This window comes from Enoplosus armatus, chromosome 15 (genome assembly GCF_043641665.1).
Source record: "Enoplosus armatus isolate fEnoArm2 chromosome 15, fEnoArm2.hap1, whole genome shotgun sequence".
Taxonomy (NCBI): Eukaryota; Metazoa; Chordata; class Actinopteri; order Centrarchiformes; family Enoplosidae; genus Enoplosus; species Enoplosus armatus.
Window position 1 is genome coordinate 5,536,265 of NC_092194.1, and position 288,358 is coordinate 5,824,622.

Genomic DNA, 288,358 nt, shown 5'->3' on the forward strand with positions numbered 1-288,358 from the left:
CCAGCGCGCTGCCGCTGCCTCGTTAAACCTGGAGCCGCCGTCAGGAAGGATGAGCTGCCTGGTTACCGGAGAGAAAACCAGATTCCTTTAAAAAAAAAAAAAAAAAAATTAAAAAAGACAACAACAAAAAAAAGACTGGATTTTTTTTTTCATGAAGGTGGTTTTCTGAGGGAGCCGGAGTGGACGGAGACCAACTCAGTGAGAGGACTGCGAGTGTGTGAGTGTCAGTCAGAGTGTGTGCCTCGGACTCCCCGCTCAGTGATGTAAAAACGTGAAGGTGGATTTTGGCATGTGGAGGAGCAGGTAAAAGGTAAGACTCGTGACACTTCACTGAGCGCTGAACAGCTCAAACGCTCCAGCTTTGGAACTCCTGTGGTTTCAATCTGTTGCCGAGATGAATGAAAATCTTTCCTTTCACGACTCACGACTGTTAACTGACTGTTAACTCGCGGGGGGGGGGGGGGTAAAAAAAGATATTGACACTTGGTTTCATCAGCATGACTATAGGCGTAGTCCCGCTTTGGGCACGAGGTGTGAGGATTTGGGGAGGATGAAAGTAAATTCAATAAAGAAATAAATAAGTGGGCTGATGAGGTACCCGTGACGTCTGTGGCGATGAATGGAGATAAAAGCTCTGCCTCAGTTTTGGGAGTGATGTAGGTGTTGAGGGAAAGAAAATGTGGTGCATTCACTGTGTGAGTTTGGGTGGATGACGACACACACACCCTCCCTCAAACACTGTGGGATGAAAAGGAGAATCAATTAAGTGATGGTACAAAATCATTTTAAAATGTGTGTAATTTGGCCTGGGTGAAAGGCTTCTGGGGGCTCCTGTGGATGTGAGTAGCGCCCCCCTCCCCCCAATGAAGCTAGATGCAGCAAAGAGATTGCCTCTGTACACTGGATGACATGATGACACCAACACACTTCACAAGGTGGATAAAACCCTCCCCGAGCTGCACAGCGGGGGATGACACATGCACTGTATGAAGTTGGCGGCTGGTGCTCTGCTGTGAGTCAAAGTGGCCCTGCAGCAGAGGAACACAGTCCTTTTTTTGTATCCCCCCCCCCCCCCCCCCAGAGTGGACCAGGATCTCTAAAAGCCTTCGGGGGTGAGGTATAGTGTAGATATATCCTTTTCATGCGGATGAGTGTGTGCAAAAAAAGAAAACCTTACTTTACACACTTCTATCCTGAGCTTAAGTATGAGAAATAGGACTGAATTATAAATGAGCTCTGCTCCAGTTGAGGGACTCAGCCACTGTCTCTTGTCTGACTTCCGTGGGCATTAATTGAGTATGGCATGGCGATTGTGGGCAAATCTAATCTGCTTGCTCTTTATCTTTTTAGAATGGGGAGCAAAGTTCAGGTGGAAATAGCCAGAAATGCATTTGTCATCCATATCTAAAAAAAAAAAAATGAAAAGGTGTGTTCAGGAACAACAGTTTGGTGAGCTGTGTCAAATGCATTTATCATGCTGACCAAATTCTTACACTTTGCGCCCATAAATCCAGAGTGTAAAAGTAGGTTTTTCTAAGTTTTTCTTGTGACGAATGAATTCAGGCAGAGGGACTCAACTGCCGCCCCTGCTGTCTCCAAGCAAGAGGGATGCTAATGGAGGAGAGAGAGGATACAGGCGTTACCGCTGCAAGATAGAGAGAGGGAGTGAGCGTGTGTCTGCGAGAGAGAGAGTGTGTGTGAGGCGTTTCCATGGCAACCTGTCAGGGGTGTGTTTGGTCCCTGGAGACGGTGAGGAGCGGAGGGGAGGAGAGAGATGAGAGGCGAGGAGAAAACTATCCCTCGTTAAGGGTGAGAGGGGGATGGGAAAGAGGAGATAATGGAGGGAAGAGGGGAAGGTGGGATTGTCTCTCTCTCCCTCCCCCCCTATTGTTTGTTTGTCTCCTTTTCCATGCTGTGCTCTCCTCCTGGCAGGCTTCCTATCCTTCTCCTCACGCCACCTCCTCTGTTCATTTGGAAGTAACTCGCAGGGTTTGTCATGGCTGCGTTCGTGTCAGAAGGGAGGGTTTTTTCCACGAGCGCATGGAAGTGTTCAGGTGTTTGAACTCGTTTGAGGACGTTTTCTGTTGACTTTTGATCTTTTTTATTTTAGCACTTCCTTGACGTGTCTTTAGTTAGTCATAGTAACCATGACCAACATCTTGACCTCCACAGCCTCACTGGTCAAGTTCAAACCTCCCCATGTAGCTGCTCACCAACCAGTTGCATCTTGGCTCTTTTGTTTCCCTCAGACTGCGAGGCTATTAGCTTCCACTCAACAGCCACCATACAGCTCACTGCTGGCCACATCCAGAAGACACACCCACAGCAAACTGTTAACAGCCCCAAAATCCTATAACATCCGAAAATCCAAGGCAAAGGTCAAATGCCACATGTTGCAGCAACAGATGTGACCTAAAGATATTTTCTATTATTATTATTAGGGTGTTTTATGTCTTTTTTATTAGTGGGTTGACAATAAAGATATAAGAGAAAATAAGGGGAGATTGGTGGGGAACAACATGCATCAAAGGTCCCCAACCAGACTCGATGGGATGTGGTGGTGGCACCTCAATATAGGCCACCAGGGTGCCCCCAACCAAAAGACATGAATAAGGGACTCCCCGCACCAGACTGCTGGTGAAAAATGGCAGAAATTAGGGATAATCACAAACGCTGTCCTTTTCAAGTCAAGAAAGATGACTTAGTGAATTAAAGTAGTTCATCATTTGTGTTTTTTTTAAAAGTCGCATCGTGAATTTCATGTACGAGAAGAATTTTTAACACCTGAAAGTTGTTACAAATGGCATCAACTTGGGAGCTTGTGTCTACTGTCTTTCTCACATGGTGTGAATGCAGGATAATATGGTAACATAGTGGAGGTTTGGAAGGCTGGAAAATGCATATTTCCTAGTGCTGCTGCGAGATAATTTTAGTAATAGTGAAGGATCAGCTGTCAGTCAGTAAGAATGACATGAATCAGCTAAATTAGAGAGTAAACATATTCAGGCAAATAAGAGCTGTGTGTATTGTTTATTTATTTTTTATTTTTTGAGTCTTTGACGCAACTATTCTCAGTGCATGCATTAAAGTCATTGTTCTGCAATCAACTATTATGATGATAATAAAACAACAGCTGGCTGCTGAACATCACCATTATTAATGCAAGGCAAATTCACACACACAACTTTAATTGCTTTAATAATCATCTTCTTTGTTTCATTCTACTGCATAACTAATGACAAGGATTGAAATGCTGTTCAGCAGCCACCCCTCATATCACAGATGTTGGAGCTTCACACCAGCACCACGACGTCTTACAATACAAGTTTCAAGTCTCTCCGAGTTTATTTTAACATCGTGCCAAAATAACCTGAAAACTAGTGGTTGCTCACATTCAACTGTCTGTGACACAACCCTGTGTGTTGGAAAATGTTCTGTGGGAATGTAAAGAATATCTGATTCGTAGGACTGAAACATACAAAAACACCAGTTCAGTCTCGAAAGAAAAGCAAGAGAAAAGCAATTATCATCATATGATTTGCTCCCAGTCTTCAACAGACATTTGTAGACAATGCATTTGTTGTGCTTTGCAGTGTATTGTATTCAGATTCACTAACAGTCTTTGAGAGTGTATCATTAATTCAGGTAATTTCCTGCAGGTTTCGTGTAGATTGTGGTAACTCGGCCTTCAGGTCACCAGGTCTTAAAGCAGCAAAGGAACCACCACGTCCATTGTGTTTAAGAGTCAGCGCAGAAAGCCTTTCTCTCTGTTAATGTAAATGGGCAGTCGTGAAGAAACCAACAGTGACATAAGGCTCAACGTTAAGCTTACTTTCCTCAAAGCTGTCTTCCAAAAATATACTGCCAAGTCATCTAGAGCAGAACAACGCCAAGTGCATGGCAGCAGACGAGTGTTACACAAAAAGCTTCTCTCTCTGTTTTCAGCAAGAACATGTGATCACACCCGAAGAGTCATATTCATACAGCTTTCGAGTACTAAGATTCGGCCCCAGTGGTGAAATTCTTCTAAGGATTTTCCCTAAAAAGATTAAATCATAGTAAAAAATAAAAGCTGATGCATAGATCTCAGAAAACTTGCAAGGCTGGGGGAGGACTTTTTTGTAGCTCATGGGTTTCTGAAGCAAAGGAAGACGTGGCTGCAACAAGTGGCGACAAGAGAAATGTTCTCCAAATGCAGAATTACACAGACGCGATGAAGAGCTTCAGATTGCAGGGATGAAACCGCTCATCAACTGGAACTGCTCTTCAGGTGACGCGAAGAGCTCCCTGAGAGCATTCTCAAAATAGTCCCAAAAACAGGCTGTGCGTCTCAGGTTTCTGACACCGGGTGTTCTGCCAAAACGGCTAAAAAGCTAAGCGACCACTCTCCAATGTTTGAAAATAAATGGAGTTTTAACTTAATTCAACTTAACTGTGATGTAAAGGAGGAGGAAGATAAAGAGATGTCTATATAAAAGCACCGAGAACATACATACAGTGCACACAGCCGCAAAAATAGAAACAACATACATGCATCATCGTGGGATAGAAATGACACCATACAGTCAGTATTATCTTAATCTCCGTGCTCTTATTCTGAATACAGGTTTAACCAAACTAGCAGGACGGTGGAGGCTGTCTCCAGATGTAGCCCCGCAACACATTAGCGATGCAGCGAGCTATGGGGTGCTCGGGTTGTTATTGGAGACGAATTTTTTAGTTTGACAGGGAAGACAAGGCTAGTCTGTGGGGCCCTTTGCTGGAGAGTGATTAGCATTGCAGATGCAGGTTTCTGTAGGCGTCAGTTTCAACAAACTCAAGGTTCCCCTGTCTCCGATGCATGATTAAAATGTAACAGTGGTGCGTGGGAAATTCACAAGAGCAGAATTATGCTGCAACACTCAAAGAGCCTATTTTTTGCTCAGGTATGTTGCACCTCCTCCTGCACACGCTCTCTTGCTCTTTCCCTCGCACATAAATACACACAAGGGCTCGACCCACATGGGGCTTCTCTTTTTCAACGGCGGAGCCGAAAATCGTCTCAAAGCTGCCAACAGCGATTATTTTCTGCAGATATCCGATATCAAAAATTAATGTGTGAATGTGAAGGAGGACATTGCTGGAAATGAGAGTCATGTGAATTTCTTGGGAAAAAAAAACAAGACAAAAAGACAAGTAGCAGCGTGGAAACAAAGCATTTGTGTAACCTTTAAAATAATCACAATCCTGATCTAAATGCATAATCATAATAATAGACAAACCCATTGCAATAATTATACTCATAATAATAAAGCTCATAATAATGATCATAACTGTAATGCCATATTCATGGTTGTGTAATCTATCTGAAATGTTGCATTAAAATCAATCCAGGTTATGGTCCCTCCCACAGCCATCGTAGTACTGATCAGCTTTAAAATAAACATGTGATCAATCAAACTGCGTCATATCCATTACTGTAGACAACTGTTAGACGCTGACTCTTAATAAAAGCCTGTAGTATTAGGGGCCATTTATCAGAAAATCAATACACTGTATTGGTGTCAACCTATGCTGTAAATACAGATTACACTAACGCAGACACACATGCAGGAAGCACAGCTGAGCAGGAATCCAGATCAGGGTCACTTCTTTTTATACATGACCTATAGTATGTGCAGTATTTTCTTTATTTCTGTCAATGATTGATTTATTCAGAGATGTAATATATTGTTAGCACGTCTCTCACACATTTCTCCCTTATTCATGAAATGCATTCACATTAAAACGTCACATGTGGTGTCTTGAAGAGCAAGGTGTCCATACTGCTCTGTACAGTCTTGACCCACTGCAGTTACACTCTGCATTAATACCTAATAAGGTTATTTGTTGTTGCCTTGATGGACACCAGTGTGGAGCCTGTGCATCTATATTTTGTCTTGTGGCACAGCGCGTACTAGAGGAAGCAGCTCCTGGTCGCTCTGACTAAAAACACCTTTGAGGTGCTAAAAGTCAAAATGTTTATACACGCCTGTCACTCTTGCCGCTATATATAAAGATGCTCAGCTCTCAGCAATGTCAAGAGCGCATAATAGCACACATCCTTCCCATTGAGAAATGAGAAAACGAAGCAACAGGCAGGTCTCTGGAGGACGCACTCCTGCAAGAGACGCCAGTGAAATGGGAGGAGAAAAAAAAGAAAAAGGCTTTCAGCACAATGGCGTCCTCGGGTTAATGTGGGCTTCCCTTCCTCTGGCATTATCACATTTACCCAGAGGACGGATGACATTAGTTGTTCCTCAGAAGCCTATTTATAGATTATTTAAGAGCAGAGTCAGTGCTGGGTGCCCTTTTTTTAAGCAGTACATTCATTAACACCGTAGAGTAGTATAAGGAAGATATTATCTCCCCTCTGAATTAAATTTTCTGTCAGCCAGCGTTAGCTAACGAGGAGTTTTAGCATGCAATGTGTTTCTCCTGGGTGGCTAAATAACCTTTTCACAACCTAAAAATAAGCCTTGTTTTTACTAGACCACTTGACATTATCTGATATTTCAACTTTATATGAGTTCATTTAGCATTAGCCACAAAGCTACATCAGCACTGGCTTTGTGGTGGCCTGGTGGTTGTGTAACGTGAGCTAATTCACGAAAGTGCAAAACAATATCAGTGTATGGTAGTAATGCAGTCATTTCTTTTTCTTCTAAATACAATTTAACGCCAGTAACTTCAAAAGTCAGCTCAACCAAATTACATGAAAAAAAAACCCCATATCTTTAGCACCCTCTCTCTTTTGAGATATCCCTCTCTGAGATAGCATTGAAAAATGACATTTGAAAAATGCCAGGAATGTTTTTATTCATATTGTTTCACTGGGTTTTGCAGCAGGCAGACTGTTGTGTAAACAGACAGAAGAATTAAATGTGACATAAGCCAAGAGCCAGATTTGATATCAGAATGTCAGAGTACCTGCCGGCCCTCCCGCCGTATTTATTTCAGCACTGAGGCCCGTAACCCTGCATCTCCAGGAGTTGCAGAATCTCCAGCATCTGGCCCATATTCTATCATTAGCTCCCCCAACCTCTCCCGCCGCCTGCCTCCATCTCTGCTACTGCAAATTTACTTTAGTCACATATACAGTAAAAAACGATACAAACAAATAAGAGGGAAACAGATTACACATTGTGCAGGTGATAGAAATGAAAGCCCAGAGGGGCTTATGAAACTAAAACAAAAGGAGACAGAAATGAGCAAGGAAAGGTTATAAAGACCTCACTGAATTGGATAACAGAGCGGAAATGATGCCAAAAGTCAACAGGGAGGCATTTTGGAATGTCATTTAAAGTGCACACAGTAAAATAAAGCAAACCTGATACAGAAAGTGAAAGCGAGAGCGGTGGCAGGTGAGTGGGAGTGTGATCTAAATGAGATATTCTGACTTAGAAGCACGAAGTAAAAACAAATTAGATCTTCTAAACTCTGAATCTCGCCATCTTTCAGTGTGCGCTAACTGCAAGGCTGATATTGATTGTTTTTGCTTTCATGTTTCTCTCCATCATGCATTTGATCTGTCGGATTCTGATGTGTTTGCAGCAGCAATAATAAATTAAACACCGCTCGCTATGTACTTAAGCATGCCATTGCCCCGTGAAGTAAAGAGAAGGCAACATCTGCAATACAGTTATTATCATGCAGCGTAACACAACAGTTTCATCACTCGCATCACATGTTAGTCTTCCTGGCCCGACCAGAGCGTAATAAATGGCACCGGGTGATAGACAAACACAAATCATACCTATTTCCTGACATCATATGCGCGGTAATAAAAACAGCCGCTGATTGCCTGTCATGTGTGATAAAGGGAACGAGGCTGCCTGCTGTTGCACACTGCAGAACAAATATTGTGCCAATCTAAGATGGTCAATATGGCTTTATTCACCCCTGTGACAGGAGTGCTCAGTAATAGCACAAATAAAAACAGCGAGTGCGGACACAAACAGGTTGTTTGTTCAGGTAGGGAGCAGAGGGAACACCTGCCATACTGTAGTAACCACCCTGTCGATACGATTGGCCCAGCGAGCTGCGGCCGCGGTGCACTCCCCCTCCTCATCATTATAAAGCACTTCAAAGAACACAAAGGCCATTAAACCGACAGTGTAGTGCCGGGGCCTGCGTGTTTCCAGTTGTGGAGCCTGTGGCCTCTCAGCTGTCCTGTTGCGGATCCGGCTGATCCTCTGTCTGAGAGCACACTCCTTGCCGTGGGGCCATGTGGCTGGTTGACGGCCAAAGCCACAGCTTCGGTGGCTTTTTAGCATGACAGCGTCAGCACCACATGCCCTGCAATAGCTGCGTCCTTCTGCTGCTGCCACACTGACCATCTGAACCTGAAGGTAGTGTGCAGAGCCGCCTCTCAATCAGGGTCATTGTGATCTGGACTTTTTCCTTTCAGTGTTAGTTTAGTGTTTGATTTGGGCATATTAGTTTTTAGTTTACATTCTATTCTGTGTATTTACACTATGTATTGGTCGCATAATGCATGTTACATATATGCATAGATAGAACGAACAGGTGTTGTGAAACATACAAAATTCCTCTTAAAGTTATTTGTGTTAATGGTTAGAATAATGTTCTGCTCAGAGACACTAAATGATCGTTAGTGCTGACTGACTGACTGTGTCGTCACTGTTGAAATGTGCATGCGCCACATGTGCAAAAAGACTCCAGGCAAGAACCAGCAACAAATTGTCCTTAGCATCTGGCAGTGTTTTGAATCCCTGTGGAAATGAGTATGTGACCTAAGAGTTAATTTAACTTGGGAAGTTTTATATAATTATGTAGGCAGGTCGTCAGTGACTTTCTCCACTGAGACAAAGTCACACGAGAGGAGTGTTTTGTACAGTGTCTCCCAATGTGTCTCACAGTTACTGTGACCTGTAATAGTGTTTCACAGCTCCACGCAGACAGGGATGTGACTCTGGAACTTTGGTTGCAGAAAAGTTAACACTGATGTGGGTTGTTTGCCTGAATACATCACAGATGCTGGAGACAGCCACGGATGACTTTTCATCAATAATTTTCACTTTATCCGACTGTGCAGAAAACGTATTTACAGTGTAAGACGGGCAGAGAGGAGGATGACAAAGGAGCAGCAGGAGTAATTGCATTCAAATTCCATGCACCTCCGTTGTATTGCAGTGACATCTCAAAACCTCAGCAAATAAAACTGAAACTATTGCCAAGCCGTGGTTAGAGACTGCAAGTGTTCTTACCTGTTTCACCTCTGACCCCACCCAGCAGTGATGTCATGGTGTACTGACACGCCCCGGAGCACACTACTACATCACTGCAGCAAGGAGAGAAGTTAAAGCACTGGAAGTCAGCAAAAACAACATTTTCAGGGGCCGTTGAAATGAAACTAAAATTTATGTAAAAAGCTAGTTGGCAATAATGTTCCCTGGACTGTATAGAGAATGAATGTTATCATGAATTATTTGAACTGCAGAATACCCTTTGCAAACATAAAGTAATGACTGTAAAGTTGTATGATTCTGTCACTTAACTATGAACGCTAGAACTGAATCTAAATATTTCTTACCCCACCCAAAGTGAAACTCATGTCAAACTGAAATAATCAGTTTCAAGGGGAATTTGACATATGTAAACATTCACTGATAGAATTTTAGAGTAACTAGAAGAAGAATCTGAGCTTTGCAAATTCAACTCCATATTGAAAAAGATGGCGGAGTTTATACATAAACATCTTGCTGAGTGTAGCATTAAAGGGAACGTCTTAAACCTGGGCCCTATTTTTTTTTTTTTACAAAATGTGGTGTCTAAATGAATAATAGTTACCAAAAGTTTTGGAACTGGTCCAGTAGATCGCCTCCGCCGGCTGCCGTGAAAGGGCTGCAACATAATCCTTTCGGCCAACTGCGCCCATGAAAAGCGCGTCCACTAAAAGTGCTTGTTTTTGCCAGTGACAGGCTCAGATTGTTATTCTAAGTGTCTGACACTTAGAGGTTTAAAAATACCGTCAGGTCCCTTTAATGCAAGCTTTGCAAATTTTAAGTAAATTGATGTTTATGCTTGTTTGCCAAAAGTAAGTGCATTTGCTGTAAGACTCTTGCAATGCATCTGTCAAACCCACTGGAAGAAATGAAAGCGTCTGACTACAGAAACGTGCACTAAGAGCACAAAGTGTTTGGTGGGAGACGTTTTTTTTATTGTATTTCGGAGCCATCTGAGCGTCACACTTTGGAGTGGGTAAGCTGCTGTTGGGGCAGTGACAATTTGACGAGAGAACATCCTGTATGTGTTGCATTTCCCTAATCTTGCAAAATGTGCAAGCGGCCCTTCTCACTGTGTTTGTCAGCTGCTTTGGGGATTAATTAGCATAGCTGTCTTGGAAATGGATCCACTGCAGAAGAAGACTGTCCTCTATTTCGCACTCTGTTAGTGGGCCGGCATCTCACTCCCACAGAAATAGACAGCTCGTACTTCAGGAAACTCTGAGAGGTAGAGACGGTAAACAGCGTGTGTTACTCTTAGCAAGGTGTTACTTGTGTCATATGCGCAAATGTCACTTGGTAATATTGCATCTGTAAAAATCGTTCCGTGACCTCTCTTTACACTTTACACTTATTCTTAAAATAGTTGTTTGGCTGCGATGATTTAAAGCAACAACAAATCAAATTCAGGTGTTGAGACAGAATAGTATGAGAGGATCAGTGCCGCCATCTTTTTCTTTTCTCTTCGTTTTAGTGAGCGAACGGGAACACAGGTGTCATGTCACTGAAGGCCAAGTGTAAAGGTGTAAATGTCGTGCTAATTTTAGAGGAAACGCAACCCCCATTCTTTCACACATTTGAATCACTTCAATACTCCCAGCTTTGGCTGTAGGAATGGTGTGAAACCGTGAGTGCAACAGTTAATTTACAGGTTTCATGTGTGTTTGCTGATATTCATCTCTGGCACAGACACAGGTACTGTTGAACTTTTAGAAATATTGCTTAGTGTTATAGCTTTTTAACCCTTATTCCTCTGACGTATCTCTTGTGTGTTACATGTATGGTAGGTTGTAGGTGATTTAGTGATTTATATTTCAAACAGCTAAGAGGTTCTTGTATTGTTATCTCAATAATACAAGTTCCAAGAAATGACGCGTTTATGAATCACTGGGGGAAGAAAAGGACTTCCAGGGTTTATGTGCTTTTCCCTAGTGGTCGAAAATGTAAGCTCTTATTTCTAAAATGTATGTATGTAATGAAGCAAATTTCATTACTTAAAAATGCCCTGCTGGTCTGCTCTTACAGGTCATACATCGTTATGTGACATATTTACATGTGCACAAATTACGTGCTATGTGCACATGTGACGGCTCTTGTCTTTCGAATTTCGTGCATGTGTCATTTTATGTGAATCTCCAGTGCATGGGCATGCTATTTGAATCCACGGCAATGGCGGACTCCGCCACTGACAATGCAAACTACTTTATGGAGAGGTAACTAAAGGGTGTGAATGCATTTGACGGCCATAGCAGAATAAATGGCAGCCGATATCATGCAGATATCATGAAGAGAGAATTGCTTCTAATTCCACCCTTGGACATTTGCAGTGTCGCGCAGTGTGTCATTACGCTGTTGTTAAGTGCATAAAGGGATTTCTAGTGTTGTAATTTACCTTTTTTGTTGTAGCCACTTTAAACTGCCTTGTATACTTCATACGTCATTGCCTTTTGACGTCTAGGACATGATCATTCAGCTGGGTTTTTACATGTCAGTGTGGAACAAAACCTTTAAACACAAAGAGAGCAAAATAGAAAAAAAGAGAGAAAAGTAAGCATCCCGTTCTGTACTTAAAATATGTACACCAAAGTGCCACACACCAAATAGGACATGGCTTGTTGAGCTACAAAAGCTTGAAAGAAATTAATTAGGCAATTTGTCGCTGATCGCTCTCTGAAAAGTAAGAAGAGCAACTTAGTGGTTGTAATATTTCCGGGCGTTTATCAGTTTTAATGGGTCGTTAAAGGAGAGGGAACTCGCAGGGTGCACTCAGGTTGCCAAGGCATGTGCTAAGTGCACTCAGCATCTCCACATGGACAGGACCTCGATCACCGGAGCTTTGCCGTATGTGGGTAATAATTTGCACTCATCTCTCGAAAATCATTATCTCTTCGTGTGTTATTTACACACTTTCCATCCCCCCAAAAAGATGCTGGTTTTCAGGTAAAGTATTTTTGCCCCCAACCAGCATGAAAATGGGGACAATCACTGTTTTTTCTGTGCAGCTTTCTAATATAAGTGCATCTTACTGTAGTCTCATGAGGATGCTGCACAAGAACCTCATCTTTAGATTTAGAATGGATTTTTTTATGCCCAAAGTCCTGCTATAATTTGTGTGCAAGTAAAAATGAGTCATGCAATTGCAATTTCTGTGAGAACTGTATATTTTTATGTAGTTAACAAATGTCTAGTCAAACTAATTCCATCTGATAAGTATTAACAACTGAATAATAAACTATACTATTAGATTTAGTGCATTCAATTAAGGCATGGCCAATTTTCCAAAATATGAATGTGAAGGAGGAAAAACAATCCAAGGTTTTGTAAGGAAAACCCAGAATTCCTCTGCACAGTACACATCTTTGCCTCGCCTAAGGTCGCCTGTACAGTGATCTGAATTAGGAGAAAACAGGATTACAAATGTATTAAGATTTGAAATAATACTTGAAAAAGGAGGGATCCTTTGCTTAGAAATGTCTCTGGTAGCCGGAGCAGCTGCCACTATTTACTCTGCTCCTCTGTGTTTCATTGATAGAAAATAGATGAGGTGCTAATGGATGCATGCCACCAGTAGTTCTCCATCCTGTGTAAGACACGGGCTTTCCTACAGAGGCCCCTTTGTCCACAGCTTTTCCGTATTGATTTTCTGGCATATGCTTGTTTTTTTCTTGAATGGTACAATTTGTAAGATTCATACTATTGGGACGGCTTAGCTACTGCATATAGACTGAGTCTGCAGGAGAATAATGATGCATGGCCTCGCTTTGCCAGGGACGAGTCAAGCTAAATGATTTTCTGTGCTACTTCCTCAACTGGATGGTCTTTAAACCAGTTTCCTCAGGAGATTTGCTTTTTTTTTTTTTTTTTTTTTAGGATACCAGGTGTCTAGATGACTACATGAGGGGAAACACTGTTTAAACATATAATAGAAGCTCTATCCAAACCACACGTCCTTCCAGCAGAGACGGTAGGAAGAAATAGAAATGTTCCTCCTCACTTCGTCACAAGGCTTTCAAGTGGATATCAGACTGTGCATAATGTTTTGGAATATTTATGCATGCATGTGGATGTGCGCTAGCCTGGGACTTCAGTGCATTTAGCGAACATTTAACTGGTCCAAAAGGGTTCACATTTGCCAGTCTCCGGCTATGTTTGTGGGCAGCCAATTATGCGGCAGGTGTAAAAGGCAAGTAATATCCTGTGAAAGCATCCAGAAAGCTCACACACACACACACACACACACACACACACACACACACACACACACACACACACACACTAATTTGATGCTGTGACATTAAGCCCATGGATCCGCATTGTGGCGTAAACAAATCACAGGAGAAGAGCTTCTGCCTCAGTCACAGTGAGCCCCGGGCTTCTGTCACAATTGCAGTTAGAAATCCTCAAACAGAATACCGCAGTCAGAGCTTTTATTGCAGCGAGAGATACATTAAGGGAATGAAGTAATTATTGATCTTTACTGCTGACCAGTACAAACTGCAACAACGCTGGTAGGAACGATCCAACTGAGGAACCTGATCTCAAACAATTCGATTAATCGGCTGAGTGACAGAAAACTAATTTATCAAACAAAAATGCGAAACATTCACTGGTTCCAACTTCTAATATGCAAAGATTTGCTGCTTTTCTGTGTATAAACCGAACACCTTAAGGTATCTTAAACTTAAGCAAACAGGCGTTTTTGAGTGATTCTGGGAAAATAAACATTTTTAGTTATTGTATACGAAAATAAGATAGAGTTGCGAAGTGGTGGGGGGGTGGGGATTTCCTCAGAGATACAATGATTTACTTGAATGTGAACTTTTATACTGTACAGCCACTTATGCAGCTGACAGAGGTGACCCTTGATTTGTCGCTGATTTACTCATCCAACAGTATGTAGACCCACCTGACTGCTGATGCTGCCGGTTAACTCCCTCTAAATGGCCGTCGCGCTAAACGTCGTCCATGCTGAGCGCGGTCGACTCTGTTGGAAGGGGTTGAGGAAACTGACTCGTTCCCTTTCACTCCAATGTCACCTTGGCTGTCACGCCGACTTCAATGCGTTTTGGAGCTGGGGAGTGACAGCTAATCCGTCAGAATGATTTGGTGACAGGCGAAAGTGCTAATCCTCCCCATGTTATTCAGTGCCAGTGCGGACTGCCTAATCCCCTCGCTGAGGGTCTGATGTAAAAAGAGATGACGCTAACTAAACGGCTCTCTAGAAAAACGATAGGAGGGTCTGGGAGAAAGTTTCACGCCTCCAGAACACACTGACATTAGCGCAGCCCATGTTTACTGCTGCTCTGTGTGTTTTATAGTATATAAAAACGTATTCGGGTGAAAAGAAATCATGACTGGGCTTCTGTCGGATTTAAAAACCTTTAGGAGAAGTTTTTAAACCTGTTTTTTATTTGTTCAGACGGAGAAACCGACTCAGTTTTCAAGTTTAAGAACGCATTACTTCAAATATCATTCATATGTGATCACCTCGATGATGATTAAAAAACTGAACTCAAACAGATGTTTAGTTGGTTGTTATTTTAAAATGATGTTTCTGAGAGAAGCCTTAAGCTTATTTCTCTAAATACAAACTGATTTGAAGTCAGCGAGAACATGTTGCAGCTTTGGCACAAAACGTCCACACAAGTTCAAACATCTGTCTGGGAAAAACTAGCTGCTCCAAAGATCCAGCATTCAGGCTTTCATCCGATTCGTGTTATTAATAATTGCTAACAGGCAAAATTACTTCCTAGAAATGTGGAGCTGAATAACAGAGAAAATATCCGGCCCCGCGCTGACATAGTTTGTAAGTGGAGGAGACTTTCCAGGGAATGAGAGGAGGTTCACTTCTAAGAGAGAGAAATTGGGAACGAGAGCATGTTATAATCACGACTCCTTTGGCAGCTAATAGGAAATGACTATTTTTAATTATAGAGCTGTCAGAGGCATCTTGGTTTGGTTTCCGATAACATAACTACAATGTTTACTATCAGTTGAAACCTATTTTTTAAAAGAGGAAATGATGGAAATTACGGCTATAGTGACCCAGAGGTGATGTGCAGAAAGAAGAAAGTAAAATGTCCCCACGCACGATTGTTCAAGCTGCAAATGGATTGGAAACTTCTTTTCAAAAAGCGAGTGTTAATCATCTGATTATTAGCACTCTGATGCGACTGCTGTATTGTTAACTGTTGGGCCTCTCGCTCACAGAGATGAATCATCTTCTCTGACTGAATGAGAGGCCTGAAGCTGGGAGAGAATGAGCCCCAGAGACTTGACAAAAAGGGTCTAAAAATATCTGTGATTGTCGAGCGCACATGTAGAGGTGGACACGAGTAAAAGAGTGGTTTGATGTTTTCGGGGAATTAAACCTATTCACTTTTTAGCAAAGAGTTAGATGAGAAGATCAACGCTCTTGTGTTTGTGATTTTACAGCAATTTCTCAAAACATACATGAGATATTTACGTTTATATGCTATGTTTGTGCTGCATTTATGTTATACATGTATACAGTAACACACATGCATATAAATATTGATTAGTTGTATTTATGTGTATAGATTGTATTCTATGCTATAATCCTCAGGAATATGCACTGTAAAATCAGTATTTCTACTTACTCTTTACTCTCCTCTACTTCTTGTATCTCTTCTGCATACAGCTTTGTTAATGTGATTTATAGCCCTTTATCAGATGTGTTGTGTCAGTTGTGCTTATGTTCTTGCTCTATACTACACAAAAGTGTCAAATCCTTTATTCTTTCTTTTACTCTGCTACTCGCTGACTTCTGGAGGGTATCACAGGGAAGATTATATATAGAAAACTATATATAAGTACCCACATTTACACTCTCATTTTCTTTTTTATTAAGAAACAAGATTTTATCTGTAATTGGTTTAATTAAATAATTAAAGTGCGTTTGACATTGAAAACATTAGGTAAAGAAATACCTTTCACATTTTCAACATGAAGTACATAATGTTTGGTAATTATATGCTTCCTCAATCAAACAAAATATTTCATCTCCAAATATTGCTAAAAGTAAAACTCTCACCTCAACTTTCTCAGTATTAGCTTGGTAAGTCATATGAGTCCCAAACCCAACAAGGGGCCCATCCTGAACACGGAGTGTCCTGCAGTACATTGATGATCCACTAGAGGGCGGTTAACATGTGTCAGCAAGATATAATGTGATAGTGAAGGAAGTTTCCCATGCTCTCAGTCTTTATGCTAAGCTAATGGATGACATTGTACAAATACCTGAGTGTAGCGATCAAGATATGTTGCTCCTTGTATTCATGCATTACTGCTATGATGGAAAATGCTATTGCATAATATTTAGGACAAGGCCTGTTGTCTCTTCCAATAACTGAATCCAGCTGTTTTCACCGACGCTTATCAAAGCGGCGTAGTTAGTTATTTATGTTTCCTGACTTAAAGTAAATAAAAATGCCTTATTTATGAGGTTCTTCGCTGTTTTCAAATGAGACTACTTTCCATTGATCTCATTTCCTCTGAAATCCAGAGGAGCGTCTGTTGAATCTTAAAATCAAGGACGGACTTTAATCAATACTTGGGATCGATGTGGGCACCATATAATTGCAACAGGCCCCTGCTAGGACAGTACAAATGCCTCCCCTGAGTTTTGTGGCCAACATAAAAATGTTGGCAACAAGAGACCGTCTAACATCAGCGGGCTCCTTTTCCCCTTTTATTTTTAGAGGTAAGGAACAGATGTAAGTTAACACTTGACCTTTTTAAAGTGACTCTTTGTCGTTGAGGTTTGGCGTCATCTGAAATTGAAAGAGACCTCAGGACTTCTTCTCCTGCTGCAAAAAAGAAAATCATATGTTACATTGTGTGTAGATTTTCTCCGGTTAAGTAAAACCTTGTGTGGGGGCTATTTTGGCGGGGGGGGGGGGTTTTAATAGGGTTGTTAGGATTTCACACAAGCTTAACAGAAAATAATCCTAACCCCTAACCCCAGCTGCAGTAAGCCTTTGGATTGCGCTCCTACAAACTGCTGAGACTTGGAACTAAACGATAATGCGGTTTTGAAACACATTACTTGGAACTTGTTTGCGGAAGATAACATTATTAGAAGGGGTGCAGGAAAAAAAACTGCTGTAATACGCTAAGACAAATCTCATTTCTGTGAATGGGGAAGGGGCCTATGAGTCAGTGGTGGTATGCATCTACCATGAAAAATGGATGAGTTCTACCTCCCAAGACTAAAATTAGACAGAAACCTAATATGGTGAGTGTCCTTCAAGTAACACTCTGATTTATAAGCAACACCAAGAGACAGAGGGTGAGAAAAAATCTGCTACTCCACAAAACACTCGCCGAGATAGGTAGGGGAACATAATGCCAGTCGACACACCGTGGAAAATCTGATTATTCCTTTTTGCGAGAAACCTAAGCAGCCATTGAAATGAAGCAATGGCGTCTTTTCAGGCAATCATCCCACACAATATGATTACTGTGTGACTGTCCTTCAATGACAACGGTGCTGAGGTAGAATACAAAGTGGCATAAAGGATAAATGTGCAAGGTAGTATGAATATTGATCCACAATTTGCAGTGCCATTAGCTACAGATGATGTTAATGTTTGGGGATTTTTTTTTTTTTTTTTTTAATTGGGATCATTTGGCAAGCAGCTAATAGATTAGCCACTTAACTAGTTCATTAATTAATGAGGAAGGACCATAATGGACATTTTTGGGTCCTTTCTGGAGGAAGGCTACAGAGCACCTGTAGCAAAGTTATTAATGACTTTAAAAGCGCCGGCTCAATGGCTCATTAATGTTTCAATTACAGCTCTTTTATTCATGTATTGCTTTCAATGTGTAACTCAGAAACTAGCTCGAACCTCCTCTAAAGTTGTTGTTGTTTGCCGAAAGCAGAAAGTAGTCGCTTCTTGTCATCCAGACAGCTGCCTACTGCGTCTGAAAACAACGCAGACGTAGAGCTGAGAGGAACTGCAGGGTTGGGTTGATCGTTCTCTGAGGGTTCGTCACTATGAGTGACACCTTTCACATTGTGCACAGTCATTTCATGCCAAAACGTGTTAGAGCATGTTGAAGTTGGGACTCTTATCAGCTCACATGTTCTATGTAAAGCATTGTAGCTGAAACGCATGAAAAGGCTGATTATTGTTGTAAGAGTGTATATTTTTTACAGCGATTTTAATACGGCAAACACAACATGCGTTTCATTTCTCTCCATTCGTATTGAACCTTGTGCTGCTTCAACCTTTACGTTAATCTCGTGGCATTTCATTCCGACTTGTGCCCTTGACATCGTTACAGACGCATTACTGGATCCAATCGAGTGAGATTGCCGTCACGACCTTTACGTAAAAGTGGCTTTGCCGCTCATTCAGACATGACAAATTGCCATCATATCTTTGTAACGAGAAGTTTATGTAAAAGTTTTAGTGTGACAAACAAAATGGCACATGCTGCCGTGACATAATCCAGCTGGTGGAGGAGCGTCATCTTAACATTATTCATGTCCACAGCATGAGGGCTCTGTTACAGAGTGTCTGTGCTCTTTGTTGTTTCACTTCTGGAGGCATTATGCCGTCCCTCCCTCTGTCTATCAGTATGAGCAAACACTGACTAAGTATTAACTGGACTTTTCTAAATCCAGAGACTGCAGGGTAAAGCAACATCCCTCGTGAGCCTGCAGCACAGCAGACGTACGACACGCCACATGGTGGAAGACAGGGATACGCTGTTGATGGCTCAACAAGGCAACGCTTCAGAGGAAACATGGCCAGTGGTGCAGAAAGGAGCTGTTTAATTGGCAGAGTTTGAATGCACAAGCACTAATTAGCCGAGAAGAACACGGTTCAACTTCCGAATCCAAACAGCATCCTGAAAACTCTGCTGACATCTTGCACTCGGCAGGGTGGTCAGTGGGTGTGCAGAGTGCCACAATTCCCAGAATAGAAAGTGCATTTGGCTTGTTAGTATTTGTGGTGAATACACAGCGAATTAACATTAAGCTGAGCTCGGGCTGCACTGCAAGTACAAAGTGTTAGGGATGCTTCCTGGTGCTTTTACACAGTCCACATCTCAATTGTCCGGAAGCTTAAAAGTCCTGTAGCTCCTCTGCTTCCCTTTCTCTACATCTTCTCTCTCGTTGTATGTGCATAAAAAGGGGGCAATCACCCGGGACAACGTGATGACTATAATGCGCCTCCCTCATGTTTCGCTAATTCAGCTCATCACAACAAGGTCCCTCTTTGAATCAGCATCAAATTCCATGTAAAACACTGCTGGCGTGTCGCAAACGCAATTTGCTCACGCACACTTGTTTGTGCATCAACATGTGGACGCGAAATAAGGATGTCCTCTCAGGTCAATTATCATTCAGAGTATGTTATGTTATGTGCTCACACTGCGGCAATAATCGCCTACATGTGAACGCTCTCATGTGAAATAATTCCATTATTTGTGCCACTATTATATCGGGAAATGAGCAAAGCAGAACAGCCGGGCCTGTGTTTAATATTTCATGGGAAAACAATAGGATGAATAAATACTGTGCATTTTCTTAGACTTCGTGATCCAAAGGGACAAATGAAAACTTTAAAGAAATACGTGCTTATTTTCTTTTTTTTTTAAGTGTAAAATGTGTCTCTGCAGAGGTTTGTAGTAGGGGTGAACTGAACAAGATTTATGTTGAGGGAAAATAATTGCAGCCATGTAAATGAATTCAAAGCCTGTTTGCAAGGCTGTGGGAAGAGGAGAGAGGATTTATGGTCCAGAATAGTACATATGGTAACCACAAAAAACGAGCCCTGCTTATAAAGTTGTATACATTTGACTACATATATTGGGCTAACTGTGCTACTAGCATTGGCTTAAAGTTGCAGTACTGCGGATAGAAAGAGACCACACAAAGCATTGATTTAATGGACACACATTCTGCCAATAAAATTCATTATTGATTCATAAAATAATTTTGTGGCAATCAATACTGTCATTTAGAGTCGTTTTAAAAATGCATCGGTACAGTCCAATTATGTCCCTCTCAGTCTGAAATGCGTTTGCTCTGCTCCTGTCAAAGGCCGCACATTCGGGAAGTGGTGTGATAATGAACAGGGATTTAATGGTGCTCGTCTTGACAGATAGGCCCGCGGATTAAAATCAACATGTGTACCGAGCGTTGCTTGAGCATTACGGAGATCTCCTGGAAGAGCCGTAATCAGTTTCTCGAGCTTTACCCGGTTAAAATCACATTAGAAATCACGGTCAACTCAAGCAAACAGGGGTTTTATCTAATCTCGTGAGCGTCGCATTCACTGTCTTCATGTTTTTCTGCTTTATCTGTATACTCCGCTCTCTTTATTTTTCCCTCTCCTCTCGTTCGCTCTCACAGTGACTCATGCATCACCCTACAGCTCCTTTTCGGCTGTCAGATTTTCTACAGTTTCACTGACTCTAATCCAATTCAGAACCAAATCCCAAAATGCTCAACCCTGTAGGCTGCCCTTCTCAATGACCCCCCTCACCATTACCATTTACCCAGAATTCTGCGGGATCTTGTATGTTTTCAATCCTGCCCATGACACGGTTGGCTCCAAGAGTTTCTAAAATTACGACTCGAAAGGCTCGAAGGGAGTCAAGAAATGGCCACGACAGCGCTGTATGTGTGCCACCTAGGTCAGCCTGGGTCAGGCTATCAGAGACATGGCTGCACATAAATAGGCCACTGAGAGTATAGTGTCATATGCTAATGATGTGCCATAGATAACTTCAGCGTCTGCATTCATATTTTTTCACAACATGGAGTTGTGTTTCTGTCCAATGTTCACTCTTCTTCCAGCTAAAGGAAATATCTGGCTCTTTAGCTGCTAAGTACTCTGCTATGTTCACCAGCTAACGTTAGCGCTAATGTTAGCGCTAGCGTATAGCGTGGTTATCAGAAGTTGTTCGCTGAAAACATCTGCCTGCTGTGACTGGAAACAATGTTGATGAGACTCAACCAAATCAGGAAAGATTCAGGGCGTAAAAACCATAGAATCAAGCCAAAATATCCCGGACACGGCTGCTGCCATCTTGCGCTGGTGATGTTATTTTGGAGGGCAAAACCAAACGCATCAGAAAAATAAGAGCGATGAGAACTATCTAAAATGACAATCTTTGGGAAAATTTTATTCAACGTGTACTTTGATTTTGTAGTTTGGCTCATGTCCATTCCGCTAACATGGAGGGGGCGGGGTTTTTTACCTGTACTGCAGCCAGCCACCAGGGGGCGATCAAGTTTTTTGTTTGGCTTCACTTTCAGGGAGCTGTCATGTCATCCATCTTAATATACAGTCTATGGTCAAAACCAAATGAGCTGAAAGACCCTAAAATGCTCCTTAGCACTGATACTTTCTAACACAACGAGCTACGCCTTTCACATTACACATAGTCCTTTTCTTCATTGTTAATATAAAAAAATATTGGTGCAGCTTTAAAGGGTCATACATGTCACACTTTTAAATATCAAATCAATGAGATCACACAGTACAAATTCGATGTCCTTCGAATGCTACTTGTCATTGTTCCATATAGTGTTTCTTAAATTTGGGACCACATTTCCCAGAAACCCGACTTCTTCCTGTTCTTACTCCTTCACACGCTGGAAGTGATTTTTCTTCGCCCAATCTGCCTGTCACTCCTGCCACCATCTGCCAGTGGCTGAAAGTCTGAGAAGCTTTAGCTCTATTTTGATGGAAAATCAGGGGCCTCATCAAAACAAGCAACTAAATCTCCAGCTAATTCTGAACAGGTGCCTCGCAATGCAAAAGAAAATAAGAGCTCGAGAAGCCACTGTTTTTTTAGTGGCCTCACTTATTTCTTTTAATCCTACCAATGTTTGAAGATGCAATTTCGTGATGCTAAAATGTTAGCTACAGTTTAGGGATTTGTTATCTGTTACTGCTCTTTCTTGGATATTTGTTTCTCCACAATTTGTATTCTTTGAAACCACATTCTGCCATACAGACAGATACCTGAAGGATCACGTACTATTATTATTATTATTATTATTATATTACCCACTGTCAACCTTTATCAGCTACCCATTCGGTCATGCTGTAGTGGGAGAAACATGTCTTACAGGCAAATAACTGAAAATCTAAAAAACAAAAATCAGTTGGAGGACAGGGGGCTCCGTATGCCAGATATGGATCAGGACATCAAACAGACTGCTGGTCTTCGACAGAATCAAAGCTACATCATTTTTCAAGGTTATGCGCTTGTGCAAGTGTTGAAATAAGTATTTTAATCCAAGGACATGATTTACAGTCTTTTGGGTCTTTATTTTATTATTGTCTGCGCCGTGAAACCTGGACATGGACAGATCTTGATTTATAATATTTACAGGAAATGTGTCAGATTTTTTTAGGAGCTTTAAAATGCAGAAAATTATCTTACAAATCGAATACATTTACAGATAAGAAATTATACTTTTGCGGTGGCCTATCACAGAAGCTGAGCTTGTTTTTTCTGTTAAGGTTTAACTCCAGAGAAAGCATGACAACAGCCATTTTATCCTGCGCTTTCTGATATGAGCTTAAATAACTTACAAGGCTGTGGTGTTTTTTCGCGTGTGCACCGACTCTCTGAGCAGAGCCGCAGCAAGGCTGCGTGCTGCCCCGACACACAACTCTCTGACAGATCACCAGACCAGTTCCCCACTGCAGCAACAGACTACTGGGCTGTAATTATTAAACAGAGAGGCAGAGAGGAACGGAGGCTGACGGGTAAAGGCAGACAGATAAATACACAAAGACAGAAGCAGGCTTGTGGACGGATAATAAGGTAGAGAGACAGAGATAGTTACCAGAGCACCAGATGGATGGGCAACAAGACAGGTCGACAAATAGCAAGGCGGCCAGAATGACAGATTGGAAACACCTTAAACTGGGCTCCGCTATACCAATGAAACTGAATTTCCAGGAACGCATTCAATTTGTGTGTTCTCTCAATGCGAGGGCTAAAGGAATATGAAAAAATGTCACCCTCCTTACTCTATTTCTTCCCTTTTTTTCCATCTATTTGATTGGCAGACTACATAGAGCGGATGGGAGTAAGGGTTTGTAGTTGCTGTGGCAACGGCCTGCTCTTTGTTAAAGGCTACATTCCTGGCATCTGATGTTTCTGCGATGCGATCGATAAAAACCCCAGCCTGCAGGGACTGATGAACGGACTGGGGCTTTTTGCCAGGCCAGGCAGGACCGGGGGAGAGAAAGGAAGAGTTAGGTGGAAGATGTGTGAACGGGAGGACGGAGAGATAAAGCGGCGATAGAGAGAAGAGGGAAAGAGGAGAGATATGGAGATGCGAGCAGTGCAGCTGCTGAGCCGGGCGGAGGGGTGAGTGCTGTGGGAAAGAGAAAAGAGGGAGTGTGTGTGTGTGTGCGCACTCTCTGGCTCCGTCTGCCTCATCTCGGCTATTTTCTGAATGTCACTCACTTCACTATCAAAGTAAGGTATGTGTCTGTCTGTGTGCTCATCATCTGCTTACTGTGGCAGGATTTGTGCCTTGCAGTGATTGACAAGAGCTCCTGCAAGCAGTCAAAAGCCTTTTAAAGGCGCCTTTCATATTTCCAGCATTTTTCTTTGCCTTTGTGATGAGTGCATTCAAATTTCCACTGCTCACAGATGTGCCTTACGTTTTGCACACCTAATTGGCAAAGATAGCCATGAGCAGAATGCAGATACTACTGGTAATGAGGCAATTATGGTCAGCCTCTCTGTCTACTTAGCCATCTGTCAATTCAGCAACCTGTGGCTGCTGGAAGGTGTTTTTTTTTCTGTCAAGGTCCGCGTCTTTCCAAGCTGTGAAGGGCTCTCAGAGAACATGTTTTACAGTTGAACATTGCATCCTTCATTACCCTGTCTTTTCCTGTAACCCCCCCCCAAACAGGAAAAAAAAAACAACACTCACAAATCAAATGAAACTAATCGCAAAAACAATCAGAAATATTTCTCATAATATACCTATAAGGATGAACTAATATGTGTCAAAGTGATTTAATTTTATTCATTGTAAAGTGCAGTTAAGTGCTCCCATACCAACATGCTTTTTATCATTATGAGCTGTGACTGAGTTTGCACTAACGTCACTCTGCCGTTCTGTATAGAGCGGGATTTAACCCGCAAGTGGTGTGCAAACATTAAATGGTTAAATGGTATTGTCATAAGTTAAAACTTTACTGAGTGCGTTGGAAAAGCCGGGTCATTTCAGCAAAATACAAAATGTATAGAATATAAAGAAGCAGTAACCAGAAACCTACAGAGCAATAAAGCAATGCAGCAAAGAGAACGTGTTGTGGGGATTATGTAAATGTGTGCATCTGTTATTTTTCACAGCTCTTGTGTTCCTTGCTTGCTTTTTCATTGATTATTAAACGTGAATATGTGATATATGCATTCTCTATGTGAAAATGTCATATGTTTAAACATTTTAGCGATAAATATATAGAAACTGTGTATTCAATGTAAAATGAAACAATGAGATGGCAGCGAGATGACTCTATATGTTTATGACTTATTAAGCAGTCATATATATTCCTTTCCATTCATCCCTCTGAGGTTACATGTGCCTGGCGAACGCTGCTGTAAACTCTGTGGATAGGCTTATGGAAGCAAACACAAGCTGCCATTTCATTTTCTATTAAGTTTGTATTTTAGTTTGAACACTTGCCACATAGTCCATTCACCACCCCACCCACTCAGACACACACACACACACACATATGTACACACCATTAAAGCTGAAAATATGCAGTCACACACATGCAGCAGCAACAAATCCACATGGGCATTTAGCCTGACTGCACTCTAACGAGGGTCATTTCTCGCCATCGGGCGGAGACATCTTCCATCCTCATGAAACATCCCCAGTTAGCCTGCAACCTTTTGTACTAACACAGTGATGAACGTTCACATTTTTCTGCAGCTGATATTTCTCTTGCTGTGTCTCGCCCTGGTGTGAGTTTAATTCCATTATTTCCAGCTTGCCAGGAAAAAGGGACAGTTCATTAAGGGAGAAAGGACTTGGCAGTTTAAAAAGACATAAAGAGTAAAAGATTGAAAATGTAAAAAGGCAGTGGGGCAAATAGGTGAAGACAGTTCGAGTTGAGTTTAACACATTTCTTGTTCATGCATTGTGTCTTGCAGGGCTTCTTCGTGATGGTGCTCTGTATGGACAAGAAGCTGTGCCATGACAGAGGGCAACGTGGGTAAAAGAGACATGCGACACCCAGCCCTGCACCACTGCCACCTCTTCCTGGGCGGGGCCTTGCTGCTTCTCCTGGCCAGCCCGGCTCTGAGCTGCCCCGCCCGATGCGAGTGCTCTGCCCAAAGCAAGTCGGTCAGTTGCCACCGCAAGCGCCTGCCCACCATCCCTGAAGGCATCCCCATTGAGACGCGCGTCCTGGACCTCAGCAAGAACAAGCTGCGCATCATCACGCCAGACAACTTCTCTTCATTCCAGCAGCTGGAGGACCTGGATCTCAGCGACAACCTCATCAGTGTGGTCGAGCCCGGCTCATTTCGTTCTCAGCTTGCTCTCCGCTCGCTCAACTTTCGCAGTAACTTGCTTCAGCTGGTTCCTGCTGGCGTTCTGTCAGGCCTGACCAACCTCACCCGCCTTGACCTCAGCCACAACCGACTTGTGGTTCTCCTGGATCATGCCTTCCAAGATCTGCGCAGATTGACGTCCCTAGAGGTGGGTGACAACGAACTGGTTTTCATCTCTCAGCGGGCCTTTACAGGATTACTCGGGCTCCAAAGTCTGACCTTGGAACGTTCCAATCTGACCGTGGTCCCTACTGATGCTCTGGGACACCTGCACAGCCTGGTCGAACTGCGCATGCGCTACTTGAGCATTGGCTTACTAAAGCCTTTCTCCTTTAAGAGGTTGACCCGTCTCCGCCGACTAGAGATTGATTACTGGCCCTGGCTGGACACACTGCCCCCCCTCTCACTGCACGGCCTCAACCTCACAACACTGTTCATAACCAACACTAACCTGTCTGTCTTCCCCGGCGCAGCACTGCGCAACCTGCCCTACCTCACACATCTCAACTTGTCCTACTGCCGCATCCAGCACATTCATCAGGGAGAGCTGGGCCAACTCCCTCACCTGCTGGAGCTCCACCTCCAAGGGGCTCATCTGCTTTCTATTGAGCCCCTCGCATTTGTGGGCCTCAAATCTTTGCAACTACTGGATGTGTCACAGAACCGCCTGGACTCTCTGGAGAGGGGAGTGTTTTCTTCACCAGACAGCCTCCAGAGGCTCTGTCTAGGTGGAAACCCATTAGTGTGCGACTGCAGATTGCTTTGGCTGCTCAATAGCCACAAGCCGCCCTCTCTGCAGATTCTGGATGTCCAGCCTGAGTGCAGCGCCCCTGAGCACCTCCTGGGGAAAACTCTCCGTGACCTCAAGGAGCCTCTGGCCTCGAGGTACATGACCTGCACCAAACCAAGGATTGGACCCAACACGACCCAGCTGCTGATGGCTGATGAGGGTCAGCCCGCCCGCCTGAGCTGCATGGCAGAGGGAGCACCTCGGCCCTCAGTGGTCTGGATTACACCACACAGACGCTACATTACAGCCAAGAGCAGTGGTAGGGTGGAAGTCCAACCAGATGGTACCCTGGAGATCAAGACAGCGGAACTGCACGACAGCGGGGTGTACTTGTGTATTGCCAGTAACCCTGCTGGCAATGCTAGCCTGTCGGCCTCTTTAGCTGTGAAGAGCCTGGGCATCGGGGACAGATCTCACTATAGCAACAGGAGCTCAAACTATCTGACAGACTCTAACAGCACATGGGGGAATGGGACTGTACTGTACAACATGACAGTCCCTATAGACATTAAGACTATCATTATATCTACAGCTATGGGCTGCCTGTCCTTCCTAGGTGTGGTCATCTTCTGCTTCCTGCTTCTGTTCGCCTGGAGCCGAGGGAAAGGACGCCATAAGAGCAACTTTGATATTGAGTATGTCCCTCGCAAATCCAACGGGGCAGCAGCAGAGGTGACGGAAACAAGTGGCCCACGACGGGTCAACATGAAAATGATTTGAGAAGGATGCAGACTAACGTCGTCAAAAAGACCAAATGTCCACATATCAGCTGAAAAAAATGTTTTTTTCTATTACACAGTGGATTTGTGACAAACGAAAGTGATGTACTAATATAGTGGGTGTCGATATGACGGTGATCTAGTGATAAAGTGGGCATGTGAATATAAAAGTGATATATGAAACTGTGGACGTGTTTATATGAAATAATGTTCTCATACAGTACATTGAATATAATACTATAACCAACATATCAATATGGGAGTGATATAGTGCTGCACTAGGCATGTGTTTCAGTGGTGACGTGATAAGTAATGATGTTGTCGACTCACCGTGACATCAAGGTGAAGGAGGGAGCTGCTGGGAGTGACAGGGGACATCTTCGCGTGGCAGTAGAGCTATCATAGCTGCAACATGTCAGGACTAAATTGTCTAATACCCATATTAGCTGCAGTATGAAAGGTGTGTGTTGTGTTCATGTGTGGGTGCGGGTGCGTGCGTGTCTGTGTGAGTGCATCAGTGTGCGCATGTTGCATTTGTGCGTTTCTTTGTGCATGTGCACGCATTGCCTTTCTTGTTGGACGGAACAATTAAAATGAACGATCGGGTCCAAAGCATTTTTCCAGGCCTTTGTTCTCGTTCGGCCATTGTAACAACAGTATTGTCACTGTTGAGTGAAAAACTGAGGATTATGTATGTTTGTATGCAAAATCACAATTATTATATTCAAGAGAAATGCTGCATACATTTTGAAATAGGTCATTGTCCCTCTTGGAATGACTCAACATTAGATTTTTCTAAACTCAAGGAAACGTTAAACACACACACACACACAGTAGTTTCGATGGGAAGCTTTGTCTTTACCATAGAGCTCAGTTTCCAGCAACACTAGACACTTTTCTTGAGAAATAGCAGTGGTCAGTGGTGTTATTACCCTGGAAAAGCTTTTAGCTATAGAAATGGCATGTTAAACCCATTTTATAACATAGTAAATCATGGGCAGATTTTCCTGCCAGACAAATCCCTTGATATGATGAAAGAGTCGGTGGCCAGACACAATGGCAAAGATTTACTGGCCGGAGCCCTCTTTGGGACGAGACAAAGTTGAGCTTCACAGATTTATGGGTTGAATTTCCCCCCTCTCTCATTTTTCTTTGATCGCACCACTTCAAGCTAGCATGTCCGGATTCTTCCCTTGGGCACTGGGTATTTAATAGACGGCAATTTGAAAGTTGTAGTGGAATCTTGTATTGTTTAGTTTTTTTTGTTGAAAATGTTTTAAATGTTTAGAAGAAGAAAAAAAATTAAGGGCAATTCTTTGTAATGCAGGGATGTGGGTGTTAACTTGTGTGATCCTGTTGTGATAAAATGTTCAAGGTTGTAAAAGTGTTTTCATATGACAAATTTATGGGTATATTTTCAAAAGGAAATAAATCTTAATCATACCCCTAAAACAGTAGTTTAAATATTGTTTACTGACTTTACAAGTTGTCATATTTCCTTTTAAATCCTTTCCTATAAATCGCTTTGTCTAAATTATAATATCACTTGTAATATTTAAATATTTTCCTATAACTCATGATATTTCTCTGTCACTAAGTATAGTATTAATCTCCAGTCATGACTTTATCCAACCCTTTCTTTGCTATTTATATCATGTCATATATAGTAGTAAACATTGTGTTGTAACTGTTCAATATTTATGGCATTTTTCTCATATGGTCAGTATAATATTACAGTGGCAATGTGATTTGTATATAACTGTATCCTTATTGCATTTTTGACAGCTCAGTCTGTGTCTCCTGTCCAGAAGCTGTCTACCAGTTAGCCGTTACTCACTTCAGGAACAGTGTACAGTATCCAACATGGTGGATAACTACAACAGGAAAAACATAGCGCTTTGGCATTATTGGCTGATGCCTTCAAAGTAGCCACTGACGATGTCCACACTGCGGACCTTCAAGGCCAAATTACTGCTCTTAAGCTATCTGATTATTAGCCACGCTAGCAGCATGGCTCTACATTCATAGTCCCCAGATGTAAATCTTCATGACTTGAGGGAACCCCTGACTACTAATGACATTGTCATCCGCCTAAGCTCTACGTTGTGCTAAGTGCTAATGAGCAAATGTTAGCATGATAAACACGCTAAACTAAGATGGTGGACATAGTAAACATTATACCTGCTAAACATCAGCATGTTAACATTGTCATTGTCAGCCTGTTAGCATTTAGCTCAAAGTACCACTGTGCCTAAGTACAGCCTCGCAAAGCTGCTAGCATGGCTGCTTGGTTAGGCTAGAAGGCTAACACTTCTCTGGCAGAAAGGCTTTAGAAAGTCAGATGATGTAGTATAAAAAGCTACACAGTCCATGTAGGGAGCAGGTTAGGGTGGATGAGTGCGTCAGACATAGGACTTTCTATCAAGAGATTACTGTTTGTTTGTGTCCCATGTGGAGCTTTAAGTTAACTTTTTATTTTAACCCAAGCCACGATCTTTTTCTGAACCTAAACCTAAGTAGTTTTTTAGACAGCCTTTCTAACACAAGGCTAACGTTGTGAAATGGTCACAGTTTGGTTCGGTTTAGGCATCAAAACTACTCAGTTTGGTATTCTGGCTGAAAATCTTTCTGTCCAAAAGCCCTGAGGGCAAACTTCTCCCATGTGCCCGGGAACTCTGGTAATAACTTACTTACCTCTCACACTGTAACAGTGTCACGGCAGTGCTGTCAAATAAATTCTGCATTGTGTTCTCATATCCAAGCTGCAAAAGGTTGCACACCCTGGGATCTGATTGTGCACTACACTTCAATGTGGTCCAGAGGGGAACTGGAAAAACCACGATTCCATGCAGCTTTTTGCTGTTTACACTGATCAGAAAACATCAAAACTGGGACACAGGAGGAAAAAAACATCAGAATTGGGACACTTTGAGCTGCAGCATGTATATAGCCTAAATAGCCTGTAAGCAAGCGAAAACATACAACATTCCATGACACCTAATTAAAGGTGAAGACCTGCGTGACCTACTTGTGGTCATATTAGTATATTCTCATCCAGGCCAAATGCTTAACGGGAAAAAAGAGTTCTGAACAGCTGCCTCACCTGACAATCAGATAAAAGGAAATGTTAATTTGGCATCCTGCTCCACACAGACAGACAGCACTTGATGCTATCATGCTAATGGTAATGTGTGTGAAAGCTCACTGGAAATATTCAGGCTGCCGCTGTGGCGTTATGAAGACAAGATCAAAGTCCTTCCAATAGGCTTTTATTATTTTCGTTGCAGTTTCCCTTTTACTGAGAGAATGCTGTAAACAATGGAGTGGAAGTGTAATGAACCAACTGTCTCGTTTCCTCACATCGTATCTCTCATAGATGGAGGATTTCCCGAATCAGTTCTTTAATGATCCGAGCTCATGCAAGTGGTTAACAGCGTAATGTAAAGGATTCCCCTGCTCAGTGATCTGGCAAAGAGACACCATGTTATTAGCTTAGCTTTATGCCTGTGATTAAAACCTAAATCTACTGCAGTAAATATATATACGATGCCAACATTTAAAGCGAATTAAAACACTTAAAGAGTGTTTGGTGGCACTCAAGTAGAGGCGTTCACGCTCTGGGCCATGCGCCCCTAAATTAATAATTTCACACATCATAAAGGATCTTCATAAAGAATCCGGCACAACCTCGCAGCCTCATCAAAGAGCATAAATCAAAGTGAACCTGACTCTCTGAGCCTGCATGCTGCGTCAGTGCGAGTTTAGCTTGGCGGGTAAAGAGGAGCTTCATCACACAAGAGATCCAGGTTTCCAGGGATGGACGAGCCGCCTTAACGTGGGATCTTTGACCTGTTGGCCGGTGATTGAAATGAAGAGCATTCGTTTTGCAATGGGGGTTACAAGTTCATCCTGTCTCATGAGATCTTCTGTCTTCCGCAGCCAACTTTACTTCAGTACTTTGTACCTCCCGAAAAACTGAGCTGACAGGAGCTGGCTGATTGTGCTGTGTATTAACCGCGAGTCAACCTAAGAGATGAAAGATATGCTGCTGTGTCAGATATGCCAGAACCACCACGAGTAGAGGGCGTATTAACAATACAAACTAGGAGGTATCTGTATTTGGGTTGTAAGTTGGGAGTTTTTTAAATGCTCTAAAAATACTTTATTTTCAATCAGCTTCTATCATAGTTTTGGTTATTTCACATGAGAGATTTCTGTATTTGTGTTGTTTTTCTGTGCTCTTCTCAGAGGTTTGAAGGGGGCGCGGCACAGATGGAAAAAGGTGTCATGTACTTCTGTGCACCAATCAGGATTCACGGTCATCAAGTCATGTCACAGTGGAGATAGAGCAGATTCGTTTTTGTAGTGTGAAATAAAACCTATAGATGTTTTTATTTCCAAACTTTAACTTTGATTGTTGTTGTGAGTTAATTGACCACCAGGCTTGTTACAACTTATCACTAATTATATCCTTATTATATCCTTGTAACCAAACTTGATAAGATACTGCTCTTTTTTCCGAACTGCCCCTGTTGCTACTACTCACCAATCATTATCACTGCTACATTTCACTGTCTGGTTGCTCCAGACGTCTGTACTGTTTTGATGCATGCTTCAAAGTAACCCAATCAATAAAAAATATTGGAGTTTGGTGCAGTGGCTCTTCCTAGTGCCCTGGGGCCCGCAGGTAATGTACAGACGATAATGAAAGGTCAGTCGCTAACCCAGCTGGCCTGCAGAGACGGCAGATTCATGCCACACAGGACCCCAGAAGGCCCTCAGTGAGGAGCTGTAGAAGTGTAATGTTTTAGCCTGCTGGTTTTGATGGCGCTGATGTTGTCATGTTCTAACAGAAGCTGCTGCTAGTTGAACTAATTCTCCTCAGACCGTTCAACAACAATGGATTACAGCCTTCTTACAGTACATCATTTATAGTGCATAGCAGATACAGTCATCTCATCACTCTGGATAAAAAAACTTCAAGAGATTAAATACTCCATTTATTGACCATTTCACATACCCCTATGAAATAAAAAGCAAGAAAAGCATTTTGAAACTTACTTCGCTGACAGTTTTAAGTGCCATATTTAAAACCAGACCAGGAGTAATCATACACTTAATGGTGTGAAACTTACAAGTAAAACAGATGGAGCACCAGATTTATAATTGTGTTTACAGTTCCTCAGTTTGCAGCTTGGCATCTTTCACAGTGTCCGCAGATATATCTCTGCAACAGTGAATAGCAGAGACACGATTTTATGAGGAAGATGAAAACATTCACAAGGCTTTTGAAAGAAGAAACACGCACATCATTCCTCTTACATATGAAAGGTTAGATTGTCAAGCAATAGAACACACGCTGGCTCTATTTAATACACTCAAGGATTTTGCTACTACAGCTACTTGGTCTGGTATGACCAGTAACTTGGTGGCCAATGTTGTAATGCTCATTTTATAACTGCTGTGTAACTGCATTACTCAGTTTGCTGACTTTACTCTTCCATGTCTTTTCAGACCGAACGTGCATTTTTGTGACACAAATTTAACTTCTGGACTTTTGGTCAGTCCATGTTTATTCGTCCCCAACAGCCCCACATGCACAGACTATACAGACATTATCTGTAGCTAGCTGGCAACGTACGCTTCTGGGCGCGACTGTGCTGCGCTTCCTGGGGCGAATTCGCAGTCACATCACAACCATATGGCAGTATCAATGCTGGAGAGGTGGAGGTCCATTGCCTGCTGTTTCTCACTAATTCTCCAGTGGGGTGTCATAATACCATTGCAGAAGAGGGCGCAACGAGATGACATGATTAAAGGGCCCCAGTTAAGCCTCGGACCGTGGAAAAACCATGGAGAAAATGTGTTGGAAATATAGTATTAATGTTTGTTTCATGTTTTTATTTGAGGAACGGGTGGTCTCCTCATCAGTCCACACAGATTTGATGTTTTCATCATCTTAAAAGGAGCTAAAGATTGAGTGACAAATAAGTCACATGCTTGATGTTCGTCATGATTTATTCACTAAGTTTGTTTGCGCTTGTCGCATCTTGTTTTTATCGATATTCCACCCCAGCCAAAACTTTTTTCCACTTTTTTCCAACATGTAATTAAAAACTCACATAAAACAGGTGACACACACAGAAACACACTTTGTGACACTGGTGCAGCTTTCCTGTGGTCATATAATGATCCGTCATGCTGGAGAGCAGTACATTTTATTCTCATTTGTCAGTGACGGTGAACCCACACTCACCATCAGCCGTCAACCATCAACCATAACCCTGCTCTGGTCAAAGTTCAGCACCACTCAACTCATCTCTGTTCAGCTGGCCCATTAAAACACAGCTTGTGGCGAGTGTCAACGAGAGGTGCAGAGTGAAAGATGAGAGCAATAACTGAAAAGAGGCTCATCACATTTTATCAGCAGTTGACCCCCCGGGTGTGGATTGAACTGATGCGTCGTCCAAACCTCAGGGGATGGAAAAGGTTCAGTGTGACGTCATTTTACAGACTTCTCCCCTGAGTTGTATTAGCCCGGACTGGGAGCTTATGAGGACGCCCTCCCTGTAAAGTGTTACATGTATATGAAAAATTACAGCTGGGCGCCTGGAGGCATGCAGTGTGATTTGTGCTGAGGCCAGGGAGAATTACAGTCATATTAGAGATGTCCTCTGGGCTTCACTTGCAACCCGTGTGAACACTAGCCCTGTAGGCAGCTAAGTGTTTGAGCTGCCTTATACTGCAGTATTGCTCTTAAAAAAAGAGCTATAACTTTATTTTGAAGGATAATGGACGGGGAGAAACATGCAATTTACATATTGTGTATCTTATCAGTGCATGTTAATTCTTTTTTTTTTTTTTACTGTTGCACTGCAGTTGGCCAGCAAGTGAGATGAATGACTGTAAATGATTCATTTGTGAGTTATGACTCCCTGCCCCGTTTCCTCCCGCAGATACTACATCACAGAGGAAGAAAAGCAAAGCTAGGTGCTGATTAATTCAAACATTAATTCTCCATACAACAAGCCTCCCAGTCAGCTTTAAATAGGCCCATTGTTCAACTGAAATTCGCTCTCACAAGACACAGTCGTCTTTTCGTGGCAGTGTTCTTGTCAGTGAGTCACCAATTAATTTAGGGCCTTCTGGAGGGCTGGCCAATGGCAGTTAGTTTTACACCAATCACATGTATTACGAGTCTGTTTAAACACGAAGATGTGACCTACATGCAGCCTGCTCGGACTTTACATGGGCCACCTGCAACAAATGTGTTTTCATTAATCAATATGAGAGCAATTCAAACTTTCAATTAAAAGTGCTACAAATACCTTGTTCTTATTGTACATACTCCGTTTAGCACTGGTCGCATGTCAGCCAGCAGTCAGAGCAATGAGGCAGAAGTCAGCGCCTTTACTGGATGAAGAGGTCACAGCCATGCTTAGAGGGTCAGGAGAGCTAATTAGACAGAATGAATGACAGGCACCTGAGGGGATAAATGCAATTACCAACAGAATGAAAAGCATAAGTAGAAGAGATGAACCCATGAGATAAAGTTGAGATTTTTTTTACTTGAAATACCTGAAATACCTGAAGTTAAAATCAGATATAGGTGGCGTAGAGCTTTGAGATAGCAGGAAGCTCGCTGCACAAACAGCTTTTGGCTCATTAGCACACACTCTGATAATCGTAAAAGCATCACAGTTAGCTGCATGGATGAATACACCCTCCCTTCTGTCAGGAAATTTATGGACAATATGACCACGATGACTATGTAAAAATTTGCCTGCATGCCAAATGAAATGATGAGCTAAAAAGCTGCAGTGCATCGAGATAACAAGGATCACCTGCTCCTAAATATATACATCCCTGTCTCAGCAGGTGCTGCTGAGATGAGTTGGACTGAGCCTGCAGACGGCAGAATGTCACTTCAAGCACGTCTGGAGAGAGGAGCAGCCTGAATAATCATTATAGCCTGTTCAGCTCTTTCCCCAAAAAGGGGAGCAATAAGCAGAAGAAGTACCGGTGCTGCATGTTTCATGTTGTCTGTTTGATTGTTTGATCCAGGATAAAAGACGCACAGGAAACCCAGACGGCTGCCTCCGCTTGGCTTCCTTCCAAAGACTGTCACTGTTTGGAAATGACTGGGAGTCCCTTAATGTCTTAGCAGTATAGGAAGGATGTCTAGAGGAATTTCAATCTGTAGAAGCAAGACTGGGGTTGACACTGAACAGTGTCTGAGGGCACAATGTAATAAGAGCAACAGAGCACAAATGAGGCCCTGAAGAAAAACTTCAACACATGAATCAGTTTTGTTAGCCAAGAACATTTGTACATAAAAGTGAGTGAGCCTGATGAGTTTGTCATGTAAATATCACTGATTATAGAATAATAAAAACTGACAAAACTTGAATGAAAACCAAATCTATCCAAGACAAGAACACAGATACTGAAAGATTACTGATTCTCCTACAATAGCAACTAATGGCAACGTTAAGATTAGGCAACTAAAACACATCATGCCTCCTGCATGAAAATTAGATGTGCTACATGTCTATCCACCATCCCAACTGTCACACCTTTACTTTCTGCTTCTCTGTGCATTGGCACTGCACATTAACATTACATTAGCACATTAGATGCAAATTCTGAGGTGTTGAATCGTCCAATATGGATGCAATCCCTGATACGGACTGATGAAAACCTACGTGAAATAAGACCATGCAGTGTCGTTGTGTACAGCAATGGAAAGCTGTATAAGTAACATGTAAAAAAAAAATATTAAAATTAAAAAATAAAACTACAAAAAAGTTCTCCAGAATGTTGAGTGAATTCTGTGGCTGACTGCTCAGGTCTGACTTCTGAGTAAAGCAGCCCCACCAAGTGCCACTGGCACTTAGACATAGGGAATTGGAAAACAAGTTCAAAGGGATTGTGGAAGCTTTGGTCTTGACCCAAGAAAACCTGCAAGGGACAAAGCAACTCCCTTAGAAAACAGCAGGCTGCTAGTGGAGGTGGTATATTGCAAGAGGGATGCGGCAAGGTGTGTTAAAAGAGATTCTCGAGCAGGGACAGACTGGGAAAACCTAGAGAGAGGCCCTCTGTTGTAGAACTCTGTGTGCCACAGGAAGACGTATTAAATGATGCTTAGGTACAGTACGCTGCAATACTGTAACAGCTGTTGCTTAAAGGCGTCCCATTACATTTTGATATGAAAATGCATTCATTTCCAGTTTACTATTGTGATGGTGTTGAGTTTGCGATTCATACCCAGAGAGGGCGGCTTCATCTGAAATTGGCTGAAAAGAGCATGTGCATGGCCTTTTCATCATGCATCATCCCATCCAGTGAGATAGAATAAACACATTAGCCACAGATCGTCAACTTAGCGTACAGATGCATATTTGCATGTGAGGGTAATCGGTAAACACCAGTATAAACAAATGAAGCTCACACCTGAAGGCATGACAAATAAAGCATGATGTGCACATATGAGGCATGAAATCCCAACACAAACACAGACACAGGAATGTAAGCAAGCCCATAAAAATCACTTTCTCTGAGTGTACGTGAATGCATTTGAAGTGGAAACTGATCAAACCTGAAGTGATGCATCAGCAATCAAAGAAGGTCTGATGTACGCTGTTGTTCAAGGTGAAATGTGCCACTAAGGTTTAACTATTCAGATTGTCAAAGGCTTTTCATTTTTGCTATTGAAACCTGTCTGGGATGGTCTTGGGCTTTTAATACATTCTGGTAGTCTCCATTTAGACGAACAGCTACTGATTGCTTTCTGCGAAGGACGTTCCTGGTGCTGGTGCCCCTAAATCTTTACTAAAACCTCAGGTCATTTGTATTGATCCAGTCCAAAGTTTGGGGAGTTCCGGCAGATTTTAGGGAAACACAGTAAAAGGATCCTAACACCAAGTTTTTAATGTAAATGTAATTTAGCATTCAATAGTCTGGTGGTATTAGATACACTCATTATATTCCTGACAATGCTTAGAATTTAGCTGCATGGGGAAAGTAAATGTATGTAATTTACAGAGACTCCTAATACTGTATGTTATATTCTAATCTTCATTTTGTATTGTAATCTCTGGACCAGTATGCAACCATTAGCTACTAATATTGCTACTCAGACAGCAAGTAACATACAGTGTAAGTGTTTTGAACACTTTTCCTGACACTGCTTTAATTCATTACATGTCCATTGACACAAACAGATTTTACTTTCACAATTGAAATGACATCTCAATTTCAATTACGTCTTACACTAATGCTGAAACGTCTTGTAGCACTTCCATTTTAAATGTCTCGTATTTATATTTCCACTGACACTTCAACTAAACTAAGAGTTTATAGTTTGTAGTGATCAAGTTTTGGGTTGTCTGGTAGATTTTAGGCAAACACAGTAATAACACCAAGTTTTTTTTTAATGTTAATATAATGGAACATGTAATAGTTTGATATTAGTAGATCCATTTATTCCTGATAATGCTTACAATTTAACAACCCATGGAAACAGCAGATTCATACCATTTACGCAGGCTCCTAATTCTGTGTGTTATATTCCAATTTCCGTGTATTACTATAATCTTTTGACCAATATGCACCCATTGAGACAAACTAGTATTGTTCTTGATCATCCTAACGTCTCATGATCGGTCTTTGAGACAGTATGTGAGACATTCTGTTAAATAGCTTGCAGTGTTAGTCTGTTTAGTCGTCTATTCCAAAGTACTTTTTTTTTAAACTCATTATAATGATTGGCTCGTGGCAGCGAGCCACAATGCAGCTGGGCAAGAGAAAATGAGGTTCTTTGAAGTTCCCTCTTTTGAATGGCAACGCAGATCATTGTTGTTGTTGTGCCTTGTTTCAAACCAGGAGCCTTCTTTAAAAGCATACAAAGGAATCAGGCTTATTATGGCCCAGTAGCCTATCCATACTTTGCCCTTTTTAAAAAATGGAGTTGGAATTGGAATTGGCAGGATCAGCCTTTACTGAGCGTGATCATGAGCATGACAGATCTTCGTGATCATACTTCTATGATTCATCTCTAGCGTTTTTGTTCTTCTTCCCACTCTATTTGCAATGTGTATTCATGTCAGTGTTTTATGTTGTCTAATCTTTTATGTCAATGTGCCCGACACAGCATGCACTCAGAATGTCTCGCTTTACCCACCAACATGTGTGATGTAGATCTAACCCAGGGTATGTGAAGGAAAATAGGAGGTTATTATAAAAAGAGAGTGGAGTGGGGTGGCAGAATGAGGGAAGCTAGGATTCATGGAGGCCCCGGGGGCTGCTCTGAGGGCAATTTTGCCCCATTTCTCGTGGCCATGTAGGTTAGTGGGGAAAGGACTGATGTTAAACCGATCCTAATGGATGTTGGCGGCGGGCATCAGGCTGCCGGCCTGGGCGGAAACAGGAGCCCGTCTGTCTGTCTAATGTCAGATGAAAAGAGATGCTGTGCTGTCACTACTCTCAATCACGTCTCCCTGAGCAAAAACACTGACGCTAATGAAGTGAACCACAGATACAGAGACGCAGACTCCATAACCTCAGAGCTTTTAGCACAGATCACAGCTCAGTCATCCAATTTAGCTCTTTGTACTTAAAATTCCAAATGAAATTGTGTTAAATCCAAATGAAATTAGCAATTCATGAGGCATTGACTGTGCCAAACACATTACAGATCCATTTGAAATGACTTACCGACATGCTATTAAGTGACTTGACTGCCTTCATCAAGACTGGAAAATTAACATTTTTACCTTAAAGCTCAGTTGACAATAATGAGATGTCATTTACTTGAATTTAAAATGATTAATGAAAATGAACTTGAAATGCTATTTAGTCTTCGTATCCAAGTCGAAAGAAAAAAGCAGGCTGCCAGTTAAAGGGGGTGTCACATGATTACCACTATTTTCAGATTTTTCTGAAAAATTTCAGTTGCACAGTTCAACAATACTGAGAGTGTACAGCCACACTAACAGCTCTGTAAGGCTGCACGCGGTGCTTTGAGCTATAGCGAACATCAGCATTCTAGCATGCACACAAAGACAATGCTAAAATGCTGCTGGTCAGCAGGTATAACATTTACCTTGTTAACCGTCTTAGCTTAGCATAATAACATGCTAACATTTGTTAATTAGCCCAAAACACAAAGTACAGTTGACGGTGCTTGAGAAAAAAAGTTAAGGGCTCACCAAAGTTATTACAATTCATACTGAGGGGGACATGAATGTGTGTACCAAAATTTCATGGCAAATGGTTTTCGAGACATTTCACTTTTCACCACAATTGGGAACCTTATGGTGGTGTTAGAGGAAAGGTCAGGGGATCACCAAAACCAATAGGCTTCATCCTCTGGGGACCATGAATGGCTGTACACAATTTTAATGGCAATCCAGCTTGTAGTTGTTGAGATATTTCAGTCTGGACTGACCAACTGACAGACCATCAACAAACACGCCACTGGCATGACATCATAGGGATCAGCTGGACAGCCATTTGCTAATATGTTAATGGTGAGTAATGCAGTAGTTTCTTTAAATACATTAATAACCCACACACTCTCCATTAATGTAATAGGTCAACCGCAGGAATATACAGTCAATGCTGTCTCAAATGTATTGTAGGCTTAAACAAGCCTCTTATTGCATCATTAGCACGCAGGTCAGAGCATTTGCAGCTGGTGGATTCACAACTAGGCTACACAGCTAATTATGTGTGAAACAGTGAAAGAGAAGGTTTCATGACAAAAAAAAGGCATAATTTGGAGCATAAATGAAATATTTTCATATTTCTTATGGGAGCACCGACAGATCTGCCTCCCACTCATTAGGGCACAGAATCAGATGTGAAATGTCAGAAATGACAGCTGAAGACAACAGTAACACTGCATAAAAAGCCTGCTTGCCAAGTTGAATGATGAGCTAGGATGCTAGATATTTTAAACAATGCCTTTTTACTGTCAGAGAGAACGGAGTCTACATCGACAAAGGTGCATTACCAACAAAATCCGAGAGACAAGTCGAGGAAGTTAGCAATGTCACAGACGAACAGTGAATTCGGGAGTTAAGACGGGATGTGGAAAGGTGTTGAGAGTTCATACAGGGGTCAATAATACCACACAAGCTAGAGTTATGGAGTTGTGTGGCAGCAGAGTAACACAGATATTTGCCTCGTATTAGATATGAGAAGTACTTTAAACAACAACTATATAAAACTGTAAAATTGTATTTTTTGACATGTAAACAGAAAAATTGAATAGTGGATATAAAAATATATATATTTATATAAAAATATATAATTTAATCCAAGTAATACTATCAGCATCAGTTTTCAAAAACACAGATTTTTTAAGGGAATTGTTCAATATTTTGGGGAACACACTAGATGAGAAGCTCATGGCCCTTCATGTAACTACAATGTGGAGACGTATAGCATAGTCTAGCATAAAGACAGAAAACAGGGGACCTGTTGGGATCTTTGGCTTACTGGTTCCTCCTGTTTCCAGTCCCAAGCTTCCAGCTTTATATTGAATGAACAAATATGAGAGCGGTATCCATCATTTCATTAAACTCTGGGCAGCAATGATAAGCATATTTCCCAAAATGGTGAACTATTCCTTTAAACCCCACCTAACAATGTTTACAGAGAAAGTTTTACATTAAGAAATATATCCCTACATTTCCTAGAAAGATATTGTGTAGGCAGAGAGATCTAAAGATCCAAATGTGTGAACATGAGACTGGAGTTAGCACCTACTGAAGCAGGTGGGTAGTAACAGACCTCCAAAAGTGATACTTAGAGACACGGATATTGTGGGCGACATACATGATTGTCCAAGCCTCGATCCTGGTGCAAGAAAACCTGCAAGGAACAAAGTAACACCATTACAGTGTGCTAACGTTGCCAGTAAGTTGGTTATTGGTCAGGTCTGTTGTGACTGTGGGTGGTTAGAGAGGCTGATTGCATTGTGGTGGTCTGCAGCCACAAAGTGCCTGAAAAGCTAGATCTCATATGTAATGTATTTTTGCCAGCCTGTCACCATGTTACATTGTTATACTAACATACAATAGGTGGCAAGTGGTAATATTAACCCAAAATAAACAGAAAAAATGAAGATTTGTCCTTTTTTCAATTTCTCATGAATTGAGATCCTGAGCTTTAAGGTGCTTTTGAAGATGAAAAAAAAGAATTATAACAGGAAGGGGAAAAGAGCTTGAGGCACTTTTATGTAAAGCAAGGTGATGAGGTACATTACACTCCTTTTAATTGGGCATGATTATGGTTAAAAATGAAGACCTGGAGGGGTCTTCATCAGGGCAGAGATAATATAAGACATATTAACGATTTATAGACAATTCCACCAATTGTAAATTACAGCTAGAAAAGAGCTAAATAACATGTAGCATCAATATTAAAAAGGGTTCTACAAATACGCCATATGTTTTACCCTTTTGTCTCTGAAAAATACAGAGAAGTGGGAAGCCTTTGTTGGAATCAGCCTCTCACCTGTGCTGCAGCAGTAAAGCTGCAATGCTGCTCACTGAGTGCAATCACATCAGTAGGGTGGCAAGGAAGTACACACAATTTGGAGTGGCCGATGATGGGCAGTGACCTTGAAAACTTCAGCAGGAGCCAACTTTTTTTCAGCCGACTTGCTGGCTGACCGTCCACACATTGTCCAAGTTCGTTGTTGCTGGGCTCTGTTGGGGGGGGAATGGGCTTTCATTGCCTTGTTCTTCATCTGGTTCCTCAAGGGCAGGAAATGGAGCAGGCGCTTTGATAGGACACAAAATGTTGGGCAAAGAGTTCCACAAAAATAAAAAGTCATAATGTAAGCATTGGGAAAGGACAGAGGAAAGGAAACACAGGAGAAACACACATGATAGGAAGAATGTGTCGAAGAATATTCAGTATTATTTAGACCAAGTTCTCATATCCTAAATATTCAGAGAGAGCAACACTCCTGTCAACTCCTGTCTGGATGCAATGAGTTCAGCTGAAGGACACTACAGTCGCTACATAACCAAGTGTTTATACTCCACCAATATCAATTAAATGGTAACAAAAGTTATTTAAAGGAATGGTTTGACATTTTGGGAAATACACTTATTCTCTTTCTTGCCTAGACTTGGATGAAGATTGAAACCACTCTCATGTCTGTCTGTTAAATGTAAAAGGAGGGGGGCAGCTATCCTGGCTCTGTCCAAAGGTAAGGTTTGTTTAATTAGTGCAAAACTTGAACTACAAAGACAACAATTTATGGTTTTACAAGTGGGTATGTGCAGGACTATTTCTTGGCCAGGTCCAGTGACTTCCTAGAATCTTGTCGCCATCGTTGCCGGGCAAGAAAGCAAAAAAGCACTAAAATGACAGGACACCACCAAATATGTCTTAGATGGTGGCACTACTGAGTATACCATTTTCATCTCCCTGTGTAATTGTGTTTCGTAATTAGGGTTGACTGTTTGCAGGAGCAATTCAGTCTCTGAATTGCTGATGAGCCATTTAGAGCCTACAGCGTCAGCCATCCCATTAGTGTCTTACTGAGACCATTAGAAATTATATTGTGAATTGGCTGTAAGCTCAAGTGTGTATAGAGTGTGTAGGTGATTATACAGCGCTGACAATAGGTGTGAATAGTATTTGTAATTCCAACAAAATTTCTGTGATGGGAAGTGGGCACTGGATAACTGCTTTGTTTTGTACACACTGTCACCCATTGCTCTCTTCTACAGATTTGTCATTGTCCTGCAATGGATGAGCCCTCAGAAGATGAAATTAAAAGGCAAATACAAAGTGTTTTGCCTGTAGATACATCCATTTGTATGACCAGGCTCCATGTAATTTAATTTAAATAACTAATTTTCTGCAGGTGGCCGCCTGGAATAAAAATGACATCATTGGCTCACTGTCCACGGCCATGCCTCGTTCGCTAGAGGACGCTGTGCATCACTATCTTGGTTGACGTAGGCCTGACGTACTAGGAAGTGTCTTGAAGACAACAAAACTGCAGCTGGCTAATCACCATTGAAGTGTTACGTGCTATGGCAATAACAGAAAAAATGCAACGAGGAATTTTCAGCAACATTTGAAACTCTTCCTCTAGAAACGCTGTGTTGTGACGATATAGCACCAAAAAGACCGAACAAGTAAGTCATGGCGCTGTCATTCCTATGCTAAGTCAATGTTTGTTTGGCTAACGCTAGTTAGCCTTACGTTACTACAAAATATTGACTAACGTTATTTAGTTCCTTAACGTTACTACTTACCGATACTGCCATTAAGCTATACGCTTGAACAACTCCCCTAGATTGTTGCTTAATTTTACAATCTGAGCCTGTTTACGCTCTGTTCTTATTTGTGTAACGTGAAATGTGTTACACTAATTTCGGTTATAAAAGCTGTTAATATAGAGCCGAGTTGTTTGCTGTGAATATACACAGCTACTTGGCAACACATCAGCTACACACCTTAAATTAACGGGAGTTGCTGGTAAATTCGGCATGTATATTATCAACCAAGTAGCAGTTGAATTGTCTTATTTAGCATTATACATAACGCTGTGTCTGATACGCCTCATCAGTTCATCAGCTCATCATAGTGAGCTATAGTGACGCGAAAATTAAAATAAAAAGAGACTTTTTACTGAAATAAAGTTTAAGTATATTATGTATGAATGCCGATTTCCCCAGGATACTATTAGTACTGCCATATGGTTTTGGGAAAGCTTTTTCCAGATGTATATTTTGCCATAAAGCAATTAAGCATGAAATTACCACTGGTTTCAAAGGAGTTTGGTGAAACCTTGTTTCTCAAAAACGACATTGTGGGGAAAGAGAAGTTGGATTTCGGTGCGTCAGCTGACTTCCCAAGTGAATCACTTTCAATTCCACTTAAAAGTAAAGCCCTAGATTTATTTAGTCTTGTACTATGTGAGCTGAAAACTGGTATTTATGATCATTACGCAATTATAAGTGGAAAATCAGATGGGAGACCTTTTGAATTGAAATAGATTCTACTTTTTGTTTGTTTTGGGGTTTTTTTTACCAAGAATTGACATGAAAATATTTTCACAATGTTGCCCTTTGCTAGAAGTATGAACTCAACTGTTGTTTTTTGTGTTCATGATGTAGGTTTATTATCATTCATACACTTGGGAAGACAGTGACGGTTCCAAGCCTCACAAATGTCTTCTGGCTGTCCACCCCAGTCGCCTGCTGTGGCAAAGTCAGAGGTAGCAGTGGAGGGAGAGTGCCCGCTGCTGGCTGCCACCTTTGCTTACTGGGACAACATCCTGGGTCCACGGGTGCGCCACATCTGGACACCAAAGGGAGCCCAATTGATGTTCCTCAGTGATGGAGAGGTCACATTTTTAGCCAACCATACACTCAATGGGGAGATTCTGCGTAGTGCTGAGTGTGGCGCTGTGGACGTGAAGTTCTTTGTCCTGGCAGAAAAGGGCGTTATCATCGTGTCTCTCATCTTCGATGGCGAGCTGAAGGGGGACAAGAACACATGTGCCTTGTCCATTATCCTGCCTCAGACAGAGCTGGCCTTCTACCTGCCCCTGCACACCATCTGTGTGGAGAGGCTAAAGCATGTTATCCGCAAGGGACGCATTTGGATGCAGAAGGTACCCTGCTCTTCCTGCTGATCCCTTGATTTCTTCTTCTTGGACATACGCTTAGTATCCACACAAGAGTAGGGAAGTTGTTACCCTTCATACCTTTAAACTGATCCAGCCTTAGTTGCTGATTTTAAAGGGGGTATTAAGTAATATATCACCTCTGTTTTACCCATTTGGGATTGCAACAACATTGGCAGAATAATAAAGTTGCAGTCTCTCGAGTCAGATGAGTAATTTAGCTAATTAGTTCTGAGGGCTCCTGCAGAGAAAGCCAGTGAGCAGGTAATAATACGGGTAGACAAAATAACGTGACACTCAACACTTGATGAAAAACGGCCTCAAAATAGATCTCCATTGCAGACATTGCTGTGAAAGCGGGTCTATTAGATTGAATGTCGACCAGTAGCATGCCTGTTCTGCATACGTTCATCACATCCCTGTTTGTCAGTTTTACCTTTTGAACGCAGTTTCTCTTCCAGACTGTTCCCCCTGACATGGTAAATATTTTAGTAGGTTTTTTATTTTGTATGGTACACCCACAGTTTGGCCTTTTTGGTTGTCCTTCCTGTTAGTCTTCTTGATTTGCTTTGAAAACATGTATGTATGTATGTATCAGAGGCCTGGTTGCAAGCTGACAAATACTGCTCACTGGCCTCAGGGCTTGGTATCGATCCTCAGTACTTTTTTGGCATTGACCAAAATGTATCTGTGTGTATCTTTACCACTAAGAAATTATTTTGCCTAGAGTTTAGATTGTATTTTATTTAGGCAAAAATCTTGTACAGCTGCTTTTTTTAACATTGAAGACATTTGACTTCTATGAAAATTTTTTTTTGCATATACACAAAACATAAACAAGCATTTTTGACATGGAGCCCTTTAATTTTTTTCAAACAAATTGTGACCAATATATGTACTGGTTGGGACATTTTACAGTTGAAAAATAAACTTCTCAGTGCTCTCCGGAAGACAAACTATGTAAAACTAAATATATCAACCCAGCCGATTCATCAGTCTAGCTCTAATGGGTTTTATTGAGTCCATACCCTGTATATCACTTTGCAAAATTCAGTAGTAACAGTAACCCTTTTTTCAGTTGTTTTTTCCAGCTTTCACAGCTTGTCTCAGCTGGGCCAACAGCTCCCTTTATTGTAAATAGAGGAAAATGCATTAAAATGCAGAACATGCCATTTGAAAGCCCCAAAATGAATGTCGTCTGTCCCCTCAGTCAACTGGCTTAAGTCGTTGTGCGATGCTTGAGTTAACTGTTTCCACTTTCCCTCAACTTCAGGGCTACAACATCATCTCAGTGCTGAGCTTGGAGATTGTCCCCATCATGGAGCTGTTGGCCTCTATGAAGACATACAGCGTGCCGGAAGATATAGATGTGAGCAACACACACATACACGCACATTATCTCGTCCTCTCGTAAACACTGTCGAATTTTCAGAGTTAATAGCTCTGTCATCTAAACACCACGGTGTCAGTGATTGAAGGAAAAGAAATAGATCTCTTTATTGAATACAATTGCATATGACTCCAACTCTCCAAGAGGTTTAAATGATCCAGGTCCTCCGCCTAGATTACCACCCAGTGTGATTTGACACATTTGTTCCCTTTTTAATATTCAAATGCATAAAAAAGCAGCACAAAGAAGCTCTCTAGAATCTTTCTTGCTGTGTCCTCCACTGTTACACGATGGTGTTTTTGCATCTTATATTCACCGCGGTGCCTGTAGATGTGCCCGTCAGCACTTTTGTGTTTGTTTGAGACCAATTTTAAAAATGACTCATTTGTTTCACTCCCGCTGAGTAGATAAAAGACACCGTGCTAAATGATGATGACATCGGGGACAGCTGCCACGAGGATTTCCTCCACAAGTAAGCACCCCGGTACAGGCAAATGGAGACAGATGATGAACAATGCCCATTTAACACCCATCAACCTTCCAATGATGAGTAATGGCTCTCCACTTAGCCGAAGTTTCCTCCAGAGAAGGGACGAAAGCTAAATCGCTGTTAGTGTTGAGAGTCCGAAAAGTCCATTCCGGCTATGAAGCTCCCAGTTGCTGAGAGTTGAGATTAGTTCAGTGTCCTGTGGAGATGACAAAGCATGTGTGCACTGGAAGTATATAATTTACTTGAATCTAAAGGATATTTATAGCTTTTTAATAAGAAGAGAATAGCAGAGTAGTTGTGTATTTGAGGTAATGCAAGATTAAAAGGCATCATTGTTATTTTTTGTGACCAATAAAATGATGAATTCAGATGTGAAATGGACTATTTAATTCCTAAGAATACATTCAAAAGGTCAAAATATGAACCAAACTACATAAAAATTTACAGTTAAGGCCCAGAGCCAGTTACTATCTTAATTCTTCTTATGTAAAACCTCATACATTTTCTCGGACCCAGTTCCTCTGTCTCAATCTAATAATCACAGCAATGCTAATGACGCTAATTGGCTCTAATTTGCATGTCTTTTGTCTCCGGGGTTCAGGGCCATCAGCTCTCATCTGCAGACTTGCGGCTGTTCGATAGTGGTTGGAAGCAACCCGGAGAAAGTAAATAAGGTAAATGTACCGGATTAGTGGCTGCACACAGACACATTTGTAATGCATCTACATAATTTAAAACGTTTTGAAGTGTTTGTGCTGTTGTTTTGAGTTTCTTTTTCAGTCTCTGTTACTGCTTGTGTCAGTATTTTGAATGTCTGTCTTGGCTGGGCAGCACAGTTACTGCTGCAACTGCTTCCAAAAAGATGGAGGTCACATGAGAAAGCATTTAAGCTACTCGGAATTAAAAGAAGACACGCTAACCAAGAAGGAAAGCCTATATTGCACAAGATATGTTTGTTCAAGAAATCTGCAGCAGAAAACAGCTACTAACATTTTACCCAGTGAATATCAAAGAGGTGCACAGCCTTCATTTGGAGTTTTATTGGCTTTAGGCCTGAACCAAGCACCAATTAAATCAAGACTTTTATTTGCATCTAACAACTGGCCTCAAGCCTAATGCCAGATTAGGGTCTACAATCAAAATGTATCTTCTTTAGCACATTTTGTGCTGAAATGTAGCTTCTTAAATAGATTCTTTGCTGGCAGTGTGCAGGAATCCAGCACACTTTTAATTTCTATCCATGTTTTCAAAAGGGAAACCTAATACAGCAGGGTAGCATAGATTCACAACCCTTATAATGGCAAATTGTTGCAGTTATTTCACGCTTTAGCAAAATATGGCCAAACCTGTTTTCCTTGCAATTGAACACACTGTGTGAAAGGGCTGAAATCGAGTTATTATTATTAATTTTTTTTTTTTTTACAGATTGTGCGGACTCTCTGCCTCTTCCTCACCCCGGCTGAGAGGAAGTGCTCTCGCCTCTGCAGGACTGACTCTTCCTTCAAATATGACACAGGCCTGTTCGTTCAGGGTCTGCTCAAGGTAGCCACCTCTTCCCTCTCATTACACAGTACAGTGTGATTTGAATTAGATCCTGGTTATTGTTCTGTTTTTCCTGCTTGTTTGATGTTGCCCGGTCTGTTGTTCCGACCTGAAATTGTTGCAATTAGACATTTTTATTACTACGCTGCATACGATTCAGAAGTTTTAAAACACGCAGCTTATTTGTGTTGTCTTCATAGGGTTTTTATTTTTAATCATCCAACTGTGGTGTGCAAATTAAGAAATTGACATCGTTCCAAATGTTTCTTCTTCTTCTACTCACAGTTTTCTACATTACAATTACTTAGTGTCAAGTGTAGAACTGAGAATTTTGAGAACGTCAGCAAAGTTTTAGAGAAGTGGCCATATTGTTTACTGCTGTTTTGCGAGGCTTAACGATACAGATGGCTCTTTATGTCAACGAGAACAGAATGAGAACTGCATAAGAAGCAGTAGAAAACTTAGTTCAACCATAAAGAGTCGGTATGGTACACACCGGCTGCTCCTGCAGGATCATCTCATAGATCTCCACAGAAAATGCACAAAACAAAAGAAACTGAATTAGAAGCTACTTGCTTGTAAAAAGTGAAATTATTTACGTTCATTCTTTGTTTATGTATGGTGTTTTGTTTATATATGCAGGTCAGTAGTTCTAATAAATAATTTAACTTTTTCCAAGCAAGGAGCTTCCTACTGTTTCTTCTTATAGAATACAGCTCTGTGCTCTCACAATATTAAACATCTTCTTACACATCAAATAAAAACCAGTCAGACCAGGTCGTGAGACTACCTGAGGGTTGACAGGTTGTCATATGGACTTTCCCCTTTCTTTTTTTTTCTTCATTCCCAGGACTCCACGGGCAGCTTCGTCCTGCCCTTCCGCCAGGTGCTCTACTCGCCTTACCCGACCACGCACATCGACGTCGACATCAACACAGTCAAGCAGATGCCGCCGTGCCACGAGCACACGTACAACCAGCGGCGCTACATGCGGTCGGAGCTAAGTGCACTCTGGAAGACAGACAGCGAGGAGGACATCCCCCCCGACACAGTCTTTCACACCGATGAAACCTTCACACCCGACCTGTAAGCCACACACACACACACACACACACACACTATATGTTGTATTTGTGGGTTACATGGAAGTTCTACATGTTTAATACACTTTTATTTGCTTTGTTTTAGAGAATTCCTCTCACATTAACCACAATGCCTATTTCCTTAGGAATATATTTCAAGACGTCATGCACAAAGACTCTTTGGTGAAGTCGTTTATAGACGAGGTAAGAATATAGCAACACTACGCCCTATTATTCTTTATTGTTTCAATGAAAAGAGGAAAAAAAGCAAGTCAGAAGAAACAAGAAAAGGAGAAAGTAAACCCTGCAACATATAGACAAAAATAGTAACGGAACATAATAAAAACCACAACAACAACATTCTTATTATTTTCATAATAAAGATATCAATAAATAAATGTACTCTCTAACATTGTCCTCTCAGGCCTGCTGTGCTCTGTGAGAGGAATGTAAATGATTCTTCTACACCAAGTTGAAGCACATTAGAGCTCAGCATTGTTTAAGCCATTAACACGCACCCCCTTCTTATCACACAAGCCTGGAAATGAATAAATAAAACAGTTACTGTTCACGATCCTCTGAAAGGTAACTCTGTGGAGTTTACTCTTAAAAAGTCAGAATTGGTCAAAGTGAGTCTGAACTAAACTTACAGAGAGCAAGAATATGATGAAAATGTACGTAGTTATATTCTGTTCGGTTTGTGTGCATTCCTATTACAAAATGTTGTTGCAGTGATATTAAGCTCGTAAATGGTTTACTCAGAAAGACTCATAAGGCTGTCTGCTTTCAAATGATGTCACTGCAGTGGAAGTGAATCTGGTACTTTTTGGCGTTTTTGGCTACCTGTTGCTGTTTATGGCCATGCCTTTTATCTGGCTGTAGCAAATACTTGAATGATGTGCTCCCACCTCGCTGGTATGATCTCTAGAGTCCATGGATACAAAACAGCACAATTTATTCCCAAGGGTCACAACCCATCACCCATTTCCACAAAAGTGCTCCCAGAGTCGTGGCGAGTATTTTTACATGACAACCGCAATATGTTTGTTTCTCAAGGTTAGCACGAAGGAAAGGGGGGAGTGTATTAGTCCAACCTTTTCCAGCAGAGCCGTAGCCTGGACTACTAATTGACATCCTGTGTCGTACCCAGGTGTTCATGCTGAAGCCAGGCCTGTCCCTGCGGAGCACCTATCTGGCCCAGTTCCTGCTGCTGCTCCACAGGAAGGCCCTCACACTGCTCAAGTACATCGAGGACGAGACGTAAGAGCTGCCACTAAAAGACTTTAATTCAAATAACAAAAAGGACTATTGTGTGGAAATAGACACAATCACACATCAGCTGATAAGTCATTTGCTTTCTACCATTTTTCTTGTGCTGTCACTTTGCACTGCAGCTGCTGACTTTGTGCCCCACTGCCCCCCCACAATACACAGCCAGAAATACCCAAAGCCTTGTAGTCTGTGTCAAACACCACTAGATGGACAGCGGGGCGGCGGGAGGGGAACACACAGGTGCGGGGAGATCCCACACCCTCAGGGATCTAAACCACCACAATGTTTTGGACGCAGAGGGAGGGGGGCACTTAAATCAAGATGAAGAGCAGTATGTTGAGAAACACACAGAGGGGAATATGCAGGCTACTTTTTGCAGAAGAAGTAGTGCAAAGAACACAGGCACCATGACGCTGAGCAGTAGAAAAACCTTATATGATCAAGTGAGTCGTCCTTCACCCTGATCTGAACAAGCTGACAAGCAGTGACTGAGAAACTTCAGCTGCTGGGTGTTTAGGTGCAGTCTGAAGATACTTGCAAAAGGTAATTAAAAAGACATTCTACAAGATCACATTTTTCCATTGTTGAGGTGTCCTGTCCTGACTGTAGTGGAATCATTTACAATCACTTTGATACTCCAAGGACTTAAGACTTTATTCTTCCCAGAACAGAAAATATGCAACGCTTTTTCATTTCTGTATTTCTGTATCCACAGTTGTGTGTGTGTGTTTGTGTGTGTGTTTGTGTGTGTGTGTGTGTGTGTGTGTGAGAGCACGTTTCCAGCCAACAGTGTGTCTGTCCCCCCTGTGAGCCTGGAAAGATGATGAGATGACATATTTTTGTAGTAACCTAACGGCAACAGCCATTATTCTACTTTCATGATCTGCCTCTCCCTCTTGTTTCACCACAATAGCAGCCATGTCCTCACACGTCAACGTTACGACATGCTTTTATCTGATTGTTAAATCAGGGTGATGTCAGCACTTTCCTGTCTGGTGGAAGAAGTGGAATATATTAATATTCCCCTCTTTCGTTTTCGCCCTTCAAAAGGCACACGCCTCATAATGTATATGCATGTGGCGAGGAGCACAAAAAGTCTGTCTTTCAGTTCAGAAAAGGATTTTCCTATTTGATAGTTGCGCAGAAAAAAAGTCACGAGGACGCTGAAGACGTGCACCATTGCAGACCTTTAGTAGTTAGGGGCCTTTGTGCATAAAATATTACACCAAACATGAATAGACAACAAGTTATACATTCAGTGGGGGAAAGACTGTGAAGTGTAGCATCCTTGGTACCACTGAAGTCATGCAAAGCAGTATTATTCATGTAATGGTGCTAGAATTATTGGCTAAAAATGAATCCACAACAATTGTGATAATCAAGCAAAAAGGCTTAATATTTGATCATTTTGGCTTTGTATTTGATTGTAAATGTAGTCTGGCAATTTGAAGATGTTAACTTGGGCTCTTTTTCTTACATTTTATATCTTAAATGAATAATCAAAAACATAATCAACAGATTAGTCAATGATAACAAATTATTCGTTAGTTGCGGCCCTAGTTTGTATATACCGAAAGATACCTTAAATGACATGAACAAAATATAGCGTGGTTGATGGTGAGTGATGGTGGTGATTGGTGTTGGGAGTCTGGTGCGGGGTGAGAGATGACCCCCCCCCCCTTCATCATCATCATCGAAACACTAAATGATGTTTTTATGATCAACATTTGATCACTGACAAGAAATGCTAATTTCTCTGGAACCTCCTCGGGCACAGAAATGAGACTGTACGCCAGGGTTGCAAGGTGACCTGGCAGCTTTCGATGGCCTCGCACCAGACTCTGCATTACTGCCTCTCTCATTTAGGCAGTTACCAGAATATCCACTAAACGATGAAACAAGTTAGAAAACAGTACAGTCGCTTTACACTCCACTAAATCCATGGAATTGCCCTCCTCTGTGGGGACCTTCTTCAGTTCCTTGTAAAGGAAATAATTGTCTCTCTTGTCACGCTCTAGTCCCATCAGGGTTACAGTGACCACCTTCTGGTGCCGCTCCAGAAGCCCCTTCTTAAGCCCCAACAATTCATCTGAGACACTGCAGCCCACCGTGTCTTCAGCTTTGCCCAATTTTTTTTCATGCCACCCTCCCTGTGGCGACCTCGTCGTCGCTCCATCTGGGCGTGACTCAGCTCCTTCTGTGCTCCCCGACAGTGGACTGACCTTCCCACTCCTTTTTAGGACAGCAGTCGCTCCATGATTTGGCTTTTCACTTGTTTACAAAAGACATTTGAGGACTTATGCAAACGCTTCTCTATTGTGCGCAAGTATTTGTTGATGACTCTCAGAAACATTGAATTCACATAAAATGTAAATATAAATCCTCATCAGTAGCCTGGCTATGAGAAACATTACGTAGCCAGTGATCTATTTTGAAATTGTTAGACTTTTTGAGATCATTTACACTCAAAGTGAACTCCACAGTACAAACTAGATGACACAGCATCACATGAGACGCTGGGCTTGCTGAAAGTTCGTGCATTGTTGCATCAGTAAATGCAAATAAGTCTGCATGCACAAAGAATGCTAATATACCAAATATTATACTCACACAAGAAAAGCAGTGTTGGTTTTGTGTCATCTTATCAAAAATGTAATTATTCTAAAGCTGACTAATTAATAGTTTTCTATTAACAATGAACTCTGCGGTTCCCTTTAGCGTCTTTCAGCTTGTTGTTTTGAGTCTACAGCCCACAACTGAACTGTTTTTCATTCACTCTCACAGCTCTCATTAGCATCGTTTCCAGCTGCAACAGGCTGTTTTTAGTGGGGGAAAAAACTCAGATAAAACCAGTGTACACTTCCTGCTCTGCACCAAACAGCAGACAAGCACAGTTAGCGACTCGCTGGTGAACAGAGTGGAGCGTTTAGCAGCTAAAGAGCCAGATATTTCCCTCAGGAGTTGGCGGGGACCAAAAACAGAGCTAAAAAGGAGAGTGAATATATGACTTACATTTATCAGGCGGCCAGAAACACAACTCCAAATGAATGTTAATGTTGCTCCGTATCTGCTGGATGTGCAAAAAAAACCCACCTACATTTAAAACCTCCTGGTCTCCAGAGGAAGTGGTTGTGGAGCTCTAATCTTATGAAAGATTTACTCTTAAACGGCAGTTAACTCCCAAGAGTGGATGCACAGTTTAAAGTTCACAAAGAGGAGATTTCTTTAAAGTATGCTATGCTTATACATATTTAAGAAATTCAGGAGGAAAAGAAAATAGAGAAACGGCACGAGATAGGTGTTTTACTTTATAACCAACACATCAGATATGTGTTGAGGGAGGGCACAGAGTGAAGAAAATGGCAGATATGCACAAGGGATCACAATTCCACTGGGCACCATGACAGCTGCATGTTCAACTGTAGATCATAAAAAGGAACACAATGCTGTAATATATTCATTCATATGAAATATAATACAGACCTTCAGTTGATTTTTTTGGGGTGACTAGATATTGCGTTACAACATTACTTTGATTGCATTTTTCCTCCCATGTCTAATTGCTTAGAATGGTTCCAGAGATGTTATTTTGACTTCCATTTGTTCCCATAAATAGTAAATGCCTGAATATATCACAACTACACAAGCCAAACCATTATTTGTGCGCTCGTGCGAAAGCATAAAAGCTTTGTTTATGGTGTTGCTAACAGCCTGAGGTCTAAGGGCATGCTATTTTACAGGTGCCTTGACAAGATTGTTTATGCTCAGTTGCCATCCTGTAGCAGCATACATAATTCATGGTGGCGTGGTATTCCTGTGCACAGCTGCAACCCAACTAGATGCTAATGCAAACTTGCAAACCCTCTTGACTTACACTACAATGTCTCTCCGCCTCCCTTCACAGGCAAAAAGGGAAGAAGCCGTTTCGATCCTTGCGCAATTTAAAGACGGACCTGGATCTGGCGGTGGAAGGAGACCTGTACATTGTGATGGCCTTGGCAGAGAAGCTGAGGGCAGGACTGCACTCGTTTGTGTTTGGGAAGCCATTCTTCACCAGCATGCAGGAACGAGACGTGCTCATGAGCTTTTGACCCTACACCTGCACTTTATGTATCGGACGGTTAATGGAAAACATTTGGTTATATTGTTTTATTGTTACGTGAATGCATGCACGTGTACTTGAGACGAGACGACCGTTAGCCTGAATATTTGTTTCTGCTTTGCTGAAATGATCGATACGAGGCATGATTTCAAAAACTTAATGTTACTGCTGTTATGAGCCATTAGAATTAAGGTTTTGATATATTGCCTTGATCAACTGTAAGCATAATGTGAGTTAAATGTTTTTAGAAGATTTAAATTATTCTCTGCGGGATGAATTATTCCATGCCAATTGTTCCATGCCTTCTGTTAATAAAAGGGTCTGTATTCATTTATGGTGTTAAAATTGGCTGAGGTGCCCACCAGGACAATTGCAATTTAATTAGAAATTATATTTATTAAAACATGAGTTATTAGTTTCTTCACTGCCTGTGTTACACGACACCCTCAGTTGGCCTTTGAACCTTTTGAACTTGTGGATTGCCTTTTTGTTTTCCAATTTCAGTTACTGAACCCGTGTGCTGAATGTGAATGGTCATTACGACATTACAAATTACATTACAACAGTTGTGAATAATGAAGCACAGGAATTTCATTAAAGACAAAGACAAAGCACTGTACATGAAATCTTATCACAATCCCTCCTGACAAAGCAGATCTGTGTGTGTTGCAGACAGTGAGTTTCTTTTTATGATTTTTACTCCCAAAGCAACAACCCAGCTATTTACTGTTAGGATTATCCATCTCTACTGCAAACATACATTTGCTTTGTTCTTAAAGTCAATCAAACTAGTTTGTGTGCTTTTGAGTTTTGCTTCCAAAAATGCTCATTGTTTTGACATTGTTATATATTGAGTTGATAATGTGCCATTCTCCATTTTCCCTGTATTTACATATCATTTTGAATGCAGAACATTTGTTCCCGCTTGAGAAAGACAGACCATGTTTAGCAGAAATGCAACAAATGCCATAAATGTCTTCAAAATGTTGTAATAATCCATCTGCTGCATTATGAGCAATTTCAGTGAATAAGTGAAAACTTTGACCAGCTGGTGGCACTAAGAGGAAAAGTCAGTGGTTCGCCAACGTTTCTAGAATTAATCTTTTGGGCACCATGAATGTCTGTACAGAATTGCTTGGCAGTCCATCCAGGAGTTGTAGAAATATTTCAGTGTGGACCAAAGTGGTGGACTGACCAACAGACTGATATCCCTTGAGCCACCCCGCTACCGTGGCACATGAAGTAATCCGTTTAAGAATAAAGTATGATTTGAGACGAGAGGAACAAATGATGTAAAAGTTGGCCAGCTCAAGCTCCTCAAACAGCAAGTTCCAAAGCTGAAGGGGGCCATGATAACAAATCATCCATTCACCGTCAGACATCAGGCTAAGCTCTGACTCCATGAGGTTAAAAAGCTCTTAGATGTGTTCAGGGACCACGAGTCGTGCCTTGAAAGTTAAATCAGTGAAATACCAGAAATTGTTCTAGGCACAACGGGCACGATGGAGCAGGGTAAAACACGAGCAAATGAATACTGTTTTTTAGTTCAGCATTAGGAACGCTGGCCCCCTGTAACTGGAACTTATGTGCGCCCTCTCTAGCTTGGCCCTCAGAACCACCACCTACTTATACAGCACTGCTGACGGAAAGAGAAATCTTACTCAAACATCACTCTCTGATTTCTACTGGCAAGCTCAAATTTGGCTGACCAACTACCACTTGACAAGGTTAATGGAACCGAGTGTGCCAAATGTGCTTTATATTTTTTTTTCCTGTCCTGCAGAAAGTTTTTTATACATTCAGTACTTAATGTCTTGATGTAAAGTAGTTGTGTAAATCAAGTTACGACAATCTGGCAAAGTGTTGTGTGTGCGTCACGGTGGAAATAGCAAGTGGAGGTATGCAGTATGCAGTGAAAGGGGCATCGTGCCTACATTAACCCTGACAACACAGCATGCATCAGGTCAATCTATGAGATCCACACCACCAGGCCCATTTGGGAGCTATATCTCTGACTAACCTTTCAAGGTGTGGTTGGATAACATTAAATAGCCTTATAATGAGATTGGTCTGTGGGGGTCAGACAGTATTAAAATTGAAAAGAATATAGTGAAACAGTGGATTTATCAGTGAGGCAGAAATAATAAGTAACTTTAACTGAGGCAGTTCATGAACAGTGAAGTCCTTCACAATCTAACTGCGGTTTCTCTGTGATGTATCCATAAATGATGGCATCTGTGAGGAAACTGCTTTCTCTAAACCACTGGATGAAAAAAAGGCTGCTTGAGGATTGTAGTCTCTATAATTGCCTGGAGCAAGAAAATGATAATTAGGTGTCCTCTAGAGGGCCTTGAACTGTTGCATATTCAAAACAGGAGGGGAATGAACCAAAAGTGAAGGCGCTGTTAATTACTAATAGACTATCTGTAGTGACTGTACCAAGGACCTCCTTCAGGAATTTAGTTGAAAAAACATTCACAAGACAGGAAAAAGAATTCATGTGAGAAATGGTTTCTTTTAAAGCCGCAGCCAAAATAGGTTGGTCTTGAGGGGAAGCCTTGATTGGCAGGGAAAAGCTTTGAGCCGAATGTTTGGCACCTTTTCAGCAAAATGACTCCTACGTGTTCTTTGGGGAGGCTTTGTTGTTGTGACTGGAGGAGGGCACGGCAACAGCCTCTTACATTAAACAGTACCCTAGAGTTCTGGCAGTTCTTAGAGATAACAAAGAAGTTGATATTGTAACCTTAACTGTTTCTGGTGCTTTAACATTAGATTGCTTTTGAATAGAGCAGGAAATCAAATGGTCTCTTGCCTTCTTTCCTCTTCCTCTTGAGTTTCCAGCTACTTTAAGAGTCCAACCACTTTACCAACTAATTTGTGTTAAGTTGAGCATTTTAGGAGTATAGACGCAACTATTCACAGAATCTATTATCCATTTGAGCCATTCCCACAAACAAATGAATAAACAAAGAAGAGTTTCAAAAATAACTCCCATGTTGGCAAACATATTTAAGTATTTAGACTGACTCTAGGGATGGCAATGTTTGTTGGTTAGTTGGTCCACCACTTTGGTCCAGACTGAAATATTTCTAACTATTGGATGGATTGCCATGCAATTTTGACATTAATGGTCCCCAGAGGATGAATCCTACTGACTTTGATGACTCCCTGATTTATCCTCTAATGAAAGTTTTCACATTCACTTCAACACCTACATCAGCATCAACATTCATGGTTCCTAGAGGATGAATCCTTCTGACTCTAGTGATCCCTTGACTGTTCTTGTAGCACCGCCGTGAGGTTGACATATTTGGTTTTGAGTGAAATGTCTCAACAACTATTGCATGAATTGCCATGAAATTTGGTACAGACATTCACATCCCCCTCAGAATGAATTCTAATAAACTTGATCCCCTGGCTTTTCATCTAGTGCTATGATCAGTTCAAATTTTTCATTGGCAGCAAAATACATGTGTCAGCAAACTACATGTATCTTTACAAATACAGCAAATAGTCTCATTCTTGTATCAATGGAATACTTTTCTGTTACAATTCCCTTGGATAAGCTATATTTGGGGATGCAATGTCAGTGGACAGTCCATTTTTAATTTCTAACCTACCAACTACAACTACCATGCTAATGACTCCGCAGACTTTATTACCCTACTGGCCAGATGCTGTTTTTTTTTTTTTACTGCAATAAATTGAGATACAAATCAGCAACCCCTCTGTATCATATTCACTGAATAAGGGAAATATTTCAGCTTGGTACCTTAAAATAATATGGTCCACATTGAATATTGAATCCCCTTCAGCTTATGCAGAAAAGGATTTGATCTACAATATTAATGAGAAGTAATCTCTTTGCTATATGCTTTTAGTTTAACACTAGGAAAGATCACAGGCTGATAAACCACCTTTCTTTATTTTTAATTGTGTCTTTAAATGTGCTTTCTTTTATTTTCAACTGCATATAATTTGTTTTAATGAATTTTTATACGGCTTTGGTCATTATGCTCTGGGAAACTTTAATAAACAGATAATTAAAAAAATAAACATGTAGGCAAATGGCAGAGAATATTTTACATTACGTCTGAATCCTGTTGATCCTGCTGTGGGTTCAACAAAACTGTACCAATACAGCATAAAAACACTCCCACTACTATAAAAACATTCATGTTGATAGGTAGAAAAATACTGTGTGTCAACTGTGTGTGGCCTCGCTCACGCGTTCCTCTAATTGGTCAGTCTCTGACTTGCCATTTTTCCTATTGGTCAATTTTGTGACTGCTCTCGACAGAACAGGAAGAGATGTTAACTGGCAGTCTGCCAGGTAAATATTCAACAGAGGATGCTAGCTGTGCCCATGTCCGACACGACGAAAGGACAGCAACTCCTGAATAACCGGAGCAAAGATGAAACCACATGCTTTATCGAGGATATTAAGGTATTTTACTATCGCCAAGTGACTTGTTTTCACAGTTTGAGGAAGGAGAAGTTACAGGGTGCGGCCTGCTGTCATTAGCTTGCTTGCTAACCTCTGTGCTAACGTTATGATATTTAGCGGTTAGCTTAATAACTGCATTATCCACAAGCTAAGAGGCTAAGAGACTATCTGGCTGTACTTGACGGGTCAGCAGCCTCTTGCCTAACGTTACACACGCCAAAAAAGGGGAAACACTTTAGGCAACAGTTCGTGTTTGTTTCCAGTGCTGAGGATAATGCCCAGGAAATGACTAAAGAGCTGGGATTAGCTAGCTAGGTGTAACGTTATGGTTAGTGTCAGGTATGGCTCTGGGTTCCAGATTACATCTGAAGTCAAGTGAATTGTTAATTTAGCAATCGGTTTACACCTGGCCACGGTTAATTTCACATAGCGCTATATCAAGACAGAAAACCATGTCGATGATAGCTCTTAGTTACCAGTTCAATATGTAAACAAAGCTAAAGACAGTCAAGTACCCTCGGTAAGTTACTGTTCTCTTTTCTCTTGTCATCCTCATTATCTTGTTTAACGTTAAGCAACATATAACACCCAAACAGCACTGAAAGTTATTTGAATTAATTGTTAGGCGCAGTGAGCGTGATTAAATCTACCAAACATCTCTGGTATAGACTAGAATTGACTTCTAGTCCATCCATTCAGTTCTGCCATGTTGCTCTGAAAATGAATATACCTAGAACGACAGCACTACATGTCTTGATAGTTAGTTTGTGTACCTGTTAAATGTTTTGTGATCAGGTATTTATACAGTGGTTGCCAGACTCCCAAGTAAAATTGATTATCTTTTTACATGATCCAAGAGTGACTGTTCAGATGTATGTTTCACTGTCCCCTACTATGTCTGCAACGATAACAGAAAAAGTTATTTCCCAAAAACCATCCTCATCTAGATTTGTTGACAGGTGCAGTGTTTGGTCTGATGTGTATGGTATCTATTTTGATGGTTGATAACAAAAAATTTTTTTGGGAACAGCTGTGGTAGCTAACTAAATATGAATTGGTAGTTGTGTTAGCTGACAGAATTACCCTCCTCCTCCACTCCCACTAAATCAAAACTGAAAACACTCAGGTTACAGGTAGCTGTGATGAGTCATTGACAACATTGATATTCAGTGCTCACCCTACCTGAGTTATGAGGTAACTCAGGTAGGGTGTTCTTCAAAACTTGAACTTGCCTTACAGGAATATCCACGCTGTGATCGACAGTTAGGTAGTGTATAAGAGATGCACACACACACACAAGCATGCATACATCAGGTAACACTAGTTCTTTTAAAAAAAGTTGACCATCTAAATGAGTGTTGACATAGTAAACAAACCCAACAACCACAGCCAGAATTGGATTAGCATCGGGCAGGTAGCTCGTGTCAAGTCCCCTGTGAGATCCAGATCTTCTGTAAAATTACAGGATGTCAAATTTAACAGACATTTTGTTTCTTAAAATGTTGTATCTTTAAAAAAGACACATTTAGAAACAGTGTTCTGGTGCTGCATTTGGTTACATCTCAGTGGTTTTGCAGCCAACGTCATTTAAGGTGGATTAGATGAGGATTTGTGTTTGTGGGTGTGTAACAGTATTCAAGCTTTTAACTCCTAAGCATTGGCTGACTGAGATCACAGCATACACTTGCAGACACACGCACGCACACACACGTATACACACACGTATACACACACGTATACACACATGTATACACACATGTACACACACACACACACACACACACACACACACACACACACACACGTGCAGTACCCCTCCACCGGCCCCCTGCCACACACAAACAAAATAAAATAATCCTTCCTGTAGAAGCAAAGTCCACGTCATCAAACACAGCCTATGACATGAAAAGTAGGTGCACATATAGGCCTAGCTAATCATGATCACGTGTAGCAAGCATTTTTTTAAGTTCCCCATGCTCAGCTCTTATGAAGAGTGGGTACTGTACAAATTATTTGACGTCTTAAACAACCGCTTAAAAACTGTGCTTTATTCCTCCCTTGCAAAATTACCAATGCAAAACGGATTCTCCAAATGTCCAAAAACACAGTGAGACATTGAACAGACCGTGCATATAACTGAGCCCTGACCATGTAGACATTATATTTTCTGCTCTTTCTCTTAAGTAAAAAAATAGTAAGACTTAAGTCTGTCGTCAGGAGATTGGGGCAGCCCATTTTATTTTTTACTTAATATCAACAATTGTAGGCCATTTGTGGAATTATGATTAGCAGAGTGGAAGCAGTAGTTTTGAGTGTCGCATATAATTTTTTTAAATTTCTGATTCAAATAATTATTTATTGTATTTATTTAATTTTAATTCTTTTATTTAAACAGTATTTAATTGTAATCACATTTACTTTTGCATTTATTCTGCAGCAAATATAGCTCATGATATTTGTTAAAATAAAACTTTCATCAATTAAAGCTTGCATTTGTTAGTTTTCAATGTTCAAATTTGCAATGCTACTTGGAACAATTGACTCAATTATATTTTATATTTATATTTAAATGTTGTTTTGATTATTTTTGTATAAATAGGATGCATGTTATTTTTTCCCCGTGTCTTATTTGCATGCCTTCCAATTCCATCTGCCACCATTTTAATTTCTCTTTTTTAGTTTTAGGTAACACGGTTATGCAAGGTTTTTTTCTGTGCCATCGTGGAAGTAATCTGACGTGATTTTGTTCGGTTTTAGACATCAGACTGAGAGCCTGTAGCCATGGAGGGGCATGTTTCCAAAAACAATGAAAGCACTTTCCCCAGCTTCGTGGACCTGGATGACTTTCTTACCAAGCACAACTCGAACTTCATCTGGCTCCTCGTTGGTAAGTCGTCTGTATCTGCGTTGTGGGGAATATTCTCGTAAATACTTCTTGACGTAATTTACCTTCTTTGGTTTTCATACTCATTAAAAACATGCTATGGGATAGTTCAATATTGGGGGCATACTAGTGGCTCATTTGTCAAATGATAAGAACAAATTCGATAATGTGGTAAGCATGAAAAATTGTTTCAGTATCAGTTTATAATAAGTTATTTTGGCATATTTGCAATTATGTTAAATAAGCTGAAGTTGGTTGCATTGAGCTGCACAGTATAAAGTATGATAAAACTCTGTAGTATTCCCTAATCTGTTTAAGATGTCATTTCATGAAAGATTTTAATTAGTATTTGCTTTCAATGCTTCAATCAAGCTAACTGTGTTATTATTTAATTAGATTATTGAGAAACTTATGAGAAATTATAGTTTCCAATTATTGCTGGGTCCAGGTGCAGCTCTTGGTAGGCCGCCGGTATTGCATAGCTCACAGGATGAAGCTGCCGTTTACTTTATATCATCTTCAAGATGAAAAGAACTCTTTTGGGGAAAAAAGGCAAACAAAACCTTCAGTGCAGCAGTAAAACCCAGCTGACAGCTCAGATATTAGTTATTATAGTGTTTACTATATCAGTTCCATCTGCTTTACTATATTCCTTCAAAAAATAACACATTTTCGTGTTTCTAAATCTATTACTGGTATGACTACTGCTACTGTACTGCTGCAGTCATTCCTCTGTGCTGATGGCTCTGTGTCAGGTCAGGGAAAGTAGCATCTGGCTCGTTGTATTCAAAGGACCAATCACGGTTTGTTGGCTTTATAAACAATAAGGTAATTCACATGTATAATTAAAGAGTTTGACTTAACAGAAGCAGAATCAGCATTAGCATGAACTTACTGTCTCCTATTATTCCTTGCATTAACGGACCTGACCGTGTTGTGTTTTTGTCTTTCAGCTACCATTCTGTCCTGTGGATGGATCATCTATTTAACTTATTACAACTCCCGCAACATTGGCCTCATCCTCACCCTAATCATCAACAGACTCTACAAGGATGGCTACATTCACATCGGTGTGTGCATCGGGAGCTCTGTCACACAGTGATGAATAGGGAGGAGGAACGCTGCCAAAGCTTTCAGTTCAAGGCGTTAACTCACTCTGCTGAATATTTCATGATGAGCTGGCTTCTCTCAGTGATTATCTCCACAGAGTCTGAACAGCAAACTGCAACCAACACCCGATCGAGTTTCTCTACATAAATGACACAGAACTTAATTTATGAAGCACCTTGAGGCCATAAATCCAAGTGTAACCCTGCCATTATTTTTTAGCAAGTGATTAGTTTCTTCCAAAAATGCATCAATTTCTTTACTAAAGAGTAGATTTTGTCAGGTGCATCTGCTCTGTAATACAGCCCTAAATACTGTACACACAAAAAACAGAAGCCAGAGCATGTCACAGTGATGCCTACTTTGCAATGAGACATGTTTGTTAGACATTTTATCAGTGAATGATGACAGCAGAGAATGTTGACAGAAACCTGCAGCAAACACGCTATGAGTAAACAGGAAGTGCAAGAATGATTACAAAGGCAGCGTAAAGATTTTATGAGTAAGGCATTGCTTAGTTAATGTCTCTTTGCCAACATGTGTTGCTACAAATTGAACGGTCACCTGAGTGCCCGCTAATGTATTTTTAAAAAATTTATTGATTTAAAAAAAAAAAAAAAAAAAAAATACATTTGAAAGGTTGTTTCTCTGTCCACGGGTGACGTTTACAAAAAGCCCTGTAAGGATACAAAAGTTTGGAGATAAACCGAAGTACAAGAGCAAAACCTTCATAACATACAGCACAGTTTTGAATTTACATTACAGAGACGCAGTTTATAGAGTGTTAAGCAGCTTTCAGCATGCCTGAGGGTGTTTCTTGCCTGAGTTGAGTAAACATTCCTGCACAGTTTCACTGGAAGGTACTGCTGACCAAAACAAGCTTCCTAGTGAGACGATCTCTTTAGCCAATCAGCGGAAAAGTCAGAAAGTCAGCTGGGTTGATTTATAGTTGAAGTTGTCACTCTCTCGAAAGAAAAGAAGGACATGTTATGAGCCAAAAAAGGATTACTGATGGAAAATCATGTTCAGTTTTGTCGGTGACAAACTCTGACCTACTTGTACTAGAATGAGATCCTAATTGAGATTATTTTTTTCTCAATGATAAGAGAGAGACGAGGTGATTAAATATCCCAGCAACTGTTTATTTTTACCAGGGCATACACAACCGTCTAATTAATCTTTTTTTGGACAGTTTAATTAGCTGGTTTGTTGGTTTGAATCCAAATTGAATTCTACACTTATACTCTATACTTACACTCGTATGTGTCTGCAACACACAATGTTTCTGACCCCTCCACAGGCTCCTTCTCCTTCTCTGTGCTGTCGGGGAAAGTCATGTTCAGAGATGTCTACTTCATCAACCAAGACATGTCTATCAGGTAACCTGATCTGAGCTGTATTGTGTGCTTCTCCTCTGTTCCTCTATAATCTTATCGCTTGCTTACTGATTGTTTTTTTTCTCTGTGTTACAGGATACAGGATGGCTTCCTCATATTTCGTTGGTGGAAAATGTATAACCCAAAACAGAAACAGCATGGTGAGTAAAGTAGAGATTTCTTCACATAGTTTTAGCAGCTTTAATTATCCTGATACTGATAAATGCAGCTTTGATAAACTTTCCCTGGATTTAAAGTGGTTTTCTTATCAGTCCATCACAGAAAAAGTAGGAGCAAATGTCAGTATTTTTAATATATTTTAATATTGTAGAATGTCTTCAAGCTCTCCAATCCCATCAAGATGCAACAGCTTTCTAAATGAACCAGTTATGGAAGGAAACATCAGCATGTCATTTTGAGTTTTCTCTCTGTCTCTTGTTGTCAGACCCCAAGGCAGAGACCAGGCTTTACGTGACAGTTAATGGCTTTGAATTTCACGTCTACAACCGGACCGACCTCTACGCCCGACTGCAGGAGACCTTCGGATTGGAACCCACACTCATAACACCCAAAAAAGAAGAAGAGAGGGGACGAGAGGACACAAGCAAGACCTTGGAAAGGTACGACCAAGGCCTCATCAAACATTGTCCTAGCATTAAATGCTAGTGTTGTTTAGGGAAAATCAAACCACAACATTGATTTGAAGTTTCTTACGTAGAAGTTACTTAAAAATTATATTTGATAATAATTGATAAGAAATGCAAGCTCCTGATTGCTGAGTACTTGCCGTATCTTTCTTCTGTAGTTGTCTTAACTTAGGATGAGGAAAAATGTCACTGGGTAAATCTCCTATTGTTTGCTAAATAATCCACAAATTTGAGCAGTAAACAAAAAAAAAAAAAAAAAAACCAGGAATCAGCAGTTTCCCATCAGAGATGAGTGATGAATGGAGATTTGATGACAAGCAATCTGAAAAAGCTGCACAAATGTGCTCCCTTTTCTGTCTGATGTCACTAAATACATTGGATGTGTCGGCACAGAGGAGAGATGTTGTCATTTCCCGCTGACAGACACATTTATTGTACTGACTGAGAATGTAGCACTATTAAATTGTTGTAAGACTGAATGTCTTCTGGTGCCTGTATAGTGTGAACATCAAAGCAGAGAGTCCAGACCCCACGTCGTCTTGGCGCTCCCTCATTCCTGTCATCAAAGTTAACATCAGCACGGTAAGTACCTCACAAATTCAACAGAAATTGCATGGAATTTGGTCAGGGGAAAACGAGTGATTATGCGTTCCTGCGTGCGTGTTTGCTCTCTCGTAGGGACGTTTGGCGTTTGGGAACCACTACCTCCCCCAGACTCTGTGTGTGAACTTTGAGGATGCCTTCCTGACGTACGCCACCAAGCCTCCGTCCAGCCACCTGGACCAGTACATGCACATCGTCAAAGGCTCGCTGGAGAATGTGCGCGTCATGCTGGTTCCCAGTCCACGCTACCTTGGCATGCAGAATGATGAGTAGGTTCAAGTCTCTTGCTGGTGAAGAAACATTGCTGCGGCAACATTTGACTTGTTTTTAATTTAATTCGAGCGTTGTTGTAAAATCGCCCATTTTCAAAGGATGGTAGTTCAAGAGGTTTTGCTGTTTAAATTCAAGGGTGAAATTCCTATGAAAGCAATACCAAAGAGATTGAATAATGTAGCAGCCTCTGGTATTTATGTATTCAAAGCAATTTTTGAAACTTGTAAACACCATTTTTCAACTTGTGTTGTTGTCAGTACTAACACTAGTGAGAAGAATAACTTCAAAATATCCTTTGCCACTCATTTTTTAAGCATACCATAATGGCTGTAGAAAATGAGATCATTATACAGTTTAAAATGGATTACTCTGTGCACCGCTCTCTGTGTTTCTTCCTGTTTATCCTACAATAAGTAATGTACCATGTGAAACTTAAGCACAGGCAGAGGACTCGCTCGACATTTCTCTGCTTGCTTGTACAAATTGCAAACAGACTCCTGCTTTTAGTTTGCTGAGTATAGGAGCTGCAGACATCTTAATAGAATAGAGATGAGGATGTATATATCTGAATTGGGCAATTGACAAGTTTAATACCAAAAATGTTGGCAGAATATTTAAATAAAGCATCCCTTTTCTCCAGCTGGCAGCTTTAACTATCAGTACAATATAAGCAGGGATACTATAAACCATTATCCGCACTATCTGACATGGACAGTGAAATTCCTTCAACCCTCTGTGATTAAGACCTCTCTCTCAATAAAAACTTGGCAACTGTAGCCTCTGCAACCTCCAACAGTCCTTGACGTGTCTTAAAGCTATATTGGAGTGTCCAGTGAGATGAGGCAAAAATAGGCAAGAGGAAGGCCACTGCATTTATGAAATGAAAGAGTGTCTCCAGACTGAACATTGAATTCATGCAGGTACCTGCTAACCTGCTGTGACCCCACTTGGTGTTATTTAGAAAAGGCTACAGAGATCATAACCTCTGCCTAAACGCTGTACTTTACCTCTAAACTCTAAATTTTGCATCTAGACCTCCCAGACTGATGGGTGAAGGCTTTGTGGTCATGCAGTCCAATGATGTTGACATCTACTATTACCAGGACGAACCTGGTATGCTCTCACACACACACACACACACACAATCTAAAAATGTTAACACACAGAACTCGCAGTGCTGCGACAACACCAAAAAATGCTACTGGGAAATTGCTGTTTGTATTTGGGACATTCTGTATTTTGCTATTGGACACTTCATTGTACACTTCATTGCTAGCAGAGCAACATGAGCTTGACTGATGGACATTGACTAGATGATTAAGAAGGAGTTGTTTGTAAAGTAGTTTTCAGATTGTCTGCAAGGCTTTTCATCCACTTGTGTCTTTTTGTTCAGTATTAGTTGTCAAGTCTTGAAATGTGTTTTTGTGTGTGTGTGTGTGTGTGTGTGCAGGTCTGGTGCCGGTGGAGCAGGAGGGCGGGGAGGAGGCAGAGACGTGCAGTGAGGGCGATAAGCTTCAGGACCTGCCTCCATGTTGGGGTCTGGACATTGTCTGTGGAAAAGGAACTGACTTCAACTACGGCCCCTGGGCAGACCGTCAGAGGTGAGTCATGATTTCAACATGAGATCTCTTGTAAAGAACCTCTTCTGTGAGCTTTTGAAGGATTGATTTTAGAAGTTAAACTCAAGGCAACTTACTTGTGATGGTGAAATTAGTCAACGAAAAATTCATTAGAAAAACACAGCACTATTGTTGTATCTGTTCCATGTATTTAAACAGCATATCCATACAGATGTGAGACTCAAACTTTTAAGGATTTAGAGTTGGGCTTTGCCGATATGGGCTTGCATTTACATCAACTCCCACTTTCCTCAGGGACTGTCTGTGGAAGTTCTTCCTGCCGGCTGACTACCAGGCCATGAAAGTGACCGAGGTTGCCCAGCCAGGAAAGCCCAGGCAGATCCAGGCCTTCGAGCTCCGCATGAACATCATCGCTGACGCCACCATCGATCTGCTTTTTACCAAAAACAGGGTGACTCTCGCTCTTCACTCTTGCTTTCTTCTCTCTTTTTTTTTTTTTCCCTTCTTTCTTTCTTGGCAACCTGTGTGATCTTTCTTCCTCTTCCCTGCTGCTCCCCATGTCTTTGTCTTTGTGCCTCACCATGTTTTAGCTATTGATAGTGGCTCATGTTTTATGCTTTTTCAAATTTTCATCCGAGAGCAGTGCAGGGATTTTCACAAAGCTAAGTATGTGAAGTGCATATTAAATATCAACATGAATGCATGTTGAATAAAAACATAAAATGGCTTGAGTTAGGGACGATAGTCATTTTATTACCCCCTTTTGAACATATTTTTGTTCAGATTAGGTGACTTTCTTTTATTTTTAAGGCAGTAAGGCATCCTCTAATAATTTGACAGCATGGGTGACTTTTCTGCTTGCTCGCTCTCTCCCCTCCATGCCCCCCCCGCTCTCTCTTCATCCCTGTTACTAGGAAACCAATGCCATCCATGTGAATGTAGGTGCAGGCTCTTACCTGGAAGTCAACATCCCCATGACTGTGGGAGAGAACGGTAAGTGTGTGTTTTTCAAAGACCAAAATGTCAGCACTTGGATCGGTTACCAGAGCAGATGTCCTGCTGGCTTGAGGACAAATCTTGTTCATGTCGAAGCACACATTGACTCCAACAGTTTTCCCATCATTTGGTAATAATCTGTTGCACTGACTAATGGCTGTGGTACACTCATGGTGAGCAGCTTTATCAAACATTAGATTCATACTGTAGATAAAAATCAGAATCTTCAAGACGATCAAAGCAAATGTGGGATTTAATCAAATGTTTGCAGTTTTCATTTAGAGATTCTTATTTAATAAATCATAATTCACATGTTATTTAGGCCCATAATTAGGATCTCTTGATCACAGCAAGTCTAAGTGTGAACTATCTGGTTGTGAAAAGTGTCACTGCGAATTGTGCAGGATTCTTCATTAAAGTGGCTATAATTGATCATTTCATAATTATCATAACGTATGAAATGACAATGTGAAAACAATGTGACAATGAAAGGGGGCCCTCGTAGTGATGAGCCTTCAGAGAATTATAACCTGAATCTGTAGCTCCGCTCAGCTTTATGGAGCTTTATAGTGAGTTTCAGCTCATTGTTCAGCTGTCACAACTTAACTGTTTTGGTTCAGTGTCACCGCTCTCATCGCGTCAGCCGCAGCATGCAGCTGCTTTTAGTGAAAAAGCTCTAAAAACCCACTGCACATCACCTGCTTCCCTCAGGAGTTGATGGAGACCAAAAGTAGAGTTAAAAGAGAGTGAATATTGGACTTCAGGCACACGACTGAAATGAATGATGATGTTATTTCGTAAGTGCTGGATGTGTAAATAAGCACCTGTTTGCTCACAAGTGCAAATTAACGTAACCAAAAATATCAACCCGTTACTGTTTAGTCATTTCTTATAAGGAATTTTGTTAATAACTATTTTTCACAAGGAATTAGCAGGACTAAGGAGTGTACTAACAATAAATCAAAATTATAAAACAGTCTCTGTATTTGTGTAGCTTTGATGCAAAATGTTTTATTGTTTAAAGTAAATGTGCACATATAGGTCAGGAGTCTTCATATTCAGGACTACGTAGGTGAAGCATGAATCAGTTCTAAGATCAGAGAGGGTTGAGTCTAGTTCAAAATGAAGACCAAAGTAAATAGTCTGAGACTGAGACTAAAACAGGGACTCTATAGTGACTGTCTTTGCACATACAAACTAATACTAACAATGCAGGAGCTCTGTACTATATCTTTCTTATTTCAGTTATATAGAGCATATGGTTTTGACTAATTATTGTATCAATATTTTACATTTTCATGTTATACACATGTAGGACCCTCTTTAATGATTTGTGTGCCATGTAAATTACATTGAAAACGTCCAGTATTGGCAGAGACCGAGGAAAGCCCTTGTCAAAATTGTCATGAGACCAAAAGAAGGCCACAGGCCACCAGAGGAAATGTCTGTCTCAAAAGTTCTCCATTGTTCCTCGTTTGCTGTAAAATCACGCCCACACTGTAGAGGCAAAGTAGGTGGAATCTCTCTCTGCAAGCTGTGACTAAACTTTTCTACATGAGACTCCGTTGAGTATTAGTAGTTTTTAAGTGTAACACTCTACACATCTTTTGGGTTAAGTGAGCTTCAATACCATATTGAAGTTTTCCCTCTATTATACAGTAATAAAGACTAAAGATCAAGCACAACGATTAGAAATTAAGTTTAAAGCCATATCCAGAATAAAACAACTGACCTCAGGGGGCATTGGCATTCTCAGCACTGATCGTTTGTGAGATATGTGTAATAATTTATCACACAGAGCGGATAATATTTTGTCGGTCATCAGTCAACGCTCTCCCCAGAAATGTAGTTAACATAAGTAGCTTTTCAAGTTGTGCTGGGAAATGACATTATTTGCAAGAACTCGGCCCTAGCTTTGGGCTTTGAGAATTGATGGCCCTGCTTTTCTGCCTCTCTCTCCTGCCCTTAGGCTACTCTCCTACCATCAAAGGCCAGCTGCTTCACGTGGACACCACCAGCAGCATGCAGTACAGGACTCTTCTGGAGGCGGAGATGCTGGCTGTAAGTAGCAGGCAATTATACAAGAAGCTTGTCAGTTGACTTTTTGCACAGACATTTGAAAAATCACTTCTCCATCGACTTGTGATGCAAGGGAAAGTTGAGAAATTGCAGTGTCAAACGTGCACATACATAGTAAGTGAAATTATGTCTTGGTTCTGCCTTTTGTTTCAGTTTCATGTCATAGCCAGCTACCCTCGGGTGTGGAATATGCCTCAGTCGTGGCAGTGTGAGATTGAGGTGTACAAGGCAACCTACCACTTCATCTACGCCCAGAAAAACTTCTTCACCGGTGAGTCCAGCACACGATAATCAGCAGTTCCGATCTTAAGTATTTAGCGCTTAGCATTTTAATTGTGAAATGTGTGAAGCTAACAGGAAAACCTTTCACCTCATCACTGTTCCTTCTTGCTTTTTAGATTTGATCCAGGACTGGGCGAGTGACAGCGCCCCAGACATCTACTCCTTTGTGCCCTATTCCTGGAAGTTCAAGGTCCTTTTCCACCAGTTTGAGATGATCTGGGCGGCAAACCAGCACAACTGGATTGACTGTTCCACCAAGCAGCAGGAGAATGGTAAGAAAGATGCTCTTCTCGATGCATAGAAGCGGTATCTATTGAGTAGTCAGAATTCATAGGGTCAGGCTGAATTAAATGTCTACTCATTCTAACTCTAGATAATATTTTGTGCATATCTAAGTGCATTTATTATGACCAAATTATGTTTTAGCCAAAATTAAATGGGCACTTGTTGAAAAAAATCTATCTATCTATCTTTTAATATTTTTAAATACTTTATACAGTAAACATATTAAAGGTGCAGTAAGTAAGACAGAGGTTTAGGTTATAGAATGTGCTTTGTTCAGACAGATGCTTAATTTACTCTTAACATATTTGCACCACAAATCACTGGCTCATATAAGACACATATGAACAGATGATACCGTGACAATAAAGAAAAGAAGATAAATAGGAGTGGACAAGTTATTTTTGTAGTTTTCCTCAACAAGAAAACACCACAGAATTGTACACTTCTTACATGTACAGCAATTCGATCTAACAAGCCACTCATTTAGAGATGAATGATATTCTAATTACAATTAAAGAAGTACCTGTTCTGAAATACACAATTTTATCCCAACTAAAAGAAATAATATCTGCTGTTGAGAGTGAAGTTGCATAAGAAAAAAAAAATCATTCACTTTACAGGTATAGAATCCTTTGTAATAATACAATAGTTTTACCATTTTGCAGTGTGACAAATAGACCTACTGTTGTGTATGTGTTTAGCATTAGCACTATTGCCAAAAATCCAAATCCAGCCACGAAATCTATAACTTAATGCCTCTTTAACACTGGAAGCTGATGTCTGTTAAATCATGATATATTGTACAGAATATACTCCACTTAATCCCAGAGCAGGGCAGACTAATCAATTGCATTATTGATGTCCGATAGTGTACCTGGCGGCGTGCGGTGAGACGCTCAATATAGACTTCACATTGCCTTTCAATGAGTTTGTTCCAACCACCTGCCATACCCGCTTCAGCTTGAAGGTGAGTCATGCTTTAATAAATATCCATTTTGTAAGTGTAATTGTAAAGATTTCTTTCCTTTCTGGAGAATGTTCTTACAGATTGCACATACTGTGTATTTCTGTATCAGCTAGATGCTGATTTTTGAGATTCAGATGTATTTTCTATACGCTCATAGATGTGAATACTTTGACGCCAACTGTGAAAATGTGTGGGTGCATGCGCGTACTGTGTGCTTTGTCCTCCTCAGGCGGAGGATACAGACATGCGACTGTCCCTGCCAGAGTGCCACCCAAGCCGCTACCCCCTCCTCACCCTGGCCAAAGACTACCAGAATGTTAAGCTGCCCCCAGATATGTTCATGCCAGGGGAGAGCCGAGGTGCTCCCCCTCCCAAACCCACCAAGTCCCGCTGGAGGAACATCACCCACGCAGAGTGAGTTAAACCTGGGAATTATTTCTCTCTAGTTGTGGGCAAAAAGTGAGAGTGTTAGCAAATAAGCAGGATGATTCATCATTGTTATACTGACTCACATCAGTGCTAAGGTAGAAAGGAAATGTTGCCAAGGTAGTAGGTGGTAATTTCAAGTAAATGTAGCACTAACCTTTGCTTTTTATGCTTTTGTTGGTTCAATAGTTGTTTCTTCTTTACGTCTTGAGTGAAATAGCCAGTTTAATAGCGCTTACAGGGTTCTCTTTAGCGTCTTCAGTTGTGTGAAAAATCTTTTTTTTTTACCAACTTTTTTTAGGTATGCCATTTGAGATAAAGATAAGAGATGTAAACTCTGCCTTTTCTCAGAGCTTGCACCAATGATGTCATACCAGCCATTTTCTATTTATATTCTCTGTGTAGTCTGCATCTCTTTTGGACAATGTTGCAGAGCTGAGTCTTTTTCCACATTATAAGCATTATATTATACACTAAAGGCCAGAGAAAGTTCAAAGAGAGGCTAGACAACCTTTGCTAGTTGGGTAGCACATGCATTGTGCAGTTCGTACGTGATAACTCAACATCCAGATCATTTCTTATGTATAGCCCAGAGCCAGATTATACTGCGAGAGACCCACGATCGAATTCTGTCTGGACGGGTGCACTGCACTGCTGCAGAGAAATCAGGCGCGACCCATTTGCTGTCTCTCGCCTCTACTGTATGTCCTCGACTTGAACGGGTCATAAAGCGAACGATGAACTGGAAAATTCACTCGAAATGATGATAAACTCAGCATTATGACTGTGTTTTTACTTCCCTACATCAGAGCCGGCTGGGTGGATTGCTGGAGTGTACCCAACTTCTTGCTCATCATTGACTACACCTGGCACCCCATTTATCCCCAGAAGGCTGATGAGCAACTCAAACAGTCGTGTAAGCTCATTGCTTTAGTATCAGTTCTTTGTTGTTTGCTCTGAAACCAACCATGAGACTGTGGACCGTGTAAGGAATTTGAACTATCTTTTGCAATCTTTGCCCAGTCAGCTTACCCGTCTTAGCGACCTGTTTTACATAATGTTGCCTAACTTGCCTGTGATTTGTGTCTGAAGTGTCCGAGATGGAGGAATCTATGCTGTCAGCTCTGCGTCCCCCAGAACACCCCTCGGTGCCCCACAACGCCCAACCACGCTACACCTCCACGTCTGCTTCAGCTGCCCACAGCCGGGTGCCCACTGACCCCTCAGAGCTCCCCCCCGACAGACTCCATGTGGAGATGGAAATGTCCCCAGATTCTCAAATCATCCTCTATGGGCCTTTGCTTCGAGCACTGATCTCCATCAAGGTATGTAAGCAGGTGTTTTGCACTCAATGTAGTCAGTAGTTCAATTTAATAGTGAGGATGCATCAGGAAAGAATCGATGTAATGAATCAGTGGAAGTCTACATTTAAATAAACAAACCTCTGACCTTTCTTTCATCTGCTCCCACAGGAAAACTATTTTGGTGAGGATGACATGTACACAGACTTTGAGGAGGCAGTGTCCAGCCCAGTGTTGTCCACCTGCACCTCCTCAGGCCTCGGCTGGTCTCCTCTGGGAATGGAGGACAGTGAACAGAAGGGAGCCTCGGACATCCATCCACTGGACCTGCGCCCCTGGGACATCACCGTGTACATCAACCTCTACAAAGTCCACGGCCGACTGCCAATGGTAAAACTCATGACTGCCAACAGATACGTTTTTAATGGTTTGGTTTAAAAAAATATATATATAAAAATAAGAAGAGCGAGATCAGTGTGGACGTACAGAAAATGGCGTTCGATCGAAAGATTATCTAACTATTTCATCACTATTTGTCAAGTGTGAAATAGAAATGATGAAAATGTGCACTAATATATGCATACAATACATGGAAACTAAAGAAAGTAAATATGTAATATAAATTTGAGGTTTATAAATTCAATTAAAAATATCAAGATACACCATATGAGAAAAGAAAAAAATTAATAATACATTTGCAGAATGTACACAGTGAACACAAGTGTGTAGTTATAAGTCCAGTTTACTTTATTTACCGTCCTTTGTTTCCTGGCTCTTTATTTTAAACCTGCCAGCTATGCTTTTTGAGTTGATGTGTGTTGATGCATGAGCCTACATGTTTTCCTACTTCCTCGGTGCCCCCCAGCACTGCAGCAGCGAGGGTCCCGAAGGTCCATCTGGCTTCTTGGAGCGGCTGTGTTTCGAGATGAAAAAGGGTTACAAGGAGACAATGCTTCAGCTGCTCCTGTCTCCCATTCACATCTTCGTCAGTGACAACTACCAGGTCAGAAACACAGCCACACATGTGCCTGATTTGGTGCTTATTTTGGCTCAATATATAGTGCAGTCATTTCCTAGATTCAGATTGTATCTGTAGGAAAAGAAAGTTTGTGTCTAGAAGCACTAAAGAATTTAACAAAATGATCCTTGGGGTGAAAGTGATTCATTCATTTTTCATTTAAAAGGGTAAGCAGGACAGTAATAAAAACTTTGTGGCACATCGTGTGAAAAAGCTAAACCATTAATACACACACTCTTTAATCTGGTATCTGAAGGGGTGAGTCAGTTCTTTGGAAATACCCTGAAAAAAGCTTGCGGGTCAGCGTTGCATAATGTATAACATGGTTTTCATCAGCCACATGTTTGCATAAGCACCTGCATATTGTATAACCACACAGAATATTCTAAGCTTTAGCCGTGAGTTGGATCCTATTTGCTGCTCAGAGTGAATATCTTTCCCTAATCCCCGACAAAGAATGTGTAGCCTTCATCTCTCTCCTCCAGTGAGATAACAAGCTCTTTTTTTATTGGCACGTGCAGGGATATTATGGAAGGAGTTTCATTTTATGTTACGTTTCTGTGGGTTTACCTGCACCTTACAAGAAAGTGATGTCAAATTAAAAGTGTGTGTGTGTGTGAATCTTTTCGTGTTGCCCACAGCGTCCCACAGCGGATGGTGTGTTGAGGGACGGCCACCTGAGTCTGTCTGGCCTGCAGATGAGGGCCCACGCCATGTTCTCTGCTCAGGGCATCCCCCTGGGCAGTGACACGCTGGAGTACGCCTGGCTCATAGACATGCAGGCTGGGGGGCTCACCGGCAGGGTCACTGTTCCACAGGTGTGTGTGTATGTGTTTGATTGGCGAAAGCAAAAGAGCGCGTGGAATGGATAAATGTGTGCAGCCTTAGATTATGATTATTTCATGGGTCTTTAGGTCAGCTGAGTGGGAGTGTGTGTGTGTGTGTGTGTGTGTGTGTGTGTGTATGACTGTGGTAAAGTAAAATGTGTCAGAACAATTCATACATTTTTGCTGTTATAGCTTGTAGTGCTGTTACACTTGATTGTAATATCTTTTAAGGCTTTCCTTGTGCTTTGTCCACCCCCACAATGTTATTTTACTCTTGTTTTTTATTCTGTGCATTTGCCCTTGCAGTAAATGTATTTATTGATGTTTTGAAGTACTAATGTGTTTGTGATTATTAGGTGGCCAGCATGATAGAGTGGGGTGAGACTTTTGTTTTCCACGTGGTGTCCCGAGAGTTCCAGCTAGAACAGCCCAAGCCCTCTGTCATCTGCCAGCACGGCGCTGACCGTCGCATCTGCGATGCCAAGGTACAAACAGGCAGTAGACCGTGAAATGCTGCACAAGGTCTGAGCCTCATTTCTCACTTTTCACTTTATCTGCTGTAGCTGTCTAGCATTGGTTTGAACTAGTTAGCGGCTCTTTGTGTCTGAATCTCACGCTGGAAGCTACAAAATCAGCTCATTATGGCCGAAGGCTTTTTTTTGTGAGATTTTTTTGTTTGTCAGAAATGTCCAGTGTGAAAGGAAATGGCAACAGATAATAAAAGGAGACCACTGTGAACCTCTCTCTAATGATGTATGACTCAGAAAGCACACTTCAACACAGCTGGAGAAACTGAACAGCCTCACAAAAAAAACACAAAACTATTGATCTGCTCACAGCAGCCATACATAGCATACATATGCAACAGCATGATGTATGAAGTAACTTTGGGAGAAAACAAGTCTGTTTCACAAAGTCTTGTTTGTAGGCGAATGCTAACAAGGAAGAAATTCTGCCTGAGAGCCCTCATTAGTTTCTGACAGCTGAGCAGCTGTGGCCACAGGCTATCTAGCGCTAAAGCACAGCCAGACTAAATTGGCGATGGCTTCCTTGCAACCATTGAAAAGTTTCTGGTACTAAATGATGGTTGTCTTTCAGATGAGCTGCCTGCCAGGTCACTGTCGCACATCAGAAGAGCTGAAGTACACAATGACCCGACTGGCCATGGATGGAGTTGACCTCTTCATTGTGGAGCATGGCTGTGCTGCCAACATCAAGGTAAGTAGCGCTAACCATGTTTGTGCTGTATTTTAAGTAAAGGTATTTATTTATAAAAATGTAACTCCATGTCAGTTTATAAATATGCTGTTAGATTTCTGGTATGTGTAAAGGTCTTCACCTTCTTTTCCTTTCTTTCTTCCTCCCTAGACGGGTATCGTTCGCGTAGCCAACTGCAACCTGCACAACCAGGCAGTGGGAGAGGGCATCAGCGCTGTGGTGCAGGACGTCAACATCCGGCAGTACATTGAACAGCAGCAGCACAGCGAGACGACCAGGCTGCAGCCTGCTGGACAGGGTCAAGGTCCGGGTCAGCCGTTAGGTCTCGGTCAGCCCCCTTTGCTGCGACGCTCTGTCTGGCTGGAGGCGGGTTCAGTCAACCTGAACCTCATCACGGCCGACATCGCCCTGGCCGCTGACCACCCAGCCAAATGTGAAGTCCAGAGGCATTTTCTGGAGCTACACGATGCTCAGACCAAAAGGTAGAAAACACAGACTTGTCATGTGTTGTTTACTTTTCCAAGCACTTCTCTCACATACACCGTGTGTGTATGTGTGTGTGTGTGTGTGTGTGAGAGGGAGGGGCGTGGGTTCCTACATTTGTCCCTCATCTTCCCAGAACATCTTTTCAGCATTGTGGCATTTCTTATTTATATCATTGGCCACTATTGTTCACCTTTTTATTTCATTTGTGAAATTTCAAATTGACTCACTTTCTGTATCACACCCCAGTGTAGTTAGTCACTGATACAGTCATAAGTTGTTCAGCTTGTAATGTAAAGTAGATATATTTAACCAAAACGAGATGATTCTTTTTCTGTCGTATACGTGATAATCAGCTCTTAGATTGGCCAACTACTGTGATAATAGATTCAACATAATAACTCAAGATTTCATAAAAGGTCTGCAGGGAACCATTATCAGTACAGATGTTCTTGTCTAGCTTGTAATTGGACATGACATTTCTTATAACTGTAGCTAAATGCACTGCATGTGGGTTGTAATGTTCTCTTTGATTATCTCTCCCTTTCCCTTCCTCTCCTCAGACTCTGGTTCCTGTGGCCAGAAGAGGCTGGCATTCGGAACAAGCGCAGCAGGAACCGCTGTGGCTGCCTTGGAGGCTGCAGGTTCTTTGGAGGCACCAACATGGGCCTGGACTTCTTCAAGCTGGAAGAGCTGACGCCCTCCTCCTCGTCTGCGTTCTCTTCTTCCAGCACTGAGTCAGACATGTCTTATGGCCAGTCTTTGCTACAGCCAGGGGAGTGGATTATTACCAAGGAAACACCCAAAGTGGATGGTATGGATTTGCAAAGATGAAATATTCATTTCCTGATATTCCTCAGAGTTGCTTGAGGGTTTCTTTGTGAATCCAAAGCAAAAATAAGAATACTTATTTAAATAAAATACTAAAACAGCTGCTCTTCCCATAAGATTGTAGGTCTTTGTTTATCTAGTCTCTTTGATATTATATAGTAATATATTGAGCTTTTTTATCATTATCAGTCTGCCTAATTGATAATCTTAGAACTAAGTGTGACCGGCTCCCTATGAAATACAGAATATATACATGGGGTGCAAAATACTGAATGCAACATACCTACGCAAGAAAAAAATGTCCCAAAGTATCAACAGTTACTAAACCAAATGTGTGTTTTCTCAGGGAGAGTTGTAGGACTGAAGACGGACACACACTCGCCGTGCCTGCCTCCTGAGCTGCCTGAGAGGCGTGCTCAGCAACACCTCAGCCTCCAGGTGCCCCAGCGCTCCCACAGCTCCGCCTCCTCCTCTGAAGAAAATAGTTCCTCTAGTGCCGCGTTGCCCCTGCTGGCCGGAGAGAGGGACACTCCCTCGCCAAGCACAGAGGAACGCATGTTCCCCATCAACGGCAAAAGTCCTGCTGAGTGAGTGACATCAAGATACTATGTTTACGGTTACATTTGTGATGTATTATAAGAGCATGTAGGAACCACTAGAAGGCAGCACAAGTAGGATTTTCAGCTTTGGTGTTTCTTACTTACTTACACACACACACACACACACACACACACACACACACACACACACACACACACACACACACACACACACACACAGTCAAGCCCTCCAAATGTTCTCCTCTTTCTGTGCAGCACCCTAGGGGAGGTCCCAGAGGTCTCACCAGTCTCACCCAACAGCTCCCAGGACCGCTCCTCAGTGCGCTCACCCCTCTGCTCTCCTCTGAAGCGCCAGTCCTCCGTGCACTCAGGTCGACTGGGCAGCACCAAGAGCTTGTCAGCCGCCGTCTTCAACGACAAGCCTCCGCCGGTTCTGTCCGGAGGCGTCCAGTTCAGTAGCGAGGTTTCCCGCAGCGACGAGAATGTCCTGGATTCACCACGTCAGCGCAGGAGCTACGGCTCATTTCCCTTCACGCCTTCGGCCGACTCCAACACCTTCCATCAGTACCGCTCTGCCGACTCCAGCATGTCCGTGGCCGACAGCGAGGCCTACTTCTCTGCTGCTGAGGACTTTGAGCCGATCAGCAGTGCTGATGAGGGTCCAGGGACATACCCGGGCCGCAAGAAGAAGAGGAGGCAGCAGATGCAGCAGCCACAGCAGCCCCCTTATCACATGGAGAACTACAGGTCAGCTTGTACTTTAGCAAATGGAGCATGGAATAGTCTATCGGCAAGTGGAGCTCAGCTTGGAACTCACTGAAGTTCTCAAAGTCAAAGGGTTTGAAAATTTGAGAGGAGACTGTATGGATGGTCAGATCAAGTACAAGGTTAAGCGTGGGATTAAGGTGATGGTAGAGTCTAGACAGCTCACAGCTCACAGTAACATCAAAGAGTCTCTCGTTTCTCATCTGTAAGAGCAGATGAATTAATGACCTGTCTAGCAAGTTCTGACCTTGCCAGATTGCTTGAAGTGTTCCCCTTTTAAAAAATGTTAAAGGGGCCATCGTGAAGGATTTTTGATTCATGATTTACATTTAAAGATTGTGATCGATGCAGTGTCTCCAATTGGTCAAGTCCCATTTTGGGATGAAATTTCAATGGTATTATCATAGTGTTATTAAAAAAATTATAATTTCAAGATTTTACTAGGACATACTTTATATTCAAACTACATTTAGATAGAGCCATTTCGCCAGAAAATTTACATTTTGCCTTTTTAGTTTCATGGTAGCTGGAGTTAGAAGCAGATAATATAGAAACCTTTTGAAAGCAAACTAATGTATCAGTTATTGTAACAGCAAGGTGTTTAACACTTCGCTTGTACTTGGAAACCATCACAGACTGTAATGAAAACAGGCAGTAAACAAATAACTTTCTGATGACTCACACTTGCAGTGACTAAAATGTCTTTATGGCACACTATGCAGGAATACATTAACAGTGTGATGACATTTTTATGTTTAATACCCAATAAGTTTTGCGGTTCATTGTGTTAAGCAACTTGCCCTCGAAGCTAAACACGTTGCAGCTTTCATTTATTGCTTTGATTTGATCACGCGCAGACGGGATGTGATCTAGAAGGGTTGTATCAAATGAGATGTTTGATCCGTGGGCAGCCAATTACTGCCAGTGTGTTTTGGCAAATTGGATTTTCAGGTTCTGCAACTACCATGTCATTTTTCTATCACCCAAAATGTTCCCATATTGATCTCAACACGCTCTTTGATTGATACAGCCTCCACACAAGCACAAATAATCAATTCAGTCTCATGAAAGGTTTCGATTGGCACAAGCCTGTGGAAACATGAGGCTCGATTCAAGAGCATAAAACTATACACAGAAAACAGAAGAAGATGATGATTCTGGCAGGCACCCGTAAAAAAGGTGGTTAATGTCGACATCACTGCAGCTCTATTGCCATTAGAGGGAAACATAGCTAAATTATGAAACAGAACACAGTAACAGGAGTGTCATTCAAGTGCAACAAAAGGGCATTTGCCACCGAAACACTGTGCTTATATCACCATTTTCTGGCTTTACTATCTTAAACTACACCATGACATTATCATTTCAGGCCCATGTGTAAATATTTTGACTTCTTCCCGCAGCCGGAGCTCCATCTACCACAGTGTTGAGGGTCCCCTCACCTACGTTCTCAATGGAGAGCTGATCACTGAGCCACGTCCCCTACCCTTGCCCCCAATGCTGCCCCCACTGCCGCCCCAGCCTCTGCCCAGCCACACGTCCCAGGCCTCCTTCGTCTCAGCCCTGGCCATGGAGGAGGAGAGCTCCGTGGAGGCAGAGAAGACGGCTGAACCCGGCCCTGTAACCCGCCAGCCTCACGTCATGGCGTGCTACCAGAGCTACCTGGCCCACTACCAGGTAAAGTCTCCCACGTTAGTCCATCAGTGATCGAAAACAAACTATAAAAGATGAGCCTGAAACTGTGGTGTTGCCTTCCCTGTTTATTTTCACTTGTCCTATTAAAACACTCTTTACTTCACCTCTGCCAGGTCTCAAATTGGTCAGTCAAGCAGCCCACCAATAAGAGGACCTCCAAGTCCTCTCTGCACCGCCCCCTAGATTTGGACACACCCACCAGTGAGGAGAGCTCCGCGTCCTTTGACCAGCTCTCTGTCCCCAGCTTTAAGGTCTTTGACTTATAACTAACTGTCTTTGTCTGTGTGTAGGTTATTTGCTCCCTCAGCATGAAATACCATAGTTAAACTTTTGTGTCTTGGTATTAGCTGTTAAAATGGTTAAATGGTATGTGTCCATCCATAATACACCCAGTATACCATTTTTGGGATTTGACATTTTCTTTTCCATTACAGGTGATAAAGCAGGGCCTCTCAGCCAGCTCTCTACTGGACAGAGGACTTCAGCTGATGGGAGAGAACAACAGGTATTTAAGCCACATTGTTTTCACCCATCTTACCCAATAAATGTACAGTACAAACCTCAAGAAAGTGTGTTTTTTTTGTTGTATTTGTATATTTCTGTATGCTCAACATATATAATATAATATAATAAAACATATATAATGCATGATTGCCTCCATAGTACACCATATACCCCACTGGATAAGAGGGCCATGGAGAACACGGATGAGGACACAACAACGGACGACTGGACTCTGGAGCAGCCCTTAGCTCAGACCAGGACCACTGCCATCGTGGAGGTGAAGGGAGCCATCAATGTGGTGCTCACACCCCTTGTGGCTGAATCCCTGGACAGGTAGTAACTATCCCTCATGTATTTTTAATCTGTGCGTGTTGTTTAAGCTCTCTCTATGTCCTGATTTAAAATATTAGTTTTGTTTTTGGTCCACTTGTCACGTTGCTTCATTGACCACACCTCTCTTAGGTTTTCAAAAACCTGATTAGAAAAAAAATTACTTTGCTGCCACAAAGTCTTTCTCACACTACACATTCTTTGTTAAGGGTTATTTTTAGCCTGAAGCTAAGATTTGACCTTAAGCCAATTAAGTCTCTATGCACGCTGCATCTTGGATCTAAAATTCCGCTGACTGTGCTTCAGAGTCTGCTCTGTGAATCTGTAGTTTGCCAAAGGCTAACAGTGCTGGGTTTACAATGGTCTAACAAGCACTTAGCTCTTGGCTTGTGCAGTGTGGAGAGATGGGTAAACTGTAGCTAGAAGGTTGAAGAGTGGCCAACCTCCAAGAACTGACATAGTACATTTGGTTGTACTTGGAAAGGGCGATTTTTATATCTGAATCATCACTTCTAATAATGGCCTAACACTTTGGGTTTGTGAAATCTCTCTGTTTTACAAATGTAACTAAATAAAACAAAATATTTATGACCCTTTGACATTTTTTTTGTTTTATTACAATTGTGTGTCTGTTTGGTCTCTTTCAGGTACATCGAATCCATGGTCCACTTTGCCAGTATCCGTCACCCTGCAGGCATTCTGGATGACCTGCACGGGAAAGTCCTCAATGAAGCCTATCAGATCAGCAAGTCCACAGTCACTGAGTCCGTAAGTACCACAATTCACAGAGCAGAGCAGTGTAGCTTGTTGTGTTGATATTTATTTATCATGATTGAGGTTTTTCAATGTTGACATACAGCTTAAATCAGTGTTTGTGGTTTGACTCAACTAATATTAGAGTGATTTGCTTTTCAAAGTAAAAATTGCAGTTGTTATAATTTTAAATATATCACTCTCAGTTATTTTTTAATAGCATGAAATAAATGTTTTCCAAGTGATTTGAGATTTGACAAAAATCTAATTTAAAAAGTGGCTTTGTTGCCCAATGACTGATGCCACTCTTTTGGATCTGGATCCGCACAGAGCCAAACAGGCAAGCAGGAGCACAAGCTGTCCAAGACAGAGGGCACGACCCCTGGCTCGCTCAACATCTCCCATGGCCAGACAGACCTGTCTGTCAAACCAGATAATGTGAAAATCAAGGGCCTCCAAGCCAACGTCTCCATCCCCAAGGTGAGACCAATGACCCCGAATAATGAAAGGCCAGCACTGTGCTCCGACCAAGAGGGGTTCAAGAGCAAGCACAGAATCATTAGCATTGCTGTAGATCACTTTACATTTAAACAATGAATATACAATGCACCCAGCGTTTGTGTAGAATAATGATGCTGGTGCAATTTATTAAGCCACATGTTTTTTTGTTAAATACAAAAGCGTAGGTTTGAAAACAGGTACGTTACCTCTATGAAATGTTGCCTTTACTATCGAAACCTTTCAGCTTCTGCTCTGTTTATTCCTCTAAATGGAAGTTAAAGTCTGTTTACACAAAAGGTTCGACTGGATACATGATACATTTTTCTCATTTGTAACTATTGCAGTATAGATTTTTCTGTTGCCCTCTGTATATCTTCATGCAGAGAAATACCAAAGAAATACTAGGTTTGGGAAAAATAGCCCCATACACACAGTATGACTAATCTGTTTATTGCTGTGTTCATCCCCGCGGAGCCATAATTTGTCTTTTTAAAGAGCTTCTTCTGGGCATCGCTATTATTTATGTCCATAGCATCCGATTCATTTAAATAATTTTTTTGGACAACAATATTTTCCAGCACAGTGGGGTTTAGTTGTTTTGTTCTCTTTTCCTGCAGGTGAACCTTTGCCTCCTACAGGCTTCTGTTGAGGAGGGGTCACCGTCTTGCTCCAATAAGTGTGTCACACATGTGTCTCTAGTGGCGCTGTGCTTTGACAGGATTGCCACCCAGTTCAGAATGAACAGGTAACGTCTCGGCTACTCCTCGTGTTATTGTCTGTGTGTGTTTGTGTTTGTGTGTACAATGACGAAGCTTCTTGGAGTATATGTGCTCAGGGCAAATATGCTTACTTTAAAATGCCTGCTGGCACATTCACTTGTGGTTGTTTGGATGTCATTTTTTCAAGAGTACCATTCACCTTAGAACCAAGCCAGTTGGGTGCTAATCTCTGGGAATGTGGGAATAATTCACTTAGATTTGTATTTCATTTTTTCTGTGCAGGTGTTCAGAATACAAAATGAACAAATACAAACACATGCTTTCTTTCTGCTCAATTCAGGGGTATCGTAGAAGAGACACCCAACACCACAGAACATGGCCGACCATCAGTCATGTTGGAGAAGTATGCCTCGGCCACCAAGATGCAGCCCCAGTCTTCAGGCTCGCTGCGCTCCAACGCCGGCATCGAGAAGGGTAAAGAGATCGCTGCCAGGCTCAACGTCCACCGCATCCACAGCCAGCTGCGAGGCCTCGACTCCACAGGTTGGTCCGGGAGAATGAAAGCCCTGTTTCCTTGTGCCATTTTTTGATATAGTTCACTGACCTTTAACATGACCTACAACCACTTAATATGCTGTATGAATTGTCCCTACGCGCAGAGCAAACAGTAACAAGCAAAAGTATTTAGACCCTTTGACTCCAAAGTTATTTTGAAATGCTCCTTTTTCAGATTTCTTTGTTCTCCCCATGCACCTTTGCCATTGTCATTTTCTAACAGTTGCGTTGTTTCTTCTCCTTTTCGTAGACATTGGCACATGTGCCATCACAGCAATCCCCTTTGAGAAGTCCAAAGTGCTGTTTGGCCTGGAGGAACTGGAGGAGTTTTCACTGGTGGATGAAACCGACGCCCAGGGCACAGCAGGCGATCTCAACCGCTCCACATCTTCTCTTGAGAAATGGGGCTGGATCATGTTTGAATGTGGCATCGAGAACCTCACGGTCAAAGGTAAAACATCCCAAACTGCTCTGAGCAGCAGTCATCACTTACATTAGTATGAAACAATGATGAGTTGTATCAAGAAGGAGTTTGTGTACAGATTTGTGAATGTGCGACACTTTGTGTTGCAGGGGGCCGTCAGTCAGGAGCCATTCTTTACAATGCATTTGGTGTGATGGGACGCTCCGACACTGGAGGGAAGACGGGTATGTCTAAGTCCAATGGTTCGACCGGCTCTCAGACGGGCAGCGGGTACAGCACTGACGTCTCTGATGACAACCTGCCACATGATGCTATCAGCCCGGCCTCTGATGTCAATGAACACTCGGATTCAGACGACCAGGTGACATACTGACGAATGCTCACTATGCTATTGTGAAGGGGCTTAAAAAATGCATCACTCCCTACGATCTTTTTTTGCTCAGGTTCAGAAAACTAGGTATGAACCAACATAAACTCTGCTTTAACTCTGCCTTAATCTTAAACTCTGCAGTATTTACTTCACAAGTTTAGTTGATAACTGAATTTTTACCATGGCTTTTGAGTGTGACGGTGCGTTGCAGTCCTCTTTTATCAGATTTTCTTGAGGTCGACAAACACATGAAAGCCTTTTAGCTCTGCTGACACTGACCTCAAACTTTCACTTACGTGAGGACAAAGTTAATTCTCTTTAAGCCGATTTCCTCTTCATTTTATCTGTTTTAGCTCCTAAATGTCACAGAAAGGGCAGAAGGATTTGAACTTGTTATCAGAGAATCAAAGCTCTACTACACTGATCTGAAACAAAATGTATGTGCAACCTGTCTCAGTTTAAGATTGTGGATTATTCATCAGTTTTTTTCTTAATTTTCTGTGCTCCTATGTTTTCATTTTGCCTACAGCCAGTCTTTGATTCTGATTTGAGTAATTGTCTTGCTCACACAAATTAGCTCATTAAGACGGGTTCAGATGTGTATCAAAAAATGACATTGGTAATTTGAGATAATCAGGTTGAGCCTGATCAGAGAGAGAAGAAAGAGATTAAAGTCATCAAACTAGGAAAGATCCACTCTGATTTTGAAAATGAAAGATGATGGCAGGTCAAAGCTGTGACCAGGCTGAAAGTGAAGTGTTGTGGCTCCAGTCACAGAGGAAGGCGGGAAATCTATTCCAAAGCTGCAAAACTGGAACCCAGCAGGCAGCCTCACCTGTTAACCCTGCTCTCTTGTGTTGTGAAGGATGAAGGGGTGGAGTCAGACGACCTGAAGAAAGACCTCCCCCTCATGCCCCCGCCTCCTGACTCCAGCAGTATGAAGCTGACCATCAGGGAGATCTGGTTCAGTTTTGCTGCTCCCACTAACGTGCGTTCGCCTTCACAGGCCATCTCCAGGTACGACACCACTGACTTAAATGGACTTCTGTACAGAAATGCTGTCACATAATTACAGTAAGTCCATGATTTGTGCTTAAAGTACACAAATAGGTAAATGTATAGTTAAATTACACAAATAGGTAAATGTATAGTTGCGTATTTCCCATAAATGTGGCCATTGTGACGGCTACGGATCGTGCTAACTTTGCACTCGCCACCTACATTGTAGAGATTCAGGGAAATGAGGACTCACGCAAAACAATGTATATTGGGGGAAAGCTACATGAGCCTCCTGCAGCTTTCCAGATAAACAAGACTTTAACATGAATGATTTCAAATGCTTGTCTCTGAGTCCGACACAGAAAGTAGCCCCCTGTAATAGTTATTACGGCTAACTGCATAGGGATCTAGGGCACATTTATGGGAAATAAGCCAGGTTGAAATAAACTGTAATTCTGTAAAGCAACCACATTTCACTGCCATCTGGTGCTTTTAGCATCAGTGGTGTGAAGGCAATATAATGTGATAAGTACAATATTATCTGTTAGAGAGGGTTTTTTATGAGAATCCTCTCTTGTGTGCCCCTGGCAACAGTTGTCAACTTTGCTGCTGATGCAGACCTGTCGGCTTCACAGGGCATCAAACTGATCAAACTGTCAGCTACGTTCTGAGTTTTGAGTTTTATTATAACTCACCAAACCAAAGTGTGCCGTGTACCTGGCAACAAAAATCAGGTCTTAGCCATTGTGAAATAAGACATGTCAAAGGTGGTTGACATTGTGATGGTTCATGTTATAGCCAATAGCATCTTATCTTAAACTGGAGAAAAACAAGTATCAATGTGTTTTAGGATATATCGACGAATAGTTAGTCCTATTATAAAGTGAGTCCTCTGATTCTCTGTTGTGTTCACAGGCAGTTGAACCTGCTCAGCACAGCCACGCCTGCCATTGGAGCCTGGTTGGTTCCCATCGACCAACTCAAATCTTCTCTGCGCAAACTGGACATGGAGGGCACACTGCGTGTGTGTGCTGTTATGGGCTGCATCATGACAGAAGCTCTTGAGGTCCGCAGTACATCTGTAGACACAAAAATGTCCAGTATCCTCTGATTGTGTCAATGAATTTGCATTTTATCAAACCAGCTTTTTTTTAATCAGCTTGTAAATGTAAAGGAGTAGTTTTACTTGATTTTATTTCCACTAGTTTTAAACTTTCCTTTTTGTCTTTCCCCCACAGAAAAAGAGTATCCACATCCCCATCCGGAGCAAGTACAACCGTGTGACTAAACGAGCTCGCTACCTGCATGAGAATCCCTCCTGTATGCTTTGTAACATCCTTCACCGCTATCTGCAGCAGGCTGACTACTCTGTCATAGAGGAGGCCACCATGGTGAGTGCGAGAACTCCGAATCTCTTCTTTTCCATTGCATCACTTTTAGGAAACTGTCTGACTTGAATGTATAGTTAAATGGCTGCTAAAACTGATATGTTATAACTTCTCATTTGGACAAAAAACAACCGCCAATAATTTTAAGTGGTCTTAAGTGCTCTTGGCTCCTCTTCACTGTTTTAATGAATCCCTTACCAGTGGCACTAATCCAGTTCTTTCCCTCTTCTCCTTTCCATCCCAGAATGATGGGGTTCCAGCCCTTGTGACTCTGAAGAAGGGTCTGGTTGCTCTGGCCAGGCAGTGGATGAAATTTATTGTGGTAACTCAAGGCTTCAAAGCTATTGGTCTGATGAGGCCCAACCAGCTCACCAAACCCAAGGAGCCTCAGCAGAGCTTGGGTGAGACCATCTTGGGCCTGGATAACGGTGCTGCACTGCAGAGTGACACCAGCGCCGATGGAGCTGAATTTGAATTTGACGCAGGTGGGAACTTACAGCTTTCAGAGTGCTAATATTATTTTTGACCCACCCATCTGTTACCACAGATGGACTGTGAAACTCCTGACCTCTGCTTCTCAGTGTTTTTGCACAAAAATAAATAGACTGTTATCACCTGTTGGCAGAAAAGAGATGTAGACATAAATGACATAGTGTGAATCTTCAGATTTGACTTTCAGAGCAGTCATATGGTTTTTCTAGGAGTTTTATTTTATGTCATTATTGTGAAGCCACAGTGAGTGAACACACCATGCTGCTGGAGGGAGCATGCAGTCGCCCCCCGCCCAAAGAAGCAAACTCTGGTCCTGTCAGCGGAGTGGAGATCATGAGGAAACTGTCCAAGTCCCATACACACAACGAGTCTGCACTCAGGATAAAGGTACTTTGAGAATTAGCGTGCCTTTTTGTGTTCTAGTTATCTTTTGTAAATCCATACTGAGTTGCATGAGATTGTACAGGTTTACCTAATAAATGCAATGTTTACATGCGCATACACATTTCTGAGGCTGCACCTTCCATTCTTTAAATTATTGATTAATCTGCCGTTTTTTTTTTTTTAATTGTTTGTCTATAAAATGTCAGCGAACAATGAAAAATGCCCATCATGAGTCCCTAGGGCCCATGGTGATGTCTTCAAATGTCTTGTTTTATCTGATCAACTCTACAAAACCCAAAGATGTTCAGTTTCCTGACAAAAAAAACATATTAGACAAATATTCACATTTGAGAATCTACAGACCATGCCCAAAATGGCAAAAATAAAATCCAAAAATGGTATAGTTGAAATGATTAGTTGATTAATCGATTAGTCAATCCACAGGAAATTAATCTGAAACAATTTTGATATAATGATTCAAAGTTTTTAAGCAAAAATGGCAAAAATTCAGTGGCTCCAGCTCCTCAGATGTGAATATTTGGACGAGCACAATGAAGACCTTGTATAGCTTAAATGAGAAAATAGTCAGATTTGTTGACAATGAGATACATTAATCATTAGTTGCAGCCCTGAAAATTACTGCTAATGTGAATGTTTTGGAGTACTTTGAAGGAAAGTGACATTTCACAGCAGGTGTTGCTGTCCTGACTGTGGTGTGAAGGTGATTCCACTGTTGGAAATCTACTGTTGGAGTGTCCTCTTTCTCTGCCAAATTAAACTGTAACATGTGTTTGTACCAGCTCAGGGTCTGTTACCTCGACTTTGGACTATTTCCACAATGGATCGTGGCCGTCACAGCTACATTTCACTGTGATTGTACCTTATATGATTACATGTGACAAATAAGCGTGATTGATTGATGTATCACGTTCATCTTTGATATATAAAAAGCCACAGGCGGTGGTAATGTGTGAACATGACCTCCTCTCAGTAATCTGTACATTTGTCACACCCAGGGCTCCCATCCATACCAGTCGCTGAGCTACACCAGTGGTGACACAGCGGCTGACTCACCCGCCCACGTGAGCCGTGCAGGCATTCCAGCCAAGGACAGCCCCAGGAAGGAGAGCCTCCTGAGCAATCTGACAGGCAGCTTTCGGAGCCTGCACAACCTGCTGGAGGGCATGCCCCAGAGGAACGAACCGTCTGCTGCCACTGCAGCCAAGACCAGCTCCCTCACTCGCACAGGTACTCATGCCCGGGCCATTTGTGTCTCTCTGGTGCTAACTACAGTATACAACAACAGAGTACAGTGTTTTACTTGATTATTATTACAACATGTAAAAGTGTACTTGTCATTTTTGCTGCAAGGCTGACCTCTACCGTTCAGTAGTGTGAATATAGTAAGATACCAAAATAGATTCACAGCTTGAGCTATTTACTGTGTTTCACTCTTAACGTTAAGCAACCCCTGCTGATATCACCTAGCTTCATGAAAGAAAGTGCTGCAAAAACTTGAATGTAGGTATCAACCAGAAAGTGTAAAAAGAAAAGCATTGTCTCTACATGTTACGTTTCTTCATTGTGGTAAAAGACCATGACTGTGTGTGTGAGAGCTTGGAAATTGTACAAACCCTTTCTTTGTCATGACTTTTATAATCCTCTAAATTGAATGTACATTAACCACAGGTCCCTCTGTGATGCAAGATGAAAGTTGTCCGTGGACAGCAGTCAGTATCTGGATTTGGTCTTGTAGTCAGTTCCGTGATGTAATGTGTTCTCTATCTCTTTCTTCTGGGGCTTCAGGAAACAGCTTAGGGACTGACATGCTGACCGAGCACCCGCTGCTGTCGGAGCCCTCCTCCGTCAGCTTTTACAACTGGATGTCCAACGCTGTGGGCAACAGGACGGGGGCTGTCCAGGACTCCCCGGTTAACCGCTCCCAGCACAACAGCCTGCAGACAGGTCAGACACCGTGGACCACCGTGGTTTGCCTTTGAGTTTTTTCTACATGTCAAATCCTCTTTGTATATTTATTAAAAATCTCATTTTTATTCAGAAAATCCCCTAATATTTGGATGAGGGTTCTAGTTCATTAATATAAACTAATTTCTGTGGAACTTTGAGGGCAAATGATGCTATTTTCTTTTCTATTATTAAATGTTTTGTTATAATGCTGTTAGAAATTATGCTAATCGTTAACACATTCATGCTTCTCCTCGTACAGTAGCAGCTGAGGAATTCAGTGAAATGTCCGTATAATGTTGCTGTTTTACTAGACCCACTGGATTCTCCTGGCAACCACTACCAGTACCAACCACTGCCAACAGTTAACAGTTCAGAAGGAGGTCAGGGATTGTTGCTCAGTGTTGTGCTGGTGGTGTTGGTGAACTAATGAATTAGCTTGCAGTTGGTTAGTTAGTAATAGTCACATAGAACTCTGTGTCAGTCTGTCCCATAGGAAAACCTGGAAACAGGTATGTTGTAAGACAAGATACCTTCATTCATGCTGGAGGGAAATGTATTCATTGCACCAACAAAAAGTTAGATATCAATTCAACAATTAATACTGTATATTGTTGATTAAAGCATGCATCGTTTTTTTTTGCAATTATAGCATACAGTATATCCAAATATTCTGAAAAATGATACAAACAGTGCATTGCTGTCTGTCACTGGGTTTTTTTCACACTCACGCTGGGGGCGCAAAAGTCAGAAATTCTCAAATCCTACACATAGTGCTTTTAAAGAATAAGTCCATTTTTATTTGTGGGTAGATTGTAACATTGTCTTACCTGAGTGCCATATGAATGATTTTTACCCCTCAGAGCAATGCATGCCTATTTAGATGAGATGTCAAAGCAGTTTGAGCAAACAATCTAAACCTCAGCAAATAGCTTTTAAATTAGAATGCACTTTTTACACCTTTACACCGCTACCAGTACAGATACCTCACGTTGGGTTATTTGCCTATATTGTGTCCAACACCAGGGCTTTTTTCTATCATCAGTTTTCAAATCTGTATACCTCATAGGTTATTAGTGGTCATCTAATACAGCAGCCTGTTGACATGTCATTAAACATGTGCGTAAACGTGTGTAATGGTATAAAATATGTTTGATATGAGAAGAGTCAAGTGGTAGCGTATTAGACTCTCTAGAATCCCTTGTATCTGTGCTACAGGCCTGTAGCGGTGCCGCTGTGATGGATAGATAAAGTCATGTTGTTTCCTCACTGTTGCCTTCCTGCCAAACATTCTGTGAGAACTAGAGCATATTAGTGGAGTTTAGCGACCTGAGATTCTGTTCATCCATCACAGCGCTGCTCTTTCTCACCCTGTGTACTCCCACTCATCTTCTGAGTTACAAACAGCTGCACAGCTACGTTTCTTTCACCCTCCCTCAATAGCAGTTTAATATTTGGAATCACCCACTTGGATCAGAGCCCCTCTGATTGTGTGGGCACAATTAAATGTGTGAAAGGCTGGATTTGTGCCCAAGACGATCAGCTTTGTCGTTATCCACTCACCCAGGTGTCAGTCAATGACAGCACAGCAAATTAGCAGGAGCAGTTCCTCACAAACCAATGAAGTGAATGTGATGCGGCTGCTTAGAGTTCCACATTGTGCATAACACTCCCTGTAATGTGATTGTTGCCTTCCATTTAATTCCCTCTAACATCTTCATTATGAGGAGCTGGAGTGGTTTCACCCTACAGCACTCTGCTCACTCACTGCTGCTTATACGTACATGTCACTGTACCATCCTGCCACTGAGCTGCTCCTCTGCTCACATGATCTGGTGTCAATGTGTTGTGCAAGAAAACACAACAGTAGCTCCTAAGGCTTGCCCGGTCTCACAACACATGTGTCCCAAACCTCTCTTCCACACCCTTCAGGCGGGACGTGTAACCTGCCCACAATCCCCTCGGCGTCAGACTTCAACACAGTGCTGTCCAGCGACCAGAACACCCTGGACGGGACCCACTCCCAGCACTCCCAGCATAGCACCAGCCAGGACGACATGGCCGACATTGAAGAGGGCAACCAGTGTCCAGCTGCTGTTCAACTGGCCGATGCTCAGGTGCTGTGAATGCATCTGCATTTCTTTGTCCTTTGTTCAGTTATTGTGCTTTCTGTCTAAACTTTCACCAGGCAGGTAATTAACACGATGTCTGCAGCTCTTTAATCTTGAAAAATTGGTTTTAAATGGGGTTCTTATTTGTGCTGATAGTGTGGAAAGCTTTGAAGTCCTTCGTCTTGATTCATGTTTGTCTTCATTCCATATGGAGGTGCTGGAAGTTCTATCTGAAGGCTCATAGTTCACCTATCAGCTCTGCAAAAACCTGTCTTCATTTTGTGCCTTGATATCTTTTTTCCACCCTCAGGTTGTTTTCAAGCCTTTGCTGAGCTACACAGGCATCCAGGCCCAAGACACCACTCCTCTTAGCTACAAGATGTATTTTGGAGAGCATCTGTCTTTTTCTGGCAACCTAGAGTGTCTGAGAGCGGACATCGTCGACTCCGACACCTCCAAAGAGCGGAAGAACAAGAGGTCCAGAAGGTAAAATGAATCTTAATCATAACGTATGAATGATACAACAATACAAAATGAATTCCTTACTTGTTAATGTGTTTTAATGTGGTATTCATTCTTAACGGAAGCATAGACTAGTCTGCTAAATAGTCCCTCCCTCCATCTTTAGACAAGGCATGGTGAACCTCCCTCCGCTGGAGTTCAAGCCAGCTCTGCTGATTGAGACATTCAGCCTGAACGCAGTGGTGATGGAGAAGTCGACCAGCGCTCCGCAGGGCCCCACCGCAGCTCCACTGTCCTTCCACGACCTCAACCGCCGCCACTTCAACACGTTCCACTGCGATTTCACGACAGCCTGCCAAGCCATCAGCCAGCGCGTGGACATGGCCCTGGTGCGCCTCATCCACCAGTTCAGCACCATGATCGACGACATCAAGGCCACGCAGACCGACATCAAGCTGAGCCGCTACACTGCCGGCTCGGCCTCCCCAACACCCACCTTTAAGGTCCGGCCGTACCGCCACTTCAGGTCCTCCGACTTTAGCCGCAGCTCCCGGGGCAGCCTCAACGGTGCGGGGCGCAGCGGAACCCAAACCCTAAAGAGCAAGAGAGGGGTGGGTGGAGGGGGAGGAGCAAGTGGCGGGGGTGCAGGTGTCACTGGGGGTTTGCCTCCTAATGGGCCTCCATCCGGCATGGACACGCTGGGGAGAAGGGAGCCCCGAGGACGCAGCTCCGTTGGACGTTCAGAGCGACGCACCTCTAAGGTAACTATAATCAAGATAGACACAAAGGTCAAAATCATAGTGGTTCCAATGATTACATAGAACTTTTCAGTGAAATCACATTGCTAAGCCACAGCCTGAGTTCATAGTGAATGTGCAGATCGGCAAATGCTGCAACAGGACACAAACCTGGAACCCATTCAGAATGTTTATTTGAAAAGGAAAGATTTCCCAGTTTCAACACCCAAAGCAGGCCATTGCAAAGTCTAGGCCTTTTTTAATCTACAACTTAGTACTGCCTGAGGACTTAAGTTAAGATCTGGCTCAAATTGTGTTAAAAAGTCTCGATTATTCCTTAGTGGCACACCTGCCCAGACCTTTACATACGATCTGTAAAATCACAGCACTTTTCATTTTCCACACACAAACCCTAGAGGGAGCCAGTATGTAATAGACATTTCACAGAATGAGCATCATTCTCTAAACCACAGGCAAAACATGACAACTGGTAGAATCTTCTCTGCAAGTGTTTTTTTTTTGTCTTGACAGTTTTGCTTCAAACTTGAAGAAGCTAAGCATTTTTTGAAGTGAAGGGGTTCTTATAAAGGTAAAAGATGTGTCAGAGACTCTTGACAGACTTCCACAGATATAATCTAAACCAGGGCTCTCTCTCCAGAAATGACTTTCCTGTATACTGAAGCTATGTCACGAGTAGCTGTTGACATAATACAGATCTCATCGCCTGTTACTGTCATGACAGCGTACAGACTCATATCATAACTGTTAAAGTAAACAGTTGGGCAATGAAAGAAGAAATAAGTTGGCCAGGCTGTTTATTTCCCCTTCAGCCCCGTGATGCATATTGTGACATTTCTATTTGTTTCATAATGTGGAATATTGTGTAACGTCCTCAGGTGTCGAGGAAGGGCTCACGTGACGTGGCAGACCACATGGCCATCCAGATGGACGACTCAGACTCCATCACTGTGTCGGAGCAGAGCGAGCCATCAGCAGAATGTTGGCAGAACATGTACAAGCTGCTCAACTTCTACTCCCTCATCTCTGATCCCACTGGAATCCTGGAGAAAAGCTCCCCAGAGAACTGCCTTTCAGGTGGGACTCCAGCATCCAGCGTCATCCTTTTCCTAATATGCATTTGCAATTTCCCACCCATGCATTTCCTTTCTGCTTTACTTTGCACTCGTACCTTTTAAGATGTGCTTTTGACTTCTCTCCCCTTCCTTCTTCTCCACCTGCCCCCTTTGATCTGCATTTGAAACCTCACTGTTACATCTCACTTCCCTCCTGAACTGAACTACAGCTCTTTGTGTTTTATGACCACTTTGTTCATCAGACTCTCAAATCACTTTATTATACATTGCTCATGTTTTTGTGATTTTCATTTGTATTTATACTGCGTACCTTACACACTCTCTCTTTTCTGCAGAAGGTGGACGTCGGCCCTCAGAGCCGCTCTGTAAAGTGATCTTTGAGAACGAGCAGCAGGACCCCACCACTCCCAACAAGCCCCCGGGCGCAGGCGGGCGGCGGCGGAGCCTGGTGAGCTCCGAGCCCCAGCACGTCACGCTCATAGTGTTCGGCATTGGCATGGTGAACCGCACCCACCTAGAGGCCGATATTGGCGGGCTGACCATGGAGGCCGAGCTGAAGAAGATCCATGGAAGCTTCACCCTGAAGGAGAAGATGAAAGGTGTGGCCGAGATCCATGTGAATGGGAATGAGTTTGTTATTGTGTACCATTAGCTTTTAACTTGGTTGGCCACTTCTAGCAAACTGGTTGCCTGTGCACTGACCTCAAAAAAATCAAGTTGGTGGTAGTAAAGGCCTGACAAGCATCAAAGCCAGTCTAGGTAAATGGTAAATGAATAATGATAACATTTGCAGTCTTTGGCCTGAAACTTGAACTATTTGAAATTCTATTTAAGATGTAAAGTTTCAAAGTCTTGTGTCTTGATAAAATGACTGATTCCAGACACAAAATATATTTCATTTCATGTGTGCAAAAACAGGTCCTTAGTTGGTAAAAGCTTGTTCTGGTTGATCTAATCCTTCTATTTATGGTCGTGTGTCCTCAGATATCCTGCACCAGAAAATGACCGAGACGTGTGCGTCGGCTCACATAGGAGGGGTAAACATTGTTCTACTGGAGGGCATAACACCTGACATCCAGTACGTAAACGTTCTCTTTAACTTCTGCTAATTAGGGAAGTGATTAATAATGATTTTTTTTCAAAATAAGAATTTTAAATATGAAGGTTTTAATGTCTCATCTTGAAAGCAATTCTTAGAAAAAGGAGGGATGTGTAATTATGCTTTGAATAGCGTATAGAGTGTATTGATCCTAACCCTCGCTGGATGAGGATTGATGGTTGTTGATTGCTGTTTGTAGTTTGAAATTGGTAAAGAATTTGTTTTTAAATGTTTAATTATAACTTTTTTGCTGTTTGAATCAATGGCCTTTTATTTTCTGTGTTAACCAAGAGAACAACTGTTTGCTTTTAACTGTGGTCTCAAAGATTTATACGTCTCGGCTCATACGTGTTACAACTTGGCCAAAACTGTTATTTATTTAAGATACTTAAAGACATCAAATTAGTGTGTGAAGTCAAAGAAGAATAACAAGAACACAGCAGCAGAACTCGCATATGGATGATTTAATGTCGAGCACATTTGTCATTTTAGTTTAAACTAAGAAGGAGGTGCAGTGTTCTACGAGAGCCAATTACCGACTTGTTTCCCGCCAGGTAATTTGAACAGCAGTTTTTGTTTTCTACAGCAAGCAATTTCCTCAAAACATAACCACCCTAATCAGGTTACAAGCCTGGTAGTCGCGCATTCAGACGGGCTGATGTCTCTCAGTTTATAACTTATACAGCTGCTTCAATAAGAACCTTTTTTTTCATGTCGTTCTATTAAACAGGTGCTCCTGCTGTGAGAATAAAACTGGGACTTAATCCTGTTTTTATACTGTAAGCTTGAATTTGAACATGCCAGACAACCTGGCACTTCATAGTTGTTGTATGTAAGTAAGAATGATTGCAACGCCACTCCACATATTTTCCTACTCGCCTGTGTGATTCAGGTGGCCGCAGTGTGCACACAAAGGACATTGATGAAACGATCAACAACAGGTTCCAGCACAAATGTCTTGGGGTCACAGTTAAAGCATGGTGTCCGTCATATTAGCAGATTGTCCGCAGTTGTTTTGAGATATTTTCTTCCAGGTGCAATTTCCCTGATAACATTAAATGTAATGTAATGTAATGTTATCATTGTTGGCTTACTTTATTCTAGTTTTGAACCACTCTATTAGTCCAGAGTCATAAACTTCTATCTAAAACAAAAACAAATGACCCTCAGAGCTGACCACATCTTCACTTTATGTGGCTCCTCAATCTGGTCAATGAAAAACTGTGTTTTCACCGTGCAGTGTCTCAGAACTGTTTCACACTTTCTTCTGCTCTTCTTTCTTTTTCTTTTTTTGTTGTACATTCCTTGGCTTTCTCTCCCAACTACTTGCATAGACTGGAGGATTTCCCAACATCTCCCACCAGCACAGCTAAACAAGAGTTTCTGTATGTTATTGCTACCATTTAGGGCTCACATGCATTAAGAAATCAAATCAATCACACCTGCCCTGATTGCCCATCCTTCATTTGTCTGAGTCACCTGTCACCCATGTGTCTTTCCAGTGGACAGTTTCTCAGGATTCTCCTTGTTAACTGTCTGTGTGTATGAAGCCACTTTAAAGGGTTACCGTTCCTGTTGAATTTATGAAGGCAGAAAGTTGGCTGGTTTTATTTTTCATTCTTGACGGTTCTCTTAATATTATCAATCTGACAAAATTCTGAAATATCTTTTTCTGATGTTTCAGCATTCAATTTCATAAGAATGTAGAAAATGTTGTATTTGCTACAAGCGTTTTTCTGCATAAGAGATCTTGCGTTCGGCTGCCATAGTGTACAAATCATTACCTTATTCATTCATAGTGGAACATGTGTCACTGTCATGATTGCTCATTCTACCTGTTCCCAGAAAACTGAATGCTGTCCTGAATCTGCATGGTGTTTCACTGTTTGATGTCCTCTCAGTAATTTCACTTCAATTGAACATCCATTCAAATGTCCACTTCACCTGGGAAAAAAAAAAGAAATCCAATTTCCGTCCTGATGCTCATTCCAGTTCACTCTGTGTTTCAGAACGGTGGTCAAATGCAACATCGCCAAGTCCCAGGCCTTGTACAGCGCCCAGCGAGGACTGAAGACCAACAATGCGGCTGTCTTTAAAGTGGGGGCCATCATGATCAACATCCCCCAGCACCCGGCTACTTTGCACAGCATGATGGTCCGCAGCTCCCACCAGCTCTCCAAACAAATCTCTGACCTCATCCGCCAGCCCTCCAATGCGTAGGCTTCATTTATCTTAAATTCCTTTTTATAGTCTCATTTATAGCATTTAAATGTAATGAGAAACTGACTGTAAAATGTTTTACACTTGTAACTATATTTAAAGCCCTGAATGAATCCATCATGCAACACCTAATGTTATTAGATTGTAATCTAAACTTCTAAATCCTCATAAGAAGTCTTTCATGTACATAAGATACAGGTTACTTCAGCATATCCACACTTTTGCTAGTTAACTGCTTTCAAAGCCAGTGTGTGGTCTGTTTCCATGGTAATTTTCTGAATTATGTTAATATATTTATAGAGTTGTAGGTGTGCTGAGGATATTAAACAACCTTTCTATAATTTGATGTTCACAGGAATATGAGCCAGTATCTGCAAAGCTCTCCATACGAACACACAACTAAATCAAAGCAGTGGTAGCACTTTTTTGTGTGTACTTCCGAACAGTTCACCCCACACATTTGGGACTGATGTAATGGCAAATCTTAGTCACCAGATGCCAAATCCAGTCCAGGTATTAGCATAGCCACACAGTTACTTGATAGAGCACAACCTTGACATAGACAAGTCGAGACCTTTGTAGATAATCAGCCAATCGTGAGTAAATATTTTGGGTTTTTTTCTCCCCTTACAGTCAACCTCCTAATAGGGAGGACACCCCTACCCCGCAACCCTCTGACAAAGCGTCCAGCATCAATCAGACCCCCGTAGAAGCCAATGAGTTCCCCCAGCTTCCTGAAGGCCTGGAGAAGAAGCCCATCGTCCTCAAGTTCAGCGCCATGATGGACGGCATCACCATCGGGGCTGCGCTGCTGCCCTCACTGAAAGCGGAGTACAAAATGGGACGCATGAAGAGCCATGGCATGACAGGTGAGTGTGTGTGTGTGTGTGCGTGTGAGAGAGAGGAGATGCGGCATTGATTTCCATGTTGATGTAAACTAATTACAGAACAGAGCTTCTTTATCTGAAAGATTCCTTCTACATGTCCTGTGTGAAAAGACAGATTTCACATCAGATGTTTTCCTCACGGTTCTTAAAAATTCATTTTATTCAAAAAACTGAATGCAAAAAATAATTACCTTGTATTTCTGGTGTTAATGTCAGCCTTGAGGCATGCCCAGTCCCTGCAAAATGTAAGTAATGATAATTCTTTTTTCCCCCTCACTCGGTTTAGGGGCACAAACCAGTTTCACCTTTGAGTTGCCAAGCCACAAGCTTTGCTTCCAGTCAAAAGTGTCCCCAGTGGACATGTCCACCATGCCTCCATCAGCCAGCCTCACCCTGCCTCCGGTCACCATGTCAGGAGAGTACATCATGGAGGAGCACGAGAGCCACTCAGACCAGGGCTGGGCACCTGACGACTTACCAGCAAAGCAAGGGAACTACCTCCAGGGCAACTACCTGCGCTGTGTAGCCGAGGTAAGAGGCTCCTGGGGGGGGCTTCACATTTGTACACCAGGATGATGCTGTGAAAGCTAATTAGCAACCAAGATGGGTTAACGGAGTGGCCTATGTTGATTTTAACTTGCTATTGTGTCTTCTCTGATGTGCAGATTGGTTCATTTGAGCACAACCTGACCACAGATCTACTCAACCACCTGGTCTTCCTGCAGAAGGTTTTCATGAAGGAGGTCAACGAGGTCATCCAGAAGGTCTCAGGTACTGTACCAAAACACCAACACACACTTTTACATAAATATATTACATAAACTTACACATACGCATCTGCGAAAACTATATCCTTTCCTTTGCTGCTGTAATGGCCCAGTTTTCCTCTCAGATCAATAAAGTTAATCTAATCTTAAACATCTGGCTGTTCCCCACAGTACTCTGAAGCCTACAGCTACTACTTGAGTCATTGAAATAAAATCATTTTTTCGCACCAAACAATGCCCAAGGCACTGGCACAAATCCAGTCATGCTGATTTCCACAGCATTATCGATAGTAATTTGTTTAACTTGCTAAGCTTGATCGATGCCATTGCCCCAACAGAGGGAGAACTGGGAGTTATATGCCATTTTAGGGTAAAGAATAATGAGAATGGGGTATTGCTATTCGCATCAGAGGGGAGTCTTTAAATGTAGTTGCGCACAGACAGCATAATCCCGCTATATCGCACGTTATCTAGCATTTCACAACAGTCCGTGTGAACTTGTAAGGTTGACTTGCATACTCTCTCTGCGTGCAGGAGGCGAACAACCCATCCCGCTGTGGAACGAGCACGACACCTCGACAGATGCAGACAAGCCGAAAATCCTGCTTTATTCCCTCAGCCTCATGTTCAAGGTACCTCATGTTCAGTTTCTCTCAGCATGGAAATCCATAATAATAACAATAACATCTGTCACACTGGCCGAAGTTAAGCTTGAGTTTTCCCTGAATTGCGTTGTCTTGTTCACAGGGAATCCAGATGACAGCCACCACTCCTTCTATGCGAGCTGTACGCTTCGAGACGGGCCTCATCGAGCTGGAGCTGTCCAACAGGATCCAGTGCAAGGCTCAGCCTGGAGGCAGCAGCAGTTACCTTAAACTGTTTGGCAAATGTCAAGTAGATCTCAACCTGGCTCTTGGACAGATAGTCAAGCACCAGGTACAGATCCGCCTCATACTGGTGAAATGACTTGGCTTTAAGATTGTGAGAGTTCCCAGCTTACAGTAACTTCCACAATAAAGTCACAATCATACAGAATCCAAACTTTTTAATAAGCTTTGTTCTTCTTGTGCTTGATTATACCTGACGCCCTTTCTCCCTTCTCTTTACAGGTGTATGAAGAAGCTGGCTCAGACTTCCACCAGGTGGCGTACTTCCGGACTCGGATCGGTCTGCGGAATGCTCTGCAGGAGGAGATCAGCGGCTCCTCAGACAAGGAGGCCGTTCTCATCACGCTCAACAGGCCAATCGTTTTCGCCCAGCCGGTGGCATTTGACCGAGGTTCAGTTTACTTTTTCTCTGCATCACATCCGATATCAAACTTGTTGTGGTCAGTTATTTTTGTTGTGTGGGAAGAAAGTTGTAACCAAAAGAAGGAAGGGCTCGCTGATGGAATTGCACCTGATTTTCACACACAACAAAAATCAACCATCGATGTCTCTAAATCTGACGTGGCTTGTTTCTGGATCTAATTTTAACTTCTTTTTTTAACTTCTCTACCTGCCTGTGTGCCCTCCTGCAGCTGTGCTCTTCTGGCTGAATTACAAGGCGGCGTATGACAATTGGAACGAGCAGCGCTTGGCCCTCAACAAGGACATCCATATGGCCACCAAAGAGGTGGTGGATAAGCTGCCAGGCATCCAGCAGACCTCAGCCCAGGCCTTCAGCACCCTCTTCTTGCAACTGACTGTCAACGACCTGGGCATCTGCCTACCCATCACCAACACGTCCCAGGTAATCTGCTCTGCTAATATTGTAGAACTGTAACATTTCTACCTTTTAACTCCTGGATGTAGATGTTTGAGTTCATACATAGTAGTTTCTTATTATATGAACAATACCAGGTTAGCAATCTGTTGGCTTCAAGGTAATTCAGTTTAAAACTTCACATTTACATATGTGTTTTCATGTTTCATGCAAATACTGTAATGGGAGAGCTAAAAGTTCTTGAACATCTTTGATTGGCATTCAAATACCATGGTTCAAGTTTTAGCAGTGTTTCACCGTGCTTTACCAATGTGTTATATTTAGAAAATGAAATGCACTCTCTTTTAAAAGCGAGTTGTTTTTAGTGTTGTCTGTAGTTTATTTTAAAACGCAAGGGCTTTTATCAGGAATCTAACTCTAAAGAAGAGTAAAGCACACAGGAATAACTTTTGGGCTTCTTTTGTCCAATCGTTAATTCACACCTCCCCCTCTTTAAAAAGCAAACAACTTACTGTACCAGTGTTCATGACATTCATTTTGCTTTTTATTAACAGTCATAAAAACACTGTTTTTTTTTCTTAATTTTCATAAAAGAACAAATCCTCTATTCTCAGTTTCAATATCAGTGTTTCCCCTACCTAAGCCGTTTGCAGACTGTCCATTAATCTGCCCCAGCACACACCTTCATTCCCCTCAACAACCTCTATAATGTACACTTTTAATGCAAAGCCACCACTGATACGATACACAACTATAACACAGGTATGTGCAGGCTGGCCTGTATTGAAATAGCAACACATATTGATTTTACTGTACAATAGAGTTAGTTAAGAGAAAAATGTTTTTTCATGTTTGTTTGTTTTTTGTCCGCATAAATCCATCCAGAAGACGTACACTAGTAGAATACAATGTCATCAGACTTTGTTAGACTGCATCCAATGCAGAGTGTTTTGCCAAATAATGTATTATTATTATTATTATTATTGTTTTTAAAATGTTTATTTATATGTAAAAAAAAAATCTGAATTACCTGCTAACATTGGAAATGTTATTAATGTTTTTGGTGTTTTTTACATGAGCACCCCTACGCACCAATAGAAACCTTTAGGGGAAACACTGGATATTAATGAATGGTCCATATCAGTTGTCTTGTTATACTTACAGCATGTCCACGGAGACAAGATATACCAGCTGTTATGTCACACTTATTTCCATAGAGAGGACAAGTACCAGTTACGGAGGGCATCAACTCTGAAGCTGGGGCCAGCACATCAGTAGGCCGGCATAAAAATGCACGAAAAGTAACCTACAATTTATTACATCTCTTGTGATGGCTTGTTGTGGGACAATGACTTACTGTGATCAATGCTCTTCCATGCCACAAGTACACTGCATCACAAGTGCTCTTTTTGTTTATAAAATGGCAGGTCACATCACTTAGTAACAATCAAATTTCCTCCACAAAAGCTGGCATAACAACTAATGAAGCTTGAGCTGGTGTCTGAGGTGTTTGGGGTGTGTAGTTACTTCATACTAAAAAAGAGGTTATGCCAGTTGCTGTCCAGAGTATTGCTTATCTGTTGCTAAAATGGAAAAAAGGACATTTTTCAGGCTAATCTTTCGGAGACTGCCATGACATTATACAACATTTCATACACAATACTAGATCTAATGACACAGTGCAGTGGTGCACACAGCAGGCTCTGTCTACTCTTGTGAGACAAAACATGTGGGCCTTTGGAAATGGCCCAGATTCCTGCAGTAATTGCTCCAAAATGGCGGTCTGATTTTGATACACGTCATAATAATAGATAATTGGTTAGTTAAGAGGTACAACATACTCTTACCTGCCTTCACTTATAACTGGGATGATTATCAGACCCCTATTTGAGGACCAATTCCTGCGATGAAACTCAAGCTAACAAACTGAAAAGCCTGGTACCATTTCACTCATACAGGGTCTTGATCAGAAGTAATCTGTTTTTTATTTAAAATCACATGAAAATTGATCCTAATTTTATGTAACTGACAAAGTGGATATACAGTTCTGTAGATTGAAGTGTTACCAGCTAATTCTGCTTTTTCCGAACACATGGAAGTGGGTTCTTTTTCCATGTACTTCCCCCTCACTCAAGGCCTGGGTAACCCCTCTCCTCGCCCCTCTGCCAGGCCAACCACAGCATAGACTTTGACACCGGCTCAGCCATGGTCCTGACCATTGAGAGCACACTGATCACCGCCTGCTCCTCCGAGTCCCTGGTAAGCAAAGGCCACTTCAAGAATTTCTGCATCCGCTTTGCCGAGGGCTTCGAAACCTCCTGGGACGACTGGAAGCCTGAAATCAGAGGGGATATGGTCATGAATGCTTGTGAGTGATGCATTGTGTTTAAGTTTGAATTTTGTCACATATATGGTTCATTTTGCTTCACTTTTATCACATTTTAATAAATGTCAAAAGCAGTGAGAAATTCAGTGAGAAAGGAAAATATAGAATGATTTTTTATATTAAAGTGTTGCAAATAGCATTTTTAAACCCAAATACTTAATTAAAGATGAAGTCTCAGATACAGACAGGCCTGTCATCATGTGATTAATGACCTGACTTCAGTAGGTACAAACAGAATTCTTATGTGAATTTCTGTGCACGCAGCTCCTCTGAAATACTGTTGCCTGTGTGTCTGTGTGGTCTGTATATAGGTGTAGTCCCTGATGGTACATATGAAGTGTGTTCCAGGACTACAGGGCAACCCTCTGCAGGCAAGTTCTTTTAACTAAGCTCTGGTCCATAAAAAATAGATCACACCCTCAAGCTGCAAAATAAGCAGGAGACAACTGTCTGAAATTTTATTTTTACATTAATTTCATCCATATCCTCTGCTGTTCTTTCTTTCCTCTCCCTCCTGGCTTCCTCTTCCTCCTTCTCAAACAAAAAACAGAGAGCAGTAGTGCTGGTACCTGGACTCTGAATGTGCTTTGGAAAATGTGTGGTATCGATGTTCACATGGATCCCAACATCGGCAAGCGCCTCAATGCGCTGGGCAACACACTGACGTCGCTGACGGGCGAGGAGGACGTGGACGACATCGCTGACCTGAACTCCGTCAACATGGCGGACCTTTCAGATGAGGACGAAACCGACACCATGTCACCTACCGTCCACATGGTCAGTCAGTAATGGGTTCATGTACATCCCAGCTCTTTACTTGGGCTATTGTATAAGTGATACACTATTTCCACCACAGCTAGATTTAGCCAATTCTTTTGTCATTTAAATATCACTTTCAAATGAGCTGTGATGACACATTGTAATGTTAAAAAGAAATGTAGATCAGATGTTCTGCGTTTTGACTCCAATTAGGAAGTTCCCAGAAGAACTCTATAAACTCATTTTCTCTAGACATTTTCTTTTGGAAGTTATAAAAGAAAAAACACATAAGCAGTGAACTTCAACTTACTACTGATTGTTGTCTCGAGTTAAAGGAATAGTTTGACATTTTGGGGAATACGCTTACTTGCCTTCTTGGTGATGGTTAGATGGAAAGATCGATACCACTCTCATATATGTTAAATATAAGGCTACAGCCCGTTAGCTTAGCTTAGCACAAAGGCTGGAACAAGGGGAAACAGCTTGCCTGGCTTTGTCTGAAGATAACAAAATCCACCTACCAGCACCTTTTTATGGGGTTTTATGGGGTGTAGTTATGTGCGAAAGTCTTTGCTGGTTGCTTGGCAACCTCACAAATACGACAAGAATCCATGAGGTCACTGCGTCTGGCCAAGAAATAGTCCGGCACATAACCCCACGTAAAACCACAAATTGTAATTTTGGTTTGGTTTTTGTACAGATTAAACAAACAAGTGTTAGTATGTGAGCTCTAGCGGATCTAATATGTGGATTTTGTTACCTTTGACAGACCTTTTGGACAGTCTTTATGCTAACCAGCTTGTTACGGTAGCTTCTTATTTAACACATAGACATGAGAATGGTATCTATCTTCTCATCTAACACTCTACAAGACAGCGTATTGCCCAAAATGTTGAGCTACTCCTTTAATATCTTTTCAATACGTTTGAACAAATCCTACCTGGCTTACCTTAACTTCAGAAGGTAAAGTCTGACCCGAGTCGTCCATTCTTCCACCTCTCCACCCATCTGTCCCTGCCGTTGTTTACAGAGTCCAGAGAGCCAGTTCAGCCCTCGGCTGACCTTAAGGAAGCGTCTGGTAAACCACATCCTGGGCCTCAGCCCCAGGCCTCAGAGTGTGTCTGTCCCAGCTGACTACTTAAACTGTGCATCGCCTCGCCTCCGAGCAGGCAGTGCCAGGGCCCAAAGACCCCTCTCCTGGGCCTGTGTATGTAGCCACCCCATAGTGTTAAACTTTTCTCTGGGCTGACAAAATCACTTGCAAGGTGGCGTTACATTTCAGTCACCTGCAGTAATCAGATGAAGGTTGTGGATTCCAAAATGCTGAGCAATGCTATTTCCTGCTTTAACTAAAGAGCATGATAATGGAGAACAGTGTCGCTTAGCATTTGCTTCCCCTGCCCTCCTTATTAAGCTTCATTGATGGTGAAAATAAATTAATTTGTCTTACACAATTCCCTGTGGCAATAGAGCTCTATTTTTTCCTCTTGCACTTTGAGTGGAGTGGTGATGGTGGTGATGGTGGTGGTGGTGGTGTCTCCTGTTTTGTGTTTTTTATCATACCTGGTGTGTGGATTGAATTACATATAACCAATTCTGATTGAAAACTATTAGAATAACTCACCTTTAATCAGACAGATTTGGGATGGATGCATTCTTAATTACAGCAGCTGCCTGGGGAAATCGTTGAGAAAAAAAAAGGGGGGTTGGGTTTTTGTAGGTTTGTTTCATTTTGTCATCAGTCTTACCAGATCAGTGTGTTCGGGTGTATTATTGTTTTGACCCAACAGGAGACCATTGACCCCAGAAGGCAGATGGCGATGGGGAACCAAGTGATTGACGCTCGTGGGAGGAAGTTCACCAAGAGGGTGGTGGACATCAGAGAGCTGAACGAACAGGCCAAGGTCATCGACGACCTCAAGTAAGGAAATGTGATATTGATCGTTCTAAATGGTTTAGCTCGTGAAGAAATGTGCCACTTTTCATTGCTGCCCTGTTAAAACTCTCTGCATCCTCTTTTCCTAAACTCAGGAAATTGGGGGCCAGCGAAGGCACCATCAACCAGGAGATCCAGCGCTATCAGCAGCTGGAGTCTGTGGCCGTCAATGACATCAGGAGAGACGTCCGAAAGAAACTGCGTCGCTCCAGCATGAGGGTGAATTAAGCTTCCCCAATTAGCAATGGATTCAGCAAAGAAGATTGGATGAATTAAATGTTCCCCGTCATTGCGACACCTGAGTGTCATTTAGACTTTTAAGAAACCTTTGTGTTTGTTCCTCACCAGGCGGCCTCTCTAAAGGATAAGTGGGGTCTTGGCTACAAACCGAGCTACAACCGCTCCAAAAGCATCTCCGCGGCAGCAGGACGCCCCCCTCTGAAAAGGATGGACAGACAGAGGTAAAAAAAAACAAAAAAAACCCAGCCACTTTCCCCGGTATCATATTATTATGGAAATGAATACTGTTATGGGTGCTTCATCCAGCATTTATTGTAAACAAACAGGACCAAACAACCTCTGTCTCACACCACTGCTGTTGGCGCTACATGTTTTTGAAACGCATTTCCCATTAACCTCTGTACAAAGAGGATGCAGTGACTCACAAATTAGAAAGTAGCGTAAAGGAGAGAAAGTGCCTATCTCATTTTTTTTATAGTAATTATGCAGATATCTCAGAATGAATGCAGTAATGATATTAAAACAGTTGACACACTGTAAGACCTTTAGCAATGGGAAAACATTACCTCTGGCGCAGAATGAATGAGTAAAAATAACTGGAAATGAATCTGATGAGGAATAAAAAATCAACAGGAAGGTGCGTCTCATGCAGTTTGTTTACATCACTTCACTGTGTCCATAGCTCCAGAATAGGGGATGTGGATGATTTACCAGATATGCGTGTGGATGCGTCCTCTCCTGGACCCCGGGTCACCTTCAACATCCAGGACACGGTAATTCTAAAAACTTCTCTCATGCTGACACCACAGAGAAAGCTATAACACATTAACATATTTCAGTTTTATACACAGTTGACTGAACAGTTGCAAGTATGCTCTCCACACGTTCAAACAAAATCAATGATTAAGTCGATGATAAAGCAGGTATGTCGAGAGTTTGAAGATCATCATCTCATCCTCCATTTCTATGTGTTTGTCACTGTAATTGTTCTCCATGCTACAAGATATTTACATGATAATGTTACATCATATGATGTCATGCGGTCATGGGTTTTGTTTTAAAGGCGGGCTAAAATGGAGGGACCTCTGAGGATTTTTTTTTCTCTCCCAGTTTGGATGAGCTCCTTTTTGAATAACTCTTTTGTTCAATTGAAGATAAATAATCAGGCCTTGGACTCTGCATATGCACCTGTCAGTCCAGGAGAGATATTCAAGGTAGATGACTCAAAAGATTCAATTTAGCAAATCAAAAGACCTAACCAACCAACCAACAGTTCTGTTTCCTCTTCTCTTCTGTGATTACCTTAACAGCTTTGATATGCAGGAAAATGCAAAATCAAAACAGGATGATGAAATACTAGCCTCTTCTATACAGATATACACCAATGTTATATTGAACAGCAGTGTGTTTATTTACATGATAACTTGGTGTAATCCAGCTATTTGAGTCCCTAGTTACCCTATGATTTATGTGGCACCAAATTAAAATGTCCGTTTCACTGTCTTTATTGTAAATAGTGGCATTCCATCAACCACAGAGATATGTGAGATAGCAATTATCTTTGAATAACCGCACGCATGCTTTAAAATAAGTAATTTTATTGCATAAAAATAAGTAAATTCAAGTTGATAGTTGGAATGCTGCTCAATGAATTATGGAGTCACACATTCTCATCCTGTCTTGAAACTGCATAAAAACCTAAATCAACTTCTCTTCAACCTTAATATATTGGCTGATTTCTAACAGCTGCATGCATGGTTGGGCTCTGAACCACAGTCTGTCAGCTGTTGTTTGTCACAACACTAGTTCCTCTGAAGGTCATTTGTGTATGATAAAAAAGCTATTATTTGGTGTAATCACCATTAAAAAAAACTTTTATATTAACTAATTAGACGAAATCAAACACCTTATTGACATTTCACTCCTTCCCTCCCTGAAAGTCCGAAGACTTAAACAGCATCACCTCCCTGGTTCATGCTGTAAAGCAAGTTCATTTGTTACCAAGTATTCCACCAAATCGCACTTAGGTAGTGGCACAAATTGTCAAGAACAGTGTAGAGGATTTTAGTCTTCCAAGCAATGACGGTGTTTGTTCAAGGTAATTACAATTACGTATGAGGATTTATCTTAAATCTAAAAAATTATCTCCATATGGCATCTTTAGACGAGCATAAACAACCACTCTCATATCTGTCCATTCAATATGAAGTTAAAGTAAGCAGTCAGTTAGCTTAGCTTAGCATGAAGACTGGACTATTTATTAGCCAAGCGCACAATGTTTAATTAAAATGCCCCATTTTATTAAGTGAAGTCGATTCATGATTGATAGATAGTGAACATGTGAAGGTATTGCTGGGTTTATTTGCCCTGATTGAATGTTGAGGAATCTATCTGTAGTGGTATTTTCCTGCTTGAATGACCACATCTCCATTTTCCACTCCCCAATAACAGACCCAGACTGACTCCGGCTGAGTTTGCTTCACTCGATCCTTCTGTGGTCATTTGGCCGTAACCACCCACATGCTCCCCCTGGCCCCACTGACTCACTAATAAATGTTGTGTGTCTGATTGGATTGCTGCCTAAAAAGAACTGGAGTCTGGATTAGTTTCAGATGCAGTTAGCAAACATTTTCAACACTTTTATCGATGTTCAACAGCAGTCAGACTCTGTTGATACCTGTCCCTGGGATCTGTTGTCCCTGTTGACAATTGGGCTTTTTTCCTCCCAGCTGTCGTAAAGTATTCTGTGCTTGTCTACTTGTAGACTTTCTTGGGTATTTTTTCCATTGTCACTCTCTTGAGAGTTTTGTCTTTTTCTCCTGTCGTCCTCATCTTTCTCCTCGTCTCACACTGTCTCTCTTTCATTGCTCCTCACAGGAAGTGCATGACCACTCAGCTCCTCTGAGAGCAGTTGCAGGCTGATAGTGTTCTGTCATTGGACATGTCATGAAACTAGACATCTAAACTGTGCTGTGAGATTTGATTTCAGCATTTAATTAACACTAAATTTCATAAATAAAAGAAAATACCTCATGGTCCAGTCAACAGAACACTATCTCCTTCAAAGTTGTGATTCCTTGGCTACCTTACTGCTTAAGACGTCATGTTTTTAAGTAGGAAGAGCTTTATGAAGACATGAGAACTGTGCATGTTTGACTCTTTGTCCTTCTCTGAAGTTTCCTGAGGAAACAGAGGTGGACCTGTTGTCAGTCAACATTGATGAGCCATCCCATCCTCATCATCATCTCCATCATCTTCATTCTCCATCCGTTATCGAGGGCCAGCACCCAGTTTTCAGTGCCCCTGTCACCCCTGCTGTCTTCTCACCCGCACTTCCCTTCCAGCACGACGACATGAGGCGCGATGACCTGTCCTCTTCGTCCTCCGAAGACTCGGAAAAGGAGGACGAGTTTGAACGCGAGAGACCGCCGAGCTATCGAAGGCCTTTGTGAGTCGTCTTTTTGTTTTGTATTTTGCCTACTCAAGCGTTCTTGTGATGAATGTTAGATGAAAGGAAGCACCATTAATCTCACAAAGCTTTCCTCTTGTGATTCATTTTTTCTGCTATGAATAAAGCTTCACAATTTTCAGCATCCAACCAAACAATCCCTTTGTTCTGTCTCCTCAGCCAAGCGTCTCACAGGAAGTCTTCAGGCTTTTCTGCTGTGAGTCAGCTGTTCAGCGAGCGCTGGCCGAGCACACCTGCCAACCGCAGCTTCGGTGGCCCAACAACCGAAAGAAACATAGACTTTGAGCTGGATGTCCGCGTGGAGATCGACAGCGGGAAGTGCGTCCTTCACCCCACCACTCAGCAACCAGAGCATGAGGACATTTCCCTCAGGAGGTACGATGAAAGGCACTTTTCTTTTCTGATAACTACTGCAGACAGTACAGAACTCTATTTAAAGTTTGGGTCACATTTCCCGCTGTGAAACATTTTTTGAAATAACTGCTTGTCAAGAGTCAGACATTATGAAATCTTCTTGAATGATTTGCCAGATGAAATTTTATGCTGTAGCGGATACTTGAAATAAAACTTTCTATATTCAGACAGCTCGACAGAATAAGGCACGAGCAGACCTTCTTTGTATGACAGGAGTCTTCTCTCTGTGGGTTTTTGTAGGAGCTGTGAACGCAGCCTCAGGAGTCTAGATCAGGAGTCGCCCCCCAAGAAGAAGAAGCTGCAGCCCACCTATACCTCCACCACCCATCTCCTAGCTGGCAAGAAATGTCCCTCCTCCCTACAGACCAAATCTAACGACTTGGAGACCACAGTCTTCTACATTCCAGGAGTGGACGTGAAGGTCAGCTTCGCCCTCAGCATTCAAATTGTCCACAAGTTTCTACTTTTTTTTTTTTTTTTGGTGCTTTAAATGATGAAATTGTCCTTTTCTCTCCCCCAGTTGCACTACAACTCCAAGACACTAAAGACGGAGTCCCCCAACGCCTCCCGCGGATCCTCTCTCCCTCGCACTCTCTCCAAAGAGTCGAAGCTGTATGGTATGAAAGATAGCGGCCCTCCCATCCCTCCCAATGCTGTCCAAAGCAAGACTAACTCGCTCCTTCCTCCCCCACCCCCACCAATTCCATCAGGTACTGAGCATTCCCTCATTTTTCTATGCATGCCCTAGCACCATCCGTAATCACCGACACTAGACCGCCCCGTCTCTCCGATCTGATGATTTTAATCTACACGTGGACCCACCCAATCAAATGCATGTGACTTCATCCTTTATTTGAAGGCATGAATCCAGAGGGCACCTTTGATCAAATGAGCTCATGCATATTGATGCTTACCACATAGAGGACGACATTAACAAAACTGTTGTTAATATGGTTCCAGTTTAAAAGACTTGCAGGCTGCAGATGACTTAAACTCCCATGTGTCTTTGCAGCCAAAGGGAAGGGCAGTGGAGGAGTGAAGACGGCCAAGCTGTATGCCTGGGTGGCCCTCCAGACTCTGCCAGAGGAAATGGTCATCAGCCCCTGTCTGCTGGACTTCCTGGAAAAAGCACTGGAGACCATTCCTATCACTCCAGTGGAAAGGAATTATGCAGGTCTGTTTGTTGCGCCATCCGATCTTTACGGATCCTGTTCTTGGAGGACTTGCACAATAACACCTTCCTTTGTGTGTCTGGCATACATAGTGGACTCTTTTTGTGTTTTATGTCTTCCCATCAGCTATGGCTTCCCAGGAGGAGGACATGGGTCAGTTTGACACGGTGGAGCAGCTGGAGGAATCTACCACCTCCCTGGTTTCCTCTTCCACATCGGCCTACTCCTCTTTTCCTGTGGATGTGGTCGTCTACGTCAGAGTCCAGGTACTGACAGCCTGACTGTAATTCTTACAGTTCACTTTATCAAACACTTTCTCCACCAAAATCTTTATCATCAAGACATTTGCAACATTAGATAATAACCGTAACATCACTCATGCAGTCCTGTTGATGGACTGCATGAGTGGACTTAGCTCCGTCGCTGTTTTGATGAATGTCCATTTTTCTTCCAGTTGTGCTCCTTGTAGTCCATTAAGGAGATTTTTTAACAATTACTAGCCATCAGCCTTGTTTCAGGGGCTCTACCTTTCACCAATCCCTCGTAATAGCTCTTTTACTTCTTATTAATAGCATTTTAACCAAATATCTGTCGCTTTCCGTCACACTTTCTTCAGAGAAATGAAAGAGATAGAAAACCACACAACTCACAGGGACCTTATGTCCAAGTATTTGTTGTGTAATTTTACATACCTTTCCAAAAGCATGTTATTTTCTGATGATTACCCCCCCCCCCAAAAATATGTGAGTGATGTACATCAAATGATCCAACATATCTGATGTCTATAACTACTCCAGAGCTTTTAAATGTTTGTAACAGCTGCAGATCATTCACATTGGAAGCTATTGAAAGATAATTGAATGTAAGAAATGAATGTTATGTTTGTAATTGTCATTTTCCAGCATGTTTATTTATTATCTTCAGCCCGTTTGTTATGTATCAACCTGCAAAGTCAGACATACAGTTACGCACCCTACGTTCAGACTGAAACACTAGTCATCATCTGTTTCCACAGCCCTCTCAGATCCGCTTCAGCTGCCTGCCGATGTCCAGGGTGGAGTGTATGCTCAAACTGCCCTCTTTAGACCTGGTTTTCTCCTCTAACCGCGGAGAACTGGAGACCCCGACAGGAGCCCATCCTGCTGACGGATCACACCCGCCCTCCTCCACTCCACCAGGGCAACACATCCCCAAACCGCCCCCCAGCAAAGGTCTGCCTTGCGGAATAATGATACTAGTAATGTGTGCAGAGATACGCGAAGAACAAAACATTTTGGAGTCAGAATCTTTTAAAGTCTATCAAACGCCGTGAGCATATTGGTTAGCTGTCGCTCCATGCCATGTCTGGGCCCTGTGCGATTTAATGTTGCTCACAGCTTGTTCTCATGCATTCATTACTTTGCTCTCCAGTCTGTCTTTTTTTGCCAGGTCATGCAAGGTCTGCCACACTTTTGTAGTTTAGCTGTTATAATGCAATCCAGGTCACATGTTTTATTTAGTCCAGACATATTTACAGTAAATGTACAGTTTGCCAAAAGGGAAATGTAGTATTAATATTACAGCATTACATTAATATGCATGTGATGCATTAACTTTTTAGCAGGCAATTCATTTGGATCTCTACTCTAATTAGCTTACGCTCCTCTATTATGAAAATGTGACTTAATCAGTTGTGTCAAATACAGGCTACTGATGGGTGTCAGACTTGTGATACACTTTCCTATAGTTAATTAACGCGTCTTCCCTCCTCTGTGTGTTTCCGCCCTCCTCTGCCTCCTTCCAGCGTCACCGTTGCTGGGGAGCCCTCTGGGCAGGAGCCGCCACAGCAGCAGCCAGTCCGACCTCACCGGGCCCCCCAGCACCTCCTCAGGCCTCAGCTTCACCGCCTGCATGTCTGACTTCTCCCTCTACGTCTTCCACCCCTACGGCGCCGGAAAGCAGAAATCCGCCGTCACAGGCCTGCCTCCGGGCCCAGGGCCGTTAGGTACAGAGAGGGAAAAGGGGCAATCAGTATTCTAATGATACAGGGCTGTAGTTTCTAATGTTACTGCTGATAACGACACGTTCTTTACTGCAGATATGATTTCCAAAAAATAAACAAGTACAAACATGTGCTAGATCTATTGGAGCTGGAGATAACCATGACTTCATGCTAAGGAGTGTACAGTTTTATATACAGATTGAAATTCTATTAAAGTTTAATGGTCTTCATTATTATCGCTCTTTCTTTCCGGAAGGTACAGTAGACGAGGAGCCGTCTTCAGTAACAGGAAGAAAAGACTCTCTGAGTATCAACCTGGAGTTTGTGAAGGTCAGCTTATCCCGGATGAGGCGCAGTGGAGGCCCCACCTTCATTGAAAGCTTCATTCCTGCCAAAGGTGGCAAAATGGACACCACCCTCATCAACATCTCAGGTACATTGTCCGTTTCTCTATTAGACATGCAACAGGTTATAGTGACTGTTCCTGTTTAGCCTCTTCAACGTGCAGTTGCTTGCTGGTCTCAGACATTCTTGAAGTCGTGCAATGGAGTTTATAAAGTTTTTTTTTTTTTTTTTTTATGCTACCAATGTGCTTGCACTATAGAACGTTTTAAAGGTGTGTATCGTGTATGACCTGATGTAATATTCTCTCCTTAGCTGTGTGTGACATCGGCTCGGCTTCCTTCAAGTACGACATGAGGCGACTGAGTGAGATCCTGGCCTTCCCCAGAGCCTGGTACCGTCGAAGTATTGCCAGGCGCCTCTTCCTCGGAGACCAGACGATCAACCTGCCAGGTGACTTTTTGACCACTGGGCAGCTTTGGTTTGTGTTAGGGTCGGTTTGAGCATGCAAATATGTTTTTACCACTGAAATTATCCACTTGAGTTGCTGTTGCAAAGTCTTTAAAGAGCTTTTCTTCAGACTGTACTAGCTGCTGTGCTTTTTCCAAAATTATTACTTTCTGTCGTTTAACATGGCCTTCAAGTAAAATAAATAATATGGACAAAAGAATAAAAGGAAATGTTTCTACTATGTGCAGAATTTGTAAGGAAATTCACAATTTTACAAACATCTCAACCTTCGTTGATGTGCTAATCTCTACGGGTTTAGCTTGTGTTCATTTTTAATATCCCGTCTCGCTGACCTTCCTTCAGCCAACATTTTCTCCCACTGCTCCATGTTGACATTTCAAAGGTTGTCCTTTACTTCCTTTACTTACATCTCTCAACCTTTACCTTGCTCCAGCCTCCGGCCCTGCCACCCCAGACTCGGCCGAAAACGTCACCCAGCATCTGTCCCCGGAGTCCAGCCGGAAAGCCTACTGGAGGACCTGGGACGGCAGCACCGGGACACAGCACATGCCCCAGTCCCCTAACGTCTTTTCAGAGCACTCAACTGGAAGCAACATGTCCCCCGGCGGCCTGGGCCACCTCAAGTCCCCTGCACCTGGACGCACCAGGAGCGTGTCTGATTCCTCTGCTCCCAGGAGAGGTAATTACAAACACTCCTGCCATTTCCAGATGGAACTCAACTAAAAAATTCCTGGTAGTTACCGAAACACAGAAAATATATATAAATCAAAGTGGAAAATTACAATTTGCAAAGATGACATGTACAAGATGCCTATAATTTGTCCTCGACTGCCTCTTACCTAATCTTTGTTCATTCTCGTCTAGATTCGGTGACAAAAACATCCACTCCTTCCTTCAGTAAAAACGGTAAGGCGGCGGGTCAGCAAGGGTCGCCATGGGAGACACTGGTGGTGTTCGCCATCAACTTGAAACAGCTCACCGTCCAAATGAACATGAGTAACGTCATGGGAAACAATACGTAAGTCCCTTCACCTTTCTAATGTACCCATCGTGTCAAATTTAAACGAACAGTTCGACGTTTTGTGGTAATAACCTTGTTCGTTTTCTCAGAAAGTTAGATGAGAAGATCAATAACGGTCTTATGTCTATATGCTAAATATGAAGCCAGAAGATGGTTAGCTTAGCATAAAGACTGGAAACAGGGAAAACAGCTAGCCTGGCTCTATCCAAAGGTAGGAAAGTCCACGTGTTAGAGGAGCTGGAAGGTGCTAAGCTAAGCTAATCGCTAATCTAATAATAGAGTGGTTTTTCTATCTTCTCATCTAACTCTTGGCAAGAAAGTGAATAAACATACTTTCAAATATGTCAAACTATTCCTTTGAGGATCACGTAATTAATAGGAAAATGTCATGCTAATAGTTCATGAAAAAATATTAATTATTGCTTTGCCAACAATAGAGTAGTATAAGTATCATTTCCAGTTTAAAATTGGCCTGAAACTTAAATGTGGAAGTAAAAATTCTGGCAAATGAGTCTATGAGGGCTTCATGTCACCCGTGAAAGCTGTGAATGATAAAACAATCACTATTTTTTGTGACTTAGTGACAAAGATTTCCCACACACATTTTATAATACTGCCTAGAAAACACTGCTCTAGTGTGAGAGAGTCAATGGAGAAAGTATAAATTGAAGGAAGGATGTCATTGACTAAGCTGGACATTGTTAGCATCACTTATTTACATTCATTGGAGTGAGCTGCTACACTGGTGTACAAATATGTCTCTGGGGTGTCTCCTTTCTGCATTATGCACTTTGATGATCTCCTGTTTCGCATTCATTCAACATCTGATATTCCCGCCTGTATGCTCCTTTATCGCCCACTCCTTAAGGGCTTGATTCATCTCTCATACGCTGTCGTATCTTACTGGTCATCGGGATATGCAGTCCTTTCAACTTTCATCTCTACAGTTAAGGCAGAATTGCAGAAAATCCAGCTGAATCATTGACAAGCACAACACCCTCATAACTAAGGCAGCACTGCGTCTTCATGAAGTTAAAGAAATAACATCTTGTGCTCTGGAAATGTGTGGGCTCTCTGAGCAACACATACGTCTCCTGCCTCCTCCTCACCAAGTCAGGGTACACCAGGCCTCCCTACGTCTAAATTATGTAGGACTTCAGAATATTCTTCTGTCATAAAAACATTTTATGCATAGGTGTATTCTTTGTTTAAAGCAAGGATTGTATCGCCAAAAAAAGGTTCACAACACTGTACTAACAAATGGCCCAATTATGACGTATTAAGTCAACACATTGCAGAATGACATGTTGACTTGTCAATCATATTTAATACTTCGAGGTTGGCCGGTCTTTTCTCTTCAGCCACCTGTGTTTCTTTCTTGGGAAGTTCTTGCAGTCATTTATGTTTCATAGAGAGCGCTTGTGCATTATTCAGCAGCATTTCAGGAGCGCTCACAGTTATGTTTGCCCCTGCAGCTGGACAACCAGCGGGCTGAAAAGTCAGGGCCGGCTGTCTGTGGGCAGCAATCGGGACCGAGAGATCAGCATGTCTGTGGGCCTCGGCCGCTCCAAGCTCGACTCCAAGGGCGGGGTGGTGGGTGGCAATATAGACGTGAACACCCTGGAGATGGTCTGTAAGTAAACAAAGCATCAACTTTTCAGACATCTGCTGTTTTTTCCGCATCTCATTAGCAGCTCTTGTTGTAGCAGAGTGTGGTTACTGTGGATATGGACCCGAGCTAGAGTTCAGTGCTGAGTTCTCATACTACGAGCTGTGCAGTGAGAAAATAGACAAGTTTACCCTAACATTTTTACTCTATTCTCTTTATTTTGTATGTTGCATTTGGTGTTTAAATAAGCTAATATAGGACATATTTACATGGTGCATGCATATGAGTGTGTATTTAGACGGGTGTATGTGAATATTCATGGTAACCCACTTGTTCATGATACTGTGTGAGCTAAAGATTTTTAAGGTTTGGAAATTTAAATAAGTGAAGCAAAATTACTAAATGAATCACTTCAAAATCTCTTTTCATACTGATTTCATTATGCAACCTCCAGTCGATTATATAAAGTATTTTTCAAAGATTTAAATTTGATACCATAACATTTTACAACATAAAAAAAAAAGTTTCATCCTTATGTGACATCATCTGAATCTTTGGCACAAAATTATGTAAAACCTCAAACATCTACTGGATGTTCTGGTCCTAAGAGTTCTGCTAGTTCAATTTCTTTCTTTTTCCACCCAGTTTGATGGCCACGTCTCTGTTACAAGGCTAACCTATTCCTGTCTGTTTTATAGCCCACATCTCCGAACACCCCAACCAGCAACCCAGCCACAAGATCCAGATCACCATGGGGTCGACGGAGGCGCGTGTGGACTACATGGGCTCCAGCATCCTGATGGGGGTTTTCAGCAACGCTGACCTGCAGCTGCAGGACGAATGGAAGGTTAACCTGTGCACTGTTGACACCAGCCTATCAGAGAAAAGGTGTGAAATTATGTCAGCAGGAGCTCATCGTGCAGCACAACACCTCTGCCAGTGTAACAAAGTGATGATACAGACCCGTCTTCATCTCACCTTTTCCCTCCAGTGAGATCTTCGTCCATGGAGACCTGCAGTGGGACATTTTCCAGGTGATCATTTCACGCTCCACCACACCAGACCTCATCAAGATCGGCATGAAGCTGCAGGAGTTTTTCACTCAGCAGTTCGACACAAGCAAGCGGGCCCTCTCCACCTGGGGCCCTGGCCCTTACCTGCCACCGAAGACTCCCGTCATCAACACTGAGAAAGGAGCAGCAGAGCTTTGTAAGCATGCTCGTTTTCCCCATACTGCCACGTGAAGTATGTAATGCAGACTGTGGCGTGATAAGGTATGCACAGCAAGTGTCTGTGAGATGATTAGTAATTCAAATAAGCTTAATTTGTACACCACTCTTTCAAACAGTTGACAAGGTGGTTCAACATCTGAATGTAATCAAACATGCTCATGAGGTGATTAGAAACAAACATAAAACACAAGCAGCATACATTTAAACAGATCGGAGGCTATATGAGGATAAAAACGACATGATACACACAAACTGATCCTGTTAGCACCAGCAGCGCGCCTTGTGTTCAGGTCAGAATTGATTTGTCTGCTTCTCATTTTGTGTCTCCCGACTGTCTTTGTCACGCAGACATGGATGCAGCCCATCACCGCCACTGGCCTGGGGTGCTGAAGGTAATCGCCGGCTGCCACATCTCCCTCTTCCAGATGCCTCTTCCTGAGGACGCCGTGCAGCTGGGCGGTTCAATGAGCCTCCACGGCAATCACATGACCCTGGCCTGCTTCCACGGGCCCAACTTCCGCTCCAAGTCGTGGGCTCTGTTCCACCTGGAAGAGCCCAACATCGCCTTCTGGACAGAGGCTCAGAAGATCTGGGAGGACGGTGAGACAAAATGTTCAGTTCAGGGGCTTCCATTGTCTGAATGGTGAAGAAAAATGATTACATAATAAAAATAACAATCAGCTGTGAAAATATTTTTCAGCTGCCTGATTATTTTTGTCACTATTATCCTATTTTGATAACTGACGTTTGTTTCTGTCACATCCAGGCTCCAAAGATGATTCAACCTACATTGTTCAGACACTGGATTTCCATCTCGGTCACAACACGATGGTGACCAAACCCTGCGGTGCACTCGAAAGCCCCATGGCCACCATCACCAAAATAACCCGCCGGCGGCATGAAAACCCCCCTCATGGAGTCGCCACAGTCAAAGAATGGTTCAACTACGTTACTGCCATGAGGAATGAAGGTAACGTAGTTGAACCAACTCGGAGCATCTGCTGAATCTGATACCAGCCCCCTCTTTCTCTCCAATTTAAAATCTGTATGCCTCCACTGTGGGATCATTTTTAGGTCAGGGTCTGCCATGACTGAGAGTGGAAACACTCCATTTTATAATGACACTGGCAAAATAAAAGCTGTATGAAAGGATAGGCTCACATTATTTCAAGTCTGTCTCAAAACAACACTTCAACATTTCAAGAGATCCAGTTTCATTGCACATGTTGGCGTGTGAGTGTTGTATTAAGACAGATTTGGAAAAATGTGGATCTGGCTGATACCTGATCCGCTTAATAATGTCGATCAGTGCATCCCTAATCACCCATACGCCATGTTTCAGCACATAGACGCCACCCTTATTGCTATACATGTGGTAAAAAATATATTGGAAACACCTCTCAGTATCTTAGAGAGGTGTTGATTGAAGTGTTCTGTTGAGCTGCATTCTATTATACTAACAACACAAACCGAACGTAACAACATTCATGAGGTTTATTGCATATTTAGTCTATCAGACTGCATTCGTTGTAGCTACGTGTAGAGTGTAAATGGTTGCTTCACTGTGGTATCTTCTCAAACTTTCCTCAACTTCAGACAGCTCTGACTGAAAGAAGACAGACGCAGCGTTTCTTTTCCAAAAGAACTACTTCTCTGTCTGCCTCTGCTTGCTGCTGCCTGTTATCTTCAATGTAAAATAGGCGCAGATCGTATTTAACAAAGCAGAGAAGCGGAGAAATGTGAACACGACCTTCAACTCAAAAAGAGCTCTGACGGGTCTTATCTCTCGTTTCAGAGTTGAACCTGCTCAGGAATGTGGAAGCCAACAACCAAGAGAGCGGAGCGGCTGCTAAAAGCTCCAGTCTGCTGAGCAGTTTCCGCAGCTCCTCCAGCTACAACCATGAAACCGAGACCATCTTTGCTCTTCCCAGGATGCAACTGGACTTCAAGTCCATCCACGTACAAGATCCGGATGAACCTTCTCTAACAGGTAAGACCACAAAGTAATGTAACAGGACAATACACCATCTGTGGTTTTGGCATTTGTAACACTCACACTTCTTCTGACAAAACACAGGAAGCAACCTTTGCCCTCATGGAAATGTAGGATTTTTGAATGAAATCTTTCAAATGTAATCGCTGTGGAAGTTGAAGTACAAGAGGCTGTTTAATTTTGTTCCTTTTATTTGTTCCAGACTCCAACAGCAAACCCAAAGTGGAGTGCAGCGTGGTGACAGAATTCACCGACCACATCTGCGTCACCATGGACGCTGAGCTCATCATGTTCCTTCATGACCTGGTGTCCGCCTACCTGAAGGAGAAGGAGAAAGGTTTTTGTTAACAATCATTCACTCGTTCCTTAATCCTTTCAGTCAGTCAATCAGTGAGAAAACACACTATGTTCATGTGATTGTTTCCACACATTCATGAGTCATCGACAACAGCTGTAGCACTGAAAATAATAAAATTCCAAAGTGACAGAAGCCTGAAGTCCTGGAGAAAATTACTCATCAAACCATCCAACGATAAATAACAGGATGAACCACATTCCTCTGCCTCCGTACCTGCGAAGCTGTTTGTATGCTGTCGGACACGTTGTGGAGAGCAGCATGAAGCGCAGGAAGCCGAGTGTTATTTTCACACACAGCGGGGGAGGTCAGAGAGCCCAACGCAGGCAGCATTTTAATGGCTTTTCCTATTGTCAGAAAGGAAACAAATTAGCACTCTTTACGCCGCCAAACCTCGCATTCTTCACGACAATTAAAACAGCGCCACGACTTTGTTCTGTTGATTCTGCAGCTGAACAGGCGAGCGGTGAAGACTTTTGATTAATCCCGATTATAATTAAAGTAGGGCAGATGGGCATTTGAATGTGAATGGAGTCGAGATATATACTATCAAGGTGCCGACTGCGCTTTCAGGGATATTAATGAATGTTTATTGTGTCCTACTTCTGGATGTTGTCGTTGAAGAATGTGTTCGCCATGTTAAAAAGAAAACATCAGGGCAGTGGAGCATGCCAAGCAACAACCTTCTCTTTCTCCTCCCCCCCCCCCCCCCCCCCCTTCTGTCCTCAGCCCTTTTTGCCCCGAGGATGTTCGCGGCTCGGCCAGGCCAGAAGAGCCCCACGGCCCTGCATGACGAAAGCTCCACAGACAAGGACGACGGCATCAACTACACCACGGTGGACTGGAGGGAGTTCATGTGCAACACCTGGCACTTGGAGCCGACTCTCAGGTCAGCTCCGCTCCACTGCACCACAGACATTTGGAGTGGGTTTTTTTTGGGGGGGGGGGGGGGGGTTGTTATCAGACGCACACCCTCTCATATGACGAACTGAGTCACAATGCACGTTCATGTGTAATGCTCATTCAAAACCAGCCGAGCAGAAAAAGGAGAAGATCATTTGTGACACTGTGTAAGCGTCTGACCTTGTAGTCGCACCACATTCCTGCGATGACGCACGGGCCGAACGCGTACATCCAAATATACGAGGCTGTCACGCATCATTATATAAGACTGCTAATGTGGAGTCTCGGGTTTCCTATATTCTTCTATTTATAGTAGAAATAGCGTCAAATGCAGACAGTGGTACAGTAGGGTGTAAGCTTTTTTGAAAACAGCATAAAAAATAATTTTACAACCTGTTTTCATCACGTTTGTATTTTTTTCAGTCAGCTGTTCAGTGATTCATCCCTTTACTTAATTAAAAGAAGTAATAGCACAATGTAAAAATACTGTAAAAATAAGTAAGAGTAGTAGAGTAAGTCAATTGTAAAGAACACAATATTTCCCCTCTGAGATGTGGTGGAGAAGTATGTAGTGGAAATACTCAATAAAAGTACTTCAGAATTTAACTTGAGTAATTGTACATTCTGGTTACATTCTACCGCTGTTAGTGACATTTGGACTGAAATCATTTGTAAAGAGTAAATAAATCGTCATTAATTGGCGAATACTGTCTGAAATGCATGTAGCTTTGACTAAAGAAATCATTTCCTCTGTCTTCAGGCTTATCTCCTGGACAGGACGTAAGATTGACCCAGTGGGTGTGGACTACATCTTGCAAAAACTGGGCTTCCACCACGCCAGGACCACGATTCCCAAGTGGCTGCAGAGGGGCGTGATGGACCCGCTGGACAAGGTGCTGTCGGTGCTCATCAAGAAGCTGGGCACCGCCCTGCAGGACGAGAAGGACAAGAAAGGCAGAGACAAAGAGGAGCACTGAGGAACACTACATACCACTGTAATCAAAGCTGTGCAGACGTTCTCTACAGGTCGCAAACACTGGATTACTGTATTACAATGGCCACTACTGTACAACACTTTGTCCAACGTACCCATTTTACCTGCTACTCCTGTGAATCTCAGCATAGTTGTTTACTGTGGTGCATGCCACTAGCGACTCTTGACTGAAGCGTTTTGCACCAATGTTATTTTCTGTATATTTTGAACCAAGTAGCAAACGTTAGTGTTATTTGACTGCTTTAATGGTAAAACCCCGCCTCTTTTACCTGTTGTAAATGACCTTACTGAAATCGCTTGAAAGTTTATTTTAAGGCTTACCAATATTTCCTGAGAAATGATTTCTTAAACCATTGCCTTTTCTTTGTTTCCCATGGAACACATGGTAGATATGCTTTATGTATTTTATAGCGTAGTTTTAAGATATTTAAGAACAGTTCAGTGACAGTGTTCTTGATTTTATTTTTTTCTTTTTGATGTGAACAAATAAATGCTGAGAGGTTACGGCACATCATCCACTTCGTCGTGAGGATGACATAAACTTGTAATTATAATTTGAACCAAGATCACTATTTATGGGTATGTGAAATGCGAAGTCTATACCATGTATTAGCTTGGTGTGTCAAGCTTATTTTTGTCTTTTTTTAATCCATACAGTAGAACCAGTGTATATAATTCAATTTCTTAAATGTGTTGATTTCCTAACTTAATAAAAATATTGCCATTCAATTTTAGATGAAGCTCAGGAGTGTTGATTTGGAGTGTTCAGTTGGTTAAGTGATGCTGTAATGTCTTCTGTGGCTCTGGAGGAGCTTTCTGATGACGTCATCAGGGTCATCTTGGCCTGGGATTTAAAATGTATGACCGAAAGCAGGCGTTACAAACTGGTTGAGAATGGAGTTTGTAAGACCTGGGTATTTACCAGGAAAGATGCTGTTGGTTGCATTCTGGGAAATGTAGGATCCCGTGTCTTTAAAGCTTGACTCGTACAAGGGACTAAAAATCAGGACTCTTGCTTCAATTTTGACAGTTTTTCTTTTCATTTGTCTCTTGTGGGACCCTCAACTTTATGGAAGAGCAGTATTAATCTGTAGAGTACCCCTTTAATGAAGTTTCAGTAGGTGGCGCTCTTATTGTTGTCTAAAAGCAACTGTGGTAACTAGCATCACCTCGTGTGGCACAGGATCCCAGGAAATGACTATCAGACTAGGCGTTTTAGTACTTCAGATGCAGCTTTAATGGGAATGGGTTGTGTTTTGTTTGAAAATGTCTCATATTGTTTGAATCAAAGCTTTAATGGCATCAGCAGTAATACATTTCCTTTCTTCAGGCGGTGATTTGTTTCTGTTCTGGGTTTTTAGGTCAATTAATGAGAGCGTGCGTAAGTCTACAAGATCCTCTTAGTAATTTATAACAACTTCCACCAGTTTCCTCTAACGTTTGTCAGAATGCCTCACCCCCCCCCCCCCCCCCCCCCCCCCCTCTCCATAAAAAGCCTGCTGTGCTCACCACAGGGTTTTGTTAATACAGTACTTTGACTGTAAGACTCCCCCACCATCACTAATCCCCCCCCTCACCACAAGCCATGTTCCACTTTTGGTTCCATGCCACGGTTTTTGCATTTTTGATGGTGCGTTGGCGGGTGAAGGCGAGCACGGTGGCACTGTGGAGAGGAAGAGAACTGTGGGGTTCCTCTGTGATGTCTGCTGTGAGATTACAGAAGTGTCACCTGAGGAAACCCAGACCAGCTCAGTGTGAGAGCATACTCGAGGCTTTGCTCCTGCTTGCCTGGGCCAGACATTATTTTAGACTTTTTTTTTTTTTTATTCTGCCTGCTGCACATGCTTTTTCCTTTGAAGTGATTTCTATTTTACATATCACTCCACTGTATTTCGTTTATTCCTTTCACTTCACAGAGCCACAGTACATGCATATTAACATGAAAGCCATGTGAGTGACCAGCAGATGGAGTCAAAAGCCAGTCGGCCCACAATGTGAACTCCTTAATGACACATCAGCTCCCTTCGGTATCCTGTCCTCCTGCTGAATTATGAAATAGAAACGGGATAGAAAACATTAAAAAGTGATGAAGTGGCCAGAGATGTTGAACAGCTTAAATTGCCTGCCTCTGTCCTTCCTGGCCTGGGATCAAACTGCTCCGACAGTCTGCACCGAGCTCTCGACTTCCCAGCGCAAGGAAAACTGACATAAAGCAATGAGTGACCAGCATATGATAGACACAGCCTTCCTTAGGTGGATGCACAGAGGGGGAGAGGTGGAGTGGTGGAGTTAAGACTCGGAGGGCATGCTGGAAAAACGTTTGAATATTTTATCTGCAGAATGCAGAAATTTTCAACATAAAGGGTTTTCAGCTTTGAAGTGAACCAGATACTAGTGGAGCTTTTGACAGTTTCCTATATGCAGTTCTAGGAAAATGCACATTCTTCCTCCCGAAGAAAAGTCTTCATTAGCAGCGAGCTGACAGTGTGTAGAATCAAAACAGGCAGGGTATCATTAAGGATGTTTAAAATCGATCAAAGAGGCCTTTTAAACTTCACCCTACACAATACAATGCACCCAAATGGGACAGAAAAAATCTAACTGAAAAAGCTCCATAAAATGCTCCATCATTCACCTGGGAAAGGTGAAGCAAAAGCTGGAGTAAGAGTTGGGTACCACCTTCTAACAAAGCACCTTGAATAAATAGTTTTTAAGTAAAATAAATTCATATATAATATAATATATAGAAACCCTTTTTTAATGACTTGCTAAAGAAATAATCACATATTTTCGGTAATACGCTTACTTGCTTTCTTGTTGAGAGTTAGACGAGAAGATCGATACCACGCTCACATCTGTCTGTTAAATATGAAGCTACAGCCAGGAGACGCTTAGCTTAGCATAAAGAAACAGGAAACAGTTAGCCAGGCTCTGTCCAAAGCTCACTAATTAACACGATGCATCTAGTTTGTTTCTCTAACCCCTAACGCATTTAACTCTTGGCAAGAAAGCAAATAAGCGTATTACCCAAACTGACAAACTATGCTTTTTGCCTTTTTAACTGCAGACTTAGTGGCTTTATTGAAAAACCCATGTGCAACTGCATTATTACCAAATAGAAAGGACACCAGCCAAAGGAATTTGTCACAATCAGACAACCCAAAACCGCTCTGATTACTGGCTTGTAATTGATCTATAAAGCATTACTAAATGATTTATTAGCCATTGATAAAGCCTTTACAAACGGTATCTCAGAAAGGGGTACATTCCTCCTCTCGCCTGATTTAATTGTAAACATTGTAATTACGTTTTATCAGACCAAATTTAGAAAATCCAATGACTTTTAAGCTTTAAACTGACCCAAGATAATTCATTAATCAGGAGCGGATAGTAACGGATTTAGAAAAATAAGGGCAAAGGTAGCCTACAAAGGTATTAACTACTCATTCAAAACATTATCTCAAGTGATGTCCCGGTTTATTGTTGTCTAAACATAAAAACATTTCACTTCTGTCATCCCGTGCACAGCTCCACTCAGCCCAACTTCCACCTACGCAAGAAACATTGATTATGCTTCTTCAAAAACTATCATCTTCACAAACCTAATGATTTCAGGTTTTTACTTTCATTCCAGGAAATTACTTTTTAGGGGCGAATACTTATCACATCTTTTTCAAATGATCCCCCTGTTATGAAAGTCCTCATTAGCCTAATGATGGATGCAAAGAGCAAAGACATGATACCTTTAAGAGTGTTTGAAACCTCTTCAAAGCTGCCTTCTAAGCCTTGCCCTACAGAACAAATGTGGCCGTGTGGGACAATAAAGACTGAACTGCATTAAATTGAATACCGCTGAGCGCCGTTGTGATGTACAGCAACTAAACTGTCTTAATACAAATGAGCAGATTGAGATTTGAGCTACTTTATGATTGAGTTTGTAATTGCTTGTTCCGCTCCATCGGCTTTACCTTGATTTAATAATTCGGTCTAACAATATGGCTGAAGTGTTGAAGGGAGCAGCTGGTAGTCATGAATGTTCAGCGAGTGATTCCCTGCTTGAGCTGTGAAACGCTGCCACACAGAATAGATTAGAGCCTTCACTCTCTTGGTGGTGACCTTCCTGACCGCCATGTTGTCTAAACCTCCTCGCCATGAACATCTGCCATAGCTGCTGCAGCTCTCTTATGTATGCTAGCTTGAATATGGTGTTTCTGTACTAGCGCCAAGGTAGCGGGTTCAATCTCCTTCAGGGCCAACCAGCCAGCAGGCGGAAGGCTGCCACGTCTTGTGGAAATGCAGCTTGTCAGTCTTTTCTCAGGGAGCGCAGTGAGACTAACTTTTCCTTCCATTGTTAAAGCCGCACTTATATTTTTATATCAACAATGGATCAAATGTGTAATGTGAAAGTTGTCGCTCTGAACCCACAGAGAATTATCACACAACTTTGCAGTTCCATTTCAGGCTCTCAGCTCATTGTTTTGCTTTTACGGCCCGCTAATTTAACCTGGGTTAACTCGCTTTTGTCCACATGGGGGCAGTGCACATAGAAACAACGATGCAAACATTGGCTTATTTACACATCCCATCCATAGATGCAGCTAAATAGCATTAGCAATAGCACGTTTGGAATTGTGTTTCTGACCTGGCGAATGTAAGTCCAATATTTATTCTCCTTTCAGCTTATTTTCCTCAGGAGTTGGTGGAGACCAAAACAGAGCTAAAAGGAGAGAATATTGGACTTCATCAGGTGGCCGAAAGCACGACAACAAATGAATGAGGCAACTTTACTAACATGTTCTCTATAACTTTATAAGATGATAATATGTAACACAACAGCTTGCTGCGCTGCCCTCAAGTGGCCAAAAAATGTATTAACGCAGGTATGTATGTATATTTACTATTTGATTTTGAACATATTGATTTGAGGAATGCTCAGTGGACATTGTGAAACAGTTGAAAATAAAATCTACTTTCTACCAAGCAGCTCAGTATTGGCAGACACTATTTCCAACCAGTCAATTCTTTCAGGAAATGACACGCCTTCAGCACCAGAAGGCATGTCACACCTCTCACTGCACTCACCTGTGGCACTTGTCAGACTTATCTCTGGCAGCGAGAGATAAAGTCTGTGGGCTCACCCAAACAAACACAGCCGGCACCGACGCAGCTTCATCACCAGAGGAACGTACACACACACACACACACACACACACACACACACACACACATACACACACACACACACACACACACACACACACACACTCATACACACACACAAACACAGATTAATTTTGTTTTGTAATCTGCAAGAGACAATTTCAGCCGAGGTAACCAGGGTGCTATAAACTCTTGGTGCATGAACCTTTATTGGCAAATGTCATATGTACAAGTTGATTCTATTCTTCAATAAAAGGAAGTCAAAGATGCAACGTTAACGTCACATCTTTGCACATTAGCTGCAGTTTTAATCGCTCCGAGCCTCTTTGCCTTTGTTTTTTGATTAATGCACCCAGACTGGTGTTTTAGTTACCCATTTCTCAAGGCACAACGTGAACTTTAGATGTGTCTGCTGCCTCACAGCTTGTTCAGTGACCCACGATTATTCAGATTTATGTAAACAAGGATGTGAGGTCTTTCATCCCAGGACTATTTGCATTAAATGCCTCCTGGGGTAATCATCACTTTTAAAAGGGTGATGAAAAAACAGCAGACAAGAATGTACTTGATTGAGACTCATGTTGTAGAAGATACCTAGGTCCCCTTTTGGCTGATTCTACATCAGTTGCTATTGTGTCTTTTCAATCTAGCGATTCTGACTAATGACTCATGAGTCAGCAGAATCAATGTTAAATGTGCAGGAACACAGTGGGTCTTTGATTCAGTATCCTTTGGAGAACTCATATAATGGCAATAGGTACACCCTGCAGACTTCATATTAGGCTTTCAAGAAGAGTTTTGAGAAGATTTTAGATTTTCACTGACCTCAGAGCACACGGACTATCCCTCCTAAGATAAAGAAACTAAATGGATGAGGCCAGGAGATTGCTCAGTCTTACTCCTTTTAGACTTTAGTGCAGCATTTGAGATTTGATCATGAAATTTTAATAGACTCACTTAAGCACTAAGGTGGATATCTGGCTCCGCACCGAGCTGCCTCAGATCCCATCGTTCTAATAGACCTTTGTCTCTTGGACAATTTATCTCTCTTGGAAGCACAACGCTCCTAAAAAGTCCTGCAGAGCTCAGTTCCAGGTTTGTCCCTCTACAGTACAAGCTCCCGCTTGGAGATGTCTTTAAATAACACTGCATGTCTCTCCATTGGTGCGCAGAAAATACCAATGTATACAAGTTGTTACGACAGGGACACAGACACCATGAACCTATACGTGTACTGGCTGTCTTGATGGAAGTAAAGGCCTTGTTTAAAAACACTCCTACATCTTACTTAACTAATGTTGAAAAAAACGTATTCATTTTTGACCTTTAGTTTTAACCTTTTCACTTTACTTTAGAACTAGAGATTTAAAGGTCATCTGTAATATACGTCTTAGTAGTGCCTACTTTGTGTCAGGCAGTGATTGACACTGAAAATTGTCCTTAAGTAGGTCAAAATGTATTGACTTTTTTATGTTGTATGAACAGCCGATCTGTGTTCTTGTTACTTAAATTTTGTTATTATAGGCTTTTATTACGATTTTATTTGAGCTTTTCCTTCACCCTTGACTGATTTCCATTATACATTTATTAAACAACCTGTATTAGGCCTTTGGATCCTCGAGGTTTGAAATTATTATAACTTTATTTGCGAAGCATTTTGAAGAACTAAGTATAAAATAAATACCATGACAAAACACACCCAATTACACAAGGTAAAAGGGGCACACCAAATGTCATAGATTACATCAAAGAGAATTTCTCTGTTTTTGGAATGTATCCATCAGGGATGCTTCAGCTTCTAAGGGCTGGAGAGATTAGTAACAAAAGATCTGTGCTTGTAAAGGTTATTTTTTTGTTTAATTGAACAGTTTAGGTTGGAAAGAGGCAAGAAAAGTCCGGGCAGAGAGGGAGGATGACATTCGACAAAGGTCCCAGGGACAATTTGTATTTAGAGCATCATGTATTCATGGTTGCGTTTTTTTAGCCAACAGACTCAGCAGGAAGCCACTCAGTCCATCTGTGCTGACAAACACCTATCAATAATGAAACTAAGGGGAAATGGAGAGATGATTTCCTCGGTTAGCGTCAGTTAAATTCCTAACGGCTGCCAGATGTTGAAAAGCTGTCCGACCTAGGCAGGAATAAAGTCAGTTACAGTTGTGTAAAATAAATGCATATATTCCAGAATCTGGAATCAAGTTTAACTTGATTTGTGACTCAAATTTTCAATTGATTTATATAAGTATAGATGTAATGAGGGACAAATTGTACTTTTGCAGCTCTGCCAGCAGCATGGCTCTAGGTTCAATATTGGACAATGTCAAAATTTCAATGTGTCCACTACTTTGGTTTATTACCAAGTCCCTGCAAAACTAACGACATTCCCGTTAGCCTCAGCTGCACTTTTATGTGTTGGTACTAATTAGCAAATGTTAGTCCACTAACACACTTAACTAATATGGCGAACATCTTAAACATTATACCTGCTTAACATCATTTTGTTAGCATTGTCATTGTGGGCATGTTTCCATGCTAGTGTTAGCATTTACTTCAAAGCACTGTATAGCCTTACAGAGCTGCTAGCATGGCTGTAGACTTGTGGTCTTGTTAAATCTATGTCAGAATGTTCAATGTTTTGGATCGATGAATCACAGACATTTATGGAATTAAAACCATCTGGACGGAAGTGATTATTTACTCACACACGCTATGCCCATGGTACTTTTTTGCCATTAAAAACAAGGCTTGGTGGAGCAAGATGATCCACTTTAAGAACTACATGTCAAATTCCCAAGCGTTAGCAAAAAAGTTCTTTCCATGAGCATCAGAAACTTGTATGAAAAATGTAGCAAAGAGAGACTGCAAGAAAGACCCTAGGCTGAACTTTTGAGGAACCTTGCCCCTGTTATTGTCTGCAGAGGATTACTGTCTGATGAGTTTTCAATTTCAACAGAAAAGGTTGTACAGTACAAGAAAGATAGAAGCTGAACTAATTTACAGGAGCGTCCTTAATGCCAAGCAAAGAATTCAGCCACACAATGGCTAGGAAAGATATGGAAAGATTAAAAAAGAAGATTCACCTAAATTCACATACATTATAACACTGGATACTTGAATCAGGGCAGCCCCCTAATTCTGGGTATTGTTCAAAAACCAGATTGAAAATTGCAAGTTCTCTTTGTCTGCTTCCTCTGGAGGAAAAGTATCTAAGGGTGCCCTCTGCAAAATGTTCCCAATTCACCCTCACAAACGCCGTTTTTCAGCACCCAAGGGACATGTGCATCTTCAGTCTCAGTCACTGAGACAAAGAAGGGTCAAGATGGCAGAATTCAGCAGAAACTGACCCATCAACTATGATTCCTGAATGAGGATCCTGAGGAAACTGGTTGACAACATTTTTTTTCAAGTATTATTTTCAATATCAGAGATAGGCCAAGACACAGAGTCTGGTATGTAAAGAACAACCAGAGAAAAGTGAGCATTTTTAGATATAACATGAGAGAAAGAAAGTTACTTTGAAGCTTTGACACAGGGTTTTTCAAAGCCTCACAGAAGTTAAAGATGCAAGAGAGAGATCCAGAGCAATACGCTCGCAGCTGAGGGGCAGAGAGAGCTTTAAAAATAACTGATTTATGGTCGGACATATGGAAGTCTATTTCCTTCCACACAGCTGAAACCAGATGCTAGAACTACAATATAAAGTATTTCTGATCATTTCCCCTTCATGATAAGTGAAAGTTTCATTTCATATTGAAAAGTCTTAGGCTGAAGTGCAGGTGTGAAATACAGGCGTCTTGCCACCTTATGAAAGTTTGAGCTGCAGATTTAAGAATACTGAAGTCAGATGCAGGAGTAGATATTAGGCAACAACTATGAAAACCCAGAGTATTATAATAATTATTATAGTCATACAAGGGCAAAAGAAGATTTAATAGTTCTGGTAAGTAAAGTTCCTGTTCATTTTGTTGATCTGTACAGTAACACTCAGGATAAAGGGAATACAATATTGCAGAAACTAAGTGGATTGATTGTCAAAAATGATAATATGCAACTCTTTGCACACTTATACATAGACATCTGTACTTCCTGGAAATCATAACACTCTTAGAAAATACCTTGAACTTCATTCAGGCGAACCCTGATTTGAAAACATTTTAAAAAGGTTTCAACAATTTGGAAAATATCCGACCGCTTAACTCCTATAATACGTCATTTTGTAACCTTTTTTAACCTTTGGATAAAGCCCATCTAGCTGTTTCCCCCCGTTTTTGTGCTAAGCTAAGCTAACCCCCTGCTGGCTGTAGCTTCATATTAGCTTACAGACATGAGAGTGGTATCGATCTTCTCATCTGTCTGCAAGAAAGCGAATAAACATTTTTTCCGGCAATGTGTCCAACTATTCCTTTAATGTGTTATATTGAAGGTTTTAAGTAAGCATCCGTGGCCTTATTTCTCTTTGTTTTGATTCTCCGAGTAAAGCTGTCATTGTTTTTATCCTAAAGTCATTGATTCAAACAGAAAATGGCCAGGTCGAAGAGAGCGAACTAAACCGCTGGGTCAAAGAAGCAACCAAACTGAATGCATTCAAATGACTACTGGCACTGTGCGGTTGAGCCATTTTAAACAATCCTGTTGCAAACAAAATCCTGGGGTGCTTAGTACAGTACAGTACAGTTTGAGCTCTATGCCAGCACCATTACCAGCATATCTATGAAATACTACATACAGTGAGTTGGAAAGGCATTTTAGTATTGTTGACATTAATGGACACATTAGTATTCTTTGGCATTTCAAAGATGCATTTTAATATGAGCTGCATTATTTAAGGAGTCCATAACGTTTATATATATATATATATATATATATATATATTTTTTTTTTTTTTTTTTTTTTTTTGTGCTTTGACTTTTGAGCTTTCTTTCAAACACTAAGGCTGTTTTTAAATGTGCGGCTCTGCTCTGCCTCCAGAAATGTTTGTTTCAGTAAAACTCAAGGCTGCATACTGAATTCCACAAGGCCAGCTATATTCACAAACAGCCGACAATAAGTTGGGGGATAGATTTAGCTGAAATCCATAACAGCATTAACACACCATCTCATCAGCGCAGAAGTATTGAGTGAATGCCTGTTATTGAAATATGAAGCTAAAGCAATCACCTTTTCAAAATCCTCTGATGACACCCTGTCATACTCTGATGATAGTGCTATGCTGTATCCCAGATACACATAACGCTCTAATCCTGAACATAAAAAACTACAAAGCAAAAGTATGTGACTGATTATAGGCCTGTAATCATACAAAGTAAAACCATCTCTCAGGTACTGTGTGCACTTGGGGGTTTGAGAGCCTCTATTTATAACCTCTACAGCTCCTGACATGAGCGATGGTTATTGGGAGAGCTATCATATTTTGTGTATAAACCTGTCTACACCACTAAAATCCAACGCAGTTCTGGTTCTGAGGCTGGGGGTTGCAGGAGTCAGATAGCACCAGCTCCCTCAGGCCAGCTGTGAGGAGTCAGCAGCAGGACTGGCTGACAAAATCATCTCTGACCCATCTCCTCATACCTCCGGGAAAACGAGCAAGGCCTCCTCCCATGTGCACAGAAATTAATTTGTGCCCCATGCAGATTGAACATGCTCGGGGAGGCTGGACGGCTGTTGAAGGACTGGGTTCTAGTTCAGCTTTATATTGACGCTCTTGTTGTTTTGCATCTCGGTGGTGTTTCCTACTCATTGCAACACAGCCCATCACTGCTGCTACTCTTTGCTCTGATTAAGGATACACAAATGATACACACATGCATGATGTATGCTGATAAACGCCACGTTTCCAGGGTTTAAATACCAGAGAAAGGGTAAATGCCCCGTGGTTTGACGCAGGAATGGTTAATAGGAGGACAGGCAGCAGGTGGAGAGACATGCAGACTGATGAGCAGCAGCAGAGGAGCCACAGTGTGCTGACAGTTAGGGCTGAGCCGTGGAGAAATAAGCAAGGATTGCCGTTACTAATTTGCCCCTGCAGCAGGCAAAACTGTTCTAATTACCGGATACAGGCGGCTTTTTAAAGGCATGGTTTCTCCGTCTGCCTCTGACGCTGAATGGGACGCCGGTGAATAGCACTTGCAGTCAATTGCTGGGTAAATGACTTGAGAAACTCTCGTCGAAGTCAGCGGACAGAGAAAGCGGTTTTATGGGAAATGAATGTGACCAGGAAACAGCAACCTGAGCTGATCGAGCGACCCGCCAGCCTTTTGGTTCCAACTTCGGCAAGTAAACCTGTTCATTTAGATTTATTTGAATGCACGTGAATAACACACGAGTTTGCCCTATTCCCATGAGATGTGCTATGTGCAGGGAGCAGGTAAAAAAAAAAAAGAGCATGCATGCTGTTTTAATCTTTGAGGTAGAGGGAACTCCAGGCTACCTTTAAAAAATCGAGTGTTTAGTGTTTCTTTGCTCATAAATACTTGTAAATACACACCGGGCTTTGACATAACAATATTTTCTAAGAAGGTAACAGTGTACTGCGCATTTCGGCGTACATTTAGCAAACTACAGTGCTCGCACCTGAACAAACTTATAACTTTATAAATAACGTTTCGCATCAGTCGCAGCCTTCCTCAATGCATGTGACGCGAGCGACCAGGGTGGGAGCGACTAATGCGCGAGTGGCTACAAGTTCAGAGCAGATTTCGTTGAAATACGGCAGTGCTTGTTTATCATTTATCATTGTGTGCATGCCGAATCCAGCAGCAGAGCATGCTCATTTCTCAAAGCCCTTTCGTCCTGCTGTGCGAGACATGTAATGTCATGTGGCTGCAGGCGGGTGCGACGGTCCTTCTATGTGATGAAACGGTGCGTTTTGGTTCCTTCAATATCAGCTGTTTTCTTTCTTTTTTTTAGAGTAGCTTGACTCCTATAACTTTACATTTTGTCGACGTTTCTTAGATGTCAATTTTTGGTCAGTGTCGCCGAACAACATTTCAGTAGGAGATAAAGATATTTTTTTGACAAACATGAGCGTATTTGTGTCTGTTATCAACATATATTTCAGTTTCACTAAGTGCCAGATGAATGTATTGGGCTAGTCCTGGCTGCCTGTGCAGTTGTTGAGTGCTGCTGCATCATTATTGTCTCAGGTGTTTGTGTACTGAGCTGGTCTCTCTTATGGGCTTAATTGGGTATTGTGATTAAAAAAAAAAAAAAAAAAAGCAAAACAATTGATTTTGACCTTTTTTATAACAGCTTTTCATATTCTCTGCATCTCACATCGCACATTGCCAACAATATAACCAAGCACAATCTAATCAAAAGGGGAAAAAGCACATATTTCAAGTGACATATAGAATACACTTGATGATGATTTGTCTGCCAGTCCACATTTGTCCATGGACCCCCTTGCATTGGTTTCCGGTGCCCGTCTGTCTGGAGTTTTTTATTCAAAGTTTAGAAAACTTACTTCTGTTGCATCATGTGTATCCTCTTTGGCTAAATACACCCATCATTTGCCGCATGGTATTCAGCTGTCGGCCTGTTATTGCCTCCACTGGACACATAGCACCTTTTAATTTCGTCAGTCCCCGGAGTCCTGCTTCGCGGGCACTTCACGAAGCATTTGCTTTTAAAACCTGATACCTGAGCCTCAAGGGACGCAAGTCCACAGCTTCAATCTGCCCAGAAGTGTGCTCAGTTTTTCACACATGTCCCACTCTACATTTACCACTGACTGATGGCTAAAATTATACAGTAACCAGAGTCTTTCTGTTGCAGTAGGCTCTCACACAAACACGGTAATGTCCTTAAAGGCTTTCACTCCCATCCTGCATATTTGTGCTCACCAGGTGTGCAGTTTCAGCGTGTTAAGCCTGGACTTCATTGTGCTTCCGCAGTAGTTAAACTCAGAATTTTGCAGGTCTGTTTGCAGTTGTAAACAGTGAGGCTTTGATTATTTTAAGTTTTAGGCTTGAATTAATGTTCAAATGTGTTTTAAGTATTGATGCAACAATTGATGATACAGCTAGGCCTCACAGGCTTACATGCAAGTGGCTTTCAATCAAATTCAGTAAGCACAAAACAGGTCTTTAAAAATCTTTGCAGTTTGAAACATGCAGATACACTGAGACTAGCTCAGTAATGGCCAATTACTGATAAATTAATGAAAAGGGCTCCCAGTCCAAACACAAGCAGGCCTGTGTCTGCAGTATGCGCATTAGTCTGGCTGTGTGTCTATGTCAGGGTATGTTAGTGCTGTGACGGACAGGCAGCGTTTGCAAGGTGCTTTCCTGCCTCCCCGCGTCGGGAGAGACCCCATCGCCGTCTTAGTTCAAGCAGTGTGTTTGTAATGTGGAGACTGGAGAGTGCACTATGTGAGTTTCTGTAGACTTGATTCTCTCCTGGATTGTAAATCCATCTCAAAGTTTGCGCGTGAAGTCCCAGCGTCTGAAGCTAACCGAACCAACCAACAAAACTAACGTAAGCTTGCAGATATATGACCCGTACGATACACTTCACAAAGATAAGAAAACATACCTCAAATTATGAAACCTTATGCCAATAACATATAGACTGAATCACGTCAGCTCAGTTAGCATAAACACATATAACACATAAACCGAGCGTTTTGTAGTTTGTTATATTGTATTATTTTTATGAAACGTGACCTCTTCCCGTGATTATTAAACAGCATCAGATGTGTCAGCCACATTTCAAATGATCTCTTTTACTCGTCGTAACAAGCTGACGTTACAGGACCGACTTATCTCTCTATGTAAGAATGGGTTTGTGCCATGTAACCAGTGTTGCCAGATTGGGCAGTATTGGCCTACTTTTTTATTTAACTGGGAAGATAAAATTGTTTTTGGCGGTTTGTTATAATTTGGGCTACCTTTTGTACCATTTTGGCGGTTTCAGCCGACAAAAAGTTTGGCTCTATTCCTCCTCTCATCCGAGTAGCATGATTGAGACTGACATGTAAAAGACTTGTAAAAGCTTACATCTGTTCATATAAGTGAAACATTTTAACGTTTAATGCAACATTATTTAGACTTATTATTATTATTTTTTATTGTCTGCATTAGTAGATGTAGATGCCTTACAGGACTGTTGGTGATATTGACTTGTTGGTCAATATAACCTTTACAGGGTGAACAAGCAGCAAGGACAACCCAAAACTCAGATCACTACAAATTGGATTAAATAGAGGGTGATGCAATATGGTTATCAGACAACCCTGGCTTGTCCCTTTTCTAAAAGCACAAAAAATAAGTGACATGCATGTCATGTAAAATCTCCAACCCCCTGTGGTCACACGCCTGAAGGTTTCTCTTGGCAGGAGCTGCAGAAGCATAATTATACCACAGTGGAGTGTGAAAGTCGATGCTTTTGTATTCAGAAAGCCAATCATGTTTTAACCAAATCACTCCTGCAAGGAGCATGGACATGTATTCTCCTTTTAACTTTTCAATTTCGCCGAGCTACTCAGGTAATTGGAAAGGACACAAAACAATCAAACCTTTTTATATTGTACAACTGAAATTCAGTTTCTTAAAAAAGGTTATATTTAGTCCATTCATTGCCTGAACAATATTCAGTTTTCCTACTATCATTGGAGTCAGGCTCTTCAAAATGAATGGAGTAACTGAATGGCCCTAGAGTAAGAATGCATACATTTGGCACATATTGTTTGACTCCTCCGAGCATTTCCTCTTCATGCCGTATGAAATGTTTAGTAATGTACAAATCATTTTTTATGTATATCATTTCCTGTCAGATGGCTCCACAGTTCTACTTTAATCTCTTTATGGCACATGAACTAATGGCAGGAACTCGAGGAACCCTTGAGAGTTGTGAAATGGGCCAAAGGGCAGACTCCAGTGTTATATCATAAATTAGTCTTTTTTAAAGCTTATAATTAGTCCCTGTAGGAAGTGCAAAGATACATATATAATACAGTATTATGCACAGTCATATTCCATTATTCAACTAACTACAAAACCAGGCAGTAATTAAAGTCTTAATTAGATGGTGTTTTAATTTTTAAAATGTCAAGAGAATATGTAGTGTCATAAATCCTGATACATCAAAACAAGTTGCGCTGTCAGTCGAGAACCTTTCTTGAAATGTTTCCTTAGCAAATAAAAGGAAACTCGTCCTCTGCATTATTAATACCCACAGCGTTTCATTAGCATTTTTATTTAGATTCAAGGCAGGAAACTTATGCATTTTAATGTCCCCATTCATTTCCAAGTGAGATATATAATGTAATCTACCTTTTCCTTTTTACCAGCTGATAGTAGATTGTTGTGGACACTTAACTCGCCACTTCAGACAACTGCTCTTCAAAAAATGCACTAAAAGCAATAGTTTTGTTTTTTTTAGATTTTGTCCTTGAAAGGGGAATAAAAGACTTGGAAATGTTAACGGTCCCAGATTAGTTCCTCAAAACCTACATTCACCTCAAATTACTCCTCCCAATGCGCCAACAAAAGAACACCCAATCCCCACTCATACCCAGCTTCTAACTTTTACTGCATTGTTCAAAATTCATTAGTTTGAATGTGCGCCTGTGTCTGTATTATATGTATGAGAGAGAGGGAAAACAACACATGCATTATACTCCCAAAGGTAATTTTTAGAAGATGTACAGACCAGACTAGTTGGACTAATTTCCTTCATCTAGTTGTTGGTCTCTCACGCTTACAAACCCGCTTGCGATAATCTCGCACGTGTTGGACAGATTTGAGGGAAACTGTGGCTATCACACAGTCGGCTGTGCTGCTGTTTGAGCAGTAAAGCTCTGCGAGGCGAGCCTATTCAAACAATGAATATACAATAGAGAGGAAATACATCAAGTGGATTTGATTCCCCACGGAGCTACTCTGAGTGGAAGATTGAACAAGGATGATTGCGGAAGATATGATACCACATTTCTGTGAGTTCTGTGCTCAGTCCGCTGCTGCACTTTATTGACCTTCCAGGATATTGACATGGTTATTGCCTGGTTCTGCATACAGTGGATTCACTGATGCATAGGGAAATTATCTACCAATGCATATGTGGCAATTTACCTACATAGTAATTTAATCCAGGATTTGTGACACCGAAACATCAAACAACCATGTTTGCCACCAAGAACTGAACTCCTACATTATTACACACCTACAAATCCCTTCTTTACATTTCTAATCTTTCTGTTCAGACAAATCTGTATTCCTCAGTTGTTGGTGAACATGTCAAAAAGCATTTTCAAATTCTCTGAAAATACAAAACAAAGAATACACACAAAAAACTCTGACTTCGTGAATGATTTACTTCAAAGAAATGGTTTGACATTTTGGGAAATACCCTCATTCGCACTCTGGCCAAGAGTTGGATGAAAAGATACTGCTCTCCTGTCTGTATGCCAGAAATGAAGCTAGTAGCCGGCTAGCTTAGCTTAGACTGGAAACGGGGAAGCAGCTGGCCTGGCTCTCTCTAAAGGTAACAAAATACGCCTCCCAACTCCTTTAATCCCTACAACAACAAAAAAATGTATAAACAACAATTTGTGGTTTTACGGAGATTGACCTGGCCAAGTTTTGGTACAAATGAAACAAGAAATACGATGTTAATTAGCGAGCCTTGATGTGCTGGTAGGCTATTAGATTTGGTTAGGCTAGCTGTATCCCCTCGTTTCCAGTCTTTGTGCTAAGCTAAGCTGACCGGCTGCTGGCTGTAGCTTCGTACAGTATTTAGCATACAGACGCTAGAGTGGTGTTGATCAAAATGAAGCTCTTTGATTGAAATGTAAAAGGATAAAAGATTGAAGAGCACACAAGAAGGATCTCTGTAAACAGACAATAGAAAGTTAATGATGTGATGGAAAACAATAGAATATAAAGTAACAATTTGATCCATAAGAACATTAAAATGCCCCAATATTTTCACAACACATGCAACACAGGACTTTTCTTGTGAAACACTTTTAACTCCAGTGTAACCAGTGCAAGTCTGTGAAGAGTCACGCACTATTTACTGTACCAGAGCCAGAAGCTCCTGCCGGTTTCCCCTGCATGTCTGAGTCATAAGCTCCTGCTGTTTTCAAAAATACATTAAAAACAGCTTGTGGAGACATGCGGCAGCATTGATGAATATAATCCATCACTGTAAATTAGATGGCTGGGCACTTTTCCTTATACAAATGTATAAAAACTCAACTGTATAATAATGTATAATGTCAGTTGTGCAGCAACAATGTGAAGACCATCGTTCACGTTTGGTTTTGCCTCTTTGCTGCTACCACTCTTATGTAACAGCATGTCCTGATGGAAAGAAGTGAAAATAGCTCCACTAAATGTGGTAATTAGCAGCGTGGCAAAGCCACGTTTGGTGAAATTACCGAAGTTGTCTCATTTCAAATGATGGATTATTTTCATCAGTGCAGCTGTATCTCTGGGCTGTTTTGTAATGGCTTTTTGGAAGATCCATTAATATTTTTAACCTTTCTTAATTTAAAGCTGCCAGGCAACATTGTGTGTTGGTATTTGCAAACAAGAGGTAACTTGGCCACAGTTTGGCATGATTTCTAAAACGTGCATGTTTGCAATTTATGAGATGTGCGTGTTGGCAAAAATGCAAGCTCTCACTTTGCAAAATATATGTGCTTGCACTTTTGCTGTGGACGCCAGCCTTGTCTGCATATTAACTATTGCAAATAAATGAGAACATGCCCCTTATCCATCTATTTCTGGTAGTTATAAATATGGCAAATACTTTGTAACTTTTTGCTCCGAGTTGTAGCTCTCTGCTTGGATTTCTAAGGTGATTAATAACAAAAAGAAAACCTCAACTCTTCTAAAAGACATCCCAGGCAAATTTAGACGATAAATCGACATCCTTGGGTAACAAGTATGTAAAACATGTGCATCCATAGCTATTTCACTCCTGACACAACCCCGGGGAAGTTTTAATTGACAAAAAAAAAAAGGACAAGCTGAAGAGTGCTGGTGCTTTTGCCTTTCATCCTCTGTTGTAAATCTTTTTGATTTTTAAATGTTAAGATCTTTTAAGGATGCACATGGAAGTGCTCAGCTTGACAAAAGTAGTAATTGTGACACCTGCCAACATCCTCCAGCACTTCATACAGACAGCTCATCCATTTCATACCTACAAATACATGTTGTACTGCTGCTGAGGCTGTATGTGTCCAAATGACCAACTTTAAGCTTATTAGTTGACCACAATGAGCCCATCAGTATCTAAAACTATGAGTTATTAATGTGCACACTTGTGTCGGTGTGTGTAGTTAACTAATTTAGACTGTTCAGGGTGTTTTGGAGTCTTTGTGCATGAAGTGGGCGTTAGATTTTTCACTCCGGTCAATATTTCGTACTCATTAACAACCTCTAGGTTCAAATGAACGTGGTTTTGTTGAGAAAGAAGATTGGTAGTGATGTCTGGCCATGGCCCAGAGACGCTTCATCCGGTCAAAATGTATGAATCATGGCCGACACTGTATGAAATCCATGATGAGGAGTTTGTCAGTGTTAAACTGAACTGCTTGACTCCCTAGAGAGGGCTGTACGTGGACTAAGACGAGATCGCCTAGCTGCATTCCACTTCTTCCGCTACACAGTATGTACAGGTTGACGAGACGTTATGTGATTTGATCTGGACAGTGTGTGTGTGCGCGTGTGCGTGCGCGCGCTCTGGCTTCTGGCTATGTGTGTATCAGTCTGTATGAGTGTGTGTCACTTGACAGTTGTGGTGCTTTTTCAAGGTTATCGGTGTCTGGAAAGTTTTCTTCCACTGCAGCTGAAGCAAACTCGTCATGTCAACTATCTTCACATCAGGAAGGAGAGATCAAGGAGGCAGAAATGTCTTGGTTTATTAACATATGTAGGGTTTATGAAATCACTGTATGTTATTAGTTTTGCATAAACATGTACAACCATATACAGACTGAAGTCCAATAAATACACGGCTAATGTGCAGTATAACCTAATACACTACAAGCAACTGAGTGCCTCATTTCTTCGTGTACAGTTCACTAGTCTACTACCACTATCACCACTGTCTCTGTGAGCATTGTATTCTGTCACCTTGGATGCTGGTTCCCAGTTGTATTTAAGTTCTGATACAAACGCATTATTATTATTGTTATTAGCAAATAGCAACGTAGAAAGCGTTCAGGTAACGTTAGTAGGCTTCACATTTTTAACCGGAGGAGCTGACAGTCACTCATCCGCTTAAAATGGCTAACGTCTGTAGATCATATCAGCTGTAGCTCATCAACTTTAATTCTGTAACGACTCAAATGAAGAAAAAAAAACAGATGCAGGTGAAAGTTTAACTTGCTTGCATAACATATCAATATTTTAAGCTTGTCAACTCAATGGATCTCCAATACTGGGACAGGAACCACTTTGTGATAAATGAGGTGTGCAAAGTAACAAGGCTCCACCTGTTGTTATTTGAATGTGTCTGATCCTTTCATACTCTCATTTACAGATTGTAGCTGCAGGTTGCGAACATTAATTAGGCGAACCACGAGAAACTGTTTCTGCCTTCTCCGATAACAAAAGCTGATTCCAGATCTAAAGTGAATCTTTTAGGTTTAGTTATTTATAACTTTAGTTACCAGCAAATGAAGAAAACAAAAAAACAATTAGATTTGATAAGGGATTTGAAACGATTTGGGTTTGATAAAACGCCATTAAACCCCAAGCCCACTTCTTCAAGACGGGCCTGGAGATTAGGAAATGATGCAGGACCTGGTGGAGCTGTCCATTTGTTCCGGCTCTAAAGGGACAAACGTACCGCGGTCTGTAATGCTGCAGTCCTGACAGCCATGCTTTGTTTCCAGAGAACCTGGAATGTGAAACTTTCTGAAATAGTCGATAAGAATGGCTCTTAACAGCGATGTTTTAGCAAGAACAAAAAAATGCATCCTGGTACTCGTAGTCCACTGAGCATATACAATGATTTTTTTCCACTTCAATTGTGCCAAGTCAAGTAAGATGTCCCTCTGACTCACTTCTTTCAACTCTGAGATGTGTACTCTACCCCTTCCCATTGGAGCCACAACTGTGATACGTCGCTACAGACGCTATAAACAGTTGAGGATGATGGTTGAGACAGTTTGCAGCCGCCGTCTCGCACAATTTAGAGGTGCTAGTGTTTCTAAAAATCAGTACATTTCTCTTCAACCTGGTTTGTTGCTTCCTGTTGGTGCTTGTGCTGTTCGCTGTCCTCCTCTCCAGGTTTTCTGCTGAAAGCACACACGCTATAGATATCCCATGAAATCTGGTCAGCCGCACGCAATGTAAATTACAGCACAGAGGCCAGCAGTCTGTGTTAATTATATTCCAGTCAGGGATACCAGTCTAAGAAGTCTTAATCAACCATGGTCCCAGCAAACTCCCAGATTCCTCATTGCTCTGCATCCCCTTTTCTGCTCAAGAACGCTGTTGTTGGTTTTCATTAAAAGTTACAATATTGAAACTGAGTGAGAAAACCAAGAATGCTCTTGTTTGGGGGCAGAACAGTCTCCCGTTTTATTTTTATCACCTCCTGAATTGCTGAATTGCTCCACTTGTTTTAGGATAGCTGAGCCTTCGCTGACCACAGGCAGCTGTGATCAGAGCCTATGATGAGGGCGCGGCGCGAGTGGTATTTCATACGAGAGAAAAAAGCTCAGTAAAAGGTGTCCTGTGGTGTTTATTGGCTGGTGTTGGAGTTTTCGCTCAAACTGCAGTAAGTGCCTGTTGTGTGCGCCTCTTCATCTGCTCAGCTCACCGTGGCTATTTCTGTTTTTACCATCCTTACCTGCAATTGGTGGGAGCTTAGTCAAAATGATTGGGTTTTATTGGAGCTTCTTCTTTTAACGAGCCGTGATGGGGTCCTATATGAACACTATTTTCTGCTAAATGTGGGCTAGTTTTGGTTATTTCACATTAGAGATCTTTCAACTGTGCTCTTCCCACTCGTTTGCAGGGAGTGGGGCTCTGTTAGGGAAAAGGCGATGTCGCACATGTCGGCACGCCAATCAGAATTTGGCAACATTACACAGTTGTTTGCTAATCTTGCCTGGCCGCTGTCAATCAAATCTGATCAAACCACCCACACGGTCCCGATGAAAGAGATTAGCTTTTGAGTGTTAATCTCTTAATAAATGTGGATGTTTTTTTCCCTCCAGACTTTAACTTTGATTGTTGCTAGTTAGACATTAATACTTAATGTTAAAGAGAAATACTTAAAGTGTGTGTGTGTGTGATCTGCCTGGTCATGAGTTGGTAATGCAAATAAAATCATCAAATCAACAAAAAGACATGAACTCAGCCTCTCCTGAGGCACCCCATTGATGTGATCTCCACACGGTTATAAGTGCTCCTCCACTGTGGCAAATCTGGCTAATCACCAACTGTCAGGTCAAATTGGCTCTCCAATTCAAAGAGGACGGAGTGTGTGAAACATGTTATGTTAAGGAGACCCATCAAACGTTAGCCTCGACCTTCTCCTGTCTTTGCGAGTCCAGAAACAAAATAGTTTTGTTAAATCTAAAGTGGCTCTCTGATCACCAGGATTGTTCATATTTTTGACATTTAGTAAAGTTGAGATGTTCTTTGAAAGTCTTTTGTGCGTTGCAGTTGTTGATCATTTGTATCCCTGACTTGGAGTGAGTTGCAGAAATCCAGTGAGACCTCATGCAATGCATCTGACTGATGTTGTGATCTCTGTTTGAGTTCACTCACCTGCTGTGTGTGAAGATAACCCCCCCCGCCCCAACAAAACAAATTAACTATACATGTTCCCCCTCTGGCACAATTGGTACTTTCACTATCTATAATGTATACAGACAACTTTTATATAAGTGTAGTTTTGATTTTCCCTTCAGTATTGTACACAGATTTTCTTCTGTGCTTCTGAGGATTTGATGACCCCACAAACCAAACAGTCACAACCTTCTCTGAATCTTTATTTATAGAGGTAACTTGGCAGATGTTTTCATTTTTTTTCCTCAACACTTGGCATTAAATTGAATTGATTTGGATAACTTTAGAAAACTTGAAAGGATTTCATTACCCAAAAGTCATGAAATGTGCATTAGACAGACATACATTTCCAGCTTTTAGAGTCCGGTTGGAGTGAATGTAGGGAAGAGGTTGAGTCGTCTTTCTCTGGACAAGTCAGATTTAAGTTATGAATCTAATCACTTTAGACTCGACCACCTCTGCTGACCTAAAACACGGTCACCTCAAACAGACCCCAACAGAGAGAGGACAGCGACATTGGAAGCAGCATGATGTGTCACAATACATGTCTGTTTTTGTGCGCCACAGTTCACACTCTCCATCTACCTAAAAACAAAACCACAATCAGGTCTCGGACATGAGGAACCAAGTTGACCTAATGTGAAGCTCTTCTGACACTGTAATTTTCAACTGAGGAGATGAAATGGCTGTGTTTTTACATAAATTCTTGGTTTATTGCACCATTTACGGCTAGGCTGCCATTGAGAATATTCATCAGTCAAAGGCCACTTCATCACAGCACCACGCATGTAAATGCTTTTCAAACAGCTTGTTTTATTTTCTAAAAGGAGATATGATTCATCCACAGCTACAGCCTCAAACATTACCTCACTAAAACAACAAAAACTGGACATTTTAAGCTTCACAAATACAGGATATATTGCAGAGCTGTTATACTGGATTGCATTAGGTTGTCAGCCCCCCCACACACACAGTTTGACTGTAGGTTTTTAATGGAAAAGAGGACACAGTTTGACCACACTCAGCATGATGAATATGATATGCTGTCACAAGATTTTAACTCAATTCAGCTTTGAATATATAGCAAATACGTGTGCCTCTGCAGTGGCTGTGTGATTTGAATGTTGAAGGTGTTTTTTTTTTTTCATTGGATTAAAGTGTTTCTGACAGACTGCCTAAGGAGAATATGCAGCCAACGTGTGATTGTTTTATGTACAGGTGTCCCTCACGGTGGCTTTTATCCCCTCCATTGTATTCAATCTACACAAATAAATGAGCTAGACTGCACCATAGTTACTCGAATATGCTTTATGGTCCCACATGCCTGCACACAGCCACACATGAACAAGCTGGCAGAAGCACAGGGCCAATAATTGATGAGCCCAAGAGCTGGTACTTTTTTGGGGACATCAATTCCCACTTCCCACACATCTTCCCACACTATGAATTTCTTTCTTGGGGGCTCCATCATTAAATACTTGAAAATATGTAACTACTCCATGATCACCATAAAACAAAAATTGAACCCTCGGGTAATGAATCGTTTTAGGTCTTTTAAATAGGGAATCCCGTTAAAGCTCTTCCCGTCAGTTTGGTCATGCGTCTCATTCATGAAGCCAAGCAACGTTTTCCTCCAAATGTCATAAATCGCACCATTATATAAGCACCAAAGCAAGCATCAGCTGTTGCCTAGCAGATGCGATGCATGTTATCAGATGTAATATCACTAATGTAAGTCCCTCTACTTTAATGTTGAACTGAAATTTAAATTCTTCTGTCTGAGGATAAGTAAATCTAAGATATAATAATACAAAAGCTATAGTGCATGCTTTTCTCTTTAAAAAAACAAACAAAAAACGCCCACCCAGGCTGTGGGTGGGTGTTTTCCATGGCAGTGGTGAATATCTGAGAGCTGGCATTACTGACCAGAGCATGTCATACTGTGTTAGGACGATCACTTCCAGTCAAGTTTGAGCGAATTTGTACCCACATGTAATTTGTTCGAATTAATTCAAATGCAACCTGTATAGTAATGCCCGCTCAGTGTAGAACCCAAAATACTTAATATTCCCATTATTTATTAGCTTAGCTTACTGATAGGTCAATAGGGCGCGCAAACAGGTCAAGCTGAATTTTAAGAGTGCCCTCTGCTGGACCACAAGGCAAACTACTTCCACGAACCACGTTCGAACTAGAGCTCAAATTTCTTTTTTCAAGAAGACCTCACGGCGTTTTTTTTTATTATCAACAATTCAATATCAGCAATTTAAGACATTTGGCCAGTTTGTTTGTACTTGGATAGTGCTAACTTTAGCACTGATTCCAACTAGATGTTACTTTTCATGTTCTTTAGTTATTGGGAGCTCCTCCACAGTGCTGTGTTTGTCCAGCATTAGCAATGTGCTGTCACTCTTTCATAGGTCCAGTTGTGGTGATGGAAAATGACCAAACTGTCAAAACTCAGTAGTGCTGTGGCCTCAGCACTTCATGTGTTACATTGTGATTCAAATTCTTCTTCTTGGTATTGACAGTTTTGACCAAATAGGTAAACAAAGCAAACACTAAGGATATGCTGTATATTGGCAAAAAGGAAAATTGTAATCGTATTGAGGTTGTCAGAAGTTTATGTCAGTTTGTTAGAAAGTGTTTTTGTTTTTGACATGAAGTTCGCAAGTTTCTCATTCTCTTTGTAGCTATTGCTTCAGAATCGTCAGTCAGCAAATACAGGAACAAAAGATCTTTTCTGACTGTTTAAGAGTTGACTGCACAAAAGATCTTTTGTGCAGTCAACCTCTTAAACAGAATTATGTAAAGTTTATGGCCTTGCAAGGGTTAATGTTATGGTATGTATGAATGTCGTGAGATTTACTGTTGAAAAGAAACGATACCGGCTCCATAAGAGAGTTACCTAAGCGATTAGGCAGCGACAAAGTAGACATGAGAGATGAGACTGATTTCTTCTGTCATTACAGGCAGTCAGCGAGACTCTGATGCTGCCTTTATGGCCATAAGACTTTTAGACTTGTTTTGTGTCCCCTCAATGTAGCACTGTGCTGCCCGGCAGACATATTTCCACAAAGCCCCGACCAGAGGCCTTAATTAATACTCTCTTCTTTGTCAGGAACAGAGCAAGACTTTCATTCCAAAGTCTCTTAAAAGAGAATTGGTTGACCTTACTCACATACTGACTGTCACCTTTTTCACCCACTCTGACCCCTCAAGAGTACATCATCTACGAAAAGGTCAATCTTGTGCTATTCTGCTGAAATCTAGATATTTCCTGCAAAAGAATGGTGGTACAACAAACCACTAACACTTGTGTTTTAGTGCTTCTTCTACTGATCACTGCCTTATTGCCTTGCCCTGCTTTAAGGGTTGTCTTTTAAAAATTGTAGTCTGGCACTATTAAGCTTGTATATGGACAGTCCGTGCAGTCACACAATTATTTAAAGTACAAAGATACTCAATACTCAATCTCCAAGGCCCAACACTGTCATTGACTATGCCTGTCCACAAAGAATCTTTTATCTAGGACTTTTCATCATGGATCAGCAGTACTAAGTGTTTTCTCTCTGTTTTTCTCAGCACTGCTTTAATGTCTTGAAATGCTGTGTGTAAAGCACTGATAAAAGGGTTAAAATGGCAAGGTATTATCAACAGTGTCGTAGGACGTCTTTGATAAAACCTAAGCCAAAAGGGAAACCTACAGAGTAAAACCTGCTGCAGCATCAAATGAAAGAGGGGGCGGGCACAATAACTGAAATACAATAGAAACATATTGCAATAAATCACATCTTTGGGAAGCTTATAATGTTCATTTCTGGTGAGACTTTGTCAAAAACATGCTGATCCAGGTGTATAGTAACTTTTGAGGCCATTTCTTGTGGTGGTGTATTGAACTGCAGTATATTTGTGTTCCTTTCTCCACTCCTTGCATATTTTTAAAAATTCAGTCAAGTCAAGGCAAATGTTTTTCCATCAAACATGGGCTGTTGTCCTTCAATGTGTTTATATGTCAGATCATCCATCCATCTTACTGACTGGATTTTGATGAAGCTTGGGAACTAAAATAACTCATCACTTTAATACAACATTTTAAAACTTGTGTGTGTGAAATCTTAAACATCACAGACTGAATCAGGTTAAAACTTGAGGGAATTATGCATCTCACTGTGTTCAGCCATTTTCAAAATGATTTAGACTGGAGCAGCTACCATAAGGTTGGAACAAAATGACTTTACTTTTGACTTTTTACATGCATCTCCATTAATTTAAACCAGCAAGGGCCAGTCTACCTATAATAACCTTTTCCCAACCAGGGGGAACTTGTACCCCAGGTACTTCTGCTGTTACCAGAGGGTACGTGGAAAGATTGTGGAGTAGCTCAACCAATTTGAAACAAGGTTAAGAATCTACAGCCACACTAGCAGCTCTGTGAGTCTTTAGGCACAGCTGTGCTTTGATCTAAATGCTAATGTCAGCATGCTCATGCTAAAATGCTCACAATGACGAGGCTAACAACCTGATGTTTAGCAGGTACAATGTTTACCAACTTAGTTTAGCATGTCAGCATGCTAACACTTGCTAATTAGCACTAAAGTACAGCTGAATCATGTCATTAGTTTGGCACACATTTTGTCACAAACTACAATTTTTTTTTGGGGGGGGGGGGCAAATTTCAATCCATCCAGTTAATGCGGCAATTCACTAAAAACCAAAAATATCAATAGCTGTTTAGATATTTCAGTCTGGACCAAAGTGGTAACCCAACTAACCAACTGACGTTGCCTTTCCTAGAGCCACGCTGCCAGCAAGACTAAAAATGGAGATTTTGATTTGGTTAAAACCATTTGTGGTTCAGAGGTAAATAAACAGACAACAGGTTTATAAGTCCGGAGTGAGGCTCATCTTTTTATTTGCTGTCACAAGAACCAATAAACTATCGGCTACCAAAGGCTGACTGTGCAGGACTTGCTTACCACCAACCTAAACATGTAACACCTGAAGACCACATGCTACGACTCAGAGTGTGTGAAAAGTATTTAGGAAGCGTGCAAAGAAGTGAAAATTGATTGCTAAAAGGAATGAAGGATTTGTTCAAACATCCCGCTTCTGCCAGTCCAAGTGGTAATATTACACAAAACTTTGTGAAGCCAAGTTAACCTTAAATATCTACACCTCACTCAGATCGAACCATTGCAGGTACAGGAATATGGTCAATGGTGGACTCAAATTCAGGTACTTGAGCTCCTCTAATAGGGGTGTTTGGGTGGGTCAGACAAAAAAGGGTTAGGAATCACTGAGCTATACTATCTGAAATATGACTAACAGCATTGTAGAGCTTGATATGGGGTCTGGTTGTTTGACTAGGTGTTTGCAGATCGTGACTTAGCAGTGAAAGATCAGAGGCTGCATGAAATTCAACTTTCAATTCAAGATTAAACTGCACTGTGTTGTGTTTACAGGTATTTGCGGAATCTTCACTCAGAGATTGTCATAAAGTGCGATGTCTGTGCTGTGCTCTTTTATCTGAGTTGGCTGTTGTCATCATGTCTGTCCTCAAAGTCAACTTGTCTCGTGCAGTTTCCTGAACTTTTCTGTATCTCTTAAAGATATGAAATTCAAAGCATGCAATTCTTTTTTTCTTTCTTTCTATTACACAAAGGTTCACGCGTTCACAAACGTCAGGCAAAACCAATTAACTCAAAACTAGACCAGTAGAATGGGGTACACAAATGACACATTGAGGAAAGAGGATTAAAATGTTCATTGTGTACATAATTGCTCTGCTTGGCAAAACGTCAATGCTCTTCTCAATTCCAACAGACAAAATCTGGAATTGCTTTGCTGTACAATGAGGAGACCAACAATACCTATGATGTCTGCCTGAAATTGACCAAAGAGGTATTAACCATACAGAAGCTGGATGTGGTTTGCACAAGTGGAAGTGAATCCCAAGTAAATGTAAGTGCGCCCGAGGGCTCGAGACTTGCATTGTAATTCATGCCGCATAACTCCAGAATACTGTTTCAATGTTCACAATATCTTTTTGCCAATAAGAAACTCCCACTTTCTAAAGCACAGAACTGTTGTACTGCGAAGACAGGCGACTGGCGGGCTGGGCTTAAGCATCAAAGTAAGCAGATAAGTTTTGATTATGTGGAAATGAAAAGGCTTTGGGTTGCACAGATGACTGTTTGTGTGAGAAAGCAGTTTTGTCAGCAAATTTCACCATCGAAACTCAACAATGTTCGTTCTCATCTTTCTCCCCTGCTTTTCAGGGAGGCGCAGAGCACAACGTGCCTGTGGTTATTTCAAAGATTTTCAAAGATCAAGTAGGTAAGAATGTATTTTGTTTCACTACTGCAGTGTGGATTTGGAAATGGTTTTCAATGCTGTGTAAATGTCATTAATCAAGTTGATTATAGGAATGTTAATGAAATTAGAAAGAGTATTTTGGGAGCATTATTAATTTTTATATTTCCTGTAGAAGTAAGTATTAGGTCAGGATGTAATCATAGAACTGAAAACTGTCAGGACATGGGTTATTAATTTGGGAGACAGAGGAATAATTCAATATTTTAACATTTTGCATTCTTTTTAAGACGTTGAGATAAGAATTTAGATATCAGATTCAATGCCTTAGCTTTAAAGGGGTACTCCAGGGATTTATTATTGTCTTTCTTCAAAGTTGGGAAAAGTCAAGTCATAAGGGTTATTTTCTCAAGACTTTGGAAAGCTCCCTCCAGACCTAGAGAAGACATTATACAACTGCACAGTACTCTTCATGAAGAGTAAACTAGCCACTGCCACTTTGTGCTACTTTTGAAGGCAGAGTCTATGCCGTTGCCATTGGTGATGCCACCATGACGTGGAGTCCCCAAGGGTTCGATTCTTTCCATCAAATGAAAATATTCTTTATGTGTTGGGCATCATTTTATATACATTTCCCCAAAATTCAGCCAGGGGTATTGGGCGTCTTTGGAAACTTTTGTAATCTTCAATAGAATTTAAAATCTAGTTCTGTGGGTTTAAGCAATGTTTAACGGTGTTTGTAATGACCAGTGAGGTGTAATTAAACAAACAAGATGCATTGTGTAACTAAGTCGCCTTTTTAGAGGTGTTTCCAGTCTTTGTGCTAAGCTAGGCCAAACATGTCCTGACTCCAGCAGACATGAGATTAGTATCGATCATCTCTTCTAACTCTCAGAAAGAAAGCAAATAACGTTTTTTTCCCCCAGAATGTTGCCGTTCCTTTAAAATCTGTTTTATTGGTTTATTTATGGACCCCAACTGGTAGACTCGGTAAAAGTGAGCTGTTTTCAAGGAGGTAACATAGTTTGCTCTAAAACACAAGAAAAGGGAAAGAAAAGTTGTATTCTTTATAACATTTATTGTTAATTAGGTCCAGTATATTTTCTGAGCCCACCTCCAAATGACTGTAAGGAGAAACGGTGTGCAGAAGTAAACAGTAGCCAGATTGGAAGAGGAATGTGACCATGCTGTTAGCTAGATGGAAATTATGTTTGTCAGTTAAATTGTTAAATTGCAAGAACCGATGACCTCTGAGTATCCTGTTGGGATGCAATATCAGAGCTTCATGTGAGTGAATCACTTCTCTGTAATTTGTCTTTTTGCGCACATCCCTCTTAATACCTTTTTGCATAAGAGAGACTCATGTCTTCATATCCCCGGGGACGTTAAGAGCCCTTTTCACAGAGCTTTACAAATCTTTTCACAACAGAGCTTTCATTGTTTCCTCCCGTGCCGCTGCAAATGAGTTTATATCCTGATTAGTTTCAAATTTCATGCTTTCCTGTGTTCTTTCTCTGAGCTGTAGGATGTTGCCAGAGATTAGTCAGACGGAGACACTGATTGCTATTTCCACCATATTACCATGTATGAAATGAGCAATTATTTTCTAATGTTTTCATTAACCTCTGACACTTGACAATTGACGCCTGCAGCCGATCAGACGGGGAAGCTGTTCGTTGGGGACGCTGTGTTGCAGGTTGGTACATCAGTTTGTGACTTATTTGCTTCGAGGTTGATTCGGGTCACTGCCAAATGTGGCGACTTGTTACATTCATTTCAACCCTCTTCTGTTTTGACAATTTAATTTAGAAAACAGTCTATTTTTGTTTTAACTGCATGATTTTAATGAAAATGAGTCTTTTAATGTCTATTCCATTTTGAAGAGTTGATATAGTGGGCAACTATATTCTTTCTGAATCATAACTCACAATTTACATTTAACCAGACAAATACCTCATTGTCTGATTCTGTGGTAGATTCATTCATAAGGTCAGTAACCAATAATAGTTTCTGTTCATTGGAATAACCATCAAAACTATTAAGTAATGATATTCATTTAATCTTTAAAAAAGTTCATTTGAATCTGTCTGGCAGGTTTATTGGATGTGCTGCTTATCTAGAATATCAAGTAGATTCATTGGACAGTCGAGCAATATTAACATTCATATTGGAAGTTATTATGAATTACATTATGAATTGAATTGCTTTCGCTTCCACCTTTGGATAACCACTGTTTCATATTGATTTGCAATGACCCACTTGAGTTGTCACAGTGCAGAATATTGCATCTGTTTACATACTTGTGGCAGGAGAGGCTGCAGCAAATCAGGGCTGCGTTCAGAAACATTCTATTCTAATATGAAATAATATCAATACATTTCTGCCGTAGCCTACAGCCATGGACAGATTATGAAACAATGGTCCCCTGGACACAGACATATAAAAGTCTTCTGCACCAACATTGTTTTGTGTCTCTTTGTGGTCGCTTTGTGTCTCTTTGTGGTTGTTTTGTGTCTCTTTGTGGTCGCTTTGTGGTTGTTTTGTGTCTCTTTGTGGTCGCTTTGTGTCTAGTTGTTTTGTTTCTCTGTGGTTGCTTTGCGTCTCTTTGTGGTCGCTTTGTGTCTCTTTGTGGTCTAAACATTTTGTATCTCTTGTCTCTTTGTGGTGTAATCATTTTACATCATTTTGTTGTTTTGTGTCTCTTTGTGGTCGTTTTGTGTCTCTTTGTGGTGTAGTAATTTTGTATCTGTTCGTGCTCATTTTGTGTCTTTGTAATTGTATTGTGTCTCTTTGTGGTGTGGTAATTTTTCTTTCCAACAAATGTTTAGTCACCTCATATAGATGTTTGGTCCAGACCCCCCTTACCCTGCCCCTGCAGCAAATGAGCATAGAGTTGCTAAATTACACACTGCTTCTCCACTATGTATTCACTTATGTACTTTTCCACTCTTCCTTGATTTCTTTAGGTCAATGGCATAAATGTAGAGCCTTGTACTCATGAGGAAGTTGTGAGTATACTTGTAATTTACTGTTGTAAAAAGCCAATACCCTGCCCCATCCATCCATTGTTCCATCCTTGTTGGAGGTGCGCCTCAACAATCTGAGTTATCGTCTCACAGGAAGCTGTTTTCCTTTTGGTTTACGCCCTGACAAATTGAAAAGATTGAAAGGGAGTAGATCGGTATCAGAAGCTGCACAGGAAGTGAGGGCTCTAATATTTGGCATGTTTTTCTACATGGATATTTTTTGGTCAGTATCTCTCTGCAATTCAGCTTCTCTCTTTGTTCAATATTTTCTTTATTCTCTACCCCCCCCCCCCCCCCCCCCACCCCCATCTCCCACACAAACGCACACAAGCACACACTCTTCCCATGTCTGTCATCTCTGTCTCCTCGTGCAGCCCCAAACAGCTGTTCACTATATTCACCTCCAGAGCATCAAAACGCATAATGAGCACTTTCTCTTCAGAACAAACTCCAGAGCTTTTAATGGCAGGCTGTAGCACTCGCAGCACTGACAGACGCTCAGGCTACCACACAATGTTGGAGAGGATAGAGAGGGATCTGATAGCAGATGTGCCTTTAGGGTACGTAGAAGTGACCTTGCACGTTAGATGTGATAGTTAATTAGTCTCATTTGCTCTTTTATTTTCTCTCTTTTCCAAGATGCTTGGAAGATAAAGAGATTTATCCTTTAAACCTTACTTGAATACCTTTTGGAACTATGACTCGACATCTTTGAGGACGCATTTAATATCACTTAGACATCAGATAATCAGACATTCAGAGCATAATTACTTTATGGTGTCAGCTGTCACTGTGCTTCCGCCTGTCATGAGAGAAATGCCGGCCTTCAAGTTCTGCCTTTTGATGACTTAAGTGAAGCCACTCCTGTCGGGCTTTAACATGTGATTACACGTTCTTCACTCATCTCCTGTTATATTCTGTTTGCGCAGGCTGTGTACAGCTTGACATGAATGTGGCTTGTTTCATTTATACCAGATTAAATTTTATTTTGCTGCATCGCTCACAATCTCTCTCTTGCTATCTATCTCAATCTCAATCTCTCTCTCCCTCTCTCGCTCCTGCCAGGTTCACCTCTTGCGCACTGCAGGAGATGAGGTCACCATCACTGTTCGGTACCTGCGAGAAGTTCCATCATTTCTAAAACTGCCTCTAGGTAAGAGTGCCGTACTTTTGATGCCATGCAAGCCAAGCAAGCTCACAATAAACTTAGTAATAGATTGTCATGCTCGGTGGCCTGAGGCAAGCAGTAATGTCAGAAACACCCAGAGCTGCAATCCCCTGCCCCTGTAGTTACCTTCAGCAGCTTGAAGAGATGAAAACTCAGACGCTAAAATTGTCCATGTGGAGCCGGTAAAAGGTGAGAAATGAGGTACGCAGATGAGAGGGGTGAGAAAGTGAGAACTTGAAGCAGCTCTAAAGACAAAGTAAAATGTAAGTTTTGGAAAGTTTGGCAATTTTATGGAACACCGTTTTAAAGTAAGTGGGACAACTTTTTTTTTTATATTAAGTACAGTTGAGGAGCGATCCTGCACATCCTGCACCACCCTGGAGGTGGTTGCTGACCTGATATAAAGCTATAATAAAAAAACACTGCAACGTTTTATGACAAAAATATCAGTCTTCATGTTGTGAATAGTGATCGTAAACATACAGTACAGTGGCAGCACTTGTGTCCCAACCACCTCCTGCGAGAAATGGCAATTTTATTTATATAGCACATTTTAATTACAAGTAAACTCAGTGGGCTTTAGACAGAATGTAAAAATATAGACCTAAACATGAGGACATAGGTAACATAGATATAAGAATATAAGCAGAAACCCACACCTTGCACTGCACTTGTGCCGCAGCATAGCATGTGCGCCTTAGCTTACGCAGCTTTTCACAGGAACACCTGGTACAACTGCTCTGTGGCTTGAGATGGGACGTCACATCACTCTGCACTGCGACTGTACTCCTCACTGCAGATTTTAAATGTTCAGTGAACGACCAAAAGAGCGGGTAACATGTTGGAGAAAATACCATATGTAGCCACACAATTCCACAACGTGCTGCTTTACCACAGCCATGTATGATCACTCAATTATTTAGCCTGAATTTAAAACCCCCTGCAAACTTGTTTTCAAATCTCTTGTATATCTTTTATAAGCTTAGATTTTCACGCAACAACATATCTCTAGTTGTTATTCATCCATTATGAGTTTGACTGTCAAAAAAATCTGCTACTCTGTTAGGTACATCAGGACTGTGTGAGTGTGGTTTGATCAGGGCAACATTGTGCAGCTAGGCTTCTTTTCAGAGTAGTATTGTGCTCAATGAAGGACATGTAATTTGTTGAACACATCTGCTGAAATTCACAGGCAATGGACACAAGGACATTCTATGGGCTAAAATTGTAAACTCTGAACAAATACTTTAGAAATAAGCACTCTTTTTGGTGTGTGTGGAGCTATTCCTTTAAAAAAGTTAACATAGCCAACACAAATATGATAGGATGCCTCATGTAGCACCTGGGAACTTAAATCTGGGGCTTCATCTGTTCAGTCGTAAGTTAGATACAAACGTCCAGACTGCTAAGCCACCAACAATTGTTGTCTTTTGAATTAGCTGCATGTACAAATGATTTGTCTCTAACAGCAAACATAATCATCATTTTGGCCAATTTACCTAATTATGAAGAGCACACAGATGTAGAAAAATAATTAATATTAATAGAAGGCATGAATATTTATAGCGCAGTTGATAAACCACCACATTTTCTCAAATTCAAACAGAGCTGTGAGACATCCAGCCTCAGTATCTTGTGGGTAAGTTAACATTCATAGGAAGGCGCCAGTGCAGCGATGCTCGGGTTTTGCTGTAGGGCGTTTGGCCGGTGAATCATGTTTTGTTGCCTGAGAGCGAAAAGGTTCAAGTCGTATTGTCTCTTTGTTTTACCGTGGCACAAATGACAAGCAAGGAGAGGCCAGGAGCTGTTTGCCACACTTTACCGAGTCAGAAAGCAGGTCCTCTAACGCCACGCTAATATCATATCAAAGAACAACATTTGTCTCTTTTGGATGCTGTTCGCGATCTACACTGCACGGTTTAAAGGCAGGGCAGCAGACTGACGTCAATAATAAACCTGAAAATGTAACGCTCTGACCTTGGGCCATGGTGTTTTGAGGATTAGGTGCCACTCTTGACTTATTTTCTTTGTTTCTGAAGGAATGAAATAATAAGACGCCACACAAAGTTGAACTAAATGTTTAATAGTGATCCTTCAGAGACCTTTTTGTAAAGAACATGAATCGCTCTCCTTCCTTTCTCAGGTTCTCCTGGGCCGTCCACTGATCACAGCCGAGTATCCTCTCCACTCTTTGACAGTGGCTTACACTTAAATGGAAACGGAAACAACACAGTAAGAAAGCTCTCTTTGACATTGCATGTGTAATGCTGAGTGGATTGTGTTTGATTTGTCTCCCAATTAGTACCTCGACCTTTTTCGGTTTTCACAAGGAGTTATATGTTCAGTGTTTAAGTTGGTAAAGGTTTAAAACAATATAGAAAATGTGCAGCATTTACAGTTTAAGGATTTTTATCTGAGGGGCTCATTCACTACAATCATGACCACCTTCTAAATAATGTGTTACTAACACATCACAGTGTGTTTTGTCACTCAGAATTGAGTGTGTATACAGTATGATTACTAAATTGTCACTTTTAACATAAAATCAGCTATCGTATAACTGGAACTTCAGACGTGACCTACAATATGATGTGTTCACAAGGACATAATTAGCTTGTAATTTTATAGATTTCCGGTCTATACTGGTGGTGCATTAAGCCCATTAGGAGTCCATTAAGACTGTCAGTGCCATTCATATTGACAAATGATCCTCCTGCAGTTCCTACATGTACCAGAACCATCAGACAAGCCTAGCTTTGGGAGCATGTGTATTTGCTGCACTGCTAATTAAGCTTCTTGTCAGCAGTACACATATGTGAGCCAAGGCCGCATGGTCATCTAGATTGGAATAGAAATTCTGCATCACACATAGTGATAGACAACCACAAGATAACTGTGCCAGATTCTTATTCCCGTTCCAGTTAGTGCAAGTGTTCATGAGGAAATAATGACAACATCAAATGATCAAATGCTCATTAGATCCCTTAAAGTAGGGCGGAGTGGTGCTGGGATTTATGCGAGGTCACGAAAGTCCATGTATTAATAAAAACTACAAAGGTGTAAATTGTCCCGCCTTTATGGTTGCAGCAAATCAAAGTCTAAGAGTTGGGGAGATGTCAATAGACCCTTTTCAAAGCAGACATTTTGGCTGGTTATAGCAGGAAAAGCACATGTATAATAGATGACATTAAAAGTCGACTGCATTCCATTTAGGTGAGCTAGTTTCAGGGTCCTGGTGTTGTGCATGCTGGCTCACTGTCATGGCTTGCTGGGACACTATACAATAGTCAAAGTGTCTGCCATGAAAAAGGTCTAATCAGGCATTGTCATTAAACATAATTGTTTCTGGGGTTTTTTAGGTTTATCAGTGAAGATCACGTACCGATTGGTCAGACACACCCACCCTGCCTTTGCATAGATGTCGGCAACTAAATCAGATAAGAAGCAGCAGTTTACAATGGACCTCACTGCTTTAGCAAATTTCACTTAGCTTTGGTAGTATTTCCGCCCCTGCTGCCCTCCAATCAACTCTATTCAGTGGCTATAGAGACTCTCTGCTTTTATCATTTTAGCTAGCTCAGCAGGGCTAACCACTAGCCGGGCAGCAGCAGCACTATCAGCTGCAGCCTGAGCCTCTGCCTCTCTTTGTGGACTGTGGCTCATACAAATCCGCTTTGACTTTGACATGTTATTAAATGTGAAGTAATCCATAACGCCCTCTACGCATATATGCTAGGACGACGTTTGGCTGTGGGTCCCAGCCCTGATAGCTGACTGCTCCCCTGGCAGAGGGAGGAAAACCTTCAACTTATTTCAGCCAAACTCTCCCTGGTGTTCTTCCACCCTACAGGTTGTTGGCTACACTGCTACAAATCAGCAAAGTGATCCTTGATTTGTTCATACACTCCCTTCATATATGGTCTTTATAAATACGTGGCTGGGCAATAATGTCAGCTACACAGCTTTCACAGTTGTCCACAAAAAAACGGAAAAGAATACTCAAGTGAACTGAATCAACTGATTATTAAATGTTGAATGTGGAGAAATCTACTGCGTTTAGTCATTTTAATGTCATGTCAACACTGTCTCCTGTGTAAAACCACGCAGTTCAATCAGTGGCTGTGATTTCTTGGGGTCAAAGGGAAGAACAAACAGTCAAAGTCATTAATTCGTTTCCGCAAAGCTGTTATTTGCTTCTTGAGCTTGCTTGATCTCGGAGTGGTGGTGGCTGTGATTACAGTGTATACTGCTGGGATGATGGGTTGGAGTAGTTTCATTGTAGTTGCAGTTGATTCCACAGAGGGATATTTCAATCTTACCAAAGCGTGTGATATACCAAAGCTCAATGTTCGGGCAGAGTCGGCTCATCCCCTGTATCAACAGGACAATTTCAGCACTAGCTTTCAAAAACCTATGGTAAATGCCTTATGTTGCGGTGCCCATCCTAGAAGAATGGCTCAGGTAACACTCACAAGGACCAAATAAATATACTTTAGTGCTTTGGTTCAATTTGCAATATCAAGCAAATTGGTCTTGATATTGCTGTAGAGCTCTTCTGGCCAAACGTTATACATACTCTGAATGTAGAGCAGTGAAAAAAAATGCCAATGTTAATTTTTTCCCCCAAAGCCAATATTTCAACATTTTAATGGTATGACTTGAGAATATTGCATATTAATATGGTAATCTGTAATGAAAAGATTAACCGTAAAGACTGCATCTCTTGCTCGTCATTTCACATGAATTATTCAGAGAAAGCATGAGGGACAGCAGGTGGCCACTTTAACCTTTTATAGATAATCTAGATTTGAAGTGTTACATCCATAGCACGGGCTGGAGAAGGCAAAACATCCCTGTGCACTGGTCCTTTACATGGTCTGCATTTCTTTCAGTTCCCAGCATGTGCACTTGGTTTATCTGAGGAACAAAATAGACCCTGAACCACGCCTACCTATGCATAAACAAATAAGGTGTGATTCAGTGTGACGTAATAGGTCAGCTGGCTCTAGCAGAGATCTTTACATTTGATTCTCTAGCTGAGGACTAGGTGGCTGACAAACTCAATGAGCCAGGCGGTTTCCTTACTCCAGAAATAACATTGAAGCAGTGAAAAACACAAAATAGCAACAGCTGGCCTCCAGTTAGTTTTTGCTCATGTCAAGTGAGAATCTTTTTGCCTTGTGAATAATGACTATTATGTGAGTGGTTGTTTTTGTTCTTGGAGTAATTGCTTGTTGTGCCATTTTTTTTTTTTTCCAGTGTATGAGTCGTGAATTCACTTTAATGTTCAGAGTGTAATGATAGAAAGCCTCCAGATAGAGATTTGCAGGAAAGTAGGGCAACCCATAACTTTATTTTTGCCCCAGAAGAAAAAAAATGACATTGCATGGCATTAAGCGACTCTGCATCGTATGAAATAGTCTGTAATGGGAAGGGTCATTAAGCCTGATGTTGAGGAGTGGTGAAATGACCTCAGATGTGCTACACAATGTCTGCACACTCTGTATAGTAAAAGAGATGAGCTGGGTGTATCTAACTCCTTTCTTCTGCTGTTCTGTCCATACCATACTCCGTACTATAGCATGCTGGGAAGTCTGTAATTTGAAACACTCATCAACTTGTTCGAGCGCTCACTTGCTAGCTAACAAAGAGAAAGGGTTTAAGGAATTTCTCTAGCGGCTGTAGCTGATATATTCCTTTTGACTCAGAAATTGTGCTAGAGCTGAATGTTAGACCTCCTGTGTGCCAAATATTTTCATTTTGCATGAATGTTGCAGGCCACCTGCCAGGCCCAAGGCTGAATCTGGGGATTTTTTTTTTTTTTTTTTTTTTTGTACCAGCATAACCTAGATGATGTGCACAGCAACAACCTACTGAAAGGAACAAAACACCTTGAGACATTTTAAGTCATAAGGAGCTAGAGTATGACCAACCTTGTATCCCTGGGTCTATTTTGTTGAAATTAAATATTTTCAGATATTTGAATAGCTAATTCAGTAATAATAATGGTTATTTTGAAAATGATATACCATTAGCAGCAAATACTTTTGAGTTCCTCTGAACTGAGGAAGGACTTCTTTCTAAACTCACTATTTTTCATTAATGCTCAACAGTCACACAGGGAGAAATGGTGGCGAGAATAAGAGACAGCAATTTCTCCACTGACAGCAGACCCAATAAACCCCGAATGCAGCGCACCCACAAGGGGCATGGCGGGGTGAGGTGCATGATGCTCCCATTTTCCTGACAGAAAAGACATTGCTTTTTTGAGGTTCATATCGCTCCCTATACCTGTACATTAAACTGCTGGATGCTGCAAAGCCAGCGGAGTTCACTGGAGAGTGTCGCAACTCATTCTGGAAATGTAGGAAAAGAAGTCAAAATAGGGCAGGCACATTGAGGGACAGTGGATACAACAAAAAATAAATTGCCATACCTCATCACAAAAGGACTGCTGCAGTGTCATATGGCAGCAATGAACATCGCCATTACTCGTACGGCATAATAATAGGGCAATGTTACGATGTGTAGCGATATAATACAGTGTAATTTGTACACGTATCACCTTGTAATTACCTGTACTAGATAAACACCCAGAACTTACCTGCAAATCAAACAATGTTTGAACAACAATGTTGCACTAATTTACAGGAAACCAGACCTTTTCATGACAACTTTATTTATACAACATTAATACAACATGGTTTTTGTCCTCAACATGTGAATAAAGTAAAAAAAAAAAAAAAGAAATGAGCTAACTCATACACATTTCCAAAAATACAATGATGATAGGAACAATTTAAATGTACACAAAACTAACAAAATTATTAGATTTGCCTCGTAATATTTATCAAACTATTTATACAGACCAAATACTGCATATAAAGGGAAATATAATATCACAACATATCTTGTAGATTAAACAGTGAGCGAAATACTTGCAGTACATGCTATATTGATGTGATCACCTCATGTGATTTCACACTTGTAGACAGTATTTTTCATTTGTAGTTGCTCCTTTCTTCCTTCGGTCCTCTTTGTCTCAGCCTCTCTCTCCAGGGCGCTGAAGGTCAACTGTGATATTTGTTTAGTGTTGCTGTGCAGTCCTAAGAGGCCAAAAATAAGAAAGATGGATAAAGAAAATTAAACAGATTTTATGATGAGTGCAGAAAGCCTAAAAAATGGTATTACACTACTAAACCCAGTAAACTGGAGGGGAGAATGGAACATTGATATATATGAAAAGTTTATATATGAACTGAATAGAACCTATTTGAAACCATATGAGTTATGCTAACAAATCTGAGACCAGATTAAACCAAACCAATTATAATTCTTATAATTTATCTTAATGGCACTAAAAGGCGGCATTAAATCCATGTTATTGCGGAACAAACTCACATGACATGCAGTCTTTCATTACTGTCTCCTAAGGTCTCTTGTCTGCCTTGCCTTCCCGCCTGAAGATCACGGTAGATCATTGTAGTGATGGAAGTTCTTGGACGTCCAGATTGAATGAATTTCACTTACCATTATGAAGCTCCCACCAGTCTCAAAGGTGTCTGCACACAGCTTGAATTGTAGATACTGTTAACATGAATCTTAAAAAGGAACCCACATGTTTCCATTTAAAAAAGGGCGACTTTATAATGTTTCTCTAAAGGACTTGAAGGCAAACTACCCCGATAAATATTTTATGTTCTTTTGATAGAAAATCATTTTGTACTCCTTAGGTTAGTATAAAAGTATAAACATTGATGTATATAATTTTACTAGTCTGAGCACAACCAGCAAAGGTGACATTTGATAGCACAGCGAGCTGCAGTGAGTTTGAGTTGAATCTTTTTTAAAGTATCCGTTTTCACCAAATTGCTCAGCATAAAAGAGGCTATATTAAACTAAGTTACATGTTAAGTTGTTATTCAAGATGAAGGGTGGTATCAAATACCCTGTTTTAACATGCATAATGCATAACATTAGTCTAATGCTAGTTGGCATCATTTTGTTAGCAGCAGATATAACCATGTTACAATAGTTAATCTACCAACCAACATTAGACAACCTGTGAAGACAGCAAGATAATGGTACTGGTGCAGATGTTTGCTATAAAAAAAAAAAAAAAAATCAACCCTGCCTCTTTAGGTGATTAGAATTCACTAAGCTTGTTTGCAGTAGGCTCTCTTAACATTGAAATGACAGACAAAGATTTCCTTTTCATTGCACCCTGTGTTTGACTGATGTGAAGAACAACAGCGTGGCTTTAGTTACTGTTTTCCAGCTCCTCAGTCGAGGCAGGTGCTATGTCAGTGTAATCCACTCTGACAGCCTGGTAGTTTTCTATTTCCTGCCACTTCACCACCTCTCTGCAGAGCTCCACTTAAGATTTAACTAAAGCATTTTGTTCTGGATTGACATAAATGGAGCAACGGAAAATAATTTCTTCAGAAATGTAGTAATTACCGGTGAGGAGCTGACAGGGGTCTGCATGTGACGTGTTGTAGTGCGGCAATGATGTGCGACTGACTTTGCAAAGGTAGGCAGTTTTTCTCTGCTGTTCACTCTTGACTACATTCCACCTAGAGGCTATTTTAATACTCTGGTAATATGTTCAGCCATTTTGAAGTCAAGGGAAGGCAGGTGATTTGGTTCTTTTGTGATGAACACACACCTACCTGTACTGTGTGTGTGTGTGTGTGTATAATGATACGCCGACCACGTCAGATTGTTTGCTGTTGTTTGGAGGAGTTTTGGGATTTTGTGCTGACAGATAATCTTTAGCTGCAGGAATGATTCACTGTTTGATGTTCCTAAAGCTTCACTCATTTGATCCCTAAGCTTGTAACTCATTAGATAATGTGTAATGCATCTGTTCTTCATTAAGTACGGTGTGATTTGCATTTAAATGTGCTGCTCATCCAGCTATCAGAGCTTTTGTCAACATATTGTGCTTCAGGACCTTTTTAGAATGAATGCTTTTTGATGGATTGCCATCAGTCTCAGAGGGGGCTTCATTAAACCTTTTGCATTTTGAACCATTTTAGAGGCATCTGAAACATGTCACAATCAGGTGTTTTGTCCTATGAACCCACAATTCTGACTTTGATACCAGTAGTAATAAAAATGGAATTAATCATTGCTGAAGTATAAATATGCTCTACTGCACTTTTACAAGTTCTACTCCAACCACATGTGCTCTAGACTCCATTCAAGGCAACCTCATAAAAGAACTGTTCAGTGTGCTAGGAAGCTCATCAATATGTCTCTCAGCTATTGTACCCACTACTTTTAAAACGGCCGTGGTTTACTCCTTTACGTAAAAGACCTAATCTCTATCCTCAAACTCTAAGCAATACAGACCGGTTTCACATTTTGCCTTCGTGTCCAAACTGTTAAAAAAGGTGGTTGCTAGCCAACTCAAAGCCCATCTATTTAGTAACAATCTTCTTGATGAGTTTCAGTCTGGTTTAAGACCCAAATACTGCAACATAACTGCACTGACCAGGGTCCATCCAACTTACCATGCTTTAGGCGGCGTTGCTCATCGAGCTCCCCTTCTTTGGAATGAACTCCCTGTGCAAATTTGGGAGGCAGGCTCTGTTGATATTTTCAAATCTAGGCTTAAAACCTACTTTTTTTCCTATGCTATGGTATTATTATTGTTATTGTTGTTTGTTACTTATTTTCCATATAAACCTCCTATATTTAAATTCTATTTTTATATTTAGTCCAGTTTAGGTTACTGCAATCCAGTCCAACACATGACAGGTTATTAGATGCTGCGGTTGTGTTTTCAGCTTTTTGCTGCAGTCCACTGTCCAGAATCAGACTGCAGCTTCAAAGCCTGGAGACATTGTTATAGAATTTCAGAAAACATTTGGTGAGGGAATTAAACTTCTGAGATTAGTAGTATTGAAAATACCACCATTTACCATAATTATGCAGACGACACACACATTTATATATAACGATATCACCAGGTGACTGGTCCCATACAAGCATGGATTAAGTGCAACAAATCAGTGATTGGATGTTCCATAATGTTCTCCAGTTAAACAAACAAAACTATTATCTTTTGGATCCAAAGTGATTTAAAAGTCAGTGCTCTGCTTCAGTTGCTAGAGTAAAGCAGCAACAAACCAGGCCAGAAATCTTGGTGTAGTCATGGACTCAGACCTGGATTTTAACATCCACATCAGCACTGCGATGGAAATTTGGGTTAGTTAACGTAAGTCACGTTATATGTCACTTCAGGTCACAGTCATTGTCACAGTCAGTGCATATCTCATGTAGGAAAAGAAGACAGTGTGGTGGCAGCCTATTGCCCACAACCTTGATCTCCTAGCCGATGAAGACAGCCTTGTCTTATCACTTCGACCAGCTATCCTTGGAGACTGAGAGCTCTACTATTGCTCTGAAAGAAACCCACTGTGTTCTATTACTTTTTAGCCTAAAGAAGGAAAATTCCTTCACAAGGACAATTACAAAGCCAATCTATCATCTTAAGAATATATCAAGACTTATGTGTCAGCAGGATTTAGAAAAACATAGGGAGGATCGGCTGTAACACTGTCTTCACAGATCTCTTTTTAAAGCCGACCAGAAAGCTGCAGTCTTGCTAGAGTCCTCACTAAGACCAGGAGAGTGGATCACATCACCAGTTCTCAGATCTTAACAGTACCTTCCTGTGTGTCAAAGAATTGACTTTAAAATACTACCGTTAGTTTAAAAAGCACTGAATGGTGTAGGGCCAAAAGACGTATCTGATCTGCTGCTATGTTATGAACCATCCAGAGCTATCAGGTGGTCTGGGACAGGTCTGCTTACTGTCTGCAGAGTCAAAACTAAACACAGAGAAGCAGCATTCAGTTTCTATGCACCACATATGTGGAACAAACTCCCAGAAAACTTGAGGTCTGCTCCAACGTTCTTTGACATCAGGGTTTACGATGTTGTTTCTTTTGTTTGCCACTGCAATTTATGAAGTTAAATCTGGCTATTTGACCACTAATTCATATCTTGCACTGTAGCTGTACTGTAATTTCTATTCTACACTTTAATCTCTTTTGTTCTATTTCAGCCTATTTTATTCTTTTATTTTACTTTGTTTCAATCCTTTTGAATAATATTCATGTCTTTTTCTATTGCCTTGTTTACTTTATATCTTGTCAAAATGCCTTTATGTCATGAAAAGCACTTTGAATTGCCTTGTTATTGAAAGGTGCCATACAAATAAACTTGCCTCAACTTTTATTCTTTGCAAAAGATGTCCTCGCTATTATACGGTGCCCATCATTTTATTTCTGTTATATAAAGCCTTCAAGCCATTGTCAAAAAGAAAACCTTTTGAATGTGAGGCAGTGTTTACAAGCACAGAGTGGCCTATTAGACTATTTTTCCACTCCTTCCTATTCTGAGCAGTAGACTGATAATGTGTGGAAAGAAGTGTTGACCATTATTGTGACAGCAAATTGCTGTAAAGTGCATTCTAAAGTAATTTGAAGACCTGCTTGCAGCCATGTATATTGCTACCATCAGGAAGTACCCGTAATCCCCAAAAAAACCCTTTCAAAAACAAAGCTGTTTCCATGCCACATTAACACCTTTTATTATGGCTATGAGGCAGACATTTTTAAGCTGCAATTTTAGCTTTTTCTAATACTCATTACTGCCTATGAAAAGCCTAAATGCACCTGTGTAGTTGCCACAGTCAGAAGCTCATACGGCAGGCTAACCGTTTTCAACAATCCATTAAAAAGAGCTCACAGGGACAAACTGCTGCAGAGATGAACGTAATCCATCAAACAGCAAGTGTATTTTTCCTCTAACATGACTTCATAAGACCACAACACTTGTTGTTGAGATTGTATCAAAACTATTTTCATTCAGTCATTAATGAATGTCGAGAGGCATTTTCTGTTGGTCTGTTTTCATCCACTTTGGGTCCATTTTCTCTGGACCCACTTGTGTGTGTGAAGTGTGGAAAACGTTTTATAGCAGCAAAACCAAAGTGTGTAGAGTGCGTGTGTCTTATATTGCAAGGTGGTAGGGCATAAAGTGTTTGGTATTTTTGCTTAATAGATGACTTAAACAATTACTGTTTATCAGAATTGTGTGCAATATATGCCAACCAACCAATTGAGTAATCAGGTAATTGAAAAAGGAATGAATGAAAAAGGAGATTTACTGAAGTGAGACAAAAAGTGAGGGAATATCGAACATTTTCAGATATCTACAACAGAAATTTGTTCAGTTTAAAGCAGAGCTGACTCATATCTGACGTTAATAAACCAAAACACTTGAGTAGAAAATATTGTCTAGCTGTCACTGCTCTGCCCTCTGCTCCATTAACAAATGATGGACTTGGTTTCGCAAAACACCAGAGTGACCCCTGCTGAGATGAAGGAATGGGACTGGCCTTAGCGCAGAATAAAAGGACACTTTAAGATACTTCATTATAGTACATTTGATAATTAGGCACGTGGAGAATTTTTTTTCTAACAAGTGCTGCTGTTTGTAATGTATTTTGGGAAGCAATTCTCTGACCTCAGGTGAGACGAGCCTGCAGTGAAGAGACAGGGAGCTTCTGAGCATACACAGTAGCAGGTCAGGACTTTAATCAGGCAGTAATTGTTAAAGGTACAGGTGTTATCCTTTTAAGGAATTCTCAATGTCAAGGTCCTTCTTTTTGACGTTTACATACTTGAATTGTTTCTCATATAAATGGTGCAACTGCATCGAGGCCACATCCTCAATGATCAAAAGTACTTGGCGAGTGGAGCAGGAAGCTCATTGCATTGTTCATGTATTCCACGCAGGCTCCATCACCCCCATTGCCCTCCGCTAACGAGCCAAAGTATGAGAAGCGCTGGCTGGATGCCGTCTCCCTGCCCTTGTTGATGGCCAGAGTCTCCAGATACAAAGCTGGCACAGATAAATTAAGGTAAGGGTAATCCAGCATGATATAATTCACCTCCAAGGTGCACAGTTCACTGAGCACAGTTGTTGGCTTAGCAAGCACTTTTCATTTAGGCGGGAGGATGTTAATGCCAATATCTATGCACAGGCATAAACGGCTTAAAAGGTCACCGCAGCTGCGAGGCTCTGGCTCAAAAGGTGCGACTGTGAGAACACTGGTCGAACTTGTAAATGCATTTGATTATTATGCCTGTCCTTTTTGTATTGATTTTCATGTGTACAGTGGTTTCACAGTTGTATTCCTTTAGAGGCTTTTTCAATCAGTGTTTTTTATTTCCAAGCTGTGGGAGAAAGAAAACGAACCTAAGAGGTGTATTGCTTTGCAGAAAGTGCTACTAACATCTGACAGTTATAACGTGCAGATTCCATACAGCATGCTCATATGTATTTTTTTTCTAACCCTAACCCATTATGTGTTTTTCCCACTCTGTATCAACCATTTTTCAGGATTATGATAGTTAAATGCATTGTATTGTTGTTAAATGTTTGTTTTCTGTCATTTTCACACAGTCATCTCTCAGTCTTTTTTGAGGTGTAGTAATACAGTACACTAATGACATTAATTACGTAATTGTTGTTATCAAAGTCTGACAAGTAGAGATTGTTAACACCATAACATAATTAGCAAGTTTTTATACTAACTATTTTATACTTGGGTAACTTTCCTGGTCTAAATCCAATGTTATTGTGAAAGATGTTTTTAAAATGTACTAAAATTCAAACCATGTTGGTACCATGTGTTTAAGTGCTTGTGCATATAGTCTGACTATCAATGAATGACTGTTTTATGTGAACAGGGAGCTTAATGAAATATGTAATTTCATCTTTTCTAATTAGAGGTCAAAGGTTGTGGTCAGTTACAGCACAGCAGCTCGAGTTCATCAACACTTCACCAGGCACCACAAACCTGTTTTTCAGATCTGTCAGCTCAAGGCTGCTGAAATTCAAACCTGCGGTAACACATTATTATTAGTATTATTATCATTATTCATAATAATAATGATAATAATAATAATAATGACAATAATAATCATTTATTATAACATTAGTCAGCATCAGCATTCTTCATTCATCCATTACCATCACCATATAGGTACATTTAAAAGTATTACAACAAACATATAATTATATATTCGCTTCTTCGCTTGTTTTTTTTAGTCCTAAATAACAAGACTGGTTTTCTCCTTTGAGCCAACTATTCAGCCATTCCAGTTATATGAGAACAGTTTAAACAAGTGAGCAAAAGCCCAGTTCTACAGTGTAAAAAATGCAAATAAATGTATAAAATTAAAGACTGGTCACAAAAATCATCACAGATATGAGGATCCATAAGGTGACATAAGTGTAGTTATATGTATACTACTCTATCACTAGATCATTCCACAGTAAAACAGATGCTATTCACCTGTAGCGCAGTGCACATCACTCAGACACATCAGTATGGAATTCCTCTTTACTTCTAGGCTTTATTTGGATAAAGCAACAGCTAATTAATTAACTACTAATTATGTCAGATGTGTAGTCCAATCAACAGTTCAATGACGGCAGAGTGACATATCGAAGAAATGCAGTGATGAGATTTGGAGCTTGGTCACATTTAACCTTGTAATCCAGTGCTGAATCAGGAATAGCAGAGTTTAGTCGATAAGGAGCCCTGGAGGCAGAGAGTATGTCAATATCAGAGGTTACAAAACATGGCTGACACGGGTATATCAGAATGTACAAATGCAGATCACATCAGTGTGGATAATGACAGCTGAGAGTCTTTGACACGATGATCTTAAAGGAACATGGTCGGACGTACTGTTTGTTTGGTTAGATAATTTATGATAATCAGTTCAATTTTTTTAATTTTCTAACTCCCTGTCTGCTAGTCATACCGTTTAATTTTCTGATGGCAGAACAGGCGGATATCACCATCACTCATTGATAGCACAATAAACATTGGCTCCTTATTCTTTATTGTCAGTTGTGGTCACTATTTTAACCCCCAGTTCCAGGCTAAAGAATGAGGAGCTACTGTTAGTGTTGATGGATAGGTTGACTCTTGTTCTCAACTAATGCTTATGCGGACTCTGCAGACCATGTTGTTGTTGTGCAGGGAAGGTTATTCAACATTCCAGTGATCCTTGCTGGTACATATGTGGGGATGACAAAAAGTTTCTCTAGTTTGTCTCCTGATTACCCAATTTAAATCCGCTCCATGGGGGGAGTTGGGGAATTGTTCTTGTGTTCATGTTTAAAAAAAGCAGTCTGAAAACAAGGTCACATGGATGGCTGACAGAGAAAAAGCAGAGAGCAGGCCTTGTTTCCTTCCTTTGCGCAGATTTTCCTGGCAAGACAGGTGTCAGACCAGTGCCTCAGCCTTTTGTTTAAGCTCTCAAAACGGATATATTTGAATGGGAAGGAAACCTGCAAATGAATGGGGCTTTGCCTACCTCACTTTGGCCCTATTTACACATGGCATTAACATGCGTCTTGGGTGATCCGATCGCCCAGACCACATTCGGCGGCGGTATGGGTCACCTATGGCCACATGGTTTTAACAGTGTGTGCAAGAAGGTGTCCACATTGAAGGACCACCTACTCAAGTGACGTCGTCTGTGTAAGCAGAGGTATGACTCATTCGCGCAAGAAGAAGCCACAACAATAAAATTATTTTATTTATTTATTCATACTGTTCATTTCCGGCATACTATGCACATGTATGTGCATTGCTACCTCACGCCGGTTAAAAACAACGCATTTGGTCTTTGCAAACGGAAGTGATGTACGTGTTTATCTGCTTATAGAGCGGGGAAATGAGATCTGACCACAAGTGGTCACTCGAGACTCGAGACAGGTGTGAACTAATGTACTTAGAGCTGTCCACTGGCATGTTAATGCCAGGTGTAAACAGGGCTTACTGGTTGGTTTCTAATCTAAAAGTGTGCAGTCATTTGCATACAGTTTTATAAGCCATCGGTTATATAAAAATGACTCAATTAAAAGAATATGATATTTGATGATCCAGTTTTTATTTCCTTGTGGTTTCAAAGTTGAACTTACATCTATGCTTTCCCTGGTAGGAAATCAAAAGCAAACACGTTTCTCTCATTAATTATGCTGAAAACGAAATGCCCCAAAGCCTGCCTATTTCCCTGTGTCACTTATCTTTAGACATGGCACATTTTTCCCTCTCATTGCCATCCGCACTGTAAGAAACAGCTGGACCCCTCTCATAAACACCTTTTCTCCATATATACTTCATGTATCATCCTGCATGTTGACTGGGTGATATGCCTCTGGTCTGTCTCGATGGATTTATTACTGCCTAGTCAGCAGGCAAGGCACAATAATTTGTGCCGTTGGGAACGGTTCAGATGTATGAAAGAATCACACTCTCCCTAGATGCTTTCTCTCAGTGAGGATTTCAGTCATGCTCACTGAAGGTGGAAGGGCTTTAGCATCTCCTTCTGACAGGGTTGTGTTGTCCTGACATTGATTCGCCAGCTGTTTGTTGCTTTGACTAATCTCTGCCTTTGGACCCCCTTCATTTATTGCACTTTCATCCCTTCTTGCATTTGCCCCATTACCGCATGCTCATATGCTCTCAAAGGTTTAGCACTAATTGAAAGGGATCTAACTGATATACTGTGGATTCTGTGTCTAATCTCATTTCATCAGTTGCTCACTTTATCTCTGCAGTACTCACTGAAGTAGAGATGTTTTGGCGCTGCAGGTTCTCAAGACAAAGCATTCAAAAAAATGATTCTGAACTGATCTATTAGTGATGCTTTATAGTCTTACAAATCGTAGCATAAAGCTAATTTGGGTCGGGCGCATCGACACAGAAAGAATTTGCGCCCTTGTTAAGCCAAAAAAACGACATTTAAGTCCAGTGAAAATCACCCCTGGAGAGCCACTGGGTCAGTACACAGGCAGCGGAACATAAGATTTTAACAAGCCTATTGCAGATACAGTATGAAAGTCATGCTCACCAGAGGATTTGTTAGGAATGCTGACTTTGTAACATCTAACCTTGAGGAACTGCTGGGTGTGTGAGGGAGGGAGTGTTTGGTTTAGGAGCTGTCTTCGAAGATTTCCCTCTTCATACTGTGCATTTGATGCCTTCTATTGTTTCTGTGTTTATCAGCCTTCGCCTCACGTACCTCCGCAGCATCTCTCCACTTCTCATGTGCACTACCTAATGTTCAACGTTTCTTTTAGCCTTTAGAAATGTTCCCTAATGTTGCAAGTTCCCCATTCCCCACCACAAGCGGGATTGCTTAACCATCCCACAAAACTGCCTCTATGTTTAGTGACAACTATCTCTGAGGCTAAAAGTGTCAGCAGTATGAAAATGCACTGAAATTAAATGTCAAAAAGTATCACATTTTGATGAGTGCGATCTCTCTTAGATGACCTCATCAACACCCCATTTGAAAAAATTAATTGTTAGTAAAGCACTGCACTTAACCTCAAGGCACTCCAAGGAGATGACAGAATCCAAAAAAAGTACCCAAATGATGCCAAATGCAAAATAGCTTTTGTGCTGTAAAATAGTAAAATCCTCATCTCATCTTTGTAAATGGTTTGTGAAGGGTAGCTTTCTCAACCTGAAGGGGAAGGCATATTATTTTGACATCTCTTATCCCATTTGAGGATGTCATGCAGGGGGCTTTCTTCAGTTCTGTTAAGTTGTTTTTTTAAATAGATTTGTCAGGATTTAGTGAGTTCAACTTATATATACCGTATGAATCAAAATATTCAAAAAGGATTTTTCATCACTGCTTTGGTTTTATGGCAATTCCTGAAATGCAGAGCAATAAGTTTTGCTGTTAAAGGAATAGTTTGACAATTTGGGATTCGCTTCCTGAATGAAAGTTCGATGAGAGGATTGATACCACTCTCATGTCTGCCAATTAAGTAAGAAGCTACAGCCAGCAGCCGGTTAGCCTAGGTTAGCAGCAGAAACAGTTAGCCTGCCTTCCAGCACCAGGACCATTTCTTGGCCCGGAGCAGTTGCCAGGCAACCAGCAGGGAGACTCCAGGCAGTTACAGCTCCCAGCCAAAAAATATGCTGGCACATAACTCTGTAAAACTGCTTATTGACCTTTTTTATGCTTTGGTTTTTGTACGAATTAAAGAAACTATATGTAAAATGTTAATTAATGAGCTTTAGGTGTGCTGGTAAGTGGATTTTGTTATATTTGGAATGATCCAGGCTAGTTGTTTCCCCGTTTCCAGTATTTATACTAAGCTAAGCTAACCGGCTACTGTCTGTATGCTATAAGTGTTATCCACCTTCTCATCGAACTCTCTCTCCAGAAAGTGTATTCCCAAAAAGCTGAACTATTCCTTTTAAGCTTGTGAAAATTTGCTTCAACTTCATGTGAACTTCAACTTCACTTTCACACCGTTAAACACAGAAAGCTTCTGTCCATGTTTCCTTTTAATTTGAGCCAATAGAAGAGCTCTTCTTTGTATCTTGTAGGGTCATTTGGTTTCATTCTAGTTCTCACCTTACCACAGTAAAGATGTGATTAGAGAAATATTGCCACACATTGCCGACATTCTCCATATACGTTAGGACTTGTGAAGTGCCTCTCCAGAGCATCTGTTGTGAAGATATTTTTATAATTAGGTGTCACAAGCCCATCAAGCTCATAAAAGAAGCTCTGCTGTATGTAATGCGGCACAAGTCATACCGCTTAAAGTCATTTGACAGAAGTAGCGAACAGCTCCAGCTTCACTATGTGCAATATTCCTTTCAATCTTCTGCACAGCTCCTGTCTAATTTTGACCTCTATGCTCCTCCAGGTCCAACTGTTTTGAAGTCTTCGCCTTGGATGGAGCCAGCACCAATATTCTTCAATTTTGCACTGCAGCAGAAAGCACAGACTGGCTCCAAGCAATATCTACAAATATCAATGACTTGACACAGGAGAATGTGAGTCCATCTCTAAACATTAGACGCTTGGTTGGCTCTTCCCGTGAGTCTTTACTGAAAATGAAGGGTGGAAAGAAAAACTGTGATCACTTTAAATATGTGTGAATGTGAATGAACTCGTACGACGACTTAACAAGAGCATCATTTAAGTATAACTACTGGCATAACATTGTGTAATGCAGTTGTTTTTTGTCAGATTTTCCATTTATTAAATTGTATTTAGAGATTCTGGTATTTTAGAGCATATGATTAGATGTATGTGGTTATTTACAGAAATCTAAATGGGCAGATTCTTACTTTATAGCATCACAAAGTGTCACAAAAATTTCACCCAGTGAAATTTATCCCATTATCCACTTGTGGTCCTTGCACCATCTTAATAAAGAAGTATTGAAAGATGTAATAAATATGTTTTGCCCACAGTTGTCACATGTATTTTCCCCTTTTGATTTTTCCCAGCCACATAGTCTGCAGTGTAGCATGGTTTTAATAGACCCTTCCTGACAAGCACTCATTGAGTCACAGTGGCACCTCTCCCCCTCTGCTGACAGAAAAGAGGCTCTCTCATACCTAATTAATGACTGCTAAGTAGTCATTCTGCATGTGCACTTCTCTCTCTCATTTCCTCCTATTTCACTTTGATTATCGCACTGATGATGTGATGCATTTTTGGTAAGGATGCAGACGTACTGTATGCCAGCGCTTGTCGATTGCGCAGCTGCCTTTTTTAAAAAAGTGTGATTAATTCATGCCGGCATCACCTAATTACGGACGTGGAGTGTGATTGCTAAATGGCCAATCAGGATGTAATTGTGCGCCCGCTTTGGGAGAGAGCGGAACTTTTGTTTTAATGACCTACAACCTTTAAATAGACTCTGACACCCTTGGGGTCCGTCATGTGTTTTTAATGTGGATGACTGTCATCTGGCATGGTAGAGGATCACTTGATGCTGTTTGATGTTCTTTCACAGGGACTAAAACAGAAAGGATTGGGCAGCTTGTTAATGCCTCATTAATATACGGATTCCAGGTGACAATTTACCTTCATTTTGTAGCTGAGGTGAGGAGCCATCACGCGGAGTGTAATATGCCGACACACCGGGGGTCCATTCAATGTGAACATGTTTTGCACTAGTTTGCAACATTTTTTCTGACTGAACAATACAGTATGTCCCTCCAAAGAAAGGTGCACAACGTCTTGAAACAGTCCTTGAGATACGTTTGCCTGCTTCTCTTTGGTGGGCCTTTATCTATATATACTTTTTGTGATGAAAGATACATGTTGGAATAGATAACATTTGTTTTTGAGGCTCTAACTTTATATTTTCTTGGAGTCTTCAGTGGTCCTGTATTTAATGCACTTCGTAATAGCCTCAATAGTAATTTTATATGTCACTGATTGTTTCTCTCATAGATAAAGATCGTCAACAAATACTGCTCTTCAGATGATCAGGTATGCTGACACAGGCCTAACTCAACATACCAGTCCAACATATCTTTTTGAAATCAGATACATAACTGCCACAAGTACAGTCACAACAGTCACATTATATCACTGCTGACTGCTATAGGTGTGCCTTTATTTGATAGTGCTAGTAGAGATACAGACAGGAAACGCTGAGGGAGGCCAGGATCAAATACTCCATGACACTGCAGATCTATGATTTATAGACTGTGGGTCAGCTATTGATGTTCTTTTAGGGGCCACTTTCTCCTCCTCCTCTCTGACCTGCCTTGATCGAGAAGTTGACTCGATATTTGGACCATGACAGTTTTCTGGGGTTGGTTACTTCTTTCCTTAAAAGTATTACAGAGTTAAACATTGACAGTGTCGAAGGTGGGGTTCCATTTGTAGGTGTACAGAATTGCATCATCTCCATACAACTGCAGCTGTCCTGGCAGCTCTGAATTAACTTGTAAACTTTTGGAACACTTATTATCACTTGGAAGGGCTTAGTTGTGTCATCTGTTTGAGTTAAACCTCAAAATTCACGTAGGTGAGATGAGATGGTCAGGAAGGAGTCAAGACCTGCATGTAGAAATTGATGTACATTGTTTACCGCAAGTTCTAGAAGAAGTACATTACATACAATACAGATACACTGCTTAGAGGAAAGCAGAGAAACATCCCGAGTCAACCTGAGGTAGATTAAAGGTAAATTGTTGTATTGCAGCTGAGACTGCAGCACCAACGTACAGTGGGGTATCTTTTAAATGTCTCACATCACTAGTTTTTTAACTCGATCCCTTTGACTGTGCAAATCTTGCCATTCTGGTCTGTTGATTGACCAAGTACAGATTTCTACTGTGCATATTTTTTAATCAAATAGTCAAATTGTGTAAATGTCATCCTCTACATGTCTGCAGATTGTTCACATGGGCTGGGCGTGTGAAAGCCCTGAGGGCAGCGCTGCTTGTAGAACTTCAGCCTTCAAGTTCCTGGCTCTGAGAGGACCGTATTTTCATATCTTCAGAAGTCCCCCGGTAATTAGTCTTTTATCATTTCCAGATTGAATAAACTTTTCATATCTCATTCAGATCTCTATAAAACCTCTTAAAATATATAATAAGACTTCATTTTAAGCTAATTTGAAATGGTATTGTCCAAAATCTGAAGCATATCACATTGGCTCACATTGGCTCACACAACTTACACTCAAACAGGTGCAAATGAACATTAAGTACTGTGGATTGGGCTCGGCATAAAGATGTGTTCAGGACCTTTTTGAATTTGTTTTTCTATATAACAAGTGTTATGATTTCATACTGCTGCTCACTGATCTGTCATCGTCCCCCACTGTGCTGCATGGTTTATGAAACAGGTTGGCAGCATCTGTAAAATATTGTATGCTTGAGTTATAATTGAATAAGAGAAGAATTAATTAATATTTGCTGTGATCATGGCTGGCTGAGTGAAACAAGGGTTATTATTTTTCATTTTTACATTAAGATGTTATTTAGATTTTTCAACATGTATCACCATGGATGCATTGTATTACCAGTTAAGTAAGATTTGGTTTTTGCCATGTCTGAGGATTAAGTATTAACGACCCCTAGTACATTGGCGATTGTGCACCATTTCGACCTTGAGTTTACAGGCTTTTATTCCAGCCAAGCTGATTTCTAATCTGGTGTGTTAATCAGTAGTTAGACAGCCTGTACCCGCCCAATGTCACCAGTGCTGCTCCACCATACAGCTCAAGACAATATTACTAAAACCTGCTAAAAACCGTCTTAATGTAACACGATACTCACTGGTAGTTTCAGCCAGTCACTCTTTGTTTTAAATATCAGCAAGGATAGAATGCATATATACAACCAGTGTTCTCTCCACTGACACCTACTATATTGAAATCACCTCTGAGACACAGTATGTTACCTGAACGAAATCTATTCTGCAATAAAATTGAATGAACAGATAAAATGTGGAATGAAACTAAAATTTCATTGCATATTTTATAAGATAATGCAGGTCCAGGATCTGCTTTAAATATTTCTGCCTGTCTGCCAGGGCTAGTGAACAAAGGATGTCGCCGTTTGTGCTGTGTTTGTTTGCGATATGACATAAGCTCGGTTCTCCCATTAGTATAAAAACCACTGTAGTCCAGAATGTGCCTCTTTCATCTTCTGACTTCATTTGGCAACTGTTTCGGCAGGTTAATCGCGTTTACTCTCTGGACGCTGTGATTTGCAGTGCACATTATGAGTTGTTTTGTCTCTGTTGGCCTGTCCCGTCTCCTGTTGGAGAGCTTTCGTCACCCTTTAACACTGTTTGACAAGCTATTGTGGCTCACCTTCTCTGTTTTGAAGGTTCCCAAGCAAGCTTTTGTGTGCCTGTTTTTCTCTTCTGCATTTTAGAGACTTCAACAGGTTTTCAATCCTGTTCAAAGCTGCACATTAAGGACTAGTGTTGGGCAAGTTACTCAGGAAGTGTAATAAGTAACTTTTTACTTATTACTCTTTTAAAAAGGAATAATATTACTTATTACTTGGTATCAAAAGTAATTAGTTACATTACTTGTTATATTGCTATATTACTTTCACCGACCCACCACCACATTCCGAAAAAGTGACAACTTGTTTAGCCAGCTCCTTTTTAGAACTGAATCCACTTTATTAGAATAATAATTAACCTTACAGGAGGAGTCAATAATCATCCAAACTGCATAACTGCAAACATTACAGCCTCTCAAACCTGATGGGATACAGTATATGAAAATTATTTATGCATATATATAAAAAAAAAGCTACAGTCTCTCCCGACTTTTTATCCCCCTTTTGACGTTGAGTAACAACACATTAAGGCTGATATTGTGTCCAACTTTTGTTATCTCTGCCCTGACAAGGTCCTAATGTTCAGAAGCGAAACGATGATTGTATCTCATTAGCAGAAGCTTCTCAAACCTCTTATCAGACAGCCTGTTCCTTCTTGGGGTGAGCACCAAACCTCCTAAACTAAAAAGCCCCTCCAGAGGTGTGCTAGATGGGGTTGGAGTGTTGTACTTCATGTAAATGTTTTTGACATTTGGAAACTGGTTCAGAGTCTCAACCTCATACCCCCCTGACCTCAAATAGTCCATCACTTCTTTTTCTGCTGAGTAGCTGTCCTCGGGCTCTGTCTCAAATGCAAAAAAGGTATCGAGGTAGCCAGCAAACGTCTTTCTCTGTGGCAGCTTGACATTGCTCTTTGTGGGTATTTTCTCAATAATGCGTCAAAATGAGGGTGAGTCAACTGTGGAAATAGGCAACATCTCCTCTACGATATACCCAGCGACAAGCTTCTTCAGATCTGGTGCATTTAACGTCTGTCCACCACCGTGTACTGCTCTGTATTCCAATTTCTGATAAATTAGATATGGTATTTTCCGCGGTTGAAAGCATTTTGCTGCTCACACAAAGTTTACAACGGACAACAATGTTCTTTGCATCTTTGACTGAGACATACTCAAAATAATGACAATATTTCCAGCTGTTGAAAATATGCTTCCTTTGTTGAGCTTTTTGGCTATTAGCCGACATGACCTACTGCGTTTACACGTCATCATAAGATTGCCTACCTAGGACAAATAACAAATTGCGTTCTGGCATCGCAGCAGCGTTACTTGGATTAATAACTGTAATATAATTACGGTTTTGGAAATTGTAATCCCTTACACTACTCGTTACTGGGGAAAGTAATATTACAGTAACGCATTACTGCCCATCATTGTTAAGGACAGACTTCAGCCTGTGTGTTTGGGGCCTTGTGTAACTGACAAGTGTTTCCTATCACTCTTTGTGAACTCTATAAACTAACATTTTGAGGACCTTGTCTCTCAAGAGGGACAATGGATCCCCTGATAACAGGAAAGCAGACAAGGATGACAAAGATGATTGGTCTGTAAGAATTCTCAAACTTCATAACCTTTATAACATGGGGTTAGAGCCACCCCCTGTGCCGTGTGTCTGAGAGACTAATCTGAAAAGCTTGGTATCTGCTATAATAGTTTGAAATTTGGTGAAATATTCCTTTACGCTCAATGCCACTCTAGTGTCTGTACAGTAAATATGAAGCTACTGCTTGCAAACGGATAGCTTATCTTAGCATAACCGCGCAAAGTAACTTCCTGCAGTCTCCTCTGACAAGTTGATGTTTTTACATTTTGTTTTTGTACAGATGGAACAAACAAGATACAACCTGTTTCCAGTCTGTATGCTATGCTAAGCTAAGATAACTGGCTGCTGGCTGTAGAGAGTGGTGTTGATCTTCTCATTTCACTCTTGGAAAGAAAGCAAACGAGTATTTCCCAATATGTCAAACTATTCCCTCAAGATGGGTCTTTCCTCGTGAAGTCTGTGACATGGAGCTAAGAGGGTCGGCCGGCTGTTTGTCAGCCAGCAGTCCATTTTCCTCTGGAGAATTCTGCCAGCCATGCCCTTTGACATGCCACTGACACCAGCCTCTCTGGAGGAAAGGAAGTGCCCCATCTCGCCAGGATAATGTGGATGCTTGATGCAACTCTTGTGTAACTCACCTGGATTATGTGCCTGTTGTGGACCAACACACTGCCTCTTCAGGTCTGCTTCCTCCAGTCTGCTTCAGCACTGGCTCACGGATAACTTCCTCTGTGTCGTGTATTACACGGCTGTCCCATACGGCACATATTGGCAATCCCCTCTCTCCACTGATGCTGCGTGTAAGATTAGAGATGGTCACTCCAGCTGTTTGTTTCCATGGCAGGGACAAGAGTCTGGCCTTGTTTAAACAGAGACTCTCAAACTGAGCTTGCTGATACCATCAAACAGACCTGTGTGGGGGCGGGCTGCCTTTCCCTCTGCTGGGGGCATCGCCAACTATCACTGTTGGAGATCTTTCAACATCATTGTGGGTGATGCCTGCAAAAGTTCCCAAATTCTTGTTGGATTTAAAAGGTCATTTGTTCAAAGCACTTGCTGATGTGCACGCTCAGTTGTAAGTAACATCAACATCTCTGCGAAAACACTTATTAACACAAGGGAATGGCCTTAATGGATCAAACATGGTACAAAAGTTGTCTAAATGCTGCAGGAGATGTCACTGATGTCTCCTTTAAGCTGAAGACCCCACACGCAAAGAAATGCAAAAAGTCTCTCTGAAGTTGAGGCAAACTGAAAGATACTTTTTGTGCCTTTTTTTGCTTTAACAAAAAAAAGAACATAACCATAGCCTGGGAGCAGGTGAGAGCTGCAGTAAACTCTATCTGAATGCAGAGCACTTGCAAAAATGAAAAGTATTGTTTCACTTGATGCAGAAGAATCAAACGGGACCAACAAATCATGTTGACGAGGTGTTAGTGAGAGAAGTTATCAGCCATAATTTTAACGGATTGCATTAAACATAATGGACATATTGTGGAGTCATTTAAATGATGGTTCCGTGAACTAACAGCGTTGTGCAGCTGGTGGGCTGTGAAATGCCAGACCTGTCCTCCGGCCTTTGTTAAAATATGGCAGTAGCCAATATTCCCGAGGTAGAGAGGACTTGAATGTGTACCAGGATAGCATTAGTGCATGGGCTCTGATGAAACACGCCCTGGAAAACAAAGTCTACTGAGTAGCCTCTTGCTGGTTTCAGTGAGTGTGCGTGCTTTGAAAAAATGTGCTCACAGCGAGCTGCAAACTAGCGAACTGCAAACTTTTAGCACAGGCATTCGTTTTAACCAAGGGCTATCTGAAGCACCACTCGAATAATTCCTTTACACTGTAGCAATGACATGGTTATCTGATCCAGGTTTGTGACCCCGCTCAAGGGTAACTTACAGTACTGTGATACTACACAGTAGGTTATATGCACCCTGTAAAACCTGCATAACCTCATTTTACGTGTGACGTTTCCGAGAGATAACAAAAACTTATTGCAGGGGAAATAGTTTTGCTCACCCCAAATATGTGGAGAGAATGGCAGGATGCTGGTTTAGATCAAGAAACTGTGTTATATGATGATAAATTCTAACTTAAGGCCAATGTGAAACACGCACTGTCAACCAGTTACTTCTCCCAATGCTGGTACACTGTCTTTATAATATAATCTGTTTTATTATTGTTTTTATCTTATGTTAATGTTGGGTATTTTATTCCATTTTATGTATTATTTCATGTATCTTCTGCTTTTCCTTGTAATTATTTTCATAATTTAAATGTCTTTTTAATGGGTTTGAAGTTTGGACTGTTGGCCGGGCAAAACAAGCATTGTGAACGCGTCACTATTTTCTGAATCTTTACTAACAATCAGCCAATTCGAATACTTGAAAAAATAATCAGGAGATTAATCCATGAGGAAAATAAGTTGTTGCAGTTATATCAAATTGTTAAAAATCAGCTTCACCTCAACCATCTAAAACAGTGAAATACTGCTCAGACATTAATGCGTCAGTAATGATAATCTGATGATATAATAGTATAACAGTCACAGGGGCCATTTTCCTGCATTGATACTTTTGCTTTTGATACTTGAAGTACATTTTCCTGATTTATACTTAGATATTTTTTACTTAAGTAACAATTTCAAACAGGACTTTTACTTATTTTTACTATAATGGAGTATTTTTACTGTGGTGTTAGCACTTATACTATACTTCCTCCACCACTGTCTGTAGTAAAACATATATGATGTAGGATCTTTAAATGAGCATCTCTCTCCTTGAGCTGTATGCCCTGGTTGTTGTGTTACTACAATAGCACTTTGTGTCTATACATCCCTGTACTTGTTACACCGCTGGGATACCCAAGTCTTTGTGGATAAAGCAGGTGTTACTTCCTTGGTGTACATTTTCTACCTGTGCAGCTGGATAAATCCATTTTGATTACCGACACTGGCAGTCATCCAGGCATTCACACACCTAAGCTACCTGACTAGCTTTCATTTACATTTAGCGTTTGGATAAGGAGGTGCTGCTAACAAATGCAGAAAAAGAAGCTTGTTTTGATATGCTGCCATCTCACACTGCTTGATGTTTATTTCTCAGATCAGTGCCACTGACTGGGGACACGCTGAAACAACGTATAACCTCTATGAGGTTCTTTTCAAGGTCCACAAGGTATGTAAAGAGCAGGGTGAGCTGCAAATGTGGTCACTGCAGTTTTGATTTCAATATAGATGGCTGTGTTTTATCTCTCTTTTTTTAGCACACAGAATAGTGTTTCAGCGAGCCTACTAAACAGGCCTCTTTTGTCCTGAGGTGATATTCCTGATCCACAAACCAGGAAATGTGTACAGTGAACGTTTTTTGTTTAACCTGAGAATTAAGGAGTGTGCTCTCGCTGAATTAATCATTAAAAAAAAGTGAAGAGACAGCAAAACCCATTCCCCCACATGTAATAATTAAAATGTTGTGTTACAGCTGTGGATGGCAGAGGACTGCTGGCTCCAGGCGAGGCTCTACTTGGGGCTCGAGCATTCGCCTGAGCAGCAGGACAATGAGTCTCTGTGCTTCAGTATTCTGGTCGGCCATGGCCAGAGCCACACCTTCAGGGTAGAGCTGGCCACGGACCTGGCTATCTGGGAGAAGTCCTTCCAAAGAGCTGTCTTCTTGGAAGTGCAGCGAATACGAGTGAGTATTTCTGTATATAACACTGTTGCTAAACTAAGAAGCCTACCTTTAGATTGTGTCGGTTTTTAAACTATTCTGAATACCACTTGGATTAAAGGAGTTCTTAAAGTGGAACAGAGAGCAGAGCCTCTGACAACCTTTTCCCAACCTCAAAGGGTGACATGAAGCATTTGATGTTCGCTGAAACTAAGACCACGGCACTACTCTGTGCGCTTTTCAGTAAGTTTGGGTTTTAGAGCCAGAAGGCAGATAAATAGCATCAAGTTATGCCAGCGAATACGCACTCTGCAGAATACACAAACTGAAAAGGCTCAAAATAAAACATTATAAGGTCTTTATTTCAGACTTGTATCGAATTGCATAGACATTAGACCTTACAGACATCAACACTAACAAATTAGATTGACATGATATCCATCCCAAGCTCTACATACAATGTAACATTACATACAACGCAAGAAGACAAGAAAATAAGTAGTACTATAATAATCAGAATTATAATAATGAAGACTTAAGCTAACATTTTAGATTTTTTTCCTCAAGATGATTTTCAATGATATTTTAAAACTATTCATTTAAAATAATTTCCACCCACACATTAGCGGAAGAGTTTGTTTGTTTGCTCTACTTTTGGTCAACATGACCTGCCCTCCTGACGTATATCTAGTAAAATCTTGTACAAAATGTATGGCGTCTTTGTTATTATGATACTTCTGATAAAAACAAGTGGTTATTACTGTGATCTGCTTTTAACATCAACTTTCATGCATGGCAACATTTGATTTTAAGAAGAACCACGTGAGTTGGTTTTGCTTTAGACACATTCAAAACTTATGGCTGGACACCTGAAGTCAGACACACATGGGTGCATATATCAAAATCTCTGCAGGATGGTGGTCGTCAATGCGTCAGGATTCACCACTGTCCTGTTTGTCTGTCCAATACATTCGCTCCACTAAGTTGACACATCCTGGCAACTGTACCAGTACCAGACTGTGTCAGGCCACAGATACTTTATGGGTTAGGGTTTTTTAAGCAGCTGCTGGTGTTTTATCGTTCTGATTGTGGTCAGCTGTGCTTCATCAGAGGGCAGATGTTCAGAGATTTTGTCTGTGAGTGTGTGATGCTGGCACTGAGAGAAAGACAGTCTGCATCTCTGTTTTAATATCAAAAAGATCTGTCAGTTTGATCAGACTTTTGTCTCCTGCAGTGTGTTTGTCTGATTACAGATATTGACCCTGTGTACTCAGAAGAAAATCTTTTTCAATTTCTTGTGAAATCTGTTCCTGGCTCACCTCTGTACTGTAACGCTGTCTGCTTCAGCTGTCTGTATGGTGCGTGTTATGGCCGTCAAGTGACGCACAGTTCCGTGATGCCGCCGAGGTGTGTTAATTAACCTATTATGTCACAAACAAATTGACCAAATCTATCAGAAAACATACAGCTTATTACTTGAGTAAACGTACTATTTGGTTATATGTCTGTTGCTTGCAAATTATTGTAAAAAAAAAGTCTCTACAGTATGTTGCAGGATGGTTAACATAAAAACTCAGTTAATATGATGGAAAACATTAAACAAAAAGGAGGCGGTGTCCCAAAGATAACTTGTGATCAGTTTGCATCCGGTTTCACATGTCTGAGGATTTATATAAATATTGATATGAATAAGCAGATATTACAGAAAAGAATATGTAGCTAACCAACTATTATAGTTTGTGTTATAATAACCACAGCAAGTGTAAAATATAAATATATATATTTATTTTTTTCTACTAGTACTGGCCCTTCCTACCAATTTAATGCTTCATCAGTGAGAAGTGATTGCACGTGACGAGAAATCTTTTCTGTTGACACATTATAGGTTCCGTGCTGTTTTAAATTTTTCTTATTAAGAAATTAATTGAATTTAAAATCGAAAGCTAGGCAGCGCTCTGTTTCCCATAAATGTTATTGTTACTTCAAATGTATCTAGCTTGAGTAACCTAAAGAATTAGTTCTCACATCAATGAGCCATTAAATTGCCTCTTAAGCAAATATGTTTCCAGTGTGAAGGCGATCAACTCTTGTGAAGAGTGCGTCATTGTTAAGCAGCTGTCTCGTGTCCATCAAGAGGCTCAAACATGAGCACTCAAGAGACAAATGATGAGTCCAGGCCTTATTTTTCTAGGTTTTTGTTCGATTGTGTTTAAGTTTTCCTCACTGACTTCACTTTCCATTTACTGTCCAGTACTCTCATACAAGGCCAGTTGGATCCAAAAAACACAACATTTTTAACACAATACTTACTTAAGTTGCAGTTTGATAAGCCTGCATCCAATACATGATCGCTTGTTACCTTGTGTACATTTTTATTATTTGCTATTTTTCGGATCGCTCAAATGCTACTTTCAGTACATACTTGCTTTGTGAGCACAACTGGGAAATACCTCCTCGCAGTAGTAACAAGCAGAATATGTGTGAGTCCATTCTGACTCACCTGGTATTATTAATTTAGGAGGAATGTTAACACACAGCAGGGGATCCAGCAAAGTTGATAGCCTGAGGTATTAAATATTAAATCATACTAATGCAATCAATTGAGTTGAGTTGCTGAAGAATATATAGTGTTTAGGCCCTGTATGTGTGTGTTGGACTACATTGCTCTGGAAATACAGAAGCTACACACTCATAAAAAGTAAAAATGCAATGTTTTGAACACAGTCTATTATCATAATACCAAAAGCAATTAAAACAAGACCAATGTTTTAAATTCTTTGAACACTAGTCATTAAGTACAACACTAATTGACATAGTCAGTTTAAAGTTTATTTAATCAATAATACACAGTTTCTTACACCATCACAATGCTCAAATTACAAAAACACACAAACTCTTGACTATAATATGAAGATCCTTTTGTGCATGTGTTGGTGAACTCCAAGTCTGAATAGCGGGCAACTCAACACGTGTGTGTGTGTGTGTGTGTGTGTGTGTGTGTGTGAGCAGTCCTTCACCAGCACTGTCCAGATTGTGTCCTATTTCTTTTTCCATCTGACCAGTATTACTAAACTGAGAACCATCGTTTCTTTTAGGCAAAGATGAAAAAGAGCTAAATGTATTGTATTTTTTGAAACTTTTGAGTCTCCTACTGTGAGTAAGCTCAGTATGTAGGGCTCCTTGCTTAAAGCACAACTGTAATCATTTTTGGGAATTACATCCGTGTCTGTAGTATCATCAGTTTTTCCTTTGAGCTTTTAAAGCTTCCACATAGCCATGATCACACATTGTATTCAGGAACTGAGAAAGTATGCCACATGTCGGGTCCAACTCTTCATGAAATGGCCAGCGGTGCCTTTTCTAATTTTTCCCCATTCCCACCCTTTCACCCCTCAAGTGCGGCCAACCAAAGATAAAGACTAAAAATGCTGTGAAGCCTGAGGGCTTTGGTGCTCGGGACCCTTAAGTAGGGACATTTATAAATATTACAAAGCAGAGCACCTGTCAGAAGATATTCGAATCACTAGCAGACTGAAATCCTTTCCGGGTCAACATGGGAACCAGATATAATTAAATGACTTCCTATTTCACCAGATGTCCTCTGGAACAGTGCATGCGAGTATCATACCAGCAAGCAGCGTGGTTGACTCTGGCATGGGGCACTGGCTCTTTAGCAAAAACCATCAATCTGAAAAGAACCCTGTATAATCCCTTTTATGTTTGGAGGGCTCATGTGGTCACTGAGAGTTTAGAGTCATAAATCTACTGGACTCAATTACATTCATCCAGTTAATTCTGCATATGCTAATTCCTACATCTTAAAAACTGCTTAAATATAGAGGGGTGGCTGTATGTTTGACATGGCATTTTTATTAGTGAAAACTAAATGCATGTAGGGGAAATTACTTGTATCGCTAACACTAAGTTTGCCTTTGCTTTCTCGCTTAGGTGTGGCCGACTTATTTAGCCTGTTCTGGTGATGTTTTTTCCCACCAGTTGTGGTGAAATCGTCTCACTGACCTCAGCCAACGACTTTCCTGGGGTAGCTGTGATGATACATTTCTTATCCATCTAAGAACAAACTGTCTCTGCTGCAGCTGCTGATTTGGCTCCGTTCTTTAGTTCCATTTTGTCATGACTTTTTCATGTGACTTTGGTTTTAACTCTGTAACAGATGGGACTTGGAGTGTAGCAAAGTAATACACAAAGGGCACAAAAGAACGACTTTGTTACAGTAACAAGAGTAAATGTAATTCGTTACTTCCGTCCCTGCTAATGGTCAAAAACTCTACAGGCTTGTTCAAATTTGTGCCAGAGTGAGGGACGGTCTCTAGATAGCATTGGCAGGAAGTGGACGTTATAGTAGTGATAACTTTGCTGAAGAGGAGAATGATGGAAAAGTAGATTTTGTGCATCTCTAAATTCCCAGAGTTGGTTAGAGATTAGAGTTAGCTTAATCTCAGATCCTACCGGGAGTAAAAAATGTCAAGCCCGGCAGAAAATATCAGGGATGAAGGGGATGAAAGGATGAACTGGTTAACTGCCGTTGCTTGGACAAGCCATCTAAAGGTGTGATTTATGCTTTATTGGAAGCATTTCAAAATGGCATGTCTCCATTTTAGAAGAGAAAAGGATTAGGGGACCAAATGGGTTGTTTGAAATCTGTCGGGTTAATGTCCCCATTTGTGAGCAGCACATAAAGCTGCTTCCCGAAGCTTTTCAAGGGGAAGCATCCCGATCTGTCCCCAATACATTGGATGAGACAGTCCCAAATTGGGCTAAGGAAGACCCAGTGTAATGGCCACAGAAGTAGACACCCGAAATGTACTGTAATGAGTCACAAAGACAGGATAATAATGGGAATAAATGTATTGGCCTCACATTGTGCCTTCAGCATGTATGAGGAACAAATCATTTCCCAGTTCATAGCTATTACTGCTCAGACTCACCAGTGTCAATATTTAATTAACAAGTGTGCCAGTGTTCTCTAGACGTTCACATGTGCATGACTGGAATGAGTGAAAACAATGTTGACTTAAAACACTCCACCTGTGACCACCAACGTGTGCTGTGGTAGCATGCTGTCTTTGTAACAAGGCGAATCACTGAACAAGATATTTAATTCATGTGTTGACTTAGCAGCCACAGTTAGAAAATCAGAGCACATTGTATTTTCCTCATGCAAGGCTCTGTGGGTATACTGCACTATCCAAGCACTGCATACTGTAATTTCCCTAAGCACTGTGGATGGCAAAAATGAACCGCTAACAAACTAACCAAGGAAGGAAGACAGACTGGCTTCTTTGGAGTAAATTCAGATGTTATGAGTGAGCTATTTCACAATTGTTAATAAATCCATATGCAGTTAATGTTTGAAGAAATTATCTCACACAGTTGCACATCAGAACAAAAGAGTCACGAAAGGCCCTTAAAACACATCTTTTATGTTCAGAATATACATATGTATTTCTCTGTATATTGTATCTTAGAGTTCAAAGGTACTTTGATGTAATGAATTTATACTGCCTACTGTGCTGATGCTGGTTGTCTGTACATTTTCAATAATATAGACTGAGGCAACTGAAAGCACAATGGCACCTTTAAACAGAGTCAACACAGCACTCTTTAACAATAAAAGTAATATAATAGTGAAAATATACAGAAATGAGCAGAGATGGTGATGTTAACTGTTGTACATATTTTTGCAAACAGTGAACCTCCAAGTGCACTAAAACGGTTATGAAATATGTTGTTTATGAGGAAACCAAACTATGAACATACAAGTTTTAAAAAAACGCCCCAACTGAAAAAGTGTAAGGAATGGTTTTATTTACGTAAACTGCAATTTACGTTACCATTTGTGGCTAACTAGCTTGCTACCTACAGTGGTGACCTAGCGTTACTTCCAAGGCCAAGAGTTAGCATACCATTTAGCAACTACATTTGTTTGTGAGGTCACAGGCTACGTTTAAAAAATGCCCCATTCACAACAAGCACGTCCACTGTGTTGTCTTACACTATATGGAAGCCGGTCGTAGGTGCCACCAGAGTTTAGGATACCGTTAGTTTTTTTTCAATTTCAAAGTGTGGGACACACAGCTTTAGCCTCAGATTTTACCACAATATCATATACACTGCCATCAACAGGGTTCTTGTTTTTATATTAATCAGCCGGAAACATAAAAGTCGGCTGGTGAAAGCATTTTCAATCGACTCATGGAGATTTGCAAAATCAGCCGTTACTAGCCATAAATGACATGCCTGCCTTGTGTTTACCTCTGTGTGAAATCAAATTAAGTTAACTACTTAACTTTCCAATTATAGATGCAGAGAACAGTAGATAAGATATATGGTAATGCATGTGATGGACATTTGGGAGCTGGTTACTCGTTATTGAAGAAGTTTCAGGAGACCAGAGTGTCTTATGCATTTATTGAAGCTCGATCGGGGAGAAAAGAGATGAGCAGTCCATGTGAACACAGCCACCCAATTCTGACCGGCCATCCTTGGAGACAGAGAGCTCAACTACAGGCTATGACCTACTGCTTTTAGGTTTACAAATGACCTGAACATGACCTGGGGACCACTGGGTCCTATTACCTTTTAGCCAAAAGAAGGGAACTTCCGTCACAATCCCTGTAGGGGCGCTTATGAATGTCAAAACCTTACACTTCCATCTTCTTGTGCAAAGTTGGACTTGGGTGGTGAGCATAGCTTGGCTGTCAGACGCAAGTCAAGTTTCCATGAAATAATGCCGTCTAGTTTATTATCATTAATGAGAATATTCATGACAGATGGTTTATTGGTGAAAGATATATTCAGTAGTGCCATGGTGAGATTAGTTTGTAAACCTGGCAGTGGAGCCTTAAGAAGCAGAGCATTAATTAGATTGTTCATGTTTTGTCTCCTCTGTGCACCTTGTGCTACGTGATAGATGGCACCAGTACAGTAGGATGATAAAGAGGCACAGGGGGGAAAGGTTTCAGCACTCACCAAGATAACAATCCTGTATGAAGGATCACCCCCTGAACAAAGGGGAAAAAAGTCAGTGAGAAAGTCCAAGTGAACTGGTTTGGATTTGTGTTTTTAGGTAATTTTAATCTATTTGCATCACTTGCTGTCAACAGCAAAGGCGTGGACATGCACATTAACTGGTGGTGGGGGGTTTTCTGCACAGAAGCAAAAACAAGCTGCAGGATTGATGAAGAACGGATATGTTGCCCTCTCTCTGTTTTGCTGTAACACTATCAAGTCCCAATGCAGAACTCCTCTGCTGCACCAGACAACATTAGCTTCAAAGGGGAATGATAATATGCAGAGGTGTTTGATGCTGCAGTCACACAGTTAGCTCTTAGCCAGCTAATGGGACTGAATCTATTCAGGATGTGACATCAACGTCAACTGTCAAGTTACTAGTGACATTAAGGGCAGTTTGAAAATTCAGGCTAATCAACCAGACTGACACACATCTCCGACAAAGTGATCTGATGTCAAATTACTGTCAAATCTGATCTGATAGTACTGCAAAAGCAAATATTTGGATTCCAGATTTATGCCATCGGATTAATGAGCTAATGTGCCAAAATCTGACTTCCACGTGTGTTTGAATGTATTTTAATGATTTGTGCATACTGAATACAGGCAACATGATGCATGATAATAAAAGCAGTGTTTTCAGTCCCAGGCTAAAAACTTACTTCCAGTTATGTCCCTCTTAAAGTCTCTTATTAGCTTCAAATGTGGATGTATTGCACATTTTCTCTTACAGAATCACCCAGGCTATCGGTATTTAAAGAAAAAAGAAGAACAATGGATTTTATATACATATAGACTTCATATAGACTTATAGGGTTAATGACTGCACTCTAAAAGTGACTCTACCCTCCTTATTAAGTCAGGTCTACATGCGCAGTTTTCAGTATAAAAGCAAACAGTGTGAAATATGATAATGTAGCATTTTTTCAGTCTTTAATGATGCAAATGTGGGACACCGTCCTTTGGGAAACCAATGAAAGTGATGAAGGATTTCGGTTTTCCTGTGATTCTATGTTCTCCAGCCAATTAGACTAGCCTCCTGTGGCTTCTGAGGAGCACTCAGCAGAACTTAGGATAACCTTCAAATTGACTGGATGTGTGCATTACATAAACATTGCTGATGGGGTAGAAGCAGGGGGTATAACTGACAAAATTGTCCAGCCTGCATCTTTTCCTCTCATTTTAATCCATTTGCTTTTTTTTTCTTTACCTTTTTTTTGGAGATGATGAAATCCAACATGGCACTGATGGGGTCTTTTAGATCACAGCAAGCGTCCAGGATGTGTCATATTTCACTTCTGGGGTCCTCTGGTAGCTCAGTTGGTAAATACACATGCCATACAATTTTGTAATATCCAGTGTTTGCTTGGTAAAAGCAAGTGATATCCTGAACTACAGGTAACTGAAACAGATGTTAAAGTAAGTAATTGATTTAAATAACACACAAGTTCATAGTTCAAATACGCAGCACCAAAGAGAGAACTTACTCGACCTGCATTGCTAACTTTCTTTCTAACTGTTTTCTTTTGGCCTCATTCTTTACTGAGTTTTGTCGGCTCACTGTTCTGGTTTTGTGGCCCACAGCTTTACTGTTTTGCCCCCCCCCCCCCCCCCCCCCCCCCCCCCCCGTTCTCATACTGTAGTTTTTGGCTGCAGCAGGCAGGTGTTCTCAACAAAAACAAACTGATAAACTCACTGGTGTGGCTGCCTGCTCATCACACAAAGAGCAGACAGACAAAATTAGCGACTAGCTCGTGAACACAGTGGAGCATTTAACTGCTTAAAAGCCACGTATTTCACTCAGGACTATTCTGGTGGCTAGAGTAGAGTTCTGCACGGGCCTAAAACCAAGACTTGAATTGGCCGGTGCCTTTCAGAGCTAACCTGGCTGAACCTGCCTGTTACTGTTATTTCAGTCCCGAACCCAACCCAAGAAGTTTTTGTTATTTCTTCTACAAAGACAATGTCATATACTTGCTTTGGAAAGGCTTTCTCACGCATAAAAACAACTCATCATCCAAATGAACGTGACAACAGTCCAAACGGTTATAATCCAGAACAGAACGTTGTACAGGCATGATCACAATGAGGAAGAGAATCGCGTCCTCCATAGATTGTTTTCGCGCCGTCTCCTTAGCGCAGTTTGTTTTGCTATCGCTTGTTAGAATAGCATTGCAATTGCAAGCATTGATAAAGCTCACACCCACTCAACCAGTTCTATTTTCAAATCATGCAGGTAGTATTTATAGAGTTTATACGCCATCTCAGTGTTTAAGAGTCAGAATGTCTTTGGCTGACATCCAGTGGCTGAAGTTTTACACAGGGCACACCCGGCACACCCTGCACACCCATTTTCCACAGTGGCGCTGGCTATGGTTACAGGTGCGACAGGGAATGTTGAAGAGGTCAGTGAAATGACCTCTTTTCAGTTTGTTGTTGAATTACTCTGTAAATTTGGCGTTGTATTTCAATCAATATGTATTTAGCAGCTTCCTTTTAGTGGATTTTTACACCTGTCTTCTGTTTTATTATATACCCACACTCGCTCTTACTTCTGTCAGACTTAGCTAAGGAGATTTTCTTAAAGAATTTCATATTTCATGTTGCTTTTCATGTTGCTAATTCCCACAGAAAAATCCCTTCCAATTAGCGAAGAGTAGTCACTGCTCACCATGTCACAACACAGTATTACATGGGGTGACAGGAAGAACTGGCTGGCCTCCCACTGTCTTTTTTTATTTTTTTATCCCCGTCACAGCTGAATTCACGACACCACTAAAGACAGGGGGTTTGAGGTCTGTGAGCAGAAAAGACTTTCCGTGAAAGGACTGTACAGTCCCATGCCATATTCACTGCACACTGCACTCTATAATTGAAATCACCATGTCCCCGCTGTGTTCTCAAGTGAGCTGAAAATAAAAGGAATACATAACACAAATACAAAATCAGAATACACGTCTTGGGATTCCAATTGAGTGGACGTCACGACGCAAAAAATGAAGTCATGTGGCATGAAAAGCCTTGAGAGGGATATCGCTCCACAGAGAGTAGAGCGCTTACACATCATGCTTCCGAAAGACCTGTGAAAAGAATTGTGAGACAGACGCTTGTTTGTGTTGCAGCAGCAAAATGAATGTTAAAGATTTATGCCTTCCAAAATGGATTTCCTCTGTCATGTTTCTTGAAGTTATCGGGGAGCTGCGCAGGATGCATGCTTTTTCTCAAAAAATCAGATTTGCTCTTGTTATCAGATCTTCCAAGCCAAACGTGTCAGACAAGAGCTCTTCACATGGAAAATGTATGCATGGAAAAAGTGATATTGTGAGAATTTCACGAGCAGAAACTACAATACATTAAAACAACAAACACATTGTCTGTATGATGATCCATGACACAATAATGTTTCATACATACATCTTATTCAAATACTGAGAGCTGGATGAGACAATGGGTGTTTATTAGATTGCACTGGTTGATTTCTACAAAATGGGTTCACACATTACTGCTCTTCTTTAATATAAAACATAATCAGAATTGTGTGTAATGTGGCCAGATCAACATGCCCTACATCTGACTTTACAGTAAATACTTGTTGTGGGTTCCAAATCCTGCAGCAGTAAGCGAACTGGCTGCTTCATGCGTGCCAAACTGGTTTATGATGCATCATTGTCATTGTCAAAGTACACAAAAGGTACAAGAGGACATGCGATCAGTGTCAACCTTACTGGCCAAGTATGTTGAAGCATGCACGGAATTTTATTTGGGTTTCCTGTAACTCAGTGGCACTCAATGCCAAGAACAACCACACAGGAATAAAGGATCCAACGTTGATGTTCTTGTTGGATGAGAGACAAGAATTTGACTCGTCCAGTTAGTGAGATCTGTGTTGCAGCCTGTTTCTTGGTCATTTAGATGAGACACATTTGATCAGCAATGGATGTCTAGGATCTTGGTCTCAGGCAGAAGTTTTGGGGGTTTTTTTTGGTTTCTCTTTCCAGAATGTGTGCATTTTGGCCTGGTCACACCAGGAAGTGGCACAATGGAATTCATATGCACATCTTCGCAAAATATGTGGTGCTAGAAGCCTTATGACGCAGGTACTACTCAAGGGGCTAGTTGGTAAATAACTGTAGCTGGCGAACTAACCGCTAAGATTCTAGCCAGTTGGGAACATGCTTGCGGTAGTCAGACTCAGTAGCTCCCTGAGCGCCTTTCTCTTCAGTGCCGTTTACGCCTCCCTGGTATTTGTTATTTTACATAGTTTCTTTCAATAATGAGACACTGCAGAGAGGAAAAAAAGCTTTCTGGGCTAACAAGCTTCCTAATGCTCAGTTTGGCTGCTAACCGTTAGCCTCTTTTCAGGAGAAGTGCATACTCCAACATGGATGGAGCAACATAGCTAATAGGCTATGATAGCTTCCTCCATTTTGGACTCTCCAGCTCTGCCAAGCTGGCTTTCTATTGGTCAGTGATGCAATTTGTCTTTCTAGGTTCACCAAAGTTGATTCCATTAAAATGAGTTTGTTTTTTGTTTTTTTTGGTCAAACACAGGTGTAACTAGTAAGATTAATCATTTATTTATTCATTTATTTACATACAGTACAGCTATACTTACAAGAAATATGTATTGAGTGCTTCTATGGTCTTTATGTATGGCTGTTGTCTTGGATGTAATATGAAAGTTCCCCTCCAGATGTGTTTTAACATGTACATAGATTTCTCTAATTTGATTAATAAATTTATAAATAATTTGTATCTGATATGTTCTTTTCGCAAAAAAGTTGAATAATCTTGTTAAAATCTTTGAAATGACAACTACTCCATCTCTATCATTAAAACTCCAGGATCTGTTTGCTGTTTGCTGCGTCACCGTAAAGTCCATTCTCAGTGTACATCACACTTTTGCAAGTTGAATATTGGACCAGGAATGGCTTCCAAACTATTTGTGATGTCACAAATCATGCTCACCAACTCCTGAAAGTGGGATTTTCTGTGAGCACATAAAAACTTTCCACATTCAGCAGATGAATGTGGAAACATCCTTTTGGTGTCAAACTCTGCACATACATCATTCTGCACAGTGAAGCTCAAGCATTCAACTGTAGGAACAAGAAGAAAGACATATTTTTGAGTGGAGGGGAACTTTAATGGATATCAATTCTCTCGCTCTCTCAACAGTCCAAAAGCTACATGTGCAGCAGCCAGGGGAATGTACTGTGTTTCACCATAGATTTTGGATCAGGCTTCACCTGCTCAGAAGGCACTTCAAAGGTGAAGTATTACTGAATTCACGATTGTTGTCGACAGCCCGGTCCTGTGCTGTTCTTCTCTGAATAGCTCCTGAGACTACAGTTTGACGTCTTTATTTTCTGTATTGATTTCTGCTTGTCCTTTGTATTTGAAAATGTATTTTAAACAACTCAGAAATAGCCACAAACAATACAAAGATAGCCTCTCAAATGTCACAAATATTGCACAATGCACTTTCCAGAATACAGTGGTGATTTACTGTATCTCAGAGAATGGTATGCTTTTGTTATTGAAGATACATTTTGAGATTTTGTTTTACATTATACATTTCCTCAAAGTACTATTACCCGTTAAAATGTCACGTCTTGATCATGCAGGTCTCTCTGAAGTCAGACATGGTATTTAAATCCCCCTGTCCTGCTGTGTTTTATAATCCCTTCCCATGTAGACCGTACTGTGGCGATATAAGTTCTCTCAACTTAAAGGCTCCTCTGATGATGGGAAAACCAGGGTAAAACTCCTTTTCAAGAATGCTGAAAGCAAGCAAATAGAAATGAAGGTAATGAAATGACTGTCTTTCATATCAAAATGACAATGACATGTTGAAATTATTTTGCGGTAGTTATTATTCACTGATACCAATGAGCTAATTTACTGAACGTCTAGTAAGGAATTTTCCATCCCAAGTGACTAGTGTGGTAAATTAAATAATTAAATGTTGTTACTTGAGTATAAACGTCATGTACTAAATGATGTCTCTCTGTCCTTTACTTGTTTTTTCCAGGAACTAGAGTTTGCTAACCTTACAGCCGTCCTCCACTGTATTCATTCTTTTATCGCTGCCAAAGTGGCCTCCATGGACCCTCTCTTTATGTGCAGTCAAAGCTTCCCTGGAAATTACATGAACAGTTAAGAAGACACGTCCTCATCGTCATGTGCACCTGTGGCAAATCGGCAGTATTTTATGCACCGAGCCAAATGATATGTATATCTTGTTCTTGCTATTTTTGTATGAACTACTGAAAAATAAATATTTGTAAAAGACTGTAGAGGTAGATAATGTATGAATTAACGGTGGGAGGAAGATGGCATTTAATTTTTGACAAGGAGAAAAAAACACAATCTAAATGGATTCACAGTTCTTCCATTTCTTTAATATGTTTTCTCTCATTACATAAGACTCTTACTTGTCTACCGTCACTATGAAATGTAGTGTCCGTGCTACCATATGGTGTGTAACTGCCATATATTTGACACGAATCGCCATAGCAACTGCCACTGGTTAGCAGAGAATCTCAGCTGTTACAGTATCTACTGTATGAAGAGTGATGATGCTGTACCTACATCTAGTGAGTAAGTACATTTTTACTGACAGAATGAATCGGATTCTGGCTTACTGCCACAGACCTTTGACAGGGAACTTCTTTCCTTCAAATGCACAGTTGAACAGTAATGAAAACGTAACCTTTCTCTTTGCCCAGATCCTCTGGTTTACTTTTTGTGATGTCTGTGAAGCAGGAGGGGGGTAACACAAACGCTTTGCAATGTAATGAAGTCTAATAAGCCTCCAAATAGCCACTGAATTGAATCCTCTCTGATATGTTCCCAACTAAAATGAAAGAAGAAGCTTCACAAAGGCAGCATTTACTGCAGGGCTACTTTATTGGCTTAGATTAAATCGTATGATGTTTGTGCTATTATCTCCATCTTTTGTATCAGTTTCAGATTTCTCAGCCCAATGAGGACGTTTCATTGAAATGTGACATTTCAGCTTCAAAGCATTATTTAAGACCCACTTTTATCAACTTCCATTCTAATACAGTGAAAATGCTGTAAGTCTTCAGTTGCTTGATTGATAATGATTTCAGTGTGACGATGCATATTTGCTGTGTTTTCAATAAACTGGTCATAAAGCACAACTGCCTATGCGAGTCACAGCTCCCTATGGGTTTGTAGGTCTACTTTGAAAGTGGAGGGGTGGCAGTGGATGTAACTTTAGCATCTGTTAGCCTTGCCACTGAACTGCTCATCTCTTTCTTAGCTCTGTGTCAGCAGCCTGTTGGCTGTTGAGCACAAAACATAAGTTTTCTCTTTTGAGTGCTTCTTTCATCCAGATGATTTTATAATCACTCTTGTTATGTTAACATTATCTTACAGTTTAATTTAAATGAATAGTTTCAGAAAAATATGCTTATTCGTTTTCTTGCCGAGAGGTAGTTGTTTTTACAGGGGGTATGTGCTGGACTATTTCTTGGATGGGCACAGTAACTAGTAAGTCTCTTATCTTGGTGTCACCATGTTGTTACTAGGGAACCAGAGACTCCACATAACCCCTCGTAAAACCACAATTCGTTTTTACACTTTGGTTTTAGTATTTTCCCAGTTGTCTTTATGCTAAGCTAAGCTAATCGTCTCTTGGCTGCAGCTTCATATTTAATGAACAGATACAAGAGTGGTATCGAATAAACAAATCAGGGCTCATTAACCCTGAAGTTTATTTATTTTCTATCCCTTTTCTCTTACTTTGGATCGAAATATTTCCCTTTCTACTTTTTGCTGCCAACTCCCGCTGTTGGCGTGGGGGAAGAAATTCCTTCCTTCACCAGCTGTTTCTGGTCACTGAGAGGAGCCTCACCTGAAAATCATATCACACACAGATGTAAATGCCCCCCCCCCCCCCCCCCCCCGGTCACAACTCCACAGAGGCAATCTGACACAACAATATGTGTTGCTAGGACACCGTGAAGGACATGATCCCTCACCGGCTTCCCACTGGTGGGTGATCACAGGTTGCGTTTGATGGGCACCCGGCCAAGCTGCAGGCATTGCTGCAGGAGATAGTACCCTGGCTTTGTGTGAAAGAAATGTCAGACCCTGCCACCAGCAATGTAGAGAAACTTTCTTAGAAAATGTTGGCTAAAATGTCATCAAGAAACGGTATCAAATACTCGTCAAAGTCAATGACAAACCGGTATATTGCCACACTGCCATTAAAAAATGTTATATATAATATAATATAATATATATATATTGCACTGTATTGAGAAACATTTAACTGTGTGCCATTGTCAGTGGTGTTTCATTGTCTCATGTCACACATAGAAAACAATAAGCGTGGAGGTTATAAATGAGAGCTAATCATCGTCACTGGATCAGTTTTGATCAAACCTGTATGATGGGTTCATTACTCACTAAAGCAGTTCATCTAGATTGGTGCACTGATGACATTGTGACATTGGTGAGGTAACCGCATGGGGATACTGACAATCAGTTCCCTACTTGGCATTTTATTTATTAAGACAAAATGTTTTTTTCATTTGGTGTGTAGGTACCTGCCCTATGGGCTTGGCCAGCCTTGGGAACCTTCACCCTCCTTGATTGTTTATCCATTGTGTGGGCCGAAGGTTGTTTTATTTTGGACTTATTTTGGACGTAAAGAAGGCATGGATGACACAGGGTAATAAACAACCTACAAGCTCTGAATCTGTGACCATTGCTTATCACTGAACTGAACTTGACATGATCCATGACTTCATTAAAGGAATAAAAAATAAACCTGAATATGTTGAACATTCAAATGTCCAAGCAAATTTCTAATGTAAAAAGTGGCACTTTGATGCCACATGTTCCATGAAGCAGGAGAAAAACTGAGGAAATCCTCCACAGTAGTTGTTTTTTTTTGGGAACGTTATCTGGTAACAAGGCTGTAGCTGAGATTTTAGAAATACTGAGTTCATGAGTCCAGAAGCACAACCAACCCCCCCCCCCCCCCCCCCCCCCCTCCTATGACCAGCCACCAAAAGTTTTTTTTCACATTGAATATGTTCATTTGACTTTTAAAATACCTTTCTGTAACTTTATCTCCCTACACGATCTATGCTATTTCAAAGGCCTCTTCACAATGTGATTCCCTGTAGTGTAATTTCTTTTTTCTTCCTAAACACAGTAAAATCAAAGAGTATATGATCAGAATATATATATATGTATATATATATATGTGTGTGTATATATGTGTATATATGTATATGTATGTATATATAAACATGTAATTCGGTGTAAGTGTAGAATGTAAAGTTTTCCTCAAGCTTTTTAAAACCCTTAAATTCCTAGCAATGCCTTGCTATGGAGCTGTCTGGCAATGTAATATAGAATACCTTAATGTATCCTTAAGAGTTGATTTGCAATTCAAAAAATACTACCTTTTCTGAAGCGTAAGATCAGTAAAGCTTTAGCTGACTATAATCTGATTTCATCTTAGAAATAAAGAAACAGCTTAATATTGGCACATTTATTGTATTTAATTTGTAAAGCGGCTTATGTAATAAATTCAATTTCTTTTTGCAAAAGAAATACACTGTGAACTAGGTGTGAAAGGTGTTCTATTATTAAACAAGTGCATGAAAAATGTAATTTTGCTGACCATCTGTAACCTGTAGCCTTGGTGAGCTGAATACCAAATTGCAGTAAGTTTCTGCTTTGACAGTCACCGTCTCGGAGTGATTCTTGAAAGGCATCATTCGGCAACTTGGAGTTAAAACGAGGCCAGAGAGTTGCTGCTTATTGCCCATTATTCTTAAACACTACAAAATGATGCAACTTGGAAAGCAACTGCGGTCAGAAAGAGGCCATCACCAAAATTGACTTAAGGACATTTAATGGGATCTCTGAATAACAACACAACAGACTGCAGTAGCAGAAATTACCATACAGTGACTCCTGACATAGTAGAAAACTGAACATTGACTTTAGAAAGGTAGCATTTACAGTATTGCACTTGCATAGTATTGGATTGCACTATATTCTACAGGTGCCAGTTATTTTGTCTATCCTCTATATAACAAGAGTATAATCACATTGAGAACAAACTATTCAGATGTGATTTGATACAAGTTTTTCTCAGATGTCACTCGCTTCATTCTCCACAGACTCATTTGTTGAGAGGTTTTGGCTGAACCAGTTTTGTATTGAGGCAAAACCAGGCACTGTGACAGCAAGAGCGCACAGAGAGCTGCAACTGAGATGGTCTGTGGCCCACTTATGAGGTAACTGCTGGCTGCTGCCACACACACACACACACACACACACAGCATCATGAAGTTGCATCAGCACCATGTCAAACATGAATTTCAAGTACACTGCTCAACTATCAATGGGCTGTGACTCTCACAGTTGACTCCACTGACGGCATTGGACCCTGAATGCAAACTGAAGTATTTGTGTTGGGGAGAAATTTCCAGGGCAACTTTGGGACTGCTGCTGTGGCCTTTCTCACTGTTAGTAATCCTTACATGCCACACTAAAACCTTGGAAATAGGCTCGGGAGGATGGGGGCACAGCGAAGGAAGCAGGACCATGAACCCATTAAAAGACTGCAATGACTGCTGCTGGGACTGTCTTCTTTTGTTTTAACAATTATGTCCTTGAAGTAAAGTTTGACAGAAAGGTAGTGACAAGTGTCATTTTCAGAGTGAAGTCTCTTATTAGAGGGTTTAAGCAAGGACTGCAGTATTCAACGGGCTACAATGTTCTTGACTGCATGTTAGGATTTTAATCCATTAATGGTGTGATAATTAAGAGGGTTCTAGTAGCATGACAAAACCTGAATGGAGGGCTGTAATGACAGCAGATGTGACCACTGAGAAGCTATATGCTGTATACATAATACCATACAGATTTCTAGTTTACTGTAACTGCTAATTGTGACAACTGAACAGATGTAAACATAGCTCACCTCCATTAGTGGTCCTTCACTTTTGCTTGGATGGTCTTTGTAGCTCTTCACATCGCTGAAGACAGCTTATGGCCTGGTCACTGTGAAATTTTCAGGTTCATAAATCTGCACAAATTTTTAGCTTTGAGTTCAGCTTTGACTTGAATTTGCGACCTGTTGACCAATAGCAAGCCGTCTAGACAGTGCTGAGAACCAAAGAGTCCAATGTGGAGGAAACTTTTGTAGCTTAGACGATGTTGACGTGTTGCTTTTAATTTAATTTAATCATTCAGTAACTCAGTATTGAATGGAATGTACCAGGAGGGACAAACAGGACTTTACATGCCATTCTCATCGTCATAGCCTGAGTAATTTATCTGTTCAAAAACGATTTAATGTCGTTTGTATGGTCACAGTGACCTCCTTTGTTATTGTTTGATTGGACTCTGATCCAGTAATTCTGATTTTATACTGTTATTGTGCTTATTGTCAGTTACTCTGGGCCAACATTGTCAGCTCACATACCTAAAATAAAATATAAAATTATAGCCAAAAATTCTTTCCTTCATTGTACCTTTATTTCCTACATTGCACACATATGGATGGATTATATCCCTGCATATAAAAACTGGCCATATCAGTCAATATATGCCAGAGAGATGATGTACTGCGTCAGTATTATCTCATGTTTTCTCTGGGATTGTTACAGTTCCAGGTGGCTGGGAAAAAAGTTTGTCTTCAAACCAGTCAACCGAGGACAAGAGAAACACTGAATCTCTGAGTTGCTCGAGTGTGGGCGGGTTTACTTCACCTTCGCATTGGGCTCCCTGCGTTATGTGAATATATAAGGGAAGTTTCGACAATGCCCACACTAACACTGAGATGAGTCTTTATTGTTATTGGAAACATCTTTGACTCTTATATTGTAAACAGTGCACCAAAAATGGCTTATTTCAATGTAATTTTCCTTATGTTGCCCAGCATCATTCTCTCACGTTTTTCAACTGATGAAGCCAGACATTTAAACTGTAAGTAAATCTTTTTATATATATATATATATATATATATATATACATATAAATGCTTTTCCTGAAATCTATTCTCATCTAAAATGTAATCTATGATAAAAGTTGAAATATAAGCATTGGAAAGACTGATTGTAATAAAAGCTAATAATAGCAAATATGGCTTAGAAAATAAATAATTTTTAAATCATATTTGGTTAGTACTCACCTGCATCAGTTTTGGAAAAAGGAGATGTACACATGTCATACGTCTCATTAAACTTTTTTCTCTATATATAATAAAATAAAGTGAAATAAATAAAGTTCCCCTTGCTTTGTATTCATATGTACGTTTTGCTTTAAAGCAAGTCGGCAGATTTACTACCAAATCTGACACAATGATGTGCAAGTGAAAATGCTGCATATGAGGCTGGGGAAGCTCCTGCTCTTGGGTTTGTGTAGTGAAAGTGATGATGCCTGAAATACATTCTAATACTAATTATTTACTAAAATGCTACATGTAGCAGCTGTAAGGTGATGCAGAGACAAGTTCTGGCTGTCAATATGGTCTAATATACAGTCAGCGATGAAAGGAGTACTCACATCCTGTACTTAAGTAAAAGTATACTCCATTATAAGTAAGAGTTCTTCATTCATTCTTCAATCCTGCCTACATAAAAATGAGCAAAATGTACTTTAAGCATAGTGATGTATATGACTTTGATTATTATTACTGACGCATTAAAATGTAAATAGTATTTTACAGGTGGAGCCAGTTTTAATTACTTTATATACAGCGAGGTAGCTTAATCCAGTTGTTCCTAACCTTGGGGTCGTCAGGGAGGTCATGAGATGATAACTGCTAGACATTTGAAACATGTGACAAGGGGCCCCAAGGGTCACAAGCCAAAAAGGCTGGGAACTACTGGTTTAATATATAACAATGAAATGTATTTTATTAATATGTCCAATGTAAAATAATCTGAAAAGTAACTAAAGTATCAGGGATTGTAGTTCGTAAAAAGATGAAAAAAGTACAATAGTTCTCTCCTAAATGTAGAGTAGAAGTAGAAAGTAGCATCAAATATCAAATTCTCAAGTGAAGTACATGTACCTCAAAATTGTACTTAAGTAGAGTATTTGCATAAATGTATTAGTAAATACAAATGTATAGTTACTTTGCACCACTGTATACAGATGATATTCTAGTTACAGATTTATATGTTGTGATACTGTATGTCTTCCAGCCACATCTGTCAGACAACTGCTCATCTCCTCATATCAAGAAAGCCTTCAAATTGTACATGAAGCCTTACTTCACTCCAGACAACAGTAACTATCAAATTATGTGTCTCTGTTTTAACTTAAGCAATACCTGTCCAAGAAAGGACAGGAGAAACCGAAACTTTCCTCTTATCTGTCAATTTCTGTGCCCAGACAAAGCACATCCTCGTCTTCCACGAATGTGTTTACATTCCTTCGGCAAACCGAGCCTGAGACCCTGGAGATTTCCCGAGCTGCAGAGGTTTTTCAAACAACTCTGCAAGTCCTAAAGAACAGAGCAAGACAGAGACATAAAAGGGATGTCACGGCACCAGGTAGAATTGCTTTCTTTCAATAAATCCAGAGGATCTCATCTTGAAAGAAACCTTTAGAAGCAGTTGGACATCGTGGAGTCAAAATTACTTTAACACGACCAAAATTTCTAATTGGTCAACTTCCATTTTAATAGTCTACCAAAACCCTGGATAATCTAAACCATGGATACCAAAGTCCTCATACAGGAAATATAAAAAGACAAAATGGGGACATTTTTAATTATAGTGTGTGTGCTTTCAGATTTGATATGCTGAATTCCAATTATTTTTTCTTTAACCTTACTGTGTCACTCTGCTAGAATTGCTTTCATGGGAGGATGTGGAGCTGATTGCAGAGCTGTCTCAATGTCTTCCTGCGACGCATCCAACCATCTGTCAGCACAGTCATCTCAACAAGTACCGCTCCATATCTGGCCTCTGCAATAACAGGTAGCTAACTGACTTCTTAGCTTTTGATAAGTCAAAGAACCAGAGATGTGATGTTATAAAGTTAATTGTATGAACTGATAATGCAAGCAGATTCTTTCTGGAACTAGATTCAAAGTAAATCAGATTTTTGGTAAACTATGTAAAGAGAATAAATGAGCATTGGATAGCCATTGATGAAGAAAGTTCTGAAAAGTGAGAGGAAGTAAAAGCCATTTCTCACCATTTTGGTAATCCGAACCCATGCTGCATTGAAAATACAAAAACCCAGTTTCTCTTTTTACATTTTTAAAGTCAGGTAGCAGTCCATTTCACATAAAAAATGTTCTTTTGTAGCAAAAGGATACTTTGGTGTTCAGGTAACATTATATGTCAGAGGAGTTTTCTTTTTCATTTCCATTTGAACAGTAATGATGCATTTTATCAGAATCAGAATCAGAATCTGAAATACTTTATTGATCCCCGGGGGGAAATTGTACAGTACTGGTGCTCCCATTCAAGAGTAGAAAGTAGCATAATTTAGAGCTAAAAGTATGTACAAAATATAAAAATAAGAAACAGAAAATAAAAAATATACACATTTACAGTATTTAAGTGAAAAATAAGTAAAAAATATCTACAATAACAATGTATATGTATGTATTGCACTGTTGTGTATGACTATGTATGTATTGCACTGCAACATTTTAAAGAATAAATAGTGAGGTAGTATATGGCAGGTGAAGTAGGTCCAGATTTCCAGTCTCTTCCTGAGTGTCTGACACTCACTACATTTAAAAAAGTAAATTATTTTAAAATAAGATGTTGATTGTGTCATACATCATTTGCATACAAATGGCAAATAAGAGTTCTATTTTGATGAATGATTTCATTTGGCCTTCCATAGATCTTATACTGCATGCTGCTTTTTACCCAACCCTGTCTCCTACAAATTACAAATATATACTACTGATTTGTTGATGAAACCTAACACAACACATAGGATGTGAAACCTGGTCACTGGTGTCAAAGTCCTGCACTGTACATCCACCATCCCCCCTGATGTCCTTCCTAGGACTACTGTACAGTATGAAAGGGCTGCTTTTTTACTATAGGCAAAGACTGTTTTACGTCATTTACATGACATCTTTGGTAGTACGAGTCACTGTCTTCATAATGACAATTAAAGGGAAACGATTTTACAAATCAAAGTCTGTTTGAAGGTGATGTAGAGTACTACTGCATCTGTGAAAAGTTGTATAAAGCCTTTTTTGGCTCCAGAGAGAACTGTGTGAAGTCTGACTAATTGCCCTAAGTGATGTCGCTTGAGTTGGTTGTGGTTTGAAAATGAAAAACAATCTTGGGGTGTGGAGTTGGAAAGAAGTGAGATTGCCAGACCTCTGTAGCCCACTCCTCATCTCTGCTTGAGGCTAGCGGCTCAAGGCTACATTAGCTGCTACTAGCATGATGCACTCGAATCTCCAACCAAACAGTCAGGTTACATTGTGGTTGATGTAGGCGTCCTGTTTTGACAAAGACAATATCACTTGTTTTGCTGCAGCAATTTTTATTTTATTTTTGTAAACTGTCCATCGTGAGTACAACAATGTTATATGAGTGCAATGGTTAATCGTACCCTTTTAATGCAGACTATGGCTTTATTTATTTCAGCCAATTTCAGTCAGTTACTGTTGTTGCTTCTGCAACAGTAATGATTGACTGAAAAAAAACCCACGCCAGTCACTTTGTAGCTTGTGGTTTTTCCCAAGGACGAAGGACCCCTTCATACGTTCATAACAGCAAATAAACATGTTCATGAACTGACTACGCCCTTAATCGCTATTGCATCAGTCAGTTATAGAGACTATCAAACTATTTAGCAAACCCCTCAATTATCTAACCTTGCATAAGTAATTGATATTAATTTGCCGTAGGTGAAAATGTAGTTTTTTAAACTCTTGATGACCTTTTGGAGGAAAACAAATGAACTTGCATTCAGTGATGGCATATACTGTTTTGGATTGCAGTATTTTTGGACACGCTTCATGATTCTTTTTGTCAGGCAAAATCCTCTCTGGGGAGCAGCCAACACTCCCTTGGTCAGGTGGCTTCCAGCTGAATACGAAGACGGAGAGAGAGAACCCAAAGGTTGGAACCGAGGACGGCTCCATAATGGATTCCAACTTCCCCCGGTAATCTACAAAATGCTGGTCCGACGGACACAAAAGTCTTGGTGGAGAAATTAGAAATGAAGCAAGCTCACCCTGCAAACCCAAGTTAATGTAGTAGCTTTCCATTTATTTTTCTGACCTGTTTTACAGCAGATAAAGTCCACAGCAATTTAGGAACAGCAGACGTGTGTGTGAGATGACACAGATTATGGTTGCATTTGAATATTGTGGCTATTTCCATAGCTTGAAAGGAGTTGGTTTCCAGTCATGTGGATAAGCATTATTTCTTTCAAACACAGATGAAACTGATATTTGCATTGAATTTCAGGCTTAATTTATGCACCCATTACACAGAGTGAGATCCTTTTAGTTGAAGAACTCATCAAATATACATCAGTTGTATCCAGTCCGAAGTTTACCTCCATATGTAAGAGCTATAATTTAGTGTGTGTTTAGTAAGTGTTTTAAAATAAGTAATAGTCTTTGATCCTGACTGTTCCATTTCCTATAAAAAGGGATCGAGTAAATAATATCTTGGATACTTAATGTATTGCATAATTTCAATCAGTTGCCAAAGTCCTTTTTGTTGGAGGAATTAGGATATGAAAGAAAAGAACATATCTCAGCCCCTTTGTTGAGCTTAAGCCATTCATCTATTTATAACATCACTTAATGAATAAAAGAATGAACTAGTTCACACACACAAGAAAGCTATCATCCATCATAACGCCTGACTGGGACATGATAGGCCTCCCCAAGATGATATGTTCATTTCCTGTTAATGATGAGATAATAAACACACTGACTGATAAATGACAAGTCACTGCTGAGACGGCTGGGGGAAATGAAGTTGCACATTTTTAAAAGGCAGCGCTCACTGTAATCCAAAATAACTAATATTACTGTGTCAACAGCCACGGGAAGTCAGCAAGAAGATACTGAAGAGCTCTTCTAAACCTAAGGATGATGTGTATTCGCACCTGCTTGTGGAGTGGGGCCAGTACATTGACCATGACATAACCTTTACCCCTCAAAGCACCGGCAGTGCTGCTTTTTCGACTGGCGTGGACTGTTTGAGCACGTGTGAAAACGTGCATCCATGCTTTCCCATTGAGGTAAACTAAAAGCAGTTACTGTTACTGTACTGTACAAAACAGTCTTTGTACAATTTGCTTACCTGTACTGTATCTTGCTTTATGCTGATCTATGCTGCTTATTTGTTATTATAAATATTATTCTTGTGGAGACTCCAGAAATTCACTGCTCTCAACAGAGAAATAGTCAGGCACATAACCCCCCCATAAAACCACAAATTGTAGATTTTACTCTTTTTAGTACAGGTTTTAGGTTTTAGTACAGATTAAACAAACGAGATAGAATGTGGGTTTTTTTGTAACCTTTAGACAGAGCCAGCCTGCTGTTTCCTCCTGTCCTCATTCTTTATGCTAAGCTAAGCTAAGCTAAGGTGCCATCCTCATATTAAATGGATAGACATCTAACCCGGCAAGAAAGCAAATAAGAGTATTTTCCAAAATGTCAAACTATAATAACAAAACAATAATAACCCTAACCCTAACCCTAACCCATAACAATAATCACAAAAGTGAATACATTTGACAGATAGATCAAAAGTAGTTTAAGATGCTACTGAAGCTGTTTGTAATAAATTATTTTGTCTTCTCTACAGACAGGTGATACTACCTCTGGCGCACAAGGCTGCATGCCTTTTCATCGCTCCATGCCAGCCTGCTTTGTCAATTTTGGGTCTGATTTTGGAGAAGCTCTGCAGCGACAGCAGATGAATGCCATCACATCATTCATAGATGCTCAGGTTGTGTACGGTCCCACTCCAAAGCTGGAGAGCTTCCTCCGTGACCTCTGTGGACTTAATGGGAAACTTGCCGTCAACGACCAATTCACGGATCCCAAAGGAAGACCCTACCTTCCATTCGTAGCCACTCTGCCTTCAGCCTGTCAACAGAATCCGCAGGGAGAGAGAGTGGAGTGTTTCAGTGCTGGAGACAGTCGAGTCAATGAGGGTCTGCCTCTGACCTCTTTGCATACACTGTGGCTTAGGGAACACAATCGAATTGCAGAGGCATTGAAACGCATCAATTGTCACTGGAGCCCGGACACTATATACCAAGAAACTCGAAAGATTATTGGAGCTCTGCACCAGGTATGTGACTAGACTTGTTTCAGTATGCCAAAATAACAAAACAAACGTTTAAGCTGATTGAAAACTGCACTGTGCTGACACACTGGAATGAAAAGCAATGGCTCACATTGCACAACACAGAAAGTTACATTTTAACTAGAGCAGCAACTATCCATTATTTTCATATTATCTGTATATGCTAAATATGAAGCTACAGCCAGGTCACGATTAGCTTAGCTTAACATAAAGAATGGATGGAGGGGGAAACGGCTAGCCTGGCTATGTCTTCAGTAAAAAAAAGACAAAGAAATGCCTATCAGAACCTCTGAATTTGATTAATTCAAGGAAATGACCCATTATGCTAACCTAAGCTAACTGGCTGCTGGCTCCAGCTTCATGTTGAACAGACAGACATGAGTGTCTATCAGCATCTCTAAATGTGACTAATTATCACGTTTCATCTTGTTTGTTTAATCCAAACAAAACCCCAAATGTTTGCCTGACAACCTCACAACAACCTCCAGGAAGCCGCTGCACCTGCTATGAAAAAGTTCAGCATGTTTACCCCTGTAAAACCACAAATAGTTGTTTTTACATTTCTGGTAGGCCGATTTTTATATATAAAACTTTGGACACAGCCAGGCTGGCTGTTCCCCCAACTTTCAGTCTTTATGCTAAGCTAAGTGCATGCTAGCTCTAGGTTTCATATTTAGCATACAGATATGATTGGTATTGATTGATAAGCAAACAATTCCTACAATTGCTTGTTTTGTCTGACCAATGATCCAAAACCTGTTCGATTTACCACAGAAGACTAAAAAACCCCAAATATACACAGTTGAGAAGCTGGTGTGGAAGCCAGTGAATTAATTCATTATCAAAATTGTTTCTGATTATTTTTCTGTCAATCAATCAACTAATAATCAACTAATTGTTTCTGCTGAGATTTTAATAGTTCAGTGAATAGTCCTCGGAATGTTTATACTGTTTAATTCTAAATGACCAGTCATGTTTTCTGCCTAAATGAGTTTGACCTTTTATATCTGAAGCAAAGTGTTAACATCTTTTGTTCAGCCTTCATTTTTGCAAAACAGCCTCTGTGCTGTCATCCACTTCTCCAGGTGCCAGGGGAGTGCTCTTAATGCCTTTAAACAGTGAACTCGTACACTTCAGGCTCTCACTTACTGACATCAGCGGTCAGTGGAAGATTGTCCTTTTGGGTGACAATGCAGTCGCCACTCCATGTCTGTAGTCACTGTGCTGCAGTGAGTTTAACCATGGACTGGTTTTGTTCAGCTGCACAGGCATACTATTAACTATGAAAAAATGAGTCCACATGCAAATTATCCACCTTGAAAAAAACTCACATTTGATTGTAGTGGATTTAAATGCTTGTGATTCAGGGCTGATAAGAAAGCAGAGAACAAGGAGAAGTTGTACTTTGGTTGGTATGAAGTCCTTCAAGAACAAGAATAGCTGAATTTTGAGAGATTCAAAGGGACGTGGATAAAGGGTGTAATCATTTTGTACCCTACAATCTGTTACTGTACACTTGGTGAAAGTAGGAGACATGTCTGTATGATGAAAATAAAGGCCAATGTGATTCACAGCTGTAAAGTTTCTGTTGAGACACTTTACAATATGCTACACAAAAATGTGAGTAGTTACGAAGCAATGAGAGAGGGACGAATCAGGAACGACCTGACAATTAATGGATCGTTAATGAGAAGTTCCTAAATTACTCCGAATTGAGGACTATATCGTAGATAATGATGATGAATTTCCAGAGAAGAGACTGGGAGATACGGTATTAATGAATCAGTTCTTCAATGTAGTCCTTTGTTGCTTCATGATTATCCTCACTTTATGGAAGTTTTGATTGGACTTTACAACTATTAAACTATTAAAGTCCTCAAGTAATCATGAAGGACTACATTGTAACTACTCAGTATGATGTACCACTTGACTTGGGGGTGCACAAACAGAGTAACTAATTAAGTAATTAGTTATGAATGAGTGGCTACTAGTTGAGAGCTAATCAGGAATGACTTATGAAGAAAGTGGTCTGATTCATGGATACGTATGAACTAATCATTACCTAATGATTCATTACTATAGTATCTGTCAGTCTGTTTCTAGTAACTAAAGTACTAAGTACTAAATAGTCCTAAATTTGGAGTTATTCAGGTCGCTTCTGATTCATTCCTTTCTCGTTCCTTAGTAACTTCTCACATTTTTGTGTACCGTACTGCAAAGTGTTACCAGAAACACGAATGGTGCCTGAGGGGAAACAAACTAATCTAGCATTTATGAGCGTGGTGATTTTATCATCTGCAGATGTCAGGAATGCGAGCATGTTGCAATTACTAGTTATTAAAGAAGGGCAAACGGATATGAAAGATGTAGGGAGGAGTGTTGTTTTCAAGTTGTTGTACAAGAAGACAAGAGATTCCTTCTATTATGAGGCGAATCGTGACTCTGAGTCATGACAGTGTTCACAGAGCAGAGAAAAATAAACCAAGGCTGGAGCTTCTGTAGAGATGAAGAAAGAAGTGCATTTATTGCTGTGATTGTAAACTGCACCTCAATGATAGAAGTGCAATCAATGCTCTGACATCTGTTGAATTCATAAAGCTGGCTATTTACCTCGTTTTGAATGTCATTACCATTTGAAATTCAGAACAGCATCTTTGTCTCAGTTACTTTCTACCATCTTTCAAGAGCTTCTGTTTGAAAGCGTTAATGTAGAAATTTTAAACATCTACTATTCCATGACAAATGGGCATCTGCTGAGGAGGATCATATGACCAAAAGCTCCAGAACAGCTATTAAATGGGCCTTTTTTTAAAAGAATGGACCTATTAAGATATTAGATTATCTGGATGTCACAGGAGTGTTTTCAGAAGGTTTCAGTGTAATGAGCACTGATAAAGGTGCTGGCTGTAGTGAGTGACTGCAAGTGTTAGTAACATGTATGTATAAGACTGACAACTCATGTAAGTTGAGCAAGGCATGATGAAGATGAATAGTGAGAAACTCTTTGTACTGTATATGGGAAAATCTCTACTGATTTAATTGATTCAGAACTTGTTTGACCCTGACAGCTGCTGCTTTAAATCTGTAAGAATCAACCAGCCGTGGAATCCACAGCTTTGCTGTCATTGCAAACTCTCAGGAGGATCTTCACCTCAGTGGTGATGTTGTAGCTTCCACTTTGAGGCAAAGTCTCCAACTACTCCTCCAAGCCCATTATTGTTTAAAGCAGCTATAATCAATATTTTTGTATTAACAGTGGATTACACGACTACTTGTATGTGAATGGGGTTGCTCGCAGCCAACAAACAGAGAATTATCACCCGACTCTGCAGTTCCCCTCAGCTCTGCTGGGTGTTTTAGCCTCTTTCAGCTCATTATTTAGATTTTCCAGCCTGTGACTTTACTGTTTTGTTTTACTCTCTTCACACTCATACTGTGGTTTTGGGCCTCAAAAGGTAGCTGTTTCATAGTAACCCCCCCCCCCCCCCCCCCCCAAAACCTACTGCACACTACCTGGAGTTAGTGGAGACCAAACACAGAGATAAAAGGAGAGTGAATATTGGACTTAGCCAAGTGGCCAGAAACACGGCTCCAAATGAATGATAATGTTTCTCCATAACTGCTAGATGTGCAGATAATTGTTGGCTAAGTTCGCCATATCACATAATAGCTGATAATGTGTCAATGTTGTGTTCATAGCTATTTAGTTTTTGCAAGATAGTTAATTAGATTTTGTTGCTGCTGTTACCTTTTTGTGTAGTTGTCAGCCTCTTGGTAGCGATGGGTGGGAGCAGTGGCGTGTTGGGGCACTGACTTATGCAGGGGTGGCATGAAGTGTCTCAGTGCATGCACACACACATTGGCATATCATTAATTTAGCCTTTGTCATATCTACTTTAATTATGAACATTACAGCTTCTTAAATTCCTGTTTAAAATATCTATTTTAAAGATAAACAGACCTACCAATCACAACAACACCACAGAGTGGCACCATACAAATGTAATGTAAGCTTCCAAACTTTCTTCTTTCTTCCGTAAGTCCTCAAAAAGAAATTGTACCTCCTGAAGTAGGCTATATACAAAATAAATCAATGCACATTCAAAAATACTCTTCAAACAGTTGGTTCGAACTATGGTCCGCCTCTGACTGGGCAGATAGCCAATCATAGTTTAGGATAATCGGGTGGCCCCTTGGGTGGGCAGTCAGATTTCAGGGGTAGCCCATGGCCACTCCCTGGACGCCCCTGGATGGGAGGCAGGTGTGCAGCAATGACTGATTGGATTGACTGCTGATAGCAGCTATTTCACTTAGCTGTAGGCCGGGAGCGTTATTAATGGGGAAGGAAATGTTGGCTGCATACATTCCACATGAAAAATAAGGGACAGAAATTGTTTTAATAGAAATGATTCATTGTTTCCAATGAAGGGGACCAGTGATCCTGGTGCTGGGCTGTAAAGTTTCTAAATCATTTTTGAGCAGAGGGATAATAAGCCTGTAATCTGTCAGACTTTGGGGGGTGACATTTGACCACAGCAGTGGATTAACAACTGCTATGCCGGAGGAAAGAGATTTACAATATTAAGAAGAGATGGGTCTAAGGTGGAGGGGTTCTTTAAATCATTTGTGAGGATGAAGTATAAAAGGCAGGTAGAGGATTTACATACTGTATCTATAAGCTTGACCAGCTTTGAAAATCCCTGTATTGGAAATGGAGTGAAATGTGAGGCACTATCTGGTCTGAGCAGCCTGCAAACCGGGCAGACTGTAACGTTATCGATTTTTTTCATAGAAAAAAAAAGCTGAGATGAAGAATTAAAGAAGTGCTCAAGCTCCCTGTTTTTGTTTCTCAAGAGTCATTCATGGAAGAATATAGAATTCAACAAAAAGTTAGTACTTTATTGCCCAGCTACCATTGGATGATTAGTGCTGACAATGTAGCTCCACTCTAAGCCTAGCAAATAAAAGTAAATAGTCAATCAGTACACTTAAACACACCTCATGCTACAGTGTCTCATGTCTTAGTTATACATACTTTCTGTGACAAAAGATAAAAGATTTTTGGCAGACTCAGCTATAAGCTTAGGTGCTGTATAAACATGAATGAAAACAACACACAGTCACTTCGAAGGAAGGTACACAGTAGATTCACTGAAGCACGACCATCATTTAACACGTCAGAGATCTTTTGATCCTTTGCAAACACCTACAGCATCAGCAACATAGAGATCTTCCACTTTGTTACACTACTGATGTCAAAAGGAGATTTTATCTCTTAGCCCCCCCCCTCCAGTCAGTTGGTATAGGTCAGTGTCAGCTGCGTAACAGTGCCCCTTGTGGCCATGCGTGTCATTTATATGCAAAGTTCTAGCATGTGACATTACTGTAACACACCAAAGAATATTTATCGGCTTGTGTGGAATTAAATTCAGTAATGTCATATGTAAAAGTGACTAGTCTGATGAAGTACATTCCAAGATGAGATGTCTTGCTAGTTGTCCAATCCCACCCGAGACAAAAAAGCATCCAACTCTGCAGCCCTGTGCAGCTCTCAGAAGCCTTCAACTCATTGCTGTGGTTGAATCCCAACAGCTCTCACAAAGCCACAAAGCCCCCCCCCCCCCACCATTTAAATCCTCTGGCAGGTGTTCCCAGCAAACAAGCCCAGACGGGTCAAATGTAATGTAGGATGCCGTTTTCATACAGCATTATTCTTGACAAGTCATTGTAAAAGCATTACTTTAATGCATTAAAATAGGTACTATGGCATTAATTACTAACAAAAAAAATCCCATTTCCAGGCCAAGGGTGGTGTGCAATTAGGCAGGAAATGAAACGTACCTGTTAAAAGTGTTTTAAGGCTGGCGCTATGAGGGGGATGCTGATGGATGCGCACCTGTTTACAGGATTTGTTGCTGTGTTTGTTAAACACAACTTTAACTGTTTACTGCATTTCTATGTCAGACGCCGAACTTTTGTTTAAGCAAGAATGTATTGATTCATTTTCCCTCTCCTTCTCCTTGTAATACAAGACAAACATCTGATCACAATCTAATCTCATTTTTATCCTCATGAAAATACAGACATTTTGGTTGGTTGAGAAAATTCAAAACAGTAGCATCTGAAAACACCTTATTATACCACCCTATGGCACAATTGTGGCTTTTATGATTGGATATGGCAGTGAAATGCCCCCACACCAGGCCTCATGCTGTTTAACATACATTACTTCACATTTAAAAAGGTACTGTATGCATAAATTCCCACCTGAATAGTATTATGGGTACATTTTAGTGTTCGTAAGAAGATTTCTGTTTTTATTTTATTTTAATCATTATCTATTTTCCATATATACAAAGAAACCTAACCCTAGCCCAGTCAGTGAGTGAGGCCAGAGGAAGGCAGGCAGGGGAAACTATTCATATGCTCTTTCCAACTGACCAACTGACTGTCTGTGGGCAGCCACTTGAAAATTGTTTGTGTGTGTGTGTGTGTGTGTGTGTGTGTGTGTGTGGGGGGGGGGCTACTTACAAGGCTTGCAGAAAACAAATGGAAAGGTCAGAAGCTATTTCAATACAGAGTGAAAGCCTATTATTTGCAGGAAACAGGAAATAAAAATGATCAACTAACAACGTCTGGTTCTGACTTGCATCTCCACCGAAGTGCACAGTTGTCAAGGCTATTGCTCAAGTATGCAGTATAAACGGACGATATAATTATGTTCTATTTGGTTTTTTAAGTGGTCAGGACACAACAGGAGGATTATTGTAAAAATTGTAGAAACAGTTTAAAGGTGTTTCAGTCCATTAATTGAGAGACTCTGCAGCTGAAGAGCAATGCATTCATGAGACAAGGTGTCAGGAAGTTCAATCAGTGGACAAGCAATAAGCGAATATGGACACTGTGAAAAAGATAATGTGAATTTGCTCTTTTCTTATTATTACTTAGTATTTAGCAAAATCGAAGCAGAATCGGCTGACATATTCTGACTATGAGCCCTTAGTATTTGATCATCAAATCTTATTTTCACATAGTCCTGGTTTGTAACTACTAGTTGATGTTTTATACTGTAGCTACTTTAAAATGAGTAGAAACCAGAAGGAAGGTCAAAATCACTCTAAAAGACGTCTGCTATGCTTTATAAAGATGATTACCAGAAATACGTACGTTATTTGTACGTACTAGGTATGGTCCTTTCAGTGTAGTATAGGGATGCATCATGCAGATAAGTATAACATGGATGCAGTGATGGAAGAAGTATTCAGATCCTTTACTTAAGTAAAAGTGCTAAGACAACAATCTAAAAATGCTCCATTACAAGTAAGTCTTCAAAATCTTACTTAAGTAAAAGTACATATTATCAGGATTACGTACTTAAAGGTACTTATTATTGAGAACAATGGACCCTGAAATGGATATATTATTATATGTTTCATTATTAGCTTGTTACTAATTAAATTAGAATACTCAAGAAAAGTACAAGTATTAAAGTAGTACTAAGTAGTTTAAATTGTGCTAAAGTACGTTATTTGAGTAAATGTTGATGACTGTTCCTCTAACTTTAAGTCGTAAAGAGAAAGACTTCTCATCTCAGAAAGACTGACAGTGCAGTCTGGTGACTGCTCCTCAAATGGGACTGGGATTATCTCCAGGATGGTGGCTTACAACTGAGTCAACCTAAGCTGTGTTTTCTTGTCACAGTTGACACGTTGTGGCTCAGCTTCAGTTTGTGCAGAATGCTGCTTGCATGTCACTAATACATGATAAACACCTATTTGAATACTATATTTCAATTTCTCTTTGCAGGTTTCCAGTTGGGACTATTTTTAATTGTATTGGTCTAAGAGTTGAAGTCTGAACTCAACTCAACCCCCTTTTCAGTCAGCCTGCAGCCCAAGACTCTTGCTATTCAGTGTCAATTCAACTAATGAAGTTAAGTTATTCAGTCTGTGCCATTAAAGGCAGAATTTATTTCAGTTTCATTAGTATCATCACAGCAACAAAAAAGTGAACTGTGCCTTTTTCCAGTGCTCCATTTTGCATTGAAAACTATGTGACACCAAATGTGACGCATGTGTATGTTTGCATCTGTGTCTGGGCACACGTGCATATGCATTAGTGTGATATGTGTTAAGATTCAGGGGATGAACTGAGGCCTTTATAAATAGTGATGAGGACAGATGGAACTCTCTGCGGTGAACTGTGAGGAAACAAATGTGCAATCATATGTCCAAGCTCGGGACACTACAGAAATACTTACCTTACTGGGAATCCCATGTGGATGCCTTTCAGCTGTATGCATCCACATTGACAAGATATTTCCAAGTGGGATATATTGTAGAAATGTTGTGTTCTTATTCAAACTCCTGTGGCTTCATAGCATGCGCGTGATGCGCACAATCCTTAGATTTGAGATTTTCTTTCATGACAATCTAAGAGCTTCTTTTTGCTTCTTTGCCTCTCTTTCTTGACTCCCAGATCATAACCATGAGAGATTATGTTCCAAAAATTATTGGCCCGGAGTCTTTTGAACGTTACATTGGACCCTATGGGGGATATGATCCAACGACAGACCCCTCCGCCTCCAATGTTTTTGCCACCGCTGCATTCAGGTTCGGCCATGCTACCATCTCTCCGATCCTCAGGAGACTGAACGAGAGCTTCCAGGAACACGAGCACTTCCCCCACTTGAGACTGCACAACACTTTCTTCAGTCCGTGGAGAATAGTCAAAGAAGGTCAGTACACTCTTATGAAGCTGCCTATTGGAACTAATAACGTGTCCTCCAAGCACACTAAACACCTTGTAAAAAGAGTAGAGGGAATGAAAAAAAACCCTATTTAGGTCAGCGTCAACACTGAATGCCTTTTTTAATTGTTAGTTGCATGCAAGTCAAGTGACTCAATAGACATATTTGTATCTATAGTGTATGAAAGCCTCCCTCAGTACGTCATACCTAGTATATATATATAAACAGTGGGCTTCTAGTCCCAGGAGACTCATTACAGAAGGTGCAAATCCATCTAACACACCACAGAGACCTTTTCCATTAATTATCAGTACATTACTAATTTATTACTTATTACTTACTTATGTGTAAGATAGTAGTATATCTGTCATATGCAGATGCACTGTGTCAAGGCGTACTTATAGCTAACAAATTAAAAGCAAAAGGTATCTGGTATTTTTCCACCTGGCTCTTATTCTCATTATTGTGACCATTCTGTTCATGCTAACTTTGCACCCACCACCTCTGCTGTGGTAGGTTTATAGATATTTCTTTCTATCTCGATGAATACAACTTTGTTCATTCTTAAATGGATTACAGTACCTTAAACACCAACACCAGTTGAGTTTTTTTTGCTGACCTCCAGTAACTGCCTTGCTGCAGTGTTACTGAAGGATGCGTTCAGTAGTCTCACCACAGAGCACAAGTGTATTGCTTTTATGAAACCATGTGTTGTTATGATAAACAGCGTATTCATCCCTAACAGTCCATTCATCCTGTTTGCTCAAATGAAATTGTTTGGACACCAGTGAGCCCAGGGGAAGCGGCAAATCCAAGCTTTGGGTGATATACAAACCTGATTTCTGAACAACATAAAAAAGCATTCAGAAAAAAACAGTACTCACCAACCATATATGTTCTATTTTTCTTTTTCTAAATTGTTCAAAAATTTTATGTTAACATGAAATGTATTATATTGTTATGTGCACTCACTTGGTATTCCTGCACCCACAAAAGAAAAACAGGAAAATTCTTTATCTTATATTGACTATGAAAAAATAAGCGATACTGTTTTCGTGTCTAGGTGGAATTGAACCAATCCTGAGAGGTATAATTGGAACTGCAGCACAAGCTGTTAGCGCAAACATGCTGTTGACAGAAGAGTTAACAGAGAGGCTGGTCGTCCTCAACATGCCACAGCACATGGACCTGGCTTCACTGAACCTGCAGAGAGGACGAGATCATGCTCTGCCAGGTAAGTGCAGGGCTGAGAGCCAATGCCTTTCAGTTAAGCCTGTCAAATCAGAGTGGCAATCAACAATCAGTGCCCTGTCATATCTCGAAAGCTTAAAAACCAGTTCCCTTGTCCTTTCTTTGTCAACACAATTTAGCCTATTGTGTTCTCAAGCTTCCATTAACAAACCATCTGTCTGTCAAACCACTCAGGAACAAGGTGACATCTACAGGTATTATAGCGTCCAGTCCTATCAGCATCATGTTTCTGAAGTTTGCTGCTTCCTGGTTCTTTCCTGTGATGAGGAACTGAACAATACCATACCAACCCTGTACATAGTCTGGCAGCTTAAAGGTCATCAGACCTCAAACATCAAAAAATTGTTCTATGCGTATTCACTTTCTTTCAAAAGACATACAAAAGAAGATCGATACCACTCTCATGTTTGTTCACTAAACCTGAAGCTGGGTGATTAGCTTACCGTAGCTTGAGGGGAACTCCACCGATTTTACACATCGAAATCTGTTCACAGGTCTTGGGGAGCACTACTGCATGTGTGATATACGTCGTATAAAGCCTTTTGTGTGTGAAGTCTGATAAATTCACTTGAGTCAGCGTCAGTTGGGACTGAAGACTACAAGTTTGAGAATGAAAGAAAATCAGGGGGTGCGGAGTTAGAAGGAAGTGAGCTCACCAGACATCTGTAGCCTGCTCCTCATCTCTGCTTGAGGCTAGCGGCTCGAGGCTACATTATCTACTATAACATATACACACCTGAATCTCTGACCAAACTGTTGGTGGCCAAGTTGCATTGTGGGTAATGTAGGTGCCAGGTTTTGACAAGGAAGAAGATTGCATGGAATAAAAAGACGACATGCATCTCTAGTTCTGTTGCATTGATTTTTATTCTTCTATAGTGAGTCACTGTGCTGGCCAAGACTTCATATATCCCTGATATCCCTCCATGAAACCACACACCAAAGATGATTATTATCTAACTCTCGACAGGAAAGCAAAATGCAAATGAATATGCTCACTATTGAATTATATTGTGCTTAAAATTACTTTTCAGGATACAATGATTGGAGAGCATTCTGTGGACTGAACTGCATTAAGACACTGGATGATTTCAAAGAGGTTGTGAGAGACTTCGGAGTGGCTGAGAAGATATTCAAAATATACAAACATCCTGACAATATCGATGTATGGCTTGGAGGGCTTGTTGAGAACTTGTTGCTGGGCTCAAGAACTGGTCCCCTCTTTGCCTGCCTGATTGGAAAGCAGATGAAAGTGCTTCGTGATGGCGATAGGTGCATAAATATTTCCTTAGTTTAAAAAATGATATGTATCAATATTATGTACCATACCTTGGACCACAATGGCACGTGATTTCAGAGATCAACATTTCAGAGAATCACTTTCTTTGAGGACTTTTTTTATTTATTGAAATGTTTGACCAACCGTTATTATTATTATTATTTTTCAGGTTTTGGTGGGAGGCTGAAGGTATGTTCACCCAGCAGCAGAAGGCTGAGCTTTTAAAAGGTTCTGTGTCTCGGATCATCTGTGACAACAGTGACATAAGGGAAATCCTTCCTGATTCTTTCATGTTCAGGAAATACCCCTCTGATTACATCTCTTGTGATCATATACCATCAATGAATTTGGAGGCTTGGAGAGAGGAGAAGAGCCGAGGTGGGCTTGAGAAACTGGCTAGTCCTAGTCCTAATATTTGAAGAATCATACATCCATCCATCATTGAATTTTATTATTTCACTACACATTAACGTGAACAACTTTTATCACTCAATTCCAGACTTGGAACAGTGTGGCACTCCAGGAAAGATAAAGAACGGGGATTTTGTTTTGTCCTCTACATCTGGCAAACTGGTCGCTCTGTACTCCTGTTACCATGGTTTCAAGTTAAAGGGTGCTACTGCAATAGTTTGTGAGGGAAATCGATGGAGCGATCAACCCCCACAATGTACAGGTATGTACAAGTCTTTTTGCCTCGGATTTTTTTCATAACATTTGCTTGTAATGACTATGTCATGTTGTCTATGTGGAGGAGTTTAACATGGCAGGGAGATTCCACTGTCAGCTGGTAATAGCATATCCTGATTGTATGAACTGCTGCATACTGAAACATATACAGATCAGCCTTGGAAGGATCTATAAACCACAGATGTGTCCCAACACATTTCTATACTTGAACATGCAGTATTGTAGTGCTCTTGTTTGACTGGAGCTTTACTGCTATCTGCTGGTGCTGGTGGAGAAAGGAAAATGTTCCAGCAGGAAATATATTGGGAATAGGGCTCCTTTATGATTTGAACCATCTGCCAGTGAGTCAAAGTCAGTGCAATTATTAAACCGCATTTTTTAAATACCGCCTGCAGCAAAAGCACAAAATTGGATGCATTTTGAATGCCACCCATTTTTCATGAGGACAATATGTTTTGGATGAGTTTAACCACCTTTCAAGCAGCCATTTCTGTGAGAGTAGTATAAAAATCCTTGCAGAGACCTGGATCTTGGTTGAGATAGGTAATCTATCACAGTGAACAAAATGTCTTCTCACATTTTGTAAAGTTTGATCATTGAGTGGCAACGCAGTTAAGAGAAGTGACTGTTTTTTTCTCAGTGGTGTGTTCAAGTGTTTGTGGGAATGTGGGAAAAATTGCATTCATCAATCAATATAAAAACCTTGGTGAGAAAACAAATCTAAGACGTTTTTCTTTTAATTTCTTTCCGTATTTCATATTTTTGACCAAGCAATTTGTAATGGCATGCCTATATTTCTGAATAAAATCCCATTATTATGAGTAAACTATGAGATATATGTTGCTGTGAGATTTAATTTCATATTATTTTTTCAATGATATAATGATGAGACAAGAAAAAGAAGCAATTTTGTTTATGATCACAAAGTCTGGTTTGATTAGCTTGTACGGCTTCTTCGTCTAAAGCATTGTCATTGATCATTGATTGGCTGACAAATGCAGGTGTGTCTTTAATATGTCGGCATTGCTCAGGCATCTTAAATCATTCAATAGTTCAGGCACTCACAGGTCCTTTTGATCGACTTGAGATTGTTCTACCTGTCTATTCCTGGTAACTGTATCATTTCCCAGCGAACACTATCAATGTATCAATGTTGTGATAGCATATGGCATGAAGTTCACTTCTAGGACACCAACCACTGATCACTTTTCACTGATCATCAAAATATTATTTTCTCAAAATTACAAGATGTTTGATCCTGAGTTAGGTTTCTCACAATGAAGTTGTGCTAAGTCAGTCAGGTCAAGTCAAAATTAAAGGAAAAGCGCAGCATGATTGAAAGGCCAGTCTCTAAATTAATACATTGTAGCTTAAAGTGATAGTTTAACACTTCAGGAAATACACTTATGTATGACATGTTCATTGTTTGACCGACATTGACATGAATTAGGCCATGTGATATTAAAATAACCATGTTGGTTTTTTTTTACAGAGAATCATCAGTAAGTTGTTGACAATGCATTGGAACCAGGAAGGCTTCATAGTTTTATAACCAAGCTCAGGGAAACATCGCCATCCTTCCTCTCTTTCTCTATAATTCCTGATTTTGTTGATTAAGAGTGTGTTTTTTGAAACATGGAATAAGACACATTTTTAATTAAACTTTATTTTCTCTCATTAATTAAAGTATGTTGAATTTTGTTCAATAAAAGTACATACACACCAAAATCAAAGCACTTTTTGTCATGCTTTCCTTAGAATGCACAATTTCTACGAGACTTTATTTGAAATCACCTTTTCAGCCCAGCTTTTACCGCTCTGAACATGATATTGTTCTTGATGAGACACAGATATCAACATCAGAAGACTTCAACAACAACCCAAACAAACATTTCCAAATTAATAAATCACTTTGATACTGTCATAGCACTTATACAATACAATAAGTATTATCCAATACATTTTGTTTACGCCAGAAAAAGTATTTCCAACAAAGAAGCTGCAACGTGAGCTGCTGGTGTAACCTGTAATAATAAAATACCTTTCCTTTTTTAAATCTGGACAAATGAGTCATACATGCCACCTGTTACTGGATACACACTAAAAAGAAATCTGCACACTGGTGAGAGCGTGACTGACTTACCGGTCCACCTTGCAGTGTAACATATCTATTTACCTTATATTTTTACATGCTTGTTGTCTGTCAGATTTTATGTTATATGTTAAAAAAAATGTAGCACCATCAGACCACGGCAAATTCCTTGTAATGTATATTACTTTGCAATAAACAGTTTCTGATTCTGATTCTGAACCTGAAAGCCAGTCAACTTAGGCAACGGTATGCATGTTGTTAGGCAGTTGCTGATGGCTGCTTATTCAAACATTGAGGAGCCCTGGGAATTAAACTCAGGAACAAAGTCATTTTTGTTTCCTTTAGAGAATGCATCTCTAAAGATTAAGCAAACAAGTCGATAAAAAATGAAAAAGTGACGGCTTTGTTTGAAGTGCTGTTAAGTTCTATTTCTCTCGATTGTTCAATCTCTAATTGGCTCACTCTCTGTCTTATTTGTTAGGCTAGACAGAAGGCTGTCTAATTTAAACATAGATGACATTACAAGAAATCCCTGTCCCAAGTCTTATTGCTGGTACTGTCGACATCAAGAGAGGTGCAAAGCAAGATTTCAAGTATCTGCAAACAAATTCATAGTGTATGTGCTTCTGCATGCGCCAGAAAAATACTTCACTTTTAATCTGTCTAAAGTAGTCGTAGTAGTTCCTCAACTGCCTCTGCCATGTTATTAGAATCATCGCCTCCAAAATATAGTTCCAAATAATAGAAGAAATAGGTTGAAATAGCTTTCAAATCACCAATACAATTAGGTGAATTAAATTTAATTTGTCACAACATTGAAACAGTTAGTTAGTCTTAGTGGTCAATGTCCTGTAGCACCTCCGCGAGGGAAAGAGCTGGAAGAGGTGATGAACAGGGAATTTTGAGTCAGTGATGGTGATGGGGTCACTACTTATTTGAATGGGAATTTTGGGATTCAGCATGCATCGGAAGTCAATAATGACTTCCTGGGTTTTGGCTGTTCAGCTTGGTTCTGTGTATTTGATAGTTTTCACTGTCCTTGGATGTAAAGTGGGTGGTGTGAGGCCTGTTCCAATGTTCATGTCCAAGAGTATGGTAAAGAGTTTAAGTGGGTTGATGGAATTAAAGGAAGAACAAGTCCATGAACAAGATGTACATGTAAGTGAGGTGATTCCAGGAGTTGCAGGGCGTGGTGTAATGCTATTCTAAAAGCATCCTCGACAGACCGGTTGGCTTGGTAAAGAAACTGATATGGATCCATCAGTGGGGAGGTATAGGATTTCAGGTATGACAGAATAATGCGCTCAAATGCTTTTATGGCCACAGATGTTAGGGCCACTGGTCTGAAGTCGTTGAGGCAGGTGATCTTAGAGGACTTCGGCACAGGAATGATGGTAGATAGTTTGAAGCACTGAGGGACTGTGCGTTGGCTTAGAGAAGTGTTAAATATGTTAAAAAAGACTGGGGCCAAGGAGCTGCACAGTGACTCAGCAGAGCAGGTCATTCAAGCCAGGCTTTTCACAATGAGCTCTGTTTGTCTGGCCCGTTGTATAAAAGTGCTTGCTTAAAGTCTGAGTGAATGCTGTACAAAAAGGCGGTCAGTCTTGATGCCTTTGCTTTGAGCAGTTGGTAATGATCAGTACTGCAAACTCCGTGCAGATAGTTCCTCAGCCATCGGAAAGTTTGCTGGGATCCTGTAAAAGTTAATGTGGGTGGAATAAGTGTTGAAAACCTTGCACGTAAATTCTAAGAGGGTGAGAAGGTCTGTGGGCTCCTCCCACTTTATGCATGGAAGAGTCCCTTTGTGTTTATGAGGTTGTGCAGGTGCATGTGTGGTGTTTTGATTTAGAATATTGTTTGTGTCATGACTCTCACGGTGTCCTCCTACTATTTCTGGCATTCGGGCAGTACTGACACCGCAGCATTTGACATTTTGACAAGGAAATGCGTCATCTTGGAGTTTCAGTCTAGAATTTCTGAGAGTATCAACTCTATCCATCCATCCATTTCAGCTACCTTTTATTCATGTTTTGGAGGGATGGTCTCTCCCCTCAAGCATTGGGCAAAAAGAAGGGAAACACTCTGGACATGTTATCAGTACAGCAGGGCTAACACATAGACAAACGCATTTTGAGCCTTAAGGGCAACACAGAATTTCTGGTTCATAGGAGGTGCTCGTCTTTGAACTGTCTATAGACTCAAAAAAGGCTGAACATCAAACCCACCTGTCACTGAAACCTTTTCCCCGTCATACAGGTGCTCTAAAGTCGAATAAACTGAATTTGAAACATATGTTGCAAATGTGTCTGTATATAAGTATAGGGGAAACACCAGAACATTTTGAATGCATTGAGTTAATTTCAACAAAGAGCCAGAGAGGACAAAATGTATGGTGTGTCAGGTGTCTGGTATCTATTCAAAACAGAGATTTAGTGGCAGATTTGATCACTTCAGGCATTTCTACATTAATTATATAACTATAAACAGCAAAAACAAATTAATAAAGCAGCATGTACAAATGTTTACAATAGTCTTTCCCGAAATTGAAATAATATTCTTCAGCCCACCCAAGCATATCCATATTGAACATTTACAGTAGCAACTCAACAACTCAATTGTTCAGAGCCAAACTATCAGCCGAGCAGGATGCTTTATGTGACACCTGGACCTACGTAAAATCTCTCGTCATCGTGATCACAAGCATGATGCACTCCTGTCCCTGAGATATTCAGTTCCTCACAGTCTTAAAGTGTGGTTCTATTAAACCAAGTTTCTGTTCATCCTTATGACAAAATATGTCTTCAATAATATGGAAAACATATTTTCTAGCTTAAAAATAAAAATGTATGAACTTCTGTTACCTCTTCATCAATAAAAGATAATTGTTTATTTCACATAATGCACAGTTTACTTGCTGACTTCAATATCTTTTTATCTGACATTATCATCTATGTATGGTATAGCATCTTTTCCGAAGTAGATGCAGCCATTTTATTCTATTAAGAATACCTGTGCACCACAGTATTTGAGGCTAAGAAGGCTTTAAAGGTATTTGCATTAATTAATTAATTTATTATGTAATCAGCGGTGAAAGAAGTACTTAAGCAAAAGTATTCAAAATTCTACTTGAAAAAGTACATAAGCATTGTCAGAATACTGAAGTTTATATTATTGGATTATTAGTGTTAATGCATTGACATTTAAATAGCATTTTAATGTTGCAGATGATTGAGCAATATCATCTATAACAATGCTTCATATTTTGTAAGTTTTGTAACTTTGAATCTGAAAAGTAACTTGTAACTATAGCTGTCAAATTGAATGTAATGAAGCAAAAAGTATATTTTCCTTTTGTAAAAGTATAAAGTAGCATAAAAGGAAAAGTACTTGAGTACTTCCACCACTGATGGTGCACTCAGATGCATGAATTGAGGTCGGGGTGGTATTTGGGCATGTAGCATGTTCAACTTTTGGGGGCACTTTTCAGGCCTCCAAACAATACTTGTTTTTCCAAAAAGAAAGCAGCTAATTATTCTAATGCTACTCTAACATTATGATTCCGTGTGAAAATTGAGTGTGAGAATAGACAGATGAAAACAGATCTTAGGTAGTGAGTAGCAATGACATGCCAGGATGTACTTCCAGAGTTACATAAATATTACTGCCTTCCTGGCTTCATCTTTTTTGAAAATGTGTTTAAAACTTCCAACTTCTGATTGAAACTGTATGCATGTGCAGTGTGGCATTTATGTAAATATGTATCTTTTAGAATTGGAAATTTTATAGTGGATTTAGTGGATTTTTGTGTCTTTATTTCTATGACTGGGAAATTCTGTTGCTCTCATTTCTCATTGTTGTCTCATAGACATCATAGAGAATACAATGTTAATGTTCACCAACTTAGTCATCGCCCCACAGTAACCTTTAAACACTGGCAAACAGTGCTGGTCTGACTGCAGTTTCAGTCTTGGGGTGTGTTAGATATATGTCAGTTAGAGACATAAAGAAGGTGGTGCCATTGCGGAATGTATTAAATGTTGATGGGCAGGTTAGCTTTCTTGTCATATACTCTGCTGAAAAAACGAACCTGACATTGATCAACTCCGTCTATTGTTTTTCATAATCTGATGTCATGGTATTGCCTTGACTTGGTGTTTTAATGCTGTTAAAATAACAAATGCTGGAAACATGTACATGTAGCTAAACTAGCAGTGGCATGGGGCCAAACAAGTGTGACAGGGAGTATCTTTTTGTCTTGAAAAGTATATCTTAAATAGAGTGTAAACTGTTTCTTCTGACACATTTCTCAATCACATGACCGACATTTCATGGGTGACGCTCCTGATTTCAAAGGTTGCTTTTTACACATCATGGCTCCTTCACAATGTTTGGGAAAGTTTCCGCCATAACTACTTCCAATCATTTCGTCTATTTTACGGAATTCTGTCATAGTCAGTCAGACACATTGTTGTGATGAATTTAAGATATAAAGATGTTCTCTAATGTTTTTCCTGCTCAGGAACTTGCTCAAACTTCTTGTCTATTTTAGAGTTACAAACACGACCATGACAGCTGCTACTCTGAACTGTAGTCCTGGCCCAGCGATGTTCCATGTAGACAAAGACTTTTATTTAGAGTAGGTGCAGCAAGGCCCTGAAACTAATCACCCTGGTTGTACCAGTGTGTCCTGTGCCACATGCGCAGCATGGCCTTGGGGCGAATTTCTCTTTGTGTAAGATTTCCCAGAGCTGCTCTGGCAGTACGAACACATGATTAGTTGAATTACATTTCAATGAATCACTCAAGAAAAAGTTGAAAAGCCCAGTGAAAACAGGGCAGGGTAAGGGACAATTCATTCAATTAATTACTTACCTTTCACTAAACAAGTTATTATTAACTTGAGAATTATTGATAACGAAACGCGTGTGATTGCTGTGTGCATTAATGCTGATTGGCTTAATTTTTGGATGACATGGTAATCATCAAAGTCAAAGCCATAAATAAAATATACTAGCTGAATTATGGATGCATGGGAGTGAATGGGTGCTTTGAAACACTTCTGCATTAGACATGAATGCATTTTGGTATATAACTCATAATCTGTACATGACATCTTAATGAGCTTATTCATAGCTCATCTGTGTTACACTAGCAAACAGTCTGTACTGCAGAGTTACAAACAAAATGGGATTGAATGGGCCTCCGTAGACCTCAATGCAACATATAATTCATAATAACTAATAAACTGTACATGTCATCATAATGATCTTAAGTACTGTTGATCAGTGTGTACTACTGAGCATTTGGAATTGGCATTTGAATGGAGTGCTGTATATAGGTGCTGAGTTACAAACACAATGTGACTGAACAGGCCTCTCGGCAATGCAACATACCGAATAACTCATAACTCAAACTCTAAATGCCATCATAATGAGCATAAGCACAATTGATCAGTGTGCAACAGTGAGCATTTTGACATTTGATACAGTGTGTACTGTGTACAAGTGCTGAAATGTGATAGGGTTTAAATGTGATTCAGCTGCTGCACAGCAAACACACTAACTAACTTAAATACCCTTACCACCCTTCATGCCTAGCCTCTTTTACAAATTGAATGTACTCCAACTCAATTCTGACAAAACTGAGGATTGTTTTACTAAGGAGGTCAATCACTGTACTGGCCTCTCACGAGCAACATCAAGACCTCTAAGAATCTTGGTGTTCTTTTTGACCAACGTCCTATTACTAAGCTCATTAAGCCTTGTTTCTGTCAGTTGATAAATACTGCAAAAATCAAACCTAAACTAGTACATACCTTAAACTTTTCTCGTTTAGACTACTATCTCTCTTACTTGCATTACTCAGTCCTCTTCAATTAGCCTGTCTTCAACTGGTGCAACATGCAGCGGCTAGGCTGTTACAAAAACTAGTCTTCTTTACCACATCACCCCACTTCTTTCCTCCCTTCATTGGCTTCCAGTAAGACACAGAATTGTCTTCAAAATTTGAATAAGTATGTCCAAGGCCTTGCATGGCATAGCAGAGTTGCTGAGCCCCTATTGCAACTGCTGTCCACTCCAATCATCCGATCAAGGCCTGTTTCCCGTTCCTATTTTCTATTGTCCATCTGGTGGATGGATGGAAAATGGCCATGAAAGGGCCTGGGAAATAGGGAATGTGGCTGGAGAAGAGGGACAGAGAGACAGACTGTGCCACTGTAGAATTTGAAAAGACTTTAGAACCCAAGAGTGGTCAAATCAAAAAAGACACTATAGCATGACTAAAGTGTGACTGCATCTTAACCTTTAGCAGCAAGTGAGCAGCACCAAAGCAGTTGCCATCCTCCGTTAGTTTCTAAATTAGCCAGCCATTGATGTGCACTCAGAAGCATTTAATTGTAAGACAGCCCAATACACAATGTGTGCTCTTACATGTGTAAGTTGGAAGAAAATTAACTGGAAGCCTAAGAAAAACTACTGGTGTTCCTACTGGTGCCAATGTAGATAGCTACATTGATTTGTCATTGAACCATACTTGGTCTGTCAGATGGATGTAAGACAACAGTAAACTTTGGTTTCTTTCAACCATGACCACAATCTTTGCCTAACCAAGAAGTAGTTCCCTAAACTTAACTAAACCTTAGGTTGTAGATCAGTAACGGCTCATATGACTTATCATAATGGTTGTTTCGAAAGCCAAATTATCATGTTCATCAAATGTCATTTAACTATTCTCCAAAAACATTTCAAGGAATCAATTTATTTGTCATTTTAGAAAATAGGGTTGCACAATGAAATGTAAGTTGTAGCCCCTTTATGCAACTCACACATAGAACATATATACAAATATTTAAATTTAGAGTAGAATAGAATAAAATAAACAATATGCATTTCCTTAAACAACAACACAACAATAATAATAGTAATGGAATAATAATAATATTTAAAAGACAAACCATCGTTTCTGTGTATTGTTTTGCATAATGTTATGTGTTTATCTAATTATATAACTGAGTGACAGGCTTTCATACTGAACTGATTTCATCCAAATGGTATCTTCCCACTTATAAACATTCTAACCATCATGTGCATGCTTTTGTTTCAGCTTCATTTCTGAAATTCAGCTATGATTTGTTTGCCCCACCCAGTGTATACCTGCCTCACCTCTAATTGCAATCCTCACTTCTCTCTGAGAGCGCAAAGGAGATAGACAGGTGAGCTAAACCTCTAAACCTAATCTTATTGTCTAATATACTCTGCTATTAATGTTCATCTCTAGCCTAAAAAAATGTCATAATGTCATTATAATCCCATATTTTCTTTTTTATTGTTTTGGCATTGGTAAAACAATTAAGAACGTATTAGACGTATAAGAGTCAAAGGTTTGTAAAACATAAATTGTTTGATATTACTTACAACTTCAGGGATGTGTGAGCTCAATTATACATTTAAAAGTTAAAAAATGACAATCTAACTACAATGTTAACATTAAAGATATGTGAAATATTAGCAAATGAAAATAGGACAAGTGCTGCAGTTTAAAATTCAATAAGGAGATGCATGCTTTTTTACACATTAGAGTTATGTTCTTATTGAAACCTATAGTTAAATTGTTGTTATTGGACATTTATTTTCGCAAATATGCCAAGGGAAGCACATACTTCTGACTTTGATGATTTTCCTTTTTCCTAGTATTCTCCTAAAATTCCAATTCAATAAATCAAGGATCTCTTGAAGTGTACAAATGAAAAGGTGAGCAGAACACTGTTCTCACAATGGGCGGCCCCAGAACTTCAGCACAAGTTCTGCTACTCTCAGCTGTCCTGGTTGGTAAGTGTGCCCTTTTTTATTGCAGTCTACCAAAATTCAGATGAGGATCATTCACTTTTTTGTCAGTGCACAATATAAACATTTAAATGAAAAATGTGTCTTTTTCTTTCATTCCCAGTATGTACATCAACACTGGTGTCTGCAATCGTAAGTCAATTTGTTTTATTGCTAAATGTAATACTTAGTTTTAAATGCCTCATCTGTATAAAATACTAAATAAATGTGCTTTAATTTTTAATTCAGCCAAATACAACATCAGGTAAGGAGAAATCTTTCTTTACTCAACTTAATTAATACTTAATGGTGAACTTAAGTATGCAATCAGAGTATAATCAGACCGTTAATTCTATGTAATCATTTATATTTCGATATTTGCAGGTCCAGGTTCACTGACAAATGAAAACAGGTCAGTATGCAAAATTCTAATATAACTCTTTGTGACTTTTCGTTTACTCTAACACTTTCACACACCAATGTTCACCAGTTCACTAATATCATGTCAATTCAATTGTCAATGTTCAACATAATGTTAATTTTTGTTTCACCATTTTATTTTGTTCTAAAAGCAATGCTACCACTCCAAGCAATGGGCTCCTGAAACCTTGCACAGCAATACCTACCCCATTGTCCGTTGAACTGGTAAGTCTTTCAGAATTCACGTTCGTGGTTAATTCAAAATGTCCCATGAACCCAATCATTTGTGTAACTTTTGAAAGTAACCACCAAGCAGGGTTAAATTACACCCCCTTGTGGTCATTTGCAGAGATTAATCCAGTCACCTTTCCATGTTGCTGTGTATTACAAAGACTTGTATGTTCTCTCTAGATATTTGCTGAGGTGTTCCATCTGGCAGATGAGCTATTCTGTCGAAGGGATAAAAATGCCAGCTTACCAAAGGACAGGGAGTTGGAACTAAACATCAGAAAGTTTGTGGAGTCCACTTTAAAAGTCCTCTTTGACATGGTATATAAGTTACTTTTCTTTCTTTTTTTCCACATTTATGTTACGTGTATTTTGTTGTTTTTTTGGAATTCAATTTAATGTAATTACTGGGTGCCCAACAGGCCCATTCAAAAATGTTCGCCTCCTTCCTTTGAGAGGAAATACCAAAAATCAAATATCAGCAAATGTCTGCCCTACATGGATATAGCAAAATAGTCTATAGTCAAAGATGACTAAAGCAGGGTCATAATCTAATGAATGTCATTGTGACTTACATTCATAAGTGAGGAATTTTGAATTTGAATGGAAATATCTGCATTTTGCATATTGATCATAGCTGAAAATATAGGCATACCTGGGCAAACAAGACTTATTTACATCAGCATGTAAACAACTCTTCAACAGCATAAGAAGATAAACTTAGGTTAGATATAGTTTTACGTCCTCCTCAGTACTACACTAAAATATCTATCAATCAATTTAGGAGCGATAGCAGGTTCTACTCCTGTTTTAATGTTTGGTGGTGGGGCTACACTGTTGTTTGATTGATTAATTTTATTTAAGGATTATCAGACACCAGAAAAAGCAACAAAGCCAAAGGGTGACATGTTAAAGTGAGAACACGTTTCCAACATTGTCCCAAGGTGTTAGAAGACAAAGAAAACACACCTATTTAGTTGAAAATCTAGTTTAACACCTATTTAGTTGAACATTTACAAGTTTCCTGTAGCTTTTAATAACATTCAAAACATGTTGATATGCAAAATATATGTTTCTTTGTTTTATAACAGGATGCCAATGAGTTTAGAAGCAATTTTCTGGATTTATTCTTGAGCCGTCCAAATCACAATCTGGAAAACTACTCTGACCCAGGATTCGTCAGACTGTGGTTCTCAGTAAAGATGGCTCCTCTTTTGCCCTATGTCGATGAAAACTTCCTGATCCACCTGAGCAGACTGCCATTCAGCTGCAGCTCTTTCCAAGAATTGTAAGTGAATTCAATTCCATTTTACTGATACATGCAGATGAATGCAAACGTCTGTCATTGAATGGGTAATAATTATACAATACAATAATAATTGTAGCAATATGTAAATATTATAAGTAAGTTGTAAAATAATGATTTGCACTACATACATATACACAGACATTCACATGGGGCCCTTTTTTTTGTGAATCCTGGTCCTGAATTGAATTTGCTCACATGGGTGTGACAGGTGCTTAGTAATAATGTGACCAGAGTCACTGTGTGTCACAAGGTTAAAAAGATTCTGGGTTAAAAAGACATTTCGGAGATATTAGGGGCCAGGAACAATCATGGTATAAATCATGGATAAAACCAATTTCTCACAGAGTGCTTCCTGTGACTGAAATTCCCATATGGTAATAGTGACACCTAACCTCCAGAATAGGAACTGCATTTTAAAATTATGTGTCCGAGTATTTCTTGGCTGGGATCATTTGCCAAGCAACCCGCGCAGACTTCACTAAGTTTCTTTAACAGAGGCACAATGTGTGTGTGTTCTGATTTTCATTGAATTTCGCAATCTGCATGTTTTTAGCTCCTGATTTACAAAGACAGCAGCTTGTTATGCTGTCCACTCTTGGAATTTCACTGCAGTGGTAAATTTGTATGAGATCACCAAGATCAGAAAAGGTGAAAATAGGGTAGTGAGGTTACGATTACTCAAATTACTTATATATATATATATTTAATATATTTATATATTTATATTATATTAAATAACATTATATGACTAATTATTAATGAAGTAGGAGGCATTACAAACATTCATGGGAAACAAAAATGAGATGGACTGACATGGCAAGACAAATCAAAGATACAAAATTAGCAAATGGCACAAAATAGCCAATGCAACCGATTAGGAGAGAGAAAGAGAGAGAGAGACAGAGAGAGAGCAGCAGCAGGTCAGTGTGGAATAGATGGAGGTGGAGATGGTGTTGGTTTTGCCAGCTGATGTTAGTACTTATGTAAATGCTGCCAACACACTGTAAATGTTTCATAAAAAAAAGCAGTTGCATCCTGTAGTGATTTCATAGTTCAGTGATGGTCAAGATCAAATTCAAATTTAGTGAACACAAACCATAACACCCCACCCCCCCGTTTGCTGTTACAGTACCCCATGACATACCCTGCTGTGTTCATTATAATCATTGTTCCATGTTCAATTAATTGATAGTTTGTGTAAATCCTATTTTTACACCGTACACCAATATTCCACACAAAACTGACTGTTGCAAATTGAGTGACTATAGTAATTTCAGAGGAATAGATGATGAATATCTGTCTCCTCCTACTATTTTAAAGACCTTCCCTTAAATGCATGTGCAAAAAGGAGAGAGGCACCTTGCAAGTAGTGCAAGTTGTGCAAAAATGACATGGAAGTTGCCACAGCCTATTTGATGAATATGTTTGGGACAGAATGCATCCAAGCCTCAGTTTATCTGGTCCTTACTCTTGTTGCTTTAACATGTTATTTTGTAATTGCTGTTACAAAACAGCATGTTCCATACTCGCCATCAAAGAAGAAGATGACACATATAGTTGTTGCACACCTGGAAAATTTGGGAGGTTGGTGGGACCAGGTTCTGAGAGAGTTCAGCAATGCATAGAAATGAAGAAAGTCCTGTAGGTCTTTAATTGAAATAGGAGAAAAAGTGTGCACTTTTGCAGATTAGCCCACCCATGTTAACACAAATTTTGACATGGTGAGGTGAACAGGTACAGAAAGGAAATATATGTGGATATGGATCAAAACAACAAAATTCCCACATAGGTCACTGGATTTGCGCAATTAACAAAAATGTTGAATGTTGAAAATATTTAGTTCCTTGTACACATGATTTTTATTGTTCCTGTCTGATGATGATGTACACTTTTATTGTGTGTGTTTTCAAGGATTGAGGCTATGAGCGATGAACTGGAGATATCTAAAAGAATGGAGAGAAAACGTATCTATACATACTTCATTCAAGTCTACCTATCAAGGAAGAACTTAACAGGTGAAAGGATAAGAATATGTACAAAATGTGTAAGACAAAATGAATCAAATGGTGATTATGAAAAACTAACTATGAAGATGATGAAAATATTATGAATTAATTGTGATTTCAGAATGTAGAGTTAAAATTGCATGGACATAAATGACTCCTGATCAAGAATCACAGATAGAAAGAGGAGGACCATATACAACTCAAAATTGACCTTGTTGGCATATAAAAATGTTTATTTGATAATTCACAGAACCTGGATGCACAAAAAATGTGAATGGAAGTGCAGAATGGCTCAAGAAAAACCTCGGACATTTCTCAGTCTTTGCAAGTCTTGAGGAACTTAAGAAAATTAACAACAATTTCTCTGCAGTGAGTAATATATTATTCCATTAATTCACAAATTCAAGCAAATGATTGTCTGAGTGAAAACAAATTTAACGTTGTCACAGGAAGAGGTGTTGGAACTACTCTCACCAAACCAGAAGGCTGAGGTGATCCTGGATCCAGACAATCCCGCTTTGGAGGAAGAGACTGTAAGGAAGGTGTTCACAAGCTTGACAGAGTCCCGTGGTCATGAGCAGCTCACTCCGTTTTTCCAGGCTTTTGCAAACATCAACAAGCAGGTGAATGCTTAACTTTTAAGGTTGCCAAATTTTCCCAGAAAGTTGGGTGACAAACAGGCCATGTAAAACTTCAAAGAGTCTTTGCAGAAGCTAATAAGGGGCCCAGGATTTGACTCACAGTGATAGATTTCTGATATGCATCTTGAATGAATTGCTGCCGATGCCCCTGGTGCACTAAAGTACAAGGATGTGTCACCAAGCTTGCTCCGATTTCCACAATGATTTCAGAAGGGTAAAATGTCCTCCTGAACTGACTGGAACATGAATCCTTTTATTTACAGAGAAACGTCACCTACATCACAAATGCAGCTGTACGAGACACCATCTTGAACCTGACCTTGACAGCCCTTGCTGGCGAATTTGAAAACTTTGAGACTGAAGACTTTCAGCTGTGGTTCCAGGTCTATTTGGCTACTGTGATGGCAAGCCTCCGTCGTGACAGCTTGGTGGTCATCCCCAGAAACATCAGCTGTGCATCCTACACAGCTGTGTAAGAGATATTTCTGAGGTCCACAGTTAGACATTTTGGGTCTGCGTGATGTCAAACTGTGGCTCCCGACAAGTAACGGTCATTTCTGTTTTCTTCCTTCAGAATCACTGCTCTTCGGCAAAGTTTGAAATCCCTGCCACTGCAACTTTCACGGGGCGTTAGATCAAGCAAAGAGTCATTCAAGGAGACATTCGCACGTACGTGGCAAAATGCTCCGCTGACAAATGTTTTCAGGAAAAACGATTACCGCTGCTGTGATGATAGCTGTATTGATGCCATGCTTTCATTTCAATTTTCTCCCAAACAGGTTGCTCAGTTCCAGCTTCCTTCATGGTAAGTTCATTTCCATGGGTGTATTACATGGATTACACAATATTGGATCAAAATTGACCAGACACAAGTTTGACACATTAACTTTGTTAAGGAGGCCACGTTAAGGTACTTTAACTTTAGGTAGCTTTTGCCACTTGACTAACAATTATGCTTTGCTTGTCTCCAGTGCAAAGAGACCACGGTCAATGGTAAGTCTGTAAAAATACCAGGCGTTTCAACTTTGATGATAAAATGACATTCTGAAGGTACAATATCTGATACACGAATATTGTCTTTTCACAGAGGACCTCATCTGTGCTGCAGTCGATAGGTAGGTGAATTACTGTTTTGTCCGGTGCTGAGTTTGCGTGGGTAAAGTTCTTTTACACAGTCTCACGAATGTGACAATGGTTTTCTTTTTGTTGTTTACCTCAGGTCACAAGTGAAACAAACCCTGTCTACTGGCAATTCCTCTGAAGCCCTGTGCAATTTTACCATCACTGAGCATGCCTGTTCCTCGGTAAGATTGTTTTATGTCAGCTGTGGAATCCCAGAGAAAGAGTTGGCTTTTGCTATATTACGATCCAGAGACAAATCTCCATAAGCTGTGAGAGTCTCTGCCTTATTTCTTGTCTATTTTTTCCAAGGCTACAAATCTCACACCCAGCAACTTGGCCACACTGATGAAATGCTCACTGGAAAGCCAAAGGACATACCCGGTGGAGGTCTGGAAGTTTTTCTTCCAAAAAGCCACTACTGCACTAGGCCATGCTCTTGACACATTCGCCGTTATGGTAAATCCAGTGCCACAATTTCACAAAACTGTTTTTTCCCTGCGTGAATTCTGTGTGAAACCTAAATGATTTTTCCCATTGTAGGCCCCCAACATCAGCAACCCATCCATGTCACATGCTCTCGATGCTCTTGGAGAGGTGAGAATTGCGAACTTCAGCCAGGCAGAGCTGCAGAATGAAGACTTTGTCAAACTCTGGTTCCAGACAAGGCTTGTTCCATTTTTGGCCTCTCCATCCCCCAACTTCCTATTCTGCCTTAGCTCCAAGAACTTCAGCTGCCCTACGTACCAGGCCGTGTAAGTAAATATGCGAGACATTGCTCCACTGTGAACAGGATTGCAGAGGAACCTGCTGTTTTCTAGTTGTATAGACGTTAAAAGCCTTCTGTCAATTTTTAGCATCCAGGCACTCAGCAGTCAAAGGGTATCCACGGACAGAGAAGAACCACGAGCAGTCTTCACTCATTTCATCCATCCATTCCTTTCAAGAAATGACTCATCAGGTAAGGGCAGGCGCTCAGGCTCAATTTGGTAACGTCTTGATAGCATGTGGTGGTAATACCCTGCCTCTGTCTTTGTTTCCGTCTTCCTCGCAGATCCTGGCTGTGTCTCGTCTACCAACAGCAGCAAAGCTTGGCTAGAGTCAAACCTTGGTAGCTTCTCTGGTTTGGCAACCCTGCAGGATTTGCAGGCCCTCAATCCCAACTTCTCCAGTGTAAGTTGCGACTGCACTTGTAGTATTCTTCTCCTAAACTGACATGTCTCACCTATGGTTTTGCAATCGCTGCTGTTTGATTTGATGTTGGTCCCCTTTCGCAGGCCGAATCGTTGTCAGTGCTCACTCCTACTCAGGTGGCAGAGTTGACACTGAGTTCAGGGGCCTCAAACGACACAGACCAAATCGACCGTGTGTTTGAGCGACTCGAGGAGGGCAATGCTCTGGAAAATGTGGGTGAATACCTGACACGGCTGTCAGCAGACGGAAAGGTAGGCTACTCTTGACACTGGGGGAAGAGGGACAATCCTGAGCTATTAACCGAGCATAGTCAGTACTCAGATATGTATGTAAACCTCTACATCGGTTGTGGGGGATGCATTACATGCTTTCTAGTGTCCGTCATGGTGTACTGGCAACACGTAAAGTGTGTGGCGTTGAAATCCTCTCATGTCGTGATTCGACAGGTCCCTGATATCCAATCTGTTGTGAGAGACCGTGTAATGAATAAGACCTTCGCCATCATCAGTCCCCATTTCCAGGGCTTCGAGGAAGACGACTGGTTTGGTTGGTTCTGTCTGAAACTGGTTTCTGTCCTCCCAAGTTTCACTCCAATGATGCTCAAGACTGCAACCTCAAACATACACTGCACAAACTACCGTGTTGTGTGAGTAGCATTTCACCAACAAGCAAGATTCCATTGCACCAAAGTACAAAATGCAAACGTTGCACGTGGGACTGCGTAAGAATGTTTCTTTTCACCCTTTGCAGTGTGCTTGGGATGGCCAAAGCTTTCCCTGCAATGCCGTTGCATAGACAACAAGGAATCGCGGATGTTCTGCTGGCCTACCTGAAAAGATCTGCCGGTGTCATCAACAAGCCAGGTAGGGCTGACAGAGTAAACTGCGCTACGTGGTCGCTTGTATGGGCTTGCCCATGGACTTGAAATTGTGAAATAAAATATGCTGAGATGGCACTGGGGAGAAAACTGGAACTTGTTCCATGTGTGTCAATGAAAAATAATGCTTGCTAAATGTTATGTATGCTAATGTCCATCTACGTGCCTTAGTTTGCAGGCAGGGAATTCAGAGTGATGCCAAATGGCTTGAAGCAAACCTGGGTCCATTTTCCCAATACATAGCATACTCTGACCTCAAAGTCTTCAACCTCTCTGGGGTAAGTCATACATTTCACTATCAGTCTTCCTTGAAAACAGCAGCGCAATACTCCGAACTTGGAAAGTCTGCACACCAGGGTGGTTTTGCCACGTCAAAGAGAAAAGCAATTCACATATCTTCTTTGTTTGTGCCATCAGGAGGCAGTTGTGGACTCCCTCACACCATACCAGAAGGCTGAGGTGATCCTGGATCCAGACAACCCCGCTTTGGAGGAAGAGACCGTAAGGAAGGTGTTCACAAGCTTGACAGAGTCCCGTGGTCATGAGCAGCTCACTCCGTTTTTCCAGGCTTTTGCAAAAATCAACAAGCAGGTGAATGCTTAACTTTTAAGGTTGCCATATTTTCCCAGAAAGTTGGCTGACAAACAGGCTGTGTAAAACTTGTCCTGGGCTCAAAGAGTCTTTGCAGAAGCTAATAAGGGGCCCAGGATTTGACTCACAGTGATAGATTTCTGATATGCATCTTGAATGAATTGCTGCCGATGCCCCTGGTGCACTAAAGTACAAGGATGTGTCACCAAGCTTGCTCCGATTTCCACAATGATTTCAGAAGGGTAAAATGTCCTCCTGAACTGACTGGAACATGAATCCTTTTATTTACAGAGAAACGTCACCTACATCACAAATGCAGCTGTACGAGACACCATCTTGAACCTGACCTTGACAGCCCTTGCTGGCGAATTTGAAAACTTTGAGACTGAAGACTTTCAGCTGTGGTTCCAGGTCTATTTGGCTACTGTGATGGCAAGCCTCCGTCGTGACAGCTTGGTGGTCATCCCCAGAAACATCAGCTGTGCATCCTACACAGCTGTGTAAGAGATATTTCTGAGGTCCACAGTTAGACATTTTGGGTCTGCGTGATGTCAAACTGTGGCTCCCGACAAGTAACGGTCATTTCTGTTTTCTTCCTTCAGAATCACTGCTCTTCGGCAAAGTTTGAAATCCCTGCCACTGCAACTTTCACGGGGCGTTAGATCAAGCAAAGAGTCATTCAAGGAGACATTTGCACGTACGTGGCAAAATGCTCCGCTGACAAATGTTTTCAGAAAAAACGATTACCGCTGCTGTGATGATAGCTGTATTGATGCCATGCTTTCATTTCAATTTTCTCCCAAACAGGTTGCTCAGTTCCAGCTTCCTTCATGGTAAGTTCATTTCCATGGGTGTATTACATGGATTGCACAATATTGGATCAAAATTGACCAGACACAAGTTTGACACATTAACTTTGTTAAGGAGGCCACGTTAAGGTACTTTAACTTTAGGTAGCTTTTGCCACTTGACTAACAATTATGCTTTGCTTGTCTCCAGTGCAAAGAGACCACGGTCAATGGTAAGTCTGTAAAAATACCAGGCGTTTCAACTTTGATGATAAAATGACATTCTGAAGGTACAATATCTGATACACGAATATTGTCTTTTCACAGAGGACCTCATCTGTGCTGCAGTCGATAGGTAGGTGAATTACTGTTTTGTCCGGTGCTGAGTTTGCGTGGGTAAAGTTCTTTTACACAGTCTCACGAATGTGACAATGGTTTTCTTTTTGTTGTTTACCTCAGGTCACAAGTGAAACAAACCCTGTCTACTGGCAATTCCTCTGAAGCCCTGTGCAATTTTACCATCACTGAGCATGCCTGTTCCTCGGTAAGATTGTTTTATGTCAGCTGTGGAATCCCAGAGAAAGAGTTGGCTTTTGCTATATTACGATCCAGAGACAAATCTCCATAAGCTGTGAGAGTCTCTGCCTTATTTCTTGTCTATTTTTTCCAAGGCTACAAATCTCACACCCAGCAACTTGGCCACACTGATGAAATGCTCACTGGAAAGCCAAAGGACATACCCGGTGGAGGTCTGGAAGTTTTTCTTCCAAAAAGCCACTACTGCACTAGGCCATGCTCTTGACACATTCGCCGTTATGGTAAATCCAGTGCCACAATTTCACAAAACTGTTTTTTCCCTGCGTGAATTCTGTGTGAAACCTAAATGATTTTTCCCATTGTAGGCCCCCAACATCAGCAACCCATCCATGTCACATGCTCTCGATGCTCTTGGAGAGGTGAGAATTGCGAACTTCAGCCAGGCAGAGCTGCAGAATGAAGACTTTGTCAAACTCTGGTTCCAGACAAGGCTTGTTCCATTTTTGGCCTCTCCATCCCCCAACTTCCTATTCTGCCTTAGCTCCAAGAACTTCAGCTGCCCTACGTACCAGGCCGTGTAAGTAAATATGCGAGACATTGCTCCACTGTGAACAGGATTGCAGAGGAACCTGCTGTTTTCTAGTTGTATAGACGTTAAAAGCCTTCTGTCAATTTTTAGCATCCAGGCACTCAGCAGTCAAAGGGTATCCACGGACAGAGAAGAACCACGAGCAGTCTTCACTCATTTCATCCATCCATTCCTTTCAAGAAATGACTCATCAGGTAAGGGCAGGCGCTCAGGCTCAATTTGGTAACGTCTTGATAGCATGTGGTGGTAATACCCTGCCTCTGTCTTTGTTTCCGTCTTCCTCGCAGATCCTGGCTGTGTCTCGTCTACCAACAGCAGCAAAGCTTGGCTAGAGTCAAACCTTGGTAGCTTCTCTGGTTTGGCAACCCTGCAGGATTTGCAGGCCCTCAATCCCAACTTCTCCAGTGTAAGTTGCGACTGCACTTGTAGTATTCTTCTCCTAAACTGACATGTCTCACCTATGGTTTTGCAATCGCTGCTGTTTGATTTGATGTTGGTCCCCTTTCGCAGGCCGAATCGTTGTCAGTGCTCACTCCTACTCAGGTGGCAGAGTTGACACTGAGTTCAGGGGCCTCAAACGACACAGACCAAATCGACCGTGTGTTTGAGCGACTCGAGGAGGGCAATGCTCTGGAAAATGTGGGTGAATACCTGACACGGCTGTCAGCAGACGGAAAGGTAGGCTACTCTTGACACTGGGGGAAGAGGGACAATCCTGAGCTATTAACCGAGCATAGTCAGTACTCAGATATGTATGTAAACCTCTACATCGGTTGTGGGGGACGCATTACATGCTTTCTAGTGTCCTTCATGGTGTACTTGCAACACGTAAAGTGTGTGGCGTTGAAATCCTCTCATGTCGTGATTCGACAGGTCCCTGATATCCAATCTGTTGTGAGAGACCGTGTAATGAATAAGACCTTCGCCATCATCAGTCCCCATTTCCAGGGCTTCGAGGAATACGACTGGTTTGGTTGGTTCTGTCTGAAACTGGTTTCTGTCCTCCCAAGTTTCACTCCAATGATGCTCAAGACTGCAACCTCAAACATACACTGCACAAACTACCGTGTTGTGTGAGTAGCATTTCACCAACAAGCAAGATTCCATTGCACCAAAGTACAAAATGCAAACGTTGCACGTGGGACTGCGTAAGAATGTTTCTTTTCACCCTTTGCAGTGTGCTTGGGATGGCCAAAGCTTTCCCTGCAATGCCGTTGCATAGACAACAAGGAATCGCGGATGTTCTGCTGGCCTACCTGAAAAGATCGGCCGGTGTCATCAACAAGCCAGGTAGGGCTGACAGAGTAAACTGCGCTACGTGGTCGCTTGTATGGGCTTGCCCATGGACTTGAAATTGTGAAATAAAATATGCTGAGATGGCACTGGGGAGAAAACTGGAACTTGTTCCATGTGTGTCAATGAAAAATAATGCTTGCTAAATGTTATGTATGCTAATGTCCATCTACGTGCCTTAGTTTGCAGGCAGGGAATTCAGAGTGATGCCAAATGGCTTGAAGCAAACCTGGGTCCATTTTCCCAATACATAGCATACTCTGACCTCAAAGTCTTCAACCTCTCTGGGGTAAGTCATACATTTCACTATCAGTCTTCCTTGAAAACAGCAGCGCAATACTCCGAACTTGGAAAGTCTGCACACCAGGGTGGTGTTGCCACGTCAAAGAGAAAAGCAATTCACATATCTTCTTTGTTTGTGCCATCAGGAGGCAGTTGTGGACTCCCTCACACCATACCAGAAGGCTGAGGTGATCCTGGATCCAGACAACCCCGCTTTGGAGGAAGAGACCGTAAGGAAGGTGTTCACAAGCTTGACAGAGTCCCGTGGTCATGAGCAGCTCACTCCGTTTTTCCAGGCTTTTGCAAAAATCAACAAGCAGGTGAATGCTTAACTTTTAAGGTTGCCATATTTTCCCAGAAAGTTGGCTGACAAACAGGCTGTGTAAAACTTGTCCTGGGCTCAAAGAGTCTTTGCAGAAGCTAATAAGGGGCCCAGGATTTGACTCACAGTGATAGATTTCTGATATGCATCTTGAATGAATTGCTGCCGATGGCGCCTTGAGTCATGCCCCTGGTGCACTAAAGTACAAGGATGTGTCACCAAGCTTGCTCCGATTTCCACAATGATTTCAGAAGGGTAAAATGTCCTCCTGAACTGACTGGAACATGAATCCTTTTATTTACAGAGAAACGTCACCTACATCACAAATGCAGCTGTACGAGACACCATCTTGAACCTGACCTTGACAGCCCTTGCTGGCGAATTTGAAAACTTTGAGACTGAAGACTTTCAGCTGTGGTTCCAGGTCTATTTGGCTACTGTGATGGCAAGCCTCCGTCGTGACAGCTTGGTGGTCATCCCCAGAAACATCAGCTGTGCATCCTACACAGCTGTGTAAGAGATATTTCTGAGGTCCACAGTTAGACATTTTGGGTCTGCGTGATGTCAAACTGTGGCTCCCGACAAGTAACGGTCATTTCTGTTTTCTTCCTTCAGAATCACTGCTCTTCGGCAAAGTTTGAAATCCCTGCCACTGCAACTTTCACGGGGCGTTAGATCAAGCAAAGAGTCATTCAAGGAGACATTCGCACGTACGTGGCAAAATGCTCCGCTGACAAATGTTTTCAGAAAAAACGATTACCGCTGCTGTGATGATAGCTGTATTGATGCCATGCTTTCATTTCAATTTTCTCCCAAACAGGTTGCTCAGTTCCAGCTTCCTTCATGGTAAGTTCATTTCCATGGGTGTATTACATGGATTGCACAATATTGGATCAAAATTGACCAGACACAAGTTTGACACATTAACTTTGTTAAGGAGGCCACGTTAAGGTACTTTAACTTTAGGTAGCTTTTGCCACTTGACTAACAATTATGCTTTGCTTGTCTCCAGTGCAAAGAGACCACGGTCAATGGTAAGTCTGTAAAAATACCAGGCGTTTCAACTTTGATGATAAAATGACATTCTGAAGGTACAATATCTGATACACGAATATTGTCTTTTCACAGAGGACCTCATCTGTGCTGCAGTCGATAGGTAGGTGAATTACTGTTTTGTCCGGTGCTGAGTTTGCGTGGGTAAAGTTCTTTTACACAGTCTCACGAATGTGACAATGGTTTTCTTTTTGTTGTTTACCTCAGGTCACAAGTGAAACAAACCCTGTCTACTGGCAATTCCTCTGAAGCCCTGTGCAATTTTACCATCACTGAGCATGCCTGTTCCTCGGTAAGATTGTTTTATGTCAGCTGTGGAATCCCAGAGAAAGAGTTGGCTTTTGCTATATTACGATCCAGAGACAAATCTCCATAAGCTGTGAGAGTCTCTGCCTTATTTCTTGTCTATTTTTTCCAAGGCTACAAATCTCACACCCAGCAACTTGGCCACACTGATGAAATGCTCACTGGAAAGCCAAAGGACATACCCGGTGGAGGTCTGGAAGTTTTTCTTCCAAAAAGCCACTACTGCACTAGGCCATGCTCTTGACACATTCGCCGTTATGGTAAATCCAGTGCCACAATTTCACAAAACTGTTTTTTCCCTGCGTGAATTCTGTGTGAAACCTAAATGATTTTTCCCATTGTAGGCCCCCAACATCAGCAACCCATCCATGTCACATGCTCTCGATGCTCTTGGAGAGGTGAGAATTGCGAACTTCAGCCAGGCAGAGCTGCAGAATGAAGACTTTGTCAAACTCTGGTTCCAGACAAGGCTTGTTCCATTTTTGGCCTCTCCATCCCCCAACTTCCTGTTCTGCCTTAGCTCCAAGAACTTCAGCTGCCCTACGTACCAGGCCGTGTAAGTAAATATGCGAGACATTGCTCCACTGTGAACAGGATTGCAGAGGAACCTGCTGTTTTCTAGTTGTATAGACGTTAAAAGCCTTCTGTCAATTTTTAGCATCCAGGCACTCAGCAGTCAAAGGGTATCCACGGACAGAGAAGAACCACGAGCAGTCTTCACTCATTTCATCCATCCATTCCTTTCAAGAAATGACTCATCAGGTAAGGGCAGGCGCTCAGGCTCAATTTGGTAACATCTTGATAGCATGTGTTGGTAATACCCTGCCTCTGTCTTTGTTTCCGTCTTCCTCGCAGATCCTGGCTGTGTCTCGTCTACCAACAGCAGCAAAGCTTGGCTAGAGTCAAACCTTGGTAGCTTCTCTGGTTTGGCAACCCTGCAGGATTTGCAGGCCCTCAATCCCAACTTCTCCAGTGTAAGTTGCGACTGCACTTGTAGTATTCTTCTCCTAAACTGACATGTCTCACCTATGGTTTTGCAATCGCTGCTGTTTGATTTGATGTTGGTCCCCTTTCGCAGGCCGAATCGTTGTCAGTGCTCACTCCTACTCAGGTGGCAGAGTTGACACTGAGTTCAGGGGCCTCAAACGACACAGACCAAATCGACCGTGTGTTTGAGCGACTCGAGGAGGGCAATGCTCTGGAAAATGTGGGTGAATACCTGACACGGCTGTCAGCAGACGGAAAGGTAGGCTACTCTTGACACTGGGGGAAGAGGGACAATCCTGAGCTATTAACCGAGCATAGTCAGTACTCAGATATGTATGTAAACCTCTACATCGGTTGTGGGGGACGCATTACATGCTTTCTAGTGTCCTTCATGGTGTACTTGCAACACGTAAAGTGTGTGGCGTTGAAATCCTCTCATGTCGTGATTCGACAGGTCCCTGATATCCAATCTGTTGTGAGAGACCGTGTAATGAATAAGACCTTCGCCATCATCAGTCCCCATTTCCAGGGCTTCGAGGAATACGACTGGTTTGGTTGGTTCTGTCTGAAACTGGTTTCTGTCCTCCCAAGTTTCACTCCAATGATGCTCAAGACTGCAACCTCAAACATACACTGCACAAACTACCGTGTTGTGTGAGTAGCATTTCACCAACAAGCAAGATTCCATTGCACCAAAGTACAAAATGCAAACGTTGCACGTGGGACTGCGTAAGAATGTTTCTTTTCACCCTTTGCAGTGTGCTTGGGATGGCCAAAGCTTTCCCTGCAATGCCGTTGCATAGACAACAAGGAATCGCGGATGTTCTGCTGGCCTACCTGAAAAGATCTGCCGGTGTCATCAACAAGCCAGGTAGGGCTGACAGAGTAAACTGCGCTACGTGGTCGCTTGTATGGGCTTGCCCATGGACTTGAAATTGTGAAATAAAATATGCTGAGATGGCACTGGGGAGAAAACTGGAACTTGTTCCATGTGTGTCAATGAAAAATAATGCTTGCTAAATGTTATGTATGCTAATGTCCATCTACGTGCCTTAGTTTGCAGGCAGGGAATTCAGAGTGATGCCAAATGGCTTGAAGCAAACCTGGGTCCATTTTCCCAATACATAGCATACTCTGACCTCAAAGTCTTCAACCTCTCTGGGGTAAGTCATACATTTCACTATCAGTCTTCCTTGAAAACAGCAGCGCAATACTCCGAACTTGGAAAGTCTGCACACCAGGGTGGTGTTGCCACGTCAAAGAGAAAAGCAATTCACATATCTTCTTTGTTTGTGCCATCAGGAGGCAGTTGTGGACTCCCTCACACCATACCAGAAGGCTGAGGTGATCCTGGATCCAGACAACCCCGCTTTGGAGGAAGAGACCGTAAGGAAGGTGTTCACAAGCTTGACAGAGTCCCGTGGTCATGAGCAGCTCACTCCGTTTTTCCAGGCTTTTGCAAAAATCAACAAGCAGGTGAATGCTTAACTTTTAAGGTTGCCATATTTTCCCAGAAAGTTGGCTGACAAACAGGCTGTGTAAAACTTGTCCTGGGCTCAAAGAGTCTTTGCAGAAGCTAATAAGGGGCCCAGGATTTGACTCACAGTGATAGATTTCTGATATGCATCTTGAATGAATTGCTGCCGATGCCCCTGGTGCACTAAAGTACAAGGATGTGTCACCAAGCTTGCTCCGATTTCCACAATGATTTCTGAAGGGTAAAATGTCCTCCTGAACTGACTGGAACATGAATCCTTTTATTTACAGAGAAACGTCACCTACATCACAAATGCAGCTGTACGAGACACCATCTTGAACCTGACCTTGACAGCCCTTGCTGGCGAATTTGAAAACTTTGAGACTGAAGACTTTCAGCTGTGGTTCCAGGTCTATTTGGCTACTGTGATGGCAAGCCTCCGTCGTGACAGCTTGGTGGTCATCCCCAGAAACATCAGCTGTGCATCCTACACAGCTGTGTAAGAGATATTTCTGAGGTCCACAGTTAGACATTTTGGGTCTGCGTGATGTCAAACTGTGGCTCCCGACAAGTAACGGTCATTTCTGTTTTCTTCCTTCAGAATCACTGCTCTTCGGCAAAGTTTGAAATCCCTGCCACTGCAACTTTCACGGGGCGTTAGATCAAGCAAAGAGTCATTCAAGGAGACATTCGCACGTACGTGGCAAAATGCTCCGCTGACAAATGTTTTCAGAAAAAACGATTACCGCTGCTGTGATGATAGCTGTATTGATGCCATGCTTTCATTTCAATTTTCTCCCAAACAGGTTGCTCAGTTCCAGCTTCCTTCATGGTAAGTTCATTTCCATGGGTGTATTACATGGATTGCACAATATTGGATCAAAATTGACCAGACACAAGTTTGACACATTAACTTTGTTAAGGAGGCCACGTTAAGGTACTTTAACTTTAGGTAGCTTTTGCCACTTGACTAACAATTATGCTTTGCTTGTCTCCAGTGCAAAGAGACCACGGTCAATGGTAAGTCTGTAAAAATACCAGGCGTTTCAACTTTGATGATAAAATGACATTCTGAAGGTACAATATCTGATACACGAATATTGTCTTTTCACAGAGGACCTCATCTGTGCTGCAGTCGATAGGTAGGTGAATTACTGTTTTGTCCGGTGCTGAGTTTGCGTGGGTAAAGTTCTTTTACACAGTCTCACGAATGTGACAATGGTTTTCTTTTTGTTGTTTACCTCAGGTCACAAGTGAAACAAACCCTGTCTACTGGCAATTCCTCTGAAGCCCTGTGCAATTTTACCATCACTGAGCATGCCTGTTCCTCGGTAAGATTGTTTTATGTCAGCTGTGGAATCCCAGAGAAAGAGTTGGCTTTTGCTATATTACGATCCAGAGACAAATCTCCATAAGCTGTGAGAGTCTCTGCCTTATTTCTTGTCTATTTTTTCCAAGGCTACAAATCTCACACCCAGCAACTTGGCCACACTGATGAAATGCTCACTGGAAAGCCAAAGGACATACCCGGTGGAGGTCTGGAAGTTTTTCTTCCAAAAAGCCACTACTGCACTAGGCCATGCTCTTGACACATTCGCCGTTATGGTAAATCCAGTGCCACAATTTCACAAAACTGTTTTTTCCCTGCGTGAATTCTGTGTGAAACCTAAATGATTTTTCCCATTGTAGGCCCCCAACATCAGCAACCCATCCATGTCACATGCTCTTGATGCTCTTGGAGAGGTGAGAATTGCGAACTTCAGCCAGGCAGAGCTGCAGAATGAAGACTTTGTCAAACTCTGGTTCCAGACAAGGCTTGTTCCATTTTTGGCCTCTCCATCCCCCAACTTCCTATTCTGCCTTAGCTCCAAGAACTTCAGCTGCCCTACGTACCAGGCCGTGTAAGTAAATATGCGAGACATTGCTCCACTGTGAACAGGATTGCAGAGGAACCTGCTGTTTTCTAGTTGTATAGACGTTAAAAGCCTTCTGTCAATTTTTAGCATCCAGGCACTCAGCAGTCAAAGGGTATCCACGGACAGAGAAGAACCACGAGCAGTCTTCACTCATTTCATCCATCCATTCCTTTCAAGAAATGACTCATCAGGTAAGGGCAGGCGCTCAGGCTCAATTTGGTAACGTCTTGATAGCATGTGGTGGTAATACCCTGCCTCTGTCTTTGTTTCCGTCTTCCTCGCAGATCCTGGCTGTGTCTCGTCTACCAACAGCAGCAAAGCTTGGCTAGAGTCAAACCTTGGTAGCTTCTCTGGTTTGGCAACCCTGCAGGATTTGCAGGCCCTCAATCCCAACTTCTCCAGTGTAAGTTGCGACTGCACTTGTAGTATTCTTCTCCTAAACTGACATGTCTCACCTATGGTTTTGCAATCGCTGCTGTTTGATTTGATGTTGGTCCCCTTTCGCAGGCCGAATCGTTGTCAGTGCTCACTCCTACTCAGGTGGCAGAGTTGACACTGAGTTCAGGGGCCTCAAACGACACAGACCAAATCGACCGTGTGTTTGAGCGACTCGAGGAGGGCAATGCTCTGGAAAATGTGGGTGAATACCTGACACGGCTGTCAGCAGACGGAAAGGTAGGCTACTCTTGACACTGGGGGAAGAGGGACAATCCTGAGCTATTAACCGAGCATAGTCAGTACTCAGATATGTATGTAAACCTCTACATCGGTTGTGGGGGACGCATTACATGCTTTCTAGTGTCCTTCATGGTGTACTTGCAACACGTAAAGTGTGTGGCGTTGAAATCCTCTCATGTCGTGATTCGACAGGTCCCTGATATCCAATCTGTTGTGAGAGACCGTGTAATGAATAAGACCTTCGCCATCATCAGTCCCCATTTCCAGGGCTTCGAGGAATACGACTGGTTTGGTTGGTTCTGTCTGAAACTGGTTTCTGTCCTCCCAAGTTTCACTCCAATGATGCTCAAGACTGCAACCTCAAACATACACTGCACAAACTACCGTGTTGTGTGAGTAGCATTTCACCAACAAGCAAGATTCCATTGCACCAAAGTACAAAATGCAAACGTTGCACGTGGGACTGCGTAAGAATGTTTCTTTTCACCCTTTGCAGTGTGCTTGGGATGGCCAAAGCTTTCCCTGCAATGCCGTTGCATAGACAACAAGGAATCGCGGATGTTCTGCTGGCCTACCTGAAAAGATCTGCCGGTGTCATCAACAAGCCAGGTAGGGCTGACAGAGTAAACTGCGCTACGTGGTCGCTTGTATGGGCTTGCCCATGGACTTGAAATTGTGAAATAAAATATGCTGAGATGGCACTGGGGAGAAAACTGGAACTTGTTCCATGTGTGTCAATGAAAAATAATGCTTGCTAAATGTTATGTATGCTAATGTCCATCTACGTGCCTTAGTTTGCAGGCAGGGAATTCAGAGTGATGCCAAATGGCTTGAAGCAAACCTGGGTCCATTTTCCCAATACATAGCATACTCTGACCTCAAAGTCTTCAACCTCTCTGGGGTAAGTCATACATTTCACTATCAGTCTTCCTTGAAAACAGCAGCGCAATACTCCGAACTTGGAAAGTCTGCACACCAGGGTGGTGTTGCCACGTCAAAGAGAAAAGCAATTCACATATCTTCTTTGTTTGTGCCATCAGGAGGCAGTTGTGGACTCCCTCACACCATACCAGAAGGCTGAGGTGATCCTGGATCCAGACAACCCCGCTTTGGAGGAAGAGACCGTAAGGAAGGTGTTCACAAGCTTGACAGAGTCCCGTGGTCATGAGCAGCTCACTCCGTTTTTCCAGGCTTTTGCAAAAATCAACAAGCAGGTGAATGCTTAACTTTTAAGGTTGCCATATTTTCCCAGAAAGTTGGCTGACAAACAGGCTGTGTAAAACTTGTCCTGGGCTCAAAGAGTCTTTGCAGAAGCTAATAAGGGGCCCAGGATTTGACTCACAGTGATAGATTTCTGATATGCATCTTGAATGAATTGCTGCCGATGCCCCTGGTGCACTAAAGTACAAGGATGTGTCACCAAGCTTGCTCCGATTTCCACAATGATTTCTGAAGGGTAAAATGTCCTCCTGAACTGACTGGAACATGAATCCTTTTATTTACAGAGAAACGTCACCTACATCACAAATGCAGCTGTACGAGACACCATCTTGAACCTGACCTTGACAGCCCTTGCTGGCGAATTTGAAAACTTTGAGACTGAAGACTTTCAGCTGTGGTTCCAGGTCTATTTGGCTACTGTGATGGCAAGCCTCCGTCGTGACAGCTTGGTGGTCATCCCCAGAAACATCAGCTGTGCATCCTACACAGCTGTGTAAGAGATATTTCTGAGGTCCACAGTTAGACATTTTGGGTCTGCGTGATGTCAAACTGTGGCTCCCGACAAGTAACGGTCATTTCTGTTTTCTTCCTTCAGAATCACTGCTCTTCGGCAAAGTTTGAAATCCCTGCCACTGCAACTTTCACGGGGCGTTAGATCAAGCAAAGAGTCATTCAAGGAGACATTCGCACGTACGTGGCAAAATGCTCCGCTGACAAATGTTTTCAGAAAAAACGATTACCGCTGCTGTGATGATAGCTGTATTGATGCCATGCTTTCATTTCAATTTTCTCCCAAACAGGTTGCTCAGTTCCAGCTTCCTTCATGGTAAGTTCATTTCCATGGGTGTATTACATGGATTGCACAATATTGGATCAAAATTGACCAGACACAAGTTTGACACATTAACTTTGTTAAGGAGGCCACGTTAAGGTACTTTAACTTTAGGTAGCTTTTGCCACTTGACTAACAATTATGCTTTGCTTGTCTCCAGTGCAAAGAGACCACGGTCAATGGTAAGTCTGTAAAAATACCAGGCGTTTCAACTTTGATGATAAAATGACATTCTGAAGGTACAATATCTGATACACGAATATTGTCTTTTCACAGAGGACCTCATCTGTGCTGCAGTCGATAGGTAGGTGAATTACTGTTTTGTCCGGTGCTGAGTTTGCGTGGGTAAAGTTCTTTTACACAGTCTCACGAATGTGACAATGGTTTTCTTTTTGTTGTTTACCTCAGGTCACAAGTGAAACAAACCCTGTCTACTGGCAATTCCTCTGAAGCCCTGTGCAATTTTACCATCACTGAGCATGCCTGTTCCTCGGTAAGATTGTTTTATGTCAGCTGTGGAATCCCAGAGAAAGAGTTGGCTTTTGCTATATTACGATCCAGAGACAAATCTCCATAAGCTGTGAGAGTCTCTGCCTTATTTCTTGTCTATTTTTTCCAAGGCTACAAATCTCACACCCAGCAACTTGGCCACACTGATGAAATGCTCACTGGAAAGCCAAAGGACATACCCGGTGGAGGTCTGGAAGTTTTTCTTCCAAAAAGCCACTACTGCACTAGGCCATGCTCTTGACACATTCGCCGTTATGGTAAATCCAGTGCCACAATTTCACAAAACTGTTTTTTCCCTGCGTGAATTCTGTGTGAAACCTAAATGATTTTTCCCATTGTAGGCCCCCAACATCAGCAACCCATCCATGTCACATGCTCTCGATGCTCTTGGAGAGGTGAGAATTGCGAACTTCAGCCAGGCAGAGCTGCAGAATGAAGACTTTGTCAAACTCTGGTTCCAGACAAGGCTTGTTCCATTTTTGGCCTCTCCATCCCCCAACTTCCTATTCTGCCTTAGCTCCAAGAACTTCAGCTGCCCTACGTACCAGGCCGTGTAAGTAAATATGCGAGACATTGCTCCACTGTGAACAGGATTGCAGAGGAACCTGCTGTTTTCTAGTTGTATAGACGTTAAAAGCCTTCTGTCAATTTTTAGCATCCAGGCACTCAGCAGTCAAAGGGTATCCACGGACAGAGAAGAACCACGAGCAGTCTTCACTCATTTCATCCATCCATTCCTTTCAAGAAATGACTCATCAGGTAAGGGCAGGCGCTCAGGCTCAATTTGGTAACGTCTTGATAGCATGTGGTGGTAATACCCTGCCTCTGTCTTTGTTTCCGTCTTCCTCGCAGATCCTGGCTGTGTCTCGTCTACCAACAGCAGCAAAGCTTGGCTAGAGTCAAACCTTGGTAGCTTCTCTGGTTTGGCAACCCTGCAGGATTTGCAGGCCCTCAATCCCAACTTCTCCAGTGTAAGTTGCGACTGCACTTGTAGTATTCTTCTCCTAAACTGACATGTCTCACCTATGGTTTTGCAATCGCTGCTGTTTGATTTGATGTTGGTCCCCTTTCGCAGGCCGAATCGTTGTCAGTGCTCACTCCTACTCAGGTGGCAGAGTTGACACTGAGTTCAGGGGCCTCAAACGACACAGACCAAATCGACCGTGTGTTTGAGCGACTCGAGGAGGGCAATGCTCTGGAAAATGTGGGTGAATACCTGACACGGCTGTCAGCAGACGGAAAGGTAGGCTACTCTTGACACTGGGGGAAGAGGGACAATCCTGAGCTATTAACCGAGCATAGTCAGTACTCACATATGTATGTAAACCTCTACATCGGTTGTGGGGGACGCATTACATGCTTTCTAGTGTCCTTCATGGTGTACTTGCAACACGTAAAGTGTGTGGCGTTGAAATCCTCTCATGTCGTGATTCGACAGGTCCCTGATATCCAATCTGTTGTGAGAGACCGTGTAATGAATAAGACCTTCGCCATCATCAGTCCCCATTTCCAGGGCTTCGAGGAATACGACTGGTTTGGTTGGTTCTGTCTGAAACTGGTTTCTGTCCTCCCAAGTTTCACTCCAATGATGCTCAAGACTGCAACCTCAAACATACACTGCACAAACTACCGTGTTGTGTGAGTAGCATTTCACCAACAAGCAAGATTCCATTGCACCAAAGTACAAAATGCAAACGTTGCACGTGGGACTGCGTAAGAATGTTTCTTTTCACCCTTTGCAGTGTGCTTGGGATGGCCAAAGCTTTCCCTGCAATGCCGTTGCATAGACAACAAGGAATCGCGGATGTTCTGCTGGCCTACCTGAAAAGATCTGCCGGTGTCATCAACAAGCCAGGTAGGGCTGACAGAGTAAACTGCGCTACGTGGTCGCTTGTATGGGCTTGCCCATGGACTTGAAATTGTGAAATAAAATATGCTGAGATGGCACTGGGGAGAAAACTGGAACTTGTTCCATGTGTGTCAATGAAAAATAATGCTTGCTAAATGTTATGTATGCTAATGTCCATCTACGTGCCTTAGTTTGCAGGCAGGGAATTCAGAGTGATGCCAAATGGCTTGAAGCAAACCTGGGTCCATTTTCCCAATACATAGCATACTCTGACCTCAAAGTCTTCAACCTCTCTGGGGTAAGTCATACATTTCACTATCAGTCTTCCTTGAAAACAGCAGCGCAATACTCCGAACTTGGAAAGTCTGCACACCAGGGTGGTGTTGCCACGTCAAAGAGAAAAGCAATTCACATATCTTCTTTGTTTGTGCCATCAGGAGGCAGTTGTGGACTCCCTCACACCATACCAGAAGGCTGAGGTGATCCTGGATCCAGACAACCCCGCTTTGGAGGAAGAGACCGTAAGGAAGGTGTTCACAAGCTTGACAGAGTCCCGTGGTCATGAGCAGCTCACTCCGTTTTTCCAGGCTTTTGCAAAAATCAACAAGCAGGTGAATGCTTAACTTTTAAGGTTGCCATATTTTCCCAGAAAGTTGGCTGACAAACAGGCTGTGTAAAACTTGTCCTGGGCTCAAAGAGTCTTTGCAGAAGCTAATAAGGGGCCCAGGATTTGACTCACAGTGATAGATTTCTGATATGCATCTTGAATGAATTGCTGCCGATGCCCCTGGTGCACTAAAGTACAAGGATGTGTCACCAAGCTTGCTCCGATTTCCACAATGATTTCTGAAGGGTAAAATGTCCTCCTGAACTGACTGGAACATGAATCCTTTTATTTACAGAGAAACGTCACCTACATCACAAATGCAGCTGTACGAGACACCATCTTGAACCTGACCTTGACAGCCCTTGCTGGCGAATTTGAAAACTTTGAGACTGAAGACTTTCAGCTGTGGTTCCAGGTCTATTTGGCTACTGTGATGGCAAGCCTCCGTCGTGACAGCTTGGTGGTCATCCCCAGAAACATCAGCTGTGCATCCTACACAGCTGTGTAAGAGATATTTCTGAGGTCCACAGTTAGACATTTTGGGTCTGCGTGATGTCAAACTGTGGCTCCCGACAAGTAACGGTCATTTCTGTTTTCTTCCTTCAGAATCACTGCTCTTCGGCAAAGTTTGAAATCCCTGCCACTGCAACTTTCACGGGGCGTTAGATCAAGCAAAGAGTCATTCAAGGAGACATTCGCACGTACGTGGCAAAATGCTCCGCTGACAAATGTTTTCAGAAAAAACGATTACCGCTGCTGTGATGATAGCTGTATTGATGCCATGCTTTCATTTCAATTTTCTCCCAAACAGGTTGCTCAGTTCCAGCTTCCTTCATGGTAAGTTCATTTCCATGGGTGTATTACATGGATTGCACAATATTGGATCAAAATTGACCAGACACAAGTTTGACACATTAACTTTGTTAAGGAGGCCACGTTAAGGTACTTTAACTTTAGGTAGCTTTTGCCACTTGACTAACAATTATGCTTTGCTTGTCTCCAGTGCAAAGAGACCACGGTCAATGGTAAGTCTGTAAAAATACCAGGCGTTTCAACTTTGATGATAAAATGACATTCTGAAGGTACAATATCTGATACACGAATATTGTCTTTTCACAGAGGACCTCATCTGTGCTGCAGTCGATAGGTAGGTGAATTACTGTTTTGTCCGGTGCTGAGTTTGCGTGGGTAAAGTTCTTTTACACAGTCTCACGAATGTGACAATGGTTTTCTTTTTGTTGTTTACCTCAGGTCACAAGTGAAACAAACCCTGTCTACTGGCAATTCCTCTGAAGCCCTGTGCAATTTTACCATCACTGAGCATGCCTGTTCCTCGGTAAGATTGTTTTATGTCAGCTGTGGAATCCCAGAGAAAGAGTTGGCTTTTGCTATATTACGATCCAGAGACAAATCTCCATAAGCTGTGAGAGTCTCTGCCTTATTTCTTGTCTATTTTTTCCAAGGCTACAAATCTCACACCCAGCAACTTGGCCACACTGATGAAATGCTCACTGGAAAGCCAAAGGACATACCCGGTGGAGGTCTGGAAGTTTTTCTTCCAAAAAGCCACTACTGCACTAGGCCATGCTCTTGACACATTCGCCGTTATGGTAAATCCAGTGCCACAATTTCACAAAACTGTTTTTTCCCTGCGTGAATTCTGTGTGAAACCTAAATGATTTTTCCCATTGTAGGCCCCCAACATCAGCAACCCATCCATGTCACATGCTCTCGATGCTCTTGGAGAGGTGAGAATTGCGAACTTCAGCCAGGCAGAGCTGCAGAATGAAGACTTTGTCAAACTCTGGTTCCAGACAAGGCTTGTTCCATTTTTGGCCTCTCCATCCCCCAACTTCCTATTCTGCCTTAGCTCCAAGAACTTCAGCTGCCCTACGTACCAGGCCGTGTAAGTAAATATGCGAGACATTGCTCCACTGTGAACAGGATTGCAGAGGAACCTGCTGTTTTCTAGTTGTATAGACGTTAAAAGCCTTCTGTCAATTTTTAGCATCCAGGCACTCAGCAGTCAAAGGGTATCCACGGACAGAGAAGAACCACGAGCAGTCTTCACTCATTTCATCCATCCATTCCTTTCAAGAAATGACTCATCAGGTAAGGGCAGGCGCTCAGGCTCAATTTGGTAACGTCTTGATAGCATGTGGTGGTAATACCCTGCCTCTGTCTTTGTTTCCGTCTTCCTCGCAGATCCTGGCTGTGTCTCGTCTACCAACAGCAGCAAAGCTTGGCTAGAGTCAAACCTTGGTAGCTTCTCTGGTTTGGCAACCCTGCAGGATTTGCAGGCCCTCAATCCCAACTTCTCCAGTGTAAGTTGCGACTGCACTTGTAGTATTCTTCTCCTAAACTGACATGTCTCACCTATGGTTTTGCAATCGCTGCTGTTTGATTTGATGTTGGTCCCCTTTCGCAGGCCGAATCGTTGTCAGTGCTCACTCCTACTCAGGTGGCAGAGTTGACACTGAGTTCAGGGGCCTCAAACGACACAGACCAAATCGACCGTGTGTTTGAGCGACTCGAGGAGGGCAATGCTCTGGAAAATGTGGGTGAATACCTGACACGGCTGTCAGCAGACGGAAAGGTAGGCTACTCTTGACACTGGGGGAAGAGGGACAATCCTGAGCTATTAACCGAGCATAGTCAGTACTCAGATATGTATGTAAACCTCTACATCGGTTGTGGGGGACGCATTACATGCTTTCTAGTGTCCTTCATGGTGTACTTGCAACACGTAAAGTGTGTGGCGTTGAAATCCTCTCATGTCGTGATTCGACAGGTCCCTGATATCCAATCTGTTGTGAGAGACCGTGTAATGAATAAGACCTTCGCCATCATCAGTCCCCATTTCCAGGGCTTCGAGGAATACGACTGGTTTGGTTGGTTCTGTCTGAAACTGGTTTCTGTCCTCCCAAGTTTCACTCCAATGATGCTCAAGACTGCAACCTCAAACATACACTGCACAAACTACCGTGTTGTGTGAGTAGCATTTCACCAACAAGCAAGATTCCATTGCACCAAAGTACAAAATGCAAACGTTGCACGTGGGACTGCGTAAGAATGTTTCTTTTCACCCTTTGCAGTGTGCTTGGGATGGCCAAAGCTTTCCCTGCAATGCCGTTGCATAGACAACAAGGAATCGCGGATGTTCTGCTGGCCTACCTGAAAAGATCTGCCGGTGTCATCAACAAGCCAGGTAGGGCTGACAGAGTAAACTGCGCTACGTGGTCGCTTGTATGGGCTTGCCCATGGACTTGAAATTGTGAAATAAAATATGCTGAGATGGCACTGGGGAGAAAACTGGAACTTGTTCCATGTGTGTCAATGAAAAATAATGCTTGCTAAATGTTATGTATGCTAATGTCCATCTACGTGCCTTAGTTTGCAGGCAGGGAATTCAGAGTGATGCCAAATGGCTTGAAGCAAACCTGGGTCCATTTTCCCAATACATAGCATACTCTGACCTCAAAGTCTTCAACCTCTCTGGGGTAAGTCATACATTTCACTATCAGTCTTCCTTGAAAACAGCAGCGCAATACTCCGAACTTGGAAAGTCTGCACACCAGGGTGGTGTTGCCACGTCAAAGAGAAAAGCAATTCACATATCTTCTTTGTTTGTGCCATCAGGAGGCAGTTGTGGACTCCCTCACACCATACCAGAAGGCTGAGGTGATCCTGGATCCAGACAACCCCGCTTTGGAGGAAGAGACCGTAAGGAAGGTGTTCACAAGCTTGACAGAGTCCCGTGGTCATGAGCAGCTCACTCCGTTTTTCCAGGCTTTTGCAAAAATCAACAAGCAGGTGAATGCTTAACTTTTAAGGTTGCCATATTTTCCCAGAAAGTTGGCTGACAAACAGGCTGTGTAAAACTTGTCCTGGGCTCAAAGAGTCTTTGCAGAAGCTAATAAGGGGCCCAGGATTTGACTCACAGTGATAGATTTCTGATATGCATCTTGAATGAATTGCTGCCGATGCCCCTGGTGCACTAAAGTACAAGGATGTGTCACCAAGCTTGCTCCGATTTCCACAATGATTTCTGAAGGGTAAAATGTCCTCCTGAACTGACTGGAACATGAATCCTTTTATTTACAGAGAAACGTCACCTACATCACAAATGCAGCTGTACGAGACACCATCTTGAACCTGACCTTGACAGCCCTTGCTGGCGAATTTGAAAACTTTGAGACTGAAGACTTTCAGCTGTGGTTCCAGGTCTATTTGGCTACTGTGATGGCAAGCCTCCGTCGTGACAGCTTGGTGGTCATCCCCAGAAACATCAGCTGTGCATCCTACACAGCTGTGTAAGAGATATTTCTGAGGTCCACAGTTAGACATTTTGGGTCTGCGTGATGTCAAACTGTGGCTCCCGACAAGTAACGGTCATTTCTGTTTTCTTCCTTCAGAATCACTGCTCTTCGGCAAAGTTTGAAATCCCTGCCACTGCAACTTTCACGGGGCGTTAGATCAAGCAAAGAGTCATTCAAGGAGACATTCGCACGTACGTGGCAAAATGCTCCGCTGACAAATGTTTTCAGAAAAAACGATTACCGCTGCTGTGATGATAGCTGTATTGATGCCATGCTTTCATTTCAATTTTCTCCCAAACAGGTTGCTCAGTTCCAGCTTCCTTCATGGTAAGTTCATTTCCATGGGTGTATTACATGGATTGCACAATATTGGATCAAAATTGACCAGACACAAGTTTGACACATTAACTTTGTTAAGGAGGCCACGTTAAGGTACTTTAACTTTAGGTAGCTTTTGCCACTTGACTAACAATTATGCTTTGCTTGTCTCCAGTGCAAAGAGACCACGGTCAATGGTAAGTCTGTAAAAATACCAGGCGTTTCAACTTTGATGATAAAATGACATTCTGAAGGTACAATATCTGATACACGAATATTGTCTTTTCACAGAGGACCTCATCTGTGCTGCAGTCGATAGGTAGGTGAATTACTGTTTTGTCCGGTGCTGAGTTTGCGTGGGTAAAGTTCTTTTACACAGTCTCACGAATGTGACAATGGTTTTCTTTTTGTTGTTTACCTCAGGTCACAAGTGAAACAAACCCTGTCTACTGGCAATTCCTCTGAAGCCCTGTGCAATTTTACCATCACTGAGCATGCCTGTTCCTCGGTAAGATTGTTTTATGTCAGCTGTGGAATCCCAGAGAAAGAGTTGGCTTTTGCTATATTACGATCCAGAGACAAATCTCCATAAGCTGTGAGAGTCTCTGCCTTATTTCTTGTCTATTTTTTCCAAGGCTACAAATCTCACACCCAGCAACTTGGCCACACTGATGAAATGCTCACTGGAAAGCCAAAGGACATACCCGGTGGAGGTCTGGAAGTTTTTCTTCCAAAAAGCCACTACTGCACTAGGCCATGCTCTTGACACATTCGCCGTTATGGTAAATCCAGTGCCACAATTTCACAAAACTGTTTTTTCCCTGCGTGAATTCTGTGTGAAACCTAAATGATTTTTCCCATTGTAGGCCCCCAACATCAGCAACCCATCCATGTCACATGCTCTCGATGCTCTTGGAGAGGTGAGAATTGCGAACTTCAGCCAGGCAGAGCTGCAGAATGAAGACTTTGTCAAACTCTGGTTCCAGACAAGGCTTGTTCCATTTTTGGCCTCTCCATCCCCCAACTTCCTGTTCTGCCTTAGCTCCAAGAACTTCAGCTGCCCTACGTACCAGGCCGTGTAAGTAAATATGCGAGACATTGCTCCACTGTGAACAGGATTGCAGAGGAACCTGCTGTTTTCTAGTTGTATAGACGTTAAAAGCCTTCTGTCAATTTTTAGCATCCAGGCACTCAGCAGTCAAAGGGTATCCACGGACAGAGAAGAACCACGAGCAGTCTTCACTCATTTCATCCATCCATTCCTTTCAAGAAATGACTCATCAGGTAAGGGCAGGCGCTCAGGCTCAATTTGGTAACGTCTTGATAGCATGTGTTGGTAATACCCTGCCTCTGTCTTTGTTTCCGTCTTCCTCGCAGATCCTGGCTGTGTCTCGTCTACCAACAGCAGCAAAGCTTGGCTAGAGTCAAACCTTGGTAGCTTCTCTGGTTTGGCAACCCTGCAGGATTTGCAGGCCCTCAATCCCAACTTCTCCAGTGTAAGTTGCGACTGCACTTGTAGTATTCTTCTCCTAAACTGACATTTCTCACCTATGGTTTTGCAATCGCTGCTGTTTGATTTGATGTTGGTCCCCTTTCGCAGGCCGAATCGTTGTCAGTGCTCACTCCTACTCAGGTGGCAGAGTTGACACTGAGTTCAGGGGCCTCAAACGACACAGACCAAATCGACCGTGTGTTTGAGCGACTCGAGGAGGGCAATGCTCTGGAAAATGTGGGTGAATACCTGACACGGCTGTCAGCAGACGGAAAGGTAGGCTACTCTTGACACTGGGGGAAGAGGGACAATCCTGAGCTATTAACCGAGCATAGTCAGTACTCAGATATGTATGTAAACCTCTACATCGGTTGTGGGGGACGCATTACATGCTTTCTAGTGTCCTTCATGGTGTACTTGCAACACGTAAAGTGTGTGGCGTTGAAATCCTCTCATGTCGTGATTCGACAGGTCCCTGATATCCAATCTGTTGTGAGAGACCGTGTAATGAATAAGACCTTCGCCATCATCAGTCCCCATTTCCAGGGCTTCGAGGAATACGACTGGTTTGGTTGGTTCTGTCTGAAACTGGTTTCTGTCCTCCCAAGTTTCACTCCAATGATGCTCAAGACTGCAACCTCAAACATACACTGCACAAACTACCGTGTTGTGTGAGTAGCATTTCACCAACAAGCAAGATTCCATTGCACCAAAGTACAAAATGCAAACGTTGCACATGGGACTGCGTAAGAATGTTTCTTTTCACCCTTTGCAGTGTGCTTGGGATGGCCAAAGCTTTCCCTGCAATGCCGTTGCATAGACAACAAGGAATCGCGGATGTTCTGCTGGCCTACCTGAAAAGATCTGCCGGTGTCATCAACAAGCCAGGTAGGGCTGACAGAGTAAACTGCGCTACGTGGTCGCTTGTATGGGCTTGCCCATGGACTTGAAATTGTGAAATAAAATATGCTGAGATGGCACTGGGGAGAAAACTGGAACTTGTTCCATGTGTGTCAATGAAAAATAATGCTTGCTAAATGTTATGTATGCTAATGTCCATCTACGTGCCTTAGTTTGCAGGCAGGGAATTCAGAGTGATGCCAAATGGCTTGAAGCAAACCTGGGTCCATTTTCCCAATACATAGCATACTCTGACCTCAAAGTCTTCAACCTCTCTGGGGTAAGTCATACATTTCACTATCAGTCTTCCTTGAAAACAGCAGCGCAATACTCCGAACTTGGAAAGTCTGCACACCAGGGTGGTGTTGCCACGTCAAAGAGAAAAGCAATTCACATATCTTCTTTGTTTGTGCCATCAGGAGGCAGTTGTGGACTCCCTCACACCATACCAGAAGGCTGAGGTGATCCTGGATCCAGACAACCCCGCTTTGGAGGAAGAGACCGTAAGGAAGGTGTTCACAAGCTTGACAGAGTCCCGTGGTCATGAGCAGCTCACTCCGTTTTTCCAGGCTTTTGCAAAAATCAACAAGCAGGTGAATGCTTAACTTTTAAGGTTGCCATATTTTCCCAGAAAGTTGGCTGACAAACAGGCTGTGTAAAACTTGTCCTGGGCTCAAAGAGTCTTTGCAGAAGCTAATAAGGGGCCCAGGATTTGACTCACAGTGATAGATTTCTGATATGCATCTTGAATGAATTGCTGCCGATGCCCCTGGTGCACTAAAGTACAAGGATGTGTCACCAAGCTTGCTCCGATTTCCACAATGATTTCTGAAGGGTAAAATGTCCTCCTGAACTGACTGGAACATGAATCCTTTTATTTACAGAGAAACGTCACCTACATCACAAATGCAGCTGTACGAGACACCATCTTGAACCTGACCTTGACAGCCCTTGCTGGCGAATTTGAAAACTTTGAGACTGAAGACTTTCAGCTGTGGTTCCAGGTCTATTTGGCTACTGTGATGGCAAGCCTCCGTCGTGACAGCTTGGTGGTCATCCCCAGAAACATCAGCTGTGCATCCTACACAGCTGTGTAAGAGATATTTCTGAGGTCCACAGTTAGACATTTTGGGTCTGCGTGATGTCAAACTGTGGCTCCCGACAAGTAACGGTCATTTCTGTTTTCTTCCTTCAGAATCACTGCTCTTCGGCAAAGTTTGAAATCCCTGCCACTGCAACTTTCACGGGGCGTTAGATCAAGCAAAGAGTCATTCAAGGAGACATTCGCACGTACGTGGCAAAATGCTCCGCTGACAAATGTTTTCAGAAAAAACGATTACCGCTGCTGTGATGATAGCTGTATTGATGCCATGCTTTCATTTCAATTTTCTCCCAAACAGGTTGCTCAGTTCCAGCTTCCTTCATGGTAAGTTCATTTCCATGGGTGTATTACATGGATTGCACAATATTGGATCAAAATTGACCAGACACAAGTTTGACACATTAACTTTGTTAAGGAGGCCACGTTAAGGTACTTTAACTTTAGGTAGCTTTTGCCACTTGACTAACAATTATGCTTTGCTTGTCTCCAGTGCAAAGAGACCACGGTCAATGGTAAGTCTGTAAAAATACCAGGCGTTTCAACTTTGATGATAAAATGACATTCTGAAGGTACAATATCTGATACACGAATATTGTCTTTTCACAGAGGACCTCATCTGTGCTGCAGTCGATAGGTAGGTGAATTACTGTTTTGTCCGGTGCTGAGTTTGCGTGGGTAAAGTTCTTTTACACAGTCTCACGAATGTGACAATGGTTTTCTTTTTGTTGTTTACCTCAGGTCACAAGTGAAACAAACCCTGTCTACTGGCAATTCCTCTGAAGCCCTGTGCAATTTTACCATCACTGAGCATGCCTGTTCCTCGGTAAGATTGTTTTATGTCAGCTGTGGAATCCCAGAGAAAGAGTTGGCTTTTGCTATATTACGATCCAGAGACAAATCTCCATAAGCTGTGAGAGTCTCTGCCTTATTTCTTGTCTATTTTTTCCAAGGCTACAAATCTCACACCCAGCAACTTGGCCACACTGATGAAATGCTCACTGGAAAGCCAAAGGACATACCCGGTGGAGGTCTGGAAGTTTTTCTTCCAAAAAGCCACTACTGCACTAGGCCATGCTCTTGACACATTCGCCGTTATGGTAAATCCAGTGCCACAATTTCACAAAACTGTTTTTTCCCTGCGTGAATTCTGTGTGAAACCTAAATGATTTTTCCCATTGTAGGCCCCCAACATCAGCAACCCATCCATGTCACATGCTCTCGATGCTCTTGGAGAGGTGAGAATTGCGAACTTCAGCCAGGCAGAGCTGCAGAATGAAGACTTTGTCAAACTCTGGTTCCAGACAAGGCTTGTTCCATTTTTGGCCTCTCCATCCCCCAACTTCCTATTCTGCCTTAGCTCCAAGAACTTCAGCTGCCCTACGTACCAGGCCGTGTAAGTAAATATGCGAGACATTGCTCCACTGTGAACAGGATTGCAGAGGAACCTGCTGTTTTCTAGTTGTATAGACGTTAAAAGCCTTCTGTCAATTTTTAGCATCCAGGCACTCAGCAGTCAAAGGGTATCCACGGACAGAGAAGAACCACGAGCAGTCTTCACTCATTTCATCCATCCATTCCTTTCAAGAAATGACTCATCAGGTAAGGGCAGGCGCTCAGGCTCAATTTGGTAACGTCTTGATAGCATGTGGTGGTAATACCCTGCCTCTGTCTTTGTTTCCGTCTTCCTCGCAGATCCTGGCTGTGTCTCGTCTACCAACAGCAGCAAAGCTTGGCTAGAGTCAAACCTTGGTAGCTTCTCTGGTTTGGCAACCCTGCAGGATTTGCAGGCCCTCAATCCCAACTTCTCCAGTGTAAGTTGCGACTGCACTTGTAGTATTCTTCTCCTAAACTGACATGTCTCACCTATGGTTTTGCAATCGCTGCTGTTTGATTTGATGTTGGTCCCCTTTCGCAGGCCGAATCGTTGTCAGTGCTCACTCCTACTCAGGTGGCAGAGTTGACACTGAGTTCAGGGGCCTCAAACGACACAGACCAAATCGACCGTGTGTTTGAGCGACTCGAGGAGGGCAATGCTCTGGAAAATGTGGGTGAATACCTGACACGGCTGTCAGCAGACGGAAAGGTAGGCTACTCTTGACACTGGGGGAAGAGGGACAATCCTGAGCTATTAACCGAGCATAGTCAGTACTCAGATATGTATGTAAACCTCTACATCGGTTGTGGGGGACGCATTACATGCTTTCTAGTGTCCTTCATGGTGTACTTGCAACACGTAAAGTGTGTGGCGTTGAAATCCTCTCATGTCGTGATTCGACAGGTCCCTGATATCCAATCTGTTGTGAGAGACCGTGTAATGAATAAGACCTTCGCCATCATCAGTCCCCATTTCCAGGGCTTCGAGGAATACGACTGGTTTGGTTGGTTCTGTCTGAAACTGGTTTCTGTCCTCCCAAGTTTCACTCCAATGATGCTCAAGACTGCAACCTCAAACATACACTGCACAAACTACCGTGTTGTGTGAGTAGCATTTCACCAACAAGCAAGATTCCATTGCACCAAAGTACAAAATGCAAACGTTGCACGTGGGACTGCGTAAGAATGTTTCTTTTCACCCTTTGCAGTGTGCTTGGGATGGCCAAAGCTTTCCCTGCAATGCCGTTGCATAGACAACAAGGAATCGCGGATGTTCTGCTGGCCTACCTGAAAAGATCTGCCGGTGTCATCAACAAGCCAGGTAGGGCTGACAGAGTAAACTGCGCTACGTGGTCGCTTGTATGGGCTTGCCCATGGACTTGAAATTGTGAAATAAAATATGCTGAGATGGCACTGGGGAGAAAACTGGAACTTGTTCCATGTGTGTCAATGAAAAATAATGCTTGCTAAATGTTATGTATGCTAATGTCCATCTACGTGCCTTAGTTTGCAGGCAGGGAATTCAGAGTGATGCCAAATGGCTTGAAGCAAACCTGGGTCCATTTTCCCAATACATAGCATACTCTGACCTCAAAGTCTTCAACCTCTCTGGGGTAAGTCATACATTTCACTATCAGTCTTCCTTGAAAACAGCAGCGCAATACTCCGAACTTGGAAAGTCTGCACACCAGGGTGGTGTTGCCACGTCAAAGAGAAAAGCAATTCACATATCTTCTTTGTTTGTGCCATCAGGAGGCAGTTGTGGACTCCCTCACACCATACCAGAAGGCTGAGGTGATCCTGGATCCAGACAACCCCGCTTTGGAGGAAGAGACCGTAAGGAAGGTGTTCACAAGCTTGACAGAGTCCCGTGGTCATGAGCAGCTCACTCCGTTTTTCCAGGCTTTTGCAAAAATCAACAAGCAGGTGAATGCTTAACTTTTAAGGTTGCCATATTTTCCCAGAAAGTTGGCTGACAAACAGGCTGTGTAAAACTTGTCCTGGGCTCAAAGAGTCTTTGCAGAAGCTAATAAGGGGCCCAGGATTTGACTCACAGTGATAGATTTCTGATATGCATCTTGAATGAATTGCTGCCGATGCCCCTGGTGCACTAAAGTACAAGGATGTGTCACCAAGCTTGCTCCGATTTCCACAATGATTTCTGAAGGGTAAAATGTCCTCCTGAACTGACTGGAACATGAATCCTTTTATTTACAGAGAAACGTCACCTACATCACAAATGCAGCTGTACGAGACACCATCTTGAACCTGACCTTGACAGCCCTTGCTGGCGAATTTGAAAACTTTGAGACTGAAGACTTTCAGCTGTGGTTCCAGGTCTATTTGGCTACTGTGATGGCAAGCCTCCGTCGTGACAGCTTGGTGGTCATCCCCAGAAACATCAGCTGTGCATCCTACACAGCTGTGTAAGAGATATTTCTGAGGTCCACAGTTAGACATTTTGGGTCTGCGTGATGTCAAACTGTGGCTCCCGACAAGTAACGGTCATTTCTGTTTTCTTCCTTCAGAATCACTGCTCTTCGGCAAAGTTTGAAATCCCTGCCACTGCAACTTTCACGGGGCGTTAGATCAAGCAAAGAGTCATTCAAGGAGACATTCGCACGTACGTGGCAAAATGCTCCGCTGACAAATGTTTTCAGAAAAAACGATTACCGCTGCTGTGATGATAGCTGTATTGATGCCATGCTTTCATTTCAATTTTCTCCCAAACAGGTTGCTCAGTTCCAGCTTCCTTCATGGTAAGTTCATTTCCATGGGTGTATTACATGGATTGCACAATATTGGATCAAAATTGACCAGACACAAGTTTGACACATTAACTTTGTTAAGGAGGCCACGTTAAGGTACTTTAACTTTAGGTAGCTTTTGCCACTTGACTAACAATTATGCTTTGCTTGTCTCCAGTGCAAAGAGACCACGGTCAATGGTAAGTCTGTAAAAATACCAGGCGTTTCAACTTTGATGATAAAATGACATTCTGAAGGTACAATATCTGATACACGAATATTGTCTTTTCACAGAGGACCTCATCTGTGCTGCAGTCGATAGGTAGGTGAATTACTGTTTTGTCCGGTGCTGAGTTTGCGTGGGTAAAGTTCTTTTACACAGTCTCACGAATGTGACAATGGTTTTCTTTTTGTTGTTTACCTCAGGTCACAAGTGAAACAAACCCTGTCTACTGGCAATTCCTCTGAAGCCCTGTGCAATTTTACCATCACTGAGCATGCCTGTTCCTCGGTAAGATTGTTTTATGTCAGCTGTGGAATCCCAGAGAAAGAGTTGGCTTTTGCTATATTACGATCCAGAGACAAATCTCCATAAGCTGTGAGAGTCTCTGCCTTATTTCTTGTCTATTTTTTCCAAGGCTACAAATCTCACACCCAGCAACTTGGCCACACTGATGAAATGCTCACTGGAAAGCCAAAGGACATACCCGGTGGAGGTCTGGAAGTTTTTCTTCCAAAAAGCCACTACTGCACTAGGCCATGCTCTTGACACATTCGCCGTTATGGTAAATCCAGTGCCACAATTTCACAAAACTGTTTTTTCCCTGCGTGAATTCTGTGTGAAACCTAAATGATTTTTCCCATTGTAGGCCCCCAACATCAGCAACCCATCCATGTCACATGCTCTCGATGCTCTTGGAGAGGTGAGAATTGCGAACTTCAGCCAGGCAGAGCTGCAGAATGAAGACTTTGTCAAACTCTGGTTCCAGACAAGGCTTGTTCCATTTTTGGCCTCTCCATCCCCCAACTTCCTATTCTGCCTTAGCTCCAAGAACTTCAGCTGCCCTACGTACCAGGCCGTGTAAGTAAATATGCGAGACATTGCTCCACTGTGAACAGGATTGCAGAGGAACCTGCTGTTTTCTAGTTGTATAGACGTTAAAAGCCTTCTGTCAATTTTTAGCATCCAGGCACTCAGCAGTCAAAGGGTATCCACGGACAGAGAAGAACCACGAGCAGTCTTCACTCATTTCATCCATCCATTCCTTTCAAGAAATGACTCATCAGGTAAGGGCAGGCGCTCAGGCTCAATTTGGTAACGTCTTGATAGCATGTGGTGGTAATACCCTGCCTCTGTCTTTGTTTCCGTCTTCCTCGCAGATCCTGGCTGTGTCTCGTCTACCAACAGCAGCAAAGCTTGGCTAGAGTCAAACCTTGGTAGCTTCTCTGGTTTGGCAACCCTGCAGGATTTGCAGGCCCTCAATCCCAACTTCTCCAGTGTAAGTTGCGACTGCACTTGTAGTATTCTTCTCCTAAACTGACATGTCTCACCTATGGTTTTGCAATCGCTGCTGTTTGATTTGATGTTGGTCCCCTTTCGCAGGCCGAATCGTTGTCAGTGCTCACTCCTACTCAGGTGGCAGAGTTGACACTGAGTTCAGGGGCCTCAAACGACACAGACCAAATCGACCGTGTGTTTGAGCGACTCGAGGAGGGCAATGCTCTGGAAAATGTGGGTGAATACCTGACACGGCTGTCAGCAGACGGAAAGGTAGGCTACTCTTGACACTGGGGGAAGAGGGACAATCCTGAGCTATTAACCGAGCATAGTCAGTACTCAGATATGTATGTAAACCTCTACATCGGTTGTGGGGGACGCATTACATGCTTTCTAGTGTCCTTCATGGTGTACTTGCAACACGTAAAGTGTGTGGCGTTGAAATCCTCTCATGTCGTGATTCGACAGGTCCCTGATATCCAATCTGTTGTGAGAGACCGTGTAATGAATAAGACCTTCGCCATCATCAGTCCCCATTTCCAGGGCTTCGAGGAATACGACTGGTTTGGTTGGTTCTGTCTGAAACTGGTTTCTGTCCTCCCAAGTTTCACTCCAATGATGCTCAAGACTGCAACCTCAAACATACACTGCACAAACTACCGTGTTGTGTGAGTAGCATTTCACCAACAAGCAAGATTCCATTGCACCAAAGTACAAAATGCAAACGTTGCACGTGGGACTGCGTAAGAATGTTTCTTTTCACCCTTTGCAGTGTGCTTGGGATGGCCAAAGCTTTCCCTGCAATGCCGTTGCATAGACAACAAGGAATCGCGGATGTTCTGCTGGCCTACCTGAAAAGATCTGCCGGTGTCATCAACAAGCCAGGTAGGGCTGACAGAGTAAACTGCGCTACGTGGTCGCTTGTATGGGCTTGCCCATGGACTTGAAATTGTGAAATAAAATATGCTGAGATGGCACTGGGGAGAAAACTGGAACTTGTTCCATGTGTGTCAATGAAAAATAATGCTTGCTAAATGTTATGTATGCTAATGTCCATCTACGTGCCTTAGTTTGCAGGCAGGGAATTCAGAGTGATGCCAAATGGCTTGAAGCAAACCTGGGTCCATTTTCCCAATACATAGCATACTCTGACCTCAAAGTCTTCAACCTCTCTGGGGTAAGTCATACATTTCACTATCAGTCTTCCTTGAAAACAGCAGCGCAATACTCCGAACTTGGAAAGTCTGCACACCAGGGTGGTGTTGCCACGTCAAAGAGAAAAGCAATTCACATATCTTCTTTGTTTGTGCCATCAGGAGGCAGTTGTGGACTCCCTCACACCATACCAGAAGGCTGAGGTGATCCTGGATCCAGACAACCCCGCTTTGGAGGAAGAGACCGTAAGGAAGGTGTTCACAAGCTTGACAGAGTCCCGTGGTCATGAGCAGCTCACTCCGTTTTTCCAGGCTTTTGCAAAAATCAACAAGCAGGTGAATGCTTAACTTTTAAGGTTGCCATATTTTCCCAGAAAGTTGGCTGACAAACAGGCTGTGTAAAACTTGTCCTGGGCTCAAAGAGTCTTTGCAGAAGCTAATAAGGGGCCCAGGATTTGACTCACAGTGATAGATTTCTGATATGCATCTTGAATGAATTGCTGCCGATGCCCCTGGTGCACTAAAGTACAAGGATGTGTCACCAAGCTTGCTCCGATTTCCACAATGATTTCTGAAGGGTAAAATGTCCTCCTGAACTGACTGGAACATGAATCCTTTTATTTACAGAGAAACGTCACCTACATCACAAATGCAGCTGTACGAGACACCATCTTGAACCTGACCTTGACAGCCCTTGCTGGCGAATTTGAAAACTTTGAGACTGAAGACTTTCAGCTGTGGTTCCAGGTCTATTTGGCTACTGTGATGGCAAGCCTCCGTCGTGACAGCTTGGTGGTCATCCCCAGAAACATCAGCTGTGCATCCTACACAGCTGTGTAAGAGATATTTCTGAGGTCCACAGTTAGACATTTTGGGTCTGCGTGATGTCAAACTGTGGCTCCCGACAAGTAACGGTCATTTCTGTTTTCTTCCTTCAGAATCACTGCTCTTCGGCAAAGTTTGAAATCCCTGCCACTGCAACTTTCACGGGGCGTTAGATCAAGCAAAGAGTCATTCAAGGAGACATTCGCACGTACGTGGCAAAATGCTCCGCTGACAAATGTTTTCAGAAAAAACGATTACCGCTGCTGTGATGATAGCTGTATTGATGCCATGCTTTCATTTCAATTTTCTCCCAAACAGGTTGCTCAGTTCCAGCTTCCTTCATGGTAAGTTCATTTCCATGGGTGTATTACATGGATTGCACAATATTGGATCAAAATTGACCAGACACAAGTTTGACACATTAACTTTGTTAAGGAGGCCACGTTAAGGTACTTTAACTTTAGGTAGCTTTTGCCACTTGACTAACAATTATGCTTTGCTTGTCTCCAGTGCAAAGAGACCACGGTCAATGGTAAGTCTGTAAAAATACCAGGCGTTTCAACTTTGATGATAAAATGACATTCTGAAGGTACAATATCTGATACACGAATATTGTCTTTTCACAGAGGACCTCATCTGTGCTGCAGTCGATAGGTAGGTGAATTACTGTTTTGTCCGGTGCTGAGTTTGCGTGGGTAAAGTTCTTTTACACAGTCTCACGAATGTGACAATGGTTTTCTTTTTGTTGTTTACCTCAGGTCACAAGTGAAACAAACCCTGTCTACTGGCAATTCCTCTGAAGCCCTGTGCAATTTTACCATCACTGAGCATGCCTGTTCCTCGGTAAGATTGTTTTATGTCAGCTGTGGAATCCCAGAGAAAGAGTTGGCTTTTGCTATATTACGATCCAGAGACAAATCTCCATAAGCTGTGAGAGTCTCTGCCTTATTTCTTGTCTATTTTTTCCAAGGCTACAAATCTCACACCCAGCAACTTGGCCACACTGATGAAATGCTCACTGGAAAGCCAAAGGACATACCCGGTGGAGGTCTGGAAGTTTTTCTTCCAAAAAGCCACTACTGCACTAGGCCATGCTCTTGACACATTCGCCGTTATGGTAAATCCAGTGCCACAATTTCACAAAACTGTTTTTTCCCTGCGTGAATTCTGTGTGAAACCTAAATGATTTTTCCCATTGTAGGCCCCCAACATCAGCAACCCATCCATGTCACATGCTCTCGATGCTCTTGGAGAGGTGAGAATTGCGAACTTCAGCCAGGCAGAGCTGCAGAATGAAGACTTTGTCAAACTCTGGTTCCAGACAAGGCTTGTTCCATTTTTGGCCTCTCCATCCCCCAACTTCCTATTCTGCCTTAGCTCCAAGAACTTCAGCTGCCCTACGTACCAGGCCGTGTAAGTAAATATGCGAGACATTGCTCCACTGTGAACAGGATTGCAGAGGAACCTGCTGTTTTCTAGTTGTATAGACGTTAAAAGCCTTCTGTCAATTTTTAGCATCCAGGCACTCAGCAGTCAAAGGGTATCCACGGACAGAGAAGAACCACGAGCAGTCTTCACTCATTTCATCCATCCATTCCTTTCAAGAAATGACTCATCAGGTAAGGGCAGGCGCTCAGGCTCAATTTGGTAACGTCTTGATAGCATGTGGTGGTAATACCCTGCCTCTGTCTTTGTTTCCGTCTTCCTCGCAGATCCTGGCTGTGTCTCGTCTACCAACAGCAGCAAAGCTTGGCTAGAGTCAAACCTTGGTAGCTTCTCTGGTTTGGCAACCCTGCAGGATTTGCAGGCCCTCAATCCCAACTTCTCCAGTGTAAGTTGCGACTGCACTTGTAGTATTCTTCTCCTAAACTGACATGTCTCACCTATGGTTTTGCAATCGCTGCTGTTTGATTTGATGTTGGTCCCCTTTCGCAGGCCGAATCGTTGTCAGTGCTCACTCCTACTCAGGTGGCAGAGTTGACACTGAGTTCAGGGGCCTCAAACGACACAGACCAAATCGACCGTGTGTTTGAGCGACTCGAGGAGGGCAATGCTCTGGAAAATGTGGGTGAATACCTGACACGGCTGTCAGCAGACGGAAAGGTAGGCTACTCTTGACACTGGGGGAAGAGGGACAATCCTGAGCTATTAACCGAGCATAGTCAGTACTCAGATATGTATGTAAACCTCTACATCGGTTGTGGGGGACGCATTACATGCTTTCTAGTGTCCTTCATGGTGTACTTGCAACACGTAAAGTGTGTGGCGTTGAAATCCTCTCATGTCGTGATTCGACAGGTCCCTGATATCCAATCTGTTGTGAGAGACCGTGTAATGAATAAGACCTTCGCCATCATCAGTCCCCATTTCCAGGGCTTCGAGGAATACGACTGGTTTGGTTGGTTCTGTCTGAAACTGGTTTCTGTCCTCCCAAGTTTCACTCCAATGATGCTCAAGACTGCAACCTCAAACATACACTGCACAAACTACCGTGTTGTGTGAGTAGCATTTCACCAACAAGCAAGATTCCATTGCACCAAAGTACAAAATGCAAACGTTGCACGTGGGACTGCGTAAGAATGTTTCTTTTCACCCTTTGCAGTGTGCTTGGGATGGCCAAAGCTTTCCCTGCAATGCCGTTGCATAGACAACAAGGAATCGCGGATGTTCTGCTGGCCTACCTGAAAAGATCTGCCGGTGTCATCAACAAGCCAGGTAGGGCTGACAGAGTAAACTGCGCTACGTGGTCGCTTGTATGGGCTTGCCCATGGACTTGAAATTGTGAAATAAAATATGCTGAGATGGCACTGGGGAGAAAACTGGAACTTGTTCCATGTGTGTCAATGAAAAATAATGCTTGCTAAATGTTATGTATGCTAATGTCCATCTACGTGCCTTAGTTTGCAGGCAGGGAATTCAGAGTGATGCCAAATGGCTTGAAGCAAACCTGGGTCCATTTTCCCAATACATAGCATACTCTGACCTCAAAGTCTTCAACCTCTCTGGGGTAAGTCATACATTTCACTATCAGTCTTCCTTGAAAACAGCAGCGCAATACTCCGAACTTGGAAAGTCTGCACACCAGGGTGGTGTTGCCACGTCAAAGAGAAAAGCAATTCACATATCTTCTTTGTTTGTGCCATCAGGAGGCAGTTGTGGACTCCCTCACACCATACCAGAAGGCTGAGGTGATCCTGGATCCAGACAACCCCGCTTTGGAGGAAGAGACCGTAAGGAAGGTGTTCACAAGCTTGACAGAGTCCCGTGGTCATGAGCAGCTCACTCCGTTTTTCCAGGCTTTTGCAAAAATCAACAAGCAGGTGAATGCTTAACTTTTAAGGTTGCCATATTTTCCCAGAAAGTTGGCTGACAAACAGGCTGTGTAAAACTTGTCCTGGGCTCAAAGAGTCTTTGCAGAAGCTAATAAGGGGCCCAGGATTTGACTCACAGTGATAGATTTCTGATATGCATCTTGAATGAATTGCTGCCGATGCCCCTGGTGCACTAAAGTACAAGGATGTGTCACCAAGCTTGCTCCGATTTCCACAATGATTTCTGAAGGGTAAAATGTCCTCCTGAACTGACTGGAACATGAATCCTTTTATTTACAGAGAAACGTCACCTACATCACAAATGCAGCTGTACGAGACACCATCTTGAACCTGACCTTGACAGCCCTTGCTGGCGAATTTGAAAACTTTGAGACTGAAGACTTTCAGCTGTGGTTCCAGGTCTATTTGGCTACTGTGATGGCAAGCCTCCGTCGTGACAGCTTGGTGGTCATCCCCAGAAACATCAGCTGTGCATCCTACACAGCTGTGTAAGAGATATTTCTGAGGTCCACAGTTAGACATTTTGGGTCTGCGTGATGTCAAACTGTGGCTCCCGACAAGTAACGGTCATTTCTGTTTTCTTCCTTCAGAATCACTGCTCTTCGGCAAAGTTTGAAATCCCTGCCACTGCAACTTTCACGGGGCGTTAGATCAAGCAAAGAGTCATTCAAGGAGACATTCGCACGTACGTGGCAAAATGCTCCGCTGACAAATGTTTTCAGAAAAAACGATTACCGCTGCTGTGATGATAGCTGTATTGATGCCATGCTTTCATTTCAATTTTCTCCCAAACAGGTTGCTCAGTTCCAGCTTCCTTCATGGTAAGTTCATTTCCATGGGTGTATTACATGGATTGCACAATATTGGATCAAAATTGACCAGACACAAGTTTGACACATTAACTTTGTTAAGGAGGCCACGTTAAGGTACTTTAACTTTAGGTAGCTTTTGCCACTTGACTAACAATTATGCTTTGCTTGTCTCCAGTGCAAAGAGACCACGGTCAATGGTAAGTCTGTAAAAATACCAGGCGTTTCAACTTTGATGATAAAATGACATTCTGAAGGTACAATATCTGATACACGAATATTGTCTTTTCACAGAGGACCTCATCTGTGCTGCAGTCGATAGGTAGGTGAATTACTGTTTTGTCCGGTGCTGAGTTTGCGTGGGTAAAGTTCTTTTACACAGTCTCACGAATGTGACAATGGTTTTCTTTTTGTTGTTTACCTCAGGTCACAAGTGAAACAAACCCTGTCTACTGGCAATTCCTCTGAAGCCCTGTGCAATTTTACCATCACTGAGCATGCCTGTTCCTCGGTAAGATTGTTTTATGTCAGCTGTGGAATCCCAGAGAAAGAGTTGGCTTTTGCTATATTACGATCCAGAGACAAATCTCCATAAGCTGTGAGAGTCTCTGCCTTATTTCTTGTCTATTTTTTCCAAGGCTACAAATCTCACACCCAGCAACTTGGCCACACTGATGAAATGCTCACTGGAAAGCCAAAGGACATACCCGGTGGAGGTCTGGAAGTTTTTCTTCCAAAAAGCCACTACTGCACTAGGCCATGCTCTTGACACATTCGCCGTTATGGTAAATCCAGTGCCACAATTTCACAAAACTGTTTTTTCCCTGCGTGAATTCTGTGTGAAACCTAAATGATTTTTCCCATTGTAGGCCCCCAACATCAGCAACCCATCCATGTCACATGCTCTCGATGCTCTTGGAGAGGTGAGAATTGCGAACTTCAGCCAGGCAGAGCTGCAGAATGAAGACTTTGTCAAACTCTGGTTCCAGACAAGGCTTGTTCCATTTTTGGCCTCTCCATCCCCCAACTTCCTATTCTGCCTTAGCTCCAAGAACTTCAGCTGCCCTACGTACCAGGCCGTGTAAGTAAATATGCGAGACATTGCTCCACTGTGAACAGGATTGCAGAGGAACCTGCTGTTTTCTAGTTGTATAGACGTTAAAAGCCTTCTGTCAATTTTTAGCATCCAGGCACTCAGCAGTCAAAGGGTATCCACGGACAGAGAAGAACCACGAGCAGTCTTCACTCATTTCATCCATCCATTCCTTTCAAGAAATGACTCATCAGGTAAGGGCAGGCGCTCAGGCTCAATTTGGTAACGTCTTGATAGCATGTGGTGGTAATACCCTGCCTCTGTCTTTGTTTCCGTCTTCCTCGCAGATCCTGGCTGTGTCTCGTCTACCAACAGCAGCAAAGCTTGGCTAGAGTCAAACCTTGGTAGCTTCTCTGGTTTGGCAACCCTGCAGGATTTGCAGGCCCTCAATCCCAACTTCTCCAGTGTAAGTTGCGACTGCACTTGTAGTATTCTTCTCCTAAACTGACATGTCTCACCTATGGTTTTGCAATCGCTGCTGTTTGATTTGATGTTGGTCCCCTTTCGCAGGCCGAATCGTTGTCAGTGCTCACTCCTACTCAGGTGGCAGAGTTGACACTGAGTTCAGGGGCCTCAAACGACACAGACCAAATCGACCGTGTGTTTGAGCGACTCGAGGAGGGCAATGCTCTGGAAAATGTGGGTGAATACCTGACACGGCTGTCAGCAGACGGAAAGGTAGGCTACTCTTGACACTGGGGGAAGAGGGACAATCCTGAGCTATTAACCGAGCATAGTCAGTACTCAGATATGTATGTAAACCTCTACATCGGTTGTGGGGGACGCATTACATGCTTTCTAGTGTCCTTCATGGTGTACTTGCAACACGTAAAGTGTGTGGCGTTGAAATCCTCTCATGTCGTGATTCGACAGGTCCCTGATATCCAATCTGTTGTGAGAGACCGTGTAATGAATAAGACCTTCGCCATCATCAGTCCCCATTTCCAGGGCTTCGAGGAATACGACTGGTTTGGTTGGTTCTGTCTGAAACTGGTTTCTGTCCTCCCAAGTTTCACTCCAATGATGCTCAAGACTGCAACCTCAAACATACACTGCACAAACTACCGTGTTGTGTGAGTAGCATTTCACCAACAAGCAAGATTCCATTGCACCAAAGTACAAAATGCAAACGTTGCACGTGGGACTGCGTAAGAATGTTTCTTTTCACCCTTTGCAGTGTGCTTGGGATGGCCAAAGCTTTCCCTGCAATGCCGTTGCATAGACAACAAGGAATCGCGGATGTTCTGCTGGCCTACCTGAAAAGATCTGCCGGTGTCATCAACAAGCCAGGTAGGGCTGACAGAGTAAACTGCGCTACGTGGTCGCTTGTATGGGCTTGCCCATGGACTTGAAATTGTGAAATAAAATATGCTGAGATGGCACTGGGGAGAAAACTGGAACTTGTTCCATGTGTGTCAATGAAAAATAATGCTTGCTAAATGTTATGTATGCTAATGTCCATCTACGTGCCTTAGTTTGCAGGCAGGGAATTCAGAGTGATGCCAAATGGCTTGAAGCAAACCTGGGTCCATTTTCCCAATACATAGCATACTCTGACCTCAAAGTCTTCAACCTCTCTGGGGTAAGTCATACATTTCACTATCAGTCTTCCTTGAAAACAGCAGCGCAATACTCCGAACTTGGAAAGTCTGCACACCAGGGTGGTGTTGCCACGTCAAAGAGAAAAGCAATTCACATATCTTCTTTGTTTGTGCCATCAGGAGGCAGTTGTGGACTCCCTCACACCATACCAGAAGGCTGAGGTGATCCTGGATCCAGACAACCCCGCTTTGGAGGAAGAGACCGTAAGGAAGGTGTTCACAAGCTTGACAGAGTCCCGTGGTCATGAGCAGCTCACTCCGTTTTTCCAGGCTTTTGCAAAAATCAACAAGCAGGTGAATGCTTAACTTTTAAGGTTGCCATATTTTCCCAGAAAGTTGGCTGACAAACAGGCTGTGTAAAACTTGTCCTGGGCTCAAAGAGTCTTTGCAGAAGCTAATAAGGGGCCCAGGATTTGACTCACAGTGATAGATTTCTGATATGCATCTTGAATGAATTGCTGCCGATGCCCCTGGTGCACTAAAGTACAAGGATGTGTCACCAAGCTTGCTCCGATTTCCACAATGATTTCTGAAGGGTAAAATGTCCTCCTGAACTGACTGGAACATGAATCCTTTTATTTACAGAGAAACGTCACCTACATCACAAATGCAGCTGTACGAGACACCATCTTGAACCTGACCTTGACAGCCCTTGCTGGCGAATTTGAAAACTTTGAGACTGAAGACTTTCAGCTGTGGTTCCAGGTCTATTTGGCTACTGTGATGGCAAGCCTCCGTCGTGACAGCTTGGTGGTCATCCCCAGAAACATCAGCTGTGCATCCTACACAGCTGTGTAAGAGATATTTCTGAGGTCCACAGTTAGACATTTTGGGTCTGCGTGATGTCAAACTGTGGCTCCCGACAAGTAACGGTCATTTCTGTTTTCTTCCTTCAGAATCACTGCTCTTCGGCAAAGTTTGAAATCCCTGCCACTGCAACTTTCACGGGGCGTTAGATCAAGCAAAGAGTCATTCAAGGAGACATTCGCACGTACGTGGCAAAATGCTCCGCTGACAAATGTTTTCAGAAAAAACGATTACCGCTGCTGTGATGATAGCTGTATTGATGCCATGCTTTCATTTCAATTTTCTCCCAAACAGGTTGCTCAGTTCCAGCTTCCTTCATGGTAAGTTCATTTCCATGGGTGTATTACATGGATTGCACAATATTGGATCAAAATTGACCAGACACAAGTTTGACACATTAACTTTGTTAAGGAGGCCACGTTAAGGTACTTTAACTTTAGGTAGCTTTTGCCACTTGACTAACAATTATGCTTTGCTTGTCTCCAGTGCAAAGAGACCACGGTCAATGGTAAGTCTGTAAAAATACCAGGCGTTTCAACTTTGATGATAAAATGACATTCTGAAGGTACAATATCTGATACACGAATATTGTCTTTTCACAGAGGACCTCATCTGTGCTGCAGTCGATAGGTAGGTGAATTACTGTTTTGTCCGGTGCTGAGTTTGCGTGGGTAAAGTTCTTTTACACAGTCTCACGAATGTGACAATGGTTTTCTTTTTGTTGTTTACCTCAGGTCACAAGTGAAACAAACCCTGTCTACTGGCAATTCCTCTGAAGCCCTGTGCAATTTTACCATCACTGAGCATGCCTGTTCCTCGGTAAGATTGTTTTATGTCAGCTGTGGAATCCCAGAGAAAGAGTTGGCTTTTGCTATATTACGATCCAGAGACAAATCTCCATAAGCTGTGAGAGTCTCTGCCTTATTTCTTGTCTATTTTTTCCAAGGCTACAAATCTCACACCCAGCAACTTGGCCACACTGATGAAATGCTCACTGGAAAGCCAAAGGACATACCCGGTGGAGGTCTGGAAGTTTTTCTTCCAAAAAGCCACTACTGCACTAGGCCATGCTCTTGACACATTCGCCGTTATGGTAAATCCAGTGCCACAATTTCACAAAACTGTTTTTTCCCTGCGTGAATTCTGTGTGAAACCTAAATTATTTTTCCCATTGTAGGCCCCCAACATCAGCAACCCATCCATGTCACATGCTCTCGATGCTCTTGGAGAGGTGAGAATTGCGAACTTCAGCCAGGCAGAGCTGCAGAATGAAGACTTTGTCAAACTCTGGTTCCAGACAAGGCTTGTTCCATTTTTGGCCTCTCCATCCCCCAACTTCCTATTCTGCCTTAGCTCCAAGAACTTCAGCTGCCCTACGTACCAGGCCGTGTAAGTAAATATGCGAGACATTGCTCCACTGTGAACAGGATTGCAGAGGAACCTGCTGTTTTCTAGTTGTATAGACGTTAAAAGCCTTCTGTCAATTTTTAGCATCCAGGCACTCAGCAGTCAAAGGGTATCCACGGACAGAGAAGAACCACGAGCAGTCTTCACTCATTTCATCCATCCATTCCTTTCAAGAAATGACTCATCAGGTAAGGGCAGGCGCTCAGGCTCAATTTGGTAACGTCTTGATAGCATGTGGTGGTAATACCCTGCCTCTGTCTTTGTTTCCGTCTTCCTCGCAGATCCTGGCTGTGTCTCGTCTACCAACAGCAGCAAAGCTTGGCTAGAGTCAAACCTTGGTAGCTTCTCTGGTTTGGCAACCCTGCAGGATTTGCAGGCCCTCAATCCCAACTTCTCCAGTGTAAGTTGCGACTGCACTTGTAGTATTCTTCTCCTAAACTGACATGTCTCACCTATGGTTTTGCAATCGCTGCTGTTTGATTTGATGTTGGTCCCCTTTCGCAGGCCGAATCGTTGTCAGTGCTCACTCCTACTCAGGTGGCAGAGTTGACACTGAGTTCAGGGGCCTCAAACGACACAGACCAAATCGACCGTGTGTTTGAGCGACTCGAGGAGGGCAATGCTCTGGAAAATGTGGGTGAATACCTGACACGGCTGTCAGCAGACGGAAAGGTAGGCTACTCTTGACACTGGGGGAAGAGGGACAATCCTGAGCTATTAACCGAGCATAGTCAGTACTCAGATATGTATGTAAACCTCTACATCGGTTGTGGGGGACGCATTACATGCTTTCTAGTGTCCTTCATGGTGTACTTGCAACACGTAAAGTGTGTGGCGTTGAAATCCTCTCATGTCGTGATTCGACAGGTCCCTGATATCCAATCTGTTGTGAGAGACCGTGTAATGAATAAGACCTTCGCCATCATCAGTCCCCATTTCCAGGGCTTCGAGGAATACGACTGGTTTGGTTGGTTCTGTCTGAAACTGGTTTCTGTCCTCCCAAGTTTCACTCCAATGATGCTCAAGACTGCAACCTCAAACATACACTGCACAAACTACCGTGTTGTGTGAGTAGCATTTCACCAACAAGCAAGATTCCATTGCACCAAAGTACAAAATGCAAACGTTGCACGTGGGACTGCGTAAGAATGTTTCTTTTCACCCTTTGCAGTGTGCTTGGGATGGCCAAAGCTTTCCCTGCAATGCCGTTGCATAGACAACAAGGAATCGCGGATGTTCTGCTGGCCTACCTGAAAAGATCTGCCGGTGTCATCAACAAGCCAGGTAGGGCTGACAGAGTAAACTGCGCTACGTGGTCGCTTGTATGGGCTTGCCCATGGACTTGAAATTGTGAAATAAAATATGCTGAGATGGCACTGGGGAGAAAACTGGAACTTGTTCCATGTGTGTCAATGAAAAATAATGCTTGCTAAATGTTATGTATGCTAATGTCCATCTACGTGCCTTAGTTTGCAGGCAGGGAATTCAGAGTGATGCCAAATGGCTTGAAGCAAACCTGGGTCCATTTTCCCAATACATAGCATACTCTGACCTCAAAGTCTTCAACCTCTCTGGGGTAAGTCATACATTTCACTATCAGTCTTCCTTGAAAACAGCAGCGCAATACTCCGAACTTGGAAAGTCTGCACACCAGGGTGGTGTTGCCACGTCAAAGAGAAAAGCAATTCACATATCTTCTTTGTTTGTGCCATCAGGAGGCAGTTGTGGACTCCCTCACACCATACCAGAAGGCTGAGGTGATCCTGGATCCAGACAACCCCGCTTTGGAGGAAGAGACCGTAAGGAAGGTGTTCACAAGCTTGACAGAGTCCCGTGGTCATGAGCAGCTCACTCCGTTTTTCCAGGCTTTTGCAAAAATCAACAAGCAGGTGAATGCTTAACTTTTAAGGTTGCCATATTTTCCCAGAAAGTTGGCTGACAAACAGGCTGTGTAAAACTTGTCCTGGGCTCAAAGAGTCTTTGCAGAAGCTAATAAGGGGCCCAGGATTTGACTCACAGTGATAGATTTCTGATATGCATCTTGAATGAATTGCTGCCGATGCCCCTGGTGCACTAAAGTACAAGGATGTGTCACCAAGCTTGCTCCGATTTCCACAATGATTTCTGAAGGGTAAAATGTCCTCCTGAACTGACTGGAACATGAATCCTTTTATTTACAGAGAAACGTCACCTACATCACAAATGCAGCTGTACGAGACACCATCTTGAACCTGACCTTGACAGCCCTTGCTGGCGAATTTGAAAACTTTGAGACTGAAGACTTTCAGCTGTGGTTCCAGGTCTATTTGGCTACTGTGATGGCAAGCCTCCGTCGTGACAGCTTGGTGGTCATCCCCAGAAACATCAGCTGTGCATCCTACACAGCTGTGTAAGAGATATTTCTGAGGTCCACAGTTAGACATTTTGGGTCTGCGTGATGTCAAACTGTGGCTCCCGACAAGTAACGGTCATTTCTGTTTTCTTCCTTCAGAATCACTGCTCTTCGGCAAAGTTTGAAATCCCTGCCACTGCAACTTTCACGGGGCGTTAGATCAAGCAAAGAGTCATTCAAGGAGACATTCGCACGTACGTGGCAAAATGCTCCGCTGACAAATGTTTTCAGAAAAAACGATTACCGCTGCTGTGATGATAGCTGTATTGATGCCATGCTTTCATTTCAATTTTCTCCCAAACAGGTTGCTCAGTTCCAGCTTCCTTCATGGTAAGTTCATTTCCATGGGTGTATTACATGGATTGCACAATATTGGATCAAAATTGACCAGACACAAGTTTGACACATTAACTTTGTTAAGGAGGCCACGTTAAGGTACTTTAACTTTAGGTAGCTTTTGCCACTTGACTAACAATTATGCTTTGCTTGTCTCCAGTGCAAAGAGACCACGGTCAATGGTAAGTCTGTAAAAATACCAGGCGTTTCAACTTTGATGATAAAATGACATTCTGAAGGTACAATATCTGATACACGAATATTGTCTTTTCACAGAGGACCTCATCTGTGCTGCAGTCGATAGGTAGGTGAATTACTGTTTTGTCCGGTGCTGAGTTTGCGTGGGTAAAGTTCTTTTACACAGTCTCACGAATGTGACAATGGTTTTCTTTTTGTTGTTTACCTCAGGTCACAAGTGAAACAAACCCTGTCTACTGGCAATTCCTCTGAAGCCCTGTGCAATTTTACCATCACTGAGCATGCCTGTTCCTCGGTAAGATTGTTTTATGTCAGCTGTGGAATCCCAGAGAAAGAGTTGGCTTTTGCTATATTACGATCCAGAGACAAATCTCCATAAGCTGTGAGAGTCTCTGCCTTATTTCTTGTCTATTTTTTCCAAGGCTACAAATCTCACACCCAGCAACTTGGCCACACTGATGAAATGCTCACTGGAAAGCCAAAGGACATACCCGGTGGAGGTCTGGAAGTTTTTCTTCCAAAAAGCCACTACTGCACTAGGCCATGCTCTTGACACATTCGCCGTTATGGTAAATCCAGTGCCACAATTTCACAAAACTGTTTTTTCCCTGCGTGAATTCTGTGTGAAACCTAAATGATTTTTCCCATTGTAGGCCCCCAACATCAGCAACCCATCCATGTCACATGCTCTCGATGCTCTTGGAGAGGTGAGAATTGCGAACTTCAGCCAGGCAGAGCTGCAGAATGAAGACTTTGTCAAACTCTGGTTCCAGACAAGGCTTGTTCCATTTTTGGCCTCTCCATCCCCCAACTTCCTATTCTGCCTTAGCTCCAAGAACTTCAGCTGCCCTACGTACCAGGCCGTGTAAGTAAATATGCGAGACATTGCTCCACTGTGAACAGGATTGCAGAGGAACCTGCTGTTTTCTAGTTGTATAGACGTTAAAAGCCATCTGTCAATTTTTAGCATCCAGGCACTCAGCAGTCAAAGGGTATCCACGGACAGAGAAGAACCACGAGCAGTCTTCACTCATTTCATCCATCCATTCCTTTCAAGAAATGACTCATCAGGTAAGGGCAGGCGCTCAGGCTCAATTTGGTAACGTCTTGATAGCATGTGGTGGTAATACCCTGCCTCTGTCTTTGTTTCCGTCTTCCTCGCAGATCCTGGCTGTGTCTCGTCTACCAACAGCAGCAAAGCTTGGCTAGAGTCAAACCTTGGTAGCTTCTCTGGTTTGGCAACCCTGCAGGATTTGCAGGCCCTCAATCCCAACTTCTCCAGTGTAAGTTGCGACTGCACTTGTAGTATTCTTCTCCTAAACTGACATGTCTCACCTATGGTTTTGCAATCGCTGCTGTTTGATTTGATGTTGGTCCCCTTTCGCAGGCCGAATCGTTGTCAGTGCTCACTCCTACTCAGGTGGCAGAGTTGACACTGAGTTCAGGGGCCTCAAACGACACAGACCAAATCGACCGTGTGTTTGAGCGACTCGAGGAGGGCAATGCTCTGGAAAATGTGGGTGAATACCTGACACGGCTGTCAGCAGACGGAAAGGTAGGCTACTCTTGACACTGGGGGAAGAGGGACAATCCTGAGCTATTAACCGAGCATAGTCAGTACTCAGATATGTATGTAAACCTCTACATCGGTTGTGGGGGACGCATTACATGCTTTCTAGTGTCCTTCATGGTGTACTTGCAACACGTAAAGTGTGTGGCGTTGAAATCCTCTCATGTCGTGATTCGACAGGTCCCTGATATCCAATCTGTTGTGAGAGACCGTGTAATGAATAAGACCTTCGCCATCATCAGTCCCCATTTCCAGGGCTTCGAGGAATACGACTGGTTTGGTTGGTTCTGTCTGAAACTGGTTTCTGTCCTCCCAAGTTTCACTCCAATGATGCTCAAGACTGCAACCTCAAACATACACTGCACAAACTACCGTGTTGTGTGAGTAGCATTTCACCAACAAGCAAGATTCCATTGCACCAAAGTACAAAATGCAAACGTTGCACGTGGGACTGCGTAAGAATGTTTCTTTTCACCCTTTGCAGTGTGCTTGGGATGGCCAAAGCTTTCCCTGCAATGCCGTTGCATAGACAACAAGGAATCGCGGATGTTCTGCTGGCCTACCTGAAAAGATCTGCCGGTGTCATCAACAAGCCAGGTAGGGCTGACAGAGTAAACTGCGCTACGTGGTCGCTTGTATGGGCTTGCCCATGGACTTGAAATTGTGAAATAAAATATGCTGAGATGGCACTGGGGAGAAAACTGGAACTTGTTCCATGTGTGTCAATGAAAAATAATGCTTGCTAAATGTTATGTATGCTAATGTCCATCTACGTGCCTTAGTTTGCAGGCAGGGAATTCAGAGTGATGCCAAATGGCTTGAAGCAAACCTGGGTCCATTTTCCCAATACATAGCATACTCTGACCTCAAAGTCTTCAACCTCTCTGGGGTAAGTCATACATTTCACTATCAGTCTTCCTTGAAAACAGCAGCGCAATACTCCGAACTTGGAAAGTCTGCACACCAGGGTGGTTTTGCCACGTCAAAGAGAAAAGCAATTCACATATCTTCTTTGTTTGTGCCATCAGGAGGCAGTTGTGGACTCCCTCACACCATACCAGAAGGCTGAGGTGATCCTGGATCCAGACAACCCCGCTTTGGAGGAAGAGACCGTAAGGAAGGTGTTCACAAGCTTGACAGAGTCCCGTGGTCATGAGCAGCTCACTCCGTTTTTCCAGGCTTTTGCAAAAATCAACAAGCAGGTGAATGCTTAACTTTTAAGGTTGCCATATTTTCCCAGAAAGTTGGCTGACAAACAGGCTGTGTAAAACTTGTCCTGGGCTCAAAGAGTCTTTGCAGAAGCTAATAAGGGGCCCAGGATTTGACTCACAGTGATAGATTTCTGATATGCATCTTGAATGAATTGCTGCCGATGCCCCTGGTGCACTAAAGTACAAGGATGTGTCACCAAGCTTGCTCCGATTTCCACAATGATTTCTGAAGGGTAAAATGTCCTCCTGAACTGACTGGAACATGAATCCTTTTATTTACAGAGAAACGTCACCTACATCACAAATGCAGCTGTACGAGACACCATCTTGAACCTGACCTTGACAGCCCTTGCTGGCGAATTTGAAAACTTTGAGACTGAAGACTTTCAGCTGTGGTTCCAGGTCTATTTGGCTACTGTGATGGCAAGCCTCCGTCGTGACAGCTTGGTGGTCATCCCCAGAAACATCAGCTGTGCATCCTACACAGCTGTGTAAGAGATATTTCTGAGGTCCACAGTTAGACATTTTGGGTCTGCGTGATGTCAAACTGTGGCTCCCGACAAGTAACGGTCATTTCTGTTTTCTTCCTTCAGAATCACTGCTCTTCGGCAAAGTTTGAAATCCCTGCCACTGCAACTTTCACGGGGCGTTAGATCAAGCAAAGAGTCATTCAAGGAGACATTCGCACGTACGTGGCAAAATGCTCCGCTGACAAATGTTTTCAGAAAAAACGATTACCGCTGCTGTGATGATAGCTGTATTGATGCCATGCTTTCATTTCAATTTTCTCCCAAACAGGTTGCTCAGTTCCAGCTTCCTTCATGGTAAGTTCATTTCCATGGGTGTATTACATGGATTGCACAATATTGGATCAAAATTGACCAGACACAAGTTTGACACATTAACTTTGTTAAGGAGGCCACGTTAAGGTACTTTAACTTTAGGTAGCTTTTGCCACTTGACTAACAATTATGCTTTGCTTGTCTCCAGTGCAAAGAGACCACGGTCAATGGTAAGTCTGTAAAAATACCAGGCGTTTCAACTTTGATGATAAAATGACATTCTGAAGGTACAATATCTGATACACGAATATTGTCTTTTCACAGAGGACCTCATCTGTGCTGCAGTCGATAGGTAGGTGAATTACTGTTTTGTCCGGTGCTGAGTTTGCGTGGGTAAAGTTCTTTTACACAGTCTCACGAATGTGACAATGGTTTTCTTTTTGTTGTTTACCTCAGGTCACAAGTGAAACAAACCCTGTCTACTGGCAATTCCTCTGAAGCCCTGTGCAATTTTACCATCACTGAGCATGCCTGTTCCTCGGTAAGATTGTTTTATGTCAGCTGTGGAATCCCAGAGAAAGAGTTGGCTTTTGCTATATTACGATCCAGAGACAAATCTCCATAAGCTGTGAGAGTCTCTGCCTTATTTCTTGTCTATTTTTTCCAAGGCTACAAATCTCACACCCAGCAACTTGGCCACACTGATGAAATGCTCACTGGAAAGCCAAAGGACATACCCGGTGGAGGTCTGGAAGTTTTTCTTCCAAAAAGCCACTACTGCACTAGGCCATGCTCTTGACACATTCGCCGTTATGGTAAATCCAGTGCCACAATTTCACAAAACTGTTTTTTCCCTGCGTGAATTCTGTGTGAAACCTAAATGATTTTTCCCATTGTAGGCCCCCAACATCAGCAACCCATCCATGTCACATGCTCTCGATGCTCTTGGAGAGGTGAGAATTGCGAACTTCAGCCAGGCAGAGCTGCAGAATGAAGACTTTGTCAAACTCTGGTTCCAGACAAGGCTTGTTCCATTTTTGGCCTCTCCATCCCCCAACTTCCTATTCTGCCTTAGCTCCAAGAACTTCAGCTGCCCTACGTACCAGGCCGTGTAAGTAAATATGCGAGACATTGCTCCACTGTGAACAGGATTGCAGAGGAACCTGCTGTTTTCTAGTTGTATAGACGTTAAAAGCCTTCTGTCAATTTTTAGCATCCAGGCACTCAGCAGTCAAAGGGTATCCACGGACAGAGAAGAACCACGAGCAGTCTTCACTCATTTCATCCATCCATTCCTTTCAAGAAATGACTCATCAGGTAAGGGCAGGCGCTCAGGCTCAATTTGGTAACGTCTTGATAGCATGTGGTGGTAATACCCTGCCTCTGTCTTTGTTTCCGTCTTCCTCGCAGATCCTGGCTGTGTCTCGTCTACCAACAGCAGCAAAGCTTGGCTAGAGTCAAACCTTGGTAGCTTCTCTGGTTTGGCAACCCTGCAGGATTTGCAGGCCCTCAATCCCAACTTCTCCAGTGTAAGTTGCGACTGCACTTGTAGTATTCTTCTCCTAAACTGACATGTCTCACCTATGGTTTTGCAATCGCTGCTGTTTGATTTGATGTTGGTCCCCTTTCGCAGGCCGAATCGTTGTCAGTGCTCACTCCTACTCAGGTGGCAGAGTTGACACTGAGTTCAGGGGCCTCAAACGACACAGACCAAATCGACCGTGTGTTTGAGCGACTCGAGGAGGGCAATGCTCTGGAAAATGTGGGTGAATACCTGACACGGCTGTCAGCAGACGGAAAGGTAGGCTACTCTTGACACTGGGGGAAGAGGGACAATCCTGAGCTATTAACCGAGCATAGTCAGTACTCAGATATGTATGTAAACCTCTACATCGGTTGTGGGGGACGCATTACATGCTTTCTAGTGTCCTTCATGGTGTACTTGCAACACGTAAAGTGTGTGGCGTTGAAATCCTCTCATGTCGTGATTCGACAGGTCCCTGATATCCAATCTGTTGTGAGAGACCGTGTAATGAATAAGACCTTCGCCATCATCAGTCCCCATTTCCAGGGCTTCGAGGAATACGACTGGTTTGGTTGGTTCTGTCTGAAACTGGTTTCTGTCCTCCCAAGTTTCACTCCAATGATGCTCAAGACTGCAACCTCAAACATACACTGCACAAACTACCGTGTTGTGTGAGTAGCATTTCACCAACAAGCAAGATTCCATTGCACCAAAGTACAAAATGCAAACGTTGCACGTGGGACTGCGTAAGAATGTTTCTTTTCACCCTTTGCAGTGTGCTTGGGATGGCCAAAGCTTTCCCTGCAATGCCGTTGCATAGACAACAAGGAATCGCGGATGTTCTGCTGGCCTACCTGAAAAGATCTGCCGGTGTCATCAACAAGCCAGGTAGGGCTGACAGAGTAAACTGCGCTACGTGGTCGCTTGTATGGGCTTGCCCATGGACTTGAAATTGTGAAATAAAATATGCTGAGATGGCACTGGGGAGAAAACTGGAACTTGTTCCATGTGTGTCAAT

The 288,358-nt window shown here is 41.6% G+C and overlaps 5 protein-coding genes across 6 annotated transcripts; all 5 read left to right on the plus strand.

Moving 5' to 3' along the window:
• The first annotated feature begins 25,494 nt into the window (after positions 1-25,494).
• On the plus strand, positions 25,495-27,363 carry lingo2b (leucine rich repeat and Ig domain containing 2b). Its single transcript, XM_070920443.1, has one exon. The coding sequence runs from the start codon at positions 25,495-25,497 to the stop codon at positions 27,361-27,363; it is 1,869 nt and encodes a 622-aa protein (XP_070776544.1).
• Positions 27,364-44,565: 17,202 nt separating this feature from the next.
• c9orf72 (C9orf72-SMCR8 complex subunit) lies at positions 44,566-55,751 on the plus strand. Of its 2 annotated transcripts, XM_070920581.1 has the most exons (9): positions 44,566-45,012; positions 46,298-46,393; positions 46,822-46,886; positions 47,506-47,578; positions 48,330-48,446; positions 49,297-49,532; positions 49,675-49,732; positions 50,679-50,788; positions 54,705-55,751. In XM_070920581.1, exons 1-9 carry the CDS (start codon positions 44,566-44,568, stop codon positions 54,889-54,891), a joined length of 1,389 nt encoding a protein of 462 aa, XP_070776682.1. In that variant the 3' UTR covers positions 54,892-55,751. The 2 variants fall into 2 exon arrangements, with proteins under 2 accessions (XP_070776682.1, XP_070776683.1); XM_070920582.1 differs by lacking the exons at positions 50,679-50,788; positions 54,705-55,751 and adding an exon at positions 50,585-50,674.
• A 6,379-nt stretch (positions 55,752-62,130) lies between these two features.
• kiaa1109 (KIAA1109 ortholog) lies at positions 62,131-124,012 on the plus strand. The gene is made up of 90 exons (XM_070921108.1): positions 62,131-62,236; positions 63,187-63,303; positions 64,641-64,719; positions 64,813-64,877; positions 65,162-65,336; positions 65,864-65,945; positions 66,042-66,235; positions 67,273-67,352; positions 67,690-67,840; positions 68,114-68,270; positions 68,734-68,812; positions 70,785-70,876; positions 71,048-71,165; positions 71,293-71,448; positions 72,331-72,428; positions 72,658-72,842; positions 73,664-73,770; positions 73,947-74,179; positions 74,327-74,545; positions 75,021-75,158; positions 75,815-75,991; positions 76,357-76,485; positions 77,099-77,218; positions 77,369-77,700; positions 78,265-78,515; positions 78,879-79,119; positions 79,348-79,839; positions 81,261-81,534; positions 81,666-81,803; positions 81,987-82,057; positions 82,216-82,389; positions 83,034-83,154; positions 83,470-83,619; positions 84,258-84,385; positions 84,700-84,902; positions 85,165-85,365; positions 85,488-85,699; positions 86,574-86,725; positions 87,623-87,773; positions 87,946-88,098; positions 88,340-88,580; positions 88,826-88,974; positions 89,988-90,219; positions 90,778-90,936; positions 92,869-93,053; positions 93,358-93,533; positions 93,676-94,270; positions 95,143-95,341; positions 95,676-95,939; positions 96,325-96,418; positions 97,774-97,824; positions 98,449-98,655; positions 99,293-99,528; positions 99,833-100,077; positions 100,212-100,317; positions 100,848-100,945; positions 101,061-101,249; positions 101,423-101,591; positions 101,833-102,044; positions 103,235-103,318; positions 104,187-104,385; positions 104,715-104,774; positions 104,954-105,180; positions 106,193-106,369; positions 106,953-107,083; positions 107,194-107,317; positions 107,447-107,559; positions 108,021-108,111; positions 108,493-108,552; positions 110,515-110,786; positions 110,967-111,182; positions 111,462-111,642; positions 111,742-111,931; positions 112,234-112,395; positions 112,520-112,659; positions 113,409-113,604; positions 114,177-114,377; positions 114,631-114,807; positions 115,032-115,169; positions 115,621-115,866; positions 116,052-116,205; positions 117,684-117,841; positions 118,516-118,705; positions 118,809-119,026; positions 119,398-119,649; positions 119,816-120,019; positions 120,845-121,039; positions 121,245-121,379; positions 122,127-122,286; positions 123,061-124,012. Exons 1-90 carry the CDS (start codon positions 62,131-62,133, stop codon positions 123,275-123,277), a joined length of 15,576 nt encoding a protein of 5,191 aa, XP_070777209.1. The 3' UTR covers positions 123,278-124,012.
• A 10,642-nt stretch (positions 124,013-134,654) lies between these two features.
• Positions 134,655-196,922, plus strand: sntg2 (syntrophin, gamma 2). Its single transcript, XM_070920607.1, has 17 exons — positions 134,655-134,723; positions 151,035-151,172; positions 151,288-151,344; positions 151,490-151,547; positions 153,176-153,219; positions 154,490-154,531; positions 155,615-155,702; positions 157,861-157,949; positions 168,533-168,657; positions 174,495-174,624; positions 176,039-176,077; positions 176,992-177,108; positions 183,108-183,179; positions 183,483-183,692; positions 195,882-195,974; positions 196,402-196,512; positions 196,738-196,922. Exons 1-17 carry the CDS (start codon positions 134,655-134,657, stop codon positions 196,864-196,866), a joined length of 1,611 nt encoding a protein of 536 aa, XP_070776708.1. The 3' UTR covers positions 196,867-196,922.
• A 2,474-nt stretch (positions 196,923-199,396) lies between these two features.
• On the plus strand, positions 199,397-222,676 carry tpo (thyroid peroxidase). Its single transcript, XM_070920686.1, has 13 exons — positions 199,397-199,410; positions 203,883-203,999; positions 204,105-204,265; positions 204,565-204,694; positions 206,733-206,862; positions 207,756-207,956; positions 208,529-209,020; positions 217,514-217,772; positions 218,848-219,018; positions 220,070-220,307; positions 220,484-220,692; positions 220,814-220,987; positions 222,494-222,676. The coding sequence occupies exons 1-13, from the start codon at positions 199,397-199,399 to the stop codon at positions 222,505-222,507; spliced, it is 2,310 nt and encodes a 769-aa protein (XP_070776787.1). The 3' UTR covers positions 222,508-222,676.
• The last annotated feature ends 65,682 nt before the right edge of the window (positions 222,677-288,358 follow it).

What these genes read in the sequence shown, in the direction of transcription:
- sntg2 (XM_070920607.1), top strand. Translation starts at nt 134,655, where the DNA reads ATGAATGTGACCAGGAAACAGCAACCTGAGCTGATCGAGCGACCCGCC. An exon ending in GCCTTTTGGTTCCAACTTCG is followed by an intron (nt 134,724 to 151,034) that starts GCAAGTAAACCT and finishes CAATTCCAACAG; the next exon opens with ACAAAATCTGGAATTGCTTT. An exon ending in GATTTTCAAAGATCAAGTAG is followed by an intron (nt 151,548 to 153,175) that starts GTAAGAATGTAT and finishes TGACGCCTGCAG; the next exon opens with CCGATCAGACGGGGAAGCTG.
- lingo2b (XM_070920443.1), top strand. Translation starts at nt 25,495, where the DNA reads ATGACAGAGGGCAACGTGGGTAAAAGAGACATGCGACACCCAGCCCTG.
- kiaa1109 (XM_070921108.1), top strand. Translation starts at nt 62,131, where the DNA reads ATGGAGGGGCATGTTTCCAAAAACAATGAAAGCACTTTCCCCAGCTTC. An exon ending in TGGAGGCGGAGATGCTGGCT is followed by an intron (nt 70,877 to 71,047) that starts GTAAGTAGCAGG and finishes CTTTTGTTTCAG; the next exon opens with TTTCATGTCATAGCCAGCTA. An exon ending in TGAGCAACTCAAACAGTCGT is followed by an intron (nt 73,771 to 73,946) that starts GTAAGCTCATTG and finishes TTGTGTCTGAAG; the next exon opens with TGTCCGAGATGGAGGAATCT.
- tpo (XM_070920686.1), top strand. An exon ending in AAGGGATGTCACGGCACCAG is followed by an intron (nt 204,266 to 204,564) that starts GTAGAATTGCTT and finishes TCACTCTGCTAG; the next exon opens with AATTGCTTTCATGGGAGGAT. An exon ending in GTGCTTCGTGATGGCGATAG is followed by an intron (nt 220,308 to 220,483) that starts GTGCATAAATAT and finishes ATTATTTTTCAG; the next exon opens with GTTTTGGTGGGAGGCTGAAG.
- c9orf72 (XM_070920581.1), top strand. Translation starts at nt 44,566, where the DNA reads ATGTCTTCTGGCTGTCCACCCCAGTCGCCTGCTGTGGCAAAGTCAGAG. An exon ending in GACGCATTTGGATGCAGAAG is followed by an intron (nt 45,013 to 46,297) that starts GTACCCTGCTCT and finishes CCTCAACTTCAG; the next exon opens with GGCTACAACATCATCTCAGT. An exon ending in TCGTTCAGGGTCTGCTCAAG is followed by an intron (nt 48,447 to 49,296) that starts GTAGCCACCTCT and finishes CTTCATTCCCAG; the next exon opens with GACTCCACGGGCAGCTTCGT.